Consider the following 256,580-nt stretch of genomic DNA (forward strand, 5'->3'; position numbering starts at 1 on the left):
TGAGGGTCTCTGCCTCCCTCGGGTCAGCCCGGGTCCTGAGAAGCAAGGCCAGCGATTCCTGGCCTTAGGACCTCCTGCGCTAGGGAGCACGGGCGCCTTCCGTTTGCCTTCCCTGAGCGTGTTGGCACAAGCCGCCCGCGGTTTCCAGCTCTGTCTTCTCTGTTTTACCCAGATGATGCAACTGTGGACTTCTTCATCTGTTTATAGCCTTTCCTTGGATAGGAAAGATGTTTTCCTTTTTTTCTTTCTAAAGTTTAGCCCTTCTCTGGGCTTCCTTTTTAAAAACTTTTTGTACTCTTAAGCGGTCGTTGTTAACCGTTGGGTCGCGACCGTTTGGAAAATAATAAACCTACGAATTCTCTTCTCCTACTTCTACCTCCCATCCCCTCTCTGCACCCAAAATTTTGCATATAATTTCTGCATTTCAGAGTCCCTGAAGGTGCCATGTGGACACCCTAGGGGGTCCATTAACCTAGTTAACCTCTCCCTGGCCGGCGCGGTGGCTCACACCTGTAACCCCAACACTTTGAGAGGCCGAGGTGCGACGATTGCTTGAGCTCAGGAGTTTGAGACCAGCCTGGACAACATGGCAAAACCCCGTCTCTACAAAATAATAATAAATACAAAAAAGTACAAAAATTCAAAAATTAGGTGGGTATGGTGGCGTGCACCTGTAGTCTCAGCTACGTGGGGGAGGATTGCTTGCACCAGGGAGGCCGAGGCTGCAGTGAGCTGTGTTGACGACACTACACTCCAGCCTGGGTGACAAAGCAGAACTTTGTCTCAAAAACATTTTTTAAAAAGGAAATCCCCCACAGCATGTTCAGTCTCTCCATTTCTCTAGCATATTTAGCTTGAGAAATGAATAGGTCTACCAAAAACCCATTCAATCCTGCTAGAGTACTAATTCCCTTTACTGCCAGATTACTCAAGTAATGACCTATCCACCTCTATGTCCTTTCTCTCCTTAAGCTCTTTTCATTTTTCACTCTCTTATTCATTGGTCATAAATGACCTTTCCAAATCCAATGGTCTTTTTCTATTCCGGTTTTTCTTAACAGAGATAACACTTGCCCCCACCCCTCACTGGCACTTTTTCCTAGCTTTAGAAACCGCTCTACCTTTTAGACTTCTCAGTCACTTACACTTCTCTAGCCATTAAAGGGGAACATCCCTAAAAGTTTAATGCTTCATGGTCATCTTTAATACCTTAGAGAACTTTGCCATTCCAAACCAGTTGTCCTCATTGGAACCTATCTTTATTTCCCTTATTGCATACTTTTAACTGAAATTTCCATGGGAACATTCAGTAATGTTTATTGAGTACCAACTGTGTACTTGAAGCTGCGGATACAGGACAGACAGAGTCCATGTTCTCATGGAGCTTTTTAATGATGGGGGTGGGGAGGTGGGACAGAAAAACACACACAAAATGTCAGCTCTGGATGCCATGCTGATCTTTGAAATAGGGTGGTATCATATAGTGTGACTGGGTGGCTACATTTGTATGGCCAAGGAAGGCCTTTCTGAGGAGATGACATGTATGGTGAGTTCTGAATGACAGGCAGGAGCCAGTCATGACAGACTTGGAGAAGGGCATGCCAGCAGAAGGAACAGTAGGTACAACCACCCTAAAATGAGAACAAGGTTGGTGCATGAGGAACAGAAGGCCAGTGTGGCTGGAGCATGGTGAGTGAGTGGGGAGGGGATACAACATGAGGTTGGAAAGATAAACAAGTGGTGAATATTCACCTTGATTTCTGACTCAGCGTGTCCATTCCAAACTCAGCCTTTCCACTCCCCACCCTAACCCATTCCTCCAAAATGTTCGTTTTCCATGAAAATCTTCACTATTTGCCCAATCAATGAGACTGTAAAGCTGGAGTCTTCCTTGAGTGCCCATTCAGAATCATTATTCTGAACTGTTTCTTCTGTTTATGCTCTCCTTTTCCTCTGTATTGATATACTTCCCTGAATCTGGTTACATCTGTATTGTCATAACCCCTTGAAAGGTCTGCCTGCCTCGAGGATCCCCTAGCTTCAGGAGTATTTCTATTCTCCTCCTTCCAGGTACATAGTAGGATGTTTTTTCCACCTCCTTGAAGATAGGCATGGCCCTGGGATTTGATTTGGCCAGTGAAATACGAGGGAAGCACAAGAGTCACACATTTCCTCCTCTGCCACATGACTAGTGATTGTTCAAATGGTGAAGGCTCTGTCAGCCTGGGGCTCTGGTGAGGATGACATGAAGCAGAGTTCCCTACTTGCTACCTGCTTGCTCTCAGACAGACTTCAGCATCAGTGAGAAATAAATCTTAGTTGTTTCAAGACACAGAACTTTTAGGATTATTCCACACCATAGCATAAACTAACCCAGTACTTCTGAGACTTTAATGTAATGATAAATGATATTACCTGAAGAATTTGTTAAAATGCAGATTGCAGTTCTGTATGTCTGGGTGGGGTCTAAGATTCTTCCCTCCCTCCCTCCCTCCCTCCCTCCCTTCCTTCCTCGTTCTCTTCTTTCTTCCTTTCTCCTTCCTTGCTTCCTTCCGTCCTTCATTCCTTCCTTTCCTTCCTTCTTTCTTTCTCTTTCTTCTTTTTCTTTCCCTCCCTCCCTCCCTCCCTCCCTCTCTCTCTCTCTCTCTCTCTCTTTCTTTCTTTCTTTCTTTCTTTCTTTCTTTCTTTCTTTCTTTCTTTCTTTCTTCTCTCTTTCTCTCTCTTTCTTTCTCTCTTTTCTCTTTTTCTTTCTCTCTCTCTCTCTTTCTTTTGTAGACACAGGGTCTTGCTATCTTGCCCAAAATGGCCTTAGAACTCCTGGACTCAAGCAATCCTCTTGTCTCAGCTTCCCGAAGTACTGAGATTACAGGTGTGAGCCACCATGCCTACCTAGATTCTGCATTTTTGACAAGCTCCCAAGTGATGCTGATGCTGCTAGACCTTGGACCACACTTTGAATAGTAAGCACCTAACCTGCACACAAACCCATACACACTGTCATACATCTCACCAGCGATAAACCTTCCTAAAAAATTATAGTGGTAAGCAGGCCAGGTGCGGTGGCTCATGCTTGTAATCCCAGCACTTTGGGAGACTGAGGCAGGCGGATCACTTGAGGTCAGGAGTTTGAGATCAGTCTAGCCAAGATGGTGAAACTCCATCTCTACTGAAAATACAAAAATCAGCCAGGTGTGGCAGTGTGTGCCTGTAATCCCAGCTACTCAGGAGGGTGAGGTGGGAGAATCACTTGAACCTGGATGCGGAGGTTGCAGTGAGCCAAGATTGTGCCACTGTACTCCAGCCTGGGTGATAAAGTGAGACTCCATCTCGAAGAAGAAAAAAGTAGGCAAGGAACTTCATTGGTGATATTCTTCACAAACCCTCAACAGTTTCCTGCACCTGCAACTCCTCAGGTACTATAGTCATGTTTTCTTGTATTCCAGTGTCCGGAATTTATTCTTTCCGGTGGGTTCTTGGTCTCGCTGGCTTCAAGAACGAAGCTGCGGACCCTTGCAGTGAGTGTTATAGTTCTTAGAGATGGTATGTATGGAGTTTGTTCCTTCAGATGTGTCCAGAGTTTCTTCCTTCCAGTGGGTTCGTGGTCTCGCTGACTTCAGGAGTGAAGCCGCAGACCTTGGTAGTGAGTGTTACAGCTCTTAAAGGTGGCGCGTCCAGAGTTGTTTGTTCCTCCTGGTGGGTTCGTGGTCTCGCTTACTTCAGAAATGAAGCTGCAGACACTTGTGGTGAGTGTTATAGCTCATAAAGGTAGTGTGGACCCAAAGAGTGAGCAGCAGCGAGATTTGTTGTGAAGAGCAAAAGAACAAAACTTCCATAGCCTGGAAGGGGACCTGAGCGGGTTTCCGCTGCTGGCTTGGGTGGCCAGCTTTTATTCCCTTACTTGGCCCCTGCCCCCCACATCTTGCTGATTGGTCCATTTTACAGAGTGTTGATTGGCCCATTTTATGGAGTGCTGATTGGTCTGTTTTACAGAGTGCTGACTGATGCGTTTACAATTCTTTAGCTAGACACAGAGTGCTGTTTGGTGCATTTACAATCCTTTAGCTAGACACAGAGTGCTGACTGGTGTGTTTGCAATCCTCTAGCTAGACAGAGAAGTTCTCCAAGTCCCCACCCGACTCAGAAGCCCAGCTGGCTTCACCTCTCAATCCCCCCTGTAAACAGGACACCCCAACTGCTGTTGGAAATTGGGTGATGACCGCTGTAGCTACTTCCTGCTGGATAGGGGTGATGAAGGGGCCCTGCAGTTGTAGTGTCCTCTAGAGGGGAGCTTGTTAGGCCAGTGAAAGGGCCAGCGGGTTGGTCCGGGGTCTTTGGTAGAAGTTGTTAGTTGAGCTCATTTAGGGTTCCATTTGTAAGACCATCTGTAGCTTGATGGCCTCGATCCTAGAGGAAACAAATTTGACAAGGAGGTTCAAAATACAGGGCCTGAACGCGAGTAATAGCAAGATGGCTGTCACAAGACCTAGAAAAGGGAGAAGCAATGTCGCCCAACTCCAGAGGTTGGTTATAAGAGTTTGAAAGGCATTGTCTGATTTCAGAAACCTTTTCCTGTAAATGCCGGGTGGCATGTCATACTATCCCTGACTGGTTAGTGTAAAAACAACACTCTTCCCCTAAGAAGGTGCAGAGTCCTCCTTTCTCAGCAGTGAGGAGGTCTAGGCCTTGGTGATTTTGGAGAGTCACCGCTGCCAAAGAGTCTATTTGGGATTATAGAGTAAGGATAGATTTCGCTATTTCTTGCAAACTGTCTGAGAAATCTTTTGAGAGTGTGTGGTAGTAGCATAATGAAGTAGATAAACTGGCTATTCCAGTTCCTGTAACAGTAGCCATTCCTAACCATGTAAGTAGGGGTATTAGTTGTATGGCTATGTGCTGACACACTTGAGATTTGAGGGGTACTGATAGGGTCTGATTTCCATAAGATTAGAAGTTATGATAATACATGTTACACTGTTAACTTTTAGCAAATTTTACTTTTGTTGAAAACCTTGTAAGTTTGGGATTTTAATTTTTCTTTGCTATTAATAAAACCTTGTTCAGTCCATATTAACTTAGAATTGGTATAGATGGCTCCTTCCTGATTCTGCGTGTACTTCAAGGTTTGGCTGAGTGCAAACAACTCGCATGTTTGAGCAGACCAATTATTAAGAATTTTCCTAACTCTGCTTCTGCAAGAGTTTGCTTATCACTTACTGAATACCCACTGTGTCTTTTTTCCTTAATCTCTGGGTAGGAACCATCCTCCTGTCCTGAAGGGAGTTCCTCCTAGGTCTGGTCAGACCTTTGTATGGTAATTAATTAAGATTTAGATCCCCTGTTAGGAAACCTGCTGGGTTAAGGATTTTTGATAGGAAGGCTATGGGTTGTCAGTGGCCTCAGTGCTTTCAGGCTATGCCCTTGTTTACACTCACAACAAGGTGGTATTGGAGTGTTATAGGGTTACAGAGAAGATCTTCAATTATCAATTATAGGTTTTAAATTTACCCTGGCTTTTAAGGGAATAGGGTACACTTTTTTTTCTTTACTACTTCTATCTCTCTCTTTTTCTCTCTTTGATTTCTTCTTTGTCTCTTTCTCTCTGATTCCCTCTTTGTCTCTTCCTCTCTTTCCATCTTTGACTTTCTGTCTCTCTGTCTCTTCCTCTCTCTGTCTCTCTGACTCCTTCTTTGTCTCTGTCTCTTCCTCTGTCTCCTTCTCTTTGTCTCTCTGTTTCTTCCTCTCTCTCTTTCTCTGACTTTCTGTCTCTTTCTCTCCTTTCTACTGCCTCTGGCAGCTGCTTATGCTGCTGTTCTCCCCTCTCCTTTCCTTTTTGATGGCTTTGACCATGTAAGACTGACACCTCTTTGGGTTTTTGCATTGCATGCAATAACTCCATGGTTTCCTTGTGATATTTAGTGGGGGTTCCCCCAGAGGTTAGGAACTCCCTTTCTTTCCATATTGCAGCATGGGCATGTAGGATTAGATAAGCATACTTACTATCTGTAGCAAAGTCTCCCAATTACAACTGAGGAGAAATACCTGGTTACAGGCTGTCCCTGTAAGATTCCTCAGATGGTAATGGACCTTGAGGACAGTTGTCCGGGACAGAAGATTAACACTGAGAAAGCCGCATCAGCATCAAGGAGGAAGTCAATTTCCTGGCCTTCACTGGTTATACATACCCAGGGCTCAGTGAGGGTGATGACATGAGCTGGTGCTTGCCTCAGTCCTATTGTTGGATCATCTGGTTGGGGGCTTCTGGTCCAGAGAACCTTTGTCCTTCCAGTGATTGCCACAGCATAGTGGACATAGGAAAGGGGACAGCTTGTTTCTCGTAGGACATTCTTTTTTAAAGTGTTTTTGTAAATAACAATCCCTACCAGGTGATAGGCCTTCTCCATTTTCTGTCCTCTCTGAACCACCAAGGTTTGTTTGTCTGAGGGCCATGACTAAGCCCGCAGCCTTTCTCTGATCTCACTTTTCCTTTTTGGTCTGTTCCCCTTGGTCCCTATTATAGAACACCAAGGTTGCTAGGTTTAATAATGCCTCCAGATTTTGTTCGGGGCCCAGGACTCGCTTTTGTAGTTTTCTCCTGATATCTGCAACTGATTGGGTAATAAACTTATCTTTTAGGATCAATCGACCCTCGAGTGAGTCAGATGACAGGGGAGTATATTTTCTTAAGGCCTCCTGTAGCCACTCAAGGAAGGCAGAAGGATTTTATTCCTTTCCCTGAGTTATGGTGGACATCATTGAATAATTCATGGGCTTTTTCCTAATTCTCCTTAGTCCTTCTACAACACAGGTCAACAGATGTTTGTGACTCCAGTCCCCATGATCTGAATCGAGGTCCCAGTGGGGATCCATACTGGGGATGGCTTGCTGACCAGTAGGGAATTTGTCCCTTTCTTTGGCTGTCATTCTATCATTTACTTGACTAAGATACTGGGTATCTCCAAACTCTCGGGCTACAGCTAAAGTCGCATGCTTTTCATTAAAGGCCAGGGTTTGATCTAGCAATAGCATGACATCTCTCTAAGTGAGATAGAAGGTTTGCCCTAGACCCTATAGGACATCTATGTACCTATCAGGATCATCTGAAAACTTCCCCAGGTCTGCCTTGATCTGCTTTAAATCAGAGAAGGAGAAGGGGACATGTACCCGGGTTGGGCTAAATTCCCCTCCCCCCCTCAGCTTGAAGGGGACATAATCGATAGTCCTGGGGGTTTTTGTGGTCCTTTGGAGATTTCTTTGCTTGTTTCCTTCTGGGCAGGGGAGATTAGAGGAGGCTTATCATTAATAGGAAGGGGAGCTATATATTAATAGGAAGGATATGGAGGTAAGCTGAGAGGTCCTCCTGTGGGATGTAAATTGCAAGCTTTGCATAGTTGTGGATTCTCCTTCAGTGAAAAGAAAGCTTGGACATAAGGTATTTCACTCCATTTGCCTTCCCTCTTACAGAAAAAGTCAAGCTGCAGGATAGTATTGTAATTTATACTTCCCTCAGGTGGCCATTTTTCCCCATCAGGGAGAGAATACTGTGGCCAGGCTGTAGTGCAGAAAAAAAATGAGCTGCCTCTTTTTCAGAGTTTGTGGGTCAAATTGGTCCCAATGGCTTAGGATGCATTTCAAGGGTGAGCCTGTTGATGCCTGAGTGTTTCCCATACGAAAGACAAAACAGCCCACGGTTTTGGTTTGTTTGTTTCTCCCCCTGCCCAAGAACCCTCAGTGGTCCCTGGACCCTGCTGATCGGAATAGTTGTGCTCACAGACGCAGCAGCAGACACCTCTTGCCAAGAACCCACAAAGGTCCCTGGACTCTGCTGATCAGAATAGTTGTGCTCACTGATGCAGCAGTAGAAACACTAGTTTTCCTCCTAGACCACAAGGAGGACTGAGGAAGGTCGGAATAGTGACCCTTACTGACGTATTCTCTAAAACCTGTTAGAGTCCTAAGCATTCTCCTGTTAGTATTGGGACATTACCCCTGTCCTATAAAGATGTTATGCCCCCAAAATGAAGTGGAGGGCCATACCCTGAGGGAGGGGAGGGATCTCCAGAGTTGGAAGAGTGATGCCTTTTGCCCTCACTTATATGAATAGGAAGGATACAATTTCTGAGGATCCCCAAATCCTAGCTTCAGGAATAGCTTTTGTTAGGCCTGCTAGTCTGAGGAGGGATCCTGAGATTCCACATAGTCCCCACTTCGATGGGGCTTTGGGCAAAAATTATGTCTTTCTAATTGGTGAACCCGGGTGCCTAAAGAAGGGAATAGAGTCCTGAAGTTTATACTAGAAATCATTCTTATAGGAGAAACTAGAAAAGCACCAGAGACAGGGAGTGGTTTTTAGAAGCAGGCCTAGCCTTGAAGAAGAGAGGTGAGAGGAAGTTTGTCTGACAGGCATTAGGACCCAGAAGGCAAGGGTCAGGATAGATAGGATAGATGGGCGAGTCTCGCTTGGGCGATGTGACTTTGAGAGTTCTGCTCATGGCCACAGGGTCAACCAACTTGTTGACTTTCCTCTCTGTTGACCCTCACCTCAGCCCAGAAGTACAGGAAAAGCGGAAGCTGGTTCCAGGCAAACCAACGCTTCCAACTCCAAAGAGTCAGAGGTTGTTAGAGAGCCCTTTCCCAGAAAGCCTGATGTGTCTTTAGTCTGGCGGCCATGCTGGTCCCTTTTAACTGGCCGACAGGTGCCCGGTATTTAGCCCCCAAATCCTAAGGAAAAATAGGCCACAATAGCAAGCAAAAGGGGTTCAATGGTACTCACCGCTTGGCAATAGCTCCATGTTAGTTGCCAAAATATGTCCCTTCATGGTCACCAAAATGTTTCCAGAATTTATTCCTTCCGGTTAGTTCTTGGTCTCGCTGACTTCAAGAATGAAGCCACAGATCCTCATGGTGAGTGTTACAGTTCTTAAAGATAGTGTGTCTGGAGTTTGTTCCTTCAGATGTTCAGATGTGTCCAGAGTTTCTTCCTTCTGGTGGGCTTGTGGTCTCACTGATTTCAGGAATGAAGCCACAAACCCTCGCAGTGAGTGTTACAGCTCATAAAGGTAGTGTGGACCCAAATAGTGAGTAGCAGCAAGATTTATTGTGAAGAGCAAAAGAACAAAGCTTCCACAGCGTGGAAGGGGACCCAAGTGGGTTGCCGCTGCTGGCTTTGGTGGCCAACTTTTATTCCCTTATTTGGCCCCACCCACATGCTGCTGATTGGTCCATTTTACAGAGCGTTGATTGGTCCATTTTACAGAGTGCTGATTGGTGCATTTACAATCCTTTAGCTAGATACAGAGTGCTGATTGGTGCATTTTTACAGAGTGTTGATTGGTGCGTTTACAATCCTCTAGCTAGACAGGAAAGTTCTCCAAGTCCCCACCCAACCCAGAAGCCCAACTGGCTTCACCTTTCATTCCCAGTACAATTGTTTTTCACATTCTCCCTTCTATCTTGTCATTTTCTATATCTCTCTATGAGACCACTGGTTTTCTTAACATCAAGTCTCATTTTTTTTCTTTAGTAATAGAAACCTCGTTTCAAACTGGGCATGTGGCTTCCCAGCTAAAGCTGATTCCTAAATTGTGAAGAAACAGAACATAAGAGCTGCAGGAATTCAGAGATGGGGTAATATTTTCCCCAGCTTCCCTGGCAACCAACATTGGTTGTATGACTAAGTTCTAGTTAGTGGCATGTGAGTGAAAGTGATGTTTGAAACACCTGGGTTGTGCCTTTAAAAGAAAAGGGTATGTTCTCCTTGTGCTCATTTTCTCCCTTCTCATCAGAACACAGACCCAGAAGATAATTATTTTTGGCCATGAGGACAAGGCCTATACCTTAGCTGGTGGCACAGCAAAAGTTAGAAGAAACTTGTGTCCTTAACACCATGAGGCATCCTATCACCTCAAACCACTTGTGCTCAGATATGAGAGAGCTTGTTAAGCAATTGCTGTTAATGGGAATCTTTGTTACAGCTGAATTTGTATCGTAGAGAAACTGCTCTTCCCTAGAATGCATTTCGCCCTTTGTTCGTATAAAAATTCTCATTATTGAAGATTCAAAACAGGTCCCACTGCTGCCTCCAGCTTACACTACCCTCCTTCCCTGAACTGCCATCATACCTGGGCATGAGGTATGAGTGTAGAATAAAATGAGATTGATTCCAGCAGCCACACATGAAAAATAAGACTGCTAACCTTACAGTCACTTAAAGATAAACTGATTCCTAAATTGTGAAGAAACAGAACATAAGAGCTGCAGGAATTCAGAGATGGGGTAAGCAATGAGGACTGAAAGGATCAGGAGAGTCATTATTTATTTCATTAGCTTTCAAACTGGAGACTGTGTACAGGAAGACGTTCCAAGGGGTATTTGGGAAACATTGTTTCAAGGGAATCAATTTGCTACTCCTCATCTGGATTAATTCTTTCCTAAAATTCATCTTCCTGAAAAAGCCATTGAAACAATTCTTCTTTCCTTCCTCCCCTTTCTCAATCTCTCCTTTCATCCTGCAAAAGAAAAGTGTGACCTGACTCACTTTTCATCTTATTATCATTTATTTTCTGGCTGCATAAAAACATCCAGGTTGCCTGGCGCGGTGGCTCAAGCCTGTAATCCCAGCACTTTGGGAGGCCGAGACGGGTGGATCACGAGGTCAGGAGATCGAGACCATCCTGGCTAACACGGTGAAACCTCGTCTCTACTAAAAAATACAAAAAACTAGCCGGGCGACATGGCGGGCGCCTGTAGTCCCAGCTACTTGGGAGGCTGAGGCAGGAGAATGGCGTAAACCTGGGAGGTGGAGCTTGCAGTGAGCTGAGATCCGGCCACTGCACTCCAGCCTGGGTGACAGAGCAAGACTCCGTCTCAAAAAAAAAAAAACATCCAGGTTGTCAAACAATCCTTGTGCTGGCAAGGCCTTCAATCAAGATATAACAGTAGACTTAATGTCTTTCCCTGACTCACGTATATTCCTGTTAAGGGCAAAACATGGCTTTAAGAATGGATATTTTGGCCGGGCGCGGTAGCTCAAGCCTGTAATCCCAGCACTTTGGAAGGCCGAGATGGGCGGATCACGAGGTCAGGAGATCGAGACCATCCTGGCTAACACGGTGAAACCCCGTCTCTACTAAAAAAAATACAAAAAACTAGCCGGGCGAGGTGGCAGGCGCCTGTAGTCCCAGCTACTCGGGAGTCTGAGCCAGGAGAATGGCATAAACCCGGGAGGCGGAGCGTGCAGTGTGCTGAGATCCGGCCACTGCACTCCAGCCTGGGCGACAGAGCGAGACTCTGTCTCAAAAAAAAAAAAAAAAAGAATGGCTATTTCAGCCCATGTGGGATATTCTGTGTACATAAATATTATACAGTGGAGCAGTGTTTTTTTTAATTTGTAATCTCATTTATTGAGGAAAATATAAGTAGAGGGCAGTTTTCTATCCCAACGTTAGTCCTTCTTCCCCAGATTTCTTATTCCACTTTGTCTGATGAGTCACTTTCATTCTTTAATCCTGCTCTTTGTATTTTTTAAATAATAATTAATTTTTTGGCGAGATATGGTGGCTCACACTTCCCAGCACTTTGGGAGGCCACAGTGGGCAGATCACTTAAGGCCAGGAGTTCAAGACCAGCCTGGCCAACATGGTGAAATGCTGTCTGTACTAAAAATACAAAAATTAGCTGGGCATTGGTGTTGCATGCCTGTAATCCCAGCTACTTGGGAGGCTGAGGCATGAGAATGGCTTGAACCAGGGAGGCAGAGGTTGCAGTGAGCAAAGATCATGCCACCACACTCCAGCCTAGGCGACAGACCGAGACAATCTCAAAAAAACAAAACAAACAAACAAAACAAAAAATAACTTTTTTTTGGAAACATAGTTATATATTTATAGGGTACATGAGATGTTTTAATATAGGCCTGCAATGTAAAATAATCACATCATGGAGAACGGGGTATCCATCCCCTCAAGCATTTATCCTTTGAGCTATAAACAATCCAATTACATGCTTTATTTATGTATTTGTTTATTTATTCATCTTCTTTTATTTTTTTGAGACAAGGTATTGCTCCATCACTCAGACTAGAATACAGTAGCATGATCATGGCTCACTGCACCTTTGACCTCCCAGTCTCAAGCGATCTTCCTGCTTCTGTCCCCCAAGTAGTGGGACTACAGTCATGAACTAATACATCCAGCTAATTTTTTTGAATTTTAGTAGAGACAAGGTCACATTATGTTGCTCAGACTGGTCTCAAACTCCTGAGCTCAAGTGATCCTCCCACTTCAGCCTCCCAAACTGATGGGATTACAGGCATGAGCTACCATACCCTGCCCACTTTTTTTTTTTTTTTTTTTTTTTTTTGAGACGGAGTCTTGCTCTGTCGCCCAGGCTGGAGTGCAGTGGCCGGATCTCAGCATACTGCAAGCTCTGCCTCCCGGGTCTATGCCATTCTCCTGCCTCAGCCTCCCGAGTAGCTGGGACTACAGGCACCCCCCACCTCGCCTGGCTAGTTTTTTGTATTTTTTTAGTAGAGACGGGGTTTCACCGTGTTAGCCAGGCTGGTCTCGATCTCCTGACCTCGTGATCCGCCCGTCTCGGCCTCCCAAAGTGCTGGGATTACAGGTTTGAGCCACCGCGCCCGGCCTATCCTCCCCACTTTTAAGTTATTTTAAAATGTACAATTAAGTTATTATCGACTATAGTCACCCTATTTTGTTGTCAAATAGTAGGTCTAATTCATTCTTTCAATTTTTTTTGGACCCATTAACCATTCTTACCCCCTGCAAGCTCCCTGCCACTCTTCCCAGCCTCTGGTAGCCATCCTTCTACTCTCTATGTCCATGAGTTCAATCGTTTTGATTTTTAGATCCCACAAATAAGTGAGAACAGAGTAGGGAGTTTTTGATTTACATCACTGATTCCAATCTCTGACTATTTTCAAAGAATACATTGCTTCTGGAGGGAGATTCTCCTGAGAGCAAAGTAAAGAGAGCATAATTAAATATTAAAGGTGAAAGAGCCTTATTTCATTTAAGTGGCACATTCATGGCAAGGTTTGTGGCTTATCTCTCTTGGGACTATGATATTCAAGACTTACAATTTTTATTTTTTGCTGGGAAGAAATAAAGGGCAATGATTCCTCTCTGGTCAGAAACAAGAAAAAGCTGAGTAATACTCCTCATTTATTCATGTCTCAACTTGAGTTTCAATTTTATATTTTGCATCATTTCTAGGAGAAGTATGGAGAAAGTACATGTTTACATGTTTTCATAGATCGACATTATGCCATCAAGTAAAAGGAAAATATGTCAAAAACAAATTTGTCTTTTATATTTTTTTGAATGTTTATCCAGGCTTTTCATTTTCCTTTGTCAAAAGATTATTGGCTATGCCACTTCATACCTATGAGGATGGCTATAATAAAAAACATGATCATTGGGCTGGGTGCCATGGCTCATGCCTGCAATCCCAGCACTTTGGGAGGCCGAGGTGGGTAGATCACCTGAGGTCGGGAGTTCAAGACAAGCCTGACCAACATGGAGAAACCCCGTCTCTACTAAAAATTAATTAGCCGGGCCTGGTGGTGCATGCCTGTAATCCCAGCTACTCAGGAGGCTGAAGCAGGAGAATCGCTTGAACACGGAAGGCAGAGGTTGTGGTGAGCTGAGATCATGCCATTGCACTCTAGCCTGCACAAAAAGAGCAAAACTCTGCCTCAAAAACAAACAAAAAAACCACCACAATCATTGTTGAAAATAACAACCATTGGCAAGAAAATAACAACCATTGAGGAAATTGGAACCCTCATACATTGCTGGTGAGAATGCAAAATCATTCAGCCACTATGGAAAACAGTTTGGCAGTTCCTCAAAAAGTTAAACATAGAATTACCATATGACCCAGGAATTCCACTCCTAGATATATGTCTGCTATAATTTGAATGCTCACCGCAACCTCTGCCTCCCATGTCCAAGCGATTCTCCTGCCTCAGCCTCCCGAGTAGCTGGGATTACAGGCATGCACCACCATGCCTGGCTAATTAATTTTTAGTTGAGACGGGGTTTCTCCATGTTGGTCAGGCTGGTCTTGAACTCCCGACCTCAGGTGATCTGCTTGCCTCAGCCTCCCAAAGTGCTGGGATTGCAGGCGTGAGCCATGGTGCCCGGTCCAATGAATGTCTGTCCCCTCCAAATCTCATGATGAAATTTGATCTCCAGTGTTCCAGGTGGGCCTACTGGGAGGTGTTTGAGTCATGGGACTAGATCCTTCATGAATAGATTAATGCCCTCTGTGGGGGACAGGTGTGAGTGAGTTCTCATTCTATTACTTTCAGAGAGAGCTGGTTATTAAAAAGAGCCTGGCACACCCCCACCCCACCGCCCCATGCCCCTTGCCTCATCTCTTGTCATGTGATCTCTGCAGAAGCAGCCTGAGGCCCTCCCCAGAAGCTGGGGAGATGCCGATGTCCTGCTTCTTGTATAACCTGCACAACCGTGAGCCAAATAAACCTCTTTTCTTTATAAATTACCCAACCTCAGGTATTCCTTTATAGCAACGTAAAATAGACTAAGACAATATCCAAAAGAATTGAAAATAGGTACTCAAGCAAGTACATGCATGTTCACAGCAGCACTTTTCACATTAGGCAAAAGGTGGAAACAGTCCAAATGTCCATCAGACAAATAATGGATAAACAAATTGTGTATACATGCAATGAATATAATTCAACCATAGAAAGAAACAAAGAACTGATACATGCTACAATGTGAATGAATCTTGAAAGAAGCCAAATGCAAAAGGTCACATACTATTCCATTTATATGAAATATCCAGAATAGACACCTCTATAGAGACAGAACACAGATTGGTGGTTACCAGATGCAGCAGGCAGAGGAGAATGAGAATAACTGCTTAATGGGGTTGGGGTTTCCTGTCAGGGTGATGAGTCAGAACTAGGTAGACGTAGTGGTTGTACAACATTGTGAATGTACTAAATGCCACCAAATAGTCCACTTTAAAATGGTTAATTTGGCCAGGCACAGTGGCTCACACCTGTAATCCCAACCCTTTGGGAGGTCGAGGTGGGTGGATCACTTGAGCCCAGGAGTTCAAGACCAGCCTGGGCACCACAGGGAAACCTCCAGCTCAAAAAAGAAGAGGGGGGAAAAAAAAGGGTAGTGAGACTGTAAAGCAGTTTCTTACTCTTCTTTCCTTTCTTTCCTTCCTTATGTACCAGTGGCTCTCAAATCATCCAGGGGAGCTTCGATGCAAACTTTTTCTTTTCTTTATGAGAAGGAGTCTCATTCTGTCACCCTAGCTGGAGTGTGGTGGTACAGATCTCAGCTCACTGCAAACTCTGCCCCCGAGGTTCAAGCAATTCTCCTGCCTCAGCCTCCCAAGTAGCTGGGATTAACGATGTGCACCACCATGCCTGGCAAATTTTTAAAAAATATTTTTGGTAGACATGGGATTTCATCACGTTGGCCAGGCTGGTCTTGAACTCCTGACCTGAAGTGATCCACCCGCCTCAGCCTCTCAAAGTGCTGGGATTACAGGCGTGAGCCACCACACTTAGCCCATGCAAACTTTTTGACCCTAACATAGGCCTAAAAAATCATCTTTCAGAGTGAGGCATGAGAATCTGCATTTTATAAGCAGGTCATTTGAAAAATACTGCTATGATATCACCATACTAGTTCCGAACATCCAATTGGTGCTAGTTTAATAGGCTAAAAGCCATGACTCAGCAGGGGGCAGCAAAGCTTAATAGTGCTAGCCAATTCATTTATTCTCTCAATATGTGCCAGGCCTTAAACGAAGTCCTAGGGATACAAGATGCATAAATCCATGCATGGTCTCTTCTCTGGTGGAGCTTAAAGACTTCTGGGGAAGACAGGCGTTAACCAAAGATTCACAAATGTAAAATTATAACTGGGATGTGTGAGATGAAGGAAAGGCATATGATATACTAAAACCATATGTTAAGGGGACTTAACTTAGTCTAGGGGGTTATGTCACACAAGGAAAATGACATTTGAAGTAAGATTTTAAAGATAATCTTTAACCTAATTAAAGAAGAGTTAATTAGGTTACATCAGATGGAAGGATGGTGGAAGGAGTAAGGGAGGCAGAGCTTTCTGCACAAAGAGAACGTAATAGCCGAAGTCCTGCAGTGATAAGACAAGAACAGTGTTTGTGGGGCCAGATGAAGCATGTCTGAGTCCTGGGAAGTAGTAAGGAGCAGTCCTTGAGAGGCTTTGAAAGTCAGGTTTCCAGGGATTAGTTTATATTTTAAGAACAATGGGATTCCATTGTGGAATTTTAAGTTGAACTTGGGCAACATGGTCAGTTTTGCATTTTGAAAAGGTCACTGGTTTCTGTGAAAAAAAGATTGAGGGCAGCAACCCTAGAAGCTGGGCTATTATTCATATTTTATAGATAAGGAAATGAGCTGTAAGAAACAACTTCCTCAAGGTAACGCAGCTGGTAAGTGGTGAAGCTAGCTTTCAAACACTGGTCTCCTGACTTCGTTTATTTTATTTAATTTTATATTGTATCTTATTTTAACATTTTATTTATTTTTCTTTCTCAGAAATCCTTGCTTTGATCTGCCTGACTTCAGAGTGTAAACTCTTAAATACACAGTCTGCTGCCTCTCCAGATCAAGGTAATAAACTAACAAAATAGAGTTAGTAAAAATGATTTTTAAAAAGTATAAACAGAAAGACTCATCTCTGACTCATCCTATCTTTGCTTTGGTCATGACTCCTCATCAGAAAATGAGAACGAGAAGGGTAGCCCAGGGTAGTGCAGTTCCCTTACTTGACCTAAGCTTCACTTTCCTCATCTGTAAAGCAGTAATAATACTCTAATAGCCTGCATAGAATGCCCTCTGTATCCATGGGTTCTGCATTCGTGAATTCAACCAACTGGGACAGAAAATAGTGGGAAAAAATGCATCTGCACTGAACATGTTCAGTATGTTATTTTTTAAGCAATAAACTATAATGACTATTTACATAGCATTTACATTGTGTTAGGTATTATAAGTAATCTAGAGATTATTTAAAGTAGATGAGAGGATGTGTGTAGGTTATTTGCAAATACTATGCCACTTTACATTAGTGACTTGAGCATCTGCAGATTTTGGTATCTGTGGAGGCTGGTGGGGGTGGGGGTGTGTCCTAGAACCAGTCCCCCATGGATACTGAGGAACAACTGTACTTCACTGGATTGTTTGAGGATTAAATTACAAAAAGAATGCTAAATGCTTAGTATACTATCAGGCATAACATATACTATAGTTAGAACTCAACAAATGTGGACTATTATTATTATTATGATTACTTATTTTTTCCTTTATATCTGCCCATTCACCATCACAGAAATCAATGGCATCACATCACATAACTCCAAAGCAAGAAACCAAAATTATCATAGTTACAGTCCTTTGCTTTTATTTTTTCTTCTTCTTTTTTTCAGGTCAACTGTGAGCAAGGAACTTTTGCTTGTTTAGACAATCAACTTGTTGCTAAACTACAGCACCAAATTTTGGGTGTCTCACAAATTAGCCTCCCTTTCTTCCTACAATAACATCCTTACTTTGGGACTAGGTCATATGTGACCTTAGTTATTGCATGGACTTTGTATCATAAATAGTAGACTAAATTCTTAAGTGAAATGGCTAGAATTACAAAGCTTTCCTTGAATGTTATCAAATAACATAATGGTCTACCATCCTTAACATACAAAAACGATAAGCTGTCAGCACGGTATAAATTTTGAGTTGTTTATGGAAGTAGATGTGATGTATTTTTAGTGCTCTGTAGTATTGAATGCTTTATACATATGGGATGCATTATCAAAGCAACTAGCCAGTGATGGAGGCAGCAAACATGGACACAACAACATTTTCATTAAAAAAAAAAAAAAAAAAAAGTTGGCCTCAAACCCATAAGCCTTGAATCCCCAAGTTATCTGTGTGCGTGATTTTCCTGGCTGTTCTCCAGGTCCTATTCCAATTTCTTACTACATTTTTATTATGGGCACATTCCCAACACTCACACCTGGTCTTCTGCCTTATCCAATGCTAATTTCTTCATTGCCTCCTTTTAATCAACCAGCTCTTTTCTCTTTATTACTTAGCCTTTCTTGCCTTCACAACTTACTTATTACAAACAAGCATATAAAAGCCTAGGCAGGCCAGGCACAGTGACTCACATATGTAATCCCAGCACTTTGGGAGGCTGAGGCAGGTGGATCATCTGAGGTCAGGAGTTCGAGACCAGCCTGGCCAACATGGCAAAACCCCATCTCTACTACAAATACAAAAAATTAGCTGGGTGTGGTGGTGTGCGCCTGTAATCCCAGCCACTTGGGAAGCTGAGGCAGAAGAATGGCATGAACCGGGGAGGCGGAGGTTGCAGTGAACTGAGATCATGTGCCATTGCACTCCAGCCTGGGTGAGAAAGGGAGACTGTGTCTTATGAAAAAAAAAAAAAGCCTAGGCAGACCTATGAGCCTTCCCTATCCACCCTAGTAGCCGAAGACAAAGATCATAAACTCAGGAGTTCTAGGGCACCAACAACCACAGGTTCCTCTCCATACTACCACAGCTGATGCTCTCTGGAAAGCACCACCTCCCAGCAGGAGGCCAACCAGCACAAAAATAAAGCACTAAACCACCAAAGCTAAGAATCCCCACAGAGTCCACTTCACCCCCCTGCCACCTCAACTGGAACAGGTACTAGTATCCATGGCTGAGAGACCAACAGACAGTTCACATCACAGGACTCTGTGATAATTCCCAGTACCAGCCTGGGGCTGGGTAGACTTGCTGGGTGGCTAGACCCAGAAAAGAGATAACAATCATTGCAGCTTGGCTCACAGGAAGCCAGATTCATAGGAAAGGGGGAGAGTACTACATCAAGGGAATGCCCTGTGTGACAAAAGAATTTGAACAACAGCCTTCAGCCCTAGACCTTCCCTCTGACAGAGCCTACCCAAATGGAAGGAACCAGAAAACCAAGTCTGGTAATATGACAGAACAAGGCTCTTTTACACCCTCAAAAAATCACACTAGCTCACCAGCAATGGATCCAAACCAAGAAGAAATCCCTGATTTACCTGAAAAAGAATTTACGAGGTTAGTTATTAAGCTATTCAGGGAGGCACCAAAGAAAGGTGAAGCCCAGTGCGAGGAAATCCAAAAAAAAAAAAAAAGATACAAGAAGTGAAGGGAGAAATATTCAAGGAAATAGATAGCATAAAGAAAAAACAATCAAAATTTCAGGAAATATCGAACACACTTATAGAAATGTAAAATGTTCTGGAAAGTCTCAGCAATAGAATTGAACAAGTAGAAGAAAGAAATTCAGAACTCAAAGACAAGCTCTTTGAATTAACCCAATCAAACAAAGACAAAGAAAAAAGATTAAGAAACTATGAACAAAACCTCCAAGAAGTCTGGGATTCTTTTAAATGACCAAATCTAAGAAAAATCAGTGTTGCTGAGGAAGATGAGAAATGTAAAAGTTTGGAAAACATATTTGGGGAAATGATTGATGAAAACTTTCCTGGCCTTGGTGTAGACCTATACATCCAAATACAAGAAGCAAAAAGAAAACCTGGAAGATTCATCACAAAAGGATCATTACCTAGGCAACATTGTCATCAGGTTATCTAAAGTTAAGATGAAGGAAAGAATCTTAAGTGAGACAAAAGCACCAGGTAACCTATAAAGAAAACCCATCAGATTAATGGCAGATTTCTCAGCAGAAACCCTACAAGCCAGAAGGGTTTGGGGCCCTATCATCAGCCTCCTCAAAAAAAAAAACAATTATCAGCCAAAAATTTTGTATCCAGCAAGACTAAGCATCGTATATGAAGGAAAGAGATAGCCTTTTTCAGACAAACAAATGCTGAGAGAATTTGCCACTACAAAGCCACCATTACAAGAACTGCTAAAAGGAGCTCTAAATCTTGAAACAAATCCTGGAAACACATCAAAACAAAATCTCTTTAAAGCATAAATCACACAGGACCTATAAAACAAAAATACTAGTTAAAAGGCAAAGCCCAAAACAAAAAAACCAAGGTACACAGTGAATGCAACATTACCTCACATCTCAATAGTAGCATTGAATGTAAATGGCCTAAATGCTCCACTTAAAAGATACAGAGCTGCAGAATGGATAAGAACTCACCAAATGCTGGGCACGGTGGCTCATGCCTGTAATCCCAGCACTTTGGGAGGCCAAGGCGGACAGATCATGAGGTCAGGAGATCGAGACCATCCTGGCTAACACAGTGATACCCTGTCTCTACTAAAATACAAAAATTAGCTTGGTGTGGTAGCACACACCTGTAGTTCCAGCTACTTGTGAGGCTGAGGCAGGAGAATCACTTGAACCTGGGAGGCAGAGGTTGCAGTGAGCAGAGATCATGCCACTGCACTCCAGCCTGGGCAACAGAGCATGATTCCATCTCAAAAATAATAATAATAATAATAATAATAATAATAATAAAATAAACAAAAATAAAAATAAAATAATATAAAAGAACTCACAAACCAACTATCTGCTGCCTTCAGGAGACTCACCTAACACATAAGGACTCACATAAACTTAAAGTAAAGGGGTGGAAAAAGGCATTTCACGCAAATGAACACCAAAAACAAGTAGGGGCAGCTATTATTATATCAGACAAAACAAACTTTAAGCAACAGTGGTTAAAAGAGGCAAAGAGGGAGATTATATAATGGTCAAAGTCCTTCTCCAACAGGAAAATATCACAATCCTAAACATATGTGCACCTAACACCAGAGCTCCCAAATTTATAAAGCAATTACTAATAGACCTAATAAATGAGATAGACACCAGCACAATAATAGTGGGTACTTCAATACTCTACTGATAGCACTAGACAGGTCATCAAGAGACAGAAAGTCAACAAAGAAACAATGGATTTAAACTATACCTTTGAACAAATGAACTTAACAGATATATACAGAACATTTCATCCAACAACCTCAGACAGCACATAGAACTTTCTCCAAGATAGACCATATGATAGGCCATAAAACAAGCCTCAATAAATTTAAGAAAATTGAAATTATATCAATCACTCTCTCAGACCACAGTGGAATAAAACTGGAAACCAACTCCAAAAGGAACCTTCAAAACCATGCAAGTACATGTAAATAAAATAACCTGCTCCCAATGAGCGTTGGGTCAAAAACGAATGGAAATTTAAAAATTCTTCAAACTGAACGACAATAATGACACAACCTATTGAAATGTCTGCGATACAGCAAAGGTAGTGCTAAGAGAAAAGTTCATAGCCCTAAACGCCTACATCAAAAAGACTGAAAGAGCACAAACTGACATTCTAAGGTCACATCTCAAGGAACTGGAGAAACAAGAACAAACCAAACGCAAACCCAGCAGAAGAAAGGAAATATCCAAGATCAGAGCAGAACTAAACAAAATTGAAACAAACAAACAAACAAATACAAAAGATAAATGAAACAAAAGCTGGTTCTTTGAAAAGATAAATAAAATTGATAGATCATTAGCAAGATTAATCAAGAAAATAAGAAAAGAAGATTAACTGAGAAAAGAAGATAGAAAATCCAGATAACCTCAGTGAGAAATGAAACAGGAGATATTACAACTGACACTGCTGAAATACAAAAGATCATTCCAGGCTACTATGAACACCTTTATGCACATAACCTAAAAAACACAGAAGAGATGGATAAATACCTGGAAAAATACAACCCTCCTAGCTTAAGTCAGGAATAATTAGGTACCCTGAACAGATCAATTACAAGCAGTGAGATTGAAATGGTAATTTAAAAATTACCAACAACAAAAAAGTCTAGGACCAGATGAATTCACAGCAGAATTCTATCAGGCATTCAAAGAATTGGTACCAATCCTTTTGACACTATTCCACAAGATAGAGAAAGAAAGAACCCTCCCTAATTCATTCTATGAAGCCAGCATCACCCTAATACCAAAACCAGGAAAGGAAGTAACCAAAAAAGAAAACTACAGACCAATATCCCTGATAAACATAGAGGCTAAAATCCTTAACAAAATACTAGCTAATTGAGTCCAATAGTGTAAAAAGATAATACACCATGAGCAAGTGGGTTTCATACCAGGGATGCAGGGATGGTTTAACATACACAAGTTAATAAATGTGATACACCACATAAACAGAATTAAAAACAAATCACATGATCATCTCAATAGATGCAGAAAAAGCATTTGACAAAATCCAGCCTCCCTTTATGATTAAAACTCTCAGCAAAATCGGCATACATGGGACATACCTCAATGTAATAAAAGTCATCTATGACAAACAGATAGCCAACATTATACTGAATGGGGAAAAGTTGAAAGCATTCCCGTTGAGGGAATGGAGCAAGACAGGGTTGCCCTCTCTCACCACTCCTCTTCAACATAGTACTGGAAGTCCCAGCCAAAGCAATCAGACAAGAGAAAGAAAGGGCATTCAAATTGGTAAAGAGGAAATCAAGCTGTCACTGTTTGTTTACCTTGAAAACCCTAAAGTCTCCTCCAGAAAGCTCCTAGAACCGATAAAAGAATTCAGCAAAGTTTCTGGATACAAGATTAATGTACACAAATCAGTAGCTCTCCTATACACCAACGGCGACCAAGCGGAGAATCAAATCAGGAACTCAACTCCTTTTACAATAGCTGCAAAAACAAAAGCAAACAAATAACTTAGGAATATACTTAACCAAGGAGGCGAAAGACCTCTACAAGGAAAACTACAAAACACTGCTGAAATAAATCGTAGATGACACAAACAAATGGAAACACATCCCATGCTCATGGATGGGCAGAATCAATATTGTGAAAATGATCTTACTGCCAAAAGCAATCTACAAATTCAATGCAATCCCCATCAAAATACCATCATCATTCTTCACAGAATTAGAAAAAACGATTCTAAAATTCATATGGAACCAAAAAAGAGCCTGCATAGCCAAAGCAAGACTAAGCAAAGAGAACAAATCTGGAGGCATCACACTACTTGATTTCAAACTATATTAAAAGGCCATCGTCACCAAAATAGCACAGTACTGGTATAAAATGGCACATAGACAAATGGAACAGAATAGAGAACCCAGAAATAATCCCAGATACAGTTAACTGATCTTCGATAAAGCAAACAAAAACATAAAGTGGGGAAAAGGATACCCTTTTCCACAAATGGTAATAATTGGCTAGCCACATGTAGGAGAATGTGGGATAATTAGCTAGCCACATGTAGGAGAATGAAACGGGATCCTCCTCTCCCAGCTTATACAAAAATCAACTCAAGATGGATTAAGAATTTAATCTAAGACAAGAAACTGTAAGATTACAGAAGGTAACATTGGACAAACCCTTCTAGACATTGGCTTAGGCAAGGACTTCATGACCAAGAACACTAAAGCAAATACAATTTAAAAAAAGATAATTAGCTGAGACTAATTAAACTAAAGATCTTTTGCACAGCAAAAGGAACATTCAGCAGAGTAAACAGCAACCCACAGAGTGGGAGAAAATATTCACAATCTATACATCTGACAAAGGACTAATATCCAGAATCTACAATGAACTCAAACAAATCACTAAGAAAAAACCAAACAATCCTATCAAAAAGTGGGCTATGGACATGAATAGACAATTATCAAAAGAAGATATACAAATGGCCAACAAACATATGAAAAAATGCTTAACATCACTAATGATCAGAGAAATGCAAATCAAAACCACAATGTGATACCACCTTACTCCTGCAAGAATGGCCATAATAAACACATTAAAAAACAGTAGATGTTGGTATGCATGCAGTGATCAGGGAACACTTCTACACTGCTTGGTGGGAATGTAAACTAGTACAGCCACTACGGAAAACAGTGTGGAGACTCCTCAAAGAACTAAAAGTAGAACTACCCCTTGATCCAGCAATCCCACTATTGGGTATCTACTCAGAGGAAAGTAAGTCATTGTACGAAAAAGATACTTGCACACACGTTTACAGCAGCACAATTTGCAATGGTAAAATCGTGGAACCAACCCAAATGCCCATCAATCAATGAGTGGATAAAGAAACTGTGATATATATATATATTTCTCAACATATATAAATATATATACATATTTCTCAACACATAATATATATCTCAACATATATAAATATATATATTTATCAACATATATAAATATATATATGTTTCTCAATCATATATATATGATGGAATACTACTCAGCCATAAAAAGGAATGAACCAATGGCATTTGCATCCACCTAGATAAGATTGGAGACCATTATTCTAAGTGAAGTAACTTAGCAATGGAAAACCAAACATTATATGTTCTCACTCATATGTGAGAGCTAAGCTATGAGGATGCAAAACCATAAGAATGATACAATAGATTTGGGGAACTTGGGGGTAAGGGTGGGAGCGGAGTGAGGGATAAAAGACTACAAATAAGGTGCAGTGTATATTGCACGGGCGATGAGTGTACCAAAATCTCACAGATCACCACAAAAGGACTTATGTAACCAAATACCACCTATACCCCAATAACCTATGGAAAATTTTTTTAAAAATAAAATAAATCCCATTTTCTCAATTTCAAGGAATGCCCAATTTTAAACTCAATCTAAAAAAAAAAATTCCCTGGGGAGGACCAAACTTGATCCACTAGGTAATAACTCTTACTCAACCTCATTGCTTCATGAAATCTCCTTGCTCCCTGCCCCCGCCAATCCCCCTACTCCACCCCAGGCTACGTTCTTGGCACTGATCTTACTCCAAGGACTGGGCCAGGCCCATGGGTACACACACACACACACACATACACACACACACACACACACATATACACAGCCTAGGCATTTACATCAACTGCATCAAAAGAGACAATCCCATATTTTAGGAAATGGAAAGTTATTCTCATAGTGACAAAGGTAAATCACATAACCTTTGGATTTAATTCACTTACTTCGTGACTTACTTATCAGGCTTCAGTTATGTGTGTACCCAGTAGTATGTTAAGGGACTGAGAAGGATAAGGAGGGGCAAAGAGTACAAAAGAAGAAAACAAAAACCTAGGAAGCTGTAGTCCTGCTTTTCAAGAAACTTGAAATCTCTGGTGAAAAAGGACATGCATGTATTATACAACGATGGTAACTGACAGCTAACTTTCATGAGCAGCTCACTATGTGCCAGCCAATGTATACGTTATTATTTTCTAATCCTATATTGTTGTATATTAGTTATCCATCACTCATAACTCCATAACAAATTACCACAAAACTTAGTAGCTTAAAACAATAAATATTAATTATCAGTTTCTATGGATGTGGCATTTGATATAATTGGCTAAGGCTACAGACACCTGAAGGATTGACTGGGGATAGAGAATGCACTTCCACAGTGGCTCACTCACACAACTGGCAAGTTGATTATGGCTATTGGCAGGAGGCCTCAGTGTCTCCCCATGTGGGCGTCTCCAGAGAGATGCTTAAGTGTCTTCATGACATGGTAGCGCATGGTACCACATTCTAAGCAAATTATTGTATGGTGTTTGAATATATTCATTCTAGAGAATATGTAGTATCTCATTGTGGTTTTATTTTTTACTCTTAAATTTTTGTTTTAATGTTTATATATTTAGGGGATACAAGTGCAGATTTCTTCTTTTTTATTATACTTTTTAAGTTCTAGGGTATATGTGTACAACATGCAGGTTTGTTACATATGTATACATGTGCCATGTTGGTGTGCTGCACCCATTAACTCGTCATTTACATTAGGTATATCTCCTAACGCTATCCCTCCCCCCCACTCCCGCCACCCCATGACAGGCCTGGTGTGTGATGTTCCCCATCCTGTGTCCAAGTGTTCTCATTGTTCAAGTCCCACCTATGAGTGAGAATATGTGGCGTTTGGTTTTCTGTCCTTGTGATAGTTTGCTCAGAATGATGGTTTCCAGCTTCATCCATGTCACTACAAAGGACATGAACTCATCGTTTTTTATGGCTGCATAGTATTCCATGGTGTATATAAGCCACATTTTCTTAATCCAGTCTATCATTGATGGACATTTGGGTTGGTCCCAAGTCTTTGCTATTGTGAATAGTGCCACAATAAACATACGTGTGCATGTGTCTTTATAGCAGCATGATTTATAATCCCATTATATACCCAGTAATGGGATGGCTGGGTGAAATGGTATTTCTAGTTCTAGATCCTTGAGGAATCGCCACACTGTCTTCCACAATGGTTGAACTAGTTTACAGTCCCACCAACAGTGTAAAAGTACTTGTTCCTGTTTCTCCACATCCTCTCAAGCACCTGTGGTTTCCTGACTTTTTAATGATCGCATTCTAACTGGTGTGAGATGGTATCTCATTGTGGTTTTGATTTGCATTTCTCTGATGGCCAGTGATGACGAGCATTTTTTCATGTGTCTGTTGGCTGCATAAATGTCTTCTTTTGAGAAGTGTCTGTTCATATCCTTTGCCCACTTTTTGATGGGGTTGATTTTTTCTTATAAATTTGTTTAAGATCTTTGTGGATTCTGGATATTAGCCCTTTGTCAGATGGGTAGATTGCAAAAATTTTCTCCCATTCTGTAGGCTGCCTGTTCACTCTGATGATAGTTTCTTTTGCTGTGCAGAAGCTCTTTAGTTTAATAAGATCCTATTTGTCAATTTTGGCTTTTGTTGCCATTGCTTTTGGTGCTTTAGTCATGAAGTCCTTGCCCATGCCTATGTCCTGAGTGGTATTGCCTAAGTTTTCTTCTAGGGTTTTTTGTGGTTTTAGATCTAACATTTAAGTCTTTAATCCATCTTGAATTAATTTTTCTATAAGGTGTAAGGAAGGGATACAGTTTCAGTTTTCTAAATATGGCTAGCCAGTTTTCCCAGCACCATTTATTAAACAGGGAATCCTTTCCCCATTTCTTGTTTTTGTCAGGTTTGTCAAAGATCAGATGGTTGTAGATGTGTGGTATTATTTCTGAGGACTCCGTTCTGTTCCATTGGTCTATATCTTGGTTTTGGTACCAGTACCATGCTGTTTTGGTTCCTGTAGCCTTGTAGTACAGTTTGAAGTCAGGTAGCATGATGCCTCCAGCTTTGTTCTTTTGGCTTAGGATTGTCTTGGCAATGTGGGCTCTTTTTTTGTTCCATATGAACTTTAAGGTAGTTTTTTCCAATTCTGTGAAGAAAGTCATTGGTAGCTTGATGGGGATGGCATTGAATCTATAAATTACCTTGGGCAGTACGGCCATTTTCATGATATTGATTCTTCCTATCCATGAGCATGGAATGTTCTTCCATTTGTTTGTGTCCTCTTTCATTTCATTGAGCAGTGGTTTGTAGTTCTCCTTGAAGAGGTCCTTCACATCCCTTGTAAGTTGGATTCCTAGGTATTTTATTCTCTTTGAAGCAATTGTGAATGGGAGTTCACTCATGATTTGGCTCTCTGTCTGTTATTGGTGTATAGGAATGCTTGTGATTTTTGCAGATTGATTTTGTATCCTGAGACTTTGCTGAAGTTGCTTACCTGCTTAAGAAGGTTTTGGGCTGAGACAATGGGGTTTTCTAAATATACAATCATGTCATCTGCAAACAGGGACAATTTGATTTTCTCTTTTCCTAATTGAATACCCTTTATTTCTTTCTCCTGCCTGATTGCCCTGGCCAGAACTTCCAACACTATGTTGAATAGGAGTGGTGAGAGAGGGCATCCCTGTCTTGTGCCAGTTTTCAAAGGGAATGCTTCCAGTTTTTGCCCATTCAGTATGATACTGGCTGTGGGTTTGTCATAAATAACTCTTATTATTTTGAGATACTTTCCATCAATATCTTGTTTATTGAGAGTTTTTAGCATGAAGGCTGTTGAATTTTGTCAAAGGCCTTTTCTGCATCTATTGAGATAATCATGTGGTTTTTGTCTTTGTTTCTGTTTATATGATGGATTACGTTTATTGATTTGCATATGTTGAACCAGTCTTACATCCCAGGGATGCAGCCCACTTGATCATGGTGGATAAGCTTTTTGACATGCTGCTGGATTCGGTTTGCCAGTATTTTATTGAGGATTTTTGCATCGATGTTCATCAGGGACATTTGTCTAAAATTCTCTTTTTTTGTTGTGTCTCTGCCAGGCTTTGGTATCAGGATGATGCTGGGCTCATAAAACGAGTTAGGGAGGATTCCCTCTTTTTCTATTGATTGGAATAGTTTCAGAAGGAATGGTACCAGCTCCTCTTTGTACCTCTGGTAGAATTCGGCTGTGAATCTGTTTTGTCCTGGACTTTTTTTGTTGGTAGGCTCTTAATTATTGCCTCAATTTCAGATCCTGTTTTTTGTCTACTCAGGGATTCGACTTCTTTCTGGTTTGGTCTTGGGAGGGTGTATGTGTCCAGGAATTTATCCATTTCTTCTAGATTTTCTATTTATTTGCCTAGAGGTGTTTATAGTATTCTCTGATGGTAGTTTGTATTCTGTAGGATCAGTGATGATATCCCCTTTATCACTTTTTATTGTGTCTATTTGATTCTTCTCTTTTCTTCTTTATTAGTCTTGCTAGCGGTCTATCAATTTTGTTGGTCTTTTCCAAAAGCCAGCTCCTGGAATCACTGATTTTTTGAAGGGTTTTTTTGTGTCTGTATCTCCTTTAGTTCTGCTCTGATCTTAGTTATTTCTTCTCTTCTGCTAGCTTTTGAATATGTTTGCTCTTGTTTCTCTAGTTCTTTTAATTGTGATGTTAGGGTGTCAATTTTAGATCTTCCTGCTTTCTCTTGTGGGCATTTAGTGCTATAAATTTCCCTCTACACACTGCTTTAAATGTGTCCCAGAGATTCTGGTATGTTTTGTCTTTGTTCTTATTGGTTTCAAAGAACATCTTTATTTCTGTCCTCATTTCGTTATGTACCCAGTAGTCATTGAGTAGCAGGTTGTTCAGTTTCCACGTAGTTGAACGGTTTTGAGTGAGTTTCTAAATCCTGAGTTCTAGTCTGATTGCACTGTGGTCTGAGAGACCGTTTGTTATAATTTCTGTTATTTTACATTTGCTGAGGAGTGCTTTACTTCCAACTATGTGGTCAATTTTTGAATAAGTGCCATGTGGTGCTGAGAGGAATGTATATTCTGTTGATTTGGGGTGGACAGTTCTGTAGTTGTCTATGAGGTCCATTTGGTGCAGAGCTGAGTTCAATTCCTGGATATCCTTGTTAACTTTCTGTATCATTGATCTGTCTAATGTTGACAGTAAGGTGTTAAAGTCTTCCATTATTATTGTGTGGGAGTCTAAGTCTTGTTGTAGGTCTCTAAGGACTTGCTTTATGAATCTGGGTGCTCTGGTATTGGGTGCATATATATTTAGGATAGTTAGCTCTGCTTGTTGAATTGATCCCTTTACTATTATGTAATGGCCTTCTTTGTCTCTTTTGATCTTTGTTGGTTTAAAGCCTGTTATATCAGAGACTAGGATTGCAACCCCTGCTTTTTTTTGTTTTCCATTTGCTTGGTAGATCTTCCTCTATCCCTTTATTTTGAGCCTATGTGTGTCTCTGCCCATGAGGTGGGTCTCCTGAATACAAGACACTGATAGGTGTTGACTCTTTATCCAATTTGCCAGTCTGTGTCTTTTAATTGGAGCATTTAGCCCATTTACATTTAAGGTTAATATTGTTATGTGTGAATTTGAACCTGTCATTATGATGTTACCTGGTTATTTCACTTGTTAGTTGATGCAGTTTCTTCCTGGCGTCAATGGTCTTTACAAGTTGGCATGTTTTTACAGTGTCTGGTACTGGTTTTTCCTTTCCACATTTAGTGCTTCCTTCAGGAGCTCTTGTAAGGCAGGCCTGGTGGTGACAAAATCTCTCAGCATTTGCTTGTCTGTAAAGGATTTTATTTCTCCTTCACTTAGGAAGCTTAGTTTGGCTGGATATGAAATTCTGGGTTGAAAATTCTGTTCTTTAAGAATGTTGAATATTGGCCCCTACTCTCTTCTGGCTTGTAAATTCTGTTCTTTAAGAATGTTGAATATTGGCCCCTACTCTCTTCTGGCTTGTAAATTCTGTTCTTTAAGAATGTTGAATATTGGCCCCTACTCTCTTCTGGCTTGTAAATTCTGTTCTTTAAGAATGTTGAATATTGGCCCCTACTCTCTTCTGGCTTGTAGAGTTTCTGCCGAGAGATCTGCTGTTAGTCTGATGGGCTTCCCTTTGTGGGTAACCCGATCTTTCTCTCTGGCTGCTCTTAACATTTTTTCCTTCATTTCAACTTTGGTGAATCTGACAATTGTGTGTCTTGGAGTTGCTCTTCCTGAGGAGTACCTTTGTGGTGTTCTCTGTATTTCCTGAATTTGAATGTTGGCCTGCCTGTCTAGGTTGGGGAAGTTCTCCTGGATAACACCCTGAAGCGTGTTTTTCAACTTGATTCCATTCTCCCCATCACTTTCAGGTACACCAATCAGATGTAGATTTGGTCTTTCACATAGTCCCATATTTCTTGGAGGCTTTGTTAGTTCTTTTTTACTCTTTTTTCTCTAAACTTCTCTTCTCACTTCATTTCATTCATTTGATCTTCAATCACTGATACCCTTTCTTCCACTTGATCGAATCTGCTACTGAAGATTGTGTATGTGTCACATAGTTTTTGTGCCATGGTTTTCAGCTCCATCAGGTCATTTAAGGTCTTCTGTATGCTGTTTATTCTAGTTAGCCATTCATCTAATCTTTTTTCAAGGTTTTTAGCTTCTTTGTGATGGGTTCGAACATCCTCCTTTAGCTCAGAGAAGTTTGTTATTACTGATCATCTGAAGCCTTCTTCTCTCAACTTGTCAAAGTCATTCTCCATCCAGCTTTGTTCCACTGCTGGTGAGAAACTGTGTTCCTTTGGAGGAGAAGAGGCACTCTGATTGTTAGAATTTTCAGCTTTTCTGCTCTCGTTTCTCCCTATCTTTGTGGTTTTATCAACCTTGTTCTTTGATGATGGTGGCGTACAGATGGGGTTTTGGTGTGGATGTCCTTTCTGTTTGTTAGTTTTCCTTCTAACAGTCAGGACCCTCAGCTGTGGGTTTGTTGGATTTTTCTGGAGGTCCACTCCAGACCCTGTTTTCCTGGGTATCACCAACGGAGGCTGCAGAATAGCAAATATTCCAGAACAGCAAATGTTGCTGCCTGATCCTTCCTCTGGAAGCTTCCTCTCAGAGGGTCACCTGTCCATATGAGGTGTCAGTTGGCCCCTACTGGGAGGTGCCTCCCAGTTAGGCTACTTGGGGGTCAGGGACCCACTTGAGGAGGCAGTCTGTCTGTTCTCAGATTTCAAACTCCATTATGGGAGAACCACTACTCTCTTCAAATCTGTCAGACAGGGAAGTCTGCAGAAGTTTCTGCTGCCTTTTGTTCAGCTATGGCCTGCCCCCAGAGGTGGAGTCTACAGAGGCAGGAAGACCTCCTTAAGCTGTGGTGGGCTCCACCCTGTTCAAGATTCCTGGTCACTTTGTTTACCTACTCAAGCCTCAGCAATGGCAGACGCCCCACCCCAGCCTCACTGCTGCCTTGCAGTTTGATCTCAGACTGCTGTGCTAGCAGTGAGTGAGGCTTGTGGGTGTGGGACCCTCTGAGCCAGGTGCGGGATATAATCTCCTGGTGTGCCATTTGCTACGACCATTGGAAAAGCTCAGTATTAGGGTGGGAGTGTCCCAATTTTGCAGGTACGATCTGGCGAGGAAAGGGAATTCTCCGACCCCTTGTGCTTCCCAGGTGAGGCGATACCCCACCCTGCTTCGGCTCATGCTCCATGGGCTGCACCCACTGTCCCACAGGCCCCAGTGAGATGAACCCAGTACCTCAGCTGGAAGTGCAGAAATCACCTGTCTTCTGTGTCGCTCATGCTGGGAGCTGTAGACTGGAGCTGTTCCTATTCGGCCATCTTGGAACCTCCCCAGAAGAGGCAAGTACAGATTTCTTACATGCATGTATTGCGTAGTGGTGAAGTCTGGGCTTTTAGTGTACCCATCACCCAAATAGTGAATATTGTACCCAACAGGTAATTTTCCAACCCTAACCCTCCTCCTACCCTCCCACCTTCTGTAGTCTCCAATGTCTAATAGTCCACACTGTATATCCATAGGTACCCTTTGTTTAGCTCCAACTTATAAGTGAGAACATGCTGTATTTGATTTTCTGAGCTATTTCACTTAGGATAGTGGCTTCAAGTTCCACCAATGTTGCTGGAAAAGATATAATTTTATTATTTCTTATGGCTGAGTAGTATTCCATGCTATATATAAAATACATTTTCTTAATCCAACCTTCTGTTGATGGACACAGTTTGATTTCATCCTTGTTATTGTGAATAGTACTGCAATAAAGACATTAATGCAGATATCTTTTTGATATAATCATTTCTTTCCATTTGGACATATACACAGTTGTGGGATTGTCGGATTGAGTGGTACTTCTATCTTTAGTTCTTTAAGAAATCTCCACACTGTTTTCCATAAAGGTTGTACTAATTTACATCCCTACCAACAACGTATAATTGTTCCCTTTTTTCCACATCTTTGCCAACATTTGTTATTTTGACTTTTTAGTAATAGCCATTCCGACTGGTGTAAGATGGTATCTTATTGTGGTTTTCAGTTGCATTTCAAGATGTTGAACACGTTTTCTTATATTCTTTGGCCACCTGTATGTTTTCTTTTGAAAAATGTCTGTTCATATCCTTGCACAATTTTTAATGGGATTATTTGCTTTTTTCTTGTTATTTGAGTTCCTTGCAGATTGATATTAGTCCTCTGTTGTATGCAGAATGTGCAAATATTTTCTCCCATTCTGTAAGTTGTCTGTTTACTGTTTGTTGTTTCTTTTGTTTTGTAGAGATTTTTTTTGTTTAATCAAGTCCCATTTGTCTATTTTTGTTCTTGCTATGTTTGCTTTTGAGGACTTGGTCACAAATTCTTTGCCTAGGCCAATGTCCAGAAGAGTTTTTCCCAGATTTTCTTTGAGGATTTTTATAGTTTCAGGCATTACATTTAGTTCTTTAATCCATCTTCATTTAATTTTTGTTTATGGCGAGAGGTATGGGTGGTTTCATTCTTTTGCATATGGCTATCCAATTTTCCCAGCACCATTTGTTGAATAGGGTGTCCTTCCTCCAGTGTTTATTTTTGTTGAGCTTGTCAAAGATCAGTTTGTTATAGGTATGTGGCTTTATTTCTGGGTTCTTTATTCTATTCCATTGATTCTTTTTTTTTTTTCTCAGACAGAGTCTCACTTTGTCACCAGGCTGGAGTGCAGTGGAGTGACATTGGCTCACTGTAGCCCCAGCCTCCCAGGCTCAAGCAATTCTCATGCCTCAGCCTTGCAAATAGCTGGGATTACAGGTGTGTGCCACCATGCCCAGCTGATTTTTTTTTTTTTTTTTGTAGTAGAGACAAGGTTTCACCATGTTGACCAGGCTGGTCTCCAACTTCTGGCCTCAAGTAATCCACCTTCTGCCTTCCAAAGTGCTGGAATTACAGGCGTGCACCACTGCACCCAGCCTATTCCATTGATGTGTGTGTATATACTTATACCAGTACCACACTACTTTACTACTTTGGTAACTATAGCCTTGTAGTATAATTCAAACTGAGTAATGGATGCCTTGAGCTTTGTTCTTTTTGCTTAGGATTGCTCTGGCAATTCAGGCTCTTTTTTGGTTACATATGAAATTTAGGATTGTTTTTTATAATTCTGTGAAAAATGACATTGGTAATTTGACAGGTATTGCACTGAATCTGTAGATTACTTTGGGGACTATGGTCATTTTAACAATATTGATTCTTCCAATCCATAAGCATGGGATGTTTTTCCATTTGTGTAATCTACAATTTCTTTCATGAATGTTTTGTAGTTCTCCTTATAAAGATCTTTCACTTCCTTGGTTAAACATATTCCTAGGTTTTTTTTTTTTTTTTTTTTTTTTTTTTTTTTTTTTTTTTTTTTTTTTGGTAGCTACTCTAAATAGGATTGCCTTCTTGATATGGTCCTCAGCTAGATTGTTATTGTTGTATAGAAACACTACTGATTTCTGTAAGTTAATTTTGTATCCTGAAACTACTGCATTCATTTATCAAATCTAAAAGCTTTTTTGGAGGAGGCTTTGGGGTTTTCTAGATAGAAGATCATATCATCAGCAAACAGGAATAATTTGACTTCCTCTTTCCAATTTGGATGCCTTTTATTTTTTTCTCTTGCCTGATTGGCCTGGTGAAGACTTCCAGCACGAAGTCGAATAAGAGTGGCGAAAGTGGGCATCCTTGTACTGTTCCAGTTAGAGGAAATGCTTTCAATTTTTCTACACTAAGTGCGATGTTGGCTGTGGGTTTGTCATATATGACCTTATTATGTTAAAGTATGTTTCTTCTATGCCTAGTTTGTTGAGGATTTTTATCATGAAGGGATGTTGAATTTTGTTGAATGCATTTTCTGTATCTATTGAAATGATCATATAGGTTTTCGTCTTTAATTCTGTTTATGTGATGTATCACATTTATTGATTTGCATACATTGAACCATTCTTGCATTCCTGGGATAAATCCTACCTGATCATGGTGTATTATCTTTTCGATGTGCTGTTGGATTTGATTTGCTAATTTTGTTAAGGGTTTTTGCATCAATGTTCATCAGGGATACTGGTCTATAGTTTTCATTTTTTGTCATGTCCTTGTCTTGTTTTGGTATTAGGATGATACTGACCTTGTAGAATGAGTTAAGGAGACTTCACTCTTCCTCTATTTTTTGAAATAGCTTCAGGAGAATTAGCAATAGTTCTTATTTGTATATTTGGCAGAATTTGGCTGTGAATCCATATGGTTCTGGGCTTTTTCTGTTGTTGTTGACAGATTTTTTATTACTGATTCAGTCTCACTACTCATTATTGTTCTGTTTGTTCAGGAGTTCTGTTCTAGTTGAATCTCAGAAGATTGTGTGTTTCCAAAAATTTACCCACTTCCTCTAGGTATTCTAGTTTGTGGGCATGTAGTTGTTCATAATAGCCTCTGATGATCTTTTATATTTCTGTGGTATCATTTTAATGTCTCATTTTTCATATCCATTTGTTTATTTGGATCGCCTCTCTTCTTTCTTGGTCTAGCTAGTGACTTATCAATTTTGTTTACATTTTCAAATAAGCAACTTTTCATTCATTGATTTTTTTGGTCTCTATTTCATTTAGTTATGATCTAATCTTCATTATATCTTTTCTTCTGCTAACTTTGGGTTTGGTTTGTTCTTGTTCTAGTTCCTTGAGATGTGACATTAAGTTGTTATTTTGTTATCTGTCTACTTTTTGGATGTAGATATTTAATGCTATAAACTTCCCTCTTAGGATTGCTTTTGCTGTATCCCACAGGTTTTGGTATGTTGTGCTTTCATTTTCATTCATTTCAAATTTTTAATAAAATTTCCATCTTAATTTCTTTCTTTCTTTTTCAGACCGGCTTTCGTTCTGTCACCCAGGCTGGTGTGCAGTGGTGCGATCACAGCTCACCACAGACTCAACCTCCTGGGCTCAAGCAATCCTTCTGCCTCAGCCTCCTGGGTAACTGGGACTATAGGTGCACATCACGATGCCCAGCAAATTTTTAAAATTTTTCTGTAGAAATTGGGTTTTACTATGTTGTCCAGGCTGGTTTTGAACTCCCACAGGGCAGTGGGTATTGTCCTGTGTGTGTGTAGGAGAGCCTGGTTTCCCTGTCTGTTCTTGGCTGGACAGCAGCTGCAGCTGCATCAGTCTGAACTCAGCCTAAGGGCAGGATGTAGCCCAACATTAAATTCTCAAAATGGTGCCTTGGGTCTGGGACCAGAGAGGATAGGGCACGTTCCAGGCAAGCAGTGTGGGCAAGAAGCTGTGGGGAAATGCAATCCACTGACATCTCAGTCACACAGCAGCCCACTGCAGGGCAGTGGTATTGTCTTAGATATGTATAGGAAAGCCTGGTTTCCCTGACCCTCCTTGGCTGGGTTCATGTCTCAGTCTCAACGGCAGCCCACAGAAGGGTGGTAGGGACTCTCCCAGAGGTGCGTGAGAGCACTTGATCTCCCCTCTCCCTTTTTGGAGTAGTGCAACAGCCACAGCCACGTCTGTAGATCCCTGGTATCTAGACTATCAAAATAATGCCTGGCTGAGGCTGCTCTGGTCTCAGATGCCTATAGGATTCCATGTGGATTTCTTTTCTGGAGCAACATCTCTGTGCAATTTTAGGCAGCTCCATATATCAGGCCCGAGGTCCTAAGTTGGTTGGGGTTTTCTTGCATAGCCAAGATCATAAAAGCTCTTTTTGGAGTGTGGAGCCCTAGGGATTTCTCTCTTATTGTTTCCTGGCATCGGGGAGCCTCTTGGAGCTCTCAGTCAGTCCCCAAACCCTCTCCTTACTTCTGGTGCTTCCCTTCACTTCTCTGGTGAGTCCTAGCATTCTCTACTAGACAATCTCTTTAAAATACATCTACTTACTCTTCTGGTTCCTCTCCATAAAAGAGGCACATACTACCTGTGTTTAGTCAGCCATCTTCTCATTGTAGTTTTAATTTGCATTTCTCTAATGACTAATGATTTTGAACATCTTTTGAACAGATGGCTTATTTGCCATCTGTATATCTTATTTAGTAAAGTGCACAAATCTTTCATCTATTTGCACCTGGGTTGTTTGCTTTCTTTTATTTAATTTTGAGAATTCTTTTCATATTCTAGATACAAGTCCTATATATGTGATTTGCAAATATTTTCTCCCACAGAAGGATAATCCACTGTGCGGCTTATCTTTTCATTCTCTTAGTAGTATGTTTCGAAGAGGAGTAGATCTTAGTTGCCTTTTTTTTGGCGGGGGGGTAGGGTCTCACTCTGTCACCCAGGCTGGAGTGCAGTGGCACAGTCATAGCTCACTGCATCCTCAAACTCCTAGGCTCACATGATTCTCTCACCTCAGCCTCCTGAGTAACTAGGATGAGAGGTCCATGACACCATGCCTGGCATATATTTTTATTTTTAAATTGTTTTTAGAGATAGAGTCTGATTGCGTTGCTCAGGCTGGCTGTGAACTCCTGGCCTCAATCAATCCTCCCACCTCAGCCCCCCAAAGAGCTGAGATTACAGGCATGAGCCATCATGCCTGGCGTAGATCTTATTTTCAATGGAGACCAATTTATTAAGATTTTCTTTTGGTGTGTGAGTGTGTGTCTTGCTTTTGCTGTTGAATCTAAGAAATTTCAATGCTACCAAGATTTTCTCCTCTATTTTCTTTTACAAGTTTTATCGTTTTAGCATTTACATCCAGAACTATGATCTATTTCAAGTTAGTTTTTATATGTGATGTTAGATTTTTTGGTCACTGTCAGTTTTTACTTATTAATATTTCTCTGTGATCTTATCCTATGTGTACATAAAGAGCTTCTTTTTGTTTTTCCAGGTACAACAGCAGGTTCTTTTCTGATTCCTCAAAGTCCTGCATGGGGTGGAGGCAGAGATAGAAGAGAATGTAAACACTGGGTTCCACCTGCTGGAGCTTAAGGGAAGACCCCTTACCCAGATAGGCACTGACTGGAGAGGTGGAAGGGAACAAGGTGAAAGGTAGGGGTCCTGGTGACAGAAAGCAGGGGGGCCTGAGAAAACAGAGGAAGGTGGTTGAGAAATGTTCTCTTGTATGCTCTTTACGAGGTGGCGGGCGCCTGTAGTCCCGGCTACTCGGGAGGCTGAGGCAGGAGAATGGCGTAAAAACCCGGGAGGCGGAGCTTGCAGTGAGCTGAGATCCGGCCACTGCACTCCAGCCTGGGCGATACAGCGAGACTCCGTCTCAAAAAAAAAAAAAAAAAAAAAAAAAAGCAAATGCCCCCCCCCCTTTTTTTTTGTCCCAGAAAGCATGTCTCTTTATCTAGAATTAGGTCATGTGCCCACTCCTGAAACAGTAGCTATGACCAAGGGATGACACTTATTCCAATACTCAGGCCTGGCTTGCATGTGCCATTCCCAGGGCCAGGAGTGGAGTCAGAATCCTCAAATGACATGCTATACACGAGGAGGGCGTCCACACTCAAGTAAAATTTGGATGGATACCAAGAGAAGGGATTACGTTCCCTTCTCACAATGCCTCATAGTTCAAGCTCATAGTTCAAGTACTATGGGCTTTTAGAGTTTGCCATACTGTACTCCCACTCCAGCCTCCCTCACCTTGGTCTCTCTGAGGAGGGGTCTTTTACTTCTCTGAATGACCTGTGGTATTGATTTTCTGTATTTTTCAAATTTTCAATCATCCTACTTGTTAATTTACTTTCTGCAGATACTGTCATCGCCCTGCTGTGCTGTCTTCATTCCTCACAGTACCCCAACACAAAGCTGTGGTGTTATCAGACTTTCACTGAAGGTTTGGGGTCCCAAAGAGGATTATGACATAGCACAAAACTCAAAATTGAACATGGATGATGTCATTATCATTATCCAAAAGTTCCTGACCAAACTCATTTTAAGGACTGCGGTAATTTAAAAGGATGTCTACAAATTAGTTGATACTTCTTTATTCAAAAGGTGGAGTCTAATTCCCCTCCCCTTGAATGTGGGCTAGGAGTTAGTGACTCACTTTTAACAAATAATGTGTGGCAGAAGTGAAGATATTTGACTTCTGAGGCTAGGTCATACAAAGGATAAAGCTTCTACCTGGCTCATTCTCTTTAGGATCACCCTGGGGGAAGCCAGCTACCATGGAATGAAGGTACTCAAGCAGCCCTGGGAAAGAACCATGAGAAAAGAAACTGGGGCCTCCCACCAATACCCAGCATCAACTTGCCAGCCATGCATGCCATCTTGGAAAGGTATTCGCTAGTTTCAGCTAAGACTTTAGCAGACTATAACCCCAGCTGACATCTTGATTGCAACCTCATGAGAAGATCCTGAGTCGAGAGGCAACCAAATTCCTGACCCACAGAAACTGTGAGAGATAATAATGCTTATTGTTATTTTAAGCCACAAAGTTTTGGAGTAATTTGCTATGTAGCAACAGATAAGTAATACAGAGAGTCTCTCGTGGGCTGTTTTCTTCCGTCTTATCTGCCATCTTGCCTTGATCCTTCCTCTTTTTTCATCTCTTTTTCTTTTTTCCTTGCCAGAGCTCCCCAAACCCAGTCTCTAGAGCGAATGCTCAAAATTACTGTATTTCACTTTGCAGAGTAATTTAAGTCTTCTTGGTCTAAATATCTCCCATCTAGGTTAAGCCCAAGGGATTCCATCTTTTCAGACCAAACATATCTGTTAAGGTCTAAAACAGATATTCTGTCTTCCTACCAGGCCCAGTGGCATCAGGTCCAATCAGACAGTTGCCAGCTTGCCCTAATAGAAGTATATATAGGCAAAGTACTATAAGAGCAAAGAATAAGAAGCATGTAAGCTGACTTGGGGGCTCATGGAGGAGGTAATATTTGAGCTGAGTTTTTAAGGATATGTAGGAGTTCATTTGATACAGAAGTGAATGAAAGTTATGCAGAGTAACAGCAAGTAAAAAGGCTCAGAGTTGAGAAAAGTTATAATCAATGCTGAGAACTTTAAATATGTAAGGGTTCTGGGTGATAACATCTATTAGTGAGCTTGGAAGCTGTTGGGGACTAGATCATATCAGGCATTGAAAGTCACATGTATCAGGAGACTACAGGCAACATAAATCCCTGATTCACTGACTTAAAAATAAGAACAATAAGGAATTTAGTATTTCAAATAATAAGCACAAGGTGAGACTGCTCCAATGTCTTAATTTAGCAGCTTGATGATGTTATCAAGAACCCAGTTTGCTTCTGTATTTCTATTCTGTTATCCCCAGTCTTGTACCCCTATGATTATAAGATGGTTACAGCAGCTCCAGGCATCATGTCCTTAAGATTACACCTGGACAGCCTGGGCAACATGGTAAAACCCCATCTCTCCCAAAAATACAAAAAAATAGCCAGGTGTGGTGGCGTGTGCCTGTAGTCCCAGTTACTCAGGAGGCAGGAGGATTGCTTGAGCCTGGGAGGCAGAGGTTGCACCACCACACTCCAGCCTGGGTAACAGAGTGAGACCCATCTCAAAAACAACAACAACAAAAAGATCACACCTGGAAGTAGAAAGGGGGCCTTCTCTTCTTTCTCTCTCATATAAATTTTTTTAAAGAAATGGGATCTTGCTATATTGCCCAGGCTGGAGTGTGGTGGCTACTGATAGGCACAATCATAACACGCATCCGGAGAAAATTGCAAATACAATTGTAAGGCAAGGCTTTAAAGAGCAGTTAAAAACTTGTTTTGAAATACAGGTTTCTAGAATTTGTTTCAACATGTTGAGTTACAGCAAATGAAATAGAGAAATAGTCTCAATGCTTTTTAATTTGCCCTGCTGACTGGAAACCTTCGAACTCAGCCTTATGAGCTGTTAATCAAATAAGCACTGCAGGTTTTCACAAAGAATCATGCTTGACAAATGCTTGAGGGCATATGGATTTATTGAAGGAAGTGTTGTCCAAACTAGACTGACAAAATTTTACAAAGAAAATAGAATTTTAAAATGTTGGGATTAAAATGTAGATCTTATTTGAGCATGGTGGTGTGCACCTGTAATCCCAGCTACCCGGGAGGCTGATGCAGGAGAATCACTTGAACCCAGGAGGCAGAGGTTGCAGTGAGCTGAGATGACGCCACTGCATTCCAGCCTGGGGGACAAAGCGAGACACCTTCTCAAAAAAAAAGGTAGTTTTTTTTTCTGTTTTGAGATGTAGTTATGAAATGTAAATTAGAGAATGTTTCAATGAACTTTTGAATTATAAGTTAATATAGTTTATAAACCATATGAATTAAGTACTATTTTAAAAATAGATAGGAATTATACTTCCACTCAAAAACACCTTGAACTCCTGGCCTCAAGAGATCCTCCTACATCAGCTTTCTAAGTAACTGGGATTACAGCTGCATGCCAACACACCCAGCCCCTTTATGAAAAATTTTCATTGACTTATATCTGTATTTTTTTTTCTTTCAATAACTTTGCTATGAATGTATCTCTTTTTAAGATGAAGAAAACTTTGCCTAGAAATGTCTTCCCTCCTCCCTGGCCATTCTTCGCAACAGCTGATTTCTCTTTCATATTATTAGCTAAAATTGTATCATATGCCCATTTAAACCAATATTTTGTGAGGGTATGGGCCCACCATGATTGACTTAGACAATCACAGTTTACCTCCTGGGACTGAGGATGGAGCCTAGCACCCTTCAAGAACATGGCCAAGCATGTTCAGTGTGGTTACTTGTCAAGTTAACAAGGTAGAAGAGAGAGCCTACTTCTGGAATAGGCTATCAGTGGGATCTCCCACACCATGCTAAGGAATTTGGACTATATCTCATTGGAATAAGAAACTACTATGGGATCACAGGATGGGCTAAAAAAAAAAAAAATAATAAGAAACTTCTGGAATAGGCTGTCAGTGGGATCTGCCACACCATGCTTAGGAATTTGGACTATATCTTGTCAAAATAAGAAACTACTATGGGACCACAAGATGGGCTAAAAAATAAATAAATAAATAAGGAATTAGTGAAGGATTTAAAATCAGGAAGTAGCATGATGAGATTTCCCAATGGTAACAGAATCAAGGGGCACTCAGGAGGGGCATGGGTCTGGAGGCAGGGCCACCAGTTGGAAGGCTTCATTAGAAGACTTTGGAGAGGATTTTAGGCACTTGAATTAAGCACCCCTAATGACTCACTGGATGGAAAGGGAAAAAGAAAGTTAGAAAGAAGATATTCTAGGATGACTACCATACAGGTTCCTGCTCTGGTGAATCACAGGGTATTTTGTCAAAATGGAGAATATGGATGGAGGAGACTTGGGTGGATACGATGAGAGTGGAGAGATAATGCGTTTATTTGGGACAATGGGGTGTTTGAAAGACAGGTGAAGAGTGATGGGTAAACTTGGAAGGGAGAGTGTAGACCACAGGACACTCCTCCAAATTCCTTTAGAGGGTAGGGTAGAATGGAGTGTGGAGGCAAGGAGAATCCACAAGGGGAAATGAAGCAAAGCAAACAACTAGCACCTAATATAGGAACTGTTGGGCTGATTTTGCTCAGGGCTGGGCATCAAGCACATCTAGAGAAAACTGCAAATGTAACTGTAAGGCAAGCCTTTAAAGAGCAGTTAAAAACCTGTTTTGAAATATAGGTTTCTACAATTTGTTGCAACACGTTGAGTTACAGCAAATGCAATAGAGAAATAGTCTCAGTGCTTTTTAATTTGCCCTGCTGACTGGAAACCTCAGAACTTAGCCCTGTGAGCTGTTAACCAGATAAGCATTGCTGGCTTTTGTAAGGAATTATGCTTGACAAATGCTTGAGGGCATATGGATTTATTGAAGGAAGTATTGTCCAAACCAGACTGACAAAATTTTACAAAGAAAATATAATGAAAAGATGTTGGGATTAAAATGTAGGTCTTTTCTGTTTTATGATGTAGTTATGAAATGTGAATTAGAGGATGTTTCAATGAACTTTTGAATTATAAGTTAATATAGTTCATAAGCCATAGGAATTAAGTACTATTTAAAAAATAGGAATTATACTTCCACTCAAAAACACCTATTTTGTGGAACACTAAAGTTTGAAATATATATATATAGATAGATTAGACTTAGAACTCACAGAAGGCAAATTCAAGAAATTTTTTAAAATTACTCAAAAATATTATTTTAGTTCTTTCCATATCTATTTTGTTCTAGGAACTGAACTGGGTTCTGAAATGATAAAAATAACTAATCTGTAATAAATAAAAATATCTGTATAATGCGGTTAATCCCAACTTTATGCAACTATTCTATTCAATGTGGTTTCTAGGGGTCCAGATAAAATATAACACTTGAGGCACAGTGGGGATTGAGGAACAGAGAGAAAAAAACTGAGAACTGAGAATTGAAGAAGAAAGGCAAATTAGGAAGTTCAATCAGGTTAGGAGTGTAGTGGAGCAAAAAAAATTAGAGTCATAAGAACTGAATATAGAAACTGGACAATGGCTAGATCTTATACGACAATTAGAACTCTGACCCACAACCTCTACAGCAACCAGCCCAGAATAATCAGGACTTGGTCAATGACTCAGTTTCCGTGTTTTTTGCCTCCTCCTTTCTTCAACTCAGGATCCACTAAAGATAGCCAAATATGCCACCTACCCCAAACCAATCACATAAGAGACACTGCTTTTGTTAGCCCACCTCCAGCTTTCCCATGCTAATACCCTCAAGTCAGAGCATACATGAAACCTTCCCTTTTTGTTCACTACTAATCTTTCCTGGCCAGGTGCAGCTGCTCATCCCTGTAATTCCAGCACTTTGGGAGGCTGAGACAGGAGGACTGCTTGAGCCCAGAGTTCAAGACCAGCCTGGACAACACAGTGAGACTCCATCTCTACAAAGAATTAAAAAACAAAAGCCAGGCACGGTGGCACGTGCCTGTAGAGCCAGCTACTCAGGAGGTTGAGGTAGGAGGATCACTTGCTCAGGAGGTCGAGGCTGCAGTGAACCATGATCACACCACCGCACTCCAGCCTGGATGACAACGGAGTGAGACCCTGTAGGTAAGTAAGTAAGTAAGTAGTTTTCCTGATGTCCTGACAGGCTTTGAGTCTGCCAAATGCAAGTGATGGTGACTGACTCCCTTGTCATAGCAAGCTTTGAATAAATAAAGCATTTGGGTGGTCTTCCCCGACCCCCCAACATTCATTTATTTGCTTATTAATTATACATTAGTTGTGTTTTATCTGCCAGACAGTGGCCAGTATTGGGAATATGTGGAAGCAGATAGTTCTTGCCTTCAAGGATATTCTGTCTAGTGGGACAGACAGACACGTACATATAATTGTAATTCAATGTGCTAAGTGAAACAATAGGCATGTATAAAGAAGGTATAGTAGGTCAAGCAGGACTTTTAGGGGAAGGTGACCCTTAAGATGGGTGGTAAGGAATGAAGAGGAGGTGATTTGGCTAAGGGCCGGGACGGTTATTCAAGGCAGGTGGAGGGGCAGAATGAGCAAAACAGGGCGGGTTGCTGGAGCGTGGTAAGGAAGGCAAGTAGCCGCAGAGGACGCGGTAGGGCGGATTGTGGGGCGCAATGGAAGTGCCACGTTGGAAAGAGCTTGGACTTTATGCCGTCCTCCTGGAAATGAGATAACGGCTGGTGTAAGCAAGCAAGAAACACACACACACACACTCACGCTCGCGCGCGTCGTTTCCTTTGTGTTACTGTAAGGTCAAGGAGGGCGGCGACACAGAAACTCATGATGACTGGCATTAGCAGACATTCAGTGACTTAATGAATAGACATAAGGTTTTGGTATAAGCAAATGAATGGACATAAGTACTTTGGTGTAAACGTCATTGTCTTCAATTTATATTTTTCTCACGAGGCATCAGTTTGGGAGGTGATAGGGAAGGTTTAAGGTGGGAGAACTGCCATCCTGGTAGGGAGGGTTAGTGGGCACAAAACCAACAATAGGTTATGGGCAAGGGATGCGCTTCCGTCGCGAACACCCCGAAACCCACCCACCGGAGGTACTCTGTCCCGGGAGCGGCCGTGGAGAAAGCAACCGGCCGAGAGTTCGCGCCCCTGGGAGGGAAGCGAGTGCAGGTCCGCCCAGCCCCACTCACCTGTGAGCTCACCGCGGGCCCTGCAGGCGGAGCCTTGGTACGACGCCTTTCCGATTGGGCGCGGCTCAAAGTCCCGGGGCGGGCATTAGAGGCCAACCGGTCTAGGGGATTGGCCACCCTGGCGGACGGACGTGCTGCTGACGGAGCTGGTTCGCCCCCGGTTCGGCTCGTGAAGAGCCGGCCCCTCTCTGTGGGTCTTCTGTCAGTCATTGGCTCCCTGCGGTTTCCTTGGGGACGTGGCGCCGCCGCCGGCCCGGGCCCTCCTTCCGGCTGGGCAAGGGGCCGCGGGGATCCGCTCGGGACTGAACCGAGCGGTGCCGAAGGAACCGGCGGGCCGCTTGATCCCGTGAGTGTGGGCGCGAGAGGGCTGTGGGACCCGGAGGGACGCGGAGAGGAAGCGGGACCCACACCCCGCCACCTGGGGACGACCGGTTCCTAGAGGACAGAGCTGGCCCACGAGAACGCCCCGCTCCCAGGATGCCTGGGTGGGGTCCCCTGGGCCTGAGGAACCAGAGCAGACGGAGTGGGAGCCTGGGGAGGAGGTGGGAGCCGTGGAATTCCCGTGGAGGTCTTGTCTCGTGGGCTCAGTCGGACAGAAGCCTGAAATCAAATCTTTCTAGGCTGCAGACGTAGGAGATGCCTGGGACAAGGAGGCCACCTTCTCAGGGCAAAAGAAAAAGAAGGTGACAGGCGTTGAGACCACCGAAAGGAACCCATGGCTAGGTAAGGCTGTACACTTTCTCTCCGGCTGGGAGCACGGCAGAGGATGGCAGGCAGGTTGGGGGCCCCTGGGAGGCTGTCCCAAGTGAGGTTTGCCCTGGAACTGCACTTGGACTTTGTATCCTGGTCAGTTGGATGCAGAGATGATCAAAGTTGTATTATTGCGAGGGCTGATAAATAATAGTTTCTAGCCCGTAGCCCGGGGTGGTGGAGTGAGTCGGCTTGCTCAGCTCTGTAAAGTACAAGGTTGTAACATTGGTTCAGATTTGCATCTGAGCAAGGCTAGGTGCCACTTGAGGAGGTTAAACAAAGAAGTTTTTTGTTTTTTGTTTGCAATGAACTTTAAAAGCAGACAGACCGAGGTCCTTTTGAATCAATATAGAAAGTGAACTTCACAGATGAATACACTTATCCATACATTATAATACCCTGAAGCTTTTAAAAAATATTAATGTGGATCTACATGCACCAATAAGGGACAGTTATCAAATAAAGTGGGGGAAAGATGTAGAACAGCAGGTATGGTGGACTACCATTTGTGTAAAACCGAGGGAATGGATACACACACACACATACACACACAGATATATTACTGTAAATATATTGGTGTATATTTATGCTTGTGTATCCGTAGAATATCCCTGGAAAAATACACAGCAACGGCCGGGTGCGGTAGCTCATGCCTGCAATCCCAGCATTTTGGGAGGCCGAGGCAGGCGGATCACCTGAGGTCAGAAGTTTGGGACAAGCCTGGCCAAGTAGAAACTCCTCCTCTACTAAAAATAACTAAAAATACGAAAATTAGCCAGGCGTGGTGGTGGGCACCTGTAATCCCAGCTACTGGGGAGGCTGAGGGAGGAGAATTGCTTAAACCCAGGAGGTGGAGGTTGCAGTGAGCCGAAATTGCACCACTACACTCCAGCCTGGGCAACAGTGCAGGACTCCAACTGGGTAGCAATGGTTGCCTCTGAGAGAGAGATTGTGGGGTCAGGGCAAGAATCACTTTTCACTATACAATATATCCTTTTAAACTGTTTGATTTGTCTTTTGCTATGTGCATATATAATCTGATAAAACATTTTAAAAATCAGTTAAATAAATTTTCTGACCATCCTGTTTCTTGACAGCATTCTTGGTTGGGAATATTGTAGTTGCTGTGATTCTCCAATGTTATGAGGTTGCCCAGGAAGACTGGTGATCTTTTCACTAACATGAGATTAAGTCTTTGAATTGCACTCAAAAGTGCAGTTTGGAAAAAGGGCAGATAAGGCTTTTCTGATTTATATAGTAGAAGCACCATGAACTTCTAAAATTAGAGACGAAAAGAACATTTAGACTTCTGTTGGCATGGATTTTTGCCTTTATTAGGAGGGCTTTTATCCAATTTAAAAAAGATTTTTAAGCACTCAATTGTAGAAATGTTTCAGACTTACTAATGTTTGTCTAATTTCAGGATCAGTTTTTCCTACCTCTGCCCAGCCTCCTGGTACTTCACTGTGCCCACAGTGAGTCCATTTCTCCGTCAGCGGGTAGCATTCCTGGGACTCTTCTTCATATCCTGTCTCCTTTTACTTATGTTAATCATAGACTTTCGACATTGGAGTGCTTCATTACCACGAGATAGGCAATATGAAAGGTGAGTCAGCTTTAGATTTTGGCACTGAAGTCATAAATATTTTCATAAGCCGTTTAACACATTACTAACTTTGACCCTTTTGGATGATACTGTACTTTTAATTAGTAAAATTGCGTGCCATTTATTACATAAAGAAGATCTTGAGCCCCATTTTGGCAATGTTCAGTTTGGTACAGGAATACTGATACTGCATGAAAGGCATCTTTCTATTTTCTTGTTTTGGTGGGCTGAAACTTATTGTGTGTATAAATATTTAGGACTGTAATATACCTTTACGAATGGACCCCTTTATCATTATTAAATGATTCTCTTTATCCTTGATTATATACTTTGCTCTGAAATCTACTAGTTCGGTATTACTATAGCTACTCCAGCTTTCTTTTGATTAACAGTAGCATGATAGATATTTCTTCTATAGTTTTAGTTTTAGCCTATTGGTATCTTTATATAAGTGGACTTCTTGTAGTCGGTGTTTGGTTGAGTCTTGTTTTCTTAATCCAATCTGACTATCTCTGCAGTTAATTGGGGTGTTCAGGCTATTTACATTTAATCTGATTATTTAGTATGTTTAGTTTTAATCTTGCTATTTGTTTTTCATTTGTCACATTTGTTCTTGTTCTTTTTCCTCTTTTTCCCTCTTCAGTTGAGTACAGTTTTTATGGTTCCATTTTATCTCTCATGTTGGCTTATTATATATAACTTTCTTTTTTTTAGTGGTTAAAGTTTATAATGTCATCTTTAATTATCACAATCTTCCTTCAAGTAATATTACTCCTCTTCACATCTAGAACAAGAACCTAACAACAGTATACTTTCATTCCTCCCTTCCTCTTGGTCTTTGTGCTATTGTCATATATTTTATTTCTACATGTTGTAAGCTTCACAATATATTGTCATTATTTTTGTGTTAGATAGTCAATTATCTTTTGAAGAGATTTTCAATATAAGAAAAAAAAAAGGCTTATATATTTAACCATATTGTTGCCTGAAATGGTCATATAAGCAAAGTGACCCTTGAATGCTGAAGGGACCGAGAAACCAAAGGAGGAGGCAGGCAAATTGTTCGTTGGTATTGATTGATTTATTGAGGGAACTTGCAGACAGAAGCATGGTCCTGGGTAGCTGCAAGACAGGTAGATCTCCATACTGTTACTCCCGAGACCCAGGGCTTATATAGTACAGGGAAACGGGATATGCACCCTGTGCAAGACAATTAAAGATAGCCCTCCAGAACAGGCAAGAATGCTGCATGTGCCATATCCTGTCATTTGTGTGCCAACACCAAGGTTGACATGTTCTTATACTAGTAAATAAAGCAGGAATCAAGAGGCATTTACGGGACTGGGGCTAGTCAGAAGTTAACATGGCAGATTAGCATCCAAGATGGAGTCACTTTTGTCTATATTTACCATTTCTGGGCTGCTTCATTCCTTTGTGTAGATCCATGTTTCCATCTGGACCCATATTTTCATATTTGCTTTTACCTCAAGAACATTCTCTAGCATTTCTAGGACAGCAAGTATGTGGGTGATAAATTCTTTCAACTTTTATATGACTGAAAAAGTCCTTATTTTGTTTTCCTTTTGAAAGAAGTGTTCATTGGGTATAGAACTCTAGATTGATCATTTTTTTCCTTTCATTACTTTAAAGATGATGCTTCACTGTCTTTTGGCTTGCATTCTTTCTGAGATGTCTGCTGTCCTTTTAATCTTTGTTCTCTCTGTATAGAATGTGTCTTTTTTCTCTGAATACTTTTAGAATTTTCTGTTTATCACTGGTTTTAAGCAATTTGATTGTGATGTGCTTTGATGTTGTTTTCTGTATGATTTTATTTATTTATTTTTTGTTTTTGAGACTGTCTCACTCATCTCCCAGGTTGGAGTGCAATAGTGAAATTATAGCCCGCTGCAGCCTCAATCTCCTGGGCTAAAGCTATCTTCCTGCCTCAGCCTCCCGAGTAGATGGGACTACAGGCATATACTCAGGCTGGTCTCAAACTGCTGAGCTCAACCTATCCTCCCACCTTGGCCTCCAAAGTGCTGGGATTACAGGCATGGGCCACCGTGCCCTGCTTACATGATTCTTGTGCTTGTGATTTGTTGATTCTTAGATCTATGGATTTGTAGTTTTAATCAAATTTGGAAACATTTTGTCCATTACTTCTTCAGATTTTTTTTTGTTTTCCCCTGCTTTTCCTCTGGGGACTCCAGTTACATGTATATTGAGCCATGTGATGTTTTCCCACAGCATACTGATGTTCATTTTTTTTTTTCCAGTCTTTTTTCTCTCTGTGTTTCATTCGGATTTTTTTTTTTGCTGCTTTCAAATTTGTTAGTATTTTTTTTCTGTAGTGTTTAATCTACTGTTTCATCCAGTGAAAGTCTGACATCTTTTTTCACAGATAGTACATCTGAATTATTGGATATACTTTTAGCTATACCAGTTGCACAGAAGGTCTATATTTCTTAATAGCAGTGATTCATTTTGCTATTTTTTTGAGATTAGTTTTTGATGAAGCTACAAAGTTAAATAATGGCATGTTATGTTCATCATCTTCAACATGATTTTCTTATTAAAAAAATTTTTTTCTTTAGAGACAGTCTCACTCTGTCACCCAGGCTGGAGTACAGTGGTGCAATCGTAGCTCACTATAACCTTCAACTCCTGGGTTCAAGCAATCCTCCTGCCTTGGCATCTCAAAATGCTGGGATTACAGATGCGAGCCACTGTGCCTGGCCTCATTTTAAAATATTTACGTTTTCTTTTTCTTTTTTTTTTTGAGACAGTCTCACTCTGTTGCCCAGGCTGGAGTGCAGTGGTGCTATCTTGGCTTACTGCATCCTGTCTTCCGGGTTCAAGTGATTCTCCTGCCTCAGCCTCCTGAGTAGCTGGGACCACAGGCACATGCCACCATGCCTGGCCAATTTTTTGTGTTTTTAATAGAGACGGGGTTTCACCGTGTTAGCCAGGATAGTCTCGATCTCCTGACCTTGTGATCTGCCCACTTCAGCCTCCCAAAGTGCTGGGATTACAGGTGTGAGCCACCACACCCGGCCTAAATTTTCTTTTTATTGCTTCTCAGATATGTATTAGTTAAGAGGCTTTGGGCTGCAAATAACAGCCCACATTGACTTAAACAATAAGAATGCTCACATACCTGGAAGTCCAGGGGTAGAAGGACTACAAGTTCAACACTGGCTAACAGGATGAGAGGCTGTGTCTCTCCTGTCTGTTGTCCACAGTGTCAGTTTACTTAATGGTTGAAAAACAGCAGACTGCCAGGCATGGCGGCTCATGCCTGTAATCTCAGCACTTTGGGAGGTGGAGGCAGGTGGATTGCATAAGCTCAAGAGTTCGAGACCAGCCTGTGCAACATGGCAAAACCCTGTCTCTACAAAAAAAATACAAAACTTAGCCAGGCATGGTAGCATGCACCTGTAGTCCTTGCTTCCCAGGAGGCTGAGGAGGGAGGATCACTGGAGCCTGGGGAGGTAGAGAATGCAGTGAGCTAGGATCACACCATTGTACACCAGCCTGGGTGACAAAGTGAGACCCTGTCTCAAAAAAAAAAAAAAAGAAGAAGAAGAAGAAGAAAAACAGCAGACAGTAACAACCAGGGCAACATATATACTCACTCGTGTCGCATAGGAGACAGAAAGGCTTTCCATGACTCTCTTCTAAGAATGGAGAAGAGCTTTGCCAGAAACCTCTAACGACCATTTCCTGGAATCTTTTTTGGTCAGAATTGGGACACATGCCTACTCTCCTTTTTATTTCTGGATTCTGTCCCCAGATTTTCTCCTTTCCCGTTCACTTTGGTCATTCATTCATTCATTCATTCAACAAAAATTTCAGCAGCCACTATGTGCAGACGATAATGGGCATCAGACACCAGATACACAGACTTTGGCACATTTTCTCAAGAAGCCTATGTTTTCAGCCTTGCCTTCTTCTAGCAGGGATTTGTATTTTTGGCTTTCTTTTCTTTTCTTTTTTTTTCTTTTTAAATGTTACTGAAATAGAGATGGAGGTCTCACTATGTTGCCCAGGCTGGTCTTGAACATCTGGGCTCAAGTGATCCTCCTGCTTTGGCCTCCCAGAGTGTTGGGATTGCAGGCATGAGCTACCATGCCAACCTCGACTTCCTCCTTTGAGAAGAGGAAACACTGTTTGGATGATTATAGTAATCAACCTGCCCTTAAGAAATGTACTAAATTTGGAGACCTAAATCCATAATTTGAGTTTGTTTAATGCTTATGGAATTTTCTTGACAGACCTGCACATAGTTTCTCACTTGAAGACAACATGGTCTAATTATGGAATTCCATGTAGGTTAGTTAATATGGCTAAAGACAATTAGGGAGTCAATGGTGAGCTGTATGGCTGGAGAGCTAGATCAAACTGAGTCTGTTAAGTTATTTTAGAGGGTTTAGACATTACCCTCAGGGCAGAAGGAAGGCTTTGAAAGGTTTTGAAGAGTGAAAAGATTGGAACTGCTTTTTAATTTTTTTTTTTTGAAACAGAGTCTCACTTTGTCACCCAGGCTGGAGTGCAGTGGCGCTATCTCGGCTTACTACAACCTCCGCCTCTCAGGTTAAAGCAATTCTCCTGCCTCAGCCTCCCAAGTAGCTGGGATTACAGTCATGTAGCACTATGCCTGGCTAGTTTTTGTATTTGTAGTAGAGACGGGGTTTCACCATGTTGGCCAGGCTGGTCTCGAATCGCTGGCCTCAAGTGGTCCACCTGCCTCGGCCTCCCAAAGTGCTAGGGTTACAGGCATGAGCCATCGTACCCAGCTGGAACTGCTTCTTAAAGAAAGCTCACTTTGGTGGGATTGTGGAAAATGAATTGGAGAGGAATAAAAAAGAAAGCAGGGAGAGTAATTGGACTAGAGATGCTCCTTGACTTATGATGGGTTATGTAAATTGAAATATCATAAGTTGAAAATGCATTTAATACACCTGTCCTAACAAATGTCATAGTTTAGCCTAGCCTACTTTAAAGGTGCTCAGAACATTTACATTACCCTGCTGTTGTGCAAAACCACCTAACAGAAGGCCTATTTTATAATAAAGTGTTGAATGTCTCATGTAATTTATTGAATACTGTACTAAAAGTGAAAAACAGAATGGTTGTGTGGATACTCATGGTATACTTTCTACTGAATGTGCATCGCTTTTGCACCATCATAAAGTTGAAAAATCATAAGTCGAACCATTGTAAGTCCAGGACTGCACCTCAATAGAGAGATGATTGTGGTCTGAACTTGGGTGGCGTCTGAACTTGGGTGGCAGCAAGAGGATGGAGAGAGGTAAAAGCATTTAAATGTATGTGGGAGGCAGAGTGATCTGATAATTCTTGTCTATCACTGTATCCCAGGTGGTCAGCGCCAATAAATACTTGGTGGGTTGAAATAATTGAAACAAGTAGACTTGTATTTTTTTTTCCTTATTGTGAACACATATCCATATTGCTTCTGGAAAGAGAAAGTAGGAGGTTTGCATCAGAACTAGAATTTATTTGATACAAAAAAAGTAAATTTAGAGAGATGTGGTGTCAGTAAGGATAGAATCCAAAACTGTATTTTTTTTTAAATAAACTTTTTTTGAGCCATTTTAGTTTTACAGCTCATTTGAGCTGCAGGTGCAGAGATTTACCACATATTCCCTGACCCTACACATGCACAGCAGGGCTGTTTTTGAGAATAATACTTGTGTTAGATGTGTGGTTTTTTTTTTTTTTTTTTTTTTGAGACGGAGTTTCGCTGTCGCCCAGGCTGGAGTGCAGTGGCCTGATCTCGGCTCACTGCAAGCTCCGCCTCCTGGGTTCACGCCATTTTCCTGTCTCAGCCTCCCGAGTAGCTGGGACTACAGGCGCCCGCCACCACGCCCAGCTAATTTTTTGTATTTTTAGTAGAGAGGGGGTTTCACCGTGTTAGCCAGGATGGTCTTGATCTCCTGACCTCATGATCCATCCGCCTCGGCCTCCCAAAGTGCTGGGATTACAGGCGTGAGCCACTGCGCCCGGCCGAGATGTGTGTTTTAATCAACTGTTTTTCTGGCATGTGCCACATATGTCATGCTCCAATATTTTCTTCAGACTTAATACATATCTTATATCCATTTATTCATTTATCTGTTTACTTATTCAACAGTTACTGTCTACACTGTGATATCAAATAGGGTAGTCACTACCCACAAATGGTTAATTAAATTTAAATTAACATGAAATGAAATAAAATTCAGTTCCTCACTTGGACTGGACACGTTTCAAATGCTCAGTGGCCACATGTGGATATATGGGATGGTGCAGATAGAGAACATTTTCATCATTTCACAGAGTTCTGTTGACAGTGCTAAGTGTGCCACGTTTTAATTTCTGCTGTGGATACTGGGTAATTGTTAAAATTTATTAATTTTTCAGACAGTCATGTGTTATATAATGATCGAGATATGTTCTAATACATGCATCATTAGGTGATTTTATCGTTGTGTAAACATCATAGAATACTTACACAAACCTAGATGGTACAGCCTACTACACACCTAGGCTGTGTGGTGTATATGCTCCTAGCCTACAAACCTGTACACGTTACTGCACTGAATACTATAGGCAACTGTAACGCAATGGTAAGTATTTATGTATCTAAACATATATAAACATAGAAAAGGTACAGTAAAAATATGGTATAAAAGATAAATTGAGTCTGGTATGGTGGTTCAAGCCTGCAGTCCCAGTACTTTGGGAGGCCGAAGTGGGCAGATCTCCTGAGCCCAGGAATTCCAGACCAGCCTAGGTGACATGGTGAAACCTCATCTCTACAGAAAATTTAGAAATTAGCTGGGTGTGGTGGTGCATGCCTGTAGCCCCAGCTACTTGGGTGGCGGAGGCGGGAGGATCACTTGAGCCCAGGAGGCCAAGGCTTCAGTGAGCCATGATTGCTCTGCTGCACTCCATCCTGGGCAACAGAGCAAGACCCTGTCTCAAAAAATAATAATAAAATAAATTGTACACCTGTATAGGGCACTTACCGTGAATGGAGCTCACAGAACTGGAAGTTTCTCAGAGTGAGTGAGTGGTGAGTGTGAAGGCCTGGGACATTACTGTAGACTTTATAAACACTGTACATTTAGGCTACACTAAATTTACTTAAAAGTTATTTAAATTTTTTTTCTTTCTTCAATAATAAATTAACCTTAACTTGCTGTAACTTTTCCACTTTCTAAACTTTGAAATTTTAAAAAACTTTTTGACTGTTTTGGACTAACACAACTTAAAACACAAAAATATTGTAAAGCTGTAGGGAAATATTTTCCTTATAATATTCTTATTCTATAAGGTTTTTTCTATTTTTAAAAAATTTTAATTTGTTTTCCTTTTAAAACTTTTTTGTTAGAAATGAAAACAGAAACACACACATTAGCCTAAGCCTGCACAGGGTCAGGATCATCAAGACATCATTAATAGGAATTTTTTCAGTTCCCTTATAATCTTATGGGACCACTGTTGTACATGTGGTTTGCTGTTATCTGAAACGTCATTATGCAGTGCATGACTGTGTAAGAGGAACTTCTAGCATGTATACATAGTGTACAAAACACTACGGTAAACTGTTCTTAAGTGTTCTGTTTAATACCTTTCCTTTTTCACATTCATGTTTAATGTTGTTCACTTTTTGGTAGCCTCACTGTTATCTTCATTAGTGGGTAGAATTTTGTCGGTTGAACTATTGTCTGAAGAATGTCTTTTGTAGCTATTGAAAGGTGGTGCCTTCATGTTCCTTTACCATCTGGAAATAACTGAATGAGAGGTTCTGTGTCAGCAATTGGCTTGGTACTGGCCTTCCATAGGTGTTTCAATTCTGTTTAATTAAAGCAAGTCAAAGAGAGGCATTACTTTTGGTTAGAATGCTCTTTAGCATATACAGATGAAATGATTGGGTTCTTATGTGTAATAGAACAGTTCAGAGATTTTTTTATGGTGAAATTGAAAGCATTTATTCACATTTATTTTATTATTTATAGAGTGACTCAAGCCATCCTCCTGCCCCAGCCTTCCTAGTATCTGAGATTATAGGTGCATGCCACCGTGCCTGGCTAAGTTTTTTTTATTTTTTTTATTTTTAGAGACAGGGGTCTCACTATGTTGCCCAGGTTGGCCTTGAACGCCTGACGTCAAGCAGTCCTTCCACCTCGACCTCCCAAAGTGCTGGGATTATAGGCATAAGCCACTGTGTCTGTCCCACATTTATTCAGTTACTTGATTTTTTTTTTTTTTTTTGGAAACAGGGTCTCACTTTGTCACCCAAGCTGGAGTGCAGTGGTGTGATCATAGCTCACTGCAGCCTCAACTTCCCAGGCTTAAGCAAAATCCTCTCACCTCAGTCCCCCTTGCAGCTGAGACCAAAGGCAAACACCACCACACCCGACTAATGTTTATATTCTTTGTAGAGATGGGGTTTCGCCATGTTGCTCAGGCTGGTCTCGAACTCCTGAGCTCAAGCAAGCCACCCACCTTGGCCTCCCAAAGTGCTGGCTTACAGGTGTGAGCCACCACACCCAGCCCATTTATTTGATCTTAATGGTGTTTGTAGTGTTTTGAGCAGGACTTTAAATTATAGATGTTCCTGACTGCTCTGATTAATCTTGTTAGGAGGTAAGTTAGTAATCTTACAATATACTTTTCTGGGTATGTATTACTATCATCAGTCATGCATAGCTACTTTAACTGTAATATAATTACATTTGGTTCTGAACTTTGAACAGAGTTGAAGAGTATAATGACATTCAGCAAAGAATTAGTAGCCCCATACTCATGGGGGCTACTTCAATTGACTTTTGGCCCATCACTGAGCTCTGTTTGAACTCTAAAGTGGTGTAATTAGTTTTGATTTTGTAAGCTGGGTAATGGTTTGCTCAGTTACAGCTCTAATGATGTTAATGCTTTCAGGATAATGGCAGTGAAAAGCCATTGTCTTCCAATTCCACCTTAGGTGATATATTTGTGGGTAACTTTCTTTTCATTGACTCAGCAGTGACTAGAAGGAAATCATGTTTCTTAAACAGAGGGTGTGTGTGTGTGGGTATGGCATTGGGGTGAGTATGTGTGATGGTGAATCAGACCTCTTTGGGGAAGGTGGATGTGAAGGATGCGAAGGTTTTTGAGACTTTTCTCTTGGGCTTTTGGTCCTCTTTAGAGATTGGCTAGTGTGGCATCACTAAAACAGGAGGGTTCAGCAATGTAAGTAATTGACCATGATGGCTAAGGCCATGACTACAAATTACATATGACAAAAAAAAAAAAACTATATATGAAAAAATGCAGGAAAGGTCTGGTGATCCATTCATGTTAGGAGCCTAAATAGAGGAAGGCTTCTAGTTGGTCAAAAGTGTAAGAAGCCTGATTAGGTCATAAGAGGTCAGAGTTCCAGAAAAAGGTAATATGGTTACTGCCCAGAAGGGAAACTGTTCTTTAGTTACTCATTTGTATGCACAATGAGAAAAATGGAGACTTTCCACTGCATAAATGCCATTTAGGCCTATCTTCCTCTCTAGTGATCTAAGGTCAGCTGACATTTTAGCCAAAGCACACATAGAGACTTTGAAAGAAAGAGAAAGAAAAGTTGAGTTGCACCAAAACTGGAGCTGTAAAGTTGCTTATTTTGGCAGGAATCAGAGAGGATAACGATACTTTGTTTGGAAAGCAATTAAAACTTTCCAAGAAAGAGACCAGTTGATTTTGAGTAGAGCTGTACAAAGACATGGAGGAGTTAACAGACCAACAGCTCCATTTTGTGAGCTCTAGGACCAAACCAATCAATACTATTGATACATGTTTTGGGCAGAGAAACGTGAGAAACACTGTGACACTGTCAAGGTACTATAGATAAGGTACCTATTCTTGAGAAATTTATGGTCTAAACAGGTACAGCAAGCAAATATGAAAGAAATCTTAGGGGCTCATACTGAAATATAAACAGGGAATATTGATGTCCACATTTTAGAACAGAAGGAAGAGGCCTTTTCAAATCATTGTGGAAATTACCAGTCAGCATTGTTGAGTAGTGGCTTTTTAAGAACTGAGAAGTCATGTCCAAGGAGACAGGAGAGGAGAAGGAGTAGGTAGAGAAGCAGATGGATGTTAAAGAGAAAAGGAAGGTTGTATTAGAGCAGTGGTTCTCAGAGTGTTTAGTGGCCCTTGGAGGGTCTCTGAGACACTTTTGGGAGTCTGTGAGGGTGAAACTATTTTTATAATAGTAAAATGTTATTTTGCCTTTTAAAACTATGGTTCAAACGTATAAAATTTGCCATTTTTAAGTGTACAGTCAGTAGTATTAAGCATATTTACATTGTTGTGAAATAGATCTCCAGAATTTTTTCATCTTGTGGATCGTAACTCTGTACCCATTAATGAATTCTCCTTTTCTCTCTCTTTCCAGCCAGCTGCTGGTAACTACCATTAAATTTTCTGTTTCTACTTTAGATACCTCATATAGGTGGAATCATACAGTACTTGTCGTTTTGTGCCTGGCTTATTTACTTAGCATAATATCCTGAAGATTCATCTGTGTTGTAACATGTGACAGGATCTCCTCCTTTTTAAGGCGGAATAATATTTCATTTTATGCATATACCACATTTTGTGGATCCATTTATCTATTGATGGACATTTGGGCCACTTCCATCTCTTGACTGTAGTCATGTCTTTTGCCTTTTTCACTGAGTTGATTGATACTTGCTTTGATGGTGCAAAAGCAATGGCAGGTAAAACTGCTAATAATGCCTTAGCTCAAATCAAGATAGAGGCACCACATTGTACTAGTAGTTACTGTATTCTATATTGCCACACAATTGCATTGGAAGAAAAGATTCAGTTCCACTTACGAATATCTTTTCAATATTCTATGTGATGAAAGGGGAAATAGGTATTAAGTACTTCTGCTATATACTGAAGTTGTCTAGAGTAAAAGCACTGGGGCAGTTTTTTGAATTATGAGGTAAACCCAGCTGCTTTTATCATGGGACACTATTTTTAGTTAAAAGAATGACTGCCAGAAAAACTATGGTTTCAGAGTCAATGTAAATATGCTTAATACTACTGACTGTACACTTAAAAATGGTAAATTTTATATGTTTGAACCATAGTTTTAAAAGGCAAAATAACATTTTAGTATTATTATAAAAATAGTTTCACCCTCACAGACTCCCAAAATACTTGCGTATTTTATAGACATTTCCTTGAAAATGAAATAAATCTGTCACTTCATGAAAAACAGTTTTCGGTATTTATTGCCAATGTTAAAATTTGAACTTCCAAGTGAAAATTAGTATTTTGGAAAACTATATCTGCCACTGTGAATTGGATAGCTTCCCAATACTTAAAAGACATTTTGAGTAAGATTGGTAGTGATATTAATGAATGTGTTTTTTTTAACAATTGTAGAATGAAATGTATCAATGTTAGGAAGATTTGCATAACTCAGTGAACCAATATTTTCCAATAGATGATGTTTTGAAATCATGCTTGGATAATAGCCATTCAAAGTGCATGGTAAACCTATGTTTTTTAATGGATAACCATTCAAAGTGCATAGTAAACCTGTGTTTTTTAATGGATTTTAATGTAACAGAGTATGAAAAATTTTTAGATTCCAATTGCAACTCATCTTTTTTTGGGGGGTGGGGACGGGTTTAGATTCCAATTGCAACTAATCTTTTTTTTTTTTTTTTTTTTTTGAGACAAAGTCTTGCTCTGTCGCCCAGGCTGGAGTGCAGTGGTGTGATCTTGGCTTACTGCAAGCTCTGCCTCCCAGGTTCATGCCATTCTTCTGCCTCAGCCTCCTGAGTAGCTGGGACTACAGGCGCCCGCCACTACGCCTGGCTAATTTTTTGTATTTTTGTGGAGACGGGGTTTACCATGTTAGCCAGGATGGTCTCGATCTGCTGACCTCGTGATCCACCCGCCTCGGCCTCCCAAAGTGCTGGGATTACAGGCATGAGCCACCGTGCCCAACCGCAACTAATCTTTAAGAAACACTACTTGTTGAGTTTTAGTATAGTATCAAAGAATATTCAGAATGATCTGAAAGGGCTGTTTAATACTCCTCTTGTTTCCAACAGTGTGTCTGTGTGAGGCTGGATTTTCACACAAATGCTTCCATTTGTGTGAAAATTGAAAATTTTCAATTTTCAATATTGTTTTGATTTATTGTAACAGATTGAATACGGAAGTAAATGCGAGAATCTAGGGTCTTCTGTTAGTTTGGCTACTAAAGATATTTGCAAAATTATAAAACAATGCCACTCTTCTATTTTTTTGTTTTAGAAGATATGCTTATTTTTATAAAAATATATTTACATGTAATGAATTTATTTTATTTAAATGAAATAAGTACTTAACATTTTTATGTTTTATTTTCTAATATAGTAAATATAGATAGATATAACCTATATCTACGAAAGCTCTTTGGGGTTCAATAAGCTTTAAGATTACAAAGAAGTCCTAAGGCCCCCAAATTTGAGAACCAGTGCACTAGAGAAAAGTTATTCATTATGCAGAAGGGGATGGGATCCAGAATCTTGCAAGAGACAAGCAGAGTGGGTGGTTTTCAGAGAAGGGAAGCAGGAAGATTCTGTGAAGCATGTGAAATAGAAAGATTGCTGTAATTGGAAATGAAAAGTCACTTTGGAATGGGGGTGGATTATCTTGCCTGTTTCTTTTTTATCTTTGGCCTCTTGTGAGGTCAGTATTTGCAAGAGTTCTGTGACTTGAACCCAGACTTTTGCCCAGCTCTCGTGTGATAGAAGTGAGCTGTTGCTAGTTGATTGGTGGATTCTAGCCCAGTTCAGCCCAGTGATTTGATTAGAATGGGAAGATATGTGGTGAAATGGAATCTTTAGGATTAGAAACTTTCTGTTTTGGTAACAGATTTTTACCATCTGCTTCATTTCCCTCAGCTCACTACTATTTCAGATCCAGAAAAAAAGTTCTACCTACCCCTACTCTCAGTAATAATTAACAACATTATATTGAAGCTTAGTTACCTGCTCTTCTCTTTTTTAAAAAAATGCATTTTGCATTGTAGTATAGGAAAGGTACTCTACTTTTTTATTTCAGAATTATTTCTACATGCTCTTCTTTTTATCAAGTTTGCTTTTTTGCCCAAATAAGGAACTGTGTGGTTTGTCTAACAATGTGAAATCACCAGTAAACACTGGCTAGATTGGTTTCAGGAGCATGATGCATGGTTTATTATTCTGATTGGGGGTGGGTTTACTGTGAAGCTAATGATCCCTATACCTTAAAGCCCTTCACTTACATGGGCTTTTTTCTATTTGTAATGCTGAATCTTGTTTTTAAAAGAAGGCTTTCCAAATTTTGTTAGCTTCAGACATCACAAAAACTGGTTCTGAGGGGTTCTGTGTAAGAGCCTTGGAGATCTAGGAGTTAAAAGACAGTGTTGGATGAGCAGGGCAGATAACTTTTTTTTTTTTTTTTTGAGACGGAGTCTCGCTCTGTCACCCAGGCGAGAGTGCAGTGGCGCGATCTCAGTTCACTGAAACCTCTGCCTCCCGGGTTCAAGCGATTCTCCAGCCTCAGCCTCCTGAGTAGCTGGGATTACAGGCTCCTGCCACCATGCCTGGCTAATTTTTGTATTTTTTGTAGAGATGGGGTTGCACCATGTTGGCCAGGCTTGAACTTCTGACCTCAGGAGATCTACCCACCTCAGCCTCCCAAAGTGCTGGGATAACAGGTGTGAGCCACCATGCCTGGTCAAGTGCTCAGAAGTATTTTAATCAACTCTTAGTCTTCTTTATTTTCTGAACTTTTAAGCCTTTTTTCTCAGAGTCATCTACTATTTGCTTTCCCAATGATTATTCTGTTAACAACAGCGGCAGCACAGTTCTGCTATGTGTATAATCGCTGTGAGGGTAGATACCTTTCACTGTCCTTGTTTTACAGATGAGAAAACAGTCTGAGAGGAGTTTATTAACTTGCTTAAGGTCACACAGCATAGAAAGCAATAGAGCTGAGATTCAGACCTTGATGTGTTTCATGGAACACCTTTACTTGTTTCATCTTCCTTATGTCAGCCAGCCAGATATCTTGGAATGAGAATCTGAAAAAATTCCAACACAAAATACTAATGTCCTAGGGGCCAAGAAGAATTATTTTTTTAAAGTGTAATTTATTTTTTAAACTTGGTGGTAGGTACACAGACATTTGTTTTATTGTTATTCTTTATACCCTATACATATTTTATGATAATTCTTTTTATATTTATAAAATATTTAGGCCAGGCGCTGTGGCTCACGTCTGTAATCCCAGCACTTTGGGAGGCTGAGGTGGGCAGATCATGAGGTCAGGAAATCAAGACCATCCTGGCTAACATGGTGAAACCCCGTCTCTACTAAAAATACAAAAAATTAGCCGGGCGTGGTGGCGGGCGCCTGTAGTCCCAGATACTTGGGAGGCTGAGGCAGGAGAATGGCATGAACCTGGGAGGCAGAGCTTGCAGTGAGCCGAGATCGTGCCACTGTACTCTAGCCTGGAAGACAGAGCAAGACTCCATCTCAAAAAAAAAAAGAAAGAAAAAGAAAAAAATATATATATGTATATATAAGATTGTAGAAAAGAATAATTATTGTTTTTATGAATTACATTTTTAGTTAATGAAATTCTAGCAATATAAATACAAGACAAAAAGCAAAAAAGCAAAACCAAAAAGCCCAATCAAAAATATCACCACCCAGGCCAGGCACAGTGGCTCATGCCTGTAATCCCAGCACTTTGGGAGGCTGAGGCAGGAGAATTGGTTGAATTTGGGAGGCAGAGGTTGCAGTGAGCTGAGATCATGCCAGTGTGCTCCAGCCTGGGTGACAGAATAAGACTCTGTCTCAAAAAACCAAAAAAACAAAACAAAACAAAATCACCTCCCAGAAACACATTACATGAGAAATCGTTCCACAATATTCTGGATGCATCTATACAGAAAGATAGAAAAGAAGTGATTAAGATTGTCTCAGTTATCTAGTGTGTGTAACAAGCTACCCCACAACTTAATGGCATATAACAAAAAAACAGTTATTTATTCAGGCCTACAAGCTCTAATGCTTGAAAAAAGATTGCTACCTCAGCCAGTTTCAGAGCTGCCCCCACATGTGGGGACATCTTTTAGTCATCTAATTTCAGTGGCCTCCAGGCAAGCGAACCAGCTATTGTCTCAGGCACATCAGTAAATCTGTCAATATTGCTTCACTCATTGGTTAGGACTGGTAGTCCCATGCGCTTGGCACATGTAGGCACTTAATGAAGATTCATGAACAAATGACGTAAGTGAGGGTGCCTTTCATGGACCTGACTGCTTAGCACTGATTTCTCTTTTTGCCTGACTTAGGTATTTGGCTCGAGTAGGGGACCTTGAAGCTACTGACACTGAAGACCCAAATCTGAATTATGGACTTGTTGTCGACTGTGGCAGCAGTGGTTCCCGGATTTTTGTTTATTTCTGGCCAAGACATAATGGGAACCCCCATGACTTGCTGGACATCAAACAGATGAGAGACCGCAACAGCCAACCAGTGGTTAAAAAAATCAAGCCAGGTACTCATCACATCAGAATATATTTTGTCAGTCTCTTTTAAGGCATGAAAGAGGAGAGAAAAGAAGGAGAAAGCAAGCTACCCTTTTCTTCTTGAGAGTCTGGGTAACAGGAGGGATGTCTCATTCATTGTCACCCCCTACCTCTCAAATAAATAAATGGTTAGGACCTTAAGGAGAACCTTATAGGGCATCAGTTTCCTGAATCTTATGTGAGCTGCTTTTTAAAGAAACTTTTTTGTTTGTTTGTTTTAACTTAAGGAATCTCTGCAATGGCAGACACTCCAGAACATGCCAGTGATTACCTTCGTCCTCTGCTGAGCTTTGCTGCTGCTCATGTGCCCGTGAAGAAGCACAAGGAGACCCCCCTTTACATCCTCTGCACAGCAGGCATGAGGCTTCTCCCTGAGAGGTGAGATGCAGGGTCCAGGAAACACAGGAAAACGGTGGTACGAGAGATGAAAGGCCAGTTTCATGCACTGTCCTCTGTGGTTCCCTGGTCTATATCCCTAAACCCAATTATGACACAGTAATTCATTCCCAACTTCATGTCATTTGCTGCTTTGGGATCAATATGTATCTTGGATGACTATAGTGATTCTTAGTTTGGATTGAGGGTTGGGAGTAGTGGTGATGGTAATAGATTTGGATCATCAGGCACATGGAGAACATAATTACAGAATGAATTAGGAAGAGGGTCACCTGATGACCTTGATACCTAGGGACTAATCGGAGATCTCTGATAGGAACACTACCTTCTCTGTAACTCTGCCTAGAACCCTGGCGATCACTGGGGAGTCCCTCCTCTTGCTGCTACTGCAGAGCTCAGTCTCCCTTGCCTTACGCCAGTTTTCTCAGCCCCAGCCAGTCACGTCATTTCCACTTGACCTTGGCAATTCAGCTTGACACCTTGCCACCTGATCCCTCTTCCTGCATTAGAGGTAGAGGAAGAGAAGTCTGTATTTAAGCCAGTCTCCTTCTTGTTTGTGATTTCTCTCCTTTGGTACCACCTTGATCTGTCCATACTGGTATAGGCCTGGAGTAAGAATGAGCTCCCTGAACTTTTTTTTAAAATGATTTTTATTTTATTATGGTAAGAACACTTAACATGAGATCTACCCTCTAACCAGATTTTTTTTTTTTTTTTTTTTTTTTTTTGGAGACAGGGTCTGCTTTGTTGCCCAGGCTGGAGGGCAGTGGTGTGATCACAGCTCACTGCAACCTCTGCCTCCCAGGCTCAAGTGATCCTCCCACCTCAGCCTCCTAAGTAACTGGGACTACAGGTGGGGACCATCACACCCAGCTAATTTTTGTGGAGCCAGAGTTTCACCACGTTGCCCAGGCTGGTTTAGAACTCCTGAGTTCAAGTGATCCGCTTGCCTCAGCCTCCCAGAGTGCTGGGATTACAAGCGTCAGCCACCATGCCCAGCCCAACACATTTTAAAGTATGCAATACATTATTGTTGACTATGTGTACAGTGTTGTACAGTGGATCTTCAGTGCTTATTCATCTTGCTTAACTGAAATTTTGTGCCTATTTATTTCCTTTAGCATTGTCCTTAGTGTTCATCCACCTTGTCACATATTGCAAAATGCCTTTTTTTATTTAAAAAAGTCTAAATAGTATTCCACTGTGTGTATATACCATGTTTTCGTTACATATTCATCTGTCAGTGAACATTTAGGTTGTTTCCATGTCTTGGTTATTGTAAATAATGCTTCAGTGAACATGGGAGGGCTCATATCTCTTTGAGATCCTGGTTTTAAATCTTTGGAGTAATTAGCCAGAAGTAGGATTGCTGGATCATATGACAGTTTAATTATTTATTTAGTTATTTACTTTTTGAGACAGGGTCTCACTCTGCTGCCCAAGCTGGAGTGCAATGGCATGATCCCGGCTCACTGCAACTTCCACCTCCCAGGCTCAGGTGATTCTCCCACCTCAGCCTCCCGAGTATCTGGGACCACAGGCATGCGCCACCATGCCTGGCTAATTTTTTGTATTTTTTTGTAGAGATGGGGTCTTGCCATGTTGCCCTGAATGTTCTTGAAGTCCTGGGCTCAAGCAGTCTGCCCGTCTCAGCCTCCCAAAGTGCTGAATTACAGGTGTGAGCCACCGTACCTGGCCTCTATGTTTAATTTTTTGAGGAACCTCTGTACTGTTTTTGTAGAGTTGCTGCACCATTTTGCATTCCCACCAACAGTATGCAGAGTTTTCAATTTCTCCACAGCCCTGCCAACACTTGTTGTCTTTTGTTTTTTGGATAACAGCCATCCTGACAAGTGTGGGGTGATATGTCATCGGGGTTTTGATTTGCATTTCCCTGATTAATAGGGATGTTGAGCAACTTTTCATATTCCTGTTGGCCATTTCTGTGAATAGAGAAATGTCTACTCAAGTCTTTAGCCCATTTTTACATTGGGTTAATAGGGTTTTTGCTGTTGAGTTGTAGGAGTTTCTTAAATGTTTTAAAGATTAACCCCTTACCAAATGTATAGTTTGCAAATATTTCATCCCATTCTGTAGCTTGCCTTTTTACTCTGTTGATTGTTTCCTTTCCTGTACAGAACTTTTTAGTTTGATATAGTCTTACTTGTTGATGTTTTGTTGCCTGTGCTTTTGCTGTCATATCAAAGAGACCATTGTCAACCTTAACTTTAGAATTCATCCTCCTGGAATGTTCATGGTCTCATAGGCATCAGGTATTTCCTTATTAGCTTAAATATTTTCCCTTGGTCAATAGCAGTTTTTTTGTTTTTTGTTTTTACAACGTTTACATTTTATAGTTGGCTTTCTTTCCTTAAAACAACAGCAAACAACAAAAACCTCAGCCATACATGTAGGGCTCCACGGCTTATGTCAGACATGCAGACAACATAACATATAGCAGCAATGCTTCTTTCAGTGGACGTTTTTTCACAGTTACTGGTTTACTGACTGGTTTACTGTCGAGAATCAGATTATTTATATAGCCATTTGTCAACATGAGAGGTTTTTTAGTTCCCTTATTGCCCCATACATTTCAGTCTTTAGAAAATTTTTTGTTTTGCTTTTACTTATTTGTAAAACTAAACTTTAAATATTGTAACTGCAACCTTACCTCCTTAAAGGAAATCTTAAAAATGAACAAAACAATACAACTTACAACCCTGCTACCCTATCAAAACTGTTTCATTTTGTTGTTTTCCTTCCTCTTTGTTCGCATATATGTAATTTCCACAAAGTTGCAATCATACTGTGCATGCAATTAAGAATTTTTATGTGACATGGGTGATACTCATATTGTTCAAAAATTTTAGAAACCCTGGGAAGAATATACATGACACAAGAGCAGGTCCCACATTACAAAGTCTATGAAAGGCCAAGGAAAGGGGAGGGAGGCCAGAGAAAAAGCTGACTTGGAGGTTAAAAAGGCAGAATTGACCAGCTGAGCTGGGCAGAGGAACCCACTTGGTAGTCTGGCTACCTTCAGTGTGTTTGGAGCAAAGGAGGCTGTTGCCTCACCTCCTGGCACTGTTCAGTATTACCTCTGTCAGAGAAGTTTCCATCTAAATAAAACCCACTGTGTAGCTTCACCTTATTTGTCTAAGATGTTAGTTGTCAATGTGGAAACTCTGAATATTAACATTTATTGTATCTTAAGAGTTTTTAAAGAAATTTGCCTTTTTTTTCTTTTTCTACTTGTTTTCTGGTCACCTCTCTAAATAATACATACATCTGTTCTGGGCTTATGAAATAATTGCTGCCTCTAAGTCCAAGCTAATTGTTGGCATAGATGTGACTATCAGCACAAAAATCTGTTTTGTATGATTAATGCTTTGCTAATTTATTAGCATTTGTAAGCAGATTCAAAATAGGGCTGAATCACTTAGACTATATTTTGAATTTATTAGCATTTGGTTTTATTTCTTTGCCAAAGGCCTGAACTAACAGAATTTTTTCTACCTCCCTTTTATTTTGCAGTTTTAAAAAATCCCTTAAAAATTACAACATAATACAAGGTGGTGTTTAATAAAATAATAATTTTTGTTTTAAGAAATTTCACATGTGTATAAAAGTAAAGAGAACAGTGCAGTAAATCCCCATTTACCCACCACCCAGCTTGAACAATTATCAACATTTTGCCATTTTAAAAGCATTTTAAATAAAGAAACTATATTGAATTTTAGAAAATGAAAGCTTTATCCTGTCACTGTGTATACATGAAGAATGATTTGGGTTTTTGTTTTTTTTAGCATAAATGGAATCACATTATACATACTGTTCTGTAAAATGTATTGGACATCTTTTATCTTTTCATGTCTATACATGTAGATATAAGTAGACTTCATTTCTTTTAACATCTGTATAGCATTACATTACATGGCTGCGCCATAAGTTATTTAACCAATCCCTATGATGTGGTATTTCCACTTTTTCATTGTTATAAATAATTTTCATCATTATAAATAATGCAGTATTTCTCTTCTTTATTTTCTTGTCTGATGATTTCCTTGGAATTAATTTCTAAAAGTATGACAGCTGGATCAAAGGTTAAACACATTGAAACATTTTGAAACATGGTCCTGGATTGCCCTTTAGAAAGGTTGTACTAGTAATTTATTTATTTACTTATTGAAGATGGAGTCTCCCTCTATCGTATAGGCTACAGTGCAGTGGCATGATCTCCGCTCCCTGCAACCTCCACCTCCCGATTCAAGCGATTCTCCTACCTCAGCCTCCCGAGTGGGATTACACGTGTCTGTCACCATGCCTGGCTAATTTTTGTATTTTTGGTAGAGACAGGATTTCACCATGTTGGCCGGACTGGTCTCAGACTTCTGACCTCAGGTGATCCACCTGCCTCAGCCTCCCAAAGTGCTGGGATTACAGGCATGAGCCACTGCACCTGGCCTGTACTAGTAATTTGCATAGCTAACAGCAACATATGTTGGTGCCCATTCTTCCATATCATTGCCAAAACCAGCAAATCCTGTCTTTGAGGATTTTAGAAGCATATCCAGTAGGGACAGAAGAATACCCATTCTTGGTCCCCATTTGAAATTCTTATTGCAAGAATTTAATATGTATAACAATAAACTTTTTAAGAAACTATACTTGACATTATATTGGAAGATTATTACATCAAATATAGGTCTTCACTTTGAAGTGCTAACAACAGTCTTCATCAAGTAGTACTGACAACTGTCTGAGCCAGTAGAATATTTTTGTAATGAATAATTTTTTAATCCAAGATAATTTATCTTATTTTAACTAACATTTTCTCTAGATTCATATTACTTCTAGCTTTGTTTCTTTGCTTTCCTTTGCTTGATAATACTGATTACATGCTTAAAATGTTAGAGGAAAGACAACCCTATAGATGGGAAGTTTCAAATGTTTTCCCCAAATTGGAAATGTTGTTATGTCCTCTGGATTTTGATCCTGATCTAGGGTTTTCAAATGGTAAGATTTTTACAATGAAAACAAAATCAACCCTTGAAATAAGGAAAAGGAGATTAAAAAGTTAATTGTGGCTGGGCAAGGTGGCTCACGCTATAATCCCAGCACTTTGGGAGGCTGAGGCAGGTGAATCACCTGAGGTCAGGAGTTAGAGACCAGCCTGACCAACATGGTGAAACCCTGTCTCTACTAAAAATACGAAATTCGCCAGGGGTGGTGGTGCACGCCTGTAACCCCAGCTATTTGGGAGGCTGAGGCAGGAGAATCACTTGAACCTGGGAGGTAGAGGTTGCAGTGAGCTGAGATCGCACCATTGCACTCCAGCCTGGGCAACAAGAGTGAAACTCCGTCTCAAAAAAAAGTTAATTGTTAGCTTATGTAAAGGATTATATTAAAACTTGTAGAACCAATAGTACCTCTTGTGTGGTAATGTGAAGCATTGTTTCTGTGTTGTGTAAGATTTGAGGATGAGATTGTGTTCCTTAATTTAACATCTTTGTTTTACAGGGTAAGGAATAATGTAATTACTTCAATTTTATAGGTTATGTAACTTGGCTGCAATTTCCTGTGGCTTATTTGTACTCAGCCTGTGAGAGTCATAGAACCATAGTCTCATAGTCTCATCTTTTAACATTCTTTGAATAATAACATCCTATAAGGGGAAAGTATCACTATTACCATGTTGCCTTTTAGGTAGGAGGATATACCTCGAGGCAGTTTAAACTTTTAAAATCAGGCGGTACCAAAAAGAAGCAGGGCTGGACAAGTAGATGAGGTAGGTGAACAGTGAGGTCATGACAAGGCTAAGTAGAAGGACAAGTTGAGGCAGTTTATGAGAAGAGAGTTTAGTGACTAACTGGGATTTTTTGTTCTTTCTTGCAGGAAGCAGTTGGCTATCTTGGCTGACCTAGTGAAAGATTTACCACTGGAGTTTGACTTCCTCTTTTCACAGTCTCAGGCAGAAGTGATCTCTGGGAAGCAGGAAGGTACTGGGCCTTAAGGGGTACAGCTGGTTCACCTCTAAGCCAACCACGGCGCAGCCTCTCTAATGGGTGTTTAGAATTATTCTATATATCTGATTTTAATTTTTCTGCCAATAATTTTCTTGATTCTGCTACATAGTTGATTCGATTATTTGCATATTTTGCATTGGCATCTGCTTTAGAGTGCTCCTTCTGGAAGTCAGAAATGTGTATCTCTTTTTAACTTAGTCCTATGTTTATAAGAATGTATTAGTATTTAATGATTTCAACTGAATATTTGGTCAGCTAACTATACTTTTGAAAACATGTATAGTTCTAGGAGTTGAATTGAGTTTGTCAAAGTCAAATGTAAAGTAAATTATTAAAGTAAGGAGAAACTTTAATTTCAAGGGATGATCAGAATGAGTTACTTTTGTTTTGTTATGCCTTCATTGCAATTACTATGCAGTATTGATAATTCCCTGGAATCTCACACTATTGGGTTTGTACTTTTAGAGTGAATATGTGTTCTCATGCAGCCAAATGTGGCCAGTTTGATGAATTATATTTCCATTTCTTATAAACGAGAAGGAGATCTTATATGTCTTCTAGTTGCAGACATATACATGGGAAAAGATTTACCTTTTAAAATTTCAGTATTGCATTTTTCAGTTGTAAAATTTCTATTTCGATCTTCTTAATATTCTATTTCTTTTCCGTTTCTTTGCTAAGACCTTCTATCTTTCCATTCATTGTAAGAATGCTCATATTTCTTCGTTATATGGTTGCTCTAATATCTTTGATAATTCCAATATATGTGTCATCTCAGAGTTGGCATCTTTTGATTGTCTTTTCTCTTGTAAGTTGAGATTTTCCTGGTTCTTTGTATGCCAAGTATTTTTATATTCTATCCTGGATGTTTTGAATATTACATTATGAGACTCTGGGTCCTGTTTCAATCAAAGAGAACTTTGTTTTTTTTTTTGTTTGTTTTAGGAGGCAGTTGATCCCGAGTTCTGACCTGCTTTCTGTGGGCTGTGATTCTTTTTTTCTTTTTGAGACAGAGTTTCATTCTTGTTGCCAAGGCTGGGGTGCAATGGTGTGATCTCTGCTCACTGCAATCTCCGCCTCCCAGGTTCAAGTGATTCTCCTGCCTCACCCTCCCAAGTAACTGGGATTACAGGCATGTGCCACCATGTCCAGCTAATTTTGTATTTTTAGTAGAGACAGGGTTTCACCATGTTGGTTAGGCTGGTCTCAAACTCCTGACCTCGTGATCCACCCGCCTCAGCCTCCCAAAGTGCTAGGATAACAGGTGTGAGCCACTGTGGCTGGCCCGTGAATTCATTTTTCTTTTCTTTTCCTTTTTTTTTTCTGTTTTTTTTTTTTTTTTTTTTTTTTTTTTTTTGAGACAGAGTCTCACTCTGTCATCCAGGCTGGAGTGCAGTGGCATGGTCCAGCTCACTGCAACCTCTGCCTCCCTGGTTCAAGTGATTCTCTTGCCTCAGTCTCCCGAGTAGCTGGGACTATAGGCATGTGCCACCACGCCCAGCTAATGTTTTGTATTTTTCGTAGAGATGGAGCTTCATCGTGTTAGCCAGGATGGTCTCGATCTCCTGACCTCATGACCCACCCACCTCAGCCTCCCAAAGTGCTGAAATTACAGGCGTGAGCCACCGCGCCCGGCCTGTTAGTTCATTTTTCAAAGCTTTGGCCACTGCTATTTGGATTTGTCTCATGTCTCAGCTAGTGGCTAATCTGGAACCGTGGCCTAGCCTGTAGTTCAGTTCTCAGAGCTGTTTGTATATTGTTTAGGGTCAGATCCATGTGTTTGTAGCTTGGAGGTGAGCCCAGGGGTTCATACACAACTTTGCTCCCTACTATCTGTGATCCCCCTGACACTTTCTGGTTCCTTGGAGCTCCCTTTCATGATCTTCCTGTCAGAATACCAGGGCTTTAATTTGCCCACTCTCTGCCATGCACTTCTCATGATTGCATCTGCATCCAGGGCCAAGTAGTGGGAGGACAGAGGGAGACAAAATAAACAATAGGATTTGCCTCACACTCTTGAAATACAGTTTCTCTGGTCAGAGAAAAGAATTCAAAGCCCTCAGAGTTTTAGGTACCTGCTCAACTTCTACCTCTGTTGCTTGAGGTTAGAGAGAACAAAATAAGAAAGAAAGAAAGAAAGAAAGAAAGAAAGAAAGAAAGAAAGCAGGAGATTTCCCCTATTTTCTCTGAGCTTTTGGCATTCCTTTTTCTGTTCTTTGGACCAAAAATGACTTGAAGTTCCTCTGTTCACACCTGGTGTTTACTTTCATGTTTCAAGCTGCTCTTGAGTCTAGATGAGGTAATATCTGAGGGGGAAAAAATGGGACACTCACTACTGGCTTGGTAGTAGTTTAAACCCTGGTCTCTTTCCCGGTGTCCTCATTATCATTTACTTTCAGAGTTTCCAGAAAGCTACTCCATGCATTCTATCTAGAGTTTATATTTGTATTCAGTGGGGAGACAAGATTGCTCAGAACTAGAACTCCAAGATTTACAGTTTTTTCTTTTTTTTCGATATCTTCATGACATTCAGACGATTTATATTTCTTAAACATTTGTTACACAATTAATTTCTATTCATTGAGGAAATTTAGAAGATGCAAATAATTTTAAAAGGGGAAAAAAAAATCACAAGATGAAAGATTTGAAATTCCTACATTGATAGTATGTAATAAAATACCATGATTACTTTTTCCAAGAAAAAGAGGAAAGGAGGAAAGAGAAGCCCTAAGGGAGAGGTGTATACATGGCATAGCAGTAGAGAATTAAGTGAGGACTTTTATATTTCTTACTTAGGAGTTTATGCATGGATTGGAATCAACTTTGTTTTGGGAAGATTCGACCATGAGGATGGTGAGTAATATGTCTTTTTATGACAATTTACCTAAGGGCTGAAGGTTTAAGTTATACACCCATCGGTAGCATGTAAATGCAATTTTTGAGTTGTTTTTCTTTTTTCAAACATAAAATGCTTCATTTTCCAGTCCTAATTTGCTTTATTTCTTTTTAACTTTTTAATATGGAAAGTTTCAAACATTCACAAAAGTAGAATAATAAAATGAACCTCCATGGACCCATTACCCAGACTCAATATTTACTAATGTTTTGCCATTTCTCCCCCATCTCCCCCCATGTATCAAAGATTTTTTTTTCTCATTGGATGTTTTAAAAAGCAAACCTCAGACATGTAATTTTTATTTTCATGTATGTCAGTGTGTATCTACAACAGATAACGAGTTTCAAAATGAACAAAAAATATATCCATAATGCCATTTTTAAACTTAACAGAATTAACAATTTCTAATATCATACAATACCCATCTAATACCCTACCCAGGTAAAGATTTTCCTGATTTTCTCAAGAATGTTTATTTGTAGTGGGCTTGTTCAAATCAGAATCTGAACAAGGGTCATGCATTGCATCTGGTTAATATGTCTCTTTAGTCTCTTTTAATCTATAATGCTTGATCTTACCACCTCACTCCCCTGCCTTTAAAATGAAGAAAAAATTGGATCCTCTGGTAGAAAGAATTTGCCACATGCTGGATTTGATTGACTGCATCTTTGTGGGGTTAACATGTTTTCTTTAACATGTTTCTTATCCCTTCACATGTCCTTTAAACTGGAGGTCAGATATAGATGTTTGATTAGACTCAGATTCAATTCCATCTGCAACGCTAAATCATAGAAGGTGCTGTGTGTTTCCCACTACTCACATCAGGAGTTTTGTAATGTCTGGTTGACTTACTTTTTGTCATGCTCAGACTGATCAGGTACTGAGGGTTCAAGTATTATCAGCCTGATCTAATTTAGTATTAAAATTCCTTATCTGCCTTTCATGGAATGGTTGTAATAGCCGATTGTGATCATTGCTTAGATATGTTTTTCATTAGAGATTGCAAAATGGTGATATTTCTAATTCTGTCATTCCTTCTGCATTTAACAGCTAGAATTTTTATGTAATGAACTTTGCTTGATCAACTCTTTGGTTACCCTGACATATAATTCTTATGGGAAAGAATAAATTCTTGATTCTTTTTATTTATCACATTTCTGAATAATGAGTTGGTGTCTAGCAACTTCCAAAGGTAACCAGCGAAAAAAAGTTTTAATTATTATTATGAACTCATGGATTTTAATATATTAGATGCATTAGAGTCCATCACATTATCACTATTTTTAGGAGCATCTTTAGGTTGGCTCCTGTGTCCTTTTAATATGACCCCAATACTCTTTTATATTCCCCTTGCTATCTGGTACAGCAATGTATTCCAGGGTCATCTTGTATACTTTCTACCCTAGACCTGGCATTGGCCTGTTTTTAAAAGAGCCCTGGTTTCTTTTAGTAAAAGATGGTATTTAGAGATTATTGGTCCAGATACCACAGGTGGTCATTACTTCTGGGATATCATTGCTTCTAGGCCTTTTCAGTGAACAGAGCTAGGAAATACATATTTTTTAGAAACAGAAAAATAAATCATGAGTTCATAGTCATATTTCTGACTTGTATTTAAGATTATAGGGTGTTATTAATTATCTGATTTTTATACCTATATCCTTTTTGTTCTGTTATGCTGAATCTTTGTTCCTAAAGATATTGACATAAACATTTATTTGTTCTTTTCCACAATATATTTCATATATATATATATATATATATTTTTTTTTTTTTTTTTTTTTGAGACAGAGTCTTGCTCTGTTGCCTAGGCTGGAGTGCAGTGGCGTGATCTTGGCTCACTACAACCTCTGCTTGTCGGGTTCAAGAGATTCTTCTGCCTCAGCTTCCCGAGTAGTTGGGATTACAGGCGTGTGGCACCATGCCCAGCTAATTTTTGTATTTTTAGTAGAGAAGATTTCACCATGTTGGTCAGGCTGGTCTTGAACTCCTAACCTTGTGATCTGCCCGTCTCGGCCTCTCTTCATAATTTTTAAATAATAAAACCAATAATATTGTTAACAAATAAGACTACTGGGATGTAGCTTAAGATATTTGCTTCTTTTGTGCTTAGGCTATATCCCACTAGGGATACGTAGTCAAAATGTCATGTCAAGTAATTTGCAAGAATTATTCTTTGTGCAATATACAGTTGATTCAGTTGGTATACTTGTTTGCTTTCTATTTTTTTCTTTTGAGACAGGTTCTCTGTCACTGAGGCTAGAGTTCAGTGGCACAATAATAGCTCACTGCAGCCTCAAAGTCTTGGGCACAAATGATCCTCTGGCCTCAGCCTCCTGAGTAGCTGGGACTACAGGTGTGCATCACCATGCCCAGCTAATTAAAAAAACAAACAAACAAACTTTTTTTATGGGAGTGTCTCACTATGTTGCCCAGGCTGGTCTTGAAGTTCTGGGCTCACGTAATCCTCCCACCTTGGCCTCCCAAAGTGCTGGGATTACAGGTGTGAGCCGTGGTTTCAAATTTTTAAGGGATTGCTGTTTTGGGGGTTTGACTTAATTTTGTTTTTTAATTACTAGAGCCTTTTTGTTCTCTTATTTATTTCAGAATCAGATGCTGAGGCTACCCAGGAATTGGCAGCAGGACGGAGAAGGACAGTAGGGATACTGGATATGGGAGGAGCCTCTCTCCAAATTGCTTATGAAGTTCCTACCTCAACCTCTGTCCTTCCTGCAAAGCAGGTACTTTAGCTTTTAGGGAAATTTAGCTGCTAGGAATGCTAATATTTGAGAAGGAAGGACACTGTCTTTGGACTTAGACCAACCTGCCTGGCTCTAAATATTTGTTCAGATACTTGCTAGCTTGTGTTATTTTGAATAGGTTACCCTCTCTGAGCCTCAGCTTCCTCCTGTGTGAAAAAGGGATAATAATAGTATCTACCTCATAAAGTTGTGAGGATGAAATAATACCATGTTTGTAAAGCATTTAACAAACTGCTCAGCATATGATAAGTGTTCGATACATTTTAACAATTATAACTATACTAGGTGTCTCCTGCCATTGCCTGAGGATAAACATGATAATGCATTTACATTCTGGAGCACAATGTTTGATACATATCCATTGTTCAATAAATGTTATTCCCTTTCCCCTTACTGATGATTCCACTCTGGGGCTTCTAATAATCCTTACCCCACTAGAATGTAAAGAATGTATTTTGAGATTCAGAGGTTCTAAGATGGCCGAATAGGAACAGCTCCAGTCTACAGCTCCCAGTGTGAGCGACGCAGAAGACAGGTGATTTCTGCATTTCCAGCTGAGCTTTGAAGAGAGTAGTGCTTCTCCCAGCACGGAGTTTGAGATCTTAGAATGGACAGACTGCCTCCTCAAGTGGGTCCCTGACCACTGAGTAGCCTAACTGGGAGGCACCTCCCAGTAGGGGCTGACTGACACCTCACATGGCAGGGTGCCCCTCTGAAACGAACCTTCTAGAGGAACCATCAGGCAGCAACACTTGCTGTTCTGCAATATTCGCTGTTCTGCAGCCTCCACTGGTGATACCCAGGCAAACAGGGTCTGGAGTGAACCTCCAGCAAACTCCAACAGACCTGCAGCTGAGGGTCCTGACTGTTAGAGGGAAAACTAACAAACAGAAAGGACATCCACACCAAAACCCCATCTGTATGTCACCATCATCAAAGACCAAAGGTTAATAAAACCACAAAAACCAGAGCAGAAAACCTGAAAATTCTAAAAATCAGAGCACCTCTTCTCCTCCAAAGGAACGCAGCTCCTCCCAGCAATGGAACAAAGCTGGACGGAGAATGACTTTGACGAGTTCAGAGAAGAAGGCTTCAAACGATCAAACTTCTCTGAGCTAAAGGAGGATGTTCAAACCCATTGCAAAGAAGCTAAGAACCTTGAAAAAAGATTAGATGAATGGCTAACTAGAATAGCCAGTGTAGAGAAGACCTTAAATGACCTGATAGAGCTGAAAAACATGGCACGAGAACTACGTGATGCATGCACAAGCTTCAGTAGCCAATTCGATCAACTGGAAAAAAGGGTATCAGTGATTGAAGATCAAATGAATGAAATGAAGTGAGAAGAGAAGTTTGGAGAAAAAAGAGTAAAAAGAAATGAACAAAGCCTACAAGAAATATGGGACTATGGGAAAAGACCAAATCTACATCGGATTGGCGTACCTGAAAGTGATGGGGAGAATGGAACCAAGTTGGAAAACACTCTTCAGGATATTATCCAGGAGAACTTCCTCAACCTAGAAAGGCAGGCCAACATTCAAATCCAGGAAATACAGAGAACACCACAAAGATACTCCTCAAGAAGAGCAACTCCAAGACACATAATTGTCAGATTCACCGAAGTTGAAATGAAGGAAAAAATGTTAAGGGCAGCCAGAGAGAGAGGTCCGGTTACCCACAAAGGGAAGCCCGTCAGACTAACAGCAGATCTCTCGGCAGAATCTACAAGCCAGAAGAGTGGGGGCAAATATTCAACATTCTTAAAGAAAATAATTTTCAACCCAGAATTTCATATCCAGCCAAACTAAGCTTCCTAAGTGAAGGAGAAATAAAATCCTTTACAGACAAGCAAATGCTGAGAGATTTTGTCACCACCAGGCCTGCCTTACAAGAGCTCCTGAAGGAAGCACTAAACATGGAAAGGAAAAACCAGTACCAGTCACTGCAAAAACATGCTAAATTGTAAAGACCATCGATGCTAGGAAGAAACTGCATCAACTAACGAGCAAAATAACCAGGTAACATCATAATGACAGGTTCAAATTCACACATAACGATATTAACCTTAAATGTAAATGGGCTAAATGCTCCAGTTAAAAGACACAGACTGGCAAATTGGATAAAGAGTCAACACCCATCAGTGTGCTGTATTCAGGAGACCCATCCAACGGGCAGAGACACACGTAGGCTCAAAATAAAGGGATGGAGGAAGATCTACCAAGCTAATGGAAAACAAAAAAAAGCAAGGGTTGCAGTCCTAGTATCGGATAAAACAGGCTTTAAAGCAACAAAGATCAAAAGAGACAAAGAAGCCCATAACATAATGGTAAAGGGATCAATTCAACAAGCAGAGCTAACTATCCTAAATACATATGCACCCAATACCGGAGCACCCAGATTCATAAAGCAAGTCCTTAGAGACCTACAAAGAGACTTAGATTCCCACACAATAATAGTGGAAGACTTTAACACCTCACTGTCAACATTAGACAGATTAACGAGTCAGAAAATTAACAAGGATATCCAGGAATTGAACTCAGCTCTGCACCAAGCAGACCTAATAGACATCTACAGAACTGTCCACCCCAAATCAACAGAATATACATTCTTCTCAGCACCACATGGCACTTATTCAAAAATTGACCACATAGTTGGAAGTAAAGCACTCCTCAGCAAATGTAAAAGAACAGAAATGATAACAAACGGTCTCTCAGACCACAGTGCAATCAAACTAGAACTCAGGAATAAGAAACTCACTCAAAACCACTCAACTACATGGAAACTGAACAACCTGCTCCTCAATGACTACTGGGTACATAACGAAATGAAGGCAGAAATAAAGATGTTCTTTGAAACCAATGAGAACAAAGACAAAACATACCAGGATCTCTGGAACACATTTAAAGCAGTGTGTAGAGGGAAATTTATAGCACTAAATGCCCACAAGAGAAAGCAGGAAAGATCTAAAATTGACACCCTAACATCACAATTAAAAGAACTAGAGAAGCAAGAGCAAACACATTCAAAAGCTAGCAGAAGGCGAGAAATAACTAAGATCAGAGCAGAGCTGAAGGAGATACAGACACAAAAAAAACCTTCAAAAAATCAATGAATCCAGGAGCTGATTTTTTGAAAAGATCAACAAAATTGATAGACCGCTAGCAAGACTAATAAAGAAGAAAAGATAGAAGAATCAAGTAGACATAATAAAAAAATCATAAAGGGGAAATCACCACTGATTGCACAGAAATACAAACTACCATCAGAGAATACTATAAACACCTCTATGCATATCCATTTCTTCTAGAAAATCTAGAAGAAATGGATAAATTCCTGGATACATACACCCTCCCAAGACTAAACCAGGAAGAAGTTGAATCCCTGACTAGACCAATAACAAGCTTGGAAATTGAGGCAATAATTAAGAGCCTACCAACCAAAAAGAGTCCAGGACCACACAGATTCACAGCCGAATTCTACCAAGGGCACACGGAGGAGCTGGTACCATTCTTTCTGAAACTATTCAAATCAATAGAAAAGGGGGGAATCCTCCCTAACTCATTTTATGAGGCCAGCATCATCCTGATACCAAAGCCTGGCAGGAACAAAAAAAGAGAATTTTAGACTAATATCCCTGATGAACATCGATGCAAAAATCCTTGATAAAATACTGGCAAACTGAATCCAGCAGCACATCAAAAAGCTTATCCACCATGATCAAGTGGGCTTCATCCCTGGGATGCAAGGCTGGTTCAACATACGCAAATCAATAAACATAATCCATCATATAAACAGAAACAAAGACAAAAACCACATGATTATCTCAATAGATGCAGAAAAGGCCTTCGACAAAATTCAACAGCCCTTCATCTTAAAAACTCTCAGTAAACTAAATATTGATGGGACGTATCTCAAAATAACAAGAGCTATTTATGACAAACCCACAGCCAATATTATACTGAATGGGCAAAAACTGGAAGCATTCCCTTTGAAAACTGGCACAAGACAGGGATGCCTTCTCTCACCACTCCTATTCAACAGGGTTGGAAGTTCTGGCCAGGGCAATCAGGCAGGAGAAAGAAATAAAGGGTATTCGATTAGGAAAAGAGGAAGTCAAATTGTCCCTGTTTGCAGATGACATGATTGTATATTTAGAAAACCCCATTGTCTCAGCCCAAAACCTCCTTAAGCTGATAAGCAACTTCAGCAAAGTCTGAGGATACAAAATCAATGTGCAAAAATCACAAGCATTCTTATACACCACTAACAGACAAACAGAGAGCCAAATCATGAGTGAACTGCCATTCACAATTGCTTCAAAGAGAATAAAATACCTTGGAATTCAACTTACAAGGGATGTGAAGGACCTCTTCAAGGAGAACTACAAACCACTGCTCAATGAAATAAAAGAGGACACAAACAAATGGAAGAACATTCCATGCTCATGGATAGGAAGAATCAATATCATGAAAATGGCCATACTGCCCAAGGTAATTTATAGATTCAATGCCATCCCCATCAAGCTACCAATGACTGTCTTCACAGAATTGGAAAAAATGACTTTAAAGTTCATATGGAACCAAAAAAGAGCCCGCATTGCCAAGACAATCCTAAGCCAAAAGAACAAAGCTGGAGGCATCACCCTACCTGACTTCAAACTATACTACAAGGCTACAGTAACCAAAACAGCATGGTACTGGTACCAAAACCGAGATACAGACCAATGGAACAGAACAGAGCCCTCAGAAATAATACCACACATCTACCACCACCTGATCTTTGATAAACCTGACAAAAACAAGAAATGGGGAAAGGATTATTTAATAAATGGTGCTGGGAAAACTGGCTAACCACATGTAGAAAACTGAAACTGGATCCCCTCCTTATTCCTTGTACTAAAATTAATTCAAGATGGATTAAAGACTTAAATGTTAGACCTAAAACCATAAAAACCCTAGAAGAAAACTTAGGCAATAGCATTCAGGGCATAGGCATGGGCAAGGACTTTATGACTAAAACACCAAAAGCAATGGCAACAAAAGCCAAAATTGACAAATAGGATCTAATTAAACTAAAGAGCTTCTGCACAGCAAAAGAAACTACCATCAGAGTGAGCAGGCAACCTACAGAATGGGAGAAAATTTTTGCAATCTACCCATCTGACAAAGGGCTAATATCCAGAATCTACAAAGAACTTAAACAAATTTACAAGAAAAAATCAACCCCATCAAAAAGTGGGCAAAGGATATGAACAGACACTTCTCAAAAGAAGACATTTATGCAGCCAATAGACACATGAAAAAATGCTTATCATCACTCGCCAACAGAGTAAATCAAAACCACAATGAGATACCATCTCACACCAGTTAGAATGGCAGTCATTAAAAAGTCAGGAAACAACAGGTGCTGGAGAGGATGTGGAGAAACAGGAACACTTTTACACTGTTGGTGGGACTGTAAACTAGTTCAACCATTGTGGAAGGCAGTGTGGTGATTCCTCAAGAATCTAGAACTAGAAATACCATTTGACCCAGCCATCCTATTACTGGGTATATACCCAAAGGATTATAAATCATGCTGCTATAAAGACACATGCACACGTATGTTTATTGTGGCACTATTCACAATAGCAAAGACTTGGAACCAACCCAAATGTCTATCAGTGATAGACTGGATTAAGAAAATGTGGCTCATATACACCATGGAATACTATGCAGCCATAAAAAAGGATGAGTTCATGTCCTTTGTAGTGACATGGATGAAGCTGGAAACCATCATTCTGAGCAAACCATCACAAGGACAGAAAACCAAACACCGCATGTTCTCACTCATAGGTCGGAACTGAACAATGAGAACACTTGGACTAGGATGGGGAACATCACACACTGGGGTCTGTCGTGGAGTGGGGGAATGGGGGAGGGATAGCGTTAGGAGATATACCTAATGTAAATGATGAGTTAATGGGTGCAGCACACCAACATGGCACATGTATACATATGTAACAAACCTGCATGTTGTGCACATGTACCCTACAACTTAAAGTATAATAATAAAAAAATTTTTTTAAATGTATTTTGAGGGAGAAGTTTCATCCTACACAGACACTTTTTGTATACCCATTATGTACACCTGTTATGTGCACCTATTTTGTGCAAGGAATAGACAACATTATGTACAAGGAATAGACAAGTTAGTTACACTGTCCCTAAAAACTTGAAATGTATCTGTCAGTGGAGACAGCTTATGATAATCTGGGAGACTGTAACAGTGCTTAACTTGATCTAAACGAGGGCTTCTCATCCTTGGCACTCTTGACATTTTGGGTCAGATAATTCTTTGTCTTCAGGGGTTATCCCATGCATCATATGATATCTCTTGCCTCTACCAGATGTCAGTAACAACCCTCCCTCTTCCAGTTGTGACAATCAAAAGTGTCTCCAGACATTAGACATTGCCAGATGTGTGGGGCAGGGTGGAAATTGCCCATCATTGAGACGATCTGGTTTAAACAGAGAGCTATGGCAATGTGGGAACTGGCAGGGCCAACTTGGTTTGTAAAGTTGAATGGGAGCCATTCTGGCTTCATAGAAGGTAAAGTATTTACCTGGGCCTTGGAGGAGAGTAGGCTTTTTTTTTTTTTTTTGCATAGTGGAGGCTGAGGGAAGGCCACCTGCATGGTGGGAACACTATGTACAAAGGCACAGAAAAAGCAGCAGAGAGGCCAGAATGTCCAGGGAATGACGAATAGCCTTTTACAGTATAGGATTTTCAGGTGTGTTAGTAGTTAAGGCTGGGAAGATAAGATTGAGCTAAATCATGAGCAGTATTGAGTGCTATCATAGGGGGACCGGCTTTTATTTCCATAGATAGTGGAAAACCACCAAAGGTTTTTGAGTAAGGCAGTCACATGGGCCTCAGTTTCATCATTTATAAAATAATTAAACGGGAAGGTCCTTCCCAGCTCTGAATTCTGTGACGATGTTAATTGTGTGGCTGTGATCTGATCTGTTTTTTGTAGTGAAAGAATTTTTGTGTCAGTAGGAGAAAGAATATAGGTCACGGAACCTTGGGTGAGAAGTAATAAAGGGCTGAGTTAGACAAAGTAAGTGGAAACGAAAGGGAGGGGACAGATTTCAGGGGATAGTTTGGAGTGAAAAACTAATGTAATTGAGCGATTGATTGTGGTAGTGTGAGTAGGGTGGGAGGATGGCCAGCAGTGCTGAGGATCTATCCTAGATAACCTGAAGACTGAGGAACCCAGTCACTGAGAGAAGAGCCACAGGGGTAAAGACAGGGGTGATATTAAGCAAAGAGTATTGTCCTGAGAGATCTGGATGAGAGCGTCTATCTGGTCTTCTAGTTCAGAAGTTGTAAAACTAATGACTTCAATTTTTGGGTATGTTGAATTTAAGATACCCAAGGAACATATGTGTCAGAATATCCACAGGACTATTGGAAATGTGAGTTTAGCAGTCAGCAGAGAATTTCATGCTGGGGTTGGAAATGTGGGGGACTAACTAGGTTGTGATACTTTTTAGTCTATATTTGTCAGTATGTATTCAACAGGTAAAATGAAGGCATGGTTCTGATACTAAGAAATAGGTGACAAGTGGCACTGGGGCTTCAAGTCTTAAATGACTTCTGTGTATGTGCAGATTTAGAAAGCAACACTGTTATGGAAAGCAGCACTGGTACAGAATGCATACTTGTAAGCAACAAATTAGATTTACATATAGCAGGTGGGCGTGGTGGCTCATGCCTGTAATTCCAGCACTTTGGGAAGCTGAGGCGGGTGAATCACTCAAGGTCAGGAGTTTAAGACCAGCCTGGCCAACATGGTGAAACCCTGTCTCTACTAAAAATACAAAAATTAGCTGGGCATGGTGGTGTGCACCTGTAATCCCAGCAACTCAGGAGGCTGAGGCAGGAGAATTGCTTGAACCTGGGAGGCAGAGGTTGCAGTGAGCCGAGATCATGCCACTGCACTCCAGCCTGGGTGACAGAGTGAGACCCTGTCTCAAAAAAAAAAAGAAAAAAAAAATTACATATAGCAATATAATGGCTCTTCAAGATGAATCTTAGCACTTGGTAAAACTGAAAGAAACTATGAGACAATGTGGTAGCATTTAAAACATTTTAAATAATCCTGAATGCCTAATATCTTTTTTTTGTACAACTCACAAAGTTATATACATTCACAAGGTTGTGTAGCCACCACTATTGAATTCCAGAACATTTTCATCACCCTAAAAAGAAACCTTATATTCACTCCCTACTCATTTCCCATTAGCAGTCACTCCTCATTCTCTCCTCTCCCTACCCCTGACAACTATTCATCCCCTTTCTCTCTCCAGTGGATTTGCCTATTCCGGACATTTTGTATAAATGAAATCATACAATATGTGGTGTTTTACGTCTGGCTTCTTTTATTTAGCAAAATGTTTTCAAGGTTCATCCATCTCGTGGTATGAGTGTTTCATTCCTTTTTGTGGCTGAATAACGTTCCATCGTATGACCAACCATGCTGTATTTTGTTTATCCATTTATCAGCTGATGAACATTTCAGTGGTTTTCCCTTTTTTGCTATTATGCACAGTGCTGCTGTGAACATGTACACATTTTTCTATGTACATAGGTTTTTTTGTTGTTGTTGTTATTTTTTGTTTTTTGAGATGGGGTTTCGCTCTTGTCACTCAGGCTGGAGTGCCATGGCATGATCTCAGCTCACTGCAACCTCTGCCTTCCAGGTTCAAGAGATTCTCCTGCCTCAGCCTCCTGAGTAGCTGGGATTACAGGCATCTGCCACCATGCCTGGCTAATTTTTGTATTTTTAGTAGAGACGGGGTTTCACCATGTTGGCCAGGCTGGTCTCAAACTCCTGACCTCAAGTGATCCACCCTCCTCAGCCTCCCAAAATGTTGGGATTACAGGCGTGAGCCACCACGCCCATTCCAGTTTTTGGATCTCTTGGTATATACCTTGGAGTAAAATTGCAGGCACAATGGCATTTTCACAAATTAAAAATAAATACATTCAAAACAAGAAGAATCTTCATTTTATAACAATACATATATACAAAAATTATACATAACACATTAGAATGGTTGCCCATGGCAAAGAGTGGGAATGAGAGTAAGTATGAAGATAAAAGGGAATAAATAAATAAAGCAAAAGAGAGGCTTTGCCATGACAATGTGGGATGAGCTGAGGAATATGATTAATTCAGCCTCTGCCCTTGAGGTTCAAGAAAAAAATATAAGACCTTTTCACTGGAGGTACATTAAAATTGAACTTTCCCAATCCCCAAACCTGTCACAAGGAACCTTAGGCCTTCTTGGATAATTTTAGAAAAGGCCACAGAACCGGGCGCAGTGGCTCCCGCCTGTAATCCCAGCACTTTGGGAAGCTGAGGAGGGCGGATCATGAGGTCAAGAGATCAAGACCATCCTGGCCAACATGGTGAAACCCATCTCAACTAAAAATACAAAAATTAGCTGGGCACTGTGGCACGTGCCTGTAGTCCCAGCTAGTCAGGAGGCTGAGGCAGGAGAATTGCTTGAACCCGGGAGGCAGAGGTTGCAGTGAGCTGAGATCGAGGCACTGCACTCCAGCCTGGCAACACAGCAAGACTCCGTCTCAAAAAAAAAAAAAAAAGAAAAAAAGAAAAGAAAAAGAAAAGTCCACAGAATAGATCTTATGATGATCCACAGAATTCCTTAAATTTATTTTTATTAAAGGATTTTTTCCTAATTATTAAAATAACATATTCCCATTGTGGGGAATTAGAAAATACAGAAAAATACATGTGAGAAAATGATATCTGTAGTAATTCTACCCCGTATATAAATACAGATAGTGTTTTGGGTTTCTAATTTCTTATTTAGTTTTTAATTTAGTGTCTAATTTATACCTTTTGGTGCAGTCTTGTCATTTTGTGTCTTTGTTTAAAATAATGCTTTTAAGATGAAAGAATGCTTAAGATGTTTTAAAGAGTAGTCATAGCAATGGTGTATTAGCAATGTCATAGCTTTCTAGAAGGCAACCAAAACTGAAATTCCCTTTTTTCTCTTGGTATTGTATTACAGGAAGAAGCTGCGAAGATCCTGCTGGCTGAGTTCAACCTGGGCTGTGACGTGCAACACACTGAACACGTGTACAGGGTTTACGTCACAACTTTTCTGGGTTTCGGAGGCAACTTTGCCCGGCAGCGCTACGAAGACCTTGTTCTGAATGAAACTCTTAACAAAAACAGGTATATTTGACATGGGATCTGAGTTTCTGAAATATAATGTCAGGCTGCAGATATTAGTGAGAAATAGTCACATCCTCCTAAGATAGATAAGTCCCTGCTTCCTCCTTTCTGACTACCCCTGCCAATGGGGTAGCATCTCTTAAAGACCTCTATTAGCAGTCCCACTCTGGATGAGGGTACATTCTGATCTTTGTTATTAGGACTAATAAAGTACAGTAGCTTATTGTGATCTCTTGCTGTTTCCCATATTCAGACCTGACATCATGGGAAAAGGGAGATGAATTAAATTGCCAATTATGTACAGTATATAGTGTAGCTGCCAGCAGTTCCTTCTGCAGGGAAGTGTTTAAGACATGTTTGTTGAATTACAGTGCAGTTGCATCTTTAGTGGGAGTTCAGTTCTATAGTATGTCTAAAAGATAAAAAGCAAGTGTAGTTAAAATTAACTTTTAAAATGGTCTCTCATCAAATTCAGAATAGTCAGTTTTTCCTTTAGCATTGGACAGATCACAGATTCTTCATTTGAGTACCAGATGAAGTAGTTAGACCATAATGTGGTGGGATTTCTTGTTTCTTTTTAAGTATGTACAATTATTTATTATTATACACATTGAAGGAAAGCATAAGAGAAAGCAGAGTTCTTTTCCATGATAAAATTTACACAAAATTTTGGAATGAAAACCGGTGTAATTGGGTGATTGTGGTGGTGTAGGTAGGGCAGGGAGGATGGTCAGCAGTGCTGAGGGTCTAGCCTAGGTAACTAGAAGGATGAGAAACCCAATCACTGAGAGAAGGACCACAGGTGAAAAGGCAGGGCTGATACTAAGCAAACAACACACTTACCTATGTATACTTAACCATTTAGCTAGAAACACTAACTTGAAGAGGTAGTGGTATATCCTGTTTGTAATAATTTATCCACAGCAATCAATTATCTTATATTTACAGCATGTTGAAGAAAATATTGTCCCATAAGGCTTTTTTGTTTTTGTAAGTCTTAGTCTCTAGGAGTTCAAGGTGCTTTGGGTGAATCCTGGTGCCTTGGATGATTGACAAATGCATTAAAATCAAGTGGTATGTTTGTGTTCTGAAAGTACTCCTAAATCTATACAAATATTGCTTGGGTTGAGGTGCTCGGATGTCTCCTGCTGGCACTATGATGTTTGAAGATCATTTGTTGTGAAACTGTCACACCAGTTTTGGTTTTTCTTCTTCATTAGCTGCTGTGCTTCCTTTTCCATTTTCTTCTTTTGTTGTTCTACTGCTTTCTTTTCTGTCTGCTGTTTTCTGCTGCCTCCGAACTACTTCTTGCCAGACTGCATCTTCTTCTTCCCATGCATTGGTATTTTCTTGCCAAGTAGCTAAGTCACCTACTTCAGGTGATTGATGAGTAAAAGGCATATCTTGCATAGCTGCCAGTCCCTAACCTGTTGCCTGAGATGGCAAAATGATCATTTTGTCTTCTTAATGACAATTTTCTGAGTTTTCCTTACAGTTGGTGTCACATCCTTAAAATAGTCGGTTCCAGTTGTTGTAAAGTGTTCTGTTGTACTGCTTCATTCCATTCTTACCCTCAGTCTTTACACTTGTGGGTACATTCTCGTTCTAAGAAGTCTACTCTTCAACATCTGTGTTTAGGAACTGATGAATAATTAACTGCAATTGGCAAAGTGATTTGGACCCCAACTTAATTTCTGTCCTTGGACAGATCTTCATACTCATCTTTTTGAGGAATGAGAATATGGTTGCTAGGCAAGTATAAACTCAAAATAACTGGAACTGTGTTACAGCCATGGTGGGAATCAAAGCTTTCCACTCTTCTCCCCACTCAGAGGCTCCAGGCTCTGCAGGTGGCTTCCTGGAGCTGGTGCTGTGCCTGTTCTGTTCCAGCACTGCTCATTCAGAGGCATGTGTTGGGTCCATCACCATTGCCAGCCATTGCAGATGGACCACTGCTGTGGTCCGCTCTTCAGGAATCTCTCTCCACAGCCCTTCCCACCTCATCCCCTACCAGTTGTATTTTTAAACATTAGAACCACACTCCGCATGATAAGGTTCTTTGCACTTTTAAGAGGTGTGTGGGAATGAAGACCAGATAGAGAACAGCAGATTTCACGTCTCCAATTTCACTACACACTAGGAAATACACGTTGACTAAAACGTCAAACAGAATTGATCACCATATTCCTCTCACTTTTTGTTTGTTTGTTTTTGTCATTGTGGCAGATTGCTGGGTCAGAAGACAGGTCTGAGTCCCGACAATCCATTTCTGGATCCCTGCCTGCCGGTGGGACTCACAGATGTGGTGGAGAGGAACAGCCAAGTCTTGCATGTCCGAGGAAGAGGAGACTGGGTGTCTTGTGGGGCAATGCTGAGCCCCCTGCTGGCTCGCTCCAACACCAGCCAGGCCTCACTCAATGGCATCTATCAATCGCCAATTGACTTCAACAACAGCGAGTTCTACGGCTTCTCTGAGTTTTTTTACTGTACAGAGGATGTGTTGCGCATTGGTGGCCGCTATCATGGGCCAACATTTGCCAAGGCTGCTCAGGTAAATTACTAATGATAAACATGGCTTATGCTGGGAGCAGCCATTTATTGAATGCCTCACTCTGTGCCAGATGCTGTGCAAAGGGCTTTGCATACAGAATCTCACTTGTTCTTTGCAGGAGCCCTTTGACCCTCATTTTACAGATGAGGAAGTGGACTCAGAGAACTTAAGGATCTAGCTATGCTATACTGCCTTCTAATTAACTAAATTTAGTTTCCATGGATGTCATATCACCCAAATTATTACCCAGGTGTAAAATTTTTCTGTTGGCTAATGGCTTTTCTTCCAGCTTTCCAATAATCTTGTTTAATATTTATGCCCAAGAAATTCACCTCCAGTATTTTTTCCCTTGCTAGCTATTCTCTGTTGTAATGTGCTTTTGGAGATGATATCACCCAGAGAGGCAAGTCCATCTTTCTTTTGGTTTGAGATATTAAGAGGCTAGAGTGGTATGGGTTCCCTGGGAATATTAGATGTTATAAAAAGCAATGATGATGGAAGTTTGTTTAGATTTAAAATAGAGAAGGAGTAAAAATCCGCTTTGAGCATATATAGGACTTAAGCCTCGTATAAGCTTAAATCATTGGTTACCTGGACAGATAAAAGTTTAGCCAGCTTTCTATCATCTTCTGCTTAATTTAGGGCCATCTCTTTGAATTGTTGTGTATCTCTATGTTTTTCATCAGAGAAACGAATGGGAGAATCTGTCCTCATATTTCTTTTTTTTTTTTCTTGAGACGGAGTCTTGCTCTGTAGCCCAGGCTGGAGTGCAGGGGCACGATCTCAGCTCACTGCAACCTCTGCCTTCCGGGTTCAAGTGATTCTCCTGCCTCAGCCTCCTGAATAGCTGGGATTACAGATGTCCACTGCCATACCTGGCTAATTTTTGTATTTTTAATAGAGATGGGGTTTTGCCATGTTGGCCAGGCTGGTCTCAAACCCCTGGCCTCAGGTGATCTGCCCACCTCGGCCTCCCAAAGTGCTGAAATTACAGGCGTGAGTCACTGCACCCAGCCTCTCCTCATATTTCCCTCCCTCCCTCTCTTCCTTCTTCCCTGCCTTCCTTTCTTTCTTTCTTACAATTCTCTAGGGTTCTCTTAGTGTAAGGCTTCCAGCAGAATAATATCTGCAGTATCTGTTCCATTCTGTTCCCAAAAGACAGTCCTTAAGAAATATTGTGGGACACCTGGTTTGTATTTGCTTCTTTCCCTCCAGCTTCCAGGAAGACCTTCATGCTCCCTTTTTTTCTGGAGCCCAGAGCTCCCTAACTATCCATGGCCTGACTCTCTTATCACAAAACTTCTTCAAATTCTATTCCCTTGAACACCAAAAGGCTCAAGTTATTGCTTGCCAACATTGCTAGTGGCTTAATATGTTATCTTTTCCAGGTAAAACAGCAATTCTGTTCCCTTACCTTTTTAACTTTGACTCAAACGTTATCTTCCCAGAACCACCTTCTGGGACCACTCTATCCAAAATGACAACGCTCCCCATATTACCTGTTGCCCTTTCCTGCTTTATTTTTCCCTGAGCATTTATGTTATCCAGCGTAGTGTGTGTGTGTGTGTGTGTGTGTTTGTTTATTGTCTGTCTCCTACCACTAGAATGTAAGCTTCCTGAGGACAGGAATTTTTGTCTGTTTTATTTACTGCATGATTCCCTGACATCTAGACAGCACCTGGCATATAGGAGACATTCAGTAAATGTTAGCTCACTGAACAAACCAAAAGGAATGATTCTTTTGGTGAGAATTACAACACTGAGGGAGGCCAATGACAGGTTTCTAACCATCCTCTTCCATGTGCTCTCCCTGCTCATGTCAGTCCTATGTGGAGTAGAATGAAACTATCTTTGGCTTTTGACGTTGCTATTTGTTAGTCCTAACCTCATCCCCTCTGAAGCCTAAGAGGCTCAGAAACCACATCAGGCTGGCTTGGTGCTAGACATGGGATGACGGGAATAAACAGGGGTATGGCGCAGTGTTTAGTGAGTGAATATGCCGTTTCTGTTTTCCTTTGTCAGCTAGTAGCCCACAAGTAACTTTAGAAATGGAACAGCTGTGACTGTGGGGAAGGTAGAGAGTTTGCCTCCAAATTTATGTTGAACTATTTCTGTGGTTGATCCAGGATTACTGTGGCATGGCTTGGTCAGTACTAACTCAGAGATTCAAGAATGGCCTCTTTTCATCACATGCAGATGAGCATCGACTCAAGTAAGTCACTTCCCTTTCCTCCTTAGATGTGGCCTTAAAATCTAGATGGCAGATTGTAATGGAGAGAGAGTGAGCAATAATGCAGATTAGATTTCATGTTGAGGGAGCAATTGATTATTCCAGATTTGATTTTCCAAGGGATAGGGGCCAAAATAGTGAGCCTATTATAGCAAAGCCAGAGGAAATCAGTGCCCACCAAACAGGGTTCTCATCAAGTGATTTGACATCAAAAGTGATTTTTTTTTTTTTTTTTTTTTTGAGACAGGGTCTCACTTTGTCGCCCAGGCTGGAGTGCAGCGGCACAATCTTAGCTCACTGCAACCTCCACCTCCTGGGTTCCAGCAATTCTCCTGCCTCAGCCCCCCAAGTAGCTGGGACTATAGGCACGTGCCACCATGCCTGGCCAATTTTTGTATTTTTTGTAGAGACGGGGTTTCACAGTGTTGCCAGGCCGGTCTTGAACTCCTGAGCTCAAGTGATCCGCCTGCCTCACCCTCTCAGAGTGCTAGAATTACAGGCATGAGCCACCGGGCCTGGCCAAAAGTGATGATTTTTTAAAAACTTTGTATTATAGATAATATCAAACATATAGAACAGCAGAGAGAATAGCAACATAAACCCTCATGTAACTATCACAGAGCTTCAGCAAATAACATTTTGCCAGTATGGTTCATTGGTCCTTTCATTTTTAAATATTTTAGTTAAAAATTGTTTAACATTGCGGGGCATGGTTCATGCCTGTAATCCCAGCACTTTGGGAGGCTGAGGCGGGTGGATCACCTGAGGTCAGGAGTTCAAGACCAGCCTGGCCAACATGGCAAAACCCCATCTCCTCTAAAAATACAAAAATTAGCTGGGCATGGTGGCAGGTGCCTGTAATCGCAGCTACTTAGGAGGCTGAGGCAGGGAGAATTGCTTGAGCTCAGGAGGTGGAGGTTGTAGTGAGCCGAGATCATGCCACTGTACTCCAGCCTGGGCGACAGAGGGAGACTCTGTCTCAAAAAAAAATAAAAAATAGAATAAAAAATAAAAATTGTTTAACATAAATAAAACTAGAAGAGTGTAATCAACTCCTGTGAACCTGTCACCCTGCTTTCCTACTAACAGTTATCAGCTCCTGGCCCATCTTTGTTTTTATCTGTTTTCCCACCCACAATCCCCCTCTTACTACAATTGGGTTGTTTTGAAGCAAATCCCAAACATCATATAATTACATCTGTAGATATTTCAATATGCTCTCTGAAGATAGGGACTCTTAAAGAAAAAGAAGAACACAGCCGCAGTATCATTACTGCCTTTGAGGTAAACACAAGATAAGCAGACTGACTTAGAAATAACCCACTTAGAGGTAAGGAAGGTGAAACAGGAGGAGGTAGGTCTTTTAATAACTGGTGGGAATAGGGAATACACAGTAGCTTATTGCAAAGGAAAGTATTAGAATTCTTTTCTCTTTTTTAAAAATTTAATTATTTTTGTCGCACAGATATCAGTGTTTTAAATCAGCTTGGATGTACCAAGTCTTACATGAAGGATTCCACTTTCCCTATGACTACCCAAACCTGCGGACAGCCCAGCTGGTGTATGACCGAGAGGTTCAGTGGACGCTGGGAGCCATTCTATATAAAACACGATTCTTACCACTCAGGTAAAGTAAGACTCACCAATCTGGTATCTTGAACTCAGAGGATATCAGTTGATGCCTCAGAATCAGTTTATTTATTTTAACCAGCTTAGAATAGGTCTTAAATGACCTTCCTCCATACCTCCTCACAAAAACAAACTCCTTTACTTCCATGTGAGCCACTATTACTACCAGGCATGCTCGAACAGAAAGAAGGTTGAGCATTACTGGTCTGGAGTCTGTTACTCAGCTTTGCTGTTTCAGAAATCCAGCTTTATTTGTTTACCCACAACAAATCAGTCTTTAGGACTGAACTCTTACTAATCACTTCCAAGATACTGACAAGCTAAAATGTCATTCTTGGGTTACCCTGGAAAATACATCTGACAAAAGAAAGGGGGTGGGATGTCTAGAGCAATCTTTCATAATGTAGGGAGGCACTCCAGACATTGTGTCATTGACTTAGAAGGCTTTTTGGTGGGTCAGAATTAGAATAAAGGATGTGAGATGTTTTTAGTGGGGCTACTTTCATCAAACTCTGGTAGCCTGATGCCTTACCTTTATGTACTGCAAGATATTTGGGACAATTTTTAGGTACTCTGTACCCTGGACTATTTCAGAGAAACTCAGATAAATTTTGTATCTTTGATGTCTATTCCTCTAAACTCAATACCGTCAGAAGCCAGGCAGGTGACAGAAGTGAGGGAAATGGGCTAGGTGGGGGTTGCCCACAACTGGAGCGTGTACCCCGGTTAACAGGCTGGTTACTGTCACGCACAAGCACCGTCCCAGCATTTGCCAGTTCTCATCTGTCCAGAAAAGGCAGAAATCCATATTTTTTATGAAGTCTTTCAGTTTAGAGATTCACATTCTAGAAGAACACTGCAGGTCAAACCAGACAGAACTAGATGTGGGATCTGGACCGCTGAAGAGTGGCTTCTGTTCTAGCGAGGTGGACCATTGCACTTGGTTTTCATATTGCCTTATTTTTGTCATACAGTTGATCAGGTAACAGCTTTATCTAGATATATCCTAGATCCTAGGGAAAACATAGTCCCTTTATTTTTAATTTTTTTTTTTTTTTTTTTTTTTGAGACAGGGTCTTGCTCTGTCACCCAGGCTGAGTGTGGTGGCAGTGCCGTGTTCATAGCTCATTGCAACCTTGAACTCCTGGGCTCAAGTGATTCTCCTACCTCAGCCTTCTGAGGAACTGGGAGTACAGGTGCTCGCCACCATGCCCAGCTAATTTTTTAATTTTTCTTTTGCAGAGATGGGGTCTTGTTATATTCACCAGGCTGGTTTTGAACTCCTGGCTTCAAGCAATTCTCCTGGCCTGCCCTCCCAAAGTACTTTGACTATAGGCATGTGCCACTGCACTTGGCTGCATAGCAACTTTTAAAAAAGGATTTAGACACACTGATTTCTTTATTGGATTCAGGGGATCCCCTATTCTCATTAGTACTGTATTTATAACCATATTTTAAGATTTCTGTTACAGGTGACCAATCTAGCCTTTCTGTTCATTTTATGGGCTTCAGTTTCAAAGGCCTTCCCATCTTGGCTTAGATTCTGGAGGGTGTAAGCCTGGAAGTCCCTTCTGGAGGCCGTGGGAAGGAAGACACAGAAGGGCTCCTGGGGTGGAGGATGTTCTTCAGCTTTGCCTGCTCTGTGGAGCTGGTGTCATAAAATGTTTATGTGGATGGAATAAACGTGATAACACTACTGGGCCTTTCAAATCAGAGTAAATGTCTCCCTCTGAAACTTAATTTTTTTCCACCTACAAATTCTTAATTCTTCCCTAGGGATCTTCGGCAGGAAGGTGTCCGACAAGCCCATGGTAGCTGGTTCCGTCTCTCCTTTGTATACAACCACTATCTCTTCTTTGCCTGTATCCTGGTGGTGCTACTGGCCATCGTCCTATACCTTCTGCGGCTACGGCGAATTCACCACCGACAAACACGAGCCTCAGCTCCATTGGACTTGCTGTGGCTTGAAGAGGTGGTGCCCATGATGGGAGTACAGGTGGGGCCGTGAGGCTGGACCAGGACTAGAGAAGCTTGAGCACCCCCAAGTTGCTGCTCATTGAATTCCTCCACTTATATGGCCTCAGATGCTGTGATGCCTGACCTTGTGGATATTTGCCCTTGGAATTTCTACTTCACTTTCTACCATAATTCCTTCTCAGTACCCAGGTCTTCTCTGAGAGAAGCTATAATTTAATCTGTGAGGAACTAAATGACAGGAGATTGGTGCTAATATGGGGGACCAAGCTTTGTCCAAGTGAAGCAGGCTTCGACTCCTTCTTCTGAGAGGTCTGGTGTGTTCCTGAAATCTCACCTTTTCTTCCCTTGCTAAAGCATGAAGTTTGGCATTGGGCACACTGGAAGCCTGGTTGAAATGAAACTTGTAGCATCTGATACAAAGGCAGAGACATTCTAGCAAGTGCAGCAGCCCCTTCTTTCTCTGTAACAGAGATATCATTTATGTGGAGATCCACAGCCTTTAATAGGGATCCAAGATCTTTGCAGTTCAATGGACCACATAGGAATTTCCAGGCACCAAAATGATATTAACTTCCTTGCTTACTTGACAAAGAAGCCATCATGGGTGTGATCCAAGATCCCTGTCATAGTGTTGATGATGTTTTACATGATTTTAAAGGTTAGAACCCCTTCTAAATGAATGGTCTGTGGAAGATATTAGTATCTGATGTCTGGTATGACAAGGATAGAAAATGTTTCCATTTTTATGTGCCTCACAGGCTGTTTGGGCATTAATTTTGCTTTTTGAGCCTTAAGTGTGTTAGCAGGATGGAGAAACTGTGATGGGGACTGGGAACCTGGATTTGTCTGATTTTAGGTCACTGTTCCCTAGGCCTGTTTTTGTGAGCCCTTAAGCAGGAAGATACAAAGAGAGTTCTTTTATTTCACTGCTAAAATCAGTATGTAGTTTGGGGAATGTATTTGAATTGTTTTTAAAGAAAAGGGGAAGAATCAAGAGAGTGGGCAAAGGCAATAAAATCAAAGTTCTTATTAATTATTTCTGAGAAATAGAAGTTTTCTCAATTTCTGACTCTTGGAATGTCTGAAAGGGAGCAAATTCTAAACTTTGGAATAGACCATCTGTTAATAAGCCATCTGGCAACTTTCAGAACCTCTATTAAGAGACTGCTCAGTCACAAACAGCCCTTCCATTAATGAAGCGAGAGGAAAAGCCATTCACCCATTACCCTTCCAGAGTTTTGCTTCTCCTCCACATTTAGCCATTAAATTGCATGAGGATTTCTCATCATCGGGGTCCATATGGAATCTTTCTTATGTTTTACCCTTTCCTACATGTAGCCTTGAATGTCCTGTCCACAAATATGCTCCCAGGGGTGGGAGTATTTTCTTTTTTGTCACCTTTGATTTCTGGGATTAGATTAATAGGGGAAAAAGTCCCTGGCTTTGAAGAAAAAAAAGTAGAATTCTTCAAAAATAAATTTCATACTGGGAACAGAAAGGAATTAAATGCTCCATAAAACAGGGAAAAAGAAATTAAGATCATCCTAGAAATAAACTAAGATAAAAATAAGTATACTGACCCTTGGTTGGGATAAGAAGATAACCAGTCTTGCATAGTTTTAAAATTAGATAAACATGGACTAAACATGCAAAGACTCTGTTCCTTTTTTTTCCTTGGAGACAGGGCCTCACGCTGTCATCACCCAGGCTGGAGTGCAGTGGTGCAATATCATGGCTCGCTGCAGCCTCAACCTCCTGGGCTCAAGTAGTCCTCCCACCACAGACTCCTGAGTAGCTGGGACTACAGGTGTGCGCCACCACACTCAGCTAATTTTTTATTTTATTTTTTTAGAGATGGAGCCTCACTATGTTGTCCAGGCTGGTCTCGAACTCTTGGGCTCAAGCAATCCTCCTGCCTTGGCCTCCCAGAATGCTAGGATTACAGGCATAAGCTACTGCACCTGGCCTCTGTTTCCTTTGGAAATATCTTACCTTTCATTAGGGCTTCTTTCATAGCAATTTCCTTTGGTTTTTAAGACTTCTACATTGATTTGATTTTCGTTTATTATCTGTGCTCCATGAACCTTATGAACGCTGCTTAATAATGTCAAAATATGTTTTAGCTAGCCATTGCCTACTCAGGTAACATTTTCTTTTGCCCTAATATTGGTTTCAATATACTATCTTTGGTTTTCTTGTGAGATCTAATCAATGATGTAATCAGAAGCTACTTAACTGGCTAACAATGATCATACTCATGTACTAAAAATGAACTTGAAACAGGGAAGTAGTGATTGGTCCAATATGAAAGCTCTTAGTATTCTTCATCCTGGCTGTAATAATAGCCTTTATTTGTTAAACCTTTGTTATGTACCAGACACTCTTAAGGATTTTATGTGTATTATTCAAACTGATACTACTCTATTCTTTTTATAGTTGAGAATCTCAGGATACCTATATTTATCACTTTTTCAATATATATGTATTTCTTATTGTCTTGGAGTGTTTAATGTGTTATATCCTGTTCATTACTTTAATATTATAGGATCTAGGCTTATCTTTATTACCATGAGCAAGGCTTCCAGGAGTTCCACAGTACTGAAGGAAAATTTTATCATATCCCTCAGGAGAACTGAATCGTTACTGTTGGTATTGGCTCCTTTGTTTCTTCTATTCTCCCAATTAATAGATTTTAAATGAAATCTCATTAGCTAGAAACAAAAGCCACTTATTCCTTGCTGAGGGCCAATTACTTAAATATATTGCTTCCCTATAATAAAATAATTTGCTTATAGAAGCAGAAATCTATCTTGCCATACCCTTTGGTTTTTAAAGATTTCTCTTCTATTTGCATTTCTGCACTTTGGTAGTTCTCCCATGAAGATAATTATGGTGTCATAAAATTCACATTCCACTGGTTCCTTTGAATCTTACCAACCACTCTTGTTTCAACAGAGACAATGAACCTGAACTGTTTTAGTACTCTTGTTATTACTGAGACAGGTCACAAATATCAAAATAGGAGTCAGTGGCTTGTAGTGATGCTTTTTAGTCTTGTGATAGCACAATCCATCACTTTCCCCAAAATTCTTGTCACAAGAACATAATGAAAATATGTAAAATACCCACTTATGTGGCATTTCATTCACTTAAGTTGCAGTTAACTCTAAGCCAAATTATACCATTTTTTCTCTCTGTACTTTAGCTCCTTGAATTTCCTTAATCTGGGAAACTTTTGTTCCCACACGAAGGAACAAATTCAGGGGGTACAAGTGCAGGTTTGTTACATGAGTATGTTGAGAGATGCTGAGGTTTGGGGTAGATGCCATCGCCAGGTGGTGAGTATAGTACCTAACAGAGAGTTCTTCAACCCGTGCCCTCCTCTCTCCCTCCCTGCTCTATTAATCCACAGTGTCTATTCTGGTCTGGGAAATTTTCATTACTTTCCACCAATCTTCTATTTATTCTCCAAATGTCTTTCAAAGTATCCTGCCCCACCCCCTTCTCATCCTAAGAGATTCCTTTAACTTCAAGATCATGGCCGATGATTGCTGAAAAATGTCTGCCATGCACTTGCTAATAGTCTTTTTAGACATTAACATTTATTATCACATCCATATTTAAATTTTTGAAATAATTTATACTTCTCACCGGTATCATCTAAACAGATGCTTCTCACAGTTTTATGTTCTGCTTTTTGTCAGGGATGAAAGACAAGTGAGTGGTATCACTTAAGGGAAAGAACAGTAGGCTTAACGAATAGCAGACCTGGATTCTAGTTCTGGCTTTATCATTTACTAGCTCTGGTACCTCAGGCCAGTCACCTGCCATCTCTGGTTTGGTTCTCATCTATCAAACAAAGTGGCTAGACAGGATTAGAAACTAAAGGCAGAAGACAAGGTAGAAAAATCAGGATTTTGGGAAGAGCATTTTGTCCTTTGGTTTAGAAGACCAGGCTGCCCAAAAGAGCCTCCTATTTTATTCATAACCCCTGATGATAAGGTTGGTGGGAATGGAGTTTCTAATAGCAATCACAATAAATTTCAGAAGAGTTTTAAAGCTGGGATTTTAAAGGTCTTCTAGTCAACCCCCTTGATTTATATGGGGGATGAAACTGAGGCCTAGAGCAGTTGTAATATGTGCAAAGTCATAGTGACTGGCCTTCTAGGCCCCGGGTTTCTGTGTAACACAGACACCCCAACTACTTTGTCAGCTACAATGAAATGCTCATTAACAGAATCTTTCTGCAAGTATAAACAGAATTTATTCTTTATAAAACAGCTGGCCACCACTAACCATGCCCAATCTTTACGACTGCTTCTGACATTCATTTATGACTGCTTTGCTCACATTTAGGAATCAACTTTGAAAAAAATACTTTGTTAGAAATAGTGCCAAGTTTTCACTACATCTATTCTAGTTCCTGTATTTTTTGTACTTTTAAATTTTATACATCTTTTTATAACAATTTTATACAATTTCCTTTACTACAACATCCCAGCAATTCATTAGATAACTACAGCCTAGATGAAGGTTAAATGCCTATTACATCTGCCTCATTAAAGAACTTCATTGTAATTCTTGGGCAGTTTCCAGACTCTGTTACAGAAACAGAGGGCTGTTTCTTTTTGTTGTCTTTGAACTTTTCAAATTAATTCAAAACTAGTATCTAATTGTCCTTTTTGCTGTGGTATGTGGTGTAATGTTGATTGGGAATAAGAATTATGGTACAAATAGCAGATGTTTCAAATTCTCCCATATTAGTCTCTTAGGGACACTAGCGCCAGAGTCCAGCTCCTGGGGCAAAAGGCTCTGTCAAACTTGTGAGAATTTTGCGAGTGTTACAAAAAATATTGCTGTTAAAAACTACGACTCAAAACCAAAAGTGATTAATAACAACAGGATTATTAGCAATATTTTGATTAATACTATAGAATAGCAAAGAGTGAATATACCTCAAATTGAAAACTTTTAGGTTGTGTTCTTGGCTCTCTCTCTCTCATAACCCTGGATCTAAGTTGGAAAGCTGTGGCACCCTGTTTGGGTATCCCATCTACCCTGTTTTCTGTTTCTGCAGATGGCTTGTTCAAGCTTCATTTTAAGCCTGCTCTGTCTACTTTAATCTTACTTATATCCTAACAGACTTCTCTTGTGTTAGTACACATTTCTCTTTTGCTCTAATATTTCATGATTTTCCAGTTTGTCGGTACTGTTATTAGAGGGACAGGGAAGGAACAACACACCAGTTGACCATTTTGTTTCTCTGAAAATGTGAGCAATAAGGAGATCCTTTTATTAATAAAACTGAATCATTACTCATACTACAAGGGCTTTCACTTTTAAAATGTAATCTATCATTGCTTCCATTTTTATGAACACCAAAGTTGAAAAATTTTCTGAATCACAGGCTGCGTATAGCCACATATGCATGACTTCAGGCTAGCATAAAGACATGTCTGCTCCTGAGCCTCTTCTTTTAAAGTAGGGCAGCCACTGTATACCCTCTGGTGGCCCACTCGTTCTCCACTCCAGGGCAGCCCTGGTACTTTCCTAAGCGGCCCCTCGTACAGAGCGCTTGCTGCCGGTGAAGACTGCCCCTTACTAGCTTCTGCAAGAAGGGATCCCAGACACACACTTTGGTTTCTAGTATTTCAGTTACTATGTTGTATTTGAAATTCTCATTCCACAGTTCCCCTTTAGTTGAAGTCCTGAAGTACATGCCATGTCTCCCCCTTTATTTCTACCTTGATCAATGGCCTCTGCGGAGTGTGGTGAAAGACATCTTTTTATTATGATCCACAACTAGACACTGCACACTTCAAAAAACCAAAGGCTGCCTGTATTACATTGCTTTGGGGAGCTGTTAAGACTCTGTTTTTCTACTGCTTCACATTAAACAATAATTTTGTTGAATTCTGAATTCTTAAAATTCTCACTGACAAACATTTTAAGTCAGTGTTGAGGAAAATGTGTGATGCATGTTAGAGAGGTAATGCATTCTCCCTTATGCAGGGACATGGGTATATGTGTTACATATGCTGATATATAACCCACCATTCATCCCAGGACCACAAGGGTAGCTGCAGATAAATTGGTTATCCTAAAATCATGATCATCAGTGTTGATCTCTGCAACCAACATTGCTTTATGGAGTTGCTAATCATTACCCTTACTACAATAGAATTTGTCAGTCTAAGTTATAGACAAAAATTCTAGGTTGACTGATTAAGAAAGCCATGTGTTTTAATTTCCTTTATGTTTTAAAAACAATGGACATCAGTGCAGAGAGACCTTTGAAAATATTAAGGGAGATCTAGTTAATCCTATAGGTACGTGATGACTGTTTTTTTTGAAAAAGATATTTGGGACATCAATCTGTAATTGTTAATTTTCCATTCATGCATTCACTAATTCAATATTTGATATGTGACTGGGAGTGCTGGCAATAACATAAACACAAAAAATAACTAAGATAATCATCATTCACCGGAAGCTCATAGGTGGCATAATACAGGTATATAGCTAAATGCAACCAGTTGTTTTTCCAAATGTATTCATCATCTGTAATAAAAGAAAAATGAAGTAAAACATCTGAAACCTTAACTTACGAGTTGCTACTTCCTTGGAGAGAACTGTAGAAGCATTAATATATGGTTGTTTGGGTTGGGTCATACTGCCCTCTGCTGACTCAGTTATTAACTAAGGAGAACCTGGGTTTGAGGATCAGGAGAGGATAGTATGGGAACTTGCCTCAGAAATACAGTTCCCTTTCTTTGAAGGATTCTATCCAGAAGACACCATATCCTACTAACGTACTAAGGATCAACAGAGCAGATCAAATGATAAGGTAGGGTGGATATTAGAAGGGAATGGGAATAAGCTAGTAAGAACTTTCTAAGGTAACTAGGCTATTAGGACCTAAGCCAGTGGTCCCTAGACTTGTCTGCACATTTGAATCACCTGGGGAACTTTAAAAATATGCCTTTTACTGCCTCCAGGGATTGTGACTTAATTGGTCTTATATGAGGCTTGGGTTTTGGGATTTTTCTAAGATTCAAATAAGAGAGAAGTTGGGAATTTCTTCTAGGCAATAGCATAAGCCCACCCAAGGTCCAGGATTTATGAAAAATTGACAAACTGTTTTGCTAAGAATCACCTGTGTTAGTCCGCTTGTGTTGCTATAAGGAAATACCCGACAATTTTTATAAAGAAAAGAGATTTATTTGGCTCACAGTTCTGCATAGAACTGTATAGGAAGCATGGCGCTGGCATCTGCTTCTGGTGAGAGCCTCAGGAAGCTTACAATCATGGCGGAAGGGGAAGGGGAGCCAGTGTGTCACATGGTGAAAGACAGCAAGAGAGAGAGGAGGAAGTTCCAGGCTCTTTTGAACAACCAGAGTGAGAACTCACTCATTACTATGGGGATGGCACGAAGTCATGCATAAGGGATCCGCCCCCATGAACCAAATACCTCCCACTAGGCCCACCTCTAACACTGAATGTCACACTTTGAACATGAGATTTGGAGGGGACAAAACATCCAAACCATATCACTACCTGAGAATGGTACACTACAGGTCACACAGAAACTTCCAGAGTACTGGAGTTGAAAGAAAACTGAGATCACCTAGTTCAGAGATTAAAAATGGAAAACGTTAGGTCATTTATGGCTCTCAGACATGTTAAGCCTGCATAACATTTTTTAAAATCTTGAAATTAGTTCCCAACACTTAACTGAAAGCTTTCACAGAAAAATATAGATATGTGGCTTCTTTAAAAAAAAAAAAAAAAAAATATTTGGTACCTTAAACACTGTAAAATTAACATTTATATCTGAATCCAGCATCTCTTTTTGCTTTGTAAATGAGGTCAAGGATGAAATCCAGATGTTCTCCCTTTGTATTTATCTTGTCACTGTATGGAATCTAGGTATATCCAAGGAAAACTAAACTTAAGATAAACTTATTTTCCTTATTTCAAAAAGCAACAAAAACCCAGAAATCTAACAACCCTGGACCTGTAGAGCAGCAGCAGCAGAACAAAGCTCAGTAGTTTAGTCTGAGCTGGGGCACCTGCTCGCCAGTGTTACTGTCTCCACCAGCCTGACCCCAGAGCATTTGATTTGTCTACCCTACTCTTGCTTTCTACAGAACTAAAACTAACTTCCTGCAACTTTCACCCATTGCTGCCAGGTCTGCAGCACAATGGAAGCTCATTCCCTCTTCTGCATGAGATAGCTTCAACTTCTCAAGGACAGGAATCTTGCTCTCTCCCCAGATGTTCTCTTCTCCAGTTAAATATCCCCAGTTCCTTCAACTATTCCCTGTGTGATAGGGGTTCTGGACTCATCACCATTCTGGTCTCTTCTTCTGGATACACACTTAGTGGCCATCAATATCTTGCTTAAATTTGGTACCCAGAGTGAAATGCAACATGTTAGGGGTATTCTGACTATGGCTGTGACACTTCTACTGATAAAACCTGAAGTACCACTAATTTTTCTGTGTTATATAATAACAACATGAATACTAGTTGGTTCATATTGAACCTGAGGACAACTGAAATCCTCAAGTCTTTTTTATATGAAATGATATAAGGCCAGGTTTCTTCAGCCCAAACTTCTACAACTTATTTAATTTGAATGAGTATATTTCTAATCTGTTTACTTTCTTCTCAATGGCATCACTCTGGGACTGTTTTCAGTTGCCACTGTCATCTATTATATTAGCAATATTGGGTTGCTGCATCCTCAAATCAGATGTTCCTGATACCTTCATCCAAATCACTGATTTTAAAAATAAAGTTAAATAAGACAGAGCCCTATGAAATATCAATAGAGACCAAAATCACATTAATTCAGCAGTCAACAATTTGTTTAAATATCTGAATAGATGTCCATGTACTACACCATTAAGGCCATATTTTTCTTATTACAAAGTTGTTAGGAAACCCTCTCAAGAACCAATTTATACTGTCGATTCCATTCCTCTCTCTGACCTTATAATGTTAACATCCTTATCAAAAGAGGAACTAGCTGGGAGCGGTGGCCCACGCCTGGAATCTCAGCACTTTGGGAGGCCGAGGTGTATCAGGGGAACCCACCTCCGATAGTTAATATGGGTTCTTTTCTATTTCCCTAAGTGTCCAGGCTGGTTTGAGAAATAAAGGGAAAGAGTACAAAAGAGAGAAATTTTAAAGCTGGATGTCCGGGGGAGACATCACATGTTGGCAGGTTCCGTGATGCTCCCCACGCCGTAAAACCAGCAAGTTTTTATTAGCGATTTTCAAAAGGGGAGGGAGTGCACGAATAGGGTGTGGGTCACAGAGATCACATGCTTCACAAGGTAATAAAATATCACAAAGCAAGTGGAGGCAGGGCGAGATCACAGGACCAAAGGATGGGGCGAAATTAAAATTGCTAATGAAGTTTTGGCATGCATTGTCATTGATAACATCTTGTCAGGAGACAGGGTTTGAGAGCAGATAATCTGTCTGACCAAAATTTATTAGGTGGGAATTTCCTCATCCTGATAAGCCTGGGAGTGCTACAGGAGACCGGGGCTTATCTCATCCCTTGACGATAAAAGATGGCCGCCTCCCAGGTGGCTGTTTATAGACCTACCCTCAGGGCGCATTCCCTTTCCAGGGCGCATTCTCTTTCTCCGGGATTTCCTTGCTGAGAAAAAGAATTCAGCGATATTTCTCCTATGTGCCTTTGAAAGAAGAGAAATATGGCTCTGTTCTGTCGGCTTACCGGCAGTCAAGAGTCCAAAGTTTTATCTCCCTTGTTCCCTGAACATTGCTGTTATCCTGTTCTTTTTTTCAAGGTGCCCAGATTTCATACTGTTCAAACACACGTGCTCTACAAACAATTTGTGCAGTTAACGCAATCATCACAGGGTCCTGAGGCGACATACATCCTACTCAGCTTATGAAGATGATGGGATTAAGAGATTAAAGTAAAGACAGACATAGGAAATCACAAGGGTAATGATTGGGGAAGTGGTAAGTGTCCACGAAATCTTCACAATTTATGTTCAGAGACTGCAGTAAAGACAGGCGTAAGAAATTATAAAAATATTAATTTGGGGAACTAATAAATGTCCATGAAATCTTCACAATTTATGTTCTTCTGCCGCAGCTTCAGCCGGTCCCTCCGTTTGGGGTCCCTGACTTCCAGCAACAGAGGTGGGCAGATTACCTGAGATCAGGAGTTCAAGACCAGCCTGGCCAACATGGTGAAACCCCTTCTCTACTAAAAATACAAAATTAGCCAGGCATAGTGACTTGTGCCTGTAGTCCCAGCTACTTGGGAGGCTGAGGCATGAGAATCGCTTGAACCCAGGAGGTAGAGGTTGCAGAGTGAGCTGAGATCATACCACCGCACTCCGGCCTGGGCAACAAGAGTAAAACTATCTCAGGAAAAAAAAAAAAAAAAAAAAAGCAACTATTTGGTGATTACCTCCTTTTCCAAGTACTTACAAACCATTTTGCTACATATACACATTAAGCTTGTCAAAATCTGCAATTTCCCCATTTCTGAAAATCAGGATATTAGAAGACATTAGCTTTTTTTTTTTTGCTGAAGACCAGCTGGCTACTTTGGGTATGTCCATCCTATCCTTTCAATCTTCACCTAATGGAAGTAAACTTAAGATCATAAAGAAATTCTATTTAGGCAGAATTAAGGACTCAGGAGAACAAGGAGACAGAAATTATCCATGTAGAACGAAGAGCTTGCCAACACCGAAAAACCTGACACAAAGCCTGTTAGGCAGTAAATGGCAGACATTTCTTTCTCTACATTAAAACTGATTTTCAACATGAAAAGCAGATTTACAGGGAACCTTTAGGGTAACCACACTTAATGCATTCTTGATCCAGTGACTACCTCAAAACAGGAAAAGATTTTTAAGTAAGTTGACCATTTGGAAACCACTGGGTATGTGAAGGTCATCTCATAGAAAAGCCCAAGTTCTTAGGATCTCTGAAGAGCTCTCAAAAGCAGTCACAGTCCCAAGAAGCTGGTCCTCTAAGAATCATTTTGGGACTCTTCGGAGTTCATTCATCAGCCAAAGAGCACCAGTAAGCAAAGCCAAGGAGCCTGACTGGTGAGTGGCGGCCAGAGGAGTTGGGACGTACATCAGCAGCGTGCTGATGCCCAGGCCCACCTGTCACAAAGGAAAGAAGGCAATAGGAAAGGCAGTAACCCAAAGTTCACATTGAAAATGACCAGGCATGGATAACCACACACAAACCTCCACATCCTCCTATCAGAGCACTTAAAATACACACATTTTCAATTTCACAAGAAAATATGCTTACAATGAAAGAAATTCGACCAAAATTGATAACCCTAAAATTCCCCTTAATTATCCTTCATTCCATCCCAGTTCCCCACAGTAGTCACTGTTACCAGTTTCTGCACCCTTGTACTTTAATATGTTTATAGAGAAATATATAGTTTTGTGCTTTTAAAAAACATATTGTTTTATCACTTGCTTTTTTTCATTTAGCAATATACGGTATATATTGAGATCTTATTAAACTGCTGTGCAGTATCGCATAGTATGGATATACCATAGTTTGTTTTGTTTTGTTTTGTCTTCAGACAGAGTTTCACTCTGTCTGCCAGGCTGGAGTGCAATGGCATGATCTCGGCTCACTGCAACCTCCACCTCCAGGGCTCAAGCAATTCTCCTGCCTCAGCCCCCCGAGTAGCTAGGATCACACGTGTGTGCCACCACGCCCAGCTAATTTTTGTATTGTTTAGTTGAGATGGAGTTTTGCCATGTCAGCCAGGCTGGTCTCGAACTCCTGACCTCAGTAATCCACCCACCTTGGCCTTTCCCAAAGTGCTGGGATTACAGGTGTGAGCCACTGTGCCCAGCCCATAGTTTTTTAACTGTTTAGGTTGTTTCCAATTTTTCACTACCACAATTCTATGATGAATTTTCTCATATAAAAGGTCTTTGTGCATAGGACTGTTTCTAGGACAGACACTAATAAGTCCATTTGCTGGGCCAAAGAATTATCCATTTAACTTTTAAAAGATATTGCCAGCCTGGGTGACAGAGTGAGACTCCGTCTCCAAAAAAAATAAAAAAAGATATTGCCAAATTGCCCTCTGAAAAAAACTGTACTAACTCATGCTCTCACCAAGAATATCTGAAGGTATCCATTTTCCTATGCCCATGGCAATACCTGATTATTTTTCTTCATTTTTTCCCAATTTGATGGGCACAAAATGGTATTTATTTTTTAAATTTGCGCCTTTGATTATGAGTGAAGCTGAACAGCTTTTCATGTTTACTGGCCATTAATCATTCTTTTTGTGGTAATTGTGTATTGATGTCCTTTACTTATTTTCCAGTTATTAATTTTTAAATTTATTATAAATATGGAAAAATATTTTCTCCTAGTCTGTCACCTTTCTTTTTTTTTTTTTTTAAACAGGGTCTCACTCTGTTGTCTAGGCTAGGGTGCAGCAGTGTGATCTTGACTCACTGCAGCCTCAGCCTCCCTGGCTCAGGTGATCCATCTCAGCCTCCCGAGTAGTTTGGACTACAGGCAAACACCACCATGCCCATCTAATTTTTTATTTTTTTGTAGAGATGGGGTTTTGCCATGGTGCCTAGGCTGGTCTCAAATTCCTGGCTCAAGTGATATGCCCACCTAGCCTCCCAAAGTGCTGGGATTACAGCCATGAGCCACTGTGCCCGGCCCCTTTTTTAACTTTGTATTGGGGATACTGTCAGAACAAAAAGAAATGGTTTATACCTGTGTATACGCCAAAGCCAGCAGAGTCACTGCTGCCATCTTGGTCCTTCTAGGAAGGGGAATTCTCCGAGAGAGGAAGTAGAGCACTGTAATGGCAGTGACTGAAGTGATTCCCTGCAGGGAAGAAAGATTCTATCACATTAGATAGAAGTGCCAGGTTTCTACTCACCTTACATGTACTTCCTCTAGAACCATTCAGCAACCATGAAGTACTTTCCTGTACCAGTCACGGAGAACCTCCCTGCAGTCCCACCCTGATTACTTCTCCACAGGCTGTCTCTTCCACCGTCCTCTTCTGCTTGCCACTTAAACATCGGTATCACCTAGGGATCCACCTGAGATGCTGTATGTACCACTTCATACACCCTCGCTCTCAGTGATCTCATCCACTTTCCAATATGGGTGTCCTCTCATTTTTAAGTCACTCTTTGCGTCCTTATCCCTAACCGTATCTCTAATCCTATATTCTTAAAGCAGGGCTGACCCCAGCACATGAGGGTTATTATTTTCCTGGGCTGAGAGTGGAGAAAGTGCTGGTGCTGCCAGCTGGTGCTAAAAAAGACCTAAAGTCTCATTTTCATTCCTATCTCTTCAGAACAAGGGTCCAGGACTGGCAATAATGGTCCCCTTCCTCTCCCACGGTATCAGGGAGAATGTTTTCTATCATATTTCTACATTTATTTCACATTGTCTCCTTTTCAGAGCTGTCCACAATGACAATTTCAACCAGGCTTTACTTATGCTAAGATACTGTGTGCAGGTGGGGACTCAGCCCACACCAGGTAACACGCTTCAGCCCAGCCCCCATTGGACAACTGAGTCCTCTGGCCCCCTCTCTCTGGATGTGCTGCTCTCATCTCACACTCAACATGCCTGCATCTGATGACATCCTCCCACCTCTAGCTCCATACTCATTCCAACGGCCCCATCCCTATAAGTCATGTTTTAGGCATGCTACAGAAGACACTTTGGAATTTCACTTGATCTTTCTTCACCTTCATTCCTGACAGCCAATCTTATTAACTCTCTTCATTTACTTATTTATTTATTGTAGAGATGAGGTCTCCCTGTGTTGCCCAGGCTGGTCTTGAACTCTTGGGCTCAAGCAATCCTCTTGCCTTAGCCTCCCAAAGGGCTGGGATTACAGGCATGAGCCACTGTGCCCACTGCTCTTATTTTTAAATTAAATTTAATTGTTTAAGAGACAGGCTCTCACTCTGTCTCCCAGGCTAGAGTGCAGTAACGTGATCACAGCTCGCTGCAGTCTCAAACTCCTGGGCTCAAGCAATCCTCTCGCCTCAGCCTCCCAAAGTGCTAGGATTATAGGTGTGAGCCACTGTGCCCAGCCTCTGTTCCTTTAAATTCTCTCTCAAATGCATCATTCTTCTCAAGTCCCACTCCCACCATGTAGGCCCCATCTCCATCGCTCTCCCTGGCATCACACAGCAGCACTATGCTTCTCACAGTCTCCTTACTGCTCATCTTTCCCCGCTCCAATTCATCACACACAGGCCTCCAAGCCAATCTTTAAATGGCCCATAGCAGAACCTCAAAACATATTAGCTTCAACAGAATGAAAAGTACTAGTGAAGCTCCTGGCTCCCTGAGCTTCTGGTTTTGCTCCGAGAGCTATGTGCTTAGCAACTATGGTCTCTGCATTCTCTTCTCTACTCAACCACATTTCTGCTGAAATGACTTTCTAGGTATGTGCAGGATTGAGGGAGGTTATCACTTGCCAAGTGGTAAAAGGCACATTCGAACTTTAAGAAGCTGGCAATGTCCTGAAAGCTAGAATTTGGCTGGGGTAGGGGGTCGGGGGGACAGGGGTGAGTAATGAGGACAAAGACATTAGATTAGAGAAATGGTCCTAAAATTTCTCCAAAGAGAGCATAAAGTATGGTTCCTGCTCTACTCTGTCAGTGTTGCCATCAGTGCTTCACTGACACCCCAAAGCCTATGATAGGCTCCTGTGCTCTCTGGCAGGTACCCACCAGCTACACTTACCAGAATCCGGTGATCAAACTGCACCATGGTGGGATTCTCAAAAACATTCTTCAGGATGGGGGAGAAGGTAAAGAGGTCCTCTGGGATCCAGGATTCTCCCATTTTGGGAAAGGAGTTGTAAACAAGCCCAGCATCTAGCCCTGCCACAAAAGCCCCTGTATTCCAAGGTAAATGGTATTTATTAAAATGAGAAGAAGAAGAGACCAAATACTAGTTCTGACATAGAAAAAGTCTGTTATCCCTGAGTTAAACTAAGGGAACAGTCAGAGAACAATAGAAAGATCTACAACAGAGGTTCTCCAACAGGGAAGACACATCACAATCACCATGGAAACTTCAAATCTCTGCATCCTTACCTGCTCCCACTCTAAGATTCTGCTTCCTCTAGAGAAGTGCAGTAGAGGCTGCGGTGTGGGGGGAGGGGGAGAGGCTTACTAGCTTAGAAAAATTCCCTTAGTGATTTTGATGCCCTCTTCACCCCGCCACTGAGTGCTACTGATTTATTTTAGAAATGCTCTCCCACAGATGTCTGCATGACTGACTCCCTTACTTCCCCAGCTTCCACTCAGATGTCACCTTACCAAAGAGATTTCGCTTGATGATCCTATATAAAATGGTACTCCCCTAGCACACTTTCTGTCTCCTGACCCTAATTTATTTTTCTTCATGGCACTAAATATCATCAAACACATTATGTTTCCATTGTGCATTATCTGTCTTCCCCAAATGCTCAATAAATGTTTGTTGACTGAACACGGAAGTGAGAAAAATCCCAAAACTTATAAACTAAATCCTGCATAAACAAATAAAGAAGGTATTCTTGAATTAATGGATGTCTGATCTATTATTTATTATCAAAGAAAATCCAGAAATGTTTGGGTCACACTCCCTTTTCTCTTTCTTTTTTTTTTTTGAGACGGAGTCTGGCTCTGTCCCCCAGGCTGGAGTGCAGTGGCACGATCTCGGCTCACTGCAATCTCTGCCACCAGGGTTCATGTGATTCTCCTGCCTCAGCCTCCCGAGTAGCTGGGACTATAGGTGCCCGCCCTTTGGTAGAGATGAGGTTTCACTATGTTGACCAGACTGGTCTCAAGCTCCCAACCTCAGGTGATCCGCCTGCCTCAGCCTCCCAAAGTGCTGGGATTACAGGCATGAGCCACCGTGCCTGGCCTTTTTTTCTTTTTTTTGAGTCAGGGTCTTGCTCTGTCACCCAGGCTGGAGTGCAGCAGTGCAATCTCAGCTCACTGCAGCCTCGACCTCCTGGGCTCAAGCAATCCTCTGGCTTCAGCCCCCTGAGTAGCTGAGACTACAGGCACACAACACCACACATGGCTAATTTTTGTAATTTTTGTAGAGATGAGGTTTTACCATGTTCCCCAGGCTAGTCTTGAACTCCCCGGCTCAAGCAATCCACCTGCCTCAGCATCCCAAAGTGCTGGAATTACAGGTGTGAGCTACCATGCCCAACCCACTCCATATTTTTTTAAAACGTCCCTTATGAAGTAAAAATTCATGCTCTTTGCCAAAAATAAAAGTGTTGAGTGGCTCATTGGTTTGAATCAGTATTATTTTTATTCCAGAGCAGTGCTATCAATAGAACTTTCTGTGAGAGTGGAAGTGTTCTATATTTGCGCCGTCCAATACACTAGCCCCTAGCCACATGTGCCTATGGAGCATCTGAAATGTTGCTAGTGTGAATGAAGAACTACATTTTAAATTTTATTTAACCTTAATTAATTTAAGTTTCAATATCCACATGAGGCTACAGACTCCTCTACTGGACAGTGCAGTTCTCAAATGAGAGCAGCAGAGGTGGAAGTGTGGTTTAAAGAATGAAAAAAGCCAGGCGTGGTAGCTCATGCCTGTAATCCCAGCACTTTGGGAGGCTAAGGCAGGTGGATCACCTGAGGTCAGAAGTTGGAGGCCAGCCTGGCCAACATGGTGAAACTCCCTCTCTACTGAAAGTACAAAAATTAGCTGTGTGTGGTGTCGTGCACCTGTAATCCCAGCTACTTGGGAGGCTGAGGCACGAGAATTGCTTGGACTCGGGAGGCAGAGGTTACAGTGAGCTGAGATCACGCCACTGCACTCCAGCCTGGGCAACAGAGTGAGACTCGGTCTCAAAAAAAAAGAATGAAAAAATCCTGTGTTGGTCTCTCTGTGCCAATGAACTCTCCACCCGCAACCATCTCTGAGGGCAAGCCTTTTGTCTGACCCATCTGGATGTAATGTGATGATAACAATAATGTTTATATAATAGTAACAGCTAACACTTATGTAGCCTTTGCTGCATGCTAACAACTATTCTACACATTTCACATTTAGCAGTCATACTGTTGTCATAATCTCCATTTTACACATAAGGTCTCTAAGGCCCAGAGAGGTTACAGAGCTTGCAAAGGTCATACAGTTCACAGGTAGTGAAGCCAGGATTTGAACCTAAGCCATCTGGATCTAGGTAGATGTTCAATATTTTTGTTCAATTGACAGTAAAGTAGAATTTTTGGAAGAGAGAAAGGAACAGGAAACAGTGGGTGAAGATAGTGGGAATAAGAGAAACAGATGTGAAAAGGAAATATAAAGATGCAGGAGGACGAGGCAAAGCGTTAGGCAAGAGGTCCCAGCTTACAGAGTGCGATGCAAACAGGTCATCTTTGATAAGCTGAGTCCTACCTGAGAGAGCCGTAAGGAACACCAAACCTGCTGTTCCATGAGCAAATCGTCTCAACCGTAAGAGTGGACGGGTTTCAGGCAACTAAACAAGAAAAAACATTCAGTTAAACTGTGTTTCAGGAACAATGAGAGGCACCAAAGATCTCCAAGGCCAAACCCAAGTGACAAATTAAGATCAGAGCTTCTCCGACCCCTAGACTAAGTTAAGTACTTCTGGCAGATATTCTGTTCCAACATGTACTGTATTTTATTGTAATTATACTTCTACCCCACAAGTTTTGTGAAGGCAGAAACTGCCATCTTTTTTACTACAGCAATCTTAGCCTAGTGATTGGCACATAGGTACTCATTACGTATCTGTTCAAAATCTGAATGATTTACATTATTCAGGAAGCAAGGCTTCATCATGGTTGAAAGGATGTAGCTTAAGATCAGGACTGGATTTTCATGTGTGTGATATTAGTGCTTAGCAAATATAGTCAGAATCGAAATTGCATAAAATGCTTAGAGATTCCTGCATTTAGTGTTTTTGATAAAATGTTTTTATTCTTATTACCACCAACTTCTAATACTAATCAGTGAATCATCAAATATGAATAAGAACTTTATAAACAGGTTACTATAAAGATACAAAGGAGTTATGTCAGAATGCTACCCTCAAATGGCTTACACTCTATATGAAAAGTTAGGTATCATTACTAACATATCACATTATCAGCACTGTCCAATAGAACTTTCTGTGATGATGGAAAAGTTCTATCATCTACCTAAGAAGAGCTTGAAACATGGCTAGTATGACTGAAAATTAAATTAAAAATTAATTTTATTTAAATATAAAGTTTAAGTAAACAAAAAGCTTATGTAAATAAAGTTAATTTTATTTAATTAAAAATTTTTTTTTCTCACTTTGTCGCTCAGACTGGGGTGCAGTGGTGCAATCTTGGCTCACTGCAACTTCCACCTCCCAGGCTCAAGTGATTCGCCTGCCTCAGCCTCCCAAGTAACTGGGATTACAGGCGCGTGCCACTGTTGCCCAGCTAATTTTTTAACTTTTAGTAGAGATGGGGTTTCACCATGTTGGCCAGGCTGGTCTCGAACTCCTGACCTCAAATGATCCACCCACCTCAGCCTCCCAAAGTGCTGGGATTACAGGCGTGAGCCACCATGCCCAGCCTTAATCAATTAAAATTTAAATAGCTATATGTAGTTAGTAGATACTGTATTCGACAGCATAGCACTATATGGTTCATTGGCTAGCATCTCAAATCCTTTTTGTAATTAGGTGAATCTAAACAAACAGAGAAAAACAATTAATTGATAAAGTCATCAGTAATCTTTAAGAGTACAATTTCAGCAGCAAGAGTGTGTGGGTTTATGTGTAAGTGTGGGTAAATGTGAGAGTGTGTATGTATTGGGTTGGGTGAGGAAGATAATTACAGGGATTGAAAAGAAGGAATAGATTGTCAGGAAGCAACAGCTATAGATGCAGGCAAAATGAATCCATTAAAATGAATTCATTTTAGAAGTCTGAATTAAAATGAATTCATTTTAGAAGTTTGGCTTTGATGGGCACGGTGGCTCACACCTGTAATCCCAGCACTTTGGGAGGCTAAGGCGGGTGGATCACCTGAGGTCAGGAGTTCAAAAGCAGCCCAGTCAACACGGCAAAACCCCGTCTCTACTAAAAATACAAAAAAATTAGCCAGGCATGGTGGTGTGCACCTGTAGTCCCAGTTACTCAGGAGGCTGAGGCAGGAGAATTGCTTGAACCCGGGAGGTGGAGGTTGCAGGAGCCGAGGTCATACCACTGCACTCCAGCCTGGGCAACACAGCAAGACTCCATCTCAAATAAATAAATAAAAGAAGTTTGGCTTTGAAAGTCAGGAGACTTTCAAATAATTCCTTATGTTTCAGATGTGGAATTACTCAGTGGTTGTCTACTATATCAATATTTCAACCCAATTTGGCTTCTCTGTGGGAATGACTGCCAAGACAACATGTCCGGTCCTTATTGGAATCTAGCTACTGGCTCCAAGTACCTAATGGATGATTCGACTCAAGAGTCCTGCTGTCATCTCAAACTTTTCTCCAGGAACAGCTTACTCAGGTCAACCCATGATTTCAATACCTAATATAAGACTCTTTTTTTTTTTTTTTTTGAGATGGAGTTTCGCTCTTGTTACCCAGGCTGAGGTGCAATGGCACCATCTTGGCTCACCGCAACCTCTGCCTCCCGGATTCAAGCAATTCTCCTGCCTCAGCCTCTCAAGTAGCTGGAATTACAGGCATGCGCCACCACACCTGGCTAATTTTGTATTTTTAGTAGAGATGGGTTTCTCCATGTTGGTCAGGCTGGTCTCGAACTCCTGACTTCAGGTGATATGCCTGCTTCTGCCTCCCAAAGTGCTGGGATTACAGGCGGGAGCCACTGCGCCTGGCCAAGACTCATTTAAAAAAAATTCTAGGGAAAAAAAAATGTCCTATAAGGGTGTGGTGTCTTGAGACCTCTATTATTAATGAAGGTCTCAAAAATATGTCATACCTTGCTTTGAAATCAAAGCATGAAATGAAAAGCTAGTATTTTCCTTTAATCAACAAACAGAAAAATACTTCAGACAAAATCACTAAGGTTTACTATATTATTAGACTTAACTGGCAGGTCCCCATTTAACAAACAATACAATATGGCTCTTGTCCACACCAGAAATTCAGAAACACCTCTGTTCTGATCTTCCTCACTTTGCCATCCACCATCCCCTCTGGGCGTCAGACGTAAAGTGACTGGGATATTTCTTGTTGTTGGTACTCCCTCCCAATCTATTTTTCAATTTGTTTCACCTTTCCCAATAGAAAATGTTGGCAAAATATTCACCTCCTATATGATCCAGCAATTCTACTTCTAGATATATATCCAAAAGAATTGAAAGCAGGGTCTTGAAGACATATTTGCACACAACTCTTACCTTGTGCGGAGGGAGCAGCAGTGAGAGCGAGGTCCATAAGCTGGCACAATAAAGAACCAGGGCTGATCCCAGGTGGGCAGCGAGGCGGTACTGACTGACCCGAGGGATGTCATGGGAGTCTGATTTTTCTTCTAGTCCGCTTTTCACCATATACCATCCCAAGAGACCCTAGAACCCCCAAGAGATGGAGCAAACAAAACAAGGTTAAAATGATCTGTTCAACTTTCTTCTTTTTTTTTTTTTGAGACAGAGTCTCGCTCTGTCACCAGGCTGGAGTGCAGTGGTATGATCTCGGCTCACTGCAACCTCCGCCTCCCGGGTTCAAGGGATTCTCCTGCCTCAGCCTCCTGAGTAGCTGGGATTACAAGTGCCTGTCACCACGCCCGGCTAATTTTTGTATTTTTAGTAGAGATGGGGTTTCACCATGTTGGCCAGATGGTGTCGATCTCTTGACCTCGTGATCCGCCCACCTCGGCCTCCCAAAGCGCTGGGATTACAGGCGTGAGCCACCATGCCCAGCCTAATCTAATCTGTTCAACTTTACGGAAGAAGTGAGCTATCAGGAGTACCCTCTAACCCACCTCTGCTCTTTCCATACCCTCCCCAATATGCAGTGTCCAAGGATTCATGACTTATCCACAATTCTTCACATATCACCATTAATACTTAACTACTATTTAGATCTGAAGTGTCCAATCTTTTGGCTTCCCTGGGCCACACTGGAAAAAGAATTGTCTTGGGCCATGCATAAAATACACTAACACTAACAATAGCTGATGAGCTTTAAGAAAAAAAAAAGGTCCATGGATATATCTCATAAAACTAGATTGAATGTTCTGGAGAAACTTTAAGGTAAATGCTTAAAAACATCTACTATCAAGTTAGGTTGGAATAAGACAATTATAAAAGTTTCAGGGGAAAATCATAAAAATCAGTAAGGTTTTGCATGCAGATTGCTTTGCAAATATCTAAGTTCCCACTCCTCTTTAAGCAAAAGCACAGTTTATGGGGACATAAGAAACCCGCAGTTGAAGGCCAATCTGGGGATGCATAGTCAAAGAAAAGGCCTTGATTTTTTAAAAGCTGGTAATGAACGTACAGATTTAAGTTTAAAAGTTTGTGGTATGTATCATATTCTATGATTCTCTGCTTTAACTGGCTTCTTCAATTAACCAAACAACTGTCAGTTCCAATCATATGAGATCAGACAGCCCTTTCACCCCTACTTGCCCAGCTCAGTAGAATCAGGTCAAAGAGGTGGATTCTGCCACTTCTAAATATATACTCTTCTGGAAATCTTTTTGAGCATTTCTCTCCCCTTTCAAGATTACCCTGGATATTCTAATTACCTTGATTTCATCTGCATGAGACATTGAAAGATGAAGACATACATAGTGTGATTCACTAGCCCACTTTCTTCTCCCATACCTCATCTGACATCTTCAATTTCTGCCTCCCAAATAGTCTGTTTTCAGTGTTGGCTTGTTTTTGTAATTCTAAAATGTTAACTTTCATTTTGTTCTACCTGCCTTTCTCTTGTTACTATTAGACTTTGATTAATGTTTAACGATTACCTGTTTCTGCTGCCTCTATTTCTTCTCTCTCATCTCCCTCCTTAATCCCCCCTTTTTTTTTTTTTTTGAGACAGAGTCTTGCTCTGTTGCCCAGGCTGGAGTGCAGTGGTGCAACCTCGGGTCACTACAACCTCCACCTCCCGTGTTCAAGCAATTCTCCTGCCTCAGCCTCCCAAGTAGCGGGGCCTACAGGCCCACACCAACACGCCCAGCTAATTTTGGTATTTTAGGTAGAGACAGGGTTTCAATATGTTGGCCAGGCTTGTCTGGAACTCCTGACCTCAAGTGATCTAGCCATCTCAGCTTCCCAAAATGTTGGGATTACAGATGTGAGCCACTGCGCCCGGCCTTAATCCCTTCTAATTGGCTCATTTTCTTACCACTTCTGAGTTAAATTAACCAATTAGCTTCCTCCTGATTAAATTTTGATGATGTTTCTCTGATGCTCTGATAATCTCCTTTAGGATCTCTATACCTTGACCCAAATACTCCTATGTGTCTTCTCTCTTAATTCCTGGCTCAGTTTCACCCAACTTTTTTTTTTTTTCATCATCCTAGCAGTACTAACCTGCTAATCGTGGGAATCTTTCCTTAAGAGGGGCTCAACTTACATGATTTTAATTGCCATTTATATATGAATCTCTCTCAGCTACATGGGTATTCTATAATCTTTCATCCCACAAAGTGTTTCTCTCTTTTGGAATTTTCCTGTATGCTTCTGTAGCATTCTAGCACAGGGATCCCACTTTCTTACAGCAGACAAGTTAGAAAAAGGGAAGAGACAAGAACCTAGGGAGGTACCCATGATGGGAAACAAACTACTTCCTGCAGCACATGAAAATATACTACCGAGTGCTTACTGATTCCAGGCACAAAGCTAAGTACTTTAAATATGGATTATCTCATTTAATATTTACACAACTGGGCTGGGTGTGGTGGCTCAAGCCTGTAATCCCAGCACTTTGGGAGGCCAAGACGGGCGGATCACGAGGTCAGGAGATCAAGACCATCCTGGCTAACACGGTGAAACCCCATCTCTACTAAAAAAAAAAAAAATACAAAAAACTAGCCGGGTGAGGTAGCGGGCGCCTGTAGTCCCAGCTACTCGGGAGGCTGAGGCAGGAGAATGGTGTAAACCTGGGAGGCAGAGCTTGCACTGAGCTGAGATCCGGCCACTGCACTCCAGCCTGGGCGACAGAGCCAGACTCTGTCTCAAAAAAAAAAAAAAAAAAATTTACACAACTGTACATGGTGGCACTGTTATTATCCCCATTTACAGGTAAAGAAGTCATAGCTTTCAGAGGTTAGGTAATTTACCTTACTGTCAGAGCTGGGGCTTGAAGCTAGGCCTGTGACACTAAAATGTATGCTCTTACCTACTCTATTAAAGCGACTCAGATTATTTCTTTAAAAACAATGCCAACTAGGGGCCAGGCGTGGTGGCTCATGCCTGTAATCCCAGCACTTTGGGAGGCCGAGGCAGGCAGATCATGAGGTCAGGAAATCCAGACCATCCTGGCTAACATGGTGAAACCCCATTTCTACTAAAAATACAAAAAATTAGCTAGGTGTGGTGGCAGGTGCCTGTAGTCCCAGCTACCGGGAGGCTGAGGCAGGAGAAAGGCGTGAACCCGGGAGGCAGAGCTGCACTTCAGCCTGGGCGACAGAGCGAGACTCTGTCACAAAAAAAAAAAAAAAAAAAAAAAAGCCAACTAGGAAGCTCCTGGGAGCATGTCTGGTTTCTCAACCTCTAATAAATCTTACCTGGAAGCAGACGAGGCCACAGAGGGCAAGAACACGTCCTTTCATGCCATGGCTGAGCCAGCCCTTTCTCCAAAAGTAGGCAGCAGGCAGGATGTATGCAAGGCCTACCAGGCGACCCCACATTCGGTGTGAGTACTCCATGTACCAGATGAACTTGAATTCTGTCAGTGTCATATCATGATTCAAGCTGGGTGAAATGGAAAGTCAAAAAAGAAGAAGGAGGAAACATCCTTCTGATTTTTATTTTCTTATGGAACGCAAAAACTTTCTTTCTCAGTCCTGCAACTTGGTAGGTCTGCCCTCTTCCTCATCAACGACCTCAGGATGACTTTGGATTTGGAGGCTTAGAAGAGAAGCTGACTAAACATAACTGAACCAAAGATCATGAAATAATCTAACCATTCTGAAGGGTTTAAGTGCAAAAGATTAAATGGGCCCACTGGAATGTTTACCTAATGTTCTTTCATACTTACATTTTAAATTCTGGAAATTGCTGGTATCTTTGGAATTCTGCTTCCCATTCCTCTTGGCTTGTAGGTGGCTTCATCTCCTTTATTAAATGCCAATCTACCATCGAGAGGCCAGACTCTGTCAACCTTAGGATAGGAAAGAAATGTTGGGGTGTATGTGTAAGGCTGGATTACTCACAAAAGGTTTATAGCAACAAGTGGATCTGAACTTAACCTCGTTAAAGGTAAACAGAATTGTTTCCTCTTTTGAGACATTTCTCTCTTACTGCTTAGAATTTTGTCAGAAACAGCTGCCATCAGGTACAAATTTATTTACCCTTATATTCTCTCAATCCTTTTCTTTCTTTTTTATCTTTTTTCCCAATTCTTTCTTTCACTAGCATTCCTTGACAGGCAAACTCAACCCCTACGGCCAAAGCAATCTGTTCTAAATGCATAACCAGCATTCCTTACCCAAGGAAAAGAGATCTGTTACATGTATACCGGTTTAGATTCTTGGGTGAATTTAAAGACAATACATTCAAATGTGTTGCACTTGCTCATAACAACCTATATAACACATAAAGTATTTTGAAATAAGGGACGTGGAATGTGAAGAGAATTTGAGGAAGGTATATTTGATTAAAACCAGAAACTTTTTCAACAAAAGGAGTTAGGATTCCTAAAGTAAAAGGCTGATTTTAGGCCTGAGGCAAGAAATGTACAAGATGAGCTTGGAATATCTTGTCATGCTAGAAAGGAAGGAAGCTATCAAAGGTAATTAGGGCCCTGCCAAAAAGTCACTAGAGCCAATTTCAGGAGATGCCCACTGACTAAAGATGGGACAATCTGAGCAAATCACTAACACCATCAGCACAACGAACTGAAACATTATCAAGTGTGTTTGAACCTATGATCTCATAATAAGCCTTAAAAATCCAAATGCTTTATTTGTTGCCTTTGGAGGATTTGGGGGACCAATTTATTATTTTGAAAATTGGTAAATAAAGGGAAAGAAGAATTAAGTATTTATCCTGCCTTTCCTATACAAATTATACCTTGGGATATCCAGATTGATGATGAGGGAAAGCTTTTTAGAGTTGAGCTAATAAAATGTTACAATTTTACTATGCTAATGAAACAATGGATCCAGGTGATAGTAATTAATGGCTGTTAACATCTATAATACACACCAGATATTCATGAATGTTCTATTCACCTACTGAAGTATTTTGCTCCCTCATCCCCAATTTGAATCTGATCAAACAACTACTCATTCACAGGAAGTAGAGGGGATAAAAGAACATGTTAAATATCACATGGTTATGCAATCAGCAAAATCTAGACTGTGCATAACCATAGGACAAATGACTCGAGTTTCCTCAGCAACTAAAAGAGGGGGAAAGGGAGGAATATCTAAATCTATAGTCTCTTCAAAGATTTAAATGAATCTAAGAAACATGAACCAATTGTGATGCACAGAACTTCTTTGGGTTTAATTCAAACAAACTGTAAAAAAAGTTTTGAGACAAACTTGGACTCTGACTGAAAGACAAAAGATACAAAAACAATGCACAGGTACCAGTTAAGACATAAACTAGTCTTTATAGAAGGCTCCTACTAATAAAACACTTAAATGTTCTATAGCAGGGCAAGCCATCAGACGTGTTCCTTCTTTAAGGCCTCAGTTTCTCCATCTGTACAATAAGGGAGCTAGACTAGATGCTCTGTAAAATTCCTTTCTCCAACTGGGCGCGGTGGCTCATGCCTGTAATCCTGGCACTTTGGGAGGCCGAGGTGGGCAGATCACCTGAGGTCAGGAGTTCGAGATCAGCCTGGCCAACATGGTAAAACCCTGTCACTACTAAAAATACAAAAAATTAGCCAGATATGGTGGCATGCGCCTAGTCCCAGCTACTTGGGAGGCTGAGGCAGGAGAATCGCTTGAACTCAGGAGGCAGAGGTTGCAGTCAGCCGAGATCACACCACTGCACTCCAGCCTGGCCGACAGAGCAAGACTCTGTCTCAAAAAAAAAAAAATCCTTTCTCCTCAGTCAACCTGTGCTTCTACTTATGATCAAAATACCTGACTCACTATGAGCAAATTACTCACCTAGTCACTCCACCAAGAATAACTGCTCCAGCCACTGTTCCACTGCAGACCAGGAGCCATCGGCCCACCACCCGCTCGGCAGCCTTTGAGGGAAGAGACACCGTACCCCTTCCAGATTGCAAAGCTACTTCAGAGATGGTGCTGTATTGCCCTGGCCTCAAAGGGCGCCTGATGCAATCACACTAAAGATCAAGATAGACAAATTACAACTGGATAAACAGAGAATGGCTGCTACCCACACTCAACCCCATTCTGATTAGGGTGAAGTACCATAGCATCCCCACAGCTATGTCTTGGTAAGTCATCATCTCTTATCTGGATTACTGCATCAACCTTCCAGCTGGTTTTCCAATTGGTTTTAAATCTAGCCTCACTCAAACCTATCCCCAACTAAATGAATTTTCTCATCTCTGAATACTTCCCTCAGACTTCACTCTACTTACAGATATGGAATATTTTCTTTCACCTCTAGGTCTTTAAATATTTCTTTCTGGCTTGTACACTTCCTTTCGCCTGATTAATAATATTTACTGCAGATCTCTGCTTACGTGTCACCTCCTCTGGGATTGTTCCCAGGCTCTTTAAGGTCTGCAATAGGTCACTCCCACAGCACACTGGACAGCCCTTAATACACTGTAATGTATAGTCAAGCATCACTTAACAACAGGGGCACATGTTCTGCCAAATGCGTTCTTAAGCAATTTCATCATTGTGTGAACCTCATAGAATGTACTTACACAAATCTAAAGGCTGGGTGTGGTGACTCACACCTGTAATCCCAGCACTTTGGGAGGCCGAAGCAGGGAGATCACTTGGGTCAGAAGTTTAAGACCAGCCTGGCCAAAATGGTGATACCCCATCTCTACCAAAAATACAAAAATTAGCTGGGTGTGGTGGCGCACGCTTGTAATCCCAGCTACTTGAGAGGCTGAAATGGCAGAATCACTTGAACCTGGGAGGCAGAGGTTGCAGTGAGCCAAAGTCTCACCACTGCACTCCAGCCTATGCGTTGATGCGAGACTCCACCTCTCAAAAAAAAAAAAAAAAAAAGAAGTACTTAGTGAAATCTAGATGATACAGCCTACTACACCCCTGAGGTATATGGTATGACTTATTGCTCTTAGGCTATAAATCTGTATGGCATGTTACGTACCGAATAATGTAACAATGGTATTTGTTTATCTAAACATGGAACGATTACAGTAAAAATATGGTATAAAATATTTAAAAATGGGGCCAGGTGCAAAGGCTCATGCCTACAATTCCAAGGCTTTGGGAGGCCAAGGTGAGAGGATCACTTGAGGCCAGTAGTTAAAGACCAGCCTGGGCAATATAGCAAGACCCCCCCGTCTCTATTTTTTTAAAAATTAGGCACAGTGTCACACACTTGTAGTCTTAGCTACTTAAGTGACTGAAGCAAGAGAATGCTTGAGCCCAGGATTTCCAAGTTGGAGGCTGCAGTGAGTTATAATCATGCTACTGCACTCCAGCCTGGGTGACAAAGTAAAACCCTGTCTCTAAAAAAGAAATTTAGAGAAAAAGATTTTTTTTTTTAAAGGTACACTTGGAAAGGCAGCTCTGTTATAATCTTATGGAACCATGACTGTATCTGTGGCCTATTGTTGACCAAAATGTTGTTATGCAGCACATCGCTGTCCCTTCAGGTTCATCTGTTTGTATCTCCCACTAAACTATGAGCTTTGGGGTAGCAGTGTCTGGTCAGTCTTGCTCTCTCCCTTCTGCTACCTTTGTTTCTAACACTGTTCCTTTATATAACGAGACCATGATAAAGATTTCACAAATGAATAAACTGACTTCCTCCAGGGCAGGAGTCTTATAATATTTATTTTTCTTTTTCCAGTTCCTAATATATAATAACCACTCAATAATTACTAGTTAAGCAAATGCATGCCCTCTTCTGACTATATCCCTATAAGTCCAAAGATTCATGCTCAGTTTCCTACTTCTGATTAACTGAGTCACCTTTAGAAAAGTAACTTTAAGCCTCAATTTCCTTCTCTGTAGAATGCAGTTATACTTCCTCACCTGACTACTTGGAACTTTTTAAGCAAAAATAAACTATAAGGGTAAAAATTACTAAGCTTGTACCATGTGCTAAAGGCCTGATGTATATTAAAGAATGTAATCCTCATAACAAACCTTAAAGTAGGTATTGTTATCCCCATTTTACAGATAAGGAAATCGATGAACAGAAAGTTTAATTAACTTGGCCAATACCACACAGCAGGTCAATGGTCCAGATCTGAACCCTAGGGGCTCTGAACACAAGGAAATGCGTTGTGAGTAAACTGTAAGGAGCTCCGGAAACGTGATGTGGGGCTCTCCATCATCTTTATCCCGGCCCTTTCACTCCATCCCCGCTCACGCGACTCGGAGTCCGCTGCAGTGCGGTACCTGTGCTCTAGGCGCTGCCCTACGAGCCAGGAGCTGCAGACACTGCTTCCCCTTCAAGGCCCTAAAGGGCGGAAAGAGCAATCGCTGCATACTGATGACAGTGCACGGCCACCTCTTCCACAACCCAGAGCTCTGTGGTCTCCTTTCTCCGCCACGGAAAAGAGAAGCACTTCCGGGTCGGGCAGCGGGAACCCCGCCTTCTCTGGGGACCGGAGTGAACAGAAGTGCGCCTGCGTTGCGACTTCGCTTTCGCGGGGGCTGCTGGGTCGTAGGCGTCGGGGATGCGCGCAGGGGCGCGCGCAGCTGTTGACTAGCTTCTTTGCTCGTGCGCGCAGGAGCCCAAACTCCCAGTGGAAACTGCAGGCGCACGAGGAAGAACGTGTGGAGCATGAAGAGGCAGGGGGCTTCCTCTGAGCGGAAACGGGCGCGGATACCGTCCGGGAAGGCCGGTGCGGAAGGTGGCGGGGGAGGGGACGGTCGGCCGACTCGGCTTCCCGGGGCGGGCCGGCGGGAGTCGTGGTCAGTGGTGATTTCTTCTGGAGTCGTTTCCTCAGCTCCTTCCAGCCCCTTGGGCGGCACCTTCTATTTTTGAAGCGTTAAAGGTGTGGAAACGGAGGGCGTGACGAAGGGCAGGTAGCGAGATTGGCTCGGCTGTGGAGCCAAAGTTCGAGTCCGGGGGTCCCCACATAACGGCCGGGCGACCCTGTACAAGTTGGTTAACTTCAGCTTCACGTTTTATCCGTCGCCACACGAGGATGCCAGTACCCCCCGCACCAGCAGCCAGTACTCCGCTGGGTTAATTGTCGAGCGCGGAGCCCAGTTCCTAACCTGCAGTTACCTGTAGCTGCCACGGCGGGGACGGGGCATGGTCCCTAAAGCCACGCAGCTACGAAGTGGCCGAGCTTGTGGCTGCTCCAAGTCCCGAGTTCTTCCTGAGTGCCAGGGTAGGATGGCATGGCAGGTGTCAGAGAATTTGGCAAGTCCCTCTTCCTCTTCCTCCGTGAACTCTTGGTTCCTCCAAACGATGACCTCAGGACTCCTTTACCTTCCTAAACGTTATCGAGATCCTCAAAGATCTTTATGTGGATTACATCTATCGATTTTGACTGTATTAGAAATTAAAACAAATTTTTCTTTGGGAGGCCAAGGCGGACAGATCACCTGAGGTCAGGAGTTCGAGACCAACCTGGCCAACATGGCGATACCCCATCTCTACTAAAAATACAAAAATTAGCCGGACGTGGTGGCAGGCGCCTGTAATCCCAGCTACTCAGGAGGCTGAGGCAGGAGAATCACTTGAACCCAGGAGGCGGAGGTTGCAGTGAGGCGAGATCACGCCATTGCACTCCAGCCTTGGCGACACAGCGAGACTCCGTCTCAAAAAATAAAAATTAAAAAAAAAACAAAAATTTAAAATATTGATCGATTGATAGATTAGAAAATAACCATAGTAAGCCCATTACACGTTGACATATTTTATGAAAAAGAAATGTTCCTAAACAAAAACATCAAAAAAGAGTGGGAATATTTTATATTTTTGCAAGTTTCTTCAATATGTCTTAATGGAAGACAGCTGGATTCTCATACCCGCTGCTTCATTCAGTCTAACATATCAAGGAGCCTCTTGCAGTGAGCCGAGATTGCGCCAATGCACTCCATCTTGGGTGACAGAGTAAGACTCTGTCTCAAAAAAGAAAATGCCTCTCACTTGTGAGAGAATTAAAGTGAAAAAGGCGAATAAAGTCTTAGTATTATTATGAAAATGGTTGTCACCCTATAGACGCTGAAAAGTCTCAGAGGCCCCCAAAGCTACCTGAAGTACTACACTTTGAGAGCTGCTGCTGCTGCTCCTTTGATCTCTGTAACTTTGTTGCTTGGAAGAACTGCCTTGCTCTGCCTTCTGTCATAGCCTTTTTAAAATATCTCTTCATCTTCTCCTGCCTAGGGTCCTTTCTTAGGTAAGGCAAATAGTCGCCCGTCAGCATCAGCATCGGCCAGTGCCACTGATCTGACAGCTGGTCTGGGAGCTATCAGGAAACTCATGGAGTTAATGCAGAGCTGTTGGTTAAGAGCATAGGTTGACACTTAACCCTTTTTGAGTTTGAGACCGATCATCTTTTTTGTTTTTGTTTTGTTTTGTTTTTTGAGACGGAGTCGCTCTTGTCGCCCAGGCTGGTGTGCAGTGGCCTGATCTCGGCTCACTGCAACCTCCGCCTCCCAGGTTCAAGCAGTTCTCCTGCCTCAGTCTCCTGAGTAGCTGGGATTACAGGCGCCTGTCACCACGCCCAGCTAATTTGTGTACTTTTAGTAGAGATGGGGTTTTGCCATGTTGTCCAGGCTGGTCTCAAAATCCTGACCTCAGGTGATCCGCCTGCCTGGGCCTCCCAAAGTACTGGGATTATGGTCGTGAGCCCCCGTGTCCGGCAGGGACTTAAGTAAGGCATAAGGCAGTTGCAGTCTGATGTTAGCAGATGATAGGTTTTTGTTTTATTTCTTTTTCAAAGTAAAAATTGCTTTTTTAAATTATAAAAGCAATATTGGGTAGAAAAAATAAAGCAATAAAGAAAAGTAAAAAGAAAATAAAAATAATTTCAAATCACGCCCCACCAGAAGTGGCCATTACCAGTATGTGAAGAACATTTATTAAATGTCATTGCGTGAAGTGTGCATTGTTTTGTTCATTTTTTTAAATTATGTGCTCCTGGAAAAAAAAACTCTGTTTACATCACACTTTGTAATATAAGTACATTAATTTTGTTGTAATTATTCAGCTTTTAGTAAATATTTGATTATTGTGTACCATGGTAGATACTGTGCTTGGTGTGGGTGATGATAAAGATTTCTCACATGAAGACCTTACTTAGGCCAGACGTGGTGGCTCATGCCTGTAATCCCAGCACTTTGGGAGGCCAAGGCTGGCAGATCGCTTGAGTGTAGGAGGTTGAAACCAGCATGGGCAACATGGCGAAACCCTGTCTCTACAAAAAATACAAAATTAACCAAGTATTGTGGCACTTACCTGTAGTCGTAGCTACTGAGGAGGCTGAGGCACAAGAATTGCTTGAGCCCAGGAGGTGGAAGTTGCAGTGAGCTGAGATCATGCCACTGCACTCTAGCTTGGGCGACAGAGCAAGACTGTATAAAAAACAACAACAACAACAACAACTTAGGAACTCTAAGTCGAGTAAAAGTGTTCAGATATTTATCTGCATAAATAATAAAAGGTAGAAAGTAATTCATATTTTAAGAAGGAACAATTGGGGTTTCATAACTCATGAAGTGTTAAATGAGTTCAAAAGAGAGACATAAAATTTTCTACTTCGGGAGAGAGAAAAAAATCATGGAAATGTTCCTTGCAAAATTTTATTCAAAGATGGAGCCAGAAGGAACTCTGGGTTGCGGAGAAGGCATTGAGGAGCCAGCGGTAGGGACTGGAGAGGTCTGAAAGCATAAGAAGGAATGAGACAGTATCGCTCTGTCACCCAGGCTGGAGTGCAGTGGCACAATCTTGGCTCACTGCAACCTCCACCTCCCGGATTCAAGCGATTCTCATGCTTCAGCCTCCCAAGTAGCCGGGATTACAGGCGGATGCCACGATGCCTGGCTAATTTTTCTATTTTTAGTAGAGATGGGGTTTTACCATGTTGGCCAGGCTGGTCTCCAATTCCTGACCTCATGTGGTCCACCCGCCTTGGCCTCCCAAAATGCTGGGATTACAGGCATGAGCCTCCACACCCAGCCAGATAAGTAATACTTTTTTATTCTTTTTTTTTGAGACGGAGTCTCGCTCTGTCGCCCAGGTTGAAATGCAGTGGTGCGATCTCGGCTCACTGCAAGCTCCACCTCCTGGGTTCACGCCATTCTCCTGCCTCAGCCTCTGGAGTATCTGGGACTACAGGCACCCGCCACCGTGCCTGGCTAATTTTTTGTATTTTCAGTAGAGACGGGGTTTCACCATGTTAGCCAGGATGGTCTTGATCTTCTGACCTCGTGATCCACCGTCCTAGGCCTCCCAAAGTGCTGGAATTACAGGCGTGAGCCACCGTGCTCGGCCTACTTTTTGATTCTTGAGACTGCATACTTTACATGAATTATCTCATTTAATCCTCACTACTCTGAGGTAGGTTGTTTTATAGGAAACTTAAGTAACTTATCTAGGATCTCACGATAAATAGTTGGTGGGACGTGGATTTGAAGTCTGTCCTGCTTTTAAACCTATATTCCTTATAAAGAAGTTTAAATATATTTTGCAGACATTGAGAAACATTGTAAGAATCTTAGCTGGAATGTGATGATGAGGTCTATGTTTTAGGAAGATTAATTTGGTATTCAATATACATTTTCCTCAGTATAATTTTTTATACATCTGTCAGTGAGCCTATTTCAGTCTACAGGCATCAATTCAATAATTAATGTGATATTTTATTGCATTCATGGGCCCTAGTGTACTTAACCTATTTGCCTATTATTGGACATTTGCATTTTGGCAGCAAAATGTAAACCCTTTGTGGTCAATTGGTCTGGATGGATAGAGCATTTATGAACTCTTACCGTTCTCCATCTATTTTAGGAGCAGCAAATGGATTTCTCATGGAAGTTTGTGTTGATTCAGTGGAGTCAGCTGTGAATGCAGAAAGAGGAGGTAAGAGAAATTAGAGAATGAATGACAGTTGGCTACCTTTTTAAGAGTCCTTATTTTTTAGAGACACACACTGAAATATTTAAAATGAAATAACATGATGTCTGGGATTTGCTTCAAAGTAATCTGAGGTTGAGAGAGGAAGGTAAGACTATAAAAAAATAGTTGCATCACATCAGGAGGACATAACGTGTTGGTTTTTTCTGTTTTTGTGATATTAAAGGGAGTTCAGGTATTGCCAGCCTAATCTATCCTTAAGGTTTTCTGTCAGCTTTTCACTAATAAATTTAGCAACCCATATTTTAGTAGTGGTTGCAAAATGGTGACATTATTTTTCACTTATGAACTAGAATACTTCTGTAAAGAACTTTCCCTTCATCATCTGTTTGGTTATGCTGAAGTATAGTTTGTATAAGAAAGGCAGAATAAATGCTTGCTTCTTTTCCCTTATTTATTATAATAATTCTTAGAATAATGAATTTGTTCTCTATCTTCCCTTGAATTGTTTTGTCATTATGCATCTAGATTTAAATATGTTTTATGTATTTTAATCCATTGTAGTTATTCTGCTTATTGATGAACAAAATGTTCTATCTGTGGCTAGTGAGAGCTTCTTCAAGCTGGTTCCTGAGATCTTTTGATGTGACCTTAGTAGCCTAATAATTCTTTTGGTTTCAGCATTTTCTTATTCTTGAAATTGTCTTGGTTTTGGCTACTCAAAAGTAGCTTTGTGTTTTTTAAAGCGTACAATAATAAAGACACTTTTGGGAAAGATTATGTTATTTTCTTATCAACAAAGACGCAGTATTCCTCTGTAGTCAGTTTTAAGAAACATCCTTATTTTATGTTAGTTTCCTGTACGTAGAGAGGCAACCCTATAATACAAAATTTTAAGAGAACTAGCTTAACTGTAGTTAACTCTTCAGTTTGAGTATGAGTAACACAATGTGGCTGCAGAGTATAACTGAGTTAAAAACAGAGTTTTACTCTAGTTTTATAATCTGATTTCTCTGAGATTATTTCTAAGACTGTTCTGTATTTGGAAAAAAATGCATATTAACAGCTTGCTGTTTAGTAAGAGCTTATTTTTTTAAAATGTACTGAGCAATGTGTTTATATTACAGGTGCTGATCGGATTGAATTATGTTCTGGTTTATCAGAGGGGGGAACTACACCCAGCATGGGTAAGTGTCCCTTTTTCCCAGATTTTCTGGTTGGAGTTCATGGAACCTGGAAGCAACTGGTAATTAGTTTCGTTGGGTCCTCTACTAATGTCATGTAAACTATGCTATGGATGTTGTATCAGAAATGTTTATGGTGGTAAAAAACAAAATCAAAGATTTGATCACACATATTTCTTTCTCACATCAGAAAGTTGAGAAGTAGGTCAGTAATTGTTAATACTGATTCAGCTGCTCTGCAGTAACATCAAGGATTAGGCTTTTATAAAATCTTTACATGCTGGCATCCTCAGTATATTGAAATCCCCTCCTGGTCTTTGTACTATTGTTGTCATACATTTTACTCATACACATATCAAAAACTCCATGCTATGTTGTTAGTTTTGTTTGAAGAGTTAGTTATCTTTTATTAAATAAGAGATGTAAATAATAAGAAAACAATCATATATTTACCCATATGAAATTACCATTTCTGGTATTCTTCATTCCTTTATGTAGATCCCGTATTTCTATCTGGTTTCTTTTTCTTTCTACCTGAAGTACTTTCTTTAACTTTTTTTGTTAAAAAGTATGCTAGTGATGCATTCTTTCAACTTTTATATGTCTAAAATAGCTTTTTCCTTTATTTTTGAAAGGTATTTTTGCTGGGTATAGAATTCTAGATTGACAGTTTTTTTCTTTGAAGATGTTTTTCCATTGTTGTCTTGCTTGTATTGTTTCTGACAAAAAAATCTATCATCCATATCTTTATTTTTCTCTATGTAGTATGTCTTTTTTTATACCTACTTTTCAGATTTTTTCTTTATTACTGGTTTTGAACAATTTTCTTATGATGTACTTGAGTATAGTTTTTTCGTGTTTCTTCAACCTGTGCATTTGTACTTTTCATTACATTTGCAAAATTTTCAGCTTGCAGCTTTCAGCTTGTTCTCCACTGCTTCCTTCATAGACTTCAGCTATACTTGCATTAGACTACTTGAAATTGTCCCAAAAGTCACTGATGAACTTCTCTATTTTAAAAAGTCTTTCTGTGTCTCATTTTGCATGGTTCCTATTGTTTTGTCCTTGAGCTTACTGACCTTTTCTTCTGCACTATCTGATCTGCTATTAGGCTTGCCTAGTATGTTTTCATCTCATACATTGTAGTTTTCATCTCTAGAAATTTGAGTCTTTTTATGTCTCTGATGTCTCTTAACTTTTTTGAACATGTGGAATAAAGTTACAATAGCTGTTATGATGACCTTGTCTGCCAGTTCTAACATCTGTATCAGTTCTGGGTTTGTTTCATTTGATTTATCATCTAATAATATATCTTATTTTCCTGCCTGGTAATTTTTTATTGGATGCAAGACATTGTGAATTTTACTTTATTGGTTACTAGACATTTTTGAATTCATACAAATGTTCCAAAACAGTTTGGTCCTTTTGGGTCTTGCTTTTAAGATTTGCTGGGCGAGTCTGGAGCAGTGTTAATACAGAGCTAATTATTCCTTACTACCAAGTCAGGATTCTTCTGTGAATTCTACCCAGTGCCTATGAATTTTGAAATTTTCCTCTGGCTGGTGGAATAGGCATTATTCACAGCTTGATATGAATGACAGGCACATCATTTCTAATCCTTTTTATTGGTTCTGTCCCAGGCCTTGAGTAGTTTCTTTGCATGCATGCACCAGTCAATACTCAGCTGAATATTAAAGGAGGTTCTCTGCAGACCTCCAGAGTTATCTATCTGTCTTCCTTCCTTTCTTCTTTCATTCCTTCCTTTCTTTTCTTTCCTTCTCTCTTTCTGTTTTCTTTCCTTCTCTCTTTCTCTTTTCTTTCTTTCCTTCCTTTTGTTTTTTTCTTTCTTTTGACAGGGTCTCACCTGTTCTCCAGGCTTGACTGAAGTGGGGTGACCATAACTCCCTACAGCTTCAAACTCCTGGGCTCAAGCAATCATCCTGCCTCAGCCTCTCAAGTAGCTAGTATTACAGGCATGTGCCACCATGTCCAGCTAAATTTGTTTGTTTGTTTGTTTGGTAGAGATGGAGTCTCACCATTTTACCCAGACTGGTCTTCAACTCGTTGCCTCAGGCAATCCTCCTGTCTCAGCCTCCCAAAGCACTGGGATTACAGGCATTAGCCACCATGCCAAGCCTATCTTTTTTTTAAAAAGTCCTTTTTTTAAATCACTGTGGTAGTCTTTGCTACTCCAGTGTTATCTTTCTGTCCTCCTGGTACTTTCTCCTATAAACTCTAGCTACTTCAGTCTTCCTGAACTCTCAGCTTTGTCTCCTTAACTCAGGGAATTGTTTTGGCTCTGTGTGGGTCCCCCATCCCTGTGCTTTGTCCTAGAAACTCTCAAGGCAGTAAACTGGGTTAATCAGAATTGACTTACTAACTTCATTATTTACCGTTTTCAAGGATCATTGCCCTTCACTGCTTAATGTCCATTGTCTTGCAAACCATTGTTTCATATATTTTATCTAGTTTTTTCTTTATTATTATTATTATAGGTGGGAGGGTAAATCCAGTCACTGTTACCCTGTCTTGGCCAAAAGCAGAAGTCCCTATATGAATTGTGGTCTCCTAAGTTATGCTACTCTGAGGTTGATAATAGCATTATTTAATGTAAAAGATTTGTATATGCAACAGCCCTTTGGAATCTTCACACTAAAAGAGGGCATTCCTGGCCATTCTAAAATCCCTAGAGCATGTCTGTAAATTTGAGTACAGTCTGTTTTTGTAACACCAATTATGATTCCTTGCTTGGTATTGGACAACTGCTATCCTATGCAAAATTTGGGTTCTTTTAGCAAGAAGAAAGAAGGAAATTCATACTGGGTAAACAACTCATGGAGCCTGTCACAGCCTTATACTATTGATGGTTTATGAGCTAGCCACATATTATGGCATATTTGGGTACTTTTATGCATAGATCTCTGCATAAAATCACAAATAAGTAGAACTTTGCTCCCTTTCACATATCTTGTTTTAAAAAAAAAAAAAAAAAGTTTTCTAAATGTCTTTGCCCATTAAAGGAATATGAACTTTAAAGCTATTTAACCATCTCCCTAGTAGGTTTTAAATAGAGCTGTAATGAATTAGAAAGAAGAAATTGGATCTTGGGGAATTACGTACTGGCAGAACATTGAGCCTGGTAGTTATTACACTTTCAAATGTCACATACCAATAAAAGGGTTCTGAGTCATAAGGATTTTTGTTGAGTCAACTGATAAGTGTTTTTAAATTGTAGCATCTTCTGTTTTCTAAATTGTTCTGCTTAACCCGTTGCTATTACTTAACTTCTACCACATATACATTTTTGTTCTCAGTGTCCTCCTTCCTTTTAGAGCCGTCTTTCTCTGGTTTCCTTAAACTCCACCTTTTTCTTTTGGATGTAATATACAAGAGCAGATGTAAATGACCAATAATATATCATTGGCTTCCTTGAGCTTTTAGCTCACATGTAAATTTTAGTCTGCTTTCTTTTCTTGTAGGTGTCCTTCAAGTAGTGAAGCAGAGTGTTCAGATCCCAGTTTTTGTGATGATTCGGCCACGTGGAGGTGATTTTTTGTATTCAGATCGTGAAATTGAGGTGATGAAGGCTGACATTCGTCTTGCCAAGCTTTATGGTGCTGATGGCTTGGTATTTGGGGCATTGACTGAAGATGGACACATTGACGAAGAGCTGTGTATGTCCCTTATGGGTAAGAATTTGTATCTAAGACCTAAAAGCCTCTAATGATAATTGTATTTTTGCTCACAATATAAAAAAACATCCACAAAACCAACTTTGCAGTCATAGCTGCAGGCACTTATACTAACCTAAGTATTTCAAATAGTAGTTCCTTAGATGTTTGGGGTGGGATGTATGTGTGGCAAAGCCTTCTTAACTCTCCTCAATTGCTATAGATTAGGTTCTGCTACTGTTCCCATAGAATAGAAATTTAAGGGAAATTTACCATGGTTCCTTTAATCACTGCACCAAGAACTTCAAAAGCTATTGTAGTTGGTGAGGATGGACCACCAAGTTGGAAGATGTGAAGAGGACAGAAGCAAACTACCTGTATTACTAGACCAAAGTATTTATCGAATGACCTCAGAGAGGCAAGTGATAGATGTAATGCTGCTCTTATAGTTGTCAGATTAAATGATTTCCATTTGGTGCTAAGGCATGACCATTTTTTATATAAAAATCAGAGGTTTGTGGAAAGATATGACTTTTGAATTTGTAAGGCTGACATTTTATTATGTTAGTTTACTGTTTTGTTAGGCGAAGACAGTATTAAAAAGTTTCAACTAACATGAAGAATTCTATATATAGTAATCAGTGATGACATCTTCATTCATGTTGTTATATGACTCTCTTTTTATAGCTATTTGCCGCCCTCTGCCAGTCACTTTCCACCGAGGTGAGTAATTTTCATTTTAGAAGTTCTGTTGAACAGTGTTAGTTTTCTAATTTCAACAACTGCCACAACCTTTTTATGGAACACAATTCTGTAGTGTTCCAAGGTTACTAGTTGTTTTTTTAGATCCTGGGACTAAAAGTTATAAAAGTAGAAATGTGCAATTTCTAGAAAATTTGAAGCCTTAGTTATGAAAAGTTGTTAAAAACAACTTTTTAACAAAAAGTGGTGGTGGTGGTGGTGGGATATAATAGAGAGAAGGAGAGAGTAAGTATTGCCTTCAAGTGTGTATACCTATCACAGCATTCCAAGCAAGAATCCTGAGACTCATTTTAACTAAGATTGTATTAGGTCATGTGCAACCCCTAAAGAATAAATCGTTGTGGCTGGTGAAATGAAAGGTACTGTCTATCTTAAGCCAGGCAAAACCATCCCTGGGGCTAGCAGTGAGGTGAGGTTTCACAGATACAGACTTCCTAAGGGGAGAGAAAGTTGGGTATCTGGAGAAGAATTGGATCTTATTAGGAAGAGAGAAAGGAGAACAGATGCTGTCTAGTGTTGACTATCTAGTCAATGAACAGATGTCCACTATAGTGGACAAAATTATTTTTCATTATAGCTTGTCTGCACCACAATGATTTTTTAATGTGATGGTTTCTTATAAAGAAATAGTTCCGGCCGGGCGCGGTGGCTCAAGCCTGTAATCCCAGCACTTTGGGAGCCCGAGAGGGGCAGATCACAAGGTCAGGAGATCGAGACCATCCTGGCTAACATGGTGAAACCCCATCTCTACTAAAAAATACAGAAAAGTAGCGGGGCGAGGTGGCAGGCGCCTGTAGTCCCAGCTACTCAGGAGACTGAGGCAGGAGAATGGCATAAACCCAGGAGGCAGAGCTTGCAGTGAGCCGAGATCCAGCCCCTGCACTCCAGCCTGGGTGACAGAATGAGACTCCGTCTCAAAAAAAAAAAAAAAAAATCCTATAAAAAATCAGGTAGTTTTTTGTTTTGTTTTGTTTTTTTTGAGACGGAGTCTCGCTCTGTCGCCCAGGCGGGTGTGCAGTGGCCTGATCTCGGCTCGCTGCAACCTCTGCCTCCCGGGTTCATGCAGTCTGCCTCGGCCTCCCAAGTTGCTGGGATTACAGGCATCTGCCACCATGCCCAGCTAATTTTTGTATTTTTAGTAGAGACAGGGTATCACCATCTTGGCCAGGCCACTCTTAAACTCCTGACCTTGTGATCCACCTGCCTTGGCCTCCCAAAGTGCTGGGGTTACAGGCGTGAGCCACCACTCCTGGCCAAAAAATCAGGTAGTTATAATTTCTATACTCTTTGGCTAGACCTTGATAAAATGGAAGAACAAGTGTCTGTTTTGCCTTCAGAGAGCACTGCCATTGCACGTGAAAAGAAGTCTACAGTCATAAACAATTTTTTTACTTCAAATTTCTGTTCTTTTATTTATTCCAAAAGGTTTAACAAAAATATTTTCATATTTTCAAAGTTTATAGAGTTTTGGGATTCCACATTTTTCTACTAATGTATTTAATGAGATAGCATAATATTGTTATAGTGGTGAGAAGGTGCTGCCACCAAAACAAGGAAATCTTCTGTGGTAGATTTAGTTGCCTACATACACTAAAGGGTGAAATGAAGGGGCCTGTCCCAGAGGACCACTACCACCTACTCCACTGCAGGAGAACTTCAATATCATGTAACAGTGTGAGAACCAAAGCAGAAGGAGGTTTTCTGTTTTCAGTTTCCCAATACCACTTTACTCTTTGAGGGCTCTGAAGAGGGGAGAAGTTTCTTAGAAAGTAGGATGGGGCCAGGCACAGTGGCTCACCCCTATAATCCCAGCACTTTGGGAGGCTGGGGCGGGCAGATCACAAGGTTAGGAGATTGAGACCATCCCGGCCAACATGGTGAAACCCCATCTCTACTAAAAATACAAAAATTAGCTGGGCGTGGTGGTGTGTGCCTGTAATCCCAGCTACTCGGGAGGCTGAGGCAGGAGAATCACTTGAACCAGGGAGTCGGAGGTTGCAGTGAACTGAGACAATGCCACTGCACTCCAGCCTGGGCGACAGAGCAAGACTCCATCTTAAAAAAAAAAAAGTAGAATGGAAGTGAAACTTCGTATAGTCTGTTGAAAACAACTGTCCTTATGCTATGAACCTTGAGTATGTGGGGTTAATAGATTAGTCTAAAATATAACTCAGTAATGAGAATGTGAGCCAAAGCCTTTTCTAGAACTGGTGAGTATAGTGTTTCATTCTACCTAGTCCAATTTTTCTGACGCCTTAGAACAGTTTCCCAAATCTGACTCACCTGCCTATCACATGTAAAATTTTACCATATGTGAGTGCTACCTGTGCACATTTATTTAATGATTTTCTTTAAATAAAATCTTAAGTATGTACCCATAAAAAAGAACAAGATCATGTCCTTTGCAGAGCCTTGGATGGAGCTGGAGACCATTATCCTTAGTAAACCAGCACAAGAACAGAAAACCAAATACCACATGTTCTCACTTATAAGTGGGAGCTAAATGATGAGAACACATCGACACATAGAGGGGAACAACACACACTGGGACCTTTCGGAGGGTGGGGGGTGGGAGGACGGAGAGGATCAGGAAAAATAACTAATGAGTACTAGGCTTAATACCTTGGCATGAAATCATCTGCACAACAAACTCCCAAGACACGGGTTTACCTGTATAACAAACCTGCACTTGTACCCCTGAACTTAAAAAGAAGTTAAAAAAAAAAAAAAGTAAATTTATTTTAAATAGAAACTTATAGCGACTATAAATGGAAAACGTTTCATTTCTTATCTGCATTTAAGTAAATACACTACTTAAATGTGTACCATTATTAAAATGATTATGCACAGTGGTGGTATGTAGACTATGGTGTGCTGATGAACTGGCTCTTAGAAAAAAGAGCTGATTTGTAACATTTTAAAATTTCTGTGGTTTAAATACTCTACCTTCACTAATTTTTTTTATTATCATTAATTAAATTTTTATTTTTCTTTTGTAACAAGGTCTTGCTCTGTCGTCCAGGCTGGGGCACAATGGTGCAATCAGCTCACTGCAACCTCGACCCCTTAGGCTTAGGTGATCCTCCCATCTCAGCCTTTCGAGTAGCTGGGACTGTAGGTGGACACCGCCATGCCCAGCTAATTTGTGTATTGTTCATATGGGGTCTTGCCCTGTTGCCCAGGCTGGTCTCAAACTCCTGGGCTCAAGTGATCTCCCCACCTCGACCTCTCAAAATGCCAAGATTATAAGTATGAGCCATTGTACCTGGCCCTACCTTCACTAATTTCAGGCTGCCAGTGGATTAACAATCTGACTTGCAGAGTTCTTGAGTGTTTAATAAATTGACTTTGTAAGCCAGTACAAGCTAGGTCCAGCACACCACTGCATGTATACTACATTTTGGGAAACACTGCATTAAGAGATACCTGTTCAACATTCACATCAGTTTTATTTATTTCAGCCTTTGACATGGTTCATGATCCAATGGCAGCTCTGGAGACCCTCTTAACCTTGGGATTTGAACGAGTGTTGACCAGTGGATGTGACAGTTCAGCATTAGAAGGGCTACCCCTAATAAAGCGACTCATAGAGCAGGTACATGGACTTTATGTTTTTTTCCCCTAAGACTCTGTTGTGGTTACTCCTGACATTCTGCTGTTTAGCCAATTTGTGAGACTATATATTACTGACTTTGTGGTTACTCTGTAGGAAAGAGCAAGCAGGCAATAATGTATATAATTCTTGTTTCTTTCACATAAGTCTTTTTAATAACCAAGGCTTTCAAGATCAAATTATATATAGATAGTGCCTAAAGATCTGATCTAACTTGGATAAACACAGCAAATTTTACCTTTTCTCTGCCATTGGCATTGCAGTTTTTTTTATTTTTTATTTTTATTTTTTAGTTTAGATACAAGGTCTTGCTTGTTGCCCAGGCTGGTCTCGAGCTCTTGGGCTCAAGCCATCTGCCCTCCTTGCCCTCCCAGAGTGCTGAGATTACAGGCATGAGCCACTGCGCCCAGCCAGCATTGCAGTTTTAAGCCACATCTTTTCATTGTCAGCCCATGTATATTCAGGGGATCCCATGTAAAATTATCATCTGGAGGTAAATTCCAAAACTAAAATTATAATCTTACTTCTTCTCATCTGCCAATATAGGAGGAAATATATTTTTCTAGTTTATGAGTTTTCCTGGTGAGCTAGCATCATTTGTAGAGCACTCAGAAGGTGACTTTGCAATTATAGTGTGTCTGTGTTTTTCTGACATCAGTCCAGAGGCATTATAAGTTACTGAGTAGAGACTTTGGGATGAGAGAGTTGAGCATTTGAGAGTCAGGTTTGATACTTGCTATGTGATGTTGAGTAGGTTATTAGTCTTTAAGCCTCTCTTTCCCCCTATGTGAAACTGAGATGAGTTTAATACTAATTTTAGAGTTTCTCAGAAGATTGCTAAAGATGAGATGTGTAAGAGGCTTAGTACAGTGGTTGGCATACAGTAGGTCTTAATGTTAGGTTCTATTATTACTGCTATTAATAATATTAATGTTCCTGTGTAGACATCTGGTTATTTTCACTTTTCTATAGCCATGAAAATAATTTTCAGAAATTTCTCCTAAATATCCTATGTGACTTTGCTGTTCTGGGATATAATGGTTTGACAAACATTTATTAAATATATATTAGATGCAGGACATTTGTACTGTGGGTGTAACCAAGAGCTAAGTGTCTGTGTGTAGTCACTGTCCTTACAATTTAGTGCAGAACAGGCACTTCTAATAGAGCAGGAAATTTTAATAGCGCTCTATTTTTAAAAAGTACTGTAGGAGTACATTGGAGAGGAATTAACCCAAAATTTGGGGAAATGAAGGTTGGCAATAATTAGAGGAAGCTTCCCAAAAGAAAAGACATCCAGACTGCAGTGTTTTACTCATTTGAAGGATGTTTGGGAGTTATCTGTGTAAAAGTTGGGGGCAGTGGGAGTGAGGGTGAAGGGAATGTTGGCGGAATTGTTCCATGCAAAAGAAATAGTATAAGCAAGGGCTATAAACAAAAGCAAGCATAACTTAAAACACTGAGGAATGACCAGAATATTGAATGTGGACAGAATGATATCCAGAGCCTTGAAAACCTTATTAAAGTTTTTATTTTTATGGTACAGCGGGGAGGCCTGAAGTGTTTTAAAACAGAAGAGTTGATGAATCGGATTTCCAGTTTTAAAAGGTTACTCACTAAGGAGTAGAAAATAAGATATAATCGCCATAGTAATGTATTGCATTTCAAAATGTGTGTGTGTGTGTGTGTATGTCTGTCATTTGTATGTTAATCATTGGTTAGTAGGAAGAGTCCTTAAATATTCTCATACATTAACTTTACTGAAGTAACTACCTAGTAGTATAACATACTAGTTAAAGCATGGGCTTTGTGATTAGACAAGTCTGTGTTTAAACTCTGGCTTCGATGCTTGTTAATAGTGACCATGGATACATTACCTAGCCATCCTAAACCTCAGCTTGCTCTTCTGCAAAGTTAGGATAATAATAGCACCTACCTCCTAGAATAGTTGTAAGGGATTTCTTCAGGTTTTAGCACTTAGTAATTATTGTATATTATTAAATCTGACACTTAGTGATTGCTCTGTATTATTAAACCACTTTGATAGCCTTAGATAAGCATATACTTCTAAATAACCATGTGGGGAAGGCAAAAAGAAGTGGTAGAATTCATTTCTTTAAAAATATTATTTCTCTATGTTTTGGAAAGCCTTGATTTGGAAGAAACAGGCAACTGTGACCTCCATTCTGAAGTGATTTCAGCTTTTTAGATAATCAATGTTTTGTTTTATGGATGCTTTATTCAGGCCATTTGAGAATATGAAACATTCTTGTTCCATTTATTTCTCTAACAATTTTTAAATTATATGAAATAGCCACTCCCCTCTTTCAGTCTTTTTCGTTACCTTGCTTTATTTTTTCTTTGTTGTACTTATTGTTACCTGGAATTTTATTGTATAAATATCCCTGTGCATTGTCTCATCTTCCTTGAATGTGTAAGCTTCATGAAAGCAGGAACTTTCTCTTACTCACCATGGCAGGGAGGAAAAACTTTCCTTCTCTCCTCAGGGTTTGTTATTTGGGGGCCTGCAAATTAAACTGACTAAAGACAGATTAGCAGGAGTAAAAAGAGATTTTATCACATATATAAGTACATATATATGTAAGTACATACAGAAGTTCACAAAGAAATATGACTCAGAATTGGGGGCTTATATACCATCTTAATAGGTGAAGGGGAGGGAGAAAATGGCACTTATTGGGGGGAAAAATGACTTTTTGGAAAGATAACTTTCTAGAGACAAATTTACTATGCTGGACATCTTATCCAAGATCCCAAAGAAATAGAGAAGATCTAGTAAAAATTAAACATTAATAGTAATTTTTAAAATTTAATATATTCTGACTTATGTTTCTATTCTCACTGCCTTATTATCCCATTCAAGAGAAAGATATTAAAATTTACTTGTTTTTTTTTTTTCTTTTTTCAGGCAAAAGGCAGGATTGTGGTAATGCCAGGTATTTATTTATCTATCAATTCACTAGCATAACACTGAACTGTAGTGGAGGAAGAGCAAAGGAGGCAGGAAAATGTGAGAGAGAGTATTAGTACATTGCATATTAGTATATGATCTTTAAAGAGAAGAATATATAGTTTGATTAAAATGTTTAAGACTGGGAGATCTGTGCTAGAATTTAAAAGTTTAGATAAGAAGGAAAATATTCTAATAGGGATTAGCTCAAAGAGGAGTGAATAAGGAAGTAGGTAGAGATTGAGGTTTCTCCATATTTGCGCTCTCATTATATAGAATTTTATGAATTTGGATGTTCGTCTCTGGTGAGGCACATCAAATTTGATGCTAATCAAATTTTGTTTAGGACAAATGTCCTAATGAACAGGGTTTAAGCAAAGGTTTAGACAACATCCGTAGGTAAAATATAATACTCTCTCAGTTCCTGAAAATCTCTGATTGCCAAATTATTTCTTGTAACCACATTTAATCATATGATCCTGATGATAACCATGAGATCAGTTAAGTTCATAATGGCTAACTAGAAATGAACAGTTGGAGCAATTTTTAAAGAATTAGATGTACAACGTAGAAGAGTGAGACAAATGTAAAGACAATCTTAATTTTTTTATTAAGTTTCTCAAACATATAAAAAAAGTAGAAAATAGCATAATGAATACTCATATGCTCAGTCCCTAGATTTAACAGTTTGCCAAATTTGTCTCATCTTTCTTCTATCCTGAGGTATTTTATTAAAGTTAAATTGAAAGCATCATGACATTTTATCTTTACATATCTCTTAAAAAGGTGGGATGTTACCATAACAATTCCATTGTCACACCTATCACAATAAACATTTAATACTCAACTTTCTCCGGTTGTCCCCGCAATGGTTGTTATAGCTGATATGTTCAAACTAGGATCCAGTCAAGGAACAAGCATTACATTTTTGGTTATCTTTTGTTTGTTTGTTTTTAGAGATGAGGTCTTGCTATATTGGCCAGGCTGCACTTGAACTTTTAGCCTCAAGCGATCCTCCTGCCTCAGCCACCCAAGTAGCTGGAACTACAGTTGCACACTGCCATTCCCAGTTCTATTATCTTTTAAAATATCTTTAATATAGATGTTTTTCCTTTTACTTTTCTTGCTTTAAAAACTTTACAAAGTTTGGGCTGGGCCCGGTGGCTCATGCCTATAATCTCAGCACTTGGGAGTCTGAGGCAGTCAGATCACCTGAGGTCAAGAGTTTGAGACCAGCCTGGCCAACATGGTGAAATCCTGTCTCTACTAAAAATACAAAAATTAGCCGGGCATGGTGGCATGTGCCTGTAATCCCAGCTACTTGGGAGGCTGAGGCATGAGCATCACTTGAACCAAGGAGGCGGAGGTTGCAGTGAGCTGAGATTGCACCACTGCACTCCAGCCTGGGTGACACAGCAAGACTCCATCTCAAAATATAATAAAAAGTTAGGATCATTTACCCTGTAAAACGTCCTACTTTCTGGATTTATCAGATTATTTCCTCTTGATATTGTTTAACTTGTTCCTCATGCCTTTGTATATCCTATAAACTAATAGTTAAATCATAAGGCTTGAATAGACTGCTTAAACATTTTTTGTAAGAGTACTTTATGGGTGATTCTGCGTATTACATCATATGACATCACATCAGAAGGTATTCAGTCTCTCGTCATCTCACTACTAGTGATATCAAGACTGACCTAGGTAAAGAGTAACTTTTAAAAAGAGGCTGCGAACCTGGGCAATATAGTGAGACACCATCTTTACCAAAATGTAAAAAAATCAGTTGGGCATGGTGGCGTGCTCCTGAAGTCCCAGCTAGTCTGGAGGCTGAGGTGGGAGGATTTCTTGAGCCCTGAGGTCAAGGCTGCAGTAAGCTATGATCGCACCACTGCACTCCAGCCTGGGCAACAGAGAGAGACTCTGTGTCAAAAAAAAAAAAAAAAAAAAAAAAAAAGGGCCATATAAGGGGTATTGTCAAATATTTAGGAAGGCTTTTGACCTGTAACAAGTCCTTGAAACATGAGCAAAGAGAAGGTATATATTATCTGTCAAATTGTGGTCCTTTTTGGTTAATCAAGGAATGTTGAAAAGACTTTCTGAGTGTGATGCTTTTCCATTTAGCACTAAATATATGTAGTCTTGACAACTAATACTTAGACAATTGTTGACATTAAGAGTACCTTTGTTTAATATGCAATTGTTATCAGCTATGTGCAAGGCATTACTTGGGATGCAAAGCTACACAAGAAACCACTTTCTCAAGAAGCAGACTCAGGTCAAAAGATGTTAAATACAAAAATATTTGTGATTAATTTCTTTAACAAACCTTATCAAGCAAATGTTAATTATATGACAGTTATATATATTATATGCTAATTGTGTGATAGATATGAAAACAAAGTAATCCTACTTGAGGAGCTCACAGGATAGACTTATAAATAAATGTATTACAATTTCATGTGAATAAGTACCAGCAAGTAAAAACTCCTAGGTAAGTCATTCTGAATGCCTAATAAGTATTCATCATTGAGAAATATAAAGAGGTAGTTGCCCTCTAGGAACTTTCATAATGAAGCCTACAACATATTTAGACCCTGGTTTCTTCATCTATAAAGAGAAGAATATTAAACTAGTTCTGTGGGATCCTTTTTAACCACAGAGCTGTGTTAGTTTGAGTCTGGAAAGATGTATTACTTATGTACTCAAGTTGCTGATAACTGAGCAACCTGTGTTTCAGTAGCCAAATGTTTTGTTATTTGTTAGAAGGAATAGAAGGAAATAATATATTTGTCTCTTAATCCTTACAATAAGCTTGTGAGGTAGGCAATATTATCCCTCTTTTATTGGCGAAAAAGTTGAGGTCAGTGGATTTAAATAATTGTCTAAGATCACGTAGCTGTGAAGAGCTACGGTGATAAAGCCAGGATTTCAGTCTAAATCTACTCAGCCTGTATTTTTTCTATTTCTTTCTTTTTTTTCTGAGACAGGGTCTCACTGTGTCACCCAGGCTATGGTGCAGTGGTGCAGTCTCAGCTTACTGCAGCCTCCGCCTCCCAGGTTCAAGCGATCCTCCTACCTCAGCCTCTTGAATAGCGGGGTCTACAGGCACCCGCCACCACGTCCAGCTAATTTTTGTATGTTTTTGTAGAGACGAAATTTCACCATGTTGCCCAGGCTGGTCTCAAACTCTTGAACTCAAGTGATCCTCCTGCCTCGGGCTCCCAAAGTGTTGGGATTATGGGTGTGAGCCACTACACCTAGCCTTTTCTCTGTTTCTTAAGACTCAGTGATATTACTGTACCACTAAGGAAAAAAAGACAAGTTAATGAGTCTGAAAAAGTGTGTAAAGATAGGTTATTTCAGCATCTTTAATGGCTTGAGATACAAAGTACATAGTTTTAAAATATTGAGTATATCCTATAGGGAGATAAGGATATAAAGATGAATAAACTAATTTCATATTTAAGATATACTGGTATCAATTCAGAATGTGATTCTTTATAAATATTTAAAAGATTGTTCATCAAAACAAATGTCATAAAACCTTTGGTGGTACAGTTTTAATAAAGTACAGATTCTTCTGTGATATGAAGTATAAAGCTGATATCGTAACTAATAACCTGTATAATACTTTGCATTATTCCTGTTTCCAATGAAGTCAATGTAGTCTTTACATCCAGGGCTAGAGACAGAACCTTAGAGGTTCTCATTCAGGCACATCTCTGAGGTTGTGCTTTTGTAGATTTTTTTTTCCTCAAACCTGTCCTTACCTTTCTTTTTAATTTGATTTTGCTTTAATTGAGGGGCAAGCAGGGATAGCATTGTTGTATTAGCCAATGGACAGATAAGATTCTATCATACATGTTCTATAACCTTAATGGTACTTCCCCAGAGTCTGTAGCCTATATATCTTTTATCACTTTTCTAATCTCATTCTAACTTGGTAGGGAGAGACTAATTTTTGAATCAATGAGAAATTTAGTTTGGTGATTCCAAGTAAAGTAAGCAGTCATTATTCCTTAAATTTTATGCAAAATTCTATTTTACTTAATGTGTTACTTATTCTTTCCAACAGGAGGTGGTATAACAGACAGAAATCTACAAAGGATCCTTGAGGGTTCAGGTGCTACAGAATTCCACTGTTCTGCTCGGTCTACTAGAGACTCAGGAATGAAGTTTCGGTAAAAATGTATTCTACAATTCAAATAAGAAGGATGAGATTAATTTTTACTTTCTCCCAAACAGAAAAACTTTAGATGGGGGCATGATTAATCAATGGAATGTTGTGACTACTACATAAGTATTATAGTTGTTTTTATAGTTGAAAAACATTTCTAAAATGGTTCGTGTCCTGTCTTAAATAAACAGGCTCTTTGAACATAGGTGAACCTTGCCTTGTGAAGGCATTGCTGAACTTTGACCAGTTAATAGTAAACAAATTCCACGGTTAAGCTTCCAATGAGTCAGATATGCACATGTGCCCCACTCGCCTAGGATTTCCTGTAGCAAAGTTAATAACTATGGTATAAGGATGGAAGAGTCATAGTCATTTTTCTCCCTCCTACTTTTAGTGCTTAGTCTTCCCTCACATTTGTTCTCTGTTTTCAGTTATTTTGAAATTATATTACCATTAAGAAATTGTGACTATTATATGGGGTTTTTTAAATACTTAAGAGGACTCTTACAATTTAATAGTAGTTGAATGTTTCTGTTTATAAATTGGGAAAAACACAATGTAAAAGAAGTAAGATGGCTGGGCAAGGTGGCTTAGGCCTGTAATCTCAGCACTTTGGGAGGCCAAGGCGGGTGGATCACTTGAGGTCAGGAGTTCAAGACCAGCCTGGCCAGCATGGCGAAACCCCATCTGTACTAAAAATACAAAAAAATTAGCTGGGCATGGTGATACGTGCCTGTAATTTTAAAAAAAAAAAAAAAAAAGAAAAAAAAAAGAAGCAAGAACTTTAGAACTTAACAATTCCTGATATAAACAAGACCAGCCTGGCCAGCATGATGAAACCCCATCTGTACTAAAAATACAAAAAAATTAGCTGGGCGTGGTGATACGCGCCTGTAATTAAAAAAAAAAAAAAAAAAAAAGAAGCAAGAGCCTTAGAACTTAACAATTCCTGATATAAAATCGAGTATACTGTCTGGTGGATTCAGCTGCTGGATATTTCAAGTAATTAATTGATGAAAATTATGGAATATAGTAGTCTAGCATACTTGACTTACCCTTGTATCATGAAGTAGTCTATAAAATGAAGCGGCAGTAGGAGGGCTCATTTAATAACATATCATTATCTGTTCCTTTATTATTTCTATCACAGAAATTCATCTGTTGCCATGGGAGCCTCACTTTCTTGCTCGGAATATTCCCTAAAGGTAACAGATGTGACCAAAGTAAGGACTTTGAATGCTATTGCAAAGAATATCCTGGTTTAGCCAGACCTCTCTGAGAGACATGGATATCACAGGATGAAGGTAGAAGTATAATCTGCAATTCTCTGTGACACAGCTTTAACCACCTTCTCTGGCCAGGACAGTTGCAATCTTTGTTTTAAGTTTCACATGGCCATGGAAAACGTGCCCAAGAAGAAAAAGAATTTGAAACAGAGATACAGTCACTTCCTTTGCTTAGTCTTACCAGCGATTGTCATCGTGGTTAAAGCTTTTCTATGCTTCTTCCATACACAGAAGCTTAGTCTTGTTTTCAGTGGAATTAATTGATGAACTGGAAAAATTTAACTGCATGGTATGAATTCAGAGTGTGACTTAAGAGTCAATTCAAAGCAGTATTTTGCTTTTTCATTTGTAAAATAAAAATGTCCACTCTTATAGTATAGTCTCTTATTCTTGCACTAAATACAGTCGGTAGCCTACAAGTATGAAAGGAAAAATGTTGTCTCATTTTTTTCTTCACTTTCTCTTTTTATTATGTGCTGATTGGATATGCTGCTTTGGGCAAGATGTTAAGGGTACAGAGTAAAATGGTGCAGTGTGAAAATTCCCAGACTTGGGAAGCAGGATATCAAAGTTCCTAGACTTACAAAGACAGACATGAACCCTGACATTCAACAGGTTACTTCTTCTGTAAACAGAAAGAAATGGCTTAATTCTAAGATCCATCTGACAATTTTCAAAGACCTATAGTAAAAACTAGAGTGGAGTTAGGAAAGTTATCAAAGCAGCAGTTTCTTTCTGCTGAAGTCACAGATGGGAGAGACAGATTCTAGTGATGAAATATTTTTCCTATGACCAGGTCCCAAATGGTAAAGTTCATCAGTACCTGTATCTGTCACTTTCATATTTATAATGTCATTTTACACAAACAACACACTGGTAATAGTACTGTTGTTCCTATCTTAGGAGAGTAACTGAAGCATAAAGAGCTTCCCTTTGGTCAGGAAGCCTTAGAATAACATGCACAGATTGTGTACTAATGAATGTTTATATGAAGAGTCTTGCCTTTATTTATTATTTATTTATTTTTGAGACAGAGTCTCACTCTGTCATCCAGGTTGGAGTGCACTGGCCCAATCTTGGCTCCCTGCAACCTCTGCCTCCCGGATTCAAGTGATTCTCCTACCTCAGCCTCCTGAGTAACTGGGATTACAGGTGTGCGCCACCACTCCCTACTAATTTTTTATATTTTTAGTAGAGATGAAGTTTCGCCATATTGGCCAGGTTGGTCTGAAACTCCTGGCCTCGTGATCTACCTGGCTCAGCCTCCCAAAGTGCTGGGATTACAGACTTGAACCACCACACCCAGCCTAGATTTTAGGGACTCTGATCTTTCAGGATTTCAACATTTAGGATTATGGCATTCAGGATTGTGTCTTTGGGGATTATGATCCAAACCCCTCTTTATGTGTAAAGCACAGATGTACATACAGTCCATAACAAACATACAGTGTATCTATGGTATTAAAATTTCAGGAGAGAGGAGTGTTTAGGGAAAAGGGGTGACCAAAAAATCTCCTTAGACATAATAGTCAAGAAACACTGAATTAGGATAAGGTACTGACAGGAGAGAAAGTCATGGTTAAAGGCGTAGTCATAGTTAAAGCGAAAGCAGTAAAAATGTGATATAAAATGGATTTAATGTGAACTTATTTTGCTTAAAATGTGTCATATTAAGGAATACATCATGTGAACATTATCCAGAAGTACAAAAATAATACAGGTGTTTTAAGAAATCCAAATATTGAAATGGGATGGTATTTACATCTTTTCCTGCCTTACAAATAATTATATTAAATGTATATTAATCTTTGGACATTTTTTGGTATAATGAGGACAGTGGCTGGAGAGAGGAAAATGTGGAAGAAGCCTAGAGAGGGAATATATTCTTCTGTCTTTGGAGAAGTACCAGTTAAGATTACAACATAGCACTGGCAAGTACAGCTAATTCCCAAACAATGAAGGCATTAGGAGTATTGACCCCCTTATACAGTCTAAAACTTATATACAACTTTTGACTCCGCCTAAACTTAAGTTAAATCTTGTGAAGTCATGCACAACATCTGGACAGTTTTCTCTAGCAGGAATTTGTTTTGAGCCTGATGACTTTCATGGGTTTTTCTGTTAACAACAGTGACTTCGTCAGTAATGTAATACCTTCGGATTTTCATGATGTTCTATCAGGGTTCTCTTCCATAGTGTTGACAATCCTTTTCATAGAGGACTATATGTAAGGATCCTTAAAGGTCCTTATGACCCCTTGATCTCAAGGCTAAATTAGAGACATTGTGTTTGACGCCTTCAGGGTTGAACTCTTGTGGTTCTGCATGGCCAGGGGCATTGTTCAATATCAAAAGAACTTTAAAAGATAGTCCCTTATTGGCAAGGTACTCTTAAGGGACAAAGTGTCTCTCTTAGTCCATTTGTGTTGCTATAAAGGAATACCTGTGGCTGGGTAATTTATAAAGAAAAGAGGTTTTATTTGGTTCACAGTTCTGCAAGCTACATGTTTGATGAAAGGGCCATATATTCAAAGCCAGAAGGAGTTGAGAAAACAGGGTAGACAAATCCAATTTGTCAGTATTGTGTGGTTTATTGAGGGAATTTACAGACGGAAGCATGGTCTTGGGTGGCTGCAAGACAGGTAGATCTCTGCCCCATAACCCCCCAGACCCAGGGATTATATCTTAGGAAAAAGTATAGGTGGTCTGATAAGAATGTATAGGTGGCTACAGGAATCACAGTGTACGATTTCTGCAGCAACAAGGATTGTTTTGGAGGAAATTTGTAACGAATAGGTGTTTCTACATAAAGAGTAATACATCAACTAAACATTTTGGAGGCGTTCCTTGACTCAGGGTTAGCCAGGTGGATTCGCATTTAAAATAAAGTCACTTCTGTCTCCATACTGTACAAGATGCATGGCACCAGCATCTGCTTCTGATGAGGGCCTCAGGAAGCTTCCATTCATGGCAGAAAGCAAAGGGGAGCCAGAATGTACAGATTACATGGCATGAACAACACAAGCAAGAGAAGGGGGAAGAGGTGCCCCTTGATTGCTTTTTTTAGCAATCAATCTGGGGAAACTAATAGGGTGAAAACTCACTCAGTAGCAAGGACAGCACCAAGACATGCATGAAGAATATGCTGCCTTGACCCAAATATCTCCCATTAAGCCCCTACCTCTAACATTAGGGATCAGATTTCAACATGAGACTTGGTAGGGGTCGAGCAAACCATATCCAAACCATAGTATTCTGCCCCTGACCCCCAATCTCATGTCCTTCTCACATTGCAGAATATAATCATCCCATCCCCAAAGTCTGAACTTGTTCTAGCATCAATTCAAAAGTCCAAAGCCTCATCTGAGACTCAAGGTAAGTTCCTTACAGCTGTGAGTCCATGAAATCAAACCTTCTAAACTCTTCCAACTTTTGCCCATTACCCAGTTCCAAAGCCACTTCCACATTTTCAAGTATCTTTATAGCAACCACCCTCTCCTTGGTACCAGTTGTCTTTCTTAGTTCATTCATGTTGCTATAAAGAAATGCCTGAGGCCTGGTAACTTGAAAATAAATTTTATTTGGCTCACAGTTCTGCAGCCTGTACAAGAAGCCTGGTGCCAGTATATCCTAACCACAACATCATTGGTTGGACCAATCCAGAAAAAGGGTTCTGATTGTTCAGGCGCTCTTGTACAGTCAAAAGACTGGCAGCTGGTATTTATCTTTTCCCTTCAAGGCTCAGGGGTTAGCTGCTGTATAGATAAGGGCTGTCCTGATGATAAACCTGACTGCATTTGCACAAAACAGTAGAGTTAGCTTTTCCCTTTCTGCCTTAAATCTTGATGCATGATTCTCTTCCTGACTAATAAATGTATTTTGTGGCATTTTTTCCTTACTAATAAATGTGTTTTGTGGCTTTTTTTTTTTTTGGTTTTTTTTTTTTTGGTTTTTTTTTGGTGGCAAACTGATGCAGACACAGAAAACCAAATGTTCTCACTTATAAGTGGAAGTGAAACTTTGGCTACATGTGGACATAAAGATGGGAGCAATAGACACTGAGGACTACTAGAGTGAGTAGAGAAGGAAAGAGGGAAGGGCTGAAAAACTACCTATTGGGTACTATACTAACTACCTAGGTGATGGGTTTAGTCATACCCCAAAGCTCAGCATCTTGCAATATACCTTTGTAACAAACCTGCACGTATATCCCGTGATTCTAAAATAAAAGTTGAAAAGGAAAAAAAAAAGCCCCTTGTAGGCTGGGCACAGTAGCTTATGCCTGTAATCCCAGCACTTTGGGAGCCCGAGGCGGGTAGATCACTTGAGGTCAGGAGTTCAAGACCAGCCTGGCTAACAAAACCCCGTCTCTAGTAAAAATGCAAAAAAAAAAAAAAAAAAATTAGCCAAGCGTGGTGTTGCACACCTATAATCACAGCCACTCAGGAGGCTGAGGCAGGAGAATAGTTTGAACCTGGGAAGTGGAGGTTGCAGAGAGCTGAGATCACGCCACTGCACTCCAGCCTAGGTAACGGAGTGACTCTGTCTCAAAAAAAAAAAAAAAAAAAAAGCTATAATAAACGTTTATTATATTAAACATGTTTCCCTGAGTTCTGTTAGCTACTCCAGCAAATCGGTCAAACCTGAGCAGGGAGTTGTGGGAATTAATATTTATAGTTGGTCGGTGAGAAGCACAGGCAAAATAATTTGGGGCTTGCAATTGATGTTGGAAGTTGGCTGGTGGGGGATTAGGAAGTGTGGGGACAGTCTTGGGGACTGAGCCCTCAACCTGTGGGATCTGATGCTATCTTCAGGTAGATGATGTTGAGATTGAATTAGAGTACACTGAGCTGGTGTCTGCTGCAGAAGCGATTGCTTGCTTGGTGTGTGTCGGGGAGACCCCTCACTCCCCACATTTGGTTATAAAAGTGCTCTGTGTTGATTGTTGTGAGAACAGAAAAAACACTTTTGAGTTTTCCTACTCACAGATCAGTATATGAAACCAATTGTAATGCATTACACTAACAACAAACAATCCTAAAATGCAGTTAATAAAAATTCAGTTTATAATGGCATCAAAAAGAATAAAATGCTTGGGAATAAATTTAATCAAAGAAGTTTAAGACAGGCCAGACGCAGTGGCTCATACCTGTAACCCGAGCATTTTGGGAGGCTGAGGCGGGTGGATCATATGAGGTCAGGAGTTCCAGACCAGCCTGGCCAACATGGTGAAACCCTGTCTCTATTAAAAATAGAAAAATTAGCCAGGTGTGGTGGTGGGCACCTGTAATCCCAGCTACTTGGGAGGCTAAGACAGGAGAATCACCTGAACCTGGGAGGAGGAGGTTGCAGTGAGCCAAGATCGCACCACTGCATTGCAGCCCAGGCAACAGAGCGAGGCTCAGTCTCAAAAAAAAAAAAACAAAAAAAAAAACACGTAAGACAGTATACTGAAAACTACAAAGCATTGTTGAAAGAAATTTTAAAAGACTTAACAATGAAGAAATAAATGAAAAGATATCCCATGTTCATAGATTGGTAAACTTACTACTTTTAAGATTCCAGCACTCTTCAATTGATCTACAGAGTCTAGCAGAACTGCCTTTTTGTGTAAAAGTTGACAAATTCATCCTAAAATCCATCTGGAAATGCAAATGCCCCAGGATAGCCAAACAATTTTGAAAAAGAAGAACAAAATTGGATGACATACTTCCTGATTTCAAAACTTAGCACAAAGCTACGGTAATCAAGGCAATGTGGTACTAGCATAAAGATAATTATATAGCTCAATAGAATACAATTGAGAGTCCAGAAATAAACACGTATAGTCCATTGATTTTTGACTAGGATTACAAGACAATTCAGTGGGGGGAAGAATGGTCTTTTTAACAAATGGTGTTAGGACAACTGGATATCCACATACAAAGAATAAAGTTGGACCCTTACCTTATACCAAATGCAAAAATTAACTCAAAGGATCATAACCTAAATTTAAGAACTAAAAAACCTTTTAGAAGAAAACAAGTAAATCTTTGTGACTTTTGGGTCAGGCAAAGCCATCTTAGACATAACATCAAAAGCATGAGTGACAAAAGAAAACATTGGATAAACTGGATTTTATCAAAGTTGGAAACTCTTATGCTTCAAAGTGACATCAATAAAGTGAAAAGACAACCCTCGGAAGAAAATCTGTGAATCATATGTACAATAGGGGTCTTGTATCTAGAATATATAAAGAAGTCTTAAAATTCAACATTAAAAGATAACCATTTCTCCAAAGAAGGTATACTATTAACCAAGAAGCACATGAAAAAATGCACATCATTAGTCATTAGGAAAATGCAAATCAAAACCACAATGAGTTACCACTTCATACCCACTAGGATTACTGTAATCCAAAAGTCTGACTATATCAAGTGTTGGATAGAATGTGAAGGAACTGTAACCTTCATATGCCACTGATGGGAATGTAAAATGGTGCCACTCCTTGGTAAAACAGTCTGGGAATTACTCAAAATGTTAAACACGGAGTTGCCATATGACCCAGCAATTCCATTCCTAGGTATATACTCCCAGAGAATTGAAAACATATGTCCTCACAAAAAGTTGGTACATGAATGTTCACAGCAACATTTTTTCTCTCTTAGAATTAGAAAATAACAATTTTGTAATTAGCTCCAAGTGAAATAAATCAGTCAAAGATTACCAATGCTAAAACCATTTGATAAAATGTTGAATGAGGCCGGGCGCGGTGGCTCAAGCCTGTAATCCCAGCACTTTGGAAGGCCGAGACGGGCGGATCACGAGGTCAGGAGATCGAGACCATCCTGGCTAACCCGGTGAAACCCCGTCTCTACTAAAAAAATACAAAAAACTAGCCGGGCGAGGTGGCGGGCGCCTGTAGTCCCAGCTACTCGGGAGGCTGAGGCAGGAGAATGGCGTGAACCCGGGAGGCGGAGCTTGCAGTGAGCAGAGATCCGGCCACTGCACTCCAGCCTGGGCAACAGAGCGAGACTCCGTCTCAAAAAAAAAAAAAAAAAAAAAATGTTGAATGGCAGCTGAATATCCACAGTGCCAAAATATCACCCTATAGATTACTTGCTAGTCAAAAAAGTAGAAAATGTCATAATTGACTATCTGGTTGTTTTCACCTTAACCCAGTAATCAAACTTAACATTACTAGTAGTGGGAAATTATACTGCTGAAGGACAGAATTCAGGTTGGACCACTTGGAAAGCAGCTGAAACACTGAAAACTTTTTTTTTTTTTTTTTTTTTTTTTCCTCCAAAACGGAGTGTTGCTCTGTCACCCAGGCTGGAGTGCAGTGGCACAATCTCGGCTCACTGTAACCTCCACCTCCCGGGTTTAAATGATTCTCCTGCCTCAGCCTCCGGAGTAGCTGGGATTACAGGTGCACACCACCATGCCCAGGTAATTTTTGTATTTTTAGTAGAGACAGGGTTTCACCATGTTGGCCAGGCTGGTCTCAAACTCCTACCTCGTGATCCTCCTGCCTCAGCCTCCCAAAATGCTGGGATTACAGGTGTGAGCCACCGCGCCCGGCCCATTGAAAACTTTTATGGTTAGCCTTTGATCAAGCAAGAGTGAATTACAAACAGCACCAGTTCGTAAGTGGCCAGCCATCCTCATTTGCTTGGAACTTTTCCAGTTTTTGCATTCAAAGTCCCACATACTGAAAAATTCATCAGTGGTCCCTGAGCCAGCAAAATTACTTTTGTACCCCTTCTCCAGGTTCTCACCTTCCTGCTCGAATCCTGGAATTGGGGAAGGAGGAATTGAGTAACAAGGAAAAATGATAAAAGGAATGACACTTTGTTCCCTAGAAATAACTGGTCCCTGAGCCAATAAAGGAGAGAAGCTTTAAGTTGGATGTTGTTGTTGTTACTGTTGTTGTTGATGTTTTTGGTGTGTGATAAAAATGTTCCCAAATTGGTTGTGGCAGTGGTTGCAAAACTCTGTGAATATGCTAAAAACCATCCCGAATTGAACACTTCAAGTGGTTGAATTGTATGTAATTTCATCTTAATAAAGCTGTTTAGAAAATGGATGTGAGAAAGAAGTTTCAGATTAGATTAGCCTGGACCTTTTCATACTTGAAAGAGACCAAAAAGCTGTAGGATCTGCCTTGAGATGTGGTCAAGACAAGGGAAGGGGCCGGCCGCGGTGGCTCACGCCTGTAACCCCAGCACTTTGGGAGGCTGAAGCTGGTACCTGAGGTCAGGAGTTCAAGACCAGCCTGGCCAACATGGTAAAACCCCGTCTCTACTAAAAATACAAAAATTAGCCATGTGGCCCATGCCTGTAATCCCAGCACTTTGGGAGGCTGAGGCAGGCAGATCACAAGGTCAGGAGATAGAGACCATCCTAGCTAACATGGTGAAACCCCGTCTCTACTAAAAGCACCAAAAATTAGCCAGGCGTGGTGGCACACGCCTGTAGTCTCAGCTACTGGGGAGGCTGAGGCAGAAGAGTGGCTTGAACCTGGGAAGTGGAGGTTGCAGTGAGCCGAGATCACGCCACTGCACTCCAACCTGGATGACAGAGCGAGGCTCCATCTCAAAAAAAAAAAAAAAAAAATTAGCTGGTGTGGTGGCATGTGCCTGTAATCCCAGCTCCTCGGGAGACTGAGGCAGGAGAATCGCTTGAACCCAGGAGGCAGAGGTTGCCGAGAGCCGAGATTGCACCACTGCACTCCAGCCTGGGTGACAGAGCGAAACTCCATCTCAAAAAAAAAAAAAGAAAAAAAAAAAAAAGACAAGGGAAGGGAGTGTCACATGGCACTGTTGAAGACACTGGTGGAAGCAAAATACTATTTCTTATTTTTTCTCTAGTTTACATCTTTCAGTAAACTGGCTACACTGGTTTGATTGGATATTTTTTCCCCTACAACCAAGAGTTGTGATGAAAATATTCAATCCACCCATTCCTGTGCAGATGAAAAATTTTATCCTTTAAAATCACAATGTTGTGTATTTGGATTGTATTGCTCTGGTTCCTCACAGAACTAAAAAAAAAAAAAAAAAAAAAATCAGACCACATTGGCATTATGCCACTAGTCTATACTGAAAATGTATTCGAGGCTAGGCACAGTGGCTCATGCCTATAATCCCAGCTTCTTGGGAGGCTGAGGCAGGCAGATCACTTGAGCTCAGCAGTTTGAGACAAGCCTGGGCAACGTGGCAAAACCTCATCTCTACAAAAAATACAAAAATTAGCCGGTCGTGGTGGTGCGCACTTGTAGTTCCAGCTACTGGGGAGGCTGAGGTGGGAGAATTGCTTAAGCCTGAGAGATGGAGGTTGCAGTGAGCTGGAGGTTGCAGTGAGCTGAGATCACACCACTGCACTCCAGCCTGGACAACAGAGCAAGACTGTCTCAAAAAAAAAAAAAAAAAATAGAAAACAGCTGTATAAAATATTTATATAAGTGTGTCATTGGAACCCTAGAAGAGAATCTTTTTCTTAAGTGTTAGCCTGAAGAGTAGCTGGGCTTCTGAACAATTGGTTTGTATATGGAATTATATCATTATAAAGACATTATTATTATTATTATTATTATTATTATTATTGTCTGCCTAACTCTTTTCCTTTCTGAAGCTGCCCCTGAATAATGATGCTTTCCTGGTGCGATTATTAGTCACATAGCTTCAATTCCCCTGCCCATGGGAGGGGAATTGGCTAGCCAGTCAGAATGCCTCATTCCTTTGTCCATCTTCATTGGTCCGGAGCTAGGAACACAACACAAACAGGGCTGTTCAGAATCCTACGAAAGACTTTTCCTGGAGCTGTCAGGAAAGAGACACTCCTTTTGCTAGGATTACTGGTCATAAGGACCATATAAGTCTAGAGCTTTTGTGGCCATTTTTACCACCAACTGGGAAGAGCCTACTTGAAAACGAAACCAACACAGTTGCAAATGTCCTGAGGATGTTGTTTGAGACTCTGGACCCATCTGCGCCTAAAGCTAGATCCATTCATGGACTTTTCTATTAAATTAGCCAATACATTTTCTTTTTCATTTTTTGTTTGTACTAGTTTGATTTCGATCTCTGTCCCCTGCAACCAAAAGACTATGCTTCACTGACATAGTCTCTGATTAAGTTTCACTCCTTTCATTGGTAGATAGGAAGGAAGCTCAGAGTCAAAATTGTAGCCCACATGTAGCAAGTGGACAGGATCATATTGAATGAATTTTGTATAATGGGCTTGTCCCTCGTTTTATCTTCTTTTTTCTATTCTTTTTTTCTTCACATTGTATCTTGCTATATTTTATATGTTTTTGTAAGCCACTACAAATCCTTTTTACAATATGATGGTAAATAGTAGAGATTATTTCTCACATTGTCCTGAATCTGGACTAGAAGAAAACTAGGGGTTTATTTCTAATGGACATCATTGGCTTCCTGTCCAGACTTCGTCTCTCCCTTCTTTTCCAACCCTGATTTTGTCCTAGAAATCACTCTTCTTCCATGTAGCCCATGTGCTTTAGGGAAGGCTGACCTCACCACAGCTTCAGGATGGGCCCGATTAATCCAAGAGTAACCTCATCCTTGTAAGGAATTGATTCAGGAATTTACACCACTGAGATGCCAGGAGAAGTTTGCTGGCGGTTTCTTCTGGGAGACCTACAGGAAATGACCCTTTCTCATTTTACTATGTGTTATGATATGTGGATGTGAGTCCTGAAACTTGCAGCCATCTCACCCACCTGTTTGAGGATTGCACTGATGGCGAAAGAGAACAAAACAATGAGAGGGAGATGGAGCAGAGCCACTGGAGTAAGTCAAGCCTGAGAACTGGTCTAGCTGTGGGTTCTGGTTATTTGAACCAGTAAGTATTTTCATTCAAGCCATTTTGAGTTGGGTATACCCTTTTATTTTTTATTTATCGAGACAAAGCCTTGCTCTGTCACCCAAGCTGGAGTACAGTGGCATGACCTCAGCTCACTGCAGTCTTCACCTCCTGGGTTCAAGTGATTCTTCTTCCTCAGACTCCCGAGTAGCTGAGATTACAGGCATGTGCCACCACGCCCAGCTAATTTTTTTTTGTTTGTTTTTCTAGTAGAGCTGGAGTTTCACCATGTTGGCCAGGCTGGTCTCAAACTCCTAACCTCTAGTGGTCCGCCCGCCTCAGCCTCCCAAAGTGCTGGGATTACAGGCATGAACCCACCACACCCAGCCAAAGTTGGGTATGCCCTTCAGAAGAATTTTAATATAATTGGAGAATGAGTTCATTTTCCTTCTAGCAGTTGCTAGCAACCTTTGTTAGTAGGGTTAAGAACTTTCCAAAGCTCTGTTACAGTATGACAGTCATTTGCAAAAGATATCCTATCTTTAGGAAAACTATCTTTTAAGAAAAACTGTGTTACTAGTTAAGTCACTTGGCTTGACTGAGTTCAGTGACTTTTAAACCACCATATGGCTTACTTAAGCCAATCAGAATAAGGCCGGGCGCGGTGGCTCACGCCTGTAATTCCAGCACTTTGGGAGACCGAGGCGGGCGGATCACGAGGTCAGGAGATCGAGACCATCCTGGCTAACACGGTGAAACCCCGTCTCTGCTAAAAATACAAAAAATTAGCCGGGCGTGGTGGCAGGCGCCTGTAGTCCCAGCTACTCGGGAGGCTGAGACAGGAGAATGGCGTGAACCCGGGAGGCGGAGCTTGCAGTGAGCCGAGATCGTGCCACTGCACTCCAGCCTGGGCGATGAGCAAGACTCCATCTCAAAAAGAAAAATAAAATAAAACAGAGTTCACTCGAGTTAATGAAGTACTTTGTACCTTGAAATTGTTTAGAAGTCAATTATAGTTTCTGTGAAGATAAGGCACCTGTAAATAAGTCATCCTATTTGGAGATCTTTCAACTTATTCACAAGAGTACCCTTACAAGATACCAAAGTAATGGCCCTTCCCTTCTTTATAGGTCAAAAGGAATCTCCTTCTCCTGGATGCATGATGCAACAGAGGTGTCTCTCATGTCAGAAGTTATGATTATGAGAATAGCACACTTTAGCCCATATCCTTGTACCCAGCTCTGTACTTGATGCTCTGTGGATGCCACCTCAATGGTAAAATAATTTAAGCTCAAAGTAAGATATCCTTTAAATAAGATATAGGCCTCTTACTGCAAACTCCTTTTGCAAATTACCACTTGGTAATCTCTCTCAAATATGTCCCAAAACAACAAGTTAAAAAAAAACAAACTAGCTAAAACACTAAGTGCTAATAAAAGCACTCTCAAAATTTCTACTTATATGTCTGAACATATGTAAACACACAGAGAAATACATATTTTACAGTGCTAATATTTTAAGTGCTAATAAAAGTACTCTCAAAATTTCTACTTATATGTCTGAACATACATAAACACACAGAGAAATACATATTTTACAGTCTTGGCAGTAGGCTTAAAGATATTTGTTCAGCAAATTTTCTTGGACCCACTAATTTGACCATTCTCATGTTCTCAATTCACAAAACTGTAATAATAGTCTAAGTATAAATTATAAGAATGAATTTGTTACTATGCATTTAAACAAGTTCATAGTAAAAAGACCAACATATGTCAAGGTAGTGTTTTTCCCTACCATGATAAAAATAAATACAGCTTTGTGTTATCAACAGATTGTTTTGATCAACAGGTTGTCTTGGTGATGCTTTCAGGGAACTATTATGCTAATATCCTACAACATTCAACATCTTATATTTCTCCTTCCTTCCTTCCTTCCTTCCTTCCTTCCTTCCTTCCTTCCTTCCTTCCTTCCCTCTCTCCCTCCCTTCCTTCCTTCCTTCCTTCCTTCTCTCGCTTCCTTCCTTCCTTCCTTCTTCCTTTCTTCCTTCCTTCCTTCCTTCCTTCCTTCCTTCCTTCCTTCCTTCCTTCTCTCTCTCTCTCTCTCTCTCCCTTCTTTCCTTCCTTCCTTCCTTCCTTCCTTCCTTCCTTCCTTCCTTCCTTCCTTCCTTCCTTCCTCCCTCTTTCTTTCTTTCTTTCTTTCTTTCTTTCTTTCTTTCTTTCTTTCTTTCTTTCGAGAGAGGGAGAGAGAGACAAGGTGTCTTGTAAGGTCTGGGCTTTCTGAAAAGAAAAAAAATAAAATAGAGACAGGATCTCGCTTTCTCACCCAGGCTGCAGTGCAGTGGCACAATCAGCTCACTGCTACCTTAAACTCCTGGGCTCAAGCAGTCCTCCCCTGTTAGCCCACCAAGTAGCTGAGACTACCGGAATGCACCACCACAACCGACTAATTTTTTTTTTTTTTTTGTAGAGTTGGGGTCTTGTTATGTTGCCAAGGCTGGTCTCAAGTGATCCTCCTACTTTGGCCTCCCAAAGTGTTGAGATTACAAAAGCATGAGACACTGCATCCAGCCGTTATATGTGGTGTTTTTTTTTTAGCTTATTTTCTTCAGTCTTCTAGCTGTCCTGCAATTAACCACTATTAACAGTTTCTTTCAGAAATGTTTGATAATTTACTTGTATTTAATTACTTGTAAAGCTATATGTTTTTCCATGTGATAATTTACTGTTTATATTGCCCCCCATGCTATTTATATCAGATATATTTTCAGTTTCCCTGCTTTCAATATTAATATTTGTTTTATAACATTCTCTTTAAAAATTATGTATACATATTTCTCTTTTATAATATCATCCTTTTTTTTCAGTACTCAAAAGAGTATTTTTTTGTCTAGTGCATCTTTTTATATTAGTTCATTGTTTTCTGGTGTTTTATGACCTATCAAGGATATACTTTTTGGGATGATATGAAGTAAAGACCTAAATTAATCATCTTCCTTCCTTCCTTCCTTCCTTCCTTCCTTCCTTCCTTCCTCCCTCCCTCCCTCCCTCCCTCCCTCCCTGTCTGTCTGTCTTTCTTTCTTTCTTTCTTTCTTTCTTTCTTTCTTTCTTTCTTTCTTTCTTTCTTTCTTTCTTTCTTTCTTTCTTTCTTTCTTTCTTTCTTTCTTTCTTTCTTTCTTTCTTTCTTTCTTTCTTTCTTTCCTTCTTTCTTTCTTTCCTTCTTCTTTTTTTTTTTGACAGAGTCTCTTTCTGTCACCCAGCTAGGGTGCAGTGGCACAATTTCAGCTCACTGCAACCTCTGCCTCCTAGGTTCAAGTGATTCTCCTGCCTCAGCCTCCTGAGTAGCTGGGATTACAGGAGCGTGCCACCATGCCCAGCTAATTTTTGTATTTTTTAGTAGAGAGGGGTTTTGCCATATTGTCCAGGCTGGTCTGGAACTCCTGACCTCAAGTGATCCACCCGCCTCAGCCTCCCAAAGTGCTGGGTTTATAGGCGAGAGCCACCATGTTCTGCCTAATCATTTATTTTCTGTGTTGATATCCTGCTGCCGGAAAAATACCGAACAATCCAGCCCATTTGCGGTAGTTTGTCAACAGTTAAAAGTTTATCCTTTGAATATACAAGGAACATTATTCTGTACCATTGATAACTTTCATTATTTGTAAAAGTATATACTCTTTATAAAAATTAATCTAAAACCTTTCATAGTTAACTCTTTTTTATAGAATCTAAGTCTAATTCAATGAGTTCATTCGTTATTTATATATTCTTTGCAATTTATTCAAAAGAATTTCACAGTATTTCAAATTTTAATAATTACAGGAAGAATAGTTTTACAATAGAAGCAAGTTTTTTTTGTTTTTTTGTTTTTTGGGTTTTTTTTTTAAGAATTCATGTTAATTCAATTATCTGTGTATCATTTTTGGTCCCTAAAAAGATTTTTTTTTCTTGAGACAGTTTCACTCTTGTTGCCGAGGCTGGAGTGCAATGGCATGATCTCGGCTCACCGCAACCTCCACCTCCCAGGTTCAAGCAATTCTCCTGCCTCAGCCTCCCGAGGAGCTAGTATTGCAGGCATGCACCACCACGCCTGGCTAATTTTGTATTTTTAGTAGAAACGGGGTTTCTCCATGTTGGTCAGGCTGGTCTCGAACTCCCAACCGCAGGTGATCCATCTGCCACGGCCTCCGAAAGGGCTGGAATTACAGGCATGAGCCACTGTGCCTGACCTCTAAAAATATTTTTGTTTGTTTGTTTTGGAAGTATGAAAATGTTAATATTATTCTTGGGAGGAGAATTTGGGAGTAATTATTTTGTTATTTCCTAGTTACAGTTTTTAATTTTTTATAGGAACATTAATTACTAGGCTCAATTTAAAGAATGCGAAGGGAAAACAATGTTTTTACTGTTCCCACTAAATTTAGATATGTATTCCAAAATATTACACAAGAATGAAAATCCTTATTAAATCTATCTCTAATGATTAACCAAAGGTGTACCACTCTGTGCTTATCATGAACATTGAACTTTTGTAGATTTTTCAAAGTTATTTAAGTGCAAAACTTAATTAGTTAACATTTGCTTGCTAAGTAGAAATGATACAGCGTATTTTCTCCTGAATCATGTAGATGAGTCATTCTTTTCTATTGAATTATCTCCGTGCAATCAATGATTTACACTGCAGCACACCCACACTGAGTTATTAAGAAGAGATGTTTTGAGACCATTAAGAGGAGATTTGGGATCAATCATTTTACATAGGACCAGCAGAGCTAAGTCTAGAATTCAGGTTTCCTGACTCCTTTGTTTATGTTTTGCAGTGTTTCATTGTACAGCCTTTCTATCCCTATTAAAAATATCAAGGCATTCATCCCATCTTTTGATACTTTTATGATTCTCAGTAATTCCAGAAGATTACAGATCATGGTTCTGCAATGCTTCTGTCAGTTCTTTTAGAACCATTTTGGGCTGCAGGAACTTTCATATTCATTCATTTCATTGTTCACATTCATTAATGTAAGAAAGAAAGGCTCAGAAGCCCCTGCCTTCCCCCACCCCAAGAATAACCACTATGAACAGTTCATTTGAATCGACGTTTATATTGCTTGAATCTGTTACGTGTAAATACGTAATTTTAAAAATCAAAATAGAATCACACTATTCTACCACTTGCTTTTTTAAAATAGACTTTATTTTTTAGAGCAGTTTTAGGTTCACAGCAAAATTGAACAGAAAGTATAGAGACTTCACATAATATCCTGCCCCCATTATGTATAACCTCCCTCATCATCAATTTATCAGCAGCCCCCACCAGAGTGGTACATTTGTGTCGACTGATGGATCTACATTGACATAACACTATTACACAAAGCCCATAGTTTACAGTAAGGTTCACTATTGGCTTTGTATATTCTATGAGTTTGGACAAATTTATAATGACATCTATTCACCATTATAGCATCATACAGAATAATTTCACTGCCCTAAAAATGCTCTGTGCTCCACCTATTCATTCCTCCCTCCCTGCTCACCCCTGGCAACCTCTGACCTTTTTACCATCTCCCTAGTTTTGGCTTTTCCAGAATGCTGTCTAGTTGGAATCATACAGTATGCAGCCTTTTCAGGTTGACTTCTTTCACTTAGTAATATGCATGTAAGTTTCCTACACATCTTTTCATGGCTTAATAGTTTATTTCTTTTTAGCACTGAATAATGTTCCATTGTCTGGTATATTATGACCATTGATGTTTAATATGATGATTGATACAGTTGGATTAGTATCTACCATGTTTGTGGTGACTATTTCTCTTTGTTGTCTTTGTTCTCTGTTCCTATTTTTTCTTCCACTCTTTTTTTCCTTTTTGTAGTTTAGTTGACTATTTTATATGATTACATTTTCTCTTCTTTCTTAGCATATCAGTTATACTTCTTCTTTTTCTTTTTTACATTTTTAGCAGTTGCCCTAGAGGTTTTGTTTGTTTGTTTGCTTTTGGTTTTTTTTGAGACAGAGTCTAGCTCTGTTGCCAGGCTGGAGTCAGTGGCACCATCTCAGCTCACTGCAACCTCCACCTCCCAGGTTCAAGTGATTCTCCTGCCTCTACACAGCAGGTGGTGAGCAGCAGCCTCCCGAGTAGCTGGGATTATAGGCATGTGCCACTACGCCTGGGTGATTTTTGTATTTTTAGTAGAGATGGGGTTCCACCATGTTGGCCAGGATGGTCTCCAACTCCTGACCTCATGATTTGCCCACTTCAGCCTCCCAAAGTGCCTGGGATCCCAGCCATAGAGTTTTAAATACACATTTACAATGAATCCAAGTCCACTTTCAAAGAACGCTATGCTGCTTTACAGGTAGTGCGAGTACCTTATAATAACAAAATAATTCTAATTCTCCCTCCCATCCCTTGTGTCTTTGCTGTCATTTATTTCTGTTATACATAAGCATTTAAAAATATACACAGAAATATGCATGATTGAATACATTGTTGCTATTATTATTTTGAGTGAACTGCTATTTTTTAGGTCAATTAGAATTAAATAATATATTTTACCTTATTTCATCTCCAGTGCTCTTTCTTTCTTTATGTAAATCCAAATTTCTGACCTATATCATTTTACTTCTCTCTTAAGCAGGGGTCCCCAGCCCCTGGGCTGCAAACCGGTACTGGTACAAGGCCTGTTAGGGCTACACAGCAGGTGGTGAGCAGCAGGCTTCAGAGCTCCACCTCCTGTCAGATCAGCAGAGGCATTTGATTCTCATAGGAGTGTGAGCCCTATTGTGAAGTGTGCATGTGAGGGATCTAGGTTGCACACTCCTTATGAGATCTAATGCCTGATGATCTGAGGTGGAACAGTTTCATCCTGAAACCATTCCCCACAAAATTGGTCTCTGGTACCAAAATGGTTGGGGACCACTACTCTATAGGAATTCTTTTAACATTTCTTACAAGGCAGGTCTACTGGCAACAAATTCCCTCAGTCTTTGTTTGTCTGATAATGTATTTATTTCTCCCTTTTAAATATATTATATAATTAAATATATCTTATATATATAGAGAGAGAGAGAGAGAAAGAGAGAGAGAGAGTCTCACTATGCTGCCCAGGCTGGACTCAAACTCCTGGGCTCAAGCAATCCCTCCACCTTAGCCTCCTGAATAGCTGGGACTATGGGCATGCACCACTGTGCCTGGCTTCTCTTTACTTTTAAAGTATCATTTGTGGATACGGAATGCTGTTGGTGGCTTTTTTCTCTCACCACTGTAAATATTTCACTCTGTTCCCTTCTTGCTTGCAGGCTTTCTGAGGAAAAGTTGGATATAATTTTCATCTTTTTTTTTTTTTTTTTTTTTTTTGAGACGGAGTCTCGCTCTGTCGCCCAGGTTGGAGTGCAGTGGCCAGATCTCAGCTCACTGCAAGCTCCGCCTCCTGGGTTTACGCCATTCTCCTGCCTCAGCCTCCCGAGTAGCTGGGACTACAGGCGCCCGCCACCTCGCCCGGCTAGTTTTTTTTTTTTGTATTTTTTAGTAGAGACGGGGTTTCACTGGGTTAGCCAGGATGGTCTCGATCTCCTGACCTCATGATCCGCCCGTCTCGGCCTCCCAAAGTGCTGGGATTACAGGCTTGAGCCACCGCGCCCAGCCTTAATTTTCATCTTTTCTCCTCTACAAGTAAGGTCTTTTTCCCCGGGCTTCATTCAGAATTTTTTTATCTTTGATTTCCTGCAACTTATATATGTATGCCTGGTTGTAGAGCTTTTGTTTGTTTGTTTGGCATTTGTCCTACTTGGTGTTCTCTCAACTTCTGTGATCTGTGATTTGGTGTCTGACATTAATATGAGGGAAATTCTCTTTCATTATTGCTTCAAATATTTATTCTGTTCCTTTCTCTGGTTATTCTCTTCCTGCTATTTCCATTACACATATGTTATACCCTTTGTAGTTGTCCCATAGTTCTTGGAGATTCTATTTATATAGTCTTACTTATTTTTACAGTTTTGGCGGTTATTTCCAAGCTCAAAGATTCTGTTTTCAGCCTTGTTCAGTCTACCAAAAAGCCCATCAAAGGCATTCTTTATTTCTATTACAGTGTTTTTGATCTCTAGTATTTATTTCTTTTTAGTTCTTTCTTAGAATTTAAACTCTCTGCTTACATTGACCCATTTGTTGTTGTATGCTATCTATCCATTAGAGCCCTTGGCATTGTGATCATAGTTGTTTTAAATTTCTGGTCTGGTAATTCCAACATCCCAGTTATATCTGAATTTGGTTCTGATGCTTGCTCTCTGTCTCTTTAAAACCTTTCTTTTTTTTTTTTTTTTTCTTTTAGTATACCTAGCAGTGTTTCTTCATAGCTGGACAGGATACACGGGGTAAAAGGAAGTGCTGTAACTAGACCTTTAGTAACCTGGTATACAGTGGGGGAGGGGGAGAGGAAGAGTTCTATAGTTCTATGAAGAAGTCTCAATCTTTTAGTAAACCTGTGTCTCTAAACTGAATTTCACAAGTGCTTCTCAGTTCCTCCTATCTATCCCGATCCTGTTAGGTGGGACATGATGGCTAGAGTGGGCTGCAGCTGGGTATTTTCAGTTTTCATGTGGAAGGCTAGAGGAGACTGGAGTTGTTATTTCCCTTCTCCTGCATCATTTAGGCTCCTATTAATCACCAGCATTAGGCTCTATTTAAACAGTTTTTCCCAAGGGCAGACTTTGTTTAGAAGAGAAGAATAGAGTTTCTTTTGTTTTGTTCTGTTTTGTTTTGTTTTGAGACGGAGTCTTGCTCTGTCACCCAGGCTGGAGTGCCAGGGGCGCGATCTCAGCTCACTGCAAGCTCTGCCTCCCGGGTTCAAGTGATTCTCCTGCCTCAGCCTCTGGAGTAGCTGGGATTATAGGCACACGTAGCCACGCCTGGGAAATTTTGTATTTTTAATAGAGACAGGGTTTCACCATGTTGGCCAGGATGACCTCCAACTCCTGACCTCGTGATTTGCCCACCTCAGCCTCCCAAAGTGCCCAGGATCCCAACCATAGAGTTTTAAATACACATTTACAATGAATCCAAGTCCACTTTCAAAGAACACTGTGTGGCTTTACAGGTAGTGCAAGTACCTTATAATAACAAAATAATCCTACTTGTAAAAGTTATCTAAACAGGTGCTTCTCAAACTTTGATATGCACACAAGTCACCTGAGGATCTTTGTTAAAATAGACTTTCACCCAGGCTGGAGTGCAGTGGTGTCATCTCGGCTCACTGCAAGCTCCGCTTCCCAGGTTTATGCCATTCTCCTGCCTCAGCCTCCCAAGTAGCTGGGACTACAGGCACCTGCCACCATGCCCAGCTAATTTTTTTTTTTTTTTTTTTTTTGTATTTTTAGTAGAGACGAGGTTTCACTATGTTAGCCAGGATGGTCTCGATCTCCTGACCTCGTGATCTGCCCGCCTCGGCCTCCCAAAGTGCTGGGATTACAGACGTGAGCCACCACGTCCGGCCGTGTCCAGGTATATTTCAAATGGTTTTCCTATCCCCTCTGCCAGGGGCATGGAAGCAGGAGGAGATTTTTCTCTAATAAAAAGAAAACAATATTTGAGAACCTCTTTGAATTCCTATAGGTAAACTCATGAAAGTGTGGAGATCATCCCCTCCTTATGGCTGAGTCACTCTGGAATTTTTCTCTCTCAAACTTGTGTACACTGAGCCTCCGGCAATTCAGTTACAGTTCAGGTTTTCCTGCCCTCGCACTGGTTCCTGCTGAGAGTTCTGCGCCAGTAAATTGTGATTTTTGATATTCACTTGTTTATCTCTTCGGTTTGCCCTGTAACCTCACCTCTCTACAGATCTAAGAAAAGTTATTGATTTTTCTATTTGTTCAGATTTTTACTTATTGTTAGGAAAGATTTGTGACTTCCTGGCTCCTTACTTGCTTTTCTCATTCAATATTCCATATGAGTACATATTTTATAATTTAAGCAACTTGTTTTGATGAACATTTAGATTCTCCATCTTCTCTTTTTTTTGATTACTTAGAATGTTTAGGCCAGACACTGTGGCTCACGCCTGTAATCCCAGCACTTTGGGAGGCCGAGGCGAATGGATCGCTTGAGCCCAGGAGTTTGAGGCTCTACAAAAAAATTTAAAAAAGAAAATTAGGTGGGCATAGTGGTGTGTGCCTGTAGTCCCAGATACTTAGGAGGCTGAAGTGGGAGAATCCCTTGAGCCCAGGAGAGTGAGGCTGCAGTGAGCTGTGATTGCACCACTGCACTCCATCCAGCCTGGGCAACAGAGAGAGAGATTCTGTCTCAAATTAAATGAATACATAAATAGAAAAATAAAAAGAATGTTTTAAGCACAAAAAGTAAAAATCTTGCTTGTTTTAAAATGATTTTAATTTCTTTTTTATTTGAATACATTTAAGGGTTACATTAAATGATTTAAATTTCTAATACAGATTTTAATTCACTTTATTAACTTCCTCCTGAGATAGATGCTCAGAAAACACTACATATTCACAAAATGAAAAAAAAGTGTTAAAGTAAATAACAATTAAAAAAACTTCTCAAACTATAATTTTATATCCAGTGAAAATACCCTTCAAAAATAAAAGTGAAATAAAGATATTCTCATGCAGACAAAACCTAAAAGAATGTGTCTCCAGTAGACCCTCACTATAAGAAATTCTTTTTTTTATTATTTTTTGAGACAGAGTCTCACCCTGTCGCCCAGGCTGGAGTGCAATGGCGCGATCTCAGGTCTCTGTAACTATGGCCTCCTGGGTTCAAACAATTCTCCTGCCTCAGCCTCCCAAGTAGCTGGGACTACAGGTGCCCATCAGCACACTCAGTTTATTTTTGTATTTTTAGTAGAGATGGGGTTTCACCATGTTGGCCAGGCTGGTCTTGAACTCCTGACCTCGTGATCTGCCTGCCTCAGCCTCCTAAAGTGCTGGGGTTGCAGGCATCAGCCACTGTGCCTGGCCCCAAGAAATTCTTAAACAAGTTGTTCAGGCCAAAGGCAGGAAGAAATGAAAGTACCAGAAAGGGTAAATATCTGGTACATATAAAAGACCTATTTTAAGTACTTTTGTTATATATATTCTATATTTAATAAATTATGTTTGTGTGCATAGGTAGGTCTTTTAAATATAATTAGCCATTTAAAGCAAAAATAATAACAATGTTGTATAGGATTTATGATATATGTAGAAGTAAAACATAAGAAAACAAAAGTACAAAAGTTAGAAGGAATAAATGAAATTATACTATTATACTGCTGGTTGAGATTATTATTATATATTCTTACATTGTTCCTGAAATAGTTTAATCTATCTTGCTTGGGATACAATTTGCTTGAGTATATACAATTGTCAAAACTCTTTGAATAGAACATCTAAGATCTATGCATTTGTTTGTATGTTAATTATACCTCCAACATTGTTCTTGAACAGTGTGATTGAGATTGAATTTACAGGGATGTAGACTATCATATTTCAGGAGTCACTGCTGTTTTGAACAGATAATCTCTCGTGGGTTACCTTTCTCAGGAATTAGTCCCACAAGACTCTCACTGAAAACAGGAGAGCTGGAAAACAGGTATTCAGTATTCCTGGAGTAAATTCTTCAAATTTAGATTCCTATAAAAACTCTTCAAGAAAGAATATTGGGAATCCTAAGTTTTATTTTATCTGTCTTTCAACAAAGATTATATAAGATCACAATGGTTTTTAAAATGTAGTTGAAAAGATTTTTCTACTACATATTACTTTCTTACTATCTGTTGTGATCACCCTGCAGAGGTGGGATGGTCCCTACCATCCAAAATTTGGTTCAGATGTCAAGACTGATGATGCACATACAACAGAAGAATATGAAAAGACTTATTATCTGTAGAATGAAGATTTCAGGAGGCCGGGTGTGGTGGCTCATGCCTGTAATCCCAGCACTTTGGGAGGCCCAGGCAGGAGGATCACTTGAGGTTAGATATTTGAGACTAGCCTGGCCAATGTGGCGAAACCCCGTCTCTACTAAAAATACAAAATTAGCCGGGCTTGGTGGTGCATGCCTGTAATCCCATCTACTTGGGAGGCTGAGGCAGAAGAATCACTTGAACTAGGGAGGTGGAGGTTGCAGTGAGCTGAGATTGCGCCACCACACTCCATCCTGGGTGACAGAGCAAGACTCCATCTAAAAAAAAAAGCAAAAAAAGGAAAAGAAGAGAAAAGATTTCCGGAAAGAGCAGGGCAGGCTCCCAAGCAGAGCTTAAAATGACTTGGGGGAACAGGAAGGGTGACAGGCTTGGGTCTTTATGGTGGCTAGGGGGTGGGCTGGAGTGCAGTGTCCTCCGTGTGCAGGCAGGGTGCGTGGTTTGAACTTCCCGCTGGTGCTAAAGAAGGGAGCACCCATGCTGTCTTGTCAGCTTGTCTGGATGTGGGACAGAGTGGGAAAGAGGTGTGGTGAGGCTAGAGGGCTGTCAGTCTTGCCTCATCAAAACTCAGAGAACTATACTCCTAAAAAGGATACTCTATATTATACCTCAGCCAGGTGTGGTGGCTCATGCCTCTTAATCTCAGCACTTTGGGAGGGCTGAGGCAGGCAGATTGCTTGAGCTCAGGAGTTTGAGACCAGCTTATGCAACAAGGCAAAACCCTGTCTCTACAAAAAGTACAAAAAAAATTAGTCGAGCATGGCGGCACACGCCTGTGGTCCCAGCTACTCAGGCAGCTGAAGTGGGAGGATCGCTTGAGCTCAGGAGTTCGAGGCTGCAGTGAGCTGTGACCATGCCACTGCGCTCTAGCCCTTTTCTTTTGAGCCATATACCCTGTCTCAAAAGAAAAACAGTTTTACCTCAGTAAACCCAACTTTATAAGAAGAGAGAGAGAGATTGTTTGTAAAGAACTTATGATAGTGCCTGGCACATAGTGAGTGCTCAGTGTTTACTGCTGTCATTTAAATTATTATTGTTACTACTGCTACCACTTCTACTGCTCCTTCTCTGACCTTTGAATTGAGAATAGTACTGTGAAGAGAAATAGGACACATTGTGTCCACCCAGTCTCATGATACAATGTGTGATGTAAACCCGAAGTCTTCTTCATTTATATATAAGGAAACTGAGGCCCAAAGACTGATCCCATTTCACCCCTTCCCCTTCAGACTTGTGCCTCTTCCCACCCTTCTTACTCTACCCCAACCCTGCCTACACTGATCAAGGGAAATAACGCAGTTCACTAAGGTGCATGGACCAATGGAAAGACGCTGGAGGACATTACACAAAGACAACCTTTCTGCACGCTCTACAGCTCAAACCTCAAGGCCTTTTAGGGTCCACAAATAACACATTTTTTCCCCTGATGACCCAGCTAGGCTTCAAAAGCAGATATATCAGACTGGCTTCTGTGATGGCCTCCAGTTGATCATTCTACCCAGGCAAAGAAATTTAAAACTCACTGTTCCAAGATTGATTTTGCGTTTTTCCTTCTCCCTCTCCTCTCTTTACAAACCCTGTTTTGATTCTTATTCATGTAAGTCAATCTGATGATTGTCTTCCTCATATACAAGTAAATTTACTTGCAGATACCTAACTAGAAATTTCAGAGTTAATCCTTGACCTTATACTTCTCAAAGTTTTACCAAGAGTTCCCCCCGTACCCCGAGTCCTACCACCGTGCCAAGAGAAGTATGCAGCCTAAAGGTGCACCCTACCCCAACTGAGATCTCTTAGTTCCACAGCACGTCTCCTGGCTCTTCTGGTGAGTGGTATGGAAAACGATGGAGAAACTGCCGTATGTTTTCATAATGGTCAGACCAATTTACATTTCTATCAACAGTATACTAGGTTTCCCTTTTCTCCACACCCTTGACAGCACTTATCTTTTTTTTTCCATAATAGCCATCCTAATAGGTATGAGGTGGTATCTCACTGTGGTTTTGATTTGCATTTTCCAGATGACTTGTGAAGTTGATTCATTTGCCATATACCTGCTGGCCATTTATGTGTCTTCTTTGGAGAAGTGTCTGTTCAAGTCCTTTGCCCATTTTTTAAATTTGTTTGTGTATGTTTGCTATTGAGTTGTATGAGTTCCTTATAGTATATCATGGATATTAACTCTTCGTCAGTTATGTGGTCTGCAAATATTTTCTCCCACTCTGAATGCTGCCTTTTCATTTTTTTTATGTGTATACTTGACTTTTAAAATAAGTAACAAGGTCCATACGGTCCACATTTGGCTGATATGCCTCTTGATTCTCTTTTAATTTGTAAGTTCCTTTGACTCCTTTCCTTCTTTTAATTTATTTGTTAAGAAATGGAGTCATTTGCACCATAGAATCTCCCACATCCTGGATTTTGACAATTGCATTCCCGTGGAGTCCTTTAGCATGTTCCTGTGTTTCTTATAATCTGGTAGTTCGATCTAGAATTTGACCAGATTTAGGGCCAGTTTTTTTAGTTAGGATACTGCATGGGTGGTTATGTGTACTTTTTTCATGATATCATGGTCATATACTGCTTGGTTCTTAAAGCAATTTAAGTGACAGTACAAAAGGTTGGGTCAGGTGGGGCATGGTAGCTCATGCCTGTAACCCTAGCACTTTGGGAGGCCAAGGCAGGAGGATTATTGAAGCCTGGGGTTCGAGACCAGCCTGGACAACAGAGCAAGACCCCATCCCTACAGAATTTTTTTTTAATTAGCTGGGCTTGTTGGCATGTGTCTGTAGTCCCAGCTACTCAGGAAGCTGAGGCAGGAAGATCGTTTGAACCCATGAGGTCAAGGCTGCAATGAGTCATGATGGCACCACTGCACACTAGTCCAGGCAACAGAGCAAAACCCTGTCTCAAAAAAAAAATAAAAATTAAAAATAAAAGGTTGGGTCGATGACAGTTTCTGGCGACTGATGCCACCACTCTGTTTGCAGAATCACCCCCTCCTCTGGCCCTGATGTTTTATCATGACATCATATTTACAATGTCTGGCAAAGGCTTCATTCCCATTTGGCATACTACCTCTCAGGCAAATAGACCTTTTGAAAGCCTATATTATGTATATAACATATAGGTTCACACTGGATAAGCTATTTTATAACCTGACTTCTTTAAACAAAGTTTATATCATGTTTAAACCATGTTTCAGGTTCTCTATTTTTAATTAAAAATCGAAGGAAGAAGGATATTTCACATTTCTGTAAACTCTAAGATCTTATAACAGAAGTGAAACTGCACATTTAGGGGTGCCTGCCCCTCCACTGATGCTGCCCTTTGTGGGTCATATGTCCTTAGGAAAATGAAAGACTGTGCACTCCTGACTTGTTGGCCAGCTCTGTTGACATCTTTCAGTGGTTCCTTTCATATACGGCCACTCCTCCAGAGGCCTCTTGTACTTTGGGAACTGGTGAGTCTCCCTGTCCCTAGGGCTTTTTAGTCACATGTCCATCCACTGTTTCAACGTACCATGCATCTAGGCAAGGTTAACGATTAAATGGTTGGGATGAAAGGTCATCCTTTACACAGAACATCAGAATGGTAGATAATTCCTGTTCCACCTTCTTTGAGGAAACAAGTAAAGAAGAAACAACACAGTCATATTGATAGAAGAGTCTTCGTTCCAGACGCAGTCCAGGAATCATGCTGGAGGACTTCTGCAACTCTACTTTTTGGGTGAGAAATTACATTTATCTTCATATTGACTCTTCTCAGACTCAGAACAAGTGGTAGTTAGTTAACTTAGGGTGGCCACCAACAAGATCCAGAAATGTTAGAGGTGCAGTTGGTCTAAAGCTCAGGCTTTTTAGAAAGCATAATTCATAATATCACCAGAGAATATAAGGGATATAAGATCTGGGAAAGGTAATGCAATTTATTCTGTCATATGTTTATTTTATCTCAGACTCTTGTACTAGCTAGTTGCAAAATTGCCTTCTCTAAAAAGAAACAGGTAAAAACCTTCCAATTTTATCAGTGTGAGGAAGGAGAATTGTTGTTGCATATTTTGCTAGTAGAAGGAAGAGAAGGTCGTGACTGAGTCTTGCTGAGACATGTTGATGTTGAAATAATGATAAGTTCTAGAAGAACTGGCAACTAATGATATGGACTAGAAGTTGAGTCTAGGGATGCAACTTTGGGCATCATGACTACCGAAATAATTTTTGAACAACTGGAGTCGGGTAACACTGTTTTTAAGGAAAAGAAGAGACACCACTTAGAGGGTGAACAAGAACAGTGTAACATTATGGAGTCACAGATAGCAAAAAATTTCAAGATAAAGGCCAATCAACAGTATCAAAGGTCTAGTGGAATAGAAAGCAAAAAAGGACCTTAGATTTAGTGATTTTGGTAAGGGTTTAGTGAGACAGTGTCATCTGCAAACTCCTAGCCTCAGGATCAGAATCACCTGGGGCAATGAATATAGTTTAAGTATCTTAAGTGATTCTTCTGAATTATAACATTTGATAACCTTATGTAGAGGTGAGAGGGGCAAAGATGAGATAGCAGAGCACCTGGGCAGCACCTCGTGTGTTAGAAAGGACCTGGGTCCCAAGGCCCTCAAGATCAGGAGTGTATACCATGGCAAGGTGGGTCTTCATGGGCTGCAGTATCTAGACAGGCCATCTCTTGAGAATTCTTTCTGAGCACTAACTACCTGACCAACTTTCTTGGTCATGGTATCACAACCATTTTTGTACAGAAGAGTCTGTACAAATAACCATATAAAACAAATTTTAACTATTTATGGGAAGAGAAAAATCTACACTCATGTGACTCAGATACAAGAATTGGTGCCCACCTCCCACCCCCCAACTTCCACTTCACAAGACACTTCCATTTATTGCAGAATGCAACGACTGCACAAAACTTGCTGGTAGTAAGCCTTCTGTCCAACAGTGCTGTTGTCCCTGCTGTGCTGAAACTGGACAGGTTTTTAATGTAAGCGCTCTGGGCCATCAGAGGGTAAATGCTACAGTGTGACTAAGCATTCTCCCTGCATGGCGCCTGCGTGTCTGAATATCTGCCACTGAGTTCAGTTAGTGCTAGAAACTTGAATAATTTTTTATATCCTAGAGAACTATTCTCTCCTTTAAACTGGGAAACAGTCCTTCTTCATCCTATAATTTGGCAAATGTAGTGGTGAGGTTTACTCAGGATAGCTGGTACAGAGATTCACTGAGAATCACAAGAAGACAGGTGTTTAGAGGGTGGGTTAGCCAGAAAGTAACTGCATTTGTCATGAAATGGTGAATTTGCATCAATGTGCACAAGTAGGAAAATATGGCTAGTTAAAGGGTGAGGCTGGATATGGATACGGAATTGAGTTTAAATTGTCTGGAAGCAGTGAGATGTGCCGCAGGATGGTTTTCTGTCTTCACAATGCATGTATACAACAATCCTTCCCCTTTGGTCTCCAGAATTCCTCATTCCTGGACAGTCCAGAGGCAGACCTGCCACTTTGTTTTGAGCAAACTGTTCTGGTGTGGATTCCCTTGGGCTTCCTATGGCTCCTGGCCCCCTGGCAGCTTCTCCACGTGTATAAATCCAGGACCAAGAGATCCTCTACCACCAAACTCTACCTCGCTAAGCAGGTAAAATAACACCACTGTTTCTGAACTCTAATTCCTTGGTGTACAGTAGAGACATTTTCTTGGTGTTTAGTGTCCTGTTCCTTGTCTTTAAGCAGCTGTCTTAGGTGCCATTATCTCAGGTAGAGCCAGGTTCTGGGTTTCCCTCTCTCCGTCTACCCTAATTCTCATGGGTCCCTTGCCGCATTTCTTAAATCAAAGTAGCTTTGATTTTTGCATAAGAATGGTGACTCTTAATTCTTGTGGATATTGGGTTCCCTAAACACAAAGGGCATATAATCAATCAAATTATCTTTATAGCATTTGAGAAATGAACACTGGATCACCTGTCTTTAAACAGCTCTAATAAATCAGTGGACTGTAATTCAGTTGGCACCTACCTCATGAAAATGAACTAGATAATGGATCTCCAGCCCTACTGAGGCAATCCAACTATCACTCATCTTCAAAAACTTGGATCTGAAATAAGGTTTCCATTTTCCCCACGTATTCGATGAGTCAGGATGATCACTCACAGTAGAGGGAGGAAGGGTGAGTGTGCACAGTGACAAGCATGAGTACAGAAATAACAGAAAGGACAGGTCTGTGGGAGAGGCCCAGGAGGGGCCAGGAGGGGAGGAGCCCTCAGCCAGCTGTACCAACTCACTCAGGGAGGGGTCTTATGGGAACCCAAGACCCCCATTTGAGGTAGTAAAATTATCTCATAAAATCTTCCATCTGCTTCCTTTCACTAGTTTTTTTTTTTTTTCTATCTGTCTTTATTATCATTATTACTACTATTTTAAATGGAGTCTCACTCTTGCCCAGGCTGGAGTGCAGTGGCATGATCTCGGCTCACTGCAACCTCCGTCTCCTGGGTTCAAACAATTCTTATGCCTCAATCCCTCCCAAGTAGCTGGGATTACAGGTGCACGCCACCATGCCCAGCTAATTTTTGTATTTTCAGTAGGGGCGGGATTTCGCCATATTGGCCAGGCTGGTCTCAAACCCGTGACCTCAAGTGATCCCTCCTGCCTCGGCCTCCCAAAGTGCCAGGATTACAAGCATGAGCCACCGCACCCAGCCTCTGTCAGTCCTTATCTTTCAACAGGTTTTTAGAAAGGCAAACTAGATTCCATTGTTCTACGAACATACCTAACAATGACTCAGGTTACCTGGAACCTTAAAAGGAGGAAAGAGCTTGGCCAAAGGAAGTGGACTTCACTTTGACACTTTGAGGTCAGGGTTGGTTGTGGGTTTTGTTAGATTCTGATTAGAAAAAGAACAGTCTCTGAGCTTGGAGCAGGGTCACTGTCTCCCTTGTTGACCTCAGTGCCCATCACAGGACCTAGCATATTTCAAACACTCAGATGGAATTCAACATTTGTTGAATGTTGGTGTTAAATGCATTCTAGGAATAGTGGTAGATTCAAGAGTATGTTAGAGCTGAACTCAGTGGTGCACACCTGTAATCCCAGCTCCTCTGGAAGCTGGAAGTGGTAGCATCACTAGAGGCCAGCCTGGCGACATAGTGAGTCCCCATCTCTTAAAAAAAAAAAAAGGAAAGAAACGTATGTTAGACTTTGAATATTCTGAACATTGAACAACTCTGCACATTTAATAACATTCTCAGTACCCTTGGATTTGAGTCATTGTTTGAGGTTAGAAGCAATCAAGTTAGGAGGCTTCTTCCACTTTCTGGAGCTTCCAAGAAGAAGCTGGTTAATGAGCAAACCAATATCCCATCCTAATAAAAGCTATTAGTTAACTCTTTTACAAAATACTTTATTGAGATATAATTTACATATCATACAGCTCTCCCATTTAATACAATTCAGGCTGGACGCCATGGCTCACACCTGTAATCCCAACATTTTGAGAGGCCGAGGTGAGTGGATCACTTGAGGTCAGGAGTTTGAGACCAGCCTGGCCAACACAGTGAAACCCCATCTCTACTAAAAATACAAATAAATTCAGCTGGGCGTGGTGGCTCATGCCTGTAATCCCAGCACTTTGGGAGGCCGAGGCAGGTGGATCCCAAGGTCAGGAGTTCAAGACCGGCGTGGCCAACATGGTGAAACCCCGTCTCTACTAAAAATACAAAAATTAGCCGGGCGTGATGGTGGATGCCTGTAATCCCACCTACTTGGGAGGCTGAGGCAGAGAATTGCTTGAACCTGGGAGGCGGAGCTTGCAGTGAGCCAAGATCATGCCAATGCACTCCAGCCTGGGTGACAAAGCAAGACTTCATCTCAAAAAAGCAAAAACAGAAACATTAGGCTGGTGCAGTGGCACACACCTGTAACCCCAGCTACTCAGGTGGCTGAGGCATGAGGATCACTTGAACCTGGGAGGTGGAGGTTGCAGTGAGTCGAGATCGCGCCACTGCACTCCAGCTTCAGACTCTGTCTCAAAAAAAAAAAAAAATACAATTCAGTTTTTTTCAGTATATTAACACATACGTGCAAACATCACCACAGTCAATTTTAGAACATTTCATTCTCTTTAACCCCGTCTCCTCATTCCCGTTATCCTTAGCAACCACTAAATCTCTTTTCTTTCTTTATAGATTTCCCTATTCTGGACATTTCATATGAACAGAATTATATAATATGTGGTCTTTTTTTATTGGCTTCTTTCCCTTGGCACAATGTTTTCAAGGTTTATCTGTGCTGTACCATTGCTGTACCATGTATCGATATTTCACTCCTTTTTTTTTTTTTTTTTTGAGACAGAGTCTCACTCTGTCACCCAGGCAGGCTGCCAACATAGATTCTTGCCAACAGTGTGTTAAAGTGCATGTCCCTGCACCATTGTCAGCACTGAGTTATTTTTAACTTTTATGTGCAAACATGACATCTCATTGAGTTACTTTGCATTTTTATGAATACTAATGCAATTGATTTTTTAATCTGTTAAGTAGATTTCATTTGTGAATTGTCTGTTCATATCACTTCCTTATTTTTTTTAATGGGGGTGTGAGTGTATTTAACTTATCTTTTGAACAGATAATTCTCAGAGGGTCACAAAATTCAAAAAGTACAAAAGGAGCTGGGCGTAGTAGCTCATGCCTGTAATCCCAACACTTTGGGAAGCTGAGGTGGGAGAATTGCTTGAGCCCAGGAGTTTGAGACCAGCCTGGCCAACTTGGTGAAACCTATCTCTACAAAAAATATTTTTAAAAAATTAGCCAGGCATGGTGGCATGTGCCTGTGGTCCCAGCTACTCGGGAGGCTAAGGTGGGAAGATCACTTGAGTTTAAGGAGGTCAAGGGTGTGGTGAGCCATGTTCACACCACTGCACTTCAGCCTGGGCAACAAAGCTAGACCGTGTCTCAAAAATAAAATAAAACAAAATAAAAAAGGACAGAAGGGTACACAGTACTCTAGTCACTCATTCCTGTCTTAGTTGATAACCATTGATACCAGTTCCTTGTATCTCCTTCCAGAAATAGCCTGCGCTTTTACAAACAGCTACGTACATATATTTTTTTCACACAAATGCTAGTGTCCCATATGTGCTTTTCTGTGACTTAGAGCTCCTTCCATTTTAGTACATAAAAATCTGCGTGTTTCTCTTTTTTGATGGATATGTTATTCATTTGTACCTAAGCAGCCAGTCTCGTACTGATACCACCAGGATGCGACAAAATACAAAACATCATCCCATTAATGTTAGAGTAATGAACAAATTAGGGAGTCATGGTAAAACAGAGCTAAAAGGGGCTGAGGAAATCAGTGAAGTGCATTATAGTGTAACCCTTCACCTGAACAATTGAGTTTTTTAAATCAGTAAAAGCCCCCCAATCCCACAAAGTAGGAATAATCCTTCATCTTTATACTTTTTACTTCCTATTCTTAAAGTTAGATTCTAAATCCTAAAGATATGCCAACGAGATTGTATCTACTTATCTATAGCCAGAGGCATCTATTGTGTCATATACAGCAGCCAAGGTTACTGAAACCTCTTTGATTAGACTTCAGTCATATCCCACCCCCAAAATCAACCCAATAGGTACAATGAGAACCAGGATATCAAGGCAGAATACAGAGCTGTAAAGAAAAATCCTGTGAGGGAGGGAGGGAAAAAGGAAGGATTCCGCCACTGCCCAGACTGAAATTGAGTTAATATATTCATCTCAACACATGTTCAGGCTGCATGTTCATGGAGTAATTTAAGAATAAATCTATGATTTGTGAAGCACTGAAATACTTAGTGGTTTGCTGTGTTACATCATAGCTTTCCCCAGCAGTTTCCAAGACAGCCTTCAAAAACTGGCAGGAGAATTTTGCTGGAGCTGCATGCAGGACTACCAAGATTCCTCCCCATATTTATGAAACCGATTGTTCTGGGACTGGTTGTTCTAGTCTTCTGTGTGTCAGGTCTGACTTTCCCAGGAATGGTTGATCCACACTGGAAGGCTTCCAGATGTGTTCCCCAGGCATCCCAGGCGGTAGGAAGAGTAGAGGCCTGGGTATTCTGTAGATGCTGAGCCCTGAGTCATACTGTTACTTATTCTTTGGTCAGTTGGTTTTCTACCACTTCTTAGATTTCATTCTCTGTAACTAGCTCGTATGCTGTTTGTAGTTAAGGTTCAGGGTATTGTAAAGTTCTTGCAGCTGCTGGAGGCTGCAGTGTTTCTATCTCTGAAATCCATCATTAATTACACACAGCTGGGCTGGAGAGAACATGAATCTGGTCTGCTGTTTCTTCTCCTAGACCTTATCTTCATTCTTCACTGTGCTCTTCTCTGCAGAAGTGGGTAGTTTTACTTTGAGACTAGTGGAAGAATTAGGGCTTTCCTGAATAAATAGATCCACAGAGGAAGGAAGAGGAGAGAGCCTCTGAGTGGGACACCTCCTCAGATGTCATTTGCAAGGATGGATAACTTTCATCAGGGCCACAAGTCACAGGCATTGATGAAAGAGTCCCTAGAACTGGATGCTTTGGAATAAGGCAGGCTTTGGAGACAGGATGGACTCACACTCGTGTTATTGAAAAGGAGTGGGGAGGGGCAGGTGCAGTGGCTCACGCCTGTAATCCCAGCACTTTGGGAGGCTGAGGTGGGTGGATCACCTGAGGCCAGAAGTTCAAGACCAGCCTGGACAACATGGTGAAACCCCGTCTCTACTAAAAATACAAAAATTAGCTGGGCATGGTGGTTCACACCTGTAATCCCAGCTACTTGGGTGGCTGAGGCAGGAGAATCACTTGAACCCAGGAGGTGGAGGTTGCAGTGAGCTGAAATTGCACCACTACACTCCAGCCTGGGTGATAGAGCAAAATTCCATATCAAAAAAAGAAAAGAAAGAAAAAGAAAAAGATGAAGAAAAAGAAAGAAAAGGTGGGGGAAAATTAAAGAGCTGGACTGTAAAAATGGCTAAGGCTTTAAGATTTAAGTATCTAGGTAGAAGATCTTAGAGAAATATGTAAAATTTCTCCAAATGTAGAAGTATCAAAAAGCCAGGATGAAGTCAGTCCCCTCCACATTAACAGGAGACAACCAGCTCAATCCCACAAAAAGTCTGCTTCTTTCTTTGTAATGATTCCTTGAGATGCTGTTATTTGAATGTACCATAATTTATGTGTCCTATATGCCATGAGTGTCATTGGTTTCTAATATTTTGCATCATAAGCAATGCTGCAATCCACAGCTTTGTATATACTTGTGTATTCAAGTGCATCTATAGGATAAATTCAAAAAAATGAAATGATTGAGTTAAGGATATGTGAACTCATAATTTTTATAGACAGTGCAAACTGCCCTCCAAAGAGGCTCTCCTCAGTCTCACCAACTTTGTATCACATTTTCTGATGTTTGCTAATTGGTTAGGCAAAAGTGGTATGTCATTATACTTTCAAATTGTATTCTCATATTAATGAGGTTAAGCATATTCTCATACGTTTTAAAACCTTTTGTGTTTTTTAAAAAATCCATTTATATTATATACTCTTTTTTTGCACTGAGTTATTAGAGTATTTTTTAAAATTACTTTGTAGAAGTTCTTTATAAAGTTAACCGGTCTTTTTTGATATAAATTGCTCAGTGTATTTCAAATCCATTGTATGAGTTTAATATATATAAGTTTGTGGCAAGGCCCCCTCCTTTTCCCTAGCCTGGGGAGTAGGCTGCTGGTTAGTATCCTCTAGTCATCTCCAAGGGCAGTGCCTTAGCTCTAGCTTGCTCTATTTTACCTCCTAGTTTACCTAAAGGCAACCATAACGTACCACCTATAAAGCTATTTTTTTCCCCCCAAAACCGCATAGTCTCTTGTGAGGAAAACACCCTGTAGTATATTATATACTTGAAAAAATGCATTCCAGTTATTAACATGTCTCTGACTTTACTCCTTACTAAATAATAGCACTGATCCTGTTAGTTAAAGTAAAGGTGCGTTCATCTCCTTCCTTGGCTGGTTTTTATTACAAAGGGCCCATTATCTCTGCCTGAGACATTCTAGATAAATGAGACTTAAAAGAATGAATAAGAGTAGATGGGTAGGAGCATAAAAGGATGAGGGGAGGGGAGATGGTGCCGCATAAATATCTTCGTTTTGATGGCTAAGATGCTGGTATATTTCCTCAGTGGAGGCAGTAATTTTCCCTCCTGATAGGTGGGGATGTGGGCCTTTAAAACAGTATAATGTGTATCATCATGTCTTCTGAGATCATAGGACAAATATTGACTGGCATTATCTGGGATCAAGACTGGGGCTGGGTGTGGTGGCTCATGCTTGTAATCCCAGCACTTTGGGAGGCCGAGGCAGGCAGATCCTCACCTGAGGTCAGGAGCTTGAGACCAGCCTGGCGAACGTGGTGAAATCCCCATCTCTACTAAAAATACAAAAATTAGCCAGGTGTGGTGGCACACACTTGTAATCCCAGCTACTCAGGAGGCTAAGGCAGGAGAATCACTTGAACTCAGGAGGTGGAGGTGGCAGTGAGCTGAGATTATGCCTCTGCACTCCAGCCTGGGCCACAGAGTAAGATTCTGTCTCAAAACAAAAACAAAAAACCTATGGCCTAAGAAAGGGAATAGTGCCTTTAAAACCTAGTACTTTCTATTGCCGTATAACAAAATACCCCAAAACTTAGCAGCTAAAAAAGAATTCTTTAAATCTTAACTGTTTCTGTGGGTCAAGAATTTGGAAGCAGCTTACCCAGGTTCTGCTTCAAGGTCTCTCATGAGGTTGAAGTTAGTATGTGCTGTCTGGGGCTACTGGCATGTGAAGGCTTGACTACGGCTCAAAGACCTGCTTCTAAGATGACTCTCACATGGCTAGTGGCAGGAAGTCTCAGTTTCTCACTGGCTGTTGGCAGAAGGTCTCAGTTCCTTACCAAGCGGACCTCTCCAAAGAGCTACTGGAGTGTTCTCATGACCGAACTGGTAGCTTCCTCCAGAGTGAGCAATCGGAGACGGAGAACAAGGAAAAAGAATCCACACTGCTTTTCATGCCCTAGCCTTGGAAGTCACACACTGTCACTTCTGCCATTTTCTGTTCACCAGAAGTACATCCCTAAGTCCCCAGCCCACACTCAAGGGAGGGGGAATTAAGCTCTGCTCTTTGAAGAAAGGAATATCAAAAAGTCTGCAGACATATTTTAAAACTTCACACTCAGCGTTCCTCAAAAACAATGATCATGGCATACTTTGAACATTATTCTATTACTTGAACTGTATGTATCCATTCATTCCAGAAATATTTATTGTGTTATCTGAATCGCTGTATACCATTTTCTTATCCATCACTGGAAACCATTATGTTCTAAGAGCCTTATAAAGAATAATATCCTCCTAACAGTGGTCTTTTTCCCTTCTCAGGTATTCGTTGGTTTTCTTCTTATTCTAGCAGCCATAGAGCTGGCCCTTGTACTCACAGAAGACTCTGGACAAGCCACAGTCCCTGCTGTTCGATATACCAATCCAAGCCTCTACCTAGGCACATGGGTAAGACCTATCACCACCGCTTCTGCCCTGTGTTTCCCTTTTCATTACCCACAGGCATCTAGCTGAAATGTACCCTTTGGGGATGAAATTAATTCCAAGGTCATCTGTCTTTTTCACGGGATCCATAGTGAGGCAAAGCTTGGTTGGAATGGGGTGAAACTAACTTTAGCTTTTCATCTTCATTTGAGCATTAATGTAAAGAGCCTTCTCCCTAGGTTAAGTATTAGCTTTGATGACTAAGATGTATATCTTATGTCCACATATCTTGCCATCTAAGGGTCACAGAGGAGAGCTAAGATTCTTGATGTAAAAGAATATTTTAAATGCTGTAAATAGTATTTTTTAATTGATTGATGACTCTAAACAATGGATCAATGAGCTTAGAGTTTCTATAAACTTGATATCAAAAAACTAATGTCTCTCCTGCAGGCATTTTTTCGGGGGGTGGGCCTAGACAGTGTTTAAATAACACTTTAATTAATTGCCATCAATTCAGTGGCAACTAATGACGCATAATTATTTGAACTTTCAAACTTTATTGAAAAATCAGAATGTCTGGCAATTGCAAACCTACGTTCAGGCAGAGCAGTGTCAGCTGGGTCTCAGTAGCAGTGGTCCCTTTAGACCATGTGCTCCGCACAATCCTCCCTGGGCAAATGTTATAAATCATGGCTCTTTCCCTACCAGAATGCTGTTTTAGGAGCACAGCACTAGGTCTAGGAAATCAACATTTAATTTATTATATCTAAAGTAGATGATATAGGGCAATTTTTAAAAATTAATTGCTTAATCTTATATTAGAAAATCAAGCTATGGACGCCTTGCACCTAATTAATTAGAACCTGTCTTCCGACCTTACTACCGTAATGTCTGAAATTAATTTTCGTGCATCTTGGAAAGGTTTTTCTAGCTCCCAAAGTAACTCCACTAAAATGCAGATAGTGACCTTCTACGTTTTTGGTCAGCATCCCACTCAAGTGTGGTCCATAGAGAGAGATGAGGCACTGAGAGAAAAAGCTGGATGTCATGGGGGGGAAATGTTCAACCTGGCATCTGTGTGCTCTCTACCTGGCCAGATTAGTCATGGCAGTCTCCTCCCTCAGCCCTCCTTTCTTTCTTCCCATGTTCTCTGACATCCTTCTCCCCTGAGTCCTCGGTTAGTGGCAGTATTCTTCAGAACATCATGTGAATTTCTCTCCAGCTCCTGGTTTTGCTGATCCAATACAGCAGACAATGGTGTGTACAGAAAAACTCCTGGTTCCTGTCCCTATTCTGGGTTCTCTCAATACTCTGTGGCACTTTCCAATTTCAGACTCTGATCCGGACACTCTTGCAGGTAAGGAAAAAAGAGTGGATGACACGAGGAGGTACCATGGGGCATCTTCTAAGAGTAAATGACATCAAACTGAGCTCCGGGATTGAATTGTACTAGAGGGATTTGATCATAGGCTTTAATCACAAGCATTGATATATACGGGCCATGTAGACTTCATTTGGACAAAAGGCTCATTTTTTCCTCTTTGTTTTTTTCTTCATAGGGTGACAATTCTAATCTGGCCTACTCCTGCCTGTTCTTCATCTCCTATGGATTCCAGATCCTGATCCTGATCTTTTCAGCATTTTCAGAAAATAATGAGTCATCACATGTGAGATTCTAAATATGCCCATCTCATATGTTACTTAATTGGATGATATCTTAATGAATATAACTTTAAGAAGTCTGGGTCTCATGGAGGCCCCACAAGACTATTTTATGACAAGGAAACAGATAGTGATGAGAGTATTAAAATGCTGACTTTTACTTTCACCTGCCAATTGTCAGCATAGTTAACTCATTCATATATCTATGCCAGAAAATCTGATTAGCATTCTACTAGTGGCTTTAGGGTCTCCAAATAAACACATGTTGATAAGCTGACTTTAACATCATATCTAGTTTCTAGCACAACATTATATCATTAAAAAATCAGTTTCAGATTTCAGAGTCCCATGCAGTTCCTGTCTCCAATTGGTTTACTTTTCAATTTTTTTGTGTCTTTCAGAATCCATCATCCACAGCTTCGTTTCTGAGTAGCATTACCTACAGTTGGTATGACAGGTAGGAAAGCCTGGAGTATGGGTTGTCTGTATCCTTACTCTCTCACTCCTCTGAAAGTGACAGAAAGATTTTTTATTTTATTTATTTATTATTTTTTGAGATGGAGTTTCACTCTTGTCGCCCAGGCTGGAGTGCAATGGTGTGATCTTGGCTCACTGCAACCTCCACCTCCTGGGTTCAAGCGATTCTCCTGCCTCAGCCTCCCAAGTAGCTGGGGTTGCAGGTATTAGCCACCATACCCAGTTAATTTTTGTATTTTTAGTAGAGATGGGGTTTCACCATGTTGGCCAAGCTGGTCTAGAACTTGAGCTCATAATCTGCCTGCCTTGGCCTCCCTAAGTGCTGGGATTACAGGCATGAACCACCACACCCAACCGAAAGATTAATTTTTAAATTAATCCTGTGACCTCCATTTCTCTTCTACTTAGAGTCAGAAAGTGTTAAAACTTACAGACCAACTTAATCCAAGCCCTCCAGTGGGCAGATTGGGATGCTGAGGAGAAGAAGGAGGGGGATTTGTTTTCGGTAGCCTGGGAGTCCCACAGGAGAAGAGGAAGGAGGCAGTAGGACAGGAAAAGCAAAAGTTGGAGGCAGGTTTGGAGGGTAAGGGGTGAAATAGCTGGCCTGGGCTACCAGAGGATCTGGAGCAGACACCCTTGGCCTTTATAGTTGCAGGGACCCATTTGGCAGGCTGGTGAAGTCTATGAATCCCTTCTCAGGAAGTGTTTTAAATGCATAAAATAAAATGAAAGACATTGGATTCTGAACAAAACCAAATATGTTGAAATATAGTTACCAAAATATTTAAAAAACAAATGCATAATTTAGTAATACATAGACTTCATTATTAATGCATTAAATAACAAGATCTAGTGATGAGTCTAACAATGACCATAATTTCAAGGTAGTGATAAGCATAAGTGAGTTATGAGAACATGTGGAATTTCTCAGCCTGACGCGGTGGCTCATGCCTGTAATCCCAGCACTTTGGGAGGCTGAGGAGGGTGGATCACCTGAGGTCAGGAGTTTGAGACCAGCCTGGTCAACATGGTGAAACCCCGTCTCCACTAAAAATACAAAAATTACCTAGCATGGTGGCACATGCCTGTAATCCCAGCTCCTCGGGAGGCTGAGGCAGGAGAATCGCTTGAACCTGGGAGGCAGAGGTTGCTGTGAGCCGAGATCGCAGCATTGCACTCCAGTCTTGGTGACAAGAACGAAATTCCATCCCCCCACCACCCCCCCCCAAAAAAAAAAGAAAGAAAGAAAAGAAAACATGGGATTTCCAAATGCTAGATTTCAGTTAGATGCTATTACAAATAACAATATAATATATAATTTAGGCCAAGTGTGGTGGTTTACAACTGTAATCCTAGCACTTTGGGAAGCCAAGGCAGGAAAATCACTTGAGCCCAGATGTTTGAGGCTACAGTCAGCTATGGTTGTGTCACTGCACTCCAGCCTGGGCAGAGAAAGACCATGTCTCTAAACATATATATAATTTATTTTCCATCTATATTCTCAAACTCCTGGCTAAGAGCCCTGATCAAGAGAGATGGCACAGTGGGTGGACATAGTGGCTCACACCTGTAATCCCAGCACCTTGGGAGGCTGAGTTGGGTGGATCACTTGAGGTCAGGAGTTCGAGAACAGCCTGGCTAACATGGTGAAACCCTGTCTCTACTAAAAATACAAAAATTAGCCAGGGGCCAGGTGCAGTGGTTCACGCCTGTAATCTCAGCACTTTGGGAGGCAGAGGCAGGTGGATCACCTGAGGTCAGAAGTTCGAGACCAGCCTGGCCAACATGGTGAAGCCCTGTCTCTACTAAAAATAAAAAATTAGCCAGGCGTGGTGGTGTGTGCCTGTAATTCCAGCTACTTGGGAGGCTGAGGCAGGAGAATCACTTGAACCTGGGATGTGGATCTTACAGTAAGCCGAGGTCGCACCACTGCACTCCAGCCTAGTGACAATATTGAAACTCCATCTCAACAGAAAAAAAGAAGTCGTGTGGAGTGTTGCACACCTGTAATCCCAGCTACTTGGGAGGCTAAGGCAGAGAATCACTTTGAACCCAGGAGGCAGAGACTGCAGTGAGCCAAGATTGCGCTACTGCACTCCAGCCTGGGCAACAGAGTGAGACTCCTGTCTCGGAAAACACACACACACACACACACACACACACACACAATCAAAGATGCCACAGGGGCTGCTTTATTTCTTGAGAGCATCAAGGAGGCCCCCAAGGAGATGCCAGAGTGGCAGAGAGGCAGCCAGTGTTTGAGGAGGAAGGAGCAAGAGCAGGGTAAGGTGATGCTCTTTTAGCTCTCTTTCCCTTCTCTTGTCTTCTAACACATTCTGTTAATCCTGTCTGTTCCTTTTTCTGCTCTCCCCACTCCTCTGTCAAGTTCAAAGGGCCAGGAGATGGGGCTAGTCCCATTCTTCTGTCCCTCTATCCCAGAACATGGAGGTAGGTTCTGAGAGAAGTGGTGGAGATAGCCTCTGACCCAGCCTGGAGGGTCTCACCCTGTGGTTCGCTCTTGTTCCAGCATCATTCTGAAAGGCTACAAGCATCCTCTGACACTCGAAGATGTCTGGGAAGTTGATGAAGAGATGAAAACCAAGATACTAGTGAGCAAGTTTGAAACGCACATGAAGACAGAGCTGCAGAAAGCCAGGCGGGCACTCCAGAAACGGCAGCAGAAGAGCTCCCAGCAGAACTCTGGAGCCAGGCTGCCTGGCTTGAACAAGAATCAGAGTCAAAGCCAAGATGTCCTTGTCCTGGTAACTTTCCCTTGAGTGTCTGTGTGAGCGCGCTGCATGTTTCAGGCAAGAGTACATCAGCATCATGGTGATTCTGTCCTTACATTTTTACAGCACTTCATACTTCTCAGTGCACTTCATATTATTAATGGTTTTCACAATACTAATACTACCCTAGTGATGGATACGTGGGGTGTAATGTACTGTTCTCTCTCCTTTGAGGTACTTTTGAAATTTTCCATGATGAAATACGGTTTTCAAAAAAATAATACCTTAGCATTTCTAGATTTTGCACCTTGGTACAAATTAGCATGAGCAGCCAATGTGTTGACTCATTCACTTGAAAATATTTATTGAGCACAACTGTGTGTCAGTGACCATTCCAGGCACTAAAAGAGTGCTCATCTTTTGAAAGCTAGAAAATATATATTAAGCCTATATATAGGTTACTCTTTGAAAGTTATAATAGCTATTAAGAAAATAAAGCAGTAGTGTATTTGGAGTGAAGTGCGACTTTAGACAGGGCAACAGGGGAAGCTTCTCAGAGGAGATGATGTCTGAACAGACACTCAAATGATGAGATCAGGCCCTCCGAGGGACAGTCAGAGGGAAGTGTGTTCCAGTCAGAAGGAGCAGGCATGCGAGGCTGAGAGGGGAACACGTTTGACTTACTCAGGGAATGGCAAGAAGATCCAGGAGAGGGTACGCATGGGGTGAGATGGGCTCAAGGAAGTGGACAGGGATTAAGCTGTGTGGACCCTTGTGGGCCACAATAAGGAATCTGGACTTTATCTGAAGTCTGATTGCCAGTGGAAGATTTTGAGCAGAGAGTAATGAGATTGGATTCACGTTGTAAAAAGCTTACTTGGGCAACTCCCCAGAGGATGGATCGCTGGGGGCAAGAGCAGAAGCTGGAAGGGAAGCCAGGGCAGTTGTCCCAGCAAGGGAGACCCATCAGATGGGACCTCAGTGGAAGACATTGTGAGAGAGTGTCACTGGTAGGCTGGAATTTGGGGCAAGATGAGACTCAGGAGGATGTAATGAGGAGGACAAAGCATAGGCAAAGAGGCTGGTGACTGAGTTGTAATGCCCCATGTGTTAGTTTCCCAGGGCTGCCATGATAGAGTACCACACTGGATAGCTTAAAACAGAAATGTACTGTGCCCAGCTCAGGAGGCCAGGAGGCTGAAATCAAGATAGCAGACTTGCTCCCACTGAAACCTGGAGGGGAGAATCCTCTCTTCCACCTTCTAGTGTTTGCCAGTAACCTTTGGTGTTCCTTCACTTCCGGATGCATCACTCTGATCTCTGCCTCCACCATCACAGGACCATCTTCTCCCTGTGTCTGTCTCTTCTATTCTTGTAAAAATACCAGTTATACCACATTAGGGCCCCTGTGACCTCATCTTAATTTGGTTACATCTACAAAGACCCTATTTCCAAGTAAGGGCACATTTTAAGGTACTGGGGGTTAGGGCTTCAACATAGCTTTTGGGGGTAGGGCTACAGTTCAACCCATAACATCTCACAGCAACCACAAGCATGAAAAGAACTGAAAGGGCCTCTCAGCACCATGCCCAGGCCCTTCGCTCTCAGGACTGCCCCTCAGGCCCTCACGCAGATGGGTCTCTGTTTTTACATGGGACTCTTACCAGGTTAGTTGCCTGGTTTTCTAACCCAAAATAGGTTACAAGTATCAATTAGCAGTGGGAGAGTGGATCAGTGCAGGCAGCTAGAAAGGCAGAAGCAACTAGACCAGGGAGAGACGATCAAAACCTGTACATAGAAGGCCACGGGGCTCACAGGCTGACCATCCTGAAGCTGCTCAGGCCAGGAACAGACATAACTCTGTGGACACTGTTGTTTGGTTTTGTACCTAGGATGACATTAAAAAGAAAAAAAAGAAGTCTGGGACCAAAAAAGATGTTCCAAAATCCTGGTTGATCAAGGCTCTGTTCAAAACTTTCTACACAGTGCTCCTGAAATCGTTCCTACTGAAGCTAGTGAATGACATCTTCACGTTTGTGAGTCCTCAGCTGCTGAAGTGAGTGCTCAGGCCTTGGATGGTCCTTTCAGGGCCTCCTCTGCCACCCTCCTTTTTGCCCCTGTGTATGCAAGCAGGAGCTTTTCTTCAATTCCCATTTTGTAAAAATGCTCATCATTTTCTTCCACCTTAGCCTTGTGTTCATGAAGACTGCAGGCAGTTTTCAAGATGTATGATGATGTGTACTTTAGCCTCTCTCTTTTCCATGTCTCTCTCCTCACAGGGGGCCGGGTAATCATTAGGGGCTCTTTCTTGTTAAACTGCTAAGGGCTGAGCCAGGCCCAAGGGGTGGGCAGCATGCCCCTGGAGAGTAACTGACTTCATCTCTCCATCACAGCCTTCTGTGGGCAGTTCGGGTTAATCTTGACAAGACTTCAAAATCCACCATGATCTATGGAATGAACCACCTGCAGGGAAAAACAGGGCCAAAGCATTGCAGTGGCAGCTATGTGGAGCATTTCTTTCATTATCCATTCTCACAGCCATGGGTTATAAACCCTACGCTTTTGCTGCTTATCTCCAAGTAAAAGCGAGAACGCCAGGCTAGGCATGGTGGCTCATGACTGTAATCTCAGCAGTTTGGGAGATTGAGGCAGGAGGATTGTTTGAGGCCAGGAGTTTGAAACCAGGCTGGTCAACATAACAAGACCCTATCTCTACAAAAGAAAAGAATTAGCTGGATGTGATGGCACATGCTTGAAGACCCAGCTATTCAGGAGGCTGAGGTGGGAGGATCACCTAAGCCCAGGAGCTCGAGGCTTAATGAACTAGGATCCTGCTACTGCACTCCAGCCTGGACAACAGAGCGAGACCCTGTATCAAAAACAAAACAAAACAAAAAGGACACTGGTAAAACTGTGGAGCTTAGGTCTTCCAAAGGCTTTGGACAATTCTGGTCACTTTTGTTACCTACAGTATAAAGGCAGCATAGTCTAGCTGGCTGTGCATGAGGAGAGAGGCGTCCTTGGAGGCCTTATGGATAAAACTAACTTGGCTTTTCTCTGGCAGATTGCTGATCTCCTTTGCAAGTGACCGTGACACATATTTGTGGATTGGATATCTCTGTGCAATCCTCTTATTTGCTGCGGCTCTCATTCAGTCTTTCTGCCTTCAGTGTTATTTCCAGCTGTGCTTCATGCTGGGTGTAAAAGTACGGACAGCTATCATGGCTTCTGTATATAAGAAGGTAAGCAGAATATGGCAGGTATCACCAAAGAAAATCCCCTCAGTAAATATGAACATTGATTCCAAGGTTGAGGAAAATGTGATGGAAATGATAACTCATTTCAACACTTAATTTTGACCATACAGCCTCCGTTAGATGTTTCTTTGGAAATTAGATTATGAGAAGTGTGTTCACAAACAATGGGTGGAGAGGCCAGGAGGGAAAAGGTACTCCCCAGGGAGAAGCTTGCAAGCTGTTCTGGTGCTCAGGATCCACCTTGCAGCCCTGAAGGCTTGGCTACCCATCCACCTCTTCCTGTGTCTTTTGACAAGGTAAAATGCCTTGGAAAAGAACATAAGGTCAGAAAAGAAGCTGGTGAAGGGTCAAACTCTTAAAACCACCAACATTCAACTCAAATACTTAATGAAACCCAGCTCAGAGACCTGTTGTATCCATCTCAAATTGCAATCTTGCTAGAGCTCCATCTCCCCAGACCAAATTTCACCTAGTAACTTCTTTTTCTAACCTTTAGCGCTAACCCAACCCTCCTCTGCCTGACTTCTTTTTTCAATTTGTAAATACATTCATGCTGATTACTGAGTTCTGCAGACCTGGAAGCTTTTTCTTTTCCTTAAGATGATTTTGTTCATCTTCCCTCTGATACATTGGGTTTTTTTGTTGTTGGTGGTGGTGGTTTGTTGTTGTTTCTGTTGTTGTTGTTGTTGTTGTTGTTTTTGAGACGGAGTCTTGCTCTGTTGCCCAGGCTAGAGTGCAGTTGTGCAATCTTGGCTCACTGCAACCTCCGCCTCCTGGGTTCAAGTGATTCTCCTGCCTCAGCCTCCTGAGTAGCTGGGACTACAGGCGCATGCCACCATGCCCAGCTCATTTTTTGTATTTTTAGTAGAGGCAGGGTTTTACCGTGTTAGCCAGGATTGTCTCGATCTCCTGACCTCATGATCCGCCCACCTCTGGGATTACAGGCATGAGCCACAGCGCCTGGCCGATACATTGTTTTTGAGGGTTAACTTTCTCAGGGCAACTGTATGTTCCTCATGTCCTCCATATCAAGATGAAGTCCCATTTTGTTCCTTAAGAAATGAAAATACAGTAGTTATGATCAGTGACTATAGACTTGAGGAGAAAATTCATCCCTGAGGAGATAGGTTCCAATTTTTTTATAGGTTGGAACACTGGTTGACTCTCTTCCTTTTTTTATTCCATCACGGCAAAGTTCCATCATGGTGACTTCTCTATTACAGTTCCTACTTTTCTCCTTTGCTTTCCTCTCTAGAAACAACACTTTGTCTTTGTCTTCCCTGAGTAGATGTTGGCTCGTTGAGAGACAGTGGCAGATAATCCAAGTGTCTTTAGATCAGAAGTCTGGTCACGTCCTTTGAACTCCCAGATACCCACCTACTGGAATTTGTCTTCCTCCAGTTGATTTTTACAATCTCCTTGTTCCTTCTGGAGATACTGAGTTTCTGCTGGTTTACAGGTTATGAGGTCACTAACCAGCCTATTTCAGCCATTGCTAGTAAAGTACACTTCTATAATTTTTTCATAATTGTGATTATTCATTCACACTATTTTGATTCTTAATATTCCAGGTTTTGCAACTGTTACAATCAATAAAGAGATTTATAAAATAGAACCCTCAATGATACTTTTATTCAAATAAATATCACTATTAGAAGAGTGGAAGAAAATTACTAATTTATATGTTTAGACAATGCTTCACTACTTATGAAACATTTTTTACATTTACTATCAATTCACAGGGCTATTGCCCTGTGAAATAAGTACATTATCCCTATTTTATGGAGAAAAATAAGGCTTAGATAATTTCAATGCCTACAATCACAAAGCCAGGAGTTGTCCCCAGACAAGGGCTACTGGGACTATATTGATTGATTGATTTTTTAAATTATTATACTTCAAGTTCTAGGGTACATGTGCACCACATGCAGGTTTGTTACATATGTATGCATGTGCCATGTTAGTGTGCTGCACCCATTAACCCGTCATTTACATTAGGTATATCTTCTAATGCTATCCGTCCCCTCTCCCCAACCGCACGACAGGCCCAGGTGTGTGATGTTCCCCATCCTGTGTCCAAGTGTTCTAATTGTTCAATTCCCACCTATGAATGAGAACATGCAGTGTTTAGTTTTCTGTTCTTGCAATAGTTTGCTCAGAATGATGGTTTCCAGCTTCATCTATGTCCCTACAAAGGACATGAACTCATCCTTTTTTATGGCTGCATAGTATTCCATGGTGTATATGTGCCACATTTTCTTAATCCAGTCTATCATTGATGGACATTTGGGTTAGTTCCAAGTCTTTGCTATTGTGAATAGTGCCTCAATAATCATACGTGTGCATGTGTCTTTATAGCAGCATGATTTATAATCCTTTGGATATATACCCAGTAATGGGATGGCTGGGTCAAATGGTGTTTCTAGTTCTAGATTCTTGAGGAATCGCCACACTGTCTTCTACAATGGTTGAACTAGTTTACAGTCCCACCAACAGTGTAAAAGTGTTTCTATTTCTCCACATCCTCTCCAGCACCTGTTGTTTCCTGACTTTTTAATGATCGCTATTCTAACTGGCATGAGATGGTATCTCATTGTGGTTTTGATTTGCATTTCTTTAATGGCCAGTGACAATGAGCATTTTTTCATGTGTCTGTTGGCTGCATAAATGTCTTCTTTTGAGAAGTGTCTGTTCATATATTTTGCCCACTTTTTGGTGGGGTTGTTTGATTTTTTTCTTGTAAATTTGTTTAAATTCTTTGTAGATTCTGGATATTAGCCCTTTGTCAGATGGGTAGATTGCCAAAATTTTCTCCCATTCTGTAGGTTACCTGTTCACTCTGATGGTGGTTTCTTTTGCTGTGCAGAAGCTCTTCAGTTTGATTAGATCCTATTTGTCAATTTTGGCTTTCGTTGCCATTGCTTTTGGTGTTTTAGACGTGAAGTCCTTGCCCATGTCTATGTCCTGAATGGTATTGCCTAGGTTTCTTCTAGGATTTTTATGGTTTTAAGTCTAACATTTAAGTCTTTAATCCATCTTGAATTAATTTTTGTTCTTGTTTTTGTCAGGTTTGTCAAAGATCAGATGGTTGTAGATGTGTGGTATTATTTCTGAGGGCTCTGTTCTGTTCCATTGATCTATATCTCTGTTTTGGTACCACTACCATGCTGTTTTGGGACCACTACCATGCTATTTTGGTTACTGTAGCCTTGTAGTATAGTTTGAAGTCAGGTAGCATGATGCCTTCAGCTTTGTTCTTTTGGCTTAGGATTGTCTTGGCAATGTGGGCTCTTTTTTGGTTCCATATGAATTTTAAAGTTATTTTTTCCAATTCTGTGAAGAAAGTCATTGGTAGCTTGATGGGGATGGCATTGAATCTATAAATTACCTTGGGCAGTATGGCCATTTTCACGATATTGATTCTTCCTATGCATGAGCATGGAATGTTCTTCCATTTGTTTGTGTCCTCTTTTATTTCGTTGAGCAGTGGTTTGTAGTTCTCCTTGAAGAGGTCCTTCACATCCCTTGTAAGTTGGATTCCTGGGTATTTTAGTCTCTTTGAAGGAATTGTGAATGGGAGTTCACTCATGATTTGATTCTCTGTTTGTCTGTTATTGGTGTATAGGAATGCTTGTGATTTTTGCATATTGATTTTTGTATCCTGAGACTTTGCTGAAGTTGCTTATCAACTTAAGGCGATTTTGGGCTGAGACGATGGGGTTTTCTAAATATACACTCATGTCGTCTGCAAACAGGGACAAATTGACTCCCTCTTTTCCTCATCGAATACCCTTTATTTCTTTCTCCTGACTGATTTCCCCGGCCAGAACGTCCAACACTATGTTGAACAGGAGTGGTGAGAGAGGGCATCCCTGTCTTGTGCCAGTTTTCAAAGAGAATGCTTCCAGTTTTTGCCCATTCAGTATGATATTGGCTGTGGGTTTGTTGTAGATAACTCTTATTATTTTGAGATATGTACTGGGACTAAATTTACTGAAAATAGAAATGTATAGTGATTACCTTGAAGGGCAATTAGATGTTGTTAGTTGTTTTTTGTTTTTCCCTCTTCCATACCAAAAGGAAGGCATAGCAGTGGGCTGATTCCTCTAGAACCTTGGTGTTCCAACATTTTAGAAAACTTTCCTCTTTTTACTGTACAGCCAAGAATTCTGATATGTTCCAAAGAATGTATTGGTGGATTAAGATGGCAGTAGTGCTTCTAGGAGGAGATGGAAGTAGTACGGGCCACTTGTAGCTCGTACACTGTCTTTCTGGGAATTACAAGGTGGCTCTCCTTCTTATAGAAAGATGCAGCCTACTCCAGATGGTGCCTTGGTGGCATAGTGCAAGTTGGTTTCAGTACTCTGATACATTTGTGCAAGGCATTGTTGTAAGTGACAGACTTGTGGATATCAACCTCCTGACCTCTCTAACATGAGAACAGGAAGCCCATACTACAAGACCAGGCATCTAGACAGTGCCTGAAAAATCCTGACAATACAAAAGTCTTTTATTTTATTTTATTTATTTTTTGAGACAGAGTCTCGCTCTGTAGCCCAGTCTGGAGTGCAGTGGCATAATCTCGGCTCGCTGCAACCTCCGCCTCCCAGGTTCTAGCAATTCTCCTGCCTTAGCCTCCCGAGCAGCTGGGATTACAGGCGCCCACCACCATACCCAGCTAATTTTTGTATTTTTGATAGAGATGGGGTTTCACCGTGTTGGCCAGGCTGGTCTTGAACTCCCGACCTCAGGTGATCTGTCTGCCTCGTCCTCCCAAAGTGCTAGGATTACAGGTGTGAGCTACTGTGCCCGGCCTACAAAAGTCATTTTACTTCAAAGTATGAAGTCTGAAGTTTTTCTCTTCATTCTAAATTCTCTGTCCTTCTTGGGAATTACTACAACCTCTTCATAAGAGTATGGCTCCAAATAACATTGCCATATCAAAAGCTTCTGAGGTCAAAATCAATACATGCTGGTTTCCTCCTTCCTTTCCTCCCTCTCTCCTTCCATCCATCCATCCCTCCTTTTCTTCCATCCTTCAGTATTTGATTCTCTACTATGTGCCACATAATATAGTAGTGAAATAGATAGATGCCCTCATCCTCACAGAGTTTACATGTAGTGCAGAAACAAAAAAAAAAAAAAAACAAGGTAATTATGGTTCATTGTGATGAATGTAATGACAACGGTAAGCTCAGGATATTATGAGAGTACACAGGACGAGTATCTAATCCCAACTTTGTAGTCAGGGTGGTTTTCTCACAAGAAGTTACATCTCGGCTGACACCAGAAGATAAATAGGAGTTTTTTGGGCAAAGAAGTGTGTGGATGTGTAGGGTTGGAGGAAGGTGGGAATAGGAAGAAAGAGTGATCAAGAATGAGAGAACACCACGTGTAAGATTTGGAGGCAAGAAGTCACAGTGCCTTGGAGAAGCTGTGTCCATATGGAGCACATCCTTCCATTGTAATCTCACTTCCTGAGCTTCCTCTTCTACTCCCTAGTATCCCTGGCTTTGTCATTGGGTCCCAATTTCAATCTTTATCTTTAGGCACTGACCCTATCCAACTTGGCCAGGAAGGAGTACACCGTTGGAGAAACAGTGAACCTGATGTCTGTGGATGCCCAGAAGCTCATGGATGTGACCAACTTCATACACTTGCTGTGGTCAAGTGTTCTACAGATTGTCTTATCCATCTTCTTCCTATGGAGAGAGTTGGGACCCTCAGTCTTAGCAGGTGTTGGGGTGATGGTGCTTGTAATCCCAATTAATGCGATACTGTCCACCAAGAGTAGGACCATTCAGGTAAAGAAAGAGTCACCCGGAAGAATATATGCTTTCTTTAAAGTGCAAACCCTTTTTCTTACTCTACTCTAATTCTTAATGGGAGTTTGGGCAAGTCAAAGCTGGTGGAAGACTTTCTACCATCTCAAGTGTACTTGGCTTTCTCTGAGTTCCCTTTTCATCTTCTGATGACTCTTAGGGTTTATATACACTCCCCTGCATTCATGTTAGAGGGAAGAGCCTGACTGGAGAAGGAAGGGCTCAGAGATGCTGCACATAATTCTTCCCTCTTGCTCTGCTGGGCTGCCCTAGTAACAGTGATTTGGGGCCCTGCTTCTCTGTTATAGCAATCTAAACCAACCAGAGAGAACAGTCGCATGAGTGATCCAAATTTCAGCCTGAGCCTTGGCAATCACCCCGCTACCACCAGGTGGGAGGGTTCCGTGTGGACAGTGTCCTCAGTCCTGCCAGAATTCACAGGTTGGGTGGGTGGACTTGACAATGTATATGATTTATTGACTCATTTGTTTTGCATTCAAGTTACAAATAATTGTTTTGAAAATATTTCTTGCATATCTTACTTCTCTGAGAACACAGTAGTGAGTTAGGGTTCCTGTTCTCATGGATCTTACATTCTACCTGGTGGGATGGTGGAGAGACAGGCAATACACAAAGAAGAAAAATATCAGATCATGATAAGTGTTATACAGAGAATTCAACAGGGTGATGAGATAGTGAGTGAATGGGTGGTTATTTTCAATGAGTTCAGGGAAGACCTCTTGGGGAGTGGACATTTAAGCTGAACTCTGAATGACACAAGCCTGATTGTAAAGGAGAAAGCCTTGGGAAGGGCAGGGGAAGAACAGCCTGGGAGCTGGGTACAGTCAGGCAAGGGCTATGGGACAGAAACAAGCTTGGCACAAGCAAGGATCAGAAAGAAGATGGGTGTGGCAGGAACGGAGTGGGCAAAGAGAGTGGAGGGTGGTGAATCCCATCACTGGGTACCTCAAGTTCTTACTAAGTGACAGTCACAAAGTAGCAGTGAGGCCTGATGTCTGCAGCAAACCAGAGCCCTCTCTCATGGAAGCGTATATTGTTTTTCTTTTGCTTTTTTCCTGGCAGGTCAAAAATATGAAGAATAAAGACAAACGTTTAAAGATCATGAATGAGATTCTTAGTGGAATCAAGGTGAGAATCTGAGCGTAGGTGGCTCTCTGTGGGTAAGGACAGAAGCAGTAGTTCTCTTGACCTTCGCAAACCCTGGTAGAGGTGATGGATTCCTGCTTCTCGGCCAGTTGTGTCACATGACTTTTGTTTCATGTCCTCCTGTCCCTCTCAGGTCCTCTGTTGAACCTCTATTTCTATTTATTCACCCTAAATAGCTTGCTTTGTTTTGACACTTTACTGTAGAAGTTTTTAAACATATAGAAAAACAGAGACTATCATGAACCCCTACAAACTTTTCACCCAGCTCCGGGAATTATCAGCATGCCCTAACTAGTTTCATTTATAAACCCACTCCCCTCACCCTTGATTATTTTAAAGCAAATCTCAGAGATCTTGTCCTTTCATTCATAAATACTGTGTATGTATCTCTAAAAGAAGGACTTATTTTTAAAATATAGACAAAATACCATTATCATACCTACAAAAAAAATTAACATTCTTTGATACCATCAAAGTTCTCCATTTGCCTCATATGTGCCTTTTGTTTGTTTGTTTTGCTGTTGGTTAGGTTGAATAAGGACCCAAAAAATGTCCATGCATGGTATAGTATTTAATTGATAGTGATTTTAATCTACAAGTTTCTCTTTCTGTCTCTGTGTGTGTGTGTGTGTGTGTGTGTGTGTGTGTGTGTGTGTGTGTTTGTCTTGGTCATTCCAAAAAAACCAGGTTATTTGTCCTATTTCCTGTAAATTGATAGTTAGATCTAAAGGTTTGATTGATTTAGATTTCATTTGGGGTAGGAGTACCAGGTTGCTTTCAAGTGGTGCTGTGTGCTTCCAAACTGCAGTGATGATGACTTGAGTGGGCCCAGGCAGTGTCAGCCTGATCCATCCTTTACAAGGTTTCCTGCTAGTCTTTCACTAGAGCGGTAGTTTGTGATGCTGGCAGCACATTAGAATCACCTGAGAAATTTGAAGTTTGTAAAACCCACTGAGGCTGGGGGCCTACTTCAAACCATTTAAATTGGACTCTTTGGGAGCGAGGCCCAGACATGTATATTTTTTTAAGTTCCCTAGGTGATTCTAATATGCCACCAAGGTGAAAAACACTATTGTAAGAATTTTATGATCATCATGGCCTAGGTCTGTTATTTCATTAGGAATTGCAAAAGAGTGAAATTTTTTAATTCTGTTATTCCCTTGACATTGATTAGCTGGAATTTTATGAAGAAGAATTATCTTTCATCAGCTTGTTGTTTACCCTAAAATGAAGTTAGTATGGGATAGGCAGAATAAATTCTTGCTTCTTTCTCTCCATTTACCAGCTTTCATGATAATGCGTTTCATCCTCCAGAGGTGACCAATGATTTCTTTTAACTGAATATTGTTTTGAATTAATGCATCTTAACATTATCCTAAACTTCTTAAAAATAAAACAGAGCCCCCTTTTAACTCCTTGTTAATTCTCCACACAGAGCTCTGATATGTCCTTCTGTTAATGTGGCAAAACTAAAAGGAGAGCTAGTTTTGAATCTCAGCTCTACCACTGGGTGGTTTAACTTGCCAAAAGTTTTGGAAGGTTCCCTTGCCTCTCTCAGCTTGTTTCCTTATCATTTAAATGAAGATAATAACTCTACAAATGTAATGTGACTAACTCACCTCGATTTGCCCAGAACTTTTTAAGTCTTAGTACTGGAAGACCTGTGTCCTGGGCAGCCCTTTAGTCCCAGGCAAACTAGAACAGTTAGTCATACTAAGGTTGTTATAAAGTGAGATAATGTATTTAAAATGCTTTGTACATAGTAGGTTGTCAACAAATACAAGCTACCTTCTGTAATCACACTTTATAATCTGGATTTCTATTCCTCACATTTTGGGGACTATATCCTGAAACATGGGTGGATCAGATACACCTGGTGCCCTTTCGGGGACAATCATGTGAGCTGTATTTTTTTTCAACTTATTAGATCCTGAAATATTTTGCCTGGGAACCTTCATTCAGAGACCAAGTCCAAAATCTCCGGAAGAAAGAGCTCAAGAACCTGCTGGCCTTTAGTCAACTACAGTGTGTAGTAATGTTCATCTTCCAGTTAACTCCAGTCCTGGTGAGTAGCAGAGGGGTCCATGGGCATTCGCCTGGGTGTTCACTTGGACCTGCATCAGCTTCCTGAAAAGGAAGTTCACTTTTGATAGACTAGCTGGCACCTCTAGGCCTGACCGCGAGATCCAGGGGACTTGTCCCTCTCACCGCCCCATGCTCCTTTTCCTCCTTTGTCCCACACCCCCAGCTCTAGTTTCACCTTCATGTACTGTACGGTGGTCTGGCAGCCCAGAGCAACTTTTCAAGATGCACAGCAAGCATGTGGTATCAGGAAGGATTAGCTTAGGACGCTTTCTTGTCTTCTTTGGAAGGTGGTGTAGGTCTATAGTGGATGGAACACAGATAAAGGAACCAGGAGACCTGAACTCTGGTCCTAGTAATCCATTAATTGACCTTGTGACCTTGGGGAAGATATTTCCTCCTCTCCTGGGCTCAGTTTTCTCATCTGTACATGAAGAGGCTGGATCACCCTCAAGGCGCCTTCAGCTCTGATATACGGTGCTCCTGAAACCTAGCACAATGCTGCTTTGTCCCTATTGCTTATGACCTTGCCCTTTCCAGGTATCTGTGGTCACATTTTCTGTTTATGTCCTGGTGGATAGCAACAATATTTTGGATGCACAAAAGGCCTTCACCTCCATCACTCTCTTCAACATCCTGCGATTTCCCCTGAGCATGCTTCCCATGATGATCTCCTCCATGCTCCAGGTAGGTCGGCACTCTCGCTGATGACTGCTTATCTCTGGTTAAGAGCCTTGGAGTCCAGAATGACTGGCTATCACATCCCATGTCTAACTTATGCTGGTAAACTTTCAAGAGAGAGAGATCTGTTTGATTTCTGGAGACCAGTGGTTTGACCTTAATAAAATCATGAGTTTTCTGAGCCCCAGTTTATCTAACTCTAAAATGAGGATAATTATACCAATCTCATCTACGTCACAGGGAGACAATCTCTGAAAGCCTTTAGTGAGATTATTATGTTTAGTCCTAGTACTGGGAACATTTCCCAGCCTAGTTTCTCTCATATTTTTCCAAGGCGCTTGAGGTGTTGAGATAGCATTAGGCAAATACGGCACAAAGGGAGAAGAAAGACCCTCCCTTTGCATAAACCCATGTGTTGGTCAAACCAAATGCAAATTGAGAGCCTTGCACTATCAGAAAATGAGTCTGGAGTTCAGGAAACCTTGGATGAACCAGAGGAAATGCCTGGGTTCTGAAAACTGAGCATAGTCACTGATATGCGACAAGTACCAGAGCTGCAGAGGAAGGTCACCAGACAGGCAGCAGACTGATGAGAAGGCCTGAATGACAGGAGTGTGGTGACGTGCATTTATCCCAGAAGAGGCTGGCTTCAGAGAACTCAGACCATGGGAAAGAGAAGGCCTCCCTGTCCTGGAGGGTGTAAAGAAAAGCTGGCAGATTTGGCAGGTAAAGAAGCAACAGGATCTTTTTAGATGAAATGTATTGCATAAATAGCAAAAGCAAGATCAGCAAAGGTATCAGCTCCCTGCATTCCTGGTCCTCAGGATGACACTGAATCAGAAAGGGTCAGATGGTGGCTGGGCTCATACCTGTAATCCCAACACTTTGGAAGGCTGAGGCAGGCAGATCACCTGAGGTCAGGAGTTTGAGACCAGCCTGGCCAACATGGTGAAACCCCATCTCTACCAAAAAAAAACAAAAATTAGCCAGGCGTGGTGGCACATGCCTGTAGTCCTAGCTGCTCAAGAGGCTGAGGCACAAGAATCACTTGAACCTGGGAGGTGGAGGTTGCAGTGAGCCAAGATCGCACCCTTGCACTCCAGCCTGGGCGACAGAGTGAGACTTCATCTCAAAACAAAACAAAACGAAACAAAACAAAAGGGTCAGATGGCAATGCAATGTGAGCAGTGGGGTACTTTGTTTTTGAGGAGCTGATCCATGCGCAGTTAAATGGTTCTATAGCCTGCTTCTGTACCCTAAGGAGGGAGCAGGCAGAAAGCCTAAGACTTCGTCAGAGCCTGGGTGGCAATGAAAAACCGTCTCGTGACAGCCTCCTTGGAAGAAGGGGAAGTAGGTGAGAAACATCCTTGTAGAAGTGCCTCGAAATCTTCCCAAGTTCTCAAGTTCCGGGGGACTGCAGGGTATTCTGCCAACACTTACCTCACCTGCAATTTAAGCTTTGGCTATCTGGCCTGTGTGGAAGTGTGCAGGGTCCCCCTGATGCCATAGCCAGTTCCTCTACAGAGGCTCCCAGGAGTGGCTTAATTAGGATGCTGGATGTGCATCAGGGCATAGACTCAGTTAAAGAAGAGAAAGCCAGGGGCCTAGTTACCAGAACCAGATAGAAGTTAAGTTTTTGTCTTAGAAGGCAGGAGGTAGTTTCTGGAATTAGGGCCAACGACTGGAGAGAGCAGAGGAGTTGAACTCCATGAGTTTGCTCAAGGACTGAAATAGAGCACCCACTTCCATCTGTCTACGGTGGGATAGCTTCCAGGACTGAGTTTGGTGGAGCTTAGGAGATGCCAGCTGTGGCAAATAGAAAATCATGGGCTAATGACAAAGTCAAAATCTCTCTGCTTGTGCTTGTTACTGACTTTAATTCTTGAGATCCTTTGTGTCCTTCTCTAGGCCGGTGTTTCCACAGAGCGGCTGGAGAAGTACTTGGGAGGGGATGACTTGGACACATCTGCCATTCGACATGACTGCAATTTTGGTAAATAAATTTGAAAGTTGCTTCCTAAACTTATTCGCAGTGCTGGTGCCAGAATTTTGATAATGCAAGAACTTAGCAGCAGCAAACTGAAAGAGAGAGCTTGGAGATTTGTCTTGAGCCTATGCTTGCATAAGATACATAATGTTCTTACTTGAATTATGTTTACACTGAGAGCAGATTGCTCAACTAGATTGCTAAATAAAGCTGGGCCAGCTCTTCTGAGGATAAGCAGGGAATCCTGCAAAGGATCCAGAAAGCAGAAGCCAGGATGGAGCCAAGTGTGTGGGATTGGGAAGGTAGCCTAGAGTGAAAGAATACTCAGATTCTGAAGGTTTCAATGTTGGGGGCCAACCATGGCCAGAGTGGGCAGTAGGACTGGAATCCATGGTGGGGAGGATTTATATATGGAGATGGAATTCATACAAGGGAACTGGGCAACAGAGGGCCTGAGAATATACCCAGAGTATGCGTAGGTCAGGAATCTGGCCTTCCAGTAGGCTTGGGAGTTCTGAATCAAAAAGAACTTCAGCCGGGCACAGTGGCTCACGCCTGGAATCCCAGCACTTTGGGAGGCCGAGGCAGGCGGATCACCTGAGGTCAGGAGTTTGACACCAGCCTGACCAACATGGAGAAACCCCGTCTCTACTAAAAATACAAAATTAGCTGCGTGTGGTGGCACATGCCTGTAATCCCAGCTACTTGGGAGGCTGAGGCAGGAGAATCGCTTGAACCTGGGAGATGGAGGTTGCGGTGAGCTGAGATTGCACCATTGCACTCCAGCCTGGGTGACAAGAGTGAAACTGCCTCTCAAAAAAACAAAATGAAATAAAACAAAACAAAAAAAAGGACTTTAGGCTGGACTCAGTGGCCTGTAATCCCAGGCCTTTGGGAGGCTGAGCCGGGCAGATTGCTTGAGTCTATGAGTTGGAGACTAGCCTGGGTGACATGACGAAACTCTGTCTCTACTAAAAATACAAAAATTAGCAGGGCATGGTGGTGCATGCCTGTAGTCCCATCTACCTGGAGGCTGAAGCAGGAGAATCTCTTGAGCCTGGAAAGTCAAGGCGGCAGTCAGCCGAGATTGCACCACTGCACTCCAGTCTGGGTGACAAAGTGAGACCATGACTCAAAAAAAAAAAAAGGACTTCATATGCAGGCCACTTCTGGTCTCATTCTAGGAGATTTCATTTGCCTCCTGTTAGCATAGGAGCCAGCACTTAGCAGAAACAATCCCGGGTGCTGATGGAGAAAGCGGAGACACATGAGGGCTGAGAAAGGGCAGACAGTCACATGGAGACATACATTTGACCAAAAGAGGACTTTTTCTCAACAGACAAAGCCGTGCAGTTTTCTGAGGCCTCCTTTACCTGGGAACGTGATATGGAAGCCACAATCCGAGAGTGAGTTGCCTTCTTTCCACCCTAATGTTCTTTAGCATTCTCACTGCCTGGCCGATTCTCAGAAAATTCCGTGTAATAGAATACATGGGGAAATGAGCTATGTGCGTGTCTTCAATTAGATACCAGTACAGGACAAACCCCTGGAGAGATGAGCTGAAAGCAAAGGTTCTCAGCCCCTTCCCCTGATAACTGTATTTGCCACCCTGCTTTCCTACTATGGGACCATGAATATCCAGCTGTGATCCCATGAAGACATTTGTGTGTGCAGATTGTGGATGGAGGTGGTGCAGTGTTGGCAGGTGGCCGCGTCTCTGGGTATGGTAGAATATAAACACAAGAACCTGAATTCAGTATAAGTTCATTCATCCAAGAATAGCAATCAGGAGCATTGGAATCTGGCTCCTTAGTGTGAATCTTCTGCACGTAGTGTGTCTCTTAAGCACCATGTGTAATAGCACACCCAATTCATCCACTGAGCACAGCACACAGAGTACACCAGGGGCCTGAATAGGCCATGTCTTTCTTTCTTCACAACTGAGCACATCTTTTTTTTTTTTTTTTTTTTTTTTGAGACGGAGTCTTGCTCTGTCACCCAGGCTAGAGTGCAGTGGCGTGATCTCGGACAACTGAGCATGTCTTCTTATCTCCTTACTATACTCCTGACTTCCCACTCCTCTATCTTGTTCCTATAGTCTTTAACATGGACTCCAGAGCTAGCCCCACGATGAGTTAGGGGCAGGAGCATCTGCTCTGAACCCTCCTAACCCAGCAGGTTCCCTTTCCAGAGAGGAAACTGGGCAGGGCTTCCACCTTACTGTTATAGGTCTGGAAGAAATTCAGCTCCACGGGCAGATTCAGAAAGACTGTGAACAAGTTCCTAATGTTCCTAGTGTTCTAGAAACTCAAATAACAGGGTTGGCACACAGAGTTTCCGGGAACCTATTCCAGTGTGGGCCCTACCCAGCCAGATACAGTCAAATATTCAGGAGAAAGGCCAGGGAATCTACTTTCAGCAAATGTTCCAGGTGACACATTTAGCAGCTAAATTTGGGAAATGTTAATCTAGTCCAATCCCATTAGTAAGAAAGGAGGGGTCCTTAGTCCAAAGGAAGTGACCTTCCAAGATGACATAGCCCAGCAGCATCAGGGTTGGGACTTGAACCAAGCCAGGTCTCCAGGCCCCCAATAGGGTCTTGTTCAATGGGTAACCATGTTCGTTCTAGGAGAATGTTATCATTGGAAATGCACATTTGGCACAAACAGCTTACAGATGAGTTGGATAAATTAGGGCTCATTGGGGCTCATTCTCTAGCCTTTTAGAGCTAAGAAAAAACAAAAAGAAAAAGTATTAAAGAAGCACTTTGGGGTCTTGTATATCCAAGGCAAATTTTCCAATCTTGAGGGGAAATCTCCTAATACCAGACTTCGTGGAGACTCAGAGAAGTGACTTGAGCTACTCTTCAATACCCAACCCCTGCTATCTCCTTCAAAGACATTCCTCTCTTTCAGTGTGAACCTGGACATTATGCCAGGCCAACTTGTGGCTGTGATGGGGCCTGTCGGCTCTGGGAAGTCCTCCTTGATATCAGCCATGCTGGGAGAAATGGAGAATGTCCACGGGCACATCACCATCAAGGTGAGAGGGAATGTCATTGTGAAAGCCTCTGACTCCCGAATGTCAGCAGGGAGCCTCCCTCTGACTCCCTTCGTGCTTTTGCCTCACTGGGGAGAAGGCACTGAGGGCTAGTAGGTGAGGCCTTGGAGACATCTGGTAGATCTGTGGACTGTGATTTTCTGTCCCATTTCAACTTTATATAATCAGTTGCTGGGGGTAAGATTTGGGAATCTGCATTTTTAAGGAGCTCTAAAGGTGATTCTCATATGCATGCTACAGTACGAAAACTGTTGATTAGAGATGTCTTCCTTCAAAATATAGGCATTTCTGGCCAGACGCGGTGACTCATGCCTGTAATCCCAGCACTTTGAGAGGCTGAGGCAGGTGGATCACCTGAGGTCAGGAGTTCGAGACTAATCTGGTCAACATGGTGAAACCCTGTCTCTACTAAAAATACAAAATTAGCCGGGCATGGTGGCACGTGCCTATAATCCCAGCTACTTGGGAGGCTGAGGCATGAGAATCACTTGAGCCCAGGAGGGCTGCAGTGAGCCAAGATCATGCCACTGCACTCCAGCCTGAGCAACAGAAAGAGACTCTGTCTCAAAAAAAAAAAAAAAAAAAGTATAGGCATTTCTGCTTTATCTATGTATTTGTTTCTGAAAAATCACACATTCTGCAAAACTGTACAATAAAAATAACTGGACCTAGGGAAAAGAATTGTAATAGATCACTAAAAACTTATATAACTTTGTAATCAAACTACCAACAAAAACAATCCCAACCATAGCAATAACATCGAGAGCAATAAAAACAGTAACCTTGTAAAATCAACACTGGCATTTGCACCCAACATTACAGTTAGTCTTGGGCCTCTCTCTCCCTCCTTTGAGAGCTAAATCTTTGATGGCATTTGCTTCCAAAATAAAAATCTGGTGTAGGGTGTTGTCTTCATCAGTTATATATACATTTTTTGGGACAGAGTCTCGCTGTGTCATTCAGGCTGGAGTGCAATAGTGCCATCTCAGCTCACTGCAACCTCTATCTCCTGGGTTCAAGCGATTCTCCTGCCTCAGTCTCCCAAATAGCTGGGATTACAGGTGTGCGCACCATGCCCCACTAACTTTTTTTTTTTTAATTTTTAAAAATTTTTTATTTTAAGTTCCAGGATACATGTGCAGAACATGTAGGTTTGTTACATAGGTATACGTGTGCCATGGTGGTTTGCTGCACCTATTGACCTGTCATCTAGGTTCCCTCCCCTCGCCCCTCAGCCCCCAATAAGCCCCGGTGTGTGATGTTCCCCTCCCTGTATCCATGTGTTTTCACTGTTCAACTCCCACTTATGAGTAAGAACATGCGGTGTTTGGTTTTCTGTTCCTGTGTTAGTTTGCTGAGGATGATGCTTCTAGCTTCATCCATGTCCCTACAAAGGACATGCTCTCATTCCTTTTTATGGCTGCATAGTGTTCCATGGTATATATGTGCCACATTTTCTTTATCCAGTCTATCATTGATGATGCCCAGCTAATTTTTGTACTTTTAGTAGAGGCGGGGTTTCGCCATGTTGTCCAGGCTGGTCTCAAACTCCTGGCCTCAAGTGATCCATCAGCCTCAGCCTCCCAAAGTGCTGGGATTATATGGGTAAACCACTGCGCCTGGCTAATTATGATTTTTTTTAACACAGAGGAAAATGTTTTCATGGCATCTTCATCAGCACTCTGAACTTTTCCAGAGAGCTAAATTTAGGGAAAATTTTAGCCATTTTTGAATTGTTACCACTACTTGTACCAAAGAGAGGCGTATCTATAGATTTTCAGCTTTTTTTCTTAAGATCTTCATATATTGCTAAGAGTTTCTTTTTAAGTATGAGAATGCTTCCTCCAATTGATTTATATTGACCTGCTTGGAAAAAAAATTTAAGAACCAGCTGTTCTTCTACAATATACTGACATCATTTCCTGATTTAGCAATCACTAATGAACTAATTTGCAATTTTTTTTTTTTTTTTTTTTTGAGATGGAGTCTTGCTCTGTCGCCCAGGCTGGAGTGCAGTGGCCTGATCTCAGCTCACTGCAAGCTCCACCTCCCGGGTTTACGCCATTCTCCTGCCTCAGCCTCCCGAATAGCTGGGACTACAGGCGCCTGCCACATCGCCTGGCTAGTTTTTTGTATTTTTTAGTAGAGACGGGGTTTCACCGTGTTAGCCAGGATGGTCTCGCTCTCCTGACCTCGTGATCCGCCTGTCTTGGCCTCCCAAAGTGCTGGGATTACAGGCTTGAGCCACTGCGCCCGGCCTACTAATTTGCAATTTTAAAAACATGCACTATAGCAGAGCAGACTACAGATTTAAGTCTGTCTTCTAACCCCTTTGGGGAAGCTTTTTTTCTTGCTAACTCATAACTGGGTTCTTCCTCAAACACAGGCATTTGTTGGTCTCCATTTCTGGTTGTTCTTTTTTTTTTTTTTTTTTTTTTTTTTTTTTTTTTTGAGACGGAGTCTCAGTCTGTCACCCAGGCTGGAGTGCAGTGGTGCACGATCTCGGCTCACGGCAACCTCTGCCTCCTAGGTTCAAGTAATTCTCTGCCTCAGCCTCCTGAGTAGCTGGGATTACAGGCACATGTCACCATGCCCGGCTAATTTTGTATTCTTAGTAGAGACAGGGTTTCACCATCTTGGCCAGGCTGGTCTTGAACTCCTGACCTTGTGATCCACCTGCCTCAGCCTCCCAAAGTACTGGAATTACAGGCGTGAGCCACCGCGCCTGGCCTCCATCTCTGTTTTTTGTTTGTTTGTTTGAGATGGAGCCTCACTCTGTATCCCAGGCTGGAGTGCAGTGGCCCAATCTGAGCTCACTGCAGCCTCTGCCTCCTGGGTTCAAGGGATTCTCCTGCCTCAGATTCCCGAGTAGCTGGGATTACAGACTCGTGCCACCATATCCAGCTACTTTTTGTGTTTTTAGTAGAGATGGAGTTTCACCATGTTGGCCAGGCTGGTCACTCCTGACCTCAGGTGATTCGTCCACTTTGACCTCCCACAGTGCTGGGATTACAAGCGTGAGCCACCGCACCCAGGCTCCATCTCTCTTTGGATATAATCTTGCTTCCTAAGATGTCATCTATGCCAGAGGTCCCCAACCCCTGGGCCTCAGACTGGTACTGTTCCATGGCCTGTTGGGAACTAGGCTACACAGGAGAAGGTGAGCGGCGAGCGAGCATTACCACCTGAGCTCCACCTCCTGTCAGATCAGCAGCAGCATTAGATTCTCATAGGACCACGAACCCTTTTGTGAACTGCACATGCCAGGGATCTAGGCTGCATCTACTGCCTGATGATCTGAGGTGGAACAGTTTCATCCCGAAACCATCTCCCACCACCACCCCATCCATGGAAAAATTGTCTTCCACAAAACTGGTCCCTGGTGCCAAAAAAGGTTGGGGACCGCTGATCTATACCATTCCCTCGTCAGTGTTAGCCCTTTGTGGCTCCTAGTAAATTCAATTGGGTTTGACCAAAACCCTCTTCTAGAAGCAACAACGCACATTTATCATCTAATTTTCAGGATCATGGCTGGAAAACATAGTCTAACAAAAGGGGCCTTTTGATGGTGAAGAGGATATTGAGTCCTGAGAGTGGAATAACTACAAGCACATGAATAAATATCAGATCCTCAGTCATCCTGATGCACAGTTCTTCAAATTTAAACTCCATTTGTTTCTTCCCCCTCTCCAGCCACCTCATCCTTCAACCCTGCATTTCTGGAGGTGCAGCTGTAATATGGTCTGTTCCTTTTTCATCTAGGGCACCACTGCCTATATCCCACAGCAGTCCTGGATTCAGAATGGCACCATCAAGGAAAACATCCTTTTTGGAGCCGAGTTGAATGAAAAGAGGTACCAGCAAGTCCTGGAGGCCTGTGCTCTCCTCCCAGACTTGGAAATGCTGCCTGGAGGAGATTTGGCTGAGATTGGAGAGAAGGTACTTGGGATAACAAGGGATCTTCAAGGGGGAAGGCATATTGAAGAGAAAAAGTGAGGATGGTGGTGAAGAACTACACGGGGTCACAATATTCCACGTAATAACTCAGAATTTTAAAACTTTCTGCTTGGAAGCAGATACAGGAATTATGTAATTTAAATCGAAGATGATGAGGCAAGGCCATAAGAAGTTAATAGTGACTGACCCAAGGTTGATCTCACAGGAGGTTGGGCAGAAGTGGGACCAGAGCCTAGGTGTCCTGATTCTACTTCTGTATCAGCAAGGCCAGGGGAAGATTCTGCTAATCTGCTTTGAACACTTAGACGTTTACTGTGAATTATCTTCTGATGTTATTAAAGGCCTTTCCTAAAAATAGATTTTTAGGGCTGGGCGCAGTGGCTCACGCCTGTAATCCCAGCATTTTGGGAGGCCGAGGCGGTGGATCACCTGATGTCAGGAGTTTGAGACCAACCTGACCAACAAGGTGAAACCCCATCTCTACTAAAAATACAAAAATTAGCCTTGCGTGGTAGCAGGCGCCTGTAGTCCCAGCTACTCGGGAGGCTGAGACAGGAGAATTGCTTGAACCAAGGAGGCAGAGGTTGCAGTGAGCTGAGATTGTGCCACTGCACTCCAGCCTGGGCAATGGAGCAAGACTCCATCTCAAAAAAAGAAAAAGATTTTTAATGACTATATTGTATTTATTATATAGATCTAGCATAATTTATTTTGAAATCTCTAAATAAAAACCCTGCATATTTAGGATGTTTTCATCCTCCCTCCCCAGTACTAGAAATAAATGTAGCAATCTTTGGGAACAAAAAAATCTCAAGATGTTAGAAGATTAGTGAAGATACAGCTCTAGAGTAATTTTGTTCATTAATTAGCATACACTTATTGAGCACCTACTATATGCCAAATACTGTTTTAAGTGCTGGGGTTACATCCATGAACAAAACAGAAAAAACCTCTGTTCTACATTTTCATGGGGTGACAAGCAAAAAACCATTAAATAAGTAAATTATCTGATAAAAAGTGATAAGTTGGCCATATCTTTAATTGTTGGGCCTAAAGTTATTTATTTGAATCAGTTCTTTATTTGTATAAAGGAACTTGTTAGATTTTTTTTTTTTTTTTTTTTTTTTTTTTTTTTTTGAGGCAGAGTCTCGCTCTGTCGCCCAGGCTGGAGTGCAGTGGCCGGATCTCAGCTCACTGCAAGCTCCGCCTCCCGGGTTCAAGCCATTCTCCTGCCTCAGCCTCCCGAGTAGCTGGGACTACAGGCACCTGCCACCTCGCCCGGCTAGTTTTTTGTATTTTTAGTAGAGACAGGGTTTCACCGTGTTAGCCAGGATGGTCTCGATCTCCTGACCTCGTGATCCGCCCGTCTCAGCCTCCCAAAGTGCTGGGATTACAGGCGTGAGCCACCGCGCCCGACCTGGAACTTGTTAGATTTTTAACCCCTTGACACCTTATTGAGATAAATTTCTTCCTTTTACCCCTCCCTATTAGATTCTGTGAAGGTGGGTCTAGGGAGTAGTGCTTAATATAAATTATTTTCTTCTTCAGGGTATAAATCTCAGTGGGGGTCAGAAGCAGCGGATCAGCCTGGCCAGAGCTACCTACCAAAATTTAGACATCTATCTTCTAGATGACCCTTTGTCTGCTGTGGATGCTCATGTAGGAAAACATATTTTTAATAAGGTCTTGGGCCCCAATGGCCTGTTGAAAGGCAAGGTGAGAAATCATTGAACATGATGAAGATACAAAGGTGGGGTGGGAGGGAGAGGGGAGGATATGTCTGGCAAGTAAGACAGGGAAGATGGTGGACATATGGTAATTAACACAACTTCATATTATTTTTATAGACTCGACTCTTGGTTACACATAGCATGCACTTTCTTCCTCAAGTGGATGAGATAGTAGTTCTGGGGAATGGCACAATTATAGAGAAAGGATCCTACAGTGCTCTCCTGGCCCAAAAAGGAGAGTTTGCTAAGAATCTGAAGACATTTCTAAGACATACAGGCCCTGAAGAGGAAACCACAGGTATGTAAGGAGGATTGGGACAAGATAGAATTTGGGCCATGGAGGGAATGGTAAACCAGTATCTACTTCCTGAACTGTACAGTATCCAGTGAACTAGATTTGGAAGCGAACTACCCAGAGATTCAAACTCTGCTTTCTGGGTTTTGAGTCTCTTTGAGGAAACATAGAAATTGAAACTCTATGCCTGGGCCAAACTGGTGGCTTATCCTGCTCATCTGATGTCTGACACGCAATCAAAGGACACTCTTTAGAAGGGCACAACTGAAAGTCTGAATGAGTAACCCTTGTGGAAGAAACACCAGTGGCACAACAGTCCCTCTTTTAGGGATGCCATGTTCCTATTAACTTTAGTCACACATGTTACCCCATCAACCCCAAATCCATTAAACAACTTCCTCAACAGCTTCCTGGGCTGGCACTATTAGTGTACTGCTAAATTCTTGGTAAATCCTAACAAAGGGATTTTGATTAATATACCAAAACCACTGGGTGTTTGAACCAGAAAAAAAAATTATGGCAGTTGCATAGTCTCAGAGTGTACCATAGCAATAGCCTCTAATATCACCACCATTGGGTTCACCAGTTAGCCCTAGTCAGCAGTGGAGCTCTGTTTACTGTGACCCTTCCCAAGGACCTGCCAACAGCAGTCCTGTGCATAGGTCTGGTTATCACCCTCGGGTGGTCACCAGCAGGAGTTCAGGTCTGAGAAAGCCAGGACAGAAGGGTGTAGGAGCATTCCAGAAATTAGTCAGATGAGGGAGTAGCTACACAGCCTACAAGTGGTAGCATGTTCTGACCATGAAGTGAGGACAAGTAATGGTTTAAAACTACCCTGGGAGGGCCGGGCTCGATGGCTCATGCTTGTAATCCCAGCACTTTGGGAGGTTGAGGCGGGTGGATCACCTGAGGTCAGGAGTTCGAGACCAGCCTGACCAACATAGAGAAACCCTGTGTCTACTAAAAACACAAAATCAGCCGGGCATGGTGGCACATGCCTGTAATCCCAGCTGCTTGGGAGGCTGGGGCAGGAGAATTGCTTGAACCTGGGAGGCAGAGATTGCTGTGAGCTGAGATCCCTCCATTGCACTCTAGCCTGGGCAACAAGAGTGAAACTCCATCTCAAAAAAAAAAAAAAAAAAAAAAAAAACCCCTGGGAAGCCCAAGAGTTTGAAAGAAAAATCTAAGCCAGGGCTGGATGCGGTGGCTCACACCTGTAATCCCAGCACTTTGGGAGGCCAAGGCAGAAGAATCACTTGAGCCCAGGAGTTTGAGACCACCCTGGGCTATATAGTGAAACCCCATCTCTGCTCAAAAAAAGAAAAAACAGAAGAAAAGTCTAAACCAGGAAGTTTGTAAGCTTTGGAGGAAGAAGGCAGGAACAAAGAACAGGATGGTGTAGGTGACAGAAATTGGGAGCCTGGCCAGGAGAGTGGGGCAGGAGTATTAGGGAACAGCAGAAAGGAGCGATTGAAAGCTTTGCATCAACCTTTATGTGCTCCAGATAGTAGCCTGGAGAAAACAAAAAGCACCTGCCTGGAGTGGGGAGTGAATGTCCCAAGGAAAGAACAGTGTCTACTGCTAGAGTTCCCTGAGTTATTGCTCAACCACATCACCATGGTTACTGTAAGAAAATTGGGCAGTTGTCCTATGCTAATGGTAAACATTTTTTTCTGATTAGCCTGGATCTGAGTTTCTGGATTCTGTTATAAACCCCTTTTCCTTTGAAGAATCCTGTCTTTAATGTACAAAGAACAGTTTGCAAAACACTCCCATAAGCCCTTTTTCTGGTGAACACTGAGAGAACATTTCTGAGCAGTTTTGTAAGCTCCAGAGCCTAGGATGCTGCTGCGTTGGCCCTGGGATCTGGGACTTGGTGGAATGAAGAGAAGGGCAGGAGGGCAAGCTGAGCTGCACTGAGATTGGTTCTGTGTATGAGTTTCCTAATTAGCTGCCTTAACAACACATCACAAACTGAATGGCCACACATTTCTGGAGGCTGGAAGGGCAAGATCAAGGTGTCAGCAGGATTAGTTCTTTCTCAAGGTGCTAGGCAATAATCTATTCAAGGCCTCTCACCTAGTTTCCAGTGGTTTGGCAATCTTTGTTATTGCTGTTTGTTGTGGTTGTTCTTCCTATTTGTTTCATTTCCTGAAATAATTCTGTTAAGTCTGTATTCTTTGTCATTGTCATGTGTGACCACTGAGGTCTCTGGTTGGTTGGCTTAGTGGTCAGCTAGTGATTAGACAGAGACTTCCTTAAATGCTTGGAAACAATAAATGTCTCAGCCTTTGCAGAGAGGCTCTGTGTGTGTGTTGTGGGTGATGGGGAGCATGTCTTCAGCGCTCCAGCAATTTACATCTCTGCCTTAGCCTTCACTTCCTGCTTATACAGAGCCACATGGTCAGCCAGAAGTGAGAGATTAGAGCCCTCTTCCATCTTTCCTGGACATGTGCACAGCTCTGCATGTGTATGTGGCATTCTAGATTGCTGGGAATATATCAGAGAGATCAAAGCCCCTGTGAGCATCTTATTTCCCAGCTTTTCCTTTTAAGTTTTTGGTCAGCTTCTTATTTGCCCCAAGTGTTATCACCACCTCAGGCAGCTGCTGTGATGTTAAATAATTGCTGCTGATTGTTTGAGCTAGCTCAGCATTAGGTCAAATAGGCCCTGTAAATGGGGGTTTTCAGGGAATTCCAGATAGGTGAGATAATGTCAGTTCTCCAGGGATGGGGCTTTTGGGAGCATTCTGAACCCACTCTGCCCCCTCCAGTGGCTGCTAGGCTGCTGGTTTTCATGGCTACTAGGATTGTATGGCTGTTAGTTTTCTAGGCTGTAGCAGCCAAGGAGAGGGGGACAGAAATAGGGTAAGTTAAACTGCTACCAAGCTTACTGTTATTACTGAGTGTCAGCTCTTCAAAAAAACAAGTGCTCCTGGGATTGTTGCAAGCCTTTGGTTAATTTCAGAGCTCTGAAAAAGTTGACTTTGACCATTTTTTGGTCATTATTCTTATTTCTTTTATGGAGGAGTAGATATCTGGAGGTTCCTATTCTACCATCCCCACTGATGCCCACACTATGTCTTATATTTTATTTTATTTTATTTTCAGGGTATGTCTTTTAAGTGCTTTAAATTAATATAAGTTTGTTAAATTATTTGAATTTCAAGATGAACATTTTATTTTATTTTATTTTATTTTTTGAGAGAGTCTCAGTCTGTTGCCCAGGCTGGAGTACATTGGCACAATCATGGCTCACCTTCAACCTCCTATGTTCAAGTGATCCTCCCACCTCAGCCTCCCAAGTAGCTGGGACCACAGGCATGCACCATCACACCCTGCTAATTTTTAAATTTTTTTGTAGACATAGAGTTTCCCTGTGATGTCCAAGGTGGTCTCAAACTCCTGGGCTGAAGTGATCCTCCCACCTTGGCCTCCCAAAGGGCTGGGATTACAGGTGTGAGCCACCATGCTCCGCCAAGATGAGCATTTTCAATTTACAATCACTTCTTTAGTCAATTCTGAGAATGTGACTCTTCTGTATGTCTACCATAATCCTTAAAACTCTTTCCTCCTCCAAAGGAAGCCGGGCATTTCTAGGAATTTTCTTCTCCATTTTGACCATTTTCTCTTCCAGTGGAATATTAATTCATCTCTCCTTTATCCTGATAAAGGAAAAAATTATCTCTCTTTTATCCTGTTTCTTAATAACAAGATGTAGTAATAACTATTTATGGAGGATTTATGGAGTAAAGTATTCCATCCTGTATGTACATCTGGGATCCCTTGCTGAAACCAGCAAGATCAGAGAAGGCTTCTCTCTCCTTGTTCATAGGACTGACAGGACTCTATGCAGCTCTTTCCCTAACCTCTAGTGTGTCTCCCTAGTCCATGATGGCAGTGAAGAAGAAGACGATGACTCTGGGCTGATATTCAGTATGGAAGAGATCCCTGAAGATGCAGCCTCCATAACCATGAGAAGAGAGAACAGCTTTCGTCGAACGCTTAGCCGCAGGTTGGCCATCTATTCAGCTGGCAGCCCTCGTCAGCTCCATATTTCCACTTGATCTTTTTCTTTTTCTTCTTGGGCTTTTCCTGTGAGGGTTAACACCATGGACACTCCAAGCTCTTCCTTTGTTTCTTGTATGAGCGGGGATGGGGAAAAACCGGGGTTGTGTCAGTTTCCCCTGGTCATCTGCCCTGAAATGTGCTTTGATGCCAGCTGAGCGACTATGACATCTGCTTGCAAGAAGACCCTTGGGAATTGCCTGCATGCTCAGGGAAGCTTCCCTCTCTCAGTTCTAGGTCCAGCGGCAGGCATCTGAAGTCCCTGAAAAACTCCTTGAAAACTCGGAATGTGAAAAGCCTAAAGGAAGATGAAGAACTAGTGAAAGGACAAAAACTAATTAAGAAGGAATTCGTAGAAACTGGAAAGGTGAACACCACACAAAAAAGTAGCATTTGAGGTGTTATAAGGTTCAGAACCCAAAATTTTTAACGTTAAGTGAAAATTGAACACATACTTACAGGAGCAATATGTCCTCTGTCCTTTGCAAATTTTCAGATTCATTATTAACATGTTAGCAGAGGCTGTGGGCTTTCTACCAAGTCATATTTCCATAAAGAATGCCATGTTTCCTGTAAATGTCCTCATCCCACACTTCATGAGTGTTTGATTCCATTCTGATGTGTGGAGGAACAGGAAGACTCAGACCTAGAGCACATAATTCAAATTAATGAAATTTAACCACAAATTTCAAGGTCAGCAGTAGAACCCCATCATCTGTTCTACTCTGATTTTTTGTTTGTGTGTTTATTTTAGAGACAGGGTCTCACTATGTTGCCCAGGCTGTACTGAAACCCCTGGGCTCAAGAGATCCTCCCACACCAGCCTTCTGAGTAGCTGGGACTATAGGGGCATGCTACCATGTCTTGCTTGTCCCAATCTATTTTATATCTTCTTCTCTTAAATGCCTTTAGCTTTTATGATTATTTACCCTGCATTGTATTTCAGCATTGTTCTATTCTTCCTGGCACAGTGCAGAAATGGTGACCACAGACTACCAAATTTTGCTACCTGCTACCTATGCTCCCAGGGGCCTCCACTTCTCCTTGTGGTTGGCATTCTAGGTGATTCCTTATCAAAAACCATTAGGGAGTTCTACTAATATTGAGGTGGGGACTTTGCAGGTGAAGTTCTCCATCTACCTGGAGTACCTACAAGCAGTAGGATTTTTTTCAATATTCTTCATCATCCTTGCGTTTGTGATGAATTCTGTGGCTTTTATTGGATCCAACCTCTGGCTCAGTGCTTGGACCAGTGACTCTAAAATCTTCAATAGCACCGACTATCCAAAATCTCAGAGGGACATGAGACTTGGAGTCTACGGAGCTCTGGGATTAGCGCAAGGTATGTCTGATGGCTATGACATCTTACAGAATCTGCCTGGACCCTGTACTTTTCCTGGACTCAGGAATGCATTTGCCGTTATGTCCTGGGCACAAGTCATCAGGGATTCTTTTGCATGGTGCTGACAAAACTGCTTCCATTTCTAGGTATATTTGTGTTCATAGCACATTTCTGGAGTGCCTTTGGTTTCGTCCATGCATCAAATATCTTGCACAAGCAACTGCTCAACAATATCCTTCGAGCACCCATGAGATTTTTTGACACAACACCCACAGGCCGGATTGTGAACAGGTTTGCCGGTGTAAGTATCTCAAGGACTGTCAGGTGGTATGTTTATATACTGAGGATCTTTCTGACAGGGAGGAATTATCATGTCCCCCCAGACAACACTGTTCAGTTCCAGTTCTTTTGTCCACTCAACATGCAGGTGTTTCTTGAGTACTTGCTGTGAGCTCCCAAGGATCCTGGAGATTCAGGGATGAACATCTCTGACCCTTCAAGTAACTCAGCATCTAGTGAAGAAGACAACCAAGGAAGTGAAGGATTATAAATAGAATATAGTAAAACCAGTAACAACAGTGTGTAGAAAAGTGGTCTGGGAGTACAAAGGAAAAAAGGCATTATTAGCCCAGCCTGAGTGATAAAGGGAGGAAATGTCAGAAAAGGTGAAACTTAAGTCATAGAAGCAAACCAGGGAGATGGTGAGGGTTGGGGGCAGGGATGGCAGTAGAGCAGGGTGAGAAGGATTATTCTGCAGAGGAAAGAACATAAATAAAAGCACTGTCACTGCCTGGGACAGGAAATCCAAGAGATAGTAGGATAACCCTTTGCTTGGCCTCTGCCTCCATTCCTGAAATTTCTATCTTGAATGCTTTAAGAATGAGTAAATTTGGTCTGGACTACGAAATAGAGCCATTGGTGATTTTAAGAAGTTCTCAGATATTGTTTCCATCCAGATCCTGGAACCCTTGGCATTCATTCACTCATTCATTCAACAACCTCGATTGAGCACTTTCTATGAGCCAAGTACTGTTCTGGGCACCGGGGCACTCAATGAATGTGAAGATCATAGATGTCTCTCTGCCATGGGCCAGACCCGACTCATTGATTTTTTAGTGTATCTGAGATGGGAATTCAGGAACAGAGGCAGAGATCAGGCAATTCTGAATGACAAGTAACTATCATCAGCACAGTTTTTAGCCCTCTGCTTATGGAGCAGCTCTGGACTCTTGTTTATTGGCCTTGGGGCAGACAGAAAGTATAGCTCACAGTCCACAGCCAGATTCTGGGGACACAGTAAACACTTCAAAAGTGGGCCGTTAACTGGTCCCCCTGTGTCACCTTCCTCTGGGGCAGAAACAGTGGGCATGATGTCACTAGAAACAACTTCAGTGGCCTTTCTGCTCTTTACTAGAACCTAAAAGAACACTCCATTTTGGGTGAGAAATTTCTCGTAGTAATTTTACAAAGATCACAGTTTTCCCCATGTTGTAACATATATAATCTTCTGGGAAAGAGAACACAGAGGTTTTCTGTGAGTTACTTAGGCAACAGTCACAGTTTGAAGACTGCGTTTGCATGAAAAAGGAAACTGTCATTAATTATATAGTAAGTTTTGTTGGGGAGGTGGCTCAGACCTATGAGTCTGATCAAGGGGCCTCTGGGATCGATGGCTGAATTAAGAGGAGATGGAGTGGAGGAAGGAAAGATGGAGACTCTGTGCCAGGTAAGGGTCAAAAGTAATCTACATAGAACTGATAGCTGGTAAGGATTTCTTTTCTCTGCCAACTGTGGGTATAGTTATTTGCATTCTGATAGGACTTTGGGAAAGGTAGGTTAGACTCAGGAGTCATCCTGATTCAGAGCTTTCTTGGAAGACCGTTATCCCTGATCCAGTTTGAGAAATTTCAGAAATAACGTAAACTCACTTTGGTACTCACATATTACTAGTCATAGAATCAATATAATCCTCAGAAATTTAGGCAAGGGCAACCCAAAATATAAACCAAGCTTCTTGAGTGTTCTCCAAACCATCCATCCATTGATTCATTTTCTTATTTGTTCGTTTATTCTACATGACTCGAAGGCAACATGGCAGTAGACACGTCTTTTCCCACTGGGTTCCTTGGTTAGAACATTGTCCAGGCAGGTTCACGTTCAACCCCAGCTCCCTTCCCCTTGGTCCTCTATGCTTGGCAGAGGAAACAACTTCCTGAGTATCAGTCAAGAGTGGGTGGCAGGGCCTGATGACCAGAGCCTCCAAGCAAATGTTTATCAAATGCCTGTTATGTGCCAGGCTCTGTTCTAGGTACTCAATGGAATTAGGACCTGTGTAAAGTTAGAATAATTGAATTGGCTTGGTTATGGGAGAAGAATTTGCCTGTAAGGCTCTATTAGCTTACAATGATTATGAATGGTTTAGTAAATCTGACAAGTGGGAATTTCACTGAGAAGCATGAAAACCTTTACCAAATCTGTTGAAAAAGGTAAAGGATGACTGCCATCATCTGTTTGGAGGAATTTTTATAAATGAATAATTTTTTTCTTTTTTTTGATACGAAGTCTCACTCTGTCACCCAGGCTGGAGTGCAGTGGCATGATCTTGGCTCACTGCAACCTCCACCTCCCAGGTTCAAGTAATTTTCCTGCCTCAGCTTCCTGAGTCACTGGGATTACAGGCGCATGCCACCATACCCAGCTAATTTTTGTATTTTTAGTAGAGACGGAGTTTCACCATGTTGGTCAGGCTGGTCTTGAACTCCCAAATCTCAGGTGATCCACCTGCCTTGGCCTCACAAAGCGCTGGGATTACAGGTGTGACCCACCGTGCCCGACCTAAATGAAGAAATTATGGAAATGAAATTGGTTATTGGGGTGAGCAGTACAGCCTATTGCAAATGGACACAATGAAATGATTACGTGAAGGAGTACTGGGAACAAACAGAATCCAACAAATCCCTTGCTAGGACACGGAAGATGTAAACTGTCTTAGGAAGACCTCGATGATGGTGTAGCTCTCCTAATTGTTTTCCTAGGATATTTCCACGGTGGATGACACCCTGCCTCAGTCCATGCGCAGCTGGGTTACATGCTTCTTGGGGATAATCAGCACCCTTGTCATGATCTGCATGGCCACGCCTGTCTTCACCATCATCGTCATTCCTCTTGGCATTATTTATGTATCTGTTCAGGTAGGTTTGGAAATTTGGCTAAGTCATCCTTCCTCTCCATTTACAAAAGCCCAGCCTCTTTCCTGAGAATCTTCTTTGGTTCATTCCTGGCTAACACGGTGAAACCCCGTCTCTACTAAAAAAAAATACAAAAAAAAACCTAACTGGGCGAGGCAGCGGGCGCCTGTAGTCCCAGCTACTCGGGAGGCTGAGGCAGGAGAATGGCGTAAACCCGGGAGGCGGAGCTTGCAGTGAGCTGAGATCTGGCCACTGCACTCCAACCCGGCGACAGAGCGAGACTCTGTCTCAAAAAAAAAAAAAAACATTTTGCATCCCAACTCTCCAATGCCCCACTCTTCCCAGGTTTCAACAAATCCTCACAGAATCTAGTAGCAGCACGGACTCATTCCACTCCCCCTTGCCCTCAGGCCACAGGGTTCTTCCTGCGTTGGATTCCACCCTGTTCCAGTTCTTACCCCCTCAGCACTCTGCATACCTCCAGAATTCTCTGTACCTTCACACACCACTGAGGCACAGTTTTGGTCACTTACCTGAACAGATTCTTCCATTTTTACCCAAACCTAGGCATGCCTTTTTCTGGCCATTTCCTGCCCATCCCCATGGGCCCCGCTGCCTTTACAAAATCCTTTTGAGGACGTTTTCCTTTTTTTTTTTTTTTTGAGATAGAGTCTCACTTTGTCGCCCAGGCTGGAGTGCAGTGGCTGGATCTCAGCTCACTGCAAGCCCCGCCTCCCGGGTTTACGCCATTCTCCTGCCTCAGCCTCCCGAGTAGCTGGGACTACAGGCGCCCGCCACCTCGCCCGGCTAGGTTTTTGTATTTTTTAGTAGAGACGGGGTTTCACCATATTAGCCAGGATGGTCTCGATCTCCTGACCTCGTGATCCGCCCGTCTCGGCCTCCCAAAGTGCTGGGATTACAGGCTTGAGCCACCGCGCCCGGCCTTGAGGACGTTTTCTCTAATGAGTACAGAAACTGTCACATGGATGAGATCCATAGATCTGGGGGATATGGGTTAGGCTGACAGAACTCCTCGGGAGGTTTGGAGACTCAAAGCTCTGAGGCTGTGGTGTGGTCTCCTCATGTTCACCCTCCTCTGTTCCCCACCAACCCCAGTCTTCTCATTGGTCTCCTCGGAGCCTCTCTCATCATATTCTGCTCCCAGACATGGCACGGCAGGCTTTTGTCTTGTTCAGACGTAAGCTGTGGCCGTCAAGGGGAAGAACGCTGGGTTGTGGCCAGAAAGAAGGAAGATGGTGGATGCCCCATGACTGCAGGACTGGCTGATTCTTTACTTTTTGTGTCCAGATATTTTACGTGTCTACCTCCCGCCAGCTGAGGCGTCTGGACTCTGTCACCAGGTCCCCAATCTACTCTCACTTCAGCGAGACTGTGTCAGGTTTGCCGGTTATCCGTGCCTTTGAGCACCAGCAGCGATTTCTGAAACAAAATGAGGTGAGGATTGACACCAACCAGAAATGTGTCTTTTCCTGGATCATCTCCAACAGGTGAGGCTTCCCCTGGGTATTTACCCATGTGTGTGCTTTGGGGTTCTACATGTTTGACATTAGCTGTGGGAGGGCAGGCATGGCTAGTGGTGTGAAATTCACTCTGGCCACACACACTGTCGTGCTGTGTAAGTGGAGAGAAGAAAGCATGAGCTTTGGAGTCAGAGACTGGGTCCCCATGCCAGCTCTGCTGTTTACCAAGCTGGGTGAATTGCCTTGGCCTCTCTAAGGAAAATCTCCATTTCTTTGTTTTTGTAATGGCCAGAACACACCCTATCTCACAGGGTTCCACCTGTCTCATGGTGGAAGTCAAATGACACTTGTGAGCGTTTTGTAACCCAGTACCAAACAAGTTCTGGGTGAACTGAACATCCTCTGTTTACTTTTCTGAGAACGGATGTGAGATTCTCCATAGTCATGACACTCTTTCTGGATAGTGAAGGCAGTGGAGGTTGGAGAGAGGAGAGTTGGAAATTTTTAGGTAAGACCATTGACGACAGAAAGAGAAAATTCCATCCTGTGAACAGCGTGAACGTTATTCTCCAGTATCCTTAAGTCCTGGCAAGCGGTATGTCCTGGAAAGAGGAAGATCTTTTTCAGAAAGAAAAATTCTTGAGTGGCTTCCAAAGTGTCTTGAGGCGCTAAAGATGCTCAGTATTATTTGGAATGTGGAAAGGTCAGAAGTTTGATTGTAAAGATATTTTATTTCTTAGAGACTTTCCAAGAAGGAAAAGGCATATAAGTAAATCTTATTAGACCTTCACTGTAAAGTACATATCATCTTTATTCATACACATGCTGGAATTATTGGTGCGGACATTTAAATACATTTTCTTTGGTAAAGTCCCTTTTTTTTTTTTTTTTGAAGGAGTTTCCCTCTTGTTGCCCAGGCTGGAGTACAGTGGTGCAATCTCAGCTCACCACAACCTCTGCCTCCTGGGTTCAAGCAATTCTCCTGCCTCAGCCTCCCAAGTAGCTGGGATTACAGGCATGCACCACCACGCCCAGTTAATTTTTTTTTATTTTTAGTAGAGACGGGGTTTCTCCATGTTGGTCAGGCTGGTCTTGAACTCTCTACCTCAGGTGATCTGCCTGCTTCAGCCTCCCACAGTGCTGGGATTACAGGCGTGAGCCACCGCGCCCAGCCTGGGAAAGTCCGTTTTTATAAACTGTATCTATACACATGTTCTCTTCAGTTCTCTATGAAATCCCCGTGTATATACCTGTGGCCAACTCGCACCTAACTTCCTTTCACCCTCAGCTTCTTCTTCCCGTTTTACAAATGCCGAAATCAAACGGGGCACGTTGACCCTTCCTGTGGTGCTTACTTTTTAATCTTACACATGGATTCACTACAGCATTGCTTCCCCAGCCTGATCAAAAGAAGTCATTTGGAGCGTTCATTTAAAATGCAGATTCTTGGCCGGGAGCAATGGCTCATACCTGTAATTCCAGCACTTTGGGAGACTGAGACAAGCAGATCACATGAGCCCAGGAGTTCAAGACCAGCCTGGACAACATGATGAAATCCAGGCTCTACAGAAAACACACACACACACACACACACACACACAAAAGTAGCTGGGTTCGGTGGTGTGCACCTATAGTTCCAGCTACTTGGGAGGTTGAGGTGGGAGGATGGCTTGAGCCCCGGAGGTCGAGGCTGCAGTGAGCCATGATCACGCCACTGCACTCTAGCCTTGGTGACAGAGCAAGACCTTGTCTCATAAAACAAAAACAAACAGAAAAAATGCATATTCTTGAATCCCATCCTAGGCACCCTGAAATCAGAATCTTAAAAGAAGGGGTCCAGAATTTTCCACATGAATTTGTAACGTTGTATACTAACAGTTGCCCTAGGTGATTCTTATGATTTGGTGAGTTTGGTGGACATTGCACTGTAGGATTCCCTTAGTTCAGCAAAGCCCTCTAGGATCTTTAAAATGCAATTTATTTTCTTAAAAATAATATCAATAGGCTTTTAGGAAAACATGTTTCTAAGTCAAATTGAAGCATCGCCTAAGAGTGCAACCTGATCGAGTCAAACCCTCTGAGAATGTTCTATGAACACCAAGGTTGCTGGTTAAGATGAGGATGTGATCAGTGACACCCACTCTCTTGTTCTGTTGCCCCACAGGTGGCTAGCAATTCGCCTGGAGCTGGTTGGGAACCTGATTGTCTTCTTTTCAGCCTTGATGATGGTTATCTACAGAGATACCCTAAGTGGGGACACTGTTGGCTTTGTTCTGTCCAATGCACTCAATGTGAGTTTGAAGGTTGAGAGTTTGGTTTCATTAGTGCGCTTATTCTTAAATTAAGCCTGATGTATACTGTGGAGTCTGTGCTCTTGATTCCTTCTTAAACCCAGAGGGACTAAGGGAGACTGAGGTTCAAACCCTGGCTCCATCTTTTACCCATGGACATGCTCCTTACTCTTCCTAAGTAGACATGAATGCCGTCTAGAAAACTGGACATAAATGTTGACCTTAGGGCTTAAGAAGGCAATTTCATATGTTTCGATCTAATTGTTCCCTGTCTGCCTCTTTGCTTGGTTCTAATTAAAAGAGAGAATACATAACTTTCTTCTCTAGAATGTAGCAGTAATCATAAAGCCTTTTTGAACAAATAATTCCTCCTGTGTTTATTTTTCTTAGATGGTAGAATAATTGGAGGTAATTCTAATAAAGAACATAGAGTCTGATAAAACTATAGAATGTGTCTCACTGCAGCATCCCCAGCATGACTAGGGGATACATGGCAGGCATGATTCTTTTCTAGCACCTAAGATAGTGGCTGGCACTACCGTAATTATTCAATCAATATTTGTTATAAATGAGTCATTTGACCATCGTTTTGAACTAATTTTTTTTTAGTTCAAAGAGATTTGCATAGTTATATGTGGGCTTTATATAATAGTAGTGTCTTCATTAGAAGTTAATAAGGCTAGTGGAGCGCAGTGGCTCACACCTGCAATCCCAGCACTTTGGGAGGCCGAGGCGGGTGGATCACCTGAGGTCAGGAGTTTGAGACCAGCCTGGCCAACATGGTGAAACCCCATCTCTACTAAAAATACAAAAATTAGCCAGGCGTGGTGGCGGGTAACTGTAATCCCAGCTACTAGGGAGGCAAGAGACTGCAGTCACTTAGTTCCTTGTGTCACTGCCCTTTCATCCCCCTATTTCTAGGCTTTTTAGCCCAGGACAGGCAAGGCAAATAGTCAGGAAACTATTATACTGAACCAAAACAAAATGACTCAAATACCAGCAATTACATATGCTTCAATCTACACAAAGTGGATACTCTGAGTCCCCATAATTCTGTCCTCTGCTGTCTATGACTCCCTTTCTCTAACCACCATTTGCTCAACAAAAAACTCCCTGTGCATATATGCAAACTCCTGAGTCTTTTCCTGAGAGAAGTTTGCATCTGAGTAATCTACAGATTCCCTGGCCTGGATCATGCCTTTCTCTGATTCACAAAGAACACTAGGCATACAGGCAGGAGGCCTGACCTCTGCTCCCACTCCACCCATTGCCAGATTCTCCAATTCCAGCTTTAGCCCCAAACCACTAGACACTCACATTGCCCTTTGCGTGAATACCTAATTGTTCTGCAGCCATTCAATGCACTGCTCTTAATTCCTTCCCTAAGAAGGCAAGGATTGTCTTTCTTACGCTTTTCTTTACTCCCTTGCAGAGCCCAGCACAGTGCTGGGTACAAAGTCAGCACTGGACTGTCCTTGTGGTTTGAGTGGTTGAGTTGAGTTTTGTGCCTATGATGATTTTCAGTCTTCTGGTTTTTCTGTAGATCACACAAACCCTGAACTGGCTGGTGAGGATGACATCAGAAATAGAGACCAACATTGTGGCGGCTGAGCGAATAACTGAGTACACAAAAGTGGAAAATGAGGTAAGGAGGAACTGGAAAAATCCAGGGACAAGGCAAAAACAACATGCACCTCCTTTGAGGGTGCATCTGTAGAATTTCTCCATATTTCACATGGGCCCATAATGGGTCCCTAAAGTTTCCTTTCCTCTAACTCAAAGGACCTCATTTCTTCGAACTTAGAATAGGAAATGGTTTAGGGGATGTCAAGTCTTGGAACATACCACGGAGATCTACAGCACAAGCTCATGGTGTATTTTTCTTTAACTGAATAAGGTAGGAACTTTCCACAGTACAAGTCCAGTTCATTCTATTAAATGCAGAGGCCATTAGGTAGCTGGGACACTGCTACCCTTCTCTTGTTCTATGACACGAGTCATGGGCGGACTGTTTGGCTGAGTTGCCACCTTAGAAAACTTACATCTCATCTTGTCTCCTTGCCAGGCACCCTGGGTGACTGATAAGAGGCCTCCACCAGATTGGCCCAGCAAAGGCAAGATCCAGTTTAACAACTACGAAGTGCGGTACCGACCTGAGCTGGATCTGGTCCTCAGAGGGATCACTTGTGACATCGGTAGCATGGAGAAGGTAGGTGGAGTGAAGCAAGGCCTGGATGGGAGGCCTTGTGATCAAACAGCAATTGGACAGAGTGGAGAGCAGCTGGGCCCTAAGCCTTTATCGTTTGGATGGAGGGAGAGGGTCAGGGCACTTCCTCTGCCCTGGGGAGGTGTGGGGACACAGTATCAGAGGGAAGGATAGCAGCCAGGAATCACACAGACTTACTGCAGCTGTCGGGGCCTTCTGCTCAGCTCCTGCCTGCCTCCTAGCCAGTTGACCAGGGCCCCTTTCCTATAAGGTTCACAGTATGCAGAGAGGAAGTCAGGAAGGAAACAAGGGGGCGTCCAGGCCTGGTGAAGGAACTGTTGAGAATAGCAGTGTGGAGGGTTGTCCCTGAAGGAAGAATGGCCCAGTTCTCGTCCCAGTCTTCAAAGTCAGGCACCCTCCTTAGGTGCTGTTGTTCTCCGAGGACTTGGTGTCTGATGAGCAAGGACGCTGAAGTCCAGATCAGAGTCTGGCTCTCAGCTGGTGGCAGACCTAATCTTTCCCTTCTTCACAAGGATTTTTCTTTTTTCTTTTTATTTATTTATTTATTTATTCATTCATTCATTCATTCATTTATTTTTTGAGATGGAGTCTCACTCTATTACCCAGGCTGGAGTGCAGTGGTGCAATCTTGGCTCACTGCAACTTCTGCTTCCCGGGTTCAAGTGATTTTCCTACTCAGACTCCCAAGTAGCTGGGACTACATGTGCACGCCACCATGCCTGGCTAAGTTTTTTTGTATTTTTAGTAGAGATGGGGTTTCTCCATGTTGACCAGGCTGGTCTTGAACTCCTGACCTCAGGTGATCTGCCTGCCTTGGCCTCCCAAAGTGCTGGGATTACAGGCATGAGCGACCGCGCCTGGCCTAAACAAGGACTTTGTTTTTATCTATAAGTTCCAATAATAATTGTTAACAACAGCTGCCAAGAAAGTCCATTTCAAACAGTGACTATAGTTCTCAGCAAACAGTGATTTTTGATATATTTTTCTGACATCCGGGTACTTTTTTCCTCACCAAAACCAAAATCTGTTTAGTATCTTAGAGATGGAGCAGCCAATCACTGCCTCTTACCTCCTGTGACTGTGAATGCCCTGGCTAAATAACTTCTCCCCAAGAATTACATGTGGAACTAATGGGTAAGGGAACTATATTCACAGATTGGTGTGGTGGGCAGGACAGGAGCTGGAAAGTCATCCCTCACAAACTGCCTCTTCAGAATCTTAGAGGCTGCCGGTGGTCAGATCATCATTGATGGAGTAGATATCGCTTCCATTGGGCTCCACGACCTCCGAGAGAAGCTGACCATCATCCCCCAGGTGAGCTCTAGAACTTACTCGGGCACATGCCGTGGGGAGCAGCTTGTTTCACAGGAAACATATGCAGCTTCTTCTTGATGTCTATTCAGTCAGCACTGTCAATTCCGCAGTCTACTCCGGATACCTGAGCTAGTTCCCTGGGATGGACACGTCGTTTCCAGGTTTCCAGAACTTAAGTTTTGAAATGTTTGGTGATATGCATTTGTGGCTGCCTGTATCTGACCACTAGGTGGCAGCAACACAACAGAAGTCAAGCAGAGAGGACCGATTATTTAGCGTTGCTATAGTCCATGACGGTTTGCAAGACTTCTGCAATCAGCATTAGCAGTTTTGCCGCTGAAGCTGGAAGCCATTAAGCTTTATACTTCCCATTTGCTATGGTTAAAAGGTAGAGGAGGGAATTTGCTGCAGGTTTCTGCCAGCAAGCGGAACGCTTCGTGCATCAGTAGGAAAGATTTCCCCTCGGCTTCCTCTCCGGATCCTGCCAGATAAGGATTGCCGCGAGGCCTCTAGACTCCGCCGCAGCGCGCGGCTCCTCAGGAGAACCTTTCCCCCTCCGCCCACTGCAGCCCAGTTCCTCTAGGGGTAGCTTCGGTCTGTCTGGTGTTTGCTCAGTTCGATAGTCTTTTCTCCAGCCTCTTCAAAAGGGTGACACCTTCTTCTCATGCGGCTGTACTATTCTTTCCTCTACCCTCTTCTGATCCCTCCACCTTGAAACGAGGAGTTTGGGTTTGGGAGGCCGAGGCAAGTAAATCACTGGAGCCCAGAAGTTCAAGATCAGCCTAGGCAACATGGCAAGAACCCATCTCTACAAAAAATTAAAAAAATCAGCCAGGCATGGTGGTGCGTGCCTGTGGTCCCAGCTACTCGGGAGGCTGAGGTGGGAGGATTACCTGAGCTAAGGATATCAAGGCTGTAGTGAGTGATGTTCATGCCACTGCACTCCAGTCTGGGCAACAGAGTGAAACTGGATCTCAAAAGCAAAAAATAAACCGAGGACTTCTCTTAACCCTGTGCCTAGCCCCTGGCTGGTAGCCACTCCGAGTCTGAGGAGGGAAAACCTTGCGGAAGCTGAACCACAAACCAGCTTCCTGCCTCAGGAATCCACCTCAAGCCAGTCCTATCCACCATCTCCCAGTCCCGAGGAACTCCGAGGTCCTTTTCTGGTGTGAGCCCCAACAGCCCCCTTGTCCCCTCACTTGCAGGACCCCATCCTCTTCTCTGGGAGCCTGAGGATGAATCTCGACCCTTTCAACAACTACTCAGATGAGGAGATTTGGAAGGCCCTGGAGCTGGCTCACCTCAAGTCTTTTGTGGCCAACCTGCAACTTGGGTTATCCCACGAAGTGACAGAGGCCGGTGGCAACCTGAGGTAATGTTCCATAGCCTGCTGCCCTGCAGGCAGTGAGAGGATGTGAGGGGGCCACTCCTCGTGTTCCTCGTGTTAGGTGATGTCCGGCATAGAATTTGCATCCGGGTCTGATTCCTAAAGTGTAAAATGAACCTGTTGTAGACTTCTCCGGGTCTGATTCCTAAAGTGTAAAATGAACCTGTTGTAGACTTCACAAGATAAAATAGATGTGAAAGTGCTTCAAAACTCTTGAAAACTGGCCAGGCACAGTGTCTCATGTCTGTAGTCCCAGCACGCTGGGAGGCTGAGGCAGGTAGATCACCTGACGTCAGGAGTTGGAGACCAGCCTGGTCAACATGGTGAAACCCTGTCTCTACTAAAAATACAAAAAGTAGCCCGGCATGGTGGTGGGCACCTGTCATCCCAAGCTACTCAGGAGGCTGAGGCAGGAGAATCGCTTAAACCCAGCAGGCAGAGGTTGCAGTGAGCCGAGATTGCGCCACTACACTCCAGCCTGGGCAACAGAGCAAGACTCTGTCTAAAATAATAATAATAATAATAAAATAACTCTTGAAAACCTTTGTTATTGGCCGGGTGCAGTGGCTCATGCCTGTAATCCCAGCACTTTGGGAGGCTGAGGCCGGTGGATCGTGAGGTCAGGAGTTCAAGACCAGCCTGGCCAAGATGGTGAAACCCCATCTCTACTAAAAATACAAAAAATTAACTGGGTGTGGTGGCGGGTGCCTGTAATCTCAGCTACTCAGGAGGCTGAGGCAGAGAATTGCTTGAACCTGGGAGGCAGAGGTTGCAGTGAGCCGAGATCGCACCACTGCACTCCAGCCTGGGAGACAGAGCGAGACTCCATCTCAAAAAAAAAAAAAAAAGAGAAAGAAAACCTTTGTTATTAAATGTAATCCTCATATGATATTACACAATGTGAGCTTACACATCCCACAGTTGTGGAGAACCACAGAAAGCAAAGGCTCCCAACTGTGCACAATCAGGATGAAAATAGTCTGGCTGCCTGGTCCAACCCTAGAGTCTGATTTAATTGTATGAGGTTAGACTGGACTTGGGGAGTTTTAAAGGATCCCCACAAGGCTGTTAAGCACATCCCAGTTTAAAAACCACTGATCTAAAGAGCATGCGGATGACAGGGAACGTGAGGTCTGTAAAGTCCTCAGGCACTGCTGAAACACCTGAAATCAACAAAAGACTCTGTTGGCTTTCAGTTATTTTTACCTTTCCAAAACATTTTTACATAGTTGACAGTTCACTTCTGGCCTTCACTGTATGTTTGCCTGTCCATTAATAAGTTGACCTGGCATTTTTTCCTGTAACATTTTTGTTTTTCCTTCCATACACTGAAGTTCTGCCCTCAGCCAAAGCCCACTACTCATGGACAGGTCTTGCTCCTGTCCCAGGTGCCTCAGTGGTGTTGGCAGGGAATAGGCCATTTGCAAGTTGAAGCTCAGGAAGGAAGGGACGGCTCAGTAACTGATTCATGGACCAGCCATTCTGGCTTTACCTGGGAGCTTGTTGCACATGCAGAATCTCAGGGTGTAGACTTACTCACCAGAATCTGCATTTTAGCAAGATTCCCAGGTGATTTGTGTGCACATTACACTTGAGAAGCACTGCCTAGAGTTTTGTGATTAACTAGGCTGCAAGCTAAAATCACCCAGGAAGCTTTAAAGCTCCCAATGCCTAAACTGTAGCCCAGACCAATTGAATCGGGGACCCACGTGATTTCAGTGTGTAGCCCCAGGGAACAAGCCCTGGTAGAGAGCATCGGCAGTTTACTTTCCCTCCACAACAGGTCTAGCAACTAGCAGGACTCAAGTAGGTCTTTAGGCCAGTGTAAAAGTTCATTCAAACATTCAGTCAGCAAAAATGTAGTAACACCGGCCAGGTGCGTGGCTCCTGCCTGTAATTCCAGCACTTTGGGAGGCCAACGCAGGCGGATCACCTGATGTCGGGAGTTTGAGACCAGCCTGACCAACATGGAGACACCCCATCTCTACTAAAAATACAAAATTAGCTGGGCATGGTGGCACATGCCTGTAATCCCTTGGGAGGCTGAGGCAGGAGAATTGCTTGAACCCGGGAGGCAGATGTTGCAGTGAGCTGAGATTGCACCATTGCACTCCAGCCTGGGTGACAAGAGCAAAACTCCGTCTCAAAACAAAACAAAACAGTAATAACACCTACTATGTGCCAGGTACTGAAAATACAGAGGCAAAGAGAGACACAACCCTGACTTCCTAGCACTTACAGCATAATGAAGACAGACATGTGACAGTAAATGCCAGTACAATCTGTGCTGCAGAGGGGACATGTGGGATGCTATGATAGGCTGCAATGGGAGGCCTTGACATTTCTGATTTGTAAAAACAAAAATCATGCCATCTTTCTCCTGTCCAAGCTGAGAGATGCTTAAATGGTATTACCAATGCCTTGATTTCAGACCTGAGTTTCAAACCTGGACCGGGGGACTAAAACTTACATTTCTCTGTTGAATGACAGGCAAGTTCAGCTGGGCGAGAGCAGCAGAAAGCCAAAGTGGCGCCCCAGCAACAGAGTCTGTTACTCTGAAGTCCAAAGTATACATGACACTTGGGGCCAGGCAGGAGTTTGGTACAAGCTAAGTAAATAGTTTTTCAGTGTCTCTGATCTTACATTACGGGGGAAAACTGGAAGTTCATCTCCTGCAGAAATTTTCTTACAGAGAATTACAGAACTTTAGCCACCCCCTGTTTAATATGTTCCCTAATGGCCACAGCAGGAAAGAGCAATTAGCAAATTCCTGAATATTTCCTTCACATCATTTCCCAAAGCTTCTTTATGTAAGTAAGAGGTCCAGCCTTCATTACAGGCTTTTAGCAAATTAAAGCCATTTGCATTTTACAAGCATATTTGAATTCCACATACATTGCATCTCACACCAAGAATCACGTTCATTAGATAGCTTCATCTCTAATCAAGGCAGAAGGCTTTGAACAAATAATTAGCCTTGAGATTAGAATTACACATTAAAATAATAAATGGATTTGCTAAGGCCACAAAGAAGTGCCAATGGTGCATTCTGGTGTAGTTCCTCCCTATATTAATGGTTTCAGGTCAAATACTGCTCAAGTAAACTTGGTGACATTCATGTTGTTTTGGAAATGTTGATATCACGGCAACCAAATACAAAGCATTGTTTCTGGGCCAGTGGTATCCAAACTTGTTTAAGCATAAAAATGGCCTGGGGTGCTTAGTAAAAAGGCACGTTCCTAGGCTCCTCCCCACTCTGATTGAGTAAAGCAGGGGCCCAGAAATATGACTTTTTAATTAAGTACTTGGGGTGGGTCTTCAATTGGGGAAGTTTGAAAAACAATGCTCACAATAGCAACGTACGGCTTGTTGAAGAGGCCCAAACATTCCAGGGCAATTTTGGAGTGGGGGTTTTGAAAGTCTCATCTGGAACATGAAAATGGTCCCCTGCCCTGCATCTTTCCTTGGTCCTTAGGAGCTAACGCATAGCTGCTTCTATTGGCTGCAGCATAGGCCAGAGGCAGCTGCTGTGCCTGGGCAGGGCTCTGCTTCGGAAATCCAAGATCCTGGTCCTGGATGAGGCCACTGCTGCGGTGGATCTGGAGACAGACAACCTCATTCAGACGACCATCCAAAACGAGTTCGCCCACTGCACAGTGATCACCATTGCCCACAGGCTGCACACCATCATGGACAGTGACAAGTGAGTGTGGGGGGACAGGGCTTGACACAGATGGCTTAACCCTTGCTCTACAGTAACAGTGTCTGCCGGGAAACACCTAATGGCAGAAGGTTTAACCACCACCATATTACTGATGAGGAAACTGAGACTTAAGGATGTCAAGTAATCTGGCCAAAATTTTACATCAAGCAAATGAAAGCGAACAAGGTTAAGGGAACTATTCATATCTTGAGGGTAAAATAGGCAACTGTGTGTTGTAACAATTAACTGGGTATGAGGAGGTGGCAGCTCAAGCGGTGAGAGGCAGATGTTGACTGTAGACCTTCCCTGTAGGCTCAGTTTTACAAACTGTCCTGAGCCTCAGCTGCTGCTCTGTGAAATAGCTAGATGCTTTCTATTCCTTCCAGCTGTGTCATATTACAATCAAAGTCAGTAATCTTAGAAAGCTGTTTGGAGATGATAGGCACCCTTTGTAAACCAATCTATCCTTAAACAATGTGTACTTCTTTTAAAAACTCATGTAAATGGACTCATACTGCCTGTATTCTTCTATTACTTGATTCTTTTGTTCAATATTATTTGCAGAATTAATCCATGTTGATGTGCGTAGCTGTGGCTCATTGATTTTCACTGCTTTGTAACCTTGTCTGACTATACCACAACTTAGTCCTGGTTATTCTTATAAATGCCTAGACTTGAGATGCTGCTTTCTAAGACTTTTCTTTCTTCCTTGTTTCAGGGTAATGGTCCTAGACAATGGGAAGATTGTAGAGTACGGCAGCCCTGAAGAACTGCTACAAACCCCTGGACCCTTTTACTTTATGGCTAAGGAAGCTGGTATTGAGAATGTGAACAGCACAGAATTCTAGCAGAAGGCTCCATGGGTTAGAAAAGGACTATAAGAAAAATTTCTTATTTAATTTTATTTTTTGTAAAATACAGAATACATACAAAACTATGTATAAAATGTACATTTTAAAAAAGGATAAGTGAACATCCATGAACCTACTACCCAGGTTAAGAAAATAAATATCACCAGGTAGTTGAGAAACCCCTCGATTGTCTACCTCGATCGTACTTCCTTGCTACCCACCTCTCCCAGGGACGACCACTGTCCTGAATTTCATGATGATTATTCCCTTGCCTTTCATTTCCGTTTTATCACCTTGGTATGTGTCTTTAAACAACGTATACCCTTTTTTCCTTATGTAAGCGGACTGACTCACACCGCATCCATCTTCTATGACTTGATTCTTTTGTTCAATATTGTATTTGAGATTCATCCATGGTGATGCAAATAGGTGCGTTATTTTTTTTCACTGCTCTATAAGCTGGCATTGTATGAATACAGCACAATATATCAGTTTTAACATTGGGGATCATTAGCATTATTCTCAGGTTTTTTAATATTATAAACAATACTACTATGGACATTCTGGTCTACATCTCCTGGCACATATGTAAGAGTTTCTCTAGGGTATACCCTAGGAATGGAGGGTATGCACATGTTTACATGCACTAACTAGCTAGTGCCAAACTGGTAATGCCAACTGAAAACATTGCTGTCAATCTGATGAATATGAATTGATGTATCACTGAGAATTTCATTTGCATTTCCCTGGTATCTATTGGGGATGAATATATTTTCATGTTTCTGATTTGCATTTCCAATCATTTTTTAAATATTGTGTCTGATAATTCCAATGTCTGGATTCTTTATCTGTTGTTTCTGTTGGTTTTTACTCATGGTATTTTATTTCCTTGTATGTCTTGTGCATTTTTATTATAAGCTTGTTCTCCTTAAAACTTTGTGGACATTCTTTGGGGCCTAAGTTGACCGTGAGTTCTTCCTAAGGGAATTGGGAATGCATTAGCCTGTTGCCTGGGGCATTACCCAGAACCTCTTTGAATGAAATTCTTCACTAAGGGGTTTCAAACCACCGTGCAACTTCAGACCACAATTCTGTACAAGAGCCAGCTTGTGATTTACAAATTCTCGAGGGAGAGTGACAGGTTGGAGATAGGTGTGGGGTTTTGTTGTTGATTTTGACTCCTGCATTCTGCATGGCAGGATCTAGGCCTCTTTATCTGTACGTTGCAGGTATAACCCTTTCATGACACAGGTTCATCAGAAGGTTTTAGTCTGGACTGTAGCAGACCTTGACTTTACCTCTTGCCTTGGCATCCTACATTATCAACAAAGTGAGAGTTTAAGATCTCCTGGGCAGGAGATTTCCGAAGCCAGCCTAAGTTTGGGGCCTTCCTCACCTCCTAGGGCCTTTGTGTCAGATTCTTCTGGGTTCTTCATATTCCTTACTTCCATTTCAGTGATGTAGTGATAAAGATTTTGATTTATTCAGCATTTCACTGTCTGTTTAGTGAGGTGCTTAGCATTAAACTTCTGAAATGCAGGGCAAATAGCTAGTGTAAGCATACCTCTGGCTTGCCCTGAATAGTTAGGGGTTACATCTGTTTTCCCAAAACAGTAATAGCCCCCCCTTTCACACACACACAAAAATTGTCTCATTTGTATGAAAAACTTGTGTGCCTCCTACACATAGCCCTGTGAATTAGATTTTGAATCACAGCATGGATGGTGATCAACAAAGTTGTATAAATATTGAAGTGTTGGCTGGGGGGGCACTATTCATGGAGAATCCCCTCCTTAATTCTGCAAACTAGATATAGTACGTTGTGAATATTCTATAATCATTGGCTATTTTTTACAGCTAGCTTTTCAGATCTATACTTGCTTATGTACATGAAATGTAGCTCCTGTAAATTGCAGATTAGTATATATTAATTTAAGATGCCATCGATTATAAAATACCTATTATTCTCTATACCACGAAGAAAGGATACTGCCAATTAAACTTTGGCATGCATTGTTTGTAAAATGCATCCTATTTGTGGAAAAAAATAGCATTTTAAGATTAATACAATACAATACCTGTAAAGCTCTGTAAGAGCTAAGTCATGTCTTTTATTTCTGCTAGTGACCTTTGTTCTTTTTTCCTGATTGTTCCAGTCTCTATTGCTCTTTTAATCCAATATCATCATCATCATCACTTCCCTTATCTCTTTTTCTCACCTATTTCACTGCTAGATAGCTAACTACTGTTTTCACCATCTATTCTTTCTAATCATTAGAATTTCAAAAAACTTTTTTCTTTTTTTTTAGTGTTTTAAAAATTTTTTTATTTCTTTTTTTTTTTTTAGTGTTCATTTTGAAAGCACATTCCATACACGCAAACTTTCCAACTTGTTTCTTAAATGAGTTTTTGGATATAGAGCATTTAGAGGAGCAGGAGGAACTTTGGAAAACAAAGGAACTATTTATGCTGACTCTAGAAACCAGAGAAATGCAAGCTTGGTAAAGCACCAACGATAAAAGTGAAACTAAAGGAGAAACTTGATACTTTCTCAATTTGTTTCTCAAACAAAATGGTCCAGTTGATTTCGGTATAGTTATAACTAGAGAACTTTGAAGATTGCCAACCATCACTTATTTACTTAGCTTCCAGTAAATGTCTGACACTGTGCCAAAAATTTTTAAAAAGCTATCTAGGACAGGCGCTGTGGCTCATACCTGTAACCCCAGCATTTTGGGACACGGAGGTGGGTGGATCACCTGAAGTCAGGAGTTCGAGACCAGCCTGGCCAACATGGTGAAACTCCGTCTATACTAAAAATACAAAAATTAGCCAAGCATGGTGGCACATGCCTGTAATCACAGCTGCTCAGGAGGCTGAGGCAGGAGAATCGCTTGAACCCAGGAGGCAGAGGTTGTAGTGAGCCAGGATCAAGCCATTGTACTCTAGCCTGAGGGACAAAGCAAGACTCCATCTCAAAAAAAAAAAAAAAAATAGTTATCTAATATAAACTAAATAAAGATTACTTTCAATTGTGGCCTAATTAATGTCCCCTTCACAAGCTTTATTTCACTTACCAATTTCAGGGACAATTTTAGATAACTACCTAAAACTATACATTCCCGAATTCCACCATATCTTCACTGTTTTTCATGGATCTTTCGGGCGCTTTCTGTGCCCTTCCCAATTCTTCTGGGTGCATGGTGTTTCAGAAGCAAAGGGACCTATGCCATTGTCAAGCTACTGTCTTTCAGTTTCAAACCTACCCTTTTAGATTTTGCTCTGTGACGCTGGGACTTAGAAATCTCATTTCTGCTTTGCCAACTTTTCCTATTAAGTTCTGACAATAGGAGGTGCTGGAGGGACACTGGACGCAGGCCGGATGAGGAAGAAAACGAGCTCCTTCTCGTTGGCTCTGTTGCTATCAGCACCACTCTAACAGTTTCTCTGCAGCAGCAGTTCTTTCTCACAAGCAGCCACATTGATTTTAGTTTGCAGTTTTTCAACATTCACAGAAAGTGTCGTCAAGCCCAACACCAACACCAGCTGAGCAGCGTCCCCTTTTTCAGAAGCAATAAACAGACTGAAAGAAAACAAACTAATTTTAGATTGATACATTGGCACAAACAGGAAGAATAAGTCTATAAAAATATAAAGAATAAACCTGTAAGAATAAACCATCAGGCCTACATTTCTGGCAGAATAATTTTGCATAAGCACTTTTGGAAACATCCTCAGAATAAATCTGTTTATATAATAGAATGAGAATACATTTAACCACAAATGCATACTGATCATGAATTTATTTTAGAATTAGCAAACAATATTGTACCAACATGGATATTTAAATCTCTAAGCTCCTGCAACTTGGATTTAGTTAGCAAATACTATAGTCTACTCTGAGTTTGGTCTTCCACATGGACTAGACACTAGACTGGTTTTTTGAAAGGTTTCATATTGTTCGAAAATACCATAAGTAGGCCAGGCACAGTGACTCACACCTGCAATTCCAGCACACTTTGGGAGACCTAGGCAGGCCAGAACACTTGAGCCCAGGAGTTCAAGACCAGCCTGAGCAATAAGGTAAGACCGCCCCCCCGCCCGCCCCCGCGTCTCTACAAAAAAAAAAAAAAAAGAAAAAATACAGAAAGTTAACTAGGTGTAGTGGTGCGTGCCTGTAGTCCCAGCTACTCAGGAGGCTGAGGTGGAAGGATCCCTTGAGCCCAGGAGGTTGAGGCTACAGTGAACTGAGATCACACCACTCCATTCTAGCCTGGGTGACAGAGTGGGACTCTGTCTCCAAAAAAAAAAAGAAAGAAAGAAAATATCATACGTAAAAGATTGTAAAAATGTATAAAACAATTGGCTGTAAAAAGCACTCCATTGTCATAGTCCTTTTAATTTCAAATGCAAGTAGTTATGCTATAGAATTTAACTGTTACAATATAAAAAGCAACTATTTGTGGAAAAAGTACAAAAAAGGAGAAAATGGCCAGGTGCAGGGGCTCACACCTGTAAACCCAACACTTTGGGAGGCCTAGGCAGGAGGACCATTTGAGCTCAGGAGTTCAAGACCAGATTGGGAATGTATGTATGGCAGTGTTTCCTTAAGGTAAATGAACATAAAAATAGAGTTTTTGGAAGAGAAGAAAAGCTAGGCTAGTTCGGTTCTTACTGAATTTCGAAAATGGACTAGAATAGAGCTCCTTCTTCAATTCTAACAATCAAGGCCTTGGTCACCATATTGGTAATATCTTGATTAATCCTCTTGGTTCTCCCATGATTTCCATCTGGCGATTATGCCTGACAAACACTATCACGGATTTCAGATCCATCTGCCCTGTTCCTTGGCAGCCATCTTTGGGGCAATTACTTGCTGCTCAAGCCTGTAGACCAGGGGTGTCCAATCTTTTGACCTCCCTGGGCCACATGGGAAGAAGAATTGTCTTGGGCCACATATAAAATACACTAACACTAATGATAGCTGATAAGCTTTAAAAAAAAAAAAGATCTCAAAAAAAATCTGATTATGTTTTAAGAAAGTTTAGAAATTTGTAGTGGGCCACATTGAAAGCCATGGGCCACATGCGGCCCACAGGCCATGGGTTGGACAAGCTTGCTATAGACACTCGTTCTTCTCTGGAAAACAACTTGGTTGTCAGGAGATTGTGGATAGCACTGGTTGTACTATTAGCTCTGGTCACAGGTATTGCTCCTGACACCTGGTGCTAAAACAGTATCTTTGCCTGGCTGGCTTCTTTTGTAGTGCTTATCTGCAGGTAACTTGTGGTCTGGTTTGTCAGGGTTTGCATTCTGGTAACACAAAGGTAGCTTCTGGTATAATAAATATTTGCCTGGTTGACATGATTATTAGGTCCAATCTGTAAACCAATTACTCTTTGGCCAGCTTTTCATTGTCCTTAATCCAACAGTCTAAGTTCTCTGCATACTTGACTCCAATGTTAAGGTTGAACAGAATTCTTTTATTTTAGTTGGACCTAGAGTAGGGGTATGACTCTAGGGCCAAATTTGCCCTGCTACCTGTTTTGCAAATAAAGTTTTACTGGAACACATCCATGCTCCTTTGTTTCTTTGTCATCTATGCCTGCTTTCATGTTACAATACAGAGTTGAGGATTTGGCCCACAGAGCTTAAAATATTTACTATCTAGCCCTTTAAGAACAGGTTTGCTGACCACTGCTCTAGAGCCACCAGTGTAGCTTGGACTGGGTCATGATTCCATGCTCAAAAAGACTATTTGCCAGCTGGGCGCGGTGGCTCACGCCTGTAATCCCAACACTTTGGGAGGCTGAGGTGGGCGGATCCCCTAAGGCTGGGAGTTCGAGATCAGCCTGACCAATGGAGAAACCCCGTCTCTACTAAAAATACAAAAAATTAGCCAGGCATGGTGGTGCATGCCTATAATTCCAGCTACTCGGAAGGCTGAGGCAGGAGACTCACTAGAACCTAGGAGGCGGAGGTTGTGGTGAGCCGAGATTGTGCCATTGCACTCCAGCCTGGGCAACAAGAGCAAAACTCCATCTCAAAAAAAAAAAAAAAAAAAAAAGACTATTTGCCTTTAAAATGTCATGTGGCTTCATACCTGTGATAGAACAATGGTCCTCAAAGATGTCTACATCCTAATCCTCAAAGCCTGTGAATATGCCACCTTCCCTGGAAAAAGGACTTTAACTGATGTGGTTAAGTTAAGGACCTTCAGATGGGGAGAGCACCGTGGACTGGCCAGGTGGGCTCAATGTAAACACAGCATTCTTATGAAGGAGGCAGGACAGCTGGCGTGAGAGCGTGCTGTGACGACGGATGGAGAGAGACAGTCGAAGGTGCTCTGAGGCTGGCTTTGAGGACGGAGGGAGTGGCCACAAGCCAGGGTATGCAGACCTTAGGAGTCGGAAAAGGTAAGGAAAGGAATCCTCCCCTGGAGCCTCCGCGAGGAACCAGCCCTGCCAACACCTTGACTTTAGCCTGGTGAGACTAATTTTGAACTTCTGACCTCCAGAATGCTGAGATAAATTTGTTTTAAGCCACTAAATTTGTGGGAACTTGTTATAGCAATAGGAACTAATACAAGTAAGCCCAAGTAGCTCTGATAAAACTGCCATAGTTCTTCAACTAAAGTCAGTTTAATGACAATTCATGGATCTTCTTCATTAAATCCCACTGTAGTTTGAATATGTAGAGGGTCATGCTGCCTTTTAAGCCCAGCTAAAAGTTGGTTGCAATACTCATGCCTGGCATCCCTTCTATCAAATTGCAAAAATTTTACTCAGTTTGAACAAAGTTGCAGGTGTTTTCTTGATCTCAGCTGAAAGCTGTAGTGAGGACTGTTGTCAAAGTGAGTCCTGTTGATTTTGACGATGGCGGATTGAGAATTTCTCACTCTCAGCTTCCCTAATTCTGAACCTCTGGGGTGGTTGCTGTGGGAAATGCTTGGGTTAGACGCCGAGGTGTGGCGGTCCACAGGCATTTGCTCTGTGCCGTGGTCCTGCTCCGTCTACAGGCCTGTCAGGGTGGCGGCAGGGTCTCACCCACCTGCCTGCTCCCCAGAAATGTTTCCTGAACGAATACATTGCTGAGACTCTAACCAGAGGCTTGCTCCCTTCCACCACCACCCCCCAGCCTATCACTGGGAAGGCACTCATTCTGCCCCTCCCTCCTAGAGGGTCATCTCTTGAGTGTTAAGGCATAGGTATCCCTATGTAGCTTGTAAAATCTGCGACTTGTGGAAAACTCCCTTCTTGACATATGTAAAATACTAATACTGATCTGCACTAACAATTGCCACGAAGCTCTAGCCGGCTGTGCGGAATGAGCCAGGGGCTCAGCCAGATCGGAGTCCGCTGCCCTGCTCTGCAGCACTGGCTGTTCTGCCACACACGGCAAAGGCCAACCGTGAAGACTTCAGCAGCATCACGTACCAACAGGTGGGAGTTTAACGCACCGTGAGTTATGTGGTGACCAGAGAGGGCATTTAGCGTGAAGTATTTAAAGCTGGAGGTTTCTCGGTCCTCAGGCATAAGGTTCTGCAAATGAAACAGTTCAGAGCGCAACTGTTTTCTTCTAAGGCCCGTTTGTACTTCTGAGCCTGAACTAATACCCTCATCGACAGAATCCAAGCTTCACAATTAATTAAAACGGGGTGACACAAAATTCAATCCTTATTGAAACTGAGCTCCTCTGGAGCTCACATTTCATGAAAGTTTGTGAACATCATCTTATTGGATTCTCACAGTAACCTGAGAGGAACAGATATCTACACACAATAATCAGAGGAGGCCCCAGATCTATGTTTACACGTGATAGGTTCCCACCATCAGTCCCTGTCGTGGGACTGGTGGATGAAAGCACAACTGAACTACTTCCAGACAGAAGGGGAGGAACATCGGGAGGTAAGCCAGCAAGCTGGATTTGAGAATTTTCTTTGCCATTTCCTCCTAGAGTGTTTGAAACATCTGACACCCTCTCCTTCCTTGGTTTTTGTAAATCCTGCTTTTCTGACAGTAAAAAGTTCCACTTTAAAAACTTGTCTAACAACAGGTGCTTCTCAAACCTTAATGTGCACACAAATCACCTGAGGATCTTGTTCAAATAGACTGATTCAGTAACACTGCGGAGGTGGTCCCTGCAGGCCCAGCGGGCTCACAGGTGGTGGCAATGGCAATGCTGGCCTGGAGACCACTTTTTTTTTTAAGTGGGGGGGGAGGGGGCTTGGGTAGGGCTGGGCGTGGTGGCTCACACCTGTAATCCCAGCATTTTGGGAGGCCGAGGCAGGCAGATCACCTGAGGTTGGGAGTTCGAGACCAGCCTGACCAATATGGAAAAACCCCGTCTCTACTAAAAATACAAAATTAGCCCGGCGTGGTGGTGCATGCCTGTAATCTCAGCTACTTGGGAGGCTGAGGCAGGAGAATCGCTTGAACCAGGGAGGCAGAGGTTGCAGCAAGCAGAGATTACACCATTGCACTCCAGCCTGGGCACCGAGAGTGTAAGTCTGTCTCAAAAAAAAAAAAAAAAAAAAAAAAGGTGGGTTCTTGCTGTTGCCCAGGCTGGGATGCAGTAGTGCCATCATAGCTCACTGCAGCCTCAAACTCCTGGGCTGAAGGGGATACTCCTGCCTCAGCCTCCCAAGCAGCTGGGATTAAGGGCTTGAGCCACTGTGGCTGGCTCTGCAGGTCACATTTTAAGGAGGAAGAGCCTAGAAGTCATCTGGTATTTAAAACAAAACTCATCTTTTTTTTTTTTTTTAATTATCAAAAATGATTTCTTTGAGATGAAGTAACTACATAGATTTTGCAGTACTGTGGAATCCTTATATTTAAAGTTACACAAAGACTCATCTTACAAACTTGCTCCCATCCCAGTTATCTCCCTTTTGATCGTGATTCCATTATTCAATTTCATATTTTTGATAGATGCTGATTTTTTTTCCATTCTCAATCTAATGCCCGAATCAGTTGGTTTATTTTCCCCATTCATTGGCTTTTCCTGCCTTTGGTCTGTTCTCCCTCCACAGCAGCCTGTTGCCATTTAGCTCACTGCAAGTTCCGCCGCCACCACACCCAGCTAATTTTTTGTATTTTCAGTAGAGACAGGGTTTCACCGTGTTAGCCAGGCTGGTCTTGATCTCCTGCCTCCTTGATCTGCCCACCTCGGCCTCCCAAAGTGCTGGGATTACAGATGTGAGCCACCGCACCTGGCCGCTATTTAGCTTTCTTAAAACAGGCCATCCCCTTAAAAACCTACGGGAGTTTATTACCTGACTCCTCAAATTGAAATTCCTTGATTTGGACCTCAAACCTCTCCAATGTATTGTTTGTGTCAGACAATGTTGTAGCCTTCTTTTTTAATTGACCAAAAAATGTACATATTTGTGTACGTGTTTTAAAATATGTTGTAAAACGGCTAAATTGAGCTAATTAACAAAGCACACCCCATATGCTTATTTTTTTTGTAATGAGAACACTTAAAAATCCCATAGCAATTTTTAGGCCAGGCGTGGTGGCTCACACCTGTAATCCCAGCACTTCGGGACACCGAGGCAGGTGGATCACTTGAAGTCGGAGTTCAACACCACCCTGGTTAATGTGGCGAAACCCCGCCTCTACTAAAAATGCAAAAAAATTAGCCAGGCATGGTGGTGCATGCCTGTAGTCCCAGCTATTTGGGATGCCGAGGCAGGAGAATCCCTTGAACCTGGAGGGCGGAGGTTGCAGTGAGCCGAGATTGCACTATTGCACTCCAGCCTGGGTCACAGAGCGAAACTATGTCTTTAAAACAAAACAAAAAAAACTCATGATCATTCAATATAATACATTAACTGTAGTTGCCATATTGTTAAGTGTCTTGAACTTACTACTAACTGAAATTTTAAATTCTTTGACCAACATCTACCAACCCCTACCTCACTCCCCCAGTGCATCGTAACCACCATTCTATTCTGCTTCTGTGAGTTCGTTTTTAGATTCCACATACGTGATGTCACATGATTTGTCTTTCTGTGCCTGGCTTTTTTTTTTTTTTTTTTGAGATAGGGTCTCTCACTCCGTAACCCAAGACTAGAGTGCAGTGGCGCAATCACAGTTCCCTGCAGCCTCTGCCCCTGGGGCTTAGGTGATCCTCCCACCTCAGCTTCCCAAGCAGCTGGGATTATCGGCTCACACCGGTATGCCCAGCTAATTCTTGTGGGTTTTTTGGGGGGTAGTGGGGTGGGGTATTTTTTTTGTAAAGACGGAGTTTCACCACATTGCCCAGTCTTGTCGAACTCCTGGGCTCAAGCCATCCCAAAGTGCTAGGATTACAGGCATAAGCCGCCCTGCCTGGCTTATTTTAATTAACAAAATGTCCTCCAGGTTCATTTAAGTTGTTGCAAATGATAAGACTTCTTCCTTTTTAAGTCTGAAGAGTATCCCATTGTGTATATGAACCACAGTTTCTTTGTCCATTCATCTGTTGAAGGACACAGGTTGATTCCATATCTTGGCTCTTGCGAATAATGTTGCTATGGACATAGGTGTGCAGATACCTCAACACAGAGCTCATTTCCTCTGGAATCCCAGCAGTGGGATTGCTGGAGCATGTGGTGGTCTTATTTTTAATTGTTTGAGGAACCTACATATTGTGTTTTCTATAGTGGCTTCACTAATTTACATTCTCACCAACAGAGTGTACAAGGGTTCCTTTTTCTCCACATTCTTTGGGCTATTTTGAAATATAGAATAGACTATTGTAAACTGTAGTCACCCTCCCAATCTATCAAACCTTAGAGCTTATTTCTTCTATCAAACTGGATATTTGTACCTAGGAATCAAGCTCTCATCTCCCTTTCCCCTACCCCTCCCAGCCTCTGGTAACCATTAGTATACTCTCTATCTTCATGAGATCTGCTGTCTCGGCTCCCACATATCAGTAAGAACATGCAATATTTGTCTTTCTGTACTTGCCTCGTTTCACTTAATGATTCTAGTGCCATCATGTGGCTGCAAATGAATGCCATACATTTTATGGCTGACTATTCCGTTGTGTATATATCTCCCCAATTTTTTTTGAGACAGAGTCTTGCTCTGTTGCCTAGGCTGCAGTACAGTGGCACGATCATGGCTTACTGAAGCCTCTGCTTCCCAGTTTCAAGCAATTCTCCTGCCTCACCCTCCCAAGAAGCTGGGACTACAAGTGCATACTACCATGGCTGGCTAATTTTTTATTTTTAGTAGAGATGGGGTTTCACTATATTGCCCAGGCTGGTGTTGAGCTCCTGACCTAAGGTGATCCACCCGCCTCGGCCTCCCAAAGTGCTGGGATTACAGATGTGAGCCACTGCGCCTGGCCTGTACCGCATTTTTTGTATCTCTTCATCCATTTATGGGCACTTAGGTTGATTCCATACTTCAGCTGTTGTGAATAGTGCTGCAATAAACATGGAAGTGCAGGTATCTCTTCGATGTATTGATTTCCTTTCTATTGGATATATACCTAGTAGTGGAACCGCTAGATAATATGGTAGTTCTATTATTTTTTGAGGAATTTCCATATAGTTTTATTTTTCTTTTATTTTTTTGAGACGGAGTCTCGCTCTGTCGCCCAGGCTGGAGTGCGGTGGCCTGATCTCAGCTCACTGCAAGCTCCGCCTCCCGGGTTCATGCCATTCTCCTGCCTCAGCCTCCCGAGTAGCTGGGACTACAGGCACCCACCACCTTGCCCGGCTAGTTTTTTGTATTTTTTTAGTAGAGACGGGGTTTCACCGTGTTAGCCAGGATGGTCTCGATCTCCTGACCTCGTGATCCACCCGTCTTGGCCTCCCAAAGTGCTGGGATTACTGGCTTGAGCCACCGCGCCCAGCCTTCAGTATAGTTTTCTATAGTGGCTGTGCTAATTTACGTTCTCAGCTGTGTGCAAGGGATTCCCTTTCTCCACAGCCTTGCCAGCATCTGTTACTTCTTGTCTGTGTGTGTGTGTGTGTGTGTCTCCTTTTTTTTTTTTTTTTTTTTTTTGAAGTTTTACTTTAAGTTCTGGGATACATGTGCAGTGTGCAGGTTTGTTACATAGGTATACAGGTGCATGGTTGTCAGCTGTACCTACCAACCCGTCATCTAGGTTTTAAGCCCCACATGTGTTGGGTGTTTGTCCTGATGCTCTCCCTCCGCTTGTTCCCAACCCCCGACAGACCCCAGAGTGTGATGTTCCCCTCCCTGTGTCCATGTGTTCTCATTGTTCAACTCCCACCTATGAGTGAGAACATGTGGTGTTTGGTTTTCTGTTCCTGTGTTAGTTTGCTGAGAATGATGGTTTCCAGCTTCCATCCATGTCCCTGCAAAGGACATGAACTCATCTTTTTTTATGGCTGCCTGGTATTCCACAGTGGATATGTGCCACATTTTCTTTAGTCTGTCATTGATGGGCATTTGGGTTGCTTCCAAGTCTTTTCTATGGTAAATAGTGCTGCAATAAACATATGTGTGCATGTGTCTTTATCGAATGATTTATAATCCTTTGGGTATATACCCAGTAATGGGATTGCTCAGTCAAATGGTATTTCTGGTTCTAGATCCTTGAGGAATCACCACACTGTCTTCCATAATGGTTGAACTAATTTACACTCCCACCAACAGTTAAAAGCATTCCTATTTCTCCACAGCCTCGCCAGCCTCTGTTTCCTGACTTTTTAATAATAGCCATTCTAACTGGTGTGAGATGGTATCTCATTGTGGTTTTGATTTGCATTTCTCCAATGACCAGTGAGGATGTGCTTTTTTTTCATGTTTGTTGGATGCACAAATGACTTCTTCTGAGAAGTGTCTGTTCGTATTCTTTGCTCTCTTTTTGATGTGTTTTTTTTTTTCTTGTAAATTAATTGAAGTTCCTTGTAGATTCTGGATATTAGACCTTTGTCAGATGGGTAGATTGCAAAAATTTTCTCCCATTCTGTGGGTTGCCTGTTCACTCTGATGGTGGTTTCTTTTGCTGTGCAGAAGCTCTTTAGTTTGAATAGATCCCATTTGCCAATTTTGGCTTTTGTTGCCATTGCTTTTGGTGTTTTCGTCATGAAGTCTATGCCCATACCTATGTCCTGAATGGTATTGCCCAGGTTTTCTTCTAGGGTTTTCATGGTTTTGGGTTTTACATTTAAGTCTTTAATCCATCTTTAGTTAATTTTTGTATAAGGTGTAAGTAAGGGGTCCAGTTTTTCTGCATATGGCTAGCCAGTTTTCCCAACAGCATTTATTAAATAGGGAATCCTTTTCCCATTGCTTGTTTCTGTCAGGTTTGTTGAAGATCAGATGGTTGTAGAAGTGTGGTGTTATCTCTAAGGACTCTGTTCTGTTCCATTGGTCTATATATCTGTTTTGGTACCAGTACCATGCTATTTAGGGTACTGTAGCCTTGTAGTGTAGTTTGAAGTCAGATAGTATGATGCCTCCAGCTTGGTTATTTTTGCTTTGGATTGTCTTGGCTATACAGATGCTTTTTTGGTTCCATGAGGAATTTAAAGTAGTTTTTTCTAATTATGTGAAGAAAGTCCATGATAGCTTGATGGGAATAGCATTGAATCTATAAATTACTTTGGGCAGTATGGCCATTTTCATGATATTGATTCTTCCTATCCATGAACATGGAATGTTTTTCCATTTGTTTGTGTCCTCTCATTTCCTTGAGCAGTTCTTTGTAGTTCTTGAAGAGGTCCTTCACATCCCTTATAAGTAGGATTCCTAGGTATTTTATTCTCTTTGGAGCAATTGTGAATGGGAGTTCACTCATCATTTGACTGTGTTTGTTATTGGTGTATAGGAATGCTTGTGATTTTTGCACATTTATTTTGTATCCTGAGACTTAGCTGAAGTTGCTTATCAGTTTAAGGAGTTTTGGGGTTGAGACGATGGTGTTTTCTAAATATACAATCATGTCATCTGCAAACAGAGACAATTTGACTTCCTCTCTTCCTGTCTGAATACCCTTTTTCTTTCTTTTGCCTGATTGCCCTGGCCAGAACTTCCAATACTATGTTGAATAGGAGTGGTAAGAGAAGGCATCCTTGTCTTGTGCTGGTTTTCAAAGGGAATGCGTCCAGCTTTTGTCCATTCAGTAAGACATTGGCTATGGGTTTGTCATAAATAGCTCTTATTATTTTGAGATGTTCCATCAATACCTAGCTTGAGAGTTTTTAGCATGAAGGGATGTTGAATTTTATCGAAGTCCTTTTCTGCATCTATTGATAATCATGTGCTTTTTGTCATTGGTTCTGTTTATGTGATAGATTATGTTTATTGATTTGTGTATCTTGAACCAGCTTTGCATCCCAGGAATGAAGCCGACTCGGTCGTGGTAGATAAGCTTTTTTGATGTGCTGCTGGATTCAGTTTGCCAGTATTTTATTGAGGAGTTTTGCATTGATGTTCATCAGAGATATTGGCCTGAAATTTTCTTTTCTTGTTGTGTCTGTGCCAGGTTTTGGTATCAGGATGATGTTGGGCTCATAAAATGAGTTAGGGAGGATTCCCTCTTTTTGTATTGTTTGGAATAGTTTCAGAAGGAAGGGTACCAGCTCCTCTTTGTACCTTTGGTAGAATTTGACTGTGAATCCGTCTGGTCCTGGGCTTTTTATGATTAGTAGGCTATTAATTTCTGCCTCAATTTCAGAGTTTGTTATTGGTCTATTCAGGGATTCGGCTTCTTCCTGGTTTAGTCTTGTGAGGGTGTATGTGTCTACGAATATATCCATTTCTTCTAGATTTTCTAGTTTATTTGCATAGAGTTGTTAATAGTATTCTGATGGTAGTTTGTATTTATGGGATCAGTGGTGATATCCCCTTTATCATTTTTTATTGTATCTATTTGATTCATCTTGATTAGTCTAGCTAGTGGTCTATTTTGTTAATATTTTCAAAAACACAGCTTGTAGATTCATTATTTTTAAGGGTTTTTCGTGTCTCTATCTCCTTCAATTCTGCTCTGATCTTAGTTAACTATTTATTGTCTTCTGCTAGCTTTTGAATTTGTTTGCTCTTGCTTCTCTAGTTCTTCTAATTGTGAAGTTAGGGTGTCGATTTTAGGTCTTTCCTGCTTTTTCCTGAGGGCATTTAGTGCTATAAATTTCCCTCTTAACACTGCTTTAAATGTGTCCCAGAAATTCTGGTATGTTGTCTCTTTGTTTCATTGGTTTCAAATAACTACTTTTTTTTTTTTTTTTTTTTTGAGATGGAGTCTTGCTCTGTTGCCCAGGCTGGAGTGCAGTGGCACAATCTCAGCTCACTGCAACGTCTGCCTCCTGGGTTCAAGCAATTCTCCTGCCTCAGCCTCCTGAGTAGCTGGGATTACAGTGCGCACCACCAGGCCCAGCTAATTTTTTATTTTTAGTAGAGACAGTGTTTCACCATGTTGGTCAGGCTGGTCTTGAACTCTTGACCTCATGATCCACCCAACTCGGCCTCCCAAAGTGCTGAGATTACAGGCGTGAGCCACTGTGCCCGGCCTCAAATAACTTCTTTATTTCTGCCTTAATTTTGTTGTTTACCCAGTAGTTATTCAGGAGCAGGTTGTTCAGTTTCCGTGTAGTTGTGAGGTTTTGAGTGAGTTTCTTAATCCTGACTTATAATTTGATTGTACTGTGGTTTGAGAGTTTATTATAATCTGTTCTTCTGCATTTGCTGAGGAGTGTTTTACTTCCAATTATGTGGTTGATTTTAGAATAAGTGCTATGTGGTGCTGAGAAGAATGTATATTCTGTTGATCTGGGGTGGAGAGTTCTGTAGATGTCTATTAGGTCCACTTGGTGCAGAGCTGAGTTCAAGTCCTGGATATCATTGCTAATTTTCTGTCTCATTCATCTGTCTAATATAGACATTAGATAGCATATGGCTAGCCAGTTTTCCCAACAGCATTTATTAAATAGGGAATCCTTTTCCCATTGCTTGTTTCTGTCAGGTTTGTTGAAGAGCAGATGGTTGAGATGTGTGGTGTTACCTATCTCTAAGGTCTCTGTTCTGTTCCATTGGTCTATATATCTGTTTTGGTACCAGTACCCAGTACCATGTTGTTTTGGGTACTGTAGCCTTGTAGTATAGTTTGAAGTCAGGCTTCAATAGTTAAAATCTCCCACTATTATTGTGTGAGAGTCTAGTCTCTTTGTAGGTCTCTAAGAACTTGTTTTATGAATCTGGGTGCTCCTGTATTGGGTGCATATATATTTAGCATAGTTAGCTCTTCCTGTTGCATTGATCCCTTTACCATTATGTAATGCCCTTCTTTGTCTTTTTTGATCTTTGTTGGTTTAAAGTCTGTTTTATTAGACTAGGATTGTAACCCCTGCTTTTTTTTTTTTTTTTTTTTTTTTTTTTGCCCTCCATTTGCTTGGTAAATAGTCCCTCCATCCCTTTATTTTGAGCCTATGTGTGTCTTTGCACATGAGATGGGTCTCCTGAATACAGCACACTGATAGGTCTTGACTCTTCATCCAATTTGCCAGTCTGTGTTTTTTAATTGGGGCATTCAGCCCATTTACATTTAAGGTTAATATTATTATGTGTGAATTTGATCCTGACATCACGATGCTAACTGGTTATTTTGCACATTAGTTAATGCAGTTTCTTTATAGTGTTGTTGGTCTTTATATTGTTGTGTTTTTGCAGTGGCTGGTACTGGTTTTTCCTTTCCATATTTAGTGCTTCCTTCAGGAGTTCTTATAAGGCAGGCCTGGTGGTGACAAAATTCCTGAGCATTTGCTTGTCTGTAAAGGATTTTATTTCTCTTTAGCTTATGAAGCTTAGTTTGGCTGATTATGACATTATTTGTTGAAAATTCTTTAAGAATGTTGAGGCTGAGCATGGTAGCTCATGCCTGTAATTCCAGTACTTTGGGAGGCTGAGGTGGGTGGATCACCTGAGATCAGGAACTTGAGACCAGCCTTCCCAACATGGTGAAACTCCATCTTTACCAAAAACACAAAATTAGCTGGGTGTGGTGGCGCGCACCTGTAATCCCAGCTACTTAGGAGGCTGAGGCAGGAAAATTGCTTGAACCCGGAAGGCAGAGGTTGCAGTGTGCTGAGATCACGCCACTGAACTTCAGCCTGGGCAGCAAGAGCAAAACTGTCTCAAAAAAAAAAAAAAAAAAAAAAAAAAAAAAAAAAAATGTTGAATACTGGCCCTCATTCTCTTTTGGCTTGTAGAGTTCCTGCAGAGAGATCCACTGTTAGTCTGATAGAGTTCCCTTTGTAGGTAACCTGACCTTTCCCTCCAGCTGCCCTTAACATTTTTTCCTTTGTTTCAACCTTGGAGAATCTGATGATTATGTGTCTTGGGGTTTGTTCTTCTGGAGGAGTATCTTAGTGGTCTCTGTATTTCCTGAATTGAATGTTGGTCTGTTTTGTTGGGTTAGGGAAGTTCTCCTGGATAATATCCTGAAGTATGTTTTACAACTTGGTTCCATTCTCCCCATCACTTTCAGGTATACCAATCAAACATAGGTTTGGTCTTTTCACATAGTCCCACATTTCTTGGAGGCTTTGTTCATTCCTTTTCATTCTTTTTTCTCTAATCTTGTCTTCATGCCTTATTTCAGTAAATTGATCCTCAATCTCTGATATCCTTTCTTCTGCTTGATCGATTTGGTTATCAATGCTTGTGTGTGCTTCACGAAGTTCTCCTGCTGTGTTTTTCAGCTCCATCAGGTAATGTATGTTCCTTTCGAAACTGGTTATTCTAGTTAGCAGTTCCTATAATCTGTTATCAAAGTTCTTAGCTTCTTTGCATTGGGTTAGAACATGTTCCTTTAGCTCAGAGGAGTTTGCTATTACCCACCTTCTGAAGCCTACTTCTGTCAATTCATCAATTTCATTCTCCATCCAGTTTTGTGCCCTTGCTGGAGAGGAGTTGCAATCATTTGGAGGACGAGAGGTGTTCTGGTTTTGGGAATTTTCAGCATTTTTGTGCTGGTTTTTCCTCATCTTCATGGATTTACCTACCTTTGATCTTTGAAGCTGACCTTTGGATGGGGATTTTATGTGGGGGTCCTTTTTGTTGATGGTGTTGGTGTTGCTGTTTGTTTTTTTCTAACAGTCAGGCCTGTCTTCTGCAGGTCTGCTGCAGTTTGCTAGAGGTTCACTCCAGACCCTGTTCACCTGGGTATCACCAGTGGGGGCTACAGAACAGCAAAAATTGCTGCCTGCTCCTTCCTCTGGAAGCTTCCTCACAGAGGGGCACCGGCCTGATGCCAGCCGGAGCTGGTCCCGTATGAGGTGTCTGTTGACCCCTGCTGGGAGGTGTCTCCCAGTCAGGAGGCAAAGGGATCAGGGACCCACTTGATAAGGCAGTTTGTCCCTTAGCAGAGCTGGTGGGCTGTGGGAGAATCCCTCTTGTCAGGATCCGCTGCTTTCTTCAGAGCTGGCGGGCAGGAACAATTATATCAACTGAAGCTGCGTTCACAGCCGCCCCTTCCCCCAGGTGCTGTGTCCCAGGGAGGTGGGAATTTTATCTGTCTGCCCTTGACTGGGCCTGTTACCTTTCCTTCAGAGTATGCCCTGCCCACTGAGGAGGAATCTAGAGAAGCAGTCTGGCCATGGCTGCTTAGCCACGCCATGGTGAATTCCCACCCACTCTAAACCTCCAATCTCCTTAGCACTGTTGGGAAAACTGCCTATTAAAGCCTCAGTAATGGCGGGTGCCCCTCCCCACACCAAGCTTGGTCATCCCAGGTTGACTTGAGACTGTTGTGCTGGCAGTGAGAATTTCAAGCCAGTGGATCTTAGCTTGCTGGGCTCCGTGGGAGTGGGACCTGCTGAGCGAGACCACTTGGCTCTCTGGCTTCAGCCCCCTTTCCATTTCCAGAGGAGTGAACGGTTCTGTCTCGCTGGGGTTCCAGGCACCACTGGGGTATGAAAAAAAACTCTTGCAGCTAGTTCAATGTCTGCCCAAACAGCCACCCAGTTTTGTGCTTGAAACCCAGGGCCCTGATGGTGTAGGCACGTGAGGGAATCTCCTGATCTGCAGATTACAAAAACCGAGGGAAAAGCGTAGTATCCAGGCTGAGTAGCACAGTCCCTCAGGGCTTCCCTTGGCTGGGGGAGGGAGGTCCCCTGACTCCTTGTGCTTCTTGGGTGAAGCAACGGCCTTCTCTGCTTCTGCTCACCCTCTATGGGCTGTACCCACAGCCTAACCCCCATGAGATGAACTGGGTACCTCAGTTGGAAATGCAGAAATCGCCCGCCTTCTGCATTGGTCTCACTGGGAGCTGCAGACCGGAGCTCTTCCTATTCTGTTTCATCCCCTCCCCTCTTTATTGTCTTTTTTTTTTTTTTTTTTTTTATAAAAGCCATTTTAACTGTGGTGAGATGATATCTCATTGTGGTTTCAATTTGCAGGTATCTGGTTAGTGATGCTGAGCTCTTTTTTTTTTTTTTTTTTTTTTCTTTTGAGACAAGGTCTCACTTTGTTACCTAGAGTACAGTAGCTCAATTATAGCTCACTGCAGCCTCAGCCTCCCGGGCTCAAGCCAGAAGCCTCCCACCTCAGCCTCCCAAGTAGCTGGGACCACAGGCAGGTACTACCACACCCAGCTAACTATTATTATTATTATTTATTATTATTTTTTGGCAGAGGTGGAGTCTCTCTATGTTGCCCAGGCTGGTCTTGAACTCCTGGGCTCAAGCAGTCCTCCCACCTCAGCTTCATGTGGTGCTGGGATTATAGGTGTGAGCCAACAGGCCTGGTCCTTTTGCCCAATTTTAAACTGGGTGTTTATTTTCTTATCAATGAGTTATAAAACTTCTTTATGTATTCTAGACACAATTCCCTTATCAGATGTATGAGTTGCAATATATTCTTCCCACTCTGTGGGTTGTCTTTTCACTTTGATAGTGTGTTTTGTTTTGTTGTTTTTTTTTTTTTTTTTTTTTTTTTTTTGAGACGGAGTCTCGCTCTGTCGCCCAGGCTGGAGTGCGGTGGCGTGATCTCAGCTCACTGCAAGCTCTGCCTCCCGGGTTCACGCCATTCTCCTGCCTCAGCCTCCTGAGCAGCTGGGACTACAGGCGCCCGCCACCACGCCCGGCTAGTTTTTTGTATTTTTTAGTAGAGACGAGGTTTCACCGGGTTAGCAAGGATGGTTTCGATCTCCTGACCTCGTGATCCACCCGTCTCGGCCTCCCAAAGTGCTGGGATTACAGGCTTGAGCCACCGCGCCCGGCCTGTTTTGTTGTTTTTAGATGGGGTCTTGTTCTGTCATGCAGGCTGCAGTGCAGTGGCACAATCACAGCTCACTGCAGTTGCTACATCCTGGGCTCAAGCAATCCTCCCATCTCAGCCTCCCAAGTAGCTGGAACTACACCACCATGCCTGGCTAATTTAAAAATATTTTTTTGTACAGATGAGTTCTCCCTGTGTTGCCCAGGCTGGTCTCAGATTCCCGGGCTCAAGAAATCTTCCTGCATTGGCCTCCCAAAGTGCTGTGCTTACAGGTGTGAGCCACCATGCCTGGCCAATGGCGTAATAAGCACAAAAGTTTTCCATTTTCATGAGCTCTAACTTACCTTTTTTTTTTTGTCACTTTTGTTGTCATTTAAAGACACTAAAGCCTAACCCAAGGTTGTGAGAACTTACTCCCGTTTTAAGAATTGTGTAGTTCTAACTCTTATGTTTAGGTCTATGCTCCATTTGGAGTGAATTTTTGTGTGTGGTTTAGGAAGCGGTCTAACATCCTTCTCCTGCCTGTGGATATCCAGTAGTCCTGGTACCATCTGTGCAAAAGATGGTTGTTTCCCCATTAAGTTGTCCTGACACCTTTGTCAAATATGAATTGACCATACATATAAAGGTTTGTTTTTTGAGACAAGGTCTCACGCTGTCACCAGGCTGGAGTGCAGTAGCATGATCATTGCTCACTGCAGCCCTGACCTCCCAGGCTCAAATGATCTTCCTACTTAGCTTCTCAAGTAGCTGGAATTACCGGCATGCACCACCATGTCCAACTAAGTTTTGTATTTTTTGTAGAGATGGAATTTCACCATGTTGCCTAGGTTGGTCTCGAACTCCTGGGCTCAAGCGATCCTCCTACCTCAGCCTCATAAAGTGTTGGGGTTACAGGTGTGACCCACTGTGCCCGGCCAAAGTTTATTTTTAGACCCTCAATCTATGTGTATCTTATGTCAGTCTCACATAGTCTTATTGTAGTTTTATATCTTGTTCCTTCTTTCAAGATTGTTTTGGCTACTCTGGGTCCCTTGCGTTTCCATATGAATTTTAGGATCAGTGTGTGAATCTTCTTAACTGGGAGCAGATGCTATAGAAGACTCCCAATAGTGAACTGAGGACCAAAATTACCCAGAAGCCTCTACATGGTGAAGGAAAGATTAGGGAACCAGGCAGGTCATTTACTCGTACTAGGTGTATTTTGGAGATTTCCTAAAGAGTTGTTACCTCTGGGGGTGAGGGTACTCCTTACTGGCATGCAGGCCTCAATTTCCAAATAGTTCAGTCAAAAGATTGGATTTAGAGGATTAGAATTCCAAGAAAACCAAAGGTTCAGGGGCAAGGCTCCAGATAGCTCTATGTAAACCAGGCCCTGGAGGAGAGCTGAAGGTTGTGTTGCTTCCACATTGACCTAAAGCAATGGAGACTGGCTGAGACTCTTACTGCTCTTCAATCCTTCCAACATTTTAAAGGACCAGTGTCCCCTTTTGATTAAGGCTCCCACAGAACTGACTCGGGAGGGGCCTTCAATGGCTTAAGGCCAAAGTCCTTTTGGTTGTACACATGAGCTGGTGTGCTCTCAAGTGGGTATAGCAAAGGGTTAAATACATGAGCTTTGCTGTCAGGGCTCGGACTGAAATCTGAGTCTTACTATTTCTATCTGGGTAAACCTGGTTGTGTTTCGTATCCTCTGAGCATCAGTCTTGTTGTTTTTGAGACGGGGTCTCACTCTGATGTCCAGGCTGGAGTGCAGTGGTGCGATCACAGCTTCCTGCAGCCTCGACCTGCTGGGCTCTGAGCATCAGTTTTGTTACTTCTACACATCTCGTAGTGTTCTTTTGTTGTGGGGTGGGAGGTGACATAGGATAATGCAGGGTAAGCCCTGGCACAGTGCCTGGCTCCAGTGAGTGGAAGATGCTGTTTTGGACAGACCCCTGAGCTTCCCAGAAAGCTTTCAGACTCTCTTGAGGACACTGTGTGCCATGGGATATTCCTTGGAACCAAGACACTTATATTAGTATCATATATAATACCAAATAAGTAGAAATGTCTGGCCATCCCCTCATATTCCAAGAGTCTTCTGTTTGTTTGCACTGTGTGGCCATGAGGCCTTTGTTCTGGGGTGATGATGTTAGTACTTGGGGTGTAGATGCCAGTGCAAGAAACTCGCCGTTTGATCTAAAACGGGGAGCAGGGGACAGGGAGGAAGAGAGGAGAGCTCGGCAGTGGGAAAGTGGGTGGAGAGGAATATTGAGGATGAGGTGGACTGATGCTGGAAGAAGTAGGGAGTCTTGTGTCGATGTTGAAAAGGAATATTTCCAGGAAGTTCTGTCTTGTCATAGGGTGGAGTTGTTGTCTTTCATACCCACAAGAAATCTTCAGTCTGTTCTATTCTTCATGGCTTTAAAGTAGATTTTGTGCTCTAAGAAAGTGTTCTGGGCCGGGCGCAGTGGCTCACACCTGTAATCCCAGCACTATGGGAGGCCGAGGCGGGTGGATCACGAGGTCAGGAGATCGAGACCATCCTGGCTAACATGGTAAAACCCCGTCTCTACTAAAAATACAAAAAAAAATTAGCCAGGTGTGGTGGTGGGCACCTGTAGTCCCAGCTACTTGGGAAGCTGAGGCAGGAGAATGGCATGAACCCGGGAGGCGGAGCTTGCAATGAGCTGAGATCGCGCCACTTCACTCCAGCCTGGGCGACTGAGCAAGACTCTGTCTCAAAAAAAAGTGTTCTGGATGCATAGAGATGTTGATAGGACAGTAAGGCAAGAGGAGAGCAGCTGAATCTTTTTCTTACCTGTATCTGATGTGATTCCTTCACACTAACCTCCTGCCGGATCTGCAGAGCTGGAAGAGGAATTTGATGGTAGGTGCTTTGGGTGGAGAGGGTGCTGTGGGAGCAGTGGGTACAAGCTGGTAACAACCAGCTTCTACAAGACACAAACTCCATCCAGGACTGTATTTCCAGGTTCCTCTTCCTCATGGCTTGAATCAAGAGGGGAACATAAGGACAGGGGCCAACGATTTGACCCACAGTGAACTCAGTAGTAAGCACCAAGCCTGTTGAAACGCTTTCCATGTACTTTCCCCTTTCCAGCTGGATGGTCCATGGGCGCCCATCACTTCTCTGCTGTCTCCTAAGCTAGAAACCTGGGATCCATATATCCTAGATACATAGATAGGATATCTAGAATAGTAAGGGCTTGTAATCCTAGGCCCTTACTACTCCTCTAGCAAGAACGGGCAGGTGTGTGGTCTTGAGCAAACGTGAGTCACGAGTGTCCATGGTGGTCTCAGGCATTCCCCTGTGAAGCTTCTATGCTGCAGGCAGGCCTGGGGGCTCAGTGTGCAGCTACCAGCCTGGAGTCTGGGGCTGTGAGGGCCTGCTGGGCACTGGGTTTTACTGGGGGAGTGCTGAGGTCCGAGGGTGAATCTGGGACGCGCTTCCCTCTCTTCCCCTCATGCAGAGGGTGTTTCAATGCATGCTGCACTGCCTGCGGCTGAGGAAGGGGTCGGCACAGGTCCTGTGAACATGTCCTCGCTGCCCTTTCCAAAGCATCTTTTCTTAATAGTTGCATGTGACACCCAGGTGCTGTTATCTCTCACATGGTTTTCTTAGTGCTTAGAGTATTTTCATGCATGGATAGTTTAAGATGTTTCCACTGGGGGGGGGGACAAGCACTATTCCAGTATCTTGTAGCTGTCCTGTTCCAGCACGCCGCATATATTAACTCACGGAATCCCATCAACTCTACAAGGTGGATGCTATATTACTATCTCTACCTCAACTAGGGAACTGAGGCAGAGGTCGGGTAAGCTGCCAAGGTCACAAAGCTGTTAAGTGTCGGAAGCCAGACAGTCTGACTCCAGAACAAGGTGCAGAGGCTCAACCTGAGCCTGCAGGCCTGAGTTTTGTTTTGTTTTTGAGACAGAGTTTCGCTCTTGTTGCCCAAGCTGGAGTGCAATGGTGTGATCTCGGCTCACTGTAACCTTTGCCTCGTGGGTTCAAGCGATTCTTCTGCCTCAGCCTCCGCCTCCGCCTCCTGAGTAGCTGGGATTACAGGCATGTGCCACTATGCCTGGCTACTTTTTGTATTTTTAGTAGAGATGGGGTTTCTCCATGTTAGTCAGGCTGGTCTTGAACTCCAGACCTCAGGTAATCCGCCTGCCTCGGCCTCCCAAAGTGCTGAGATTACAGGTGTGAGCCACCGTGCCCAGCCCCGAGGCCTGAGTTTCAATTCATAATCCCTCAAAAACTTGATGTATGACTTGGGTGAGTACGAATGTCTCTGGGCCCCATTTTCCTAGTCTTATCACGTAAGAGTGGCGTAGGTGACTTGTCAACTGCTTTCCATAGCCTACCCATTCAACTGTGATTTCTATTCCTTAACAATACTGGGTGATCGCTTTACTGTCACCCACTATACCATCCTCAACTCCACCTCTGCCACTAGCCCTGCCACTCCCTTCCCTGCCCCCAACTGCCTGAGCGGCCGCTTGGTGACCTTGTTAGATAATCTTGTGTATCAGTGTCCACATCTGCAAATCAGGGAAATACTTCTCCCCTAAAGATCCCAGCTCTTCTGTTCTGCTAGAATTTCATAGGACAAGATGGCTGAAAATACAGGCAATCACCTGCAGCATGGACATCTTTTGAGGAATCAGATTTTTGTTTTGTTTTTGAGACAGGGTCTTGCTGTCGCCCAGACTGGAGTACAGTGGTGTGATCTTGGCTCACTGCAACCTCTGCCACCCAGGTTCAAGCAATTCTCAGCCACTTGATTAGCCAGGACTATTGGCATGCAGCACCACGCCCAGCTAATTTTTGTATTTTCAGTTGAGATTGGGTTTCACCATGTTGGCCAGGCTGGTCTCAAACT

General features: G+C 41.7%; 4 protein-coding genes, 1 long non-coding RNA gene and 1 pseudogene across 12 annotated transcripts; 3 read left to right on the forward strand and 3 right to left on the reverse strand.

Annotated features, from left to right (window-relative positions):
* Positions 1-2,636: 2,636 nt before the first annotated feature.
* LOC140712420 (uncharacterized) lies at positions 2,637-44,789 on the reverse strand. Its single transcript, XR_012094031.1, has 3 exons — positions 44,737-44,789; positions 8,771-9,001; positions 2,637-4,404 (listed from the first exon to the last, which is right to left on the reverse strand). It is a non-coding gene; the product is annotated as an uncharacterized lncRNA (long non-coding RNA).
* Positions 44,790-44,919: 130 nt separating this feature from the next.
* On the forward strand, positions 44,920-100,048 carry ENTPD7 (ectonucleoside triphosphate diphosphohydrolase 7). Of its 2 annotated transcripts, XM_007963821.3 has the most exons (13): positions 44,921-45,082; positions 45,357-45,459; positions 46,910-47,092; positions 62,490-62,695; positions 62,954-63,104; positions 69,018-69,121; positions 71,945-72,001; positions 74,652-74,785; positions 84,892-85,058; positions 87,285-87,609; positions 89,736-89,821; positions 91,305-91,466; positions 93,245-100,048. In XM_007963821.3, exons 2-13 carry the CDS (start codon positions 45,452-45,454, stop codon positions 93,474-93,476), a joined length of 1,815 nt encoding a protein of 604 aa, XP_007962012.1. In that variant the 5' UTR covers positions 44,921-45,082; positions 45,357-45,451; the 3' UTR covers positions 93,477-100,048. The 2 variants fall into 2 exon arrangements, with proteins under 2 accessions (XP_037865356.1, XP_007962012.1); XM_038009428.2 differs by lacking the exon at positions 46,910-47,092 and having other exon boundaries at positions 44,920-45,082.
* COX15 (cytochrome c oxidase assembly homolog COX15) lies at positions 61,110-122,352 on the reverse strand. 4 transcript variants are annotated; one of them, XM_073019250.1, is made up of 9 exons: positions 122,181-122,352; positions 119,766-119,947; positions 117,677-117,799; positions 117,204-117,390; positions 113,866-114,033; positions 110,903-110,984; positions 108,230-108,384; positions 106,226-106,339; positions 61,110-61,211 (listed from the first exon to the last, which is right to left on the reverse strand). In XM_073019250.1, the coding sequence occupies exons 1-9, from the start codon at positions 122,268-122,270 to the stop codon at positions 61,182-61,184; spliced, it is 1,131 nt and encodes a 376-aa protein (XP_072875351.1). In that variant the 5' UTR covers positions 122,271-122,352; the 3' UTR covers positions 61,110-61,181. The 4 variants fall into 4 exon arrangements, with proteins under 4 accessions (XP_072875351.1, XP_072875353.1, XP_007962010.3 ...); XM_073019252.1 differs by lacking the exon at positions 61,110-61,211 and adding an exon at positions 85,405-85,470; XM_007963819.3 differs by lacking the exon at positions 61,110-61,211 and adding an exon at positions 97,155-102,265.
* On the reverse strand, positions 85,868-87,106 carry LOC103216761 (receptor-binding cancer antigen expressed on SiSo cells pseudogene; annotated as a pseudogene).
* A 75-nt stretch (positions 122,353-122,427) lies between the features above and the next one.
* CUTC (cutC copper transporter) lies at positions 122,428-144,855 on the forward strand. 2 transcript variants are annotated; one of them, XM_007963815.3, is made up of 9 exons: positions 122,428-122,629; positions 126,751-126,822; positions 127,944-128,003; positions 131,480-131,689; positions 132,359-132,394; positions 135,895-136,028; positions 138,976-139,003; positions 143,096-143,201; positions 144,348-144,855. In XM_007963815.3, exons 1-9 carry the CDS (start codon positions 122,569-122,571, stop codon positions 144,460-144,462), a joined length of 822 nt encoding a protein of 273 aa, XP_007962006.3. In that variant the 5' UTR covers positions 122,428-122,568; the 3' UTR covers positions 144,463-144,855. The 2 variants fall into 2 exon arrangements, with proteins under 2 accessions (XP_007962006.3, XP_007962007.3); XM_007963816.3 differs by lacking the exons at positions 135,895-136,028; positions 138,976-139,003.
* Positions 144,856-144,978: 123 nt separating this feature from the next.
* On the forward strand, positions 144,979-232,436 carry ABCC2 (ATP binding cassette subfamily C member 2). 3 transcript variants are annotated; one of them, XM_073019248.1, is made up of 36 exons: positions 144,979-145,635; positions 147,779-147,857; positions 156,422-156,566; positions 170,552-170,663; positions 170,825-170,929; positions 172,675-172,848; positions 180,647-180,772; positions 181,974-182,108; positions 182,311-182,418; positions 182,815-182,870; positions 185,418-185,652; positions 187,512-187,675; positions 188,684-188,861; positions 194,426-194,680; positions 195,782-195,847; positions 197,793-197,930; positions 198,488-198,634; positions 200,537-200,621; positions 201,955-202,021; positions 203,531-203,657; positions 207,438-207,614; positions 209,181-209,348; positions 209,480-209,660; positions 213,545-213,671; positions 213,956-214,091; positions 214,847-215,066; positions 215,213-215,367; positions 218,102-218,257; positions 219,563-219,762; positions 221,900-222,026; positions 223,570-223,671; positions 224,092-224,235; positions 225,409-225,567; positions 226,773-226,939; positions 230,463-230,657; positions 231,376-232,436. In XM_073019248.1, the coding sequence occupies exons 5-36, from the start codon at positions 170,897-170,899 to the stop codon at positions 231,503-231,505; spliced, it is 4,638 nt and encodes a 1,545-aa protein (XP_072875349.1). In that variant the 5' UTR covers positions 144,979-145,635; positions 147,779-147,857; positions 156,422-156,566; positions 170,552-170,663; positions 170,825-170,896; the 3' UTR covers positions 231,506-232,436. The 3 variants fall into 3 exon arrangements, with proteins under 3 accessions (XP_072875349.1, XP_072875350.1, XP_037865358.2); XM_073019249.1 differs by lacking the exons at positions 144,979-145,635; positions 147,779-147,857 and adding an exon at positions 149,045-155,688; XM_038009430.2 differs by lacking the exons at positions 144,979-145,635; positions 147,779-147,857; positions 156,422-156,566 and adding an exon at positions 167,918-169,025.
* The last annotated feature ends 24,144 nt before the right edge of the window (positions 232,437-256,580 follow it).

The sequence above is a fragment of the Chlorocebus sabaeus genome, chromosome 9, assembly GCF_047675955.1.
Source record: "Chlorocebus sabaeus isolate Y175 chromosome 9, mChlSab1.0.hap1, whole genome shotgun sequence".
NCBI lineage: Eukaryota > Metazoa > Chordata > Mammalia > Primates > Cercopithecidae > Chlorocebus > Chlorocebus sabaeus.

Bases quoted from the DNA above. Each gene is read 5' to 3' on its own strand.
- COX15 (XM_007963817.3), bottom strand. From the start codon at position 122,270: ATGCAGCGATTGCTCTTTCCGCCCTTTAGGGCCTTGAAGGGGAAGCAG. The intron at 114,034-117,203 runs GTAAGATTTATT...TGGGGGTTCTAG, and splicing joins GTGGCCTCGTCTGCTTCCAG to GGTCTCTTGGGATGGTATAT. The intron at 104,617-106,225 runs GTATAAACCATT...CCTTTGTGACAG, and splicing joins TGGCTTTGGCGTATACACAG to GTGGGCCTGGGCATCAGCAC.
- ENTPD7 (XM_007963821.3), top strand. The intron at 69,122-71,944 runs GTACTGGGCCTT...TTTCTTACTTAG, and splicing joins GATCTCTGGGAAGCAGGAAG to GAGTTTATGCATGGATTGGA. The intron at 91,467-93,244 runs GTAAAGTAAGAC...ATTCTTCCCTAG, and splicing joins ACACGATTCTTACCACTCAG to GGATCTTCGGCAGGAAGGTG.
- ABCC2 (XM_073019248.1), top strand. From the start codon at position 170,897: ATGCTGGAGGACTTCTGCAACTCTACTTTTTGG. The intron at 185,653-187,511 runs GTAACTTTCCCT...TTTTGTACCTAG, and splicing joins GCCAAGATGTCCTTGTCCTG to GATGACATTAAAAAGAAAAA. The intron at 226,940-230,462 runs GTAATGTTCCAT...TATTGGCTGCAG, and splicing joins GAGGCCGGTGGCAACCTGAG to CATAGGCCAGAGGCAGCTGC.
- CUTC (XM_007963815.3), top strand. From the start codon at position 122,569: ATGAAGAGGCAGGGGGCTTCCTCTGAGCGGAAACGGGCGCGGATACCG. The intron at 136,029-138,975 runs GTACATGGACTT...TTCTTTTTTCAG, and splicing joins TAAAGCGACTCATAGAGCAG to GCAAAAGGCAGGATTGTGGT. The intron at 139,004-143,095 runs GTATTTATTTAT...TCTTTCCAACAG, and splicing joins CAGGATTGTGGTAATGCCAG to GAGGTGGTATAACAGACAGA.